Genomic DNA, 207,012 nt, shown 5'->3' with positions numbered 1-207,012 from the left:
GGCATACACTGTCTAGGAACTAGGTGGAGATAAGGGAGAGCACAAAAACAGTAGGCCCTGGGAGGTCCAAAGATAGAGGCTGGGGCTCGAGAGGAGCCAGGGCAGAGAGAGGTGGGCAGCCATGTCAGACAGACTAACAGCTATGTGGTTATACTGAATAAGCAGTTCCCTACGTCATTATCATATGAAATCTCTTTATAGATGTAATTACATTTTCACAACTGCTTTATTACCCTTCTTGCTTTCTCTTTCTCAAATATTCTTGGAAAGGCACCATTTGCCCACTCTTTTTTCAAACTTTTCTCAGGAAAGACCCCCCCCCCTCCCCCCTTCCCTCCTTATGAGGTTCAGGCTCGCGAGCTGCGCTCACCACTGGGCACTCATCACAATCTTTTACGCCCTACACTTTCAAATGTCCCCAGCGGCCACTGCTCCTGTGGAGTCCATGGCATGGCAAACTGTTTTTGTTTACGGGCTCCTGTCACCTCACCAGGGGCCAAGCTCGGGGGGGGGGGGGGGGGGTTTATTTTGGGTAATGTTACCCAGGTGCCTCGAATATGCAAACGCAGGTATTTAAGTTTCACTCGGCCCACAACAGATGCAGTGCAAGGTTCTCTCAACCTAATATAAACGTATTTTGACTTGTGCATGTTTTGGTTGATTGTTTACTTGTGTAATATTGTGTGACCTCCTTTGATGTGTGTGTAAAATGTACCTTTTGTCCCAAATTTTTGTCCTGAATTCTGACCTTCTGTCCTGAATTTTTGTCCTGAATTTTGACCCTTTGTCCTGAATTTTTACACTCACTGTCCTGAATTTGCACCCATGCCAGTTGGTCAGCCAAGGTCTACTGGCGCCCGGGTGGGCGCCGTCCGCTGCCAATCACAATGCTGTCAAGCATTGGTATTGGCTTAGTGGAGCGGGCGGGAGGAAGGCTGCCTAGGTGCAGGCAGAAGGAGCAGGAGCCGAGGGCAGGCGGCGGCGTGTGACCCGGGGGAAGCAGTGGGAGGAAGCAAGGTAAGTTTTACATTTTATTTTAATTATTAGTATTACTGTCCCGCTTCCCCCCACCTGCGTGAACCCCCCCTTGCCCCTATCGTCTTGCCGGCTGCGAGTCAGTACCCCTGTTCAATCATGGCTTCTCAGTTAAATACATCTATTTCATGCATCATGTCAGTTTAAGGGTGTCAATTTAGAAACCCCCTCATTCCGCGGCCGGCAAGACGGACTAGGGGCGAGGCAGTTTGTTAGAGACAAACAAACACGAACTCACTTGTCGGGCCAAGTGCGCATTTCATAGGCTGCAAGTCTGATCGATTTGTGATTGCAGGCACCCTGGCAGGTGTGCTTGAAGCGTAAACAACAGACCCCAAGTCCTCGGCCAACTCCCGATTTCATCATCTAGCCCGGCCCCTCCTGAGCGGCCCGGGATTGCAGTCAGCACGGATGGACGCGGCCCCCGTGACAGAGTCCACCACGCGCACCTTCTAGCTCCAATAAGAAGAGCCCTGCGTGGCCCCTGTCATTATTGTGAAGACGCACTTTGTCTAAACGAGTGGAGGTGCAAACGTCAACTTTCCCTGACCAGCTTGCCCAAAAGGCCTTCTCTTCTCACCTCTGGCACGTGTCTACCAACGGGGGGGGGGGCTTTCTTCATTTAACTCTTGAGGCACCGTACCCCCATAATCTGTGCAGCATGCTGCAGCTCTATGGGCGCCGTTATAGGTGAGAGTGGTGTTACCTTCTGGAGATGTTGTTGATTAAACTGAGCCACGCGTAATGACTACATTGCAAGGTAGAGAGACTGACCTGGTCATATAAGAGTGAGCAAAATGCGGACACTGACCTCGGTTGTGTGTGTCATGACTTTTACATCCTCATAAATGCGGTGGTATAATTTAGTTGCAGGTTCGGGAAGTAATCTTAGTTATGCCTATTAGATAAACTATCAGAGCCAGCTCTTCTTAATTAAACAGGATCAAAAACTCTGAATACACAGGTGGATATCAATAAGCGGTACCGTACGTGTTGATGAACAGAAGGTTCCTGCGGAGATCGAGAACAGGTTAAGCATTAGTTGTCCGTAAGTAACAGCATATACGCGGCATTGTCAAAATGACTTCAAAATTCAACATACCACAGATTATATTTTCGAGCCCACACATTCCCCGTTATGTAGCACGCTCGCGCGTGGTACGACAATTGTTTTCCACCCTCACCGCTTTCAAATGTTACCAGCCGCCACTGTGGGACACACACTTAGAGGTCGCGCGGGGGACGGAGGTAAAGGTATCTGTTTGAGCAAAACTTCTTTGTGTAATGAGCGCCCTGCATGTAAATCGTAGGCAGTCAGTCTAGGGTTTATACAACGACAGGTGACACGTAGAGGGTGGATAAGAATGACTGAATGCCTGTCTGTGGCAGAGGAAAGGCTGCGCGTTGACGTCACAGTTTACCCACTCAGGAGTACTTCGAGAAGTAGAGGTCGGAGACTGGAAGGGGAGGGTCTGACGTCACGGCACGAGACTGGAGGTAACTCCCAGGAGTATAGTCTGACGACATGAGGGGAGATGAGTCGGGGGAGAGGCGGCAAGAAGAAACTGCAGGAGGTGAGGCGCAAGAGTAAAAGGTAACGGGATGTAACGGCACGGGAGGCTCGGGAGCCAGAGGTCACAGTGTGAAAGGTGAGTTTCAGGAGTCCGGTGCTATAATAAGAGACCGGAGGAGCAGGGGCTTAGCTAGTGTGGGGGAGAGAGGTTTGGGGCCTTACACACCACAAAAAATTTATTTTTTGCTAAATAGTTGAGTACAGGTGCTTTCAGTCGGGCATAATGAGACGTCTTTCGGATTTCACCAGGACTTTTAACATACACACAGAAACGCACATACACTTTCTCCCTCTCTCAGTTTGGAAAGTCTTCAAAAATATGGGTTCTTTTACAAAATATTGTGGTTTCTCACACTTAGTACCCCTATCAATGTACACTTCTCTCCCTTTTCACTGCCCTCTAAGCCTCCCTCATGCGCCCTGCTTGTATAGTTTAAAATTATATTGTTGGAAAACCTGAAGCTCACACACTGCCCATCCTTACTGACCAGGCACCAGAAGCAGGGCGTGAGAACGGGGGCTCAGGAGCAAGACTTTTAATGAGAGAGTTCTAGTACTTCTCAGAAGGAAAGATATACTCTGGGACAGCCAATTACCTGCACTCCTGTATATTTATTTCTAAAAATAGGGATAATCAACCGATAAGTGACACAGGGAGGAAGGGCAGGAGTAAAACTTGCAGTGTAAAACAAGCACTTGCAATGCAATTTGTCACGCATTTGTAAAAGTTAGAGCTATTGAAGTTCAACTTCTAAATGACAATGTTTTTGACTTTTTGTTTTTGTTTGCATCGGAGTGATCATGCAGAAAGTAAGCGCACGCTGGACCAAAAAAAAAGGAACATTCTGAAAAAAGTGGTTGTATAGGCTTCTGACTGTTCTACTGTGCCAGACACAAGGGAGTCTCAGACTCCCAGAAGTAGCATGATCAATAAAAAAAAATCAACGAAGCAGGGAAAGGGTGCAGCACCACAGGTGACTGGGTGTCCCTTTGGACCTGTCTCAAGGCGCTTGCTTTGGGAACCCGTCCTGGCTTTTCCCTGTAAGATAACCCCTACTGGGCATCCCCAAGGTGAAAGCCAGGCATCCCGCCGCGGGAGGCCGTAGTGGAGATTAAGCAAGCTATTGCACAGAGTTGCAGAGTGTGAACCCGTGATTCGAGTAGGCACCGAAGCGAGAATTACCGAGTCCGTGGACATTTGGGCTCAAGACCCTGCCGCGTCCGTGGACATTTGGGCTCAAGACCCTGCCGCGTCAGGAATTGAACCCTGGTCCCGGGTCTGACCTCTGCTTCAGGGTCTGCCTTCTCTAACCAGTGAGACACACTTCTCCAAGATCAGAGTCTTATAAAAGGATGTATTGCAAGGATGCTAAAAAACTGCTGGTGCGCTCCCTTTCAAATAAAACCAAACAACTGGTACTCAGTACCTGACAGTACCTGCCTGTTTAAAGCACTGGGTAGATTCAAGAAGGCAACAAATTCTATGTACAGACTTTATCAATTCTTGTTATGTGCAGCAATTTAAATGAATAGGCACTCATAGGTAATGAATATCTGCATTTATTTGAATTTTAATGGGTAGTACCTGCACTTGTCTGCAGGGGTATACCACTTTTAATGGGGGAGTACTAGTCACTTCCCAGTAGCAAACAAGACCCTGGAATAGTGCACTTTTCTATTTCCATTTAAAGCACTGTTTATGTATCCTCAATAAGGTTGCCACCTAACCAGTATTTTAATGGCAAAATTCCCTAAAGCTGGTGTTTGTAGCATTAATTTGTAGAAACTTCAAAGCAGCAATGCTAAATAGAAATCACTTTTAAATGTGTTCTAGAGCAGCTTTAATGATCCTTGACTAATAGTAATTAAAGCAATCAAAGATAGAAAAAGTCATATTACAAATTAATACATATGATTCTGTTTAAAGGCCTACTTAGCATCACGTCAAGGCCTTTGCAGACTCGTTAAACAATACCAAATGGCCCTATTTTTCGCTTGGAAAGGTGGCAACCCCAATCTTCACTTAATAATACAATCTAGGTTACAACGCTGTTAGACACTTTAAAACGTTAATTCATTTCGACGTTTAAAAAGTTCATTCATTTCAACGTGGCAGCGTAGCCTTGGAACTGCTATGGGGTGCAGTAGGCATACAGTGACTCCTGCACCATTTCAGAGCAATTATATGACACGTGTTAAGGTAACCTCATTAGAATTTTGCCATGTTGCAGCACAACTTAAAGGCCAGGGTGTGTTGTAGCAGCAGGAACGAGAGGCTTGAATGCTCTATGTGACATAAGCACAAAACAAGCATTTCCAATGCAATAGGTCTTGCATTTGCGAGAATTTAAGCTATTGACATTGTAAATGACAATGCCTTTTATTTATCTGTTTTGATAATTAACACATTAAAAGGCAATGTCATTTAAAATGCCAATAGCTCAAACTCTTGTAGATGCAAGACCTATTTCATTTAAAAAAAGCTGCCGCCATTGTCCTGGGCTGCTTGAAAAGTAAATGTGTGCATGTCGCACTGAATGCTGCAGGAAAGCGTGTTGTGCCTGCAGTAGGAGAAACTCATTAAAGAAAATAGTGCTTACAAACTAAATAAGACGTATCGTAGAACAACAGAAGTAAAAGGGCCAGTCTACATGGGAGGTTACAAATGAAGACAAGGCGGTACTAAGGAGAGACTAACAATCCTGTTAACGAATGAGAAACTAGCATTTATGAAGGATAATGACACAAGCCAATGAAAAATATGGACGGGGAGTGGGCGGAGCTTCAAGTCCATAATCTAATACAGCATGCCTGGCCGAGCAGCACATGCGCTGCCCAGGCTCGGCCTGAAAAGAACGAGGGTCCAGTGTGAGGGAAAAAGCCCCTTCAGCTGGTTCAAGAATGTGCCATTACAATTGATAACAAATTGAACAATAGCATGTTCAGCTCATCTTTCCAGGTCAAAATACTTACTATTTGTTAACCGAGTAACAGTAACACCTCTGATTTATATCCTATCACGGCAAACTCCACTGAATTGAACGCTAAATACAGAAAGCTGTTATTACAAATTAATATAGAACCAACCATCCCTCGTCTGCAAACCACAAAGGTTAATGATGGGCCCCGTAGAATGCATAGAGGGGCCCGTGTCTCACAGATATTCATCAGCCTTGGGCTGCATGTTGCCCACTGAAGCGGTAGCCTCACCCCAATCCCTGAGCAGCATGGGGTGCAGGAGCCTCACCATACTCCCCTGTGACATGGGGGGCAGGGCCCTGCCTTACGCCCCTGGCACTATGGTGATATGTTTACCAAATCCAGAGATTGGAATTTCAACATTAGGATTTTAGTATGCATCTTTTTGTTTGCAGTTTTAAATAGATCAAACTCGACCAGAAGGTATTGGAATGCTTTACATGAGCACCAGTTAAATTACACTTGGACACGTTAATTTTTTGTTTGCCTTTAGGCACAAGGAGATTAGGAGATTCATCTAGAATCAAAGGATGTTGAGCCGAGGCCAAGATTCGAATTCGAGGGTGTATCTCTTTAAATTTATGACACATAACTTGGCATATTCCATGTTGCACTGTTGTCATAAAAGGATCGGTAGAGCAGTGGCGTCTCCTCTGCTATGGCAGGAAAGCGTCGCCCCATTGCTTTTTTTTTTATTGATATCACAAGAGGCAGAGTAAAGTAAATACTTTTACAATTCATAACATAATTATACAAAATATGACAAAAATATACATAAGCATAATAAACACAAACAGAAATATAAACGCAGATGTAGAAAGAATAAGCAATGGCAGATCTACTTCTGAATGAGCCTCAATTTAGTATCTGAGGCCAGGTACGATCTTGTAAAATGAATCTCCCCCGAATAGAATGTCCCATACTCCCTCTTTTTTCCTCAGAGGGTTAGGGCCCCTTAGTCTTGCTAGTGCTATCTCCATAGTGTGTATTTCATTTACCAGAGCCCACCACTCCATAACGTGCGGTGGATCTGGAGATATCCATGCCCTAGCTATAATTAGTCTTGCGCAGGCATATAAGATAGAGTTCAAATCTTTGTTTGGACTATTTGATTTCTGCAGATCTAATAAAATCAGATGAGCTGAAAGGGGTGGTGATATAATATGTTTTTATCTAGTACTCCTACGACGCCCTTACAGAACTCTGATAACGCCGGACATGAGAAAAGCATATGGACAATATCAGCAGCTTCTAATTTACATTTGGGGCAACTTGTACGTTCATTTGAACGATTATCTAGTACCCAACTTTAAATTTTTTAAGGAGTGTAATATAATTGGCAAATGGTTCTGTAAGACTGCAATCTCATACTAGAAGACTGTACTACCCGGTTGAGTTGGGTAAAGGAAGCAGATATCTGCTTGGGAGTTATACTTAATCCTAGCCGGTCGGACCATTTGGATGCTAACTTAACACAATCATCTCCTTTTGCCTGGTTCAAAAGACAATAGCTTTTGCTGATAAGTGATTTAGTCCTATCTGAATATAAGCATTGTAGAATATCCGAGTGTCGGACTTCTTTAATTTTCATTCTCCGAACTAGAAAGTCTTGAATTTGCATGTATTTAAAATACATCCTATCATTCAAATTATATATTAATTTAAGTGATAAAAACCCTAATAAACCATCAGGTCCATAAAGGTCTCCCAAAGTTTTAATGCCATCGCTAGACCAGGCTGTCCCATCCCCACCTGAGAATATTTCAGGAAGTCCCGAGTTCCCCATAACCTTAGTTCAGCATTAAAAAAGGACGTCTTATCAAGAATCATAATTTGCTTCCAAATTTGTATGATATTCTTAGCAGTCTTAAACTTGACTCGTTTGTAATAGTTTGGGTCATTTGTTCGGGCCAAAAATTGTTTACTATTATGCCCTAACATGAAATGATGGAAAAATAAGGAGTTTTCATTTCTCAGTAGGCTACGTATTCGATGAGAAAAAGAAGCAAATAAATATAATCTAAAGTCGGGGAACGTTAATCCCCCTTTTTCAATTGGGAGCTTTAAAAGATTTATTGCTCTCCGAGCTTTTTTGTAGCCCCATACATAGTTGCCACAGACTCCATCGAGTTTTAAAAAAAAAAGGTTATTGGGGCGTAACGGAATCGATCTAAATAAATAGAAATCTTTATTAAGTTTATACGCCCAACCAGACTTAACGGTATCTTATGCCATTTTTTTAAAGATTTAGGGCCAGATGTAGGTGGCCATTTACCGGCCGGTAATGGCCGATTTCAGCCGTTACCGACCGGTAAATGGGTTTTTGGGATGTAGGGGGCCAATTTTACCAATTCGGTAAATTTACCGAATCGGTAAATTTACCGAATCGGTAAAATACCGATTCGGTATTTTTACCGATTCGGTAACTTCTAGATGTAGGTCGGACTCTTCTGAGTTCCAAAGGCCTTTCAGATTCGGTATTTTACCACCCAATCCAATTGGGTGGTAAAATACCGAATCCTGGTGTGCTTGCACATGTGTGCATGCACACCTATGCCATGTGACAGACAGACATGCCCTTAGGGCATGTCTGTGTGCCACATGGCACACATGCCTGTATTTGGGGTGCTAGAGGGTGTCAAAGTGACACCCCCTGCACCCTTGCTGGAATCGGTATTTACAGATTCTGTAATTACCGATTCGGTAATGCCCGTTGATTCCTATGGGCTTCAATGCCCATAGGAATCAATGGGCATTACCGAATCTGTATTTACAGATTCGGTAAATACCGATTCGGTATTTACCGAATCTGTAATACCTACATCCCCCCCCTCTATTTTACCACTTCTTAAATACCGAATCGGTAAAATTCGGTATTTAAGAAGTGGTAAAATAAAATTACCTACATCTAGGCCTTAGCCACTTCCTTCAAAAGTGGATCATAGTTAAGGGCTATTATTTCTTCAATCTTTGCAGATATTTTAACACCCAGATACACTGCGTTGGAGCACAAACCTGGTACCAGCCCTGATGGATTATAGTTAGTAATAACCTGAGTTTTATTCATATTTAATTTGTATCCAGATACATTTCCGAATTGTTTTGCCTGTTCTATTACTGCAGGTATAGCCTTAAGTACATCAGTAGTAAAGATCCCGACATCGTCAGCGTATGCTGTAATTTTTAAGCTATTCCCCATATGCTGGAATGGACTAATATCATCCTGTGCTAATAATGCATTAAGGAATGGTTCCAGTGATAATGCGAACAGCAGGGGTGAAAGAGGGCACCCCTGCCGGGTTCCTCTTCCAATTGGAAAACTGAGAGAGCTCCTTCCTGCATAGCTAATCCTTGCCATTGGTTGATGATATAGCGACCGAATCCATCCAAGGTATCTTCCCCCAATGCCGAAGGCCTCCAGGACAGCACACAAAAAATCCCACCCCACTCGATCAAAGGCTTTTTCAGCATCTAACATGACCATTCCGAGTGAGGTGGGATTAATCGATGCTACATCAAAAGCCGTGATAGCCATGTTAGTATTGGCAGTAGTATCACGTCCTGTGACAAATCCATGTTGTTGAGTGTTGACCAATTCGGGCATGAGAGGTGCGAGTCAATTTGTCAGTATTTTAGCAAAAGCCTTGGCGTTTGCGTTTATCAAAGATATCGGTCTATACGACCCGCACTCATCTGCAGGCTTTTGTTTTTTTTAAAAGAATACTATTTTAGCTGTTCTCCAAGAAGAGGGAGCCCTCCCAGTTCGCCAATTGAATCTATGACCATTTTAAATAAGGGGAGTAATTCCTGTAAGTATGTTTTATATAGCTCCATAGGGAGCAGGTCTTCTCTAGCTGCCTTGCCCGAGGGGAGAGATAAAAATGCAGTCTTAATCTCATCAGATGTAATCTCTGAGTTTAGCAGTCCAACAGCTTCCTTGTCTTGTTGTACCTTCATATAAGAGCTGAGATATAGTAGTATATCATCCTTGGTAGTAAGGGTTTCTGGAGTGTACAATTTACAATAATAATGAACAAACTGTTCTAGTATCTGATCTGGTTTGTTATAAGTGACCATGTCGCTGCCTTTAATTGTTTTAATATTAGTCCTGGCTTTCTTATCGGCTACTTTATAGGCAAGGACCTTTCCAATTCTGTGTCTGCTCTCTTACTGTGTCAAATGATACTTATGAAGCTTAAAACTGCTTTTCTCCCTCAAAGTCTTCTTAGTATCTGATTGTAGTTTCACCAAGTCCATTCTTAACTTGTCAGTATTAAACTTCCCATCCATCAAGACAGTTGCCAAACTCCGCTCCAGAGCTAAAATATTAGAAGTCATAAGTTTCATTTCATTCCTAGCCTCTGCATTTTTTTAAAATACATATTGTTGGGCAAAGCCCCTTATACTTGCTTTGCAAGTATCCCAGACAGTTATTATTGTGGCTGAATTTAGATTGATGTCTATAAATTCCCTTATATGTTCTCTAAGCTGTGAGATAAATGTTTGGTCAGATTTCAGTGATCTAGGAAATGTAAATTGTCGCACCTCTTGTTTTGTATTATAAATATTAAATTCCAGGAGTATAGGTTTGTGATCAGATGTTATCCTAGGGCACAATTCTATATTACATCCTTCCATAATTCTATCCGTGGCCCATACTAGATCAATTCGGGAACAGAGTCTGTGAGGTGCTGAGTAATAAGTGAACCCAGGTACATTAGGGTGCATAGATCGCCATACATCCTTCAGGTTATGTAAGCGGCTTATTTCCAATATCGCAGCCCTAACCTTACGCATGCGTTGTGACGTACCTTGCCTTGTAGTGTAGGAGAGTAGGGTCTGCTATCCTATGGTCACCCCAAATTTTTGCTTTTTGCTTCACTGGTTTATGACTTAATGTGGCTGTGGGCCTGCTAATCAGACCCACAGCCTGCTGTTCTCTCTCTAAATTGTTACCCATGTACTTTAGGTGCATAACGACATTGGAACTGGTTCACCTTATTGGCCCCTGTAACAGTGTACCCAGGTACCCAGGGCATAGGTGCTTCCAAGGCCTACCAGGGGCTGCAGCATGTATTATGCCACCCCTGGCCTGGCCTCCATATTTTGACACAACTGGCTGATCACTCAGCTGGGGTAAGTCGGTGTAACCACCCCTTACTTAGGTGTAGTATGCCTATACCTAACCTAAAATGGACACATATGTTCCTATCAGTCACTCCTATGGAAGGCCTCATCAATCCTGGAGGCAGAGTGCTTGGAAATATGTGAGATGGTGCTCTGGCATGAGCTGAGCCTGTCTGCAGCTTTCGGAACCATGTCCTTTAGCTGTTTCATGATACTGCCATACCATATACTCTTAAGTGCATTATGAACCTCGCGGTTAAATGCTATCTTGGGTTTGGCTTTATCAAAACATGTCGAGTAAGGTGTCATATGAATTGGAATACTACCCCCTCGCCAGTTCTGGCGACGGGGGTAGCATTCCACCCTTCTAGAGGGACACGACATGTACCTAGCCTGAACCCCGGTTAAAGTTAAACAGAGCCTCAGCATCACAAAATGGATGCTGCCACCACAGACACAAGTCTGACCTCCTGCTGCTGGGAGTCCTTCCAGCGAGGGCAGCTTGGACAAAGGGTTTCCTGCCTGGGGAGGTGCTAGCACCACCCCAGACAGGATTTTGTGTATTGGGTAGGACAGGGCTGAATAGAATCAGACATGCCTGGGGCACACAAGGTGTCCCTGTGCATAGGCCAGTTCAAACCGGTGCTGGGGCTTTCCAGCCCCAGTCCTGGCGCGAAACTGGACAAAGGAAAGGGGGTGTAACCACCCCCCTTCCTGGTTCCACCCAGAGGAGGGACCTAGTAGATGATCCGGCCCCCCAGATTCGAAAAAGAGTGGGAGCTGTGTCCTGAGACTTCAGATCATCCTGAATCAACTTGAAAAACAGAAGAAGACTGGACTTCGACATTCTGCTGCACAGAAGACGGAAGAGAATCTCCCTTGTGGCCAAGGAGTGACCACCCTGTGAACACAGGCACCAACCAGCAACTCGACGTCTGCTTTGCCGCCGCCTCCCGCCGGAGACCGAGCCCAGAGCCCGACAAGACCCAGACTCCCAGACATCTCACAGCCTGATCCACAGTCCCTGCAAAGAAGGGACCCGTGGAGGCATCGAGAGACGTGGGACCGGACCTCTTGGAAGACCCCTGAGAAGCTGACTGCGCAGCACCCGAGGCACCCTCGACGCTGTGCTTTGGGGTTTGAGAAGCCCCAACCGCAGCACTTGCACCGAAGATCAGCCCCCCAGCATCTCCACGATCTGCGTGGGGCCCTTTTGCACTGTGCCACTCGACGCGCCATCCCGTCCACTTGCCACGTGGCTAGCGGCCATCTTGGCCACGAAACCTTCAACTTACACTGCTGGTCTGGTTGCTCCAGACTTGCCCTCGCTCCTGTCAAAGGGAGCACCTGCTCTGACCTTGTTGGTAAGAGTAACAAGCCTTTTTCGATTCCTGCGTGGCTTGCATTAGCCAAGGCCTGTTTGCTCCAATCAAACTTTGAACATTGTCCCCTCTGCTTTCAGGTCTTCACCTCTTCAGATCCACCCTTGGATCCACTGGAACTCTTCACATCGAGCCGCCTGCAGCATCTTCAGCTCCAAGCACCATCGACCTGCGTGACGAAACCCGACACTACTTCGACCCTGTGCACCCGCTTACTGTGGGTGAGGTAACTCAGCAACGCCGGTGTTCCCACACTGGTACACACCTCTAGTGTCTGTGTCTAAAGTTTCATCCTTCTAGGTCACTCGGAAGGTTCCTTAATAACTAACTTTGTAACTTTTACGCACCATTGACATTGCATTGGTAAAGCGTGCACTTTCCGCACTGCACCCGAGTCCCGCGGGCCTTTCCCGACTTCTTCACTGCTAGTCCCGAACAGCTCCAGCGATTCCCCAGGCCCTAGGCCTCTTCACTTTCCCCATAGTGGTTCTTATACCACTATTTTAGTATATGGTTTAGGTGGCCCCTAGGGCTCATCCATAATTGGGCAACTTTTGTGTATTTAAACTGTGTTTTGTTTTAACGCATTTGCTTCTGTGCTCATAAAGAGTATCAGGGTTATTTGTAGAAATAAATCTATATATATTTTCAATATATATCTGTGTGGTGTCCTTTCATTTGGTATTCAAGGGATTGTGTATGGTAAAACAGCTTGCTTCACATGCCTTTACAGAGTTTAGCCTAAGACTGCTTAGTCCATGCTACCCCTAGGATAGCTTGTCTATAAGGTTGACTTTACAACCTGCACCATAAGGGTTGTTTGGCATGGTACAAGGTGATCACTAGAACTAGTGAGCATCATATACCAGGCCAACTTCTCACATTGGTGAGCAGCGGATTGGGATTTGAGCTCGCTGTTGTTTTACCATTACAATCTTTGAAAATATCATTTGAAAGATCATACAGGTACCTGATAGGTACACTAAAACAAGACTAGATATACTTAAGTTCTACTGAACTTAGTTGTTGTAGAGGATAGGGAGTAGCTCACCCTGACTACAACTACTAGATAGGTTTTGTAGGAAAACACAAGTGTAGGTAGATTGCAACACATCCACCACACTAGAGCAATGTCTGGAGCTGAGGGATCCACTGGACCCATCTCTGTTGAGAGTGACCCTCCAAGGGCACCATCCAAATTTGCTATCTTTCCATTTAAGGAACTGAGGCAACTGTGTTCCATGAGAGGAATCAAAACAGGTCCTACTCCTACAGCAGGACACCTCAGAGAGCTGTTAGACCAGTCTGAAGCTCTAAAGAACTCCAAACCAGGCCCCTCAGGGACTGGTGAGGAAGGTTCTCCTTCTGAAGAAGAAAACACTGATGCCCCTGCCCCTGTTATCCACATAGATGAGGAAGCCCAGGTCACTGGAGATACTCAGCCAGAGGATGAGGAAGAAGAGGAGGAGGAGGAAGAAAGTGGGTCTGATGATGAGAGAAATAGCCAGGTGTTAGTCAGCAGGCTTAACCAGGCTAACCTAAGCTTATTTGGGACTGAAGGTGGGTCCAACCCATTCAGACCCCCAAATGGACTTAACCAGGAGCATAGGAGGAGGAGGAATCACTCAGGTGAGTCCAATAATTCCCATGTTTCTAGAGGTTCTCATGGCAACTCCAGAAGGGAGTTGACTAGCCCTCAGAGAAGGGAACATGAGGCCAAAATGAGAGAGGCTGAACTTAGGATCCAGAGGCAAGAGTTAGAGGTTGCCCTGGCCAAAGAGAAACTTGCTAGAGCAAGGCAGCCTAGAGAGAGTGGATTAGAATCCACTGGTGGCAGCACTATCCCTAAGGATAAAGACAGGTCCTATGACAATAGAAACCTGAGTAAGATTGTGCCCCCCTACAAAGTTGGGGATGATATCCACAAATGGATAACTGCACTTGAGAGAGCTTGCAAAGTACAGCAGGTCCCTCAGGAGCAGTGAGCAGCAATCTTGTGGCTCTCCTTTGAAGGTAGAGGCCGAGACAGACTCCTCACAGTTAGTGATGGGGATTCTAGAAACTACCTGGTCCTGAAGAGTGCTCTGATTGATGGGTTAGGCTTAACCACTGAACAGTACATGTTAATGTTCAGAGACACCCAGAAGACACAGACTCAGGACTGGTCTGAATTTGTTGAATGTGCCACTAAGGCTCTGGAGGGCTGGTTGCTGGGAAGTAAGGTTACAGACTATGAAGGATTGTACAATTTGCTTATGAGAGAACAGATTTTAAATAACTGTCAGAACCAGCAGTTGCATCGACATTTGGTTGACTCAGATCTAATCTCTCCCCAAGAATTGGGAAAGAGGGCAGACAAATGGGTTAGAACCAGAGTTAAGCAAAAGAACCAGAACCAGGGTGGTGACCAAAAGAAAACAGACCAGAAGGGTGGGGAGCAGAAAGCTAAAGACCAGGAGTCTTCAACAGGGCCCCAAACTAATACTGAGGGTGGGTCCCAAACTTCCAAGAAGAAGAAGAAAGAAGGTCAAAGAAAACCCTGGTGTAGCTTTTGCAAAACCACCACTCACTGGACAAGCGATTGTAAAAAGGGTGGAGCCCCCAACACTGCAGCCCCTAAGGCACCTGCACCCACTAGTACAGTTGGCACTGTTGGTCCACAGACTAAGGGGGTAGTGGGTATCACCTTGGGAACTGATGGAGATTCTGACCTAGTCAGAGTCCCCACACAGGCTGTTCTGATTTGTGATGGGGAGATTGATTTTTCCCCTACTGTCAGTCCCAATAATTTGGGCAAGTACAGACAGACACCTTTAATTAATGAAAAAGTGGCTCAAGCATACAGGAACACACGTGCCAGTGTCACTATGGTGACGCCTAGCTTTGTGGACCCTGGACAGTACATACCAGGTGATAATTACCTGGTGACCAATGCCAGCAATGTCACTACTACACATAGTGTGGCAATTGTTAACTTTTCCTGGGGAGGGGTAACTGGCCTAAAAAGAGTTGTGGTTAGTGCTGCTGATCTCCCAGTAGAATGTTTGTTGGGCAATGACCTGGAGAGCTCTCTATGGTCAGAAGTTGAGTACAGGACTCATGCAGAGATGTTAGGGTTATCATCACATGTCCTTGCTGTGACCAGGTCACAGGCCAAAAAGTACCTCTCTGAACCTCAGGTCTTGGATCCTGGAACAATGGACCAAGTACCTTCCAAGACAAGGAACAGGAGGGTAAAGGCTGTGCCTTCCCAAATGCCTACAAGTGAGGATCAGCCTTCACAGGAAGATGATTCTGAGACCCCTGAAGGAACTGTCCCTATAGAGCTTGAACTTGATCAGGTTGAGTTTCTGGGGACAGGGGGACCTTCTAGGGCAGACTTGGGGCAGGCTCAGTTATCCTGTCCTTCTCTTGAACCCCTCAGACAGCAGGCTGCTGCTGAGGCTGCTGGGAATGCTCAAGGTACCCATAAGGTTTATTGGGATGATGGGCTCCTTTATTCAGAGGGTAGAGACCCCAAGCCTGGTGCAACCAGGAGGTTGGTCATACCTCTGCAATTTAGGGGCTTCCTTCTTACCGTGGCACACGATATTCCCTTAGCAGGACACCTAGGCCAGAACAAAACATGGGACAGACTTGTCTGTCACTTTCACTGGCCTCACATGTCAGAAGATACAAAGGAGTTTTGTCGCTCCTCTGTAACCTGCCAAGCAAGTGGCAAAGCAGGTGGTACCACAAAGGCCCCCCTAATACCATTACCTGTGGTGGGGGTGCCCTTTGAAAGGGTAGGGATTGACATTGTTGGACCAATGGATCCCCCTACAGCATCTGGGCACAGATTCATACTGGTGGTGGTGGACCATGCCACCAGGTACCCAGAGGCAATTCCACTTAGGACCACAACAGCTCCTGTTGTGGCCAGGGCCTTACTTGGAGTTTTCTCCAGAGTGGGGTTTCCTAAGGAGGTAGTATCTGATAGAGGTGCAAACTTCATGTCAGGATACTTGACAGCTATGTGGAAGGAATGTGGTGTCAACTATAAGTTCACCACTCCCTATCATCCACAATGCAATGGGCTTGTTGAGAGATTCAACAAGACCCTAAAGGGCATGATCAAAGGATTACCTGAGAAGCTCAGGCGAAGATGGGATATCCTTCTGCCCTGCCTTCTGTTTGCTTACAGAGAGGTCCCACAAAAAGGTGTTGGCTTCAGCCCCTTTGAATTGTTGTTTGGGCACCCTGTAAGAGGACCCCTATGTCTGGTGAGGGAAGGATGGGAGTTACCTCTCAAAAAGCCCAAGCAAGACATAGTGGACTATGTACTTGGTCTCCGCTCCAGGATGGCTGAGTATATGGAGAAGGCATCCAAAAACCTTGAGGCTAGCCAGGAATTACAGAAAGCCTGGCATGACCAAAAGGCTGTCCTGACTGAGTATCAGCCTGGACAGAAGGTATGGGTGTTGGAGCCAGTGGCCCCAGCAGCACTCCAAGACAAATGGTCTGGACCCCATACAATCATTGAGAAAAAGGGAGAGGTTACCTACTTGATGGACCTAGGAACTCCCAGGAGCCCCCACAGGGTGCTCCATGTTAACAGGCTGAAAGCATATGTTGACAGGAGAGACATGGGCTTGCTCATGGCTACAGATGAGGGGCAGGAGGAAGAGAGTGACCCTCTCCCAGACCTGCTGACTCAGAATCCTGAGGATGGCTCAGTTGATGGTGTGGCCTTAGATGGCAGCCTCACTGAACATCAGCAACATGACTGTAGACAGGTTTTGCAGTCATATCGACATATGTTCTCCCTGACACCCAGTCAGACTAACTGGTGTACCCATGTGGTGGACACTGGTGATAGTCTTCCTGTAAAGAACAAAATTTACAGGCAGCCTGACCATGTCAGAGACTGTATCAAGGCTGAGGTGCAAAAGATGCTGGAGTTAGGTGTCATTGAGCCTTCAGAGAGCCCCTGGGCTAGCCCAGTGGTTCTGGTCCCCAAACCTCACACCAAAGATGGAAAGAGAGAGATGAGGTTCTGTGTGGATTACAGAGGACTCAATGCTGTCACCAGGACAGATGCACACCCAATTCCAAGGGCAGATGAGCTCATAGACAAATTGGCTTCTGCCAAGTATTTGAGCACATTTGACTTGACAGCTGGCTACTGGCAAATCAGGTTAGCTGAGGAGTCTAAGGCCAAGACAGCATTTTCTACCCCCAGTGGGCATTATCAGTTTGTGGTGATGCCCTTTGGTTTGAAAAATGCACCTGCCACCTTCCAAAGGTTGGTGAATCAAGTCCTTACTGGGTCGGATGACTTTTGTGCAGCATATCTGGACGATATTGCTGTCTTTAGCTCCACCTGGGAGGATCACCTGGTCCACCTGAAGGAAGTGCTAGAGGCTCTGCAAAAGGCAGGCCTCACTATCAAGGCAACCAAGTGCCAGATAGGGCAGAGTAAGGTTGTGTACTTGGGCCACCTTGTGGGTGGAGGCCAAGTTCAACCACTGGAGAGTAAGATTCAGACCATAAAGGACTGGACTCCTCCAACTACCCAGACTCAGGTCAGAGCTTTCTTGGGCCTGACTGGGAACTACAGGAAGTTTGTTAAGAACTATGGGTCCATTGTGACTCCTCTTAATGATCTGACATCCAAGAAGATGCCCAAAAAGGTTCAGTGGACAGAATACTTTTAAAAGGCATTTGATGACCTGAAGAAGGCCATGTGCTCTGCACCTATCCTGAAGAGTCCTGACTACTCAAGAGAGTTTATTGTCCAAACAGATGCTTCTGAGTTGGGAGTGGGAGCTGTGCTTTCACAACTTAATGTAGATGGTCAAGACCAGCCCATTGCTTTTATTAGCAGAAGGCTGACCCCCAGAGAGAAACGTTGGTCAGCCATTGAGAGGGAGGCCTTTGCTGTGGTGTGGGCCCTGAAGAAGTTGAGACCATACTTGTTTGGCACTCACTTCAAGATTCAGACCGACCATAAGCCCCTCTTATGGCTTAATCAGATGAAGGGTGAAAACCCCAAACTGCTCAGGTGGTCCATTTCCCTACAGGGGATGGACTTTACAGTGGAGCACCGCCCAGGGACTGACCATGGTAATGCAGATGGTCTCTCCAGGTACTTCCACTTAGAACATGAAGACACAACTGGTCAAGGTTAGTCTAATGTCCCTGCGTTTGGGGGGGGTTGTGTAGGAGAGTAGGGTCTGCTATCCTATGGTCACCCCAAATTTTTGCTTTTTGCTTCACTGGTTTATGACTTAATGTGGCTGTGGGCCTGCTAATCAGACCCACAGCCTGCTGTTCTCTCTCTAAATTGTTACCCATGTACTTTAGGTGCATAACGACATTGGAACTGGTTCACCTTATTGGCCCCTGTAACAGTGTACCCAGGTACCCAGGGCATAGGTGCTTCCAAGGCCTACCAGGGGCTGCAGCATGTATTATGCCACCCCCGGCCTTGCCTCCATATTTTGACACAACTGGCTGATCACTCAGCTGGGGTAAGTCGGTGTAACCACCCCTTACTTAGGTGTAGTATGCCTATACCTAACCTAAAATGGACACATATGTTCCTATCAGTCACTCCTATGGAAGGCCTCATCAATCCTGGAGGCAGAGTGCTTGGAAATATGTCAGATGGTGCTCTGGCATGAGCTGAGCCTGTCTGCAGCTTTCGGAACCATGTCCTTTAGCTGTTTCATGATACTGCCATACCATATACTCTTAAGTGCATTATGAACCTCGCGGTTAAATGCTATCTTGGGTTTGGCTTTATCAAAACATGTCGAGTAAGGTGTCATACGAATTGGAATACTACCCCCTCGCCAGTTCTGTCGACGGGGGTAGCATTCCACCCTTCTAGAGGGACACGACATGTACCTAGCCTGAACCCCGGTTAAAGATAAACAGAGCCTCAGCATCACAAAATGGATGCTGCCACCACAGACACAAGTCTGACCTCCTGCTGCTGGGAGTCCTTCCAGCGAGGGCATCTTGGACAAAGGGTTTCCTGCCTGGGGAGGTGCTAGCACCACCCCAGACAGGATTTTGTGTATTGGGTAGGACAGGGCTGAATAGAATCAGACATGCCTGGGGTACACAAGGTGTCCCTGTGCATAGGCCAGTTCAAACCGGTGCTGGGGCTTTCCAGCCCCAGTCCTGGCGCGAAACTGGACAAAGGAAAGGGGGTGTAACCACCCCCCTTCCTGGTTCCACCCAGAGGAGGGACCTAGTAGGCGATCCGGCCCCCCAGATTCGAATAAGAGTGGGAGCTGTGTCCTGAGACTTCAGATCATCCTGAATCAACTTGAAAAACAGAAGAAGACTGGACTTCGACATTCTGCTGCACAGAAGACGGAAGAGAATCTCCCTTGTGGCCAAGGAGTGACCACCCTGTGAACACAGGCACCAACCACCAACTCGACGTCTGCTATGCCGCCGCCTCCCGCCGGAAACCGAGCCCAGAGCCCGACAAGACCCAGACTCCCAGACATCTCACAGCCCGATCCACAGTCCCTGCAAAGAAGGGATCCGTGGAGGCATCGAGAGACGTGGGACCGGACCTCTTGGAAGACCCCCGAGAAGCTGACTGCGCAGCACCCAAGGCACCCTCGACGCTGTGCTTTGGGGATTGAGAAGCCCCAACCTCGAGCAGCCCTTGCACCGAAGATCAGCCCCCCAGCATCTCCAGGATCTGCGTTGGGCCCTTTTGCACTGTGCCACTCGATGCGCCATCCCGTCCACTTGCCACGTGGCTAGCGGCCATCTTGGTGACGAAACCTTCAACTTACACTGCAGCTCTAGTTGCTCCAGACTTGCCCTCGCTCCTATAAAAGGGAGCACCTGCTTTGACCTTGCTGGTCCGAGTAAGAAGCCTTTTTTGATTCCTGCGTGGCTTGCATTAGCCAAGGCCTGTTCTCTCCAATCAAGTTGCCGATACCGCCAACAGCGAGAAGCCTGCGTGGGACAGCTTGTGATTGACTCCTGGACGTCCTCGACCCCTCGTGTCCACGTGGCTGCAGAGAGAAGCTACACCTCAACGCCTGTTTGCACCCGACATCGCCTGGTTCCAGTCTGGTTCCACGGTAGTCACTGGCTAGTGACTTTGAACATTGTCCCCTCTGCTTTCAGGTCTTCACCTCTTCAGATCCACCCTTGGATCCACCGGAACTCTTCACATCGAGCCACCTGCAGCATCTTCAGCTCCAAGCACCATCGACCTGCGTGACGAAACCCGACACTACTTTGACCCTGTGCACCCGCTTCCTGTGGGTGAGGTAACTCAGCAACGCCGGTGTTCCCACACTGGTACACACCTCTAGTGTCTGTGTCTAAAGTTTCATCCTTCTAGGTCACTCGGAAGGTTCCTTAATAACTAACTTTGTAACTTTTACGCACCATTGACATTGCATTGGTAAAGCGTGCACTTTCCGCACTGCACCCGAGTCCCGCGGGCCTTTCCCGACTTCTTCACTGCTAGTCCCGAACAGCTCCAGCGATTCCCCAGGCCCTAGGCCTCTTCACTTTCCCCATAGTGGTTCTTATACCACTATTTTAGTATATGGTTTAGGTGGCCCCTAGGGCTCATCCATAATTGTGCAACTTTTGTGTATTTAAACTGTGTTTTGTTTTAACGCATTTGCTTCTGTGCTCATAAAGAGTATCAGGGTTATTTGTAGAAATAAATCTATATATATTTTCAATATATATCTGTGTGGTGTCCTTTCATTTGGTATTCAAGGGATTGTGTATGGTAAAACAGCTTGCTTCACATGCCTTTACAGAGTTTAGCCTAAGACTGCTTAGTCCATGCTACCCCTAGGATAGCTTGTCTATAAGGTTGACTTTACAACCTGCACCATAAGGGTTGTTTGGCATGGTACAAGGTGATCACTAGAACTAGTGAGCATCATATACCAGGCCAACTTCTCACATGTAGAATCAGCCGCATCGCTCATAACACAATTAAAATCCCCCATGATCAATAATTCCCGCTCCCAGTCTAATAGCCCCATTGCTTTTAAGCAGTGAAAATAAAAGAAACATAAAATGATAATAACTTTGAGTGATTATCATTTCATGGTTCCGTGCTGCTTTACAGGCAGGCGGGGGGTCTACTTTGCTCTCGGAGTAGGACAGTGGAAGAGTGGTTTGCCTACTCCTAAGTACACATGACTGGCCGGGCCTCTAGAGCTGGGCAAACAGTCATGCACACTTTCCCTTTTCTCCGCGCAGGCTGCATTACAGCCTGAGGGAAGAACATGCCCAAGCCCCCATTCCCTGTCTGAGCGTCAACCCACGATGTTCAGACAAAATCACAACACTGCATTGCAGCATTGTGATTGGTCAGGGGAGCTGGGGTGCTTACCAATCACAAAGCTGAATTGCAGCGTTGCGATTGGTCAGGGCAGCCTAGCTGTGCTTCCTGTTCCTGGATTCCAATGGATGAGAGCTGGAGCAGAGACGTGGGACCCTGCAGCAAGGTAAGTGTGCATTTCCCCAAAAACTTTTTACATCGCTTTTAAACAAGCCTCATTCTTACCTGCTCTACCGCCTTCGTCAAGCGCGGCTGTGTGCCGATTGTTTGGAGGGTGTGGCAAAGCAGAGTGCAATTACCCACACCTGGTTTTCAAAGAGGAGGGGGTGGAGCGGAGGAGGAGTTTCACAGAGCAACACCCTACTTAACTCTAATGTGCCAGCGGACGCGCAGCAGATAACGAGAGGCTGCAGCTGAGAACCGGTCACATCCCACAGAGAGCTGGAAGAATTTTTCACCGCTGTGAACTGCTTTCAAAATCCTGTTTTAAACCATTTTGTTTTCTTTTAAACTAAACCTCACATAGCATTTTTTAATCGCTTTTCAACAAGCCTCATTCTTACCTGCTCTCCCGCCTTGGTCCAGTGCGGCTGTGTGCCGATTGTTTGAAGGGTGTGGTAAAGCAAAGTGCAATTACCCACACCTAGTTTTCAAAGAGGCGGGGGTGGAGCGGAGGAGGAGTTTCACTGAGCAACACCCTACTTAACTCTGATGTGCCAGCGGACGCGCGCAGAGGTTGCACTGCTGGCGCGCCGAAGGCGCGCCTAACGCAAGCACGTCAGCGCCCGTCCACGCCCGACCTGACTCAGGGGCCAGGATCCCTGGCTGTGGGTTACTCCATCACGATGTTAAATACATAGCGAATGAGCTAAAGAGCCTGATGCCACCCATTATGGAGGCATATAAACCCAATTTACATGGAGACAAGGAGGAACTCTCCTGTGGCAATTGCAACACGGTCTTCACCTCAACAATAATAAATGCTCAACAGAGAGGAGGACTGTCCTTCCTCCTGCTTAACTGTAGATCCCTAACTAAACATTAACATGAAATTCACAATGTACTGGAGGAAAAAAAAACTGACGCCATGTTTTTGACTGAAACCTGGCTCAATGGCAGCTCTACCCCTGATATCCTAGATGCCTTACCGGAAGGCTACGGGATAGCAAACAGGACTGGGTTGGACAAAGGGGGTGGGGGGAAATTGCTACACTCTATAAATCAACGATAAAATGCGACATTAAAAAATCAGACCTTGGCAAATGTGAGGGGATCTTTTTCACGCTTTTAATAGTAGGTAACAATACCATAGCTGGTTTCCTGATTTACCGTCCTCCAGGGCCAGAAACACAATTCATAACCAGCTTAGGTAAAAAAATCATACACACAGCCATATGTCACAACAAAGTCCTCATTCTAGGGGACCTTAATATACACTTTGATGAAACTACTAGACCAGAAGCACAAACTGTGTGTAAAGACCTCATGATGTTCAACCTTGCACAAAAAGTTAACGCACCTACACATCAAGCAAGACAAATTTTAGATCCTATTTTCACTACCATACCTGACATGGAAGTGGGAGCATCTTGGCCAATCCCATTGTCCGATCACCACATAATCCCGTTTCAGATCCCACACACAAACCCAAGAGTCAGCTTACACAAAAAGTCAGTAACCAGTAGGAAGAGGGACAAGTTTAATCCTTACTCGTTCACTCAGGCGCAACGAAAAAATTAGCCGGAGCTGGACAAGGATATTAACCTAGCCAACAGACATGTGGGATCATGGATAACCGAAGCACTGAATGAAATAGCGCCCGAGACGACCAAAAAAACAAGAAGGGGGAGCATCTTAGCTCCATGGTTCAATGATACCTTAATGAAGGCCAAACAAAAATGCAAACAGTTGAAACGCTGGTGGCGTAAGAAATACTGCACAAACATTAAAGGAGAATATAAACAACAACAAAAAAAATACTACGCTCTGATAAAGAAAACTTGCGAGTTCTACACTGGGAAAATTGAAATGGCCGAAAACTCCTCAAAAGAGATGTTTGCCATATTAAAACCCCTGCAGTCAGCAGGTAGACTAACAGAGCTCCCCTCCACATTGGAGGAATCCTGCAATAGAATTTCCGACTTCTTTGTAGAGAAAGTGACAAAGATCTATGAAACGTTCCCTAGAGAAGCATGCCAGGCCACTAGCTCCAAAAGCACTACACCCACAGTAGTCCAAGTTGCAACCCTAGAGGAATTTATAATGCCAGAGCCAGCCAGAGCCAGATATAATAAGTAAACTAGCAAACTGAATCAAATCAGGTTCACCTATGGATCCAACCCGTCCCAAAATCTTACTACAAGGAGCAAAATGCATTGTACCTTTCATATCAGAACTTATCTCCCGCTCCTTCCAATTGGGAGAAGTTCCCTATGAATGGAAGCAAGCTATGGTCCACCCATTAAGGAAAAACTACATATAGATTATGAGGTACTAGATATTCTATGCCCCATCTCGTCCTTCCTTTCTTTGCTAAAATCGGAGAAAAATAGTTAGCACTCAGCACACAAAACACAGCGATAGTAATGACCCACTACACTGCTCACAATCAGGTTTCCGTGCCACACATTCCACTAAAACCGCCTTGCTCCTTGCCACAGAAACTCTAGGACAATGGGCGGACGAAGGACATACAGATGCACTGATCCTGTTGGACCTCAGTCTCCCATGGTCTTCCATGGCCTCCTCCTACAGAGATTAGAATCTTCAGGAATAAGGGGTATGGCTCTGAGCTGGATGAAATCCTTCCTGGCAGAAAGGGGTTTCCAGGTTACACAAGACACATTCACTTCCAAGAGATCTCCCCTATTACAAGGAGTTCCCCAGGGGTCAATACTGAGCCCCACATTGTTCAAACTTGCTAATATAGTGGAAGGCCACAAAGTGTCCAATGTATCTTACGCTGATGATACTCAGCTTATCGTCACACTATCTTAAAACCCAGAACATACTTCACATCAATTTTCCCAATGTATGGAGGAAGTAACAGCACAGATGGCAGACCACTGCTTAAAACTTTATGGCAGTAAGACAGAAGTGATGGTAATGGGAAGAGCGCCTTCTATCTGGACATCAGCTTGGTGGCCGTAAGCACTTGGCCAGCTCCCAACCCCTAAAACCGAATTCAAGAACCTTGGAGTATGGCTTGACCCCAACCTGACATATGAAAATCAAATCCGAAAAATAACATGCAAATGTTTCAGAATGCTGAAAACCCTACAGAAACTCATTGACCTACTACCGGTTCAAGCCAGAAAAACTATAAAACATGCAGTGGCCACCTCTCAGATTGACTACGGTAATGTTCTATAACTAGGTGTAGCAAAACAAAAGGCTGATGACGTTGCAATTAGTAAAAAACGCCGCTGCCCAGCTAGTGCTGAATCTGCCTAGAAGATCCTCCAACACAAAGGCCCTGGCCAAATTGCATTGGTTGCCTGTGGGCAAGAGGATCCTGTTCAAGGCAATGTGTTTCTGCCATCGTATCCTAGCAAATAAAGGCCCAAGTTTTCTACAAGACATGATTACACCCTACACCGCCATTGAAGCCTAAGATCTGAAGCAAAGTCATTGGTAATAGTACCCAGATTTAGGAAGGCCAGGCTAGGAGGTTGGTCTTTCAAATACCTGGTAGCAAAACATTGGAATTCATTACCAATGGATTTGAGAAAAGAGCCATGTGAAGCTGCCTTTAGGAAAAAGCTGAAAACATGTTTTTTTCCCACCTATAAACTTGAATAGACCGTGAAACGTCACAGCTAGGGCTCTCTTTCCTATCTCGTGTCATTTATGAGTTTCTGCTCAGCGCGGGGACACACCGTTGGTGTAACCAGGCACTCTACAAATGCTGCTGCTGATGATGATTGCTCCCCGCATACCAGCCAGCACCCACCCTGCTACCCGCGAGATGTGCTGGCTGCCACTGCAGTAGAGGAATTCAGTCCATGCATATATTTTGAGAATGCATCAAGTTCTGGCATATCTTCTAATGAATAGGTATTCACAAACGTTTTCCCAGGGGCCAGAAATTTAGTATGGGATGTGACCGAGGGCTGCATTGATGTCAGCAAGGTGGCGGTCAGGGCTTTGGGAGGGGAGGGGTTTGTTGTGAGGTGGGTGTAAGGGTTGCTAGGCATATACATCTATTTGCACATTGTGAAACCAAAAACTTGGGATTAATCCTGGCTTCTCCATTTAACCAAATTGTGTGATCCTTGGCAATTATTTTATTTCACTTTCCCTCCTTTTTTTCATTATCACATAGGTGGACCTTAAAATACATGACTCCATGATTTGTGCTGCACAAAGCCTTCTCCAGTGTTTGATTTAATAAACTATTTGATGTTCATGTATAATAGAAACGCCAAAAGGTGCACATGACAACTGACTTGCTTCTTCGTACACTATTGGCATAGTTATCAGGGGGTAGGGAAGAATGACTGTTACTTCCTTTCTGTAATTTCAACTAACCTTTAAAAAAAAAAGCTTACTGGTATAACATATTCTTTATGTTAGTGCTGAGTCAAATAAACATTACCCCAGTGCTAATCTTGACAAAGGGAGCGCATGTAAAGGGCAGGAGAGCAGCTTGTGGCCCCGGGCCGTACTTTGAGTATCACTCTGCTAACGGGTGCCTGAGGTGTAAGGATTAGGTACGAGAAGCAGTTTAATGGCCAGGTATACCAATTTTAGTACTGGGTAGCCAGCTTCGAGTCTCAGCGTCTGTTGGTGATCGTGTGATTCTGGGCAAATCACTTAATCTGCCAGTGCCTTAAAGTAAAAAAAAGAATCTGAACTTGTTCTTGTGTATTGTAATTTGGTGCTCATGTAAAAGGGCTCCGGGTTCACTCTATATGAAAAAATGCAGGGAAAAAATGGGCCTTGAAGTAGGAGGATTGCAGGCTGCTGTGATCGGTTATGGCACTGCCCCAACCCATAAAATCATGAGGACAAAGGTGTCCGCTTTTGGGAAAAGGTTTGGCTGCCATGCAGGGCTGAACTGGAAGTGAAGGCACTGCTGCCTTGTACTTCCCATCTGTGCAGTGAGAGAATGGGAGAACTCATTCAGGAGATGTGGAGAAAGGAGGAGGAAAGTCCAGAAGTCAATACAGAAAATTGCCTATATGCCAAACCGGAGAAGGGAGAAGGCGGGGCCATCACACGCTGTTACATTAAAAGGGTAACAGTTTCCTTCAGGCTAACCTAACCCCGGAAGCTTTTTGAAATGCGTACACACCTTGATGCTAAAAGCGAGAAGGGTTGTGCATACCCCAAGGATTCTGTGGTGCTTATAATTAATTGTATTGTTTCTCAGCATGTTTTCAAAGAAGTCAGTGTTAGTATAAACCAGACGCCATAAGGGAGGAGGAGGAGGAAGGAGGGGGCATCACACACTGTGACAGGAGGAAGCGTGAAGGAACTTCATCGTAGTATGATGGTGATCCAGCACAGATACCAAAAACTGATCATGGGTCAATAATCACTAACATCATAACACAATGGCCCATACACATTCAACCAGAATCCCTGATGATTGGGGTCAATTTATACGTTCTCACAATTCTTTCCTTTTTATAGATTCAAATGAGACGTCTTTTAACCCCGTCGACGCTCATGACGAGCTCAGCTCGTCATGAGGTACGCATCTCGTACGCTCATGACGAGCTGAGCTCGTCATGAACCGCGGGTTTTTTAAAAAGTCAGCGCACAGCAGGAAAACCCGCAGCGCGCATGGTGTTAATAACTAATCTTTAATATCAACTTTCCTTCTACTTGGTCGATGGACCAATTAGTTGAATAGTTGATGGCAATGATAAATACTAACATACCAACCATTTAGTCAATAAAATGATCACAGACTCTCGATAAAATTAATAATGAATTTGTATCTCAAATATAAAGGGTTTAATGCTCAATTGCATTTGGTCACAGATTACAAACACTGAATCTCAAGAAAGAAGAAATTATATGTGAAATACAAATTCATCCAAATTAAGCAACGACGGAGTGGATAGAGTAAGAGACAAAGTTTCAGTAAATATCTATGCCAAACATAATATACCTAACGGAAGGCATAGTTTCATCTAAATAATACATATCAATATATAATTGACGGAGTGGATAGGTGAAGAGATAAAAGTTTCAGAGACAAATACATTAATATATAGATTCGGAAAACAATTAAGGCTAAATGCAAACCTATTGGTGCAGGAAAACAACTCCCTTGGCCTAGGAAATTGTGGGGGTTCCCAAAACACAATCGGGGAACAAAGGATATAAGGACAGGAACAGGACAGGTCAGGAACAGCTAGGCCTCTCTGCAAACCGACGGACAGCGACACATCTCCCCTCTTCTCTCCTGACAGCCTAATCTCCAACCACACCCCCAAAGGCACCCCAATTATACTCTAAAATTGACATGTCCATCCCAAAATTGTTGCAAACTATCATCAAACTCGCAACGGGATTGGTGGGTTTGGGAGGTGGTGTTGTTACACCACCACGATTTAACCTTTAATACAACAACTTCATTGGGTAAATTAGTTCCCAGGGTCTGAGTCTTAGTTCGTTGTCACGTTCCCTACATAAGATACAAATTTTAACTTTTTCCTTTATAATTTAACATCATCCGCAGTGTGCATCTCCGGTCCCACGCCAGGGTACAAGATGTGGCAGTCGTCTGACACTCTGGCCTTCACCCTTTTCATGTCATCTACGATGCACAGCGTGTCTTGTCTTGCCTCATGACAACGGATTCACTCCTTGAAGCTCTCCCTCCCACATTAGCTAATTTTACAAAGATGGCTGCTTCTTTCAGCACATTAAAGTAAATGAAAATGAACATTTATTAATTATATGATAATTAAACCTTCGCTGTTTACCACCCACCTTGCACTATTCCCCATTAATGTTACCTAACATAAGCTTAGTGCAAGAAGCAGCATTAATAATTACTTCAAAGCAGGATGCAACATGATAAACACTGATACACATGTGGCCTATTCATGCAACTTCTTCGTTTTCTTTCAAAGCATAAAAGTTATTACAATACTATTTATTTACGTGTTAGTTCAGGCATGCCCAAAGCAGTTCCCTTGTGTTCATGTTGAGGGTACATTCGTTTTTCTACAACTTCTTATTGTTAGTGCATATTATGGGGGTATCAATTGGTGCTCGTTTAATTTTTGAGAAATCCTGCTCCATCAATGGACAACAAAAATGTTCCGTTAGCGAAATCGACGGGGAGGGAACTAAGTATACAAAGGAGGGACATTTAGAAAAGTGCTCCAATAAGACAAGCACAACAAAGAACTTATGGCAATACATAGGCATGCTTAAGCCCATAGACTGATTACTAGTTGTCTTGCAGATAGCGCAAGCACTGCCTAAGCTCGACCTAAAAAGGAAGGAGAGTTTCAAGACTGAGAGTCCTCAATATGACTTTAGGAAGTAGCCACACATGTAAAAGAACATGAGAAAATACTAGAAAAAGGAAGGTTCATCAGCAAAAGTGGAGACTGTAGGGTAGGGAGCTTGGAAGCAAGAGGTCACAATATGAGACTATGGAAGAGCGCGATGTCGCAGTATCAGAATGGAGGGTAGGGGGCTCTGAAGAGGACAACGTCTGGAACTTGAGCAGAGATGGAGGAACATAAGGGCACAGTATTAGAATGGAGGGCAGGGGCTTAGGTGTATAAGACCACACTATGAAAAAAGCATTGGCTTGGAGGCGTATGATGGCAGAGCATCAGACTGGAAGAAATAGGGGTTAGGAGTAAGAGGCCACAGTATGGGACCTGAACAAGGATAAAGGATTTTAAGGGCACAGGTTCAGACCGCAGTGCAAAGGACTGATTTAAGAGGCCATAATATGGCACTTGCCTGAGAATAGAGCAGTATGATGTCACGATATCACACTGGAGAGCAGAGGGCTTAGAGATCCTGGGAATGGAGGAATGTGACTGCACAGTATGACAAAGGAGGGTGGGGCACCCGGGAGTGTCTGGTGGTACAGGAGTGTGACTGCACAGTACGAGACTGGAGGGTTTGGGGCCCGGGAGTGCCTGGTGATGGAGGCATGTGACTGCACATTAAGACACTGGAGGGTGGGGGCCTGAGAGTGCCTCAGGATTGAAGAGTATGAGTGCACAATGTGAGACTAGAGGGTGGAGGCCTGTGACTGACTGCGGATTGAGAAGTGTGACTGCACAGTGTGGCACGGGAGTGTGGGGGGCTGTGAGTACCCGGGGACTGAGGAGTGTGACTGCACAGATTGGCACTGGAGTGTGGGAACTGTGAGTGCCGGGGGACTGAGGAGTGTGACTGCACAGATTGGCACTGGAGTGTGGGGGCTGTGAGTGTCTGGGGAAGGAGGAGTGTGACTGCATAGATTGGCATGGAGTGTGGGGGGCTGTGAGTGTCTGGGGAAGGAGGAGTGTGACGGCACAGATTGGCACTGGAGTGTGGGAGCTGTGAGTATCTGGGGAAGGAGAAGTGTGACTGCACAGTACGAGACTGGAGGGTGAGGGACCCTGGAGCAGTGCTTAATTTATGCCGGTGCTTTCTGGTGTTCAGCACCGGCACTTATTTTACAAGGCCGGGTCTATTAAATTTCATCGCACTGGTTGTGATTGCCAATGCTTGTTGGACGCCAAGGTGTGTGTTTTCATGGTCCTTTTCTATCTCTGCATCCCACAGTATTGTCTCCGCCTCGGAACGGAAGGGGAATCTGAGTGGTAACTTGGAGTTCGAATGAGAGGGAAAAGGAAGTACAGCTGCTCAGACACTGTGCATATTCAAGCCGAGCTGGTGGGGGGAGGGGGGGTGGGTGAAGAAAGCATTGCTCTGTTCTGTCAGCCAGGGCTGGACTGGCTGTGGCGGGCACTGGGCATTTCCCCGGTGGGCCGCCAGGGTGGGGGCCGTTTTTGTTACAGGGCTGTTTTTGCAGCATAGCTGCAATATCGGCCCTTGTAACAAAAACAGCCGAAACCGGCCCTGGCAAAGAGCTCGGCTGCGACCCCAACCCCCAGGGGGCGCCGGGCCGAGCACTTTGCCAGGGCTGGTTTTGGTTCCCAGTCCAGCCCTGCTGTCAGCATTTTCTGGATGCAGGGGCTTAACATAAGGCTCCACAGCCACGCAGTGCGCGGTGGGGGGGAAGGGGACAGGTCACCTAGAGGGGCATTCTCAGCCTGGATTATGTATTACAAAGTTAATATAAAAAACATTTCGCAACTGCTGGTGCCAGGCTGGACCATGCCCTGGCAATGCCATTTTGGGAATAGAAATGTTTCTATTTCAACATTTTCGAGAGGCAGGAGGTCCGGACTTTGGCTTCCAGGAGTGGCTGTGGCCTCCCTAGGTTCAGTGGATGAACTGATGGGCCCCCGGGCCCTACCCCCTTGAAGCTACAACTTAGTTTCACGCACAGCCATCACTCCAAACTGAACAGCTGAGCTGTGCTGGAAAAGCATGTGGTCTGACCTTCAGACACCCTTTCCATCTGCACAGCACTCAGAGGTGCGGCAAGAGCCTGCGCCCCGCATTCCTGCTTTGAAATCAGGTAAATCAAAGTAGCGACAACTCTGTCCTGCTGCCCTCATTTTTATTTCATGTTTCATGACTCTGCAGACTGTTAAAACATGAACTGATGATCTTTACTTTTCTCTGGCAAAGGCCTGGACAGTATTCTTAGGAAAAACATAACATGAAAAGGTCTCTACTAATTTTAACATGGAATTTCTGTCTTTGAATACTTTAATTATCAGTCTGGTCAGTAGGGCAACTGCAGAACACGTTTCTGCATCTGGAGAAGTAGATCTTCAGGACACTATTGTTTCAACTTTTGGAGTGTGCAATACGTTTTCTTTATCACTATACTGACATTGAAATCAACAATGAAAGCTTGACATAGCACCTCAAAGATTAAGCTGTAGGCATTGTGAGCTGAAATGTACGCATGGATCACAGCAGCAAGCACATGAACCTTCTAAGCTATGAAGCTTGGATGATGGAGCGTGACATTATCTTTCACACCGCTCAGCAGCAGGCATGTTAACATTCCAGGGATTTTTTATGATGTAAACCTGAGATATTGCTGCTGTTTGAAAACTGAGCCTGTTATACTTTGTGTGTAACACTCTCTTCTGTCTAAAGAAATCTCTTGTGAGATCAGTGGAATCTTTGAGACAGCTCTGCTATCTAAAGCTAAAGTTGGAACATTCTGTAACTCTTTAGGTGCAGCTCTTCGGAGAGGCCTGCGCCTGCAACTTGTGTTGCCTTGGGAATATCTCTGCTGTCTAAAGACAAATTGTGAGTCAGTTGCATGTTGTGAGGCCTTTTCACTGTTAAATTAGGTGGGGTGCTAGTGAACTCTAAATATGACAGGGGCCCCAATAGGATACCTTGCAGCCCCCCCCTAAGGATTTGTTGCGCCACTGTTTGGATGGTATGGGAAGGGGAAGAGGCACAAATTGAGGATGTGTGGTTTTTTTTGCCACCTCCTTGCCCTTTGAGCTCTCAGCAAACACTGCACTTCGTTTCTAAGGTAAGAAACCACCAATCTTTGATATGCAACGCTTGAATGTAGTGCTTTATGTGAGAAAGGTGGGTGCATGACTCGGCCTCTCCTCTGTGAGCTTCAAAAATTGTACCTGCATTTATGGAAAGGTAGAAATAACCCCCTTTGAATTAGAGTGCATGAATGGGGGGAGGGGGGTCTTCATTAGAACACGTGAATTGCTACATTTTGAAGTGTAAAATACAGACCACTTGTTGCTGTTTTAAGAGCCTGCAAAAACCCAGACGTGATACTAAATAGAACTTTAGGTTAGAGGATGTAGCCTTGCGGCTAGAGCGGTCGACCTCGCAGCTGGGGAACCGGGTATGAGTCTCAGCAACGACGCTCAACATCCTGTGATTCAGGGCAAATTACTTAATCTCCCCGTGCCTAACAAAAATGGATGTGTCCCTGTGTAACGAAACTGGTGCTCATGTAATATCTTCGGGTCTAGTGCGTGCTATATAAAACTAAAAAAAAAAAGATTTTTTTAAACTTTACACTAAATTGTATTTATTCATTTGTAACCTGACTCTTACCTTTTATTACTTCATTATTAGTCAAGGATCCTCAACTCTTAAAGAATGTACAGATAAGATCTAAAAATACTGGCTTTAGGCGATTTTGCTTATTTATGTGCCGGCCAGAACATTAAAATATCATTGGTGCTATTAGAAACCGATCCGGTGGCAACGCTAGAAAGTGCAGCTAATATGGCAATTACATTTGGGGTGGAGGTTTGAGGGGAGGGGGGTATATACTCACATCTCAACAACAGCAGGGCAGACTCCATTGAATTTTGTGCTTTACTAGTTCAAAAGTGCATGTGGAAGCCTCTCTAAATGGAGCTGAGTGTCTGACTTAATTTAGAAATAGGTGGCAGTGGGATGTTGTGACTTATAGCTTGATTGTGTAAGACAACTATTAGTTTGAAGAATGAGAGCCTGATTCTCTATCAAAGCTTAATCATGATGGTATAACTAACACTTTATTATCTTTTATCAAGAATACCTATTGAGATGCCACAAAAACATTTTGATATCATAAAATAGTAACACAGTTAAAAAATCGCTATTGTGTGTCTTGGACAGCATAGCTATACATTGATGAGACAGGCCTAAGAATGATACAGCCCTGTCACCCCATACCTTTACAACATTAATTACTGTATATTTAATAAATCAGAGGTGTACTTTTTTCTTGTTCTCCCTCTGTATCTGCTTTTCTTCCTCCCCTACACATCTCACTCCTTCCCTTGTCTACATTATCCCTTCATTTTCTGCACTATATCCATATTCCTCCTAATTGCCGCCTCCCCAAACTAACTGCTTTTCATTTTGTACCTTCCCATCTTTTCTTTCCACTATCCTTTGATGTGCTCCCAGCAGTCTGGTCTTCTTCCCTTCCCTTTCTCCTATTTCCACTTTTAATTCTCATCATGTTCCACTCTAAATCTCTGCTTCCCCCACTTCTCTTCACATTCCTTGTCTATCATATTTATCTTTGCATTCAGACCTCTCCTTCCACCTCACTCTACCTTTTATGTTTTTCCTTCTTGCACATATCTTTATATCCACTCCAGGAATCAATGTATGAGCTCTGGATCATAAATTTAAATCTTGGTGTGGCCACTCAGTCTTTCATCTTTCTGAGGTCGATAAAATATGCGCCATTGAGTTGGATAACACAATTTGTAATTTGGTGACAAGATCCTCTCTGGTAAATATGTGCTGTATAAACATACAGTGTGTGTTTAAGATGCATAAATGCATTTTAATCTTTTGTTTTTCAATTTCTTTGCAATATAACACTGTCATTATTCCCTCTGTCCCTCTTTGATTCAGTATCTCCATGCCTCCTTTCTTCCTTCCATTTGTTTCCTTCCATCTACATTCATTCTCCATTCTTCTTTGGTGCATTATTTCCTTCTTCCTTCATTAATTGTTTACTTTATTTTTTTCCTGCTCCTTCCTTCACCCCTTCTTTAATTTCTTACTTTCTTATTTTTAACCCTTGCTTTTGCTTTTCTTCGTCCATTCGTCTTTCTATTCATTCATTACACATCGTTCACTTCCTTTCTCCCTCTACCCCATCATTTATTCCTTTCACATTCTTTTCTTATTTCCCCCTTTCTTCATCAATTACTTATTTCCTCACTCCAATACTCCCCTTCCTGACTGCATTTGTTGTTGACTTCTTTAATGTATTCCTTCCTTCATCCCTTCCTTACTTTTAAACAGCACAGTACAAGCACATTTTCTTTAGTTTTCAAAGCTGCCTCAAGTCCTCAAATGACCTTTCCAAAAGCTGCATATTGAGATGTACACACATTCTCTAATATGAGTTAACATTTGAATTGCTGTCATTGGCTTTCCATGTTATATTATGAAATGTTATATTGATTTGTATATCGCACTAATCACCCGAGAGAGTATCCAGGTGCTTGGATAGGTGTGTAAGTGTGAGGTCCCGAGGTGCTTATTTGAAGAGCCATGTCTTCAGCTTCTTGCAGAACTCAAGAGGTGAGGAGGTGGCTCTGATGTGTTGAGGTTTGTGGATGTGGGTGGAGCCATTAAAGGAGATGGGTAGAGCCTGGGAAGTGGGTGTGGCCTCCTAAAAAACGTGAGCACCTGCACTTAAAACTTTACAAATTAAGCACTGGCTATTGGACTTGTAAATGTAAATTTTTTTATTTATGTGTTTGTTTTGAAAATAGCTAGATTAATAGCTTTGTCATTTACAATGCCAATAGTTATAACTTTCGCAAATGTGACACCTATAGCATTTGTAATGCAACATGTTTTGTATTTACGTGACTTAGATGTTTTGATGTTACAAATAACAATGGCTTTTAATTTTTTTAAATAATTAATACTGAAATAAAAGTGATTGTAATTTATAATGGCAATAACTTAAACTTTTGTAAATAACTTTTGTGAAGATTATGGTCAGTGTATTTTATTGTGACGAAAATCGAAGAACAGAAGTGAAATATTAACATCTTTTTGTGACATTTGTAATAAAGCTTGAAACATTGAGAGAACATATTTGAACCAGTTGTTGTTGAATGGTTGCACAGATTGATGCTGTGATGGCGCGGAGTGATGCTGTGGTGGTGCTGAGTGATGCTGCGGTGGCGCTGAGTGATGCTATGGTGGTGCTGAGTGATGCTGTGGTGGTGCTGAGTGGTGCTGTGGTGGTGCTGAGTGATGCTGTGGTGGTGCTGAGTGGTGCTGTGGTGGTGCCGAATGGTGCTGTGGTGGTGTGGTGGTGCTGCATGATGCTGTGGTGGTGCGGAGTGGTGCTGTGGTGGTGCTGAGTGGTGCTGTGGTGGTGCTGTGGTGGTGCTGAGTGGTGCTGTGGTGGTGCTGAGTGATAATGTGGTGGTGCTGAGTGATAATGTGGTGGTGCTGAGTGATAATGTGGTGGTGCTGTGGTGGTGCTGAGTGGTGCTGTTGTGGTGCTGAGTGATGCTGTGGTGGTGCTGAGTGATGCTGTGGTAGTGCTGAGTGATGCTGTGGTGGTGCTGAGTGATGCTGTGGTCGCGCTGAGTGATGCTGTGGTGGTGCTGAGTGATGCTGTGGTGGCGCTGAGTGATACTGTGGTGGTGCTGAGTGATGCTGTGGTGGTGCTGAGTGGTGCTGTGGTGGTGCTGAGTGGTGCTGTGATGGTGCTGAGTGGTGCTGTGGTGGTGCTGAGTGATGCTGTGGTGGTGCTGAGTGATGCTGTGGTAGTGCTGAGTTATGCTGTGGTGGTGCTGAGTGACGCTGTGGTGGCGCTGAGTGATGCTGTGGTGGTGCTGAGTGGTGCTGTGGTGGTGCCAAGTGATGCTGTGGTTGTGCTGAGTGATGCTGTGGTGGTGCTGAGTGATGCTGTGGTGGTGCTGAGTGGTGCTGTTGTGGTGCTGAGTGGTGATGCTGTGGTAGTGCAGAGTGATGCTGTGGTGAAGCTGAGTGATGCTGTGGTGGCGCTGAGTGATGCTGTGGTGGTGCTGAGTGGTGCTGGGGTGCTGCTGAGTGGTGCTGTGGTGGTATTGAGTGATGCTGTTGGGGTGCTGAGTGATGCTGTGGTGGTGCTGAGTGATGCTGTGGTGGTGCTGAGTGATACTGTGGTGGTGCTGAGTGGTGCTGTTGTGGTGCTGAGTGGTGCTGTGGTGATGCTGAGTGGTGCTGTGGTGGTGCTGAGTGATAATGTGGTGGTGCTGAGTGATGCTGTGGTAGTGTTGAGTGATGATGTGGTGATGCAGAGGGCAGAAAGGCACAACAAGTTTGAGCTATTGACATTGCAAATGCCAATGTCTTTTATTTCGTTTTCCTTTTTAAAACATAAATAAAAGGCATTTTCATTTACAATGCCAATAGCTTAAACTTGCGTAAATGCAAGAACTATTGCATTGCAGGAAGTAGGGGGCAAGGCAAGAGAAAAAAGGATAGAGAAAGTTGAGAAGGATAGAGAAAGATGGTGAAGGGGTGAATAAAGAAAGAGGAGCAGCATGGGCGCAACAGAAGGAAGGGCGACTTGGATGCTACCAAGTACTAAAGGACGTCTGTCTAATGTTGGCCTAAAGTCCTTGGTGATGAAGTAGCCCCTCCTTCCTGGTCCCCCTAGGCAGACTGTGTACAGCCTTTTGTGGTGCAGGGATTCTAAGAATAGCAGCCTGTGCTACTGGGATAGATTTGAAAAGTCCATCACCGGGCAGCTGAGAAGGGGGAGATTACAGCATTGTGGGGAGACCGAACACCGCAGGCATCTCGGATTCACACATGCAGCATACCTTACAGCGGGCGGGGGCGAGCCGAGGGGGAGACAGGTGCTGGAGGGAAACTAAGCAACAGCGACAACGAAAGGGAAATGGGGGAGACAAACACAGAGAAAAAGCAAAGAAAGAGAGGGGAAAATAGGTTTAAGGAGAGGGAGAGAACAAAGAAATGGAGGAGGCAAAGTGCGGGAGGCAAACAAAGAAAGGTGGCAAAAAAAAGAAACAATGGGCGATAGTTGCTTGGCGCCACTATTAATCTTACCTTGAGGTCCTAGAAATCCGTTCCCCGGCCAACCATTTAAAAAAAGGAAAATTAAAAAATACAATTGGAACCAGTGAGGGGTGCGGCAGCAACGGATAGCACGAGTGAAAGGGAGGAGCGTTTAGTTGTAGTAGTGCGTGAAAAGTGGCCATGAGAAACACGAAACTTGCACCTCCATGAACTGGGAAAACTGAAATTAACTAAAACCGGGAGCGGTGGAACGGGAGGTGCAATGAACGAGCGGTGGAGAGAAGGGGGGCGTGATGTGAGGAGGAATGAGCAGGCTCCCGTTTCCTCCGCCAACTTCGCCACAGTTTGTGAAAGGGGCAGTAAACATGATATGTCTGTGCCTCGTGTGAAGTCGCACCGCCGCACTTTGGAATTGAAATAAAGATGTAAAAAATGCCACTGGCGAGCAGCAACACAAGTCCCTCGATCGCTGAAAGTGAAAGCTATACATATGAAACCTGGGAAAGCGAGGGTTGCCCGCGCATGCGCGGTACTTGTATTTTCCGCGTGTACTGCGGCTCGTGCCCAGTGAGCTCATGCCTATTGGCTGCGCTTGTGGACAAAAGCCACCGGAGTTTCAAGAGTGCAGCGGGCCTCGTGCGGCCCAGGGAGGGAGCCGCCAAAGCGCAACCAACATTTTATGCGGGGCTCCTGTGAGCAAAACGGAGCCCCGCCTGTTGCTGCAGAGTCCCCACAGGAGCCGGTAAGTGAGGCATGCTGACTGTACGTGCAAAGCGTGCCGCGCATGGAGCATACGTGCGCATGAAAAAAAAAACGGTTAAGACTCAAAGCGCCGCTGCAGTAAAGCGCATTTTACTTTTGGAAAAATGTTATGATCTCTTGTTTATATTCCGTGACTGCGCCCCAGATATCAGACGTGCGGCCTGAGCCCGGCCGGCGGGCGCGGAAGATGCATGAGCATCGATGTGACCGACACACGGAGGATAAAACTCAAGCTTTCTCCGTGGAGCCAACGAGGGGGGGGAGGAGGGAGTGAGTGAAAGCGACACGTACTCAGAAACCGAAAGCACTCAAGCTGTCTCCAGCAAGCTGCCAGCAGCCAGATACGAAAGCGCGCTCACACGGACAAATCTGAGACAGCAGAAGCGCGTGGCCGAACGCTGTCTCAGATTCCCAGAAAACTGAAAACAATAATTGTCGAGCTAGATGCATGCTACGCATGCGCAACTCTAGCTCGACCTAAAAAAGTTCGAACAACCAACACGGATGGGTAGTTAGACCTCGGGAGACTGATAAGATAGACACAGAAGGGAGAACAGGCTACAACCAATAGAAACTGAGGAAAGAAAACTAACAAGCACACAGAAGAACTGAAGGCAAGATGTAAGTCTCTTTTAAGATATATTTAAAACAATAGATTTCACAAGAACAGCACAAGCGCTGTGTAGGCAAAACCTAAAAAAAAGAAAGTGACCTTGTGTATTGTAACTGTTGTGGGTTGGAGTGGGTGCTTTTGACGAGGCACCATTGAGAGTTCTGGCACTAAGGATGAAAGCAGTGTGAGTTTCTTACAGGCCTCTCACTGGGTCATAAAGGTATTCAGACTATGCGCTCTTTCAATACTTGGCATCTCTGCAGAGTGCACAGAGTAATGGTCACATGTGAATCTATGGGAAAATGTGTAAAGTAGGTACACTGCTGTTGAAATATTGAGACCAGTATAGGAAAAGAAAATGAATGCTTACAGGCGAGTGGGTAGGTTTGTGTGGAGAATAAAAGGGTTAAGTGAAGGAGAAGAAATGAAGTACCATCAGAAGGATAGAATGAAAAGACAGGCATGAAGAGGATGGAGGAGTGTGTGAAATATGCAAATGGATGAGTTCAGAAACATTTGGAGAGAATGCCCGTGTAAGGGGCTATCAAATTGAGAGACTGCAGAGCAAAGTGCTATGAAGGGGAGAGAAGCAGTGAATGAGATACTCTGAAGACCGCTAACTCTTCCACAGGATTTAATAATGGTTACTTCACAGCCTCATATTTTCAGAATTTATTCATAATAAATTCATTGTAATAATAACACCAGCAATAAAACATTAAATCAAACGTAATACAGTGTTGCACGTGTTATGGTAAAATGTTTCTCATATGTTAGGATAAAAACTTTCTCATACACTGAAACATGTTAAAATTACTTAAACGAGTATAATAATAATTGTGATACAATAAAACCCATAAATGTCAGTATTAAAACATGTTTTACATGTGCGACAAATAGAAATCTTTTTTGTTGTAAAATCTTTCTCATATGTTAGGATAAAAGCTTTATCCTCTACTGAAACTGTATTTATTTATTTATTTATGTTAGAGTTTTATAGAGCGCGAACCAGACCGTTGAGGGTATCAGAGCGCTTTACAGGAATGACAGGTGGTAAAACAATCTTAGGAAGGGTGTATACAATTGGGATAGGAACAGGTTGATGGATTATACAAGGAAAGAAATAATAGGCAGTAACAGATCCCGGATACAGTTGGGATAAAAACAGGTAGATATATGAGAGAACAGCTGTCTCAATTCCCAGGCGGGATGCCCAGAAGTGTCGGGTAGGTATCATCCAGAAGAACAGTGGGTAATGCCCTAATAGAAGGAGAAACAAAATCGCTGAGGTGATTGCAATGCAAGCGTTAGGCGAGGAATAAAATTACATAAAAGAGTATAGTAATAATTATGCTAAAATAAAACTCATAAATGTCTGTATTACAACATATGTTGTATATGCGACAAATATAAATCTTTTTTGTTGTCAGGGTGCCAAATTGAGACTGCAAGAAGTGTTGAGGGAGCACTTGAGGGAAGGGGAGTAAGTACAAACGTTCGGGAGCAGAGACTGCTGAGTCTAAAAGTCAGCCAGTCACCCATGGTATAATTCATCTTGCCGGAAAGCTAAAAGCTCACTGGTGGCCTCAATCAATTTAAATGATCGCCCCCAAATTAAATACGGAGAAGGGCTTACAAAGAGGCTGTCCAAGGAGCTAAACACAGGTGGTAGCTGGAAAACTGGGATCTATTAAAAATTTCTCTTGGAGAAAGTGATATGAGATCCTTCTGGGGAATCGTAAATTTAGGTACAACGGCACCCAGAAGAGCACCAGAACCAACCCTGGGAGAAGAGGTCTGGCGGGAACACTTCGAATCCTTGTACAAAGATACAGAGAATACAGAGTCCCCCCCATGTGACCAATACTTGGATGATATGCATGCTCCAACCATAACCCTGCAGGAAGTAAAGGCTGCAATAGAGAAAATAGCCCCAGGCAAAGCCCCTGGATTAGATAAAATCCCGGGGGATCTCTTCAGGAGTGAGCCAGAAATTTGGGCCCCTTATCTGTGGGTTATCTTTAATGCAATCTTGTCGGGCATGAAGATTCCTATAAGCTGGACAGGCGCAGAAATAATCCCCATTTTTAAAAAGGGCTCCCCCTTATTACCAAGTAATTACAGACCAATTAGTCTGATAGACATCTCACAAAAGATTTTTGCACGAGTTCTATTATTGAGACTTCAATCCTGGATAGACGACGAGAGTATTCTCTCTACGCTCCAGGCAGGGTTTAGGGAAAAACTGTCAACCCTGGATCAAGTCTTAAGACTCCAGCTACTCCACTGGAAGACGGTATGTCTCGAAAGGGTAGTTTGTACCTGATATTTGTTGATCTGAGGTCAGATTTTGACTTGGTGCCCAGGGCAAAACTATGGTCCATCTTACTTGAGCTGGGGGCCCCGGCGTATCTTATACACCTCATTCAACGTTTGCATGAAAACAACTTTGCACAAATAAGATTTGGTAGGGATGGTAATTTATCGGCCCCTATACCGATTAAACGAGGTGTGCGCCAAGGTTGCGTACTTGCTCCGACATTGTTTAGCCTTTACATAAATGATCTGATTAATGTGCTGTCACAAGAAAAAGATCTAGATGCCCCCAAATTAGACAAGAAGAATCTCGGCTATGATGTTTGCTGACGATACGCTCCTGGTATCCAAATCCCCTATGGGGATTCAAAGGGTGCTGGACAGATTCCAGTTGTTCTGTGAGGACAGAGAGCTTGAGATCAACCTCCAGAAAACGAAATTTATGGTTTACTAAATAATGTACCCCTAGAAAGAGTTACATCGTTTATGTATTTAGGCATCACAATCACTGAGACCATGGATTGGGGGGCACATATAGGGAAATCAACATTAAAACTAGCACAGTCAACAGGGGGAATTTTGAAGGTTTTCAATAATTCAAACAGGAGTGCCGTTAGCCCGGCACTGGAAATCTACAAGGTCCAGGCTTGCGGGGGTGCATTGTATGGAGCAGAACTCTGGGGTCACTGCACGCCCAAGTCCTTACTGCAGGTTGAGAACCAACTCCTCCTCTAGTCCCTCTCCGTTTAGATCTGGGTTTGATGGAACTAGAGGCAGTCCTATGTTTTAGACCCCTTTTATACTGGCGTTGTCTATGGTCGACCCCAGAACTTTCTACATATAGAGAAGAACTTTCCAAAGTTTTAGAAATTAGGGGTGCCGTTAGGCTTCCCTGGTTTTCCCAAGTTAGGATTTTAGCATCCTTGCCTCTTTGGAGCTCAATGCCGTATGTTATTGTTCTCAGCAGTTTGGTGTGCACTACCTGGAGAAGAGGGGAGCATGATGGTGCATTAGTGTTGATTTTAGACTTTTTAGTGACACTGCTAGTACCAGGCCTTTCCTTTTTATGGTGTCCCTTTGATGCACAAATATATCTGCTTTGTCAATGATCACCCCTAAGTATTTGTGGTCTGTAGCTGACTTTATTTGCATCTTGCCCCAGAACCATACCAGGTGTTTTGGTCTGTTGGTGCCAATTGTCGTAGTACGTGTTTTGTCGAGATTGATGGTCAGTCCATTTTTATTGGAATATTCCTGCATTGGGTTAAGAAGGCGCTGTAATCCTACCTTTGTATAACTGACTAGGACAACACTGTTGGCAGACATGAAGCTTAACAGCACCAAGCCCCCTAGCATCAGGGCATGGGAGTTGCAGATGTTGAGTGCCAACATCAGGTCAGCTAAGAACAGATTGAACAAAGTGGGAGCCAGGACACACCCCTGATTTAAACCTTTGCTTGTTCAAATTCACCTTGAGAGGTGCGTTCCTTCTCCCAGCTTCACCTGCACCCATGTGTCTGTGTGAAGGGCGATTAGCAAGTCCAGGAGGGTCCTGGGAATGCCCCAGCACATCAGTTTGCTCTAGAGTATGGTCCTCTCCACTTGGTTGAACGTTGCCTTGTAATTGATGAAGCATAGATGAAGTTGCTGTTTTGAGGCTTTGGCCTTGTCTCTAAGAAGTGATATGGCTATGATGTTAGTCGTCATGCCTGAGGGTTTTGAAAAACAAGTTTAGTTTAGTAGTATTATTCCTTTATCTCCTTTATCTCGGTTTGGTTGCCCAAACCGAGAGTTCCTCCAGTAACGTTTCTGCAAAGTATTTTGCCTCATTGTCGATGAAGGCAATTAGGCGAAAATTCTTTGGCATGGTCCTGTCCCCATTTTTGTGTATTGGAGATATTAGTGTCCCTCCCCAGGAAGTTGAAATTGTGCTGCTGAGTCTGATTTCGAGGAAGAGTGGCTCTTGTGCTTCTGCCCAGAAGTCCGTGTTGTGCATAAAAATCAGAGGGGAATGCTGTTAGGCCCCGGGTCCCCTTTTTTCTGCCTTTTCCGAGTGACACCTGATTGAATTTATTTTAAGTGACCTTGGGGAGTGGGTCTGTTCATCTACTGACAGAGGAGCTGATACCAATTGGCTGATAGCCTCCGGAGAGATGTTTTACATAGTGTTTGCTGGTGTTAGACTGGCTTCTGAGACTGTTGTGTCTGGAAGGCGGTGCTGATTAAAGTGGGCCCCCAGATACGTTGCCCAGGCGTCTTTGGCTATGTAAGAGGTGACTTCCCCATGCGAAGGGTATATGGGCTTGTTGGTTGTTCACCAGAATCATGTACTGCCATTATGATTGATGTCCACAAATAACTTTGCACCAACCTCAAACTCCTGCTATCTGTTGATGGTCCACTTCAGCTTTTTCAGTGTTGCTTTTTGCTGTCTTAGTGCACCTTGCATAGTGAGCGAGGTCCTCAGGATTGAGTCAAAGGGACCTTAGGATGATGTTTATAGATCTTTTAAGCTGCCTGAGTTGAATCCTTTGGGCCTTTGAAATGCACCCTGTCACGTTGGGTGCTTGGGAGTGGTTTGTTTTGAGTAGTACAGCAAAAGTTCCCCCAAGCTTGGTCGCAAAGACCCCACATCTTCATATTTTATTCTTTGATTTGCCCCAAAAATTCATAAAGTAATGCCATTGCGGACTGAGATAAATGCTCTACGGTTGCCTGACCGAACTCTATTCTCTTGTAGTTCAGCATGAAGACGGTGTTGGGAGGTTCCTGTGCCCTGTTGAACATTCACATTGTTGTTAATTGGGTTGTCTCTTGCAGGTGAGGATTGTTGTTGCCTCTGTCACCTAGGTGGAAAGAAACAACCCGTCGCAACAGTGGGAGATAAACGAAGGTCTGGTCTATTGTTGTGCAGGTGGATGAGGGATAGTAGAAGGCTGCCAGTGGATGGTCTCCCTGAAACCTGCCATTAAGAGCTTTTAGATTCAGGTACTCCAGGTTAGTCAGCAAGTCTGTTCCAATCTTGGTTGGGCAACCCTGGTTGCTTCTTCCTTGCAGAATGTTGTTACTCATGTAATGGATGCTGCTAACAAGCAATGGATCTGGTGTGTTTTAGGCATTTATATGTTGTTGTATAATATGTCTGGATGAAATATTAGGAAACTCAAAGGCCGGTTAGGTGGCTAAGGGCCATATGTACGAATGTTACTGTTTGCAATTTACAAATAGTGATTTAATAGAAATCTCAATTTGGAATTCGCATAAGGAGATGTACAAAGGAGAGTATTCCACTGTGAGCTATTCTGTCAAATTCACAATCACAATTAGGACATTTTCTATTTGGAAATCGCACTGATGCGATTTCTAAATCTAAAATCACAATTAGGAAAACTTGTGTTTTGGATGCAGAAAGACAATGAAAAATATAGGAAGTTTGGAGAATCGGGGTGTGCCCACAACTCAAAAGCCTAGCAAGGTGCTGGAAGGAAGGGGTGTTCCTGTCTGACCACTGGCTGTGACATTTACATTTTTTTACAACACCATGTCTAAGGATGATTAGGATCTTAGCATCAGGAAGTGGACATTTTCTGATATGGAGCTGGAGATGTTGGCTGAGGAATGTGTGACACACATGGACCAGCTGTTTGGTAAGTCATCTTTTTCTGTACCTGAGGCCCAGAAAACCAAAGTTTTGGAACAGTGAACTCTCCTGGTCTCACCGGGAGGACCATACCCAAAATGAAGAAAAACTGGTTTGACCTAATATCCTGTACAAAAGAGAAGGGGGGCAGCAGAAAAGCATGGGTGGTGGTCCCTCCAAACATGCTCCTTTCACTCCAAAGGAATCAATTTTTGAGGGGACAATTGAACCTGAAAGTGTGGTGGGAGTGTCAGAAATTGACACCTCCAATTCCACAGGCAGCAGCCAAGGTACATTTTCCATAACATATTGTTTGTTAATCTTCAAGTACAACATCTTAGCTAAAAAAAACTCCATTTAGATGTTAGCTGTTATTTGGCTATACATTATGGGATTTGTAGTACAAGTAAGTTATATGGTGTGCTGTGTGTTGATGTATAAACTACACATATTTATATATAATCTTCATGGCAAAAACACATAAATCACACTATCAACAATTTGATATAAACTTAGTAACCATTTATTTACAACTAGCAGCCCGTCCCGACGTTGTCCGGGTATGAATTGCTGCCGGGCAGTAGTATATTGTTTTGTAGGATTTCGTTTAGATAGCATTTCTTATCTGTGACAGGCCTGTGAAACGCTCCGATTCACAGTGCACTGCTGATGCACTTAAGAGTGCGTGTTCAGTAGTGTGTGAACTCGAGTTTCCCTACTTTATTTTTCCTTGCAATATTATATAGCGTGAACTCGACAACATGGCATGAGCACAATTTACATTACAGAAGAACACATTCATTTGTGGTAGGCACGGGGAGACAAAGTGATTTGCCTGGAATCACAGGATGTTGAGCTGATGCCGAGATTCGAACGTAGCTCCCCAGCTCTAAAGTTCGCAATTCTAGAACTTGTGGTGGGAGGTGTGTCTAAAAGTGTATGTCGGTGCTGGCCATCAATGAGAGAGACCTGTGCATTTTTCAAATGGGTGTTGAAAAAATATGAGTATGTTGCTGGAGATGTGGGCCGCCGTGCCACCCATGTACATACCGGGGGAGGTTAAACACCAATTATTCCGCAACTTTCTTTCTGCATACCATACTTTCATTACGAAAGTACCATGACTCCGCAATGCCATTATAAAGCATGGCATTACATTTTATATGCTTTTACCACGCATACATTTACAACGAAATTCGTTGTAAATGCATAAATGGTAAATACATGGTTTTTTTTTAATGTTTGGATAAGGTAAGTATGGGTATAGGGGTATATGTTTTGGGGTACTGAGGTATATGTTTTGGGTTTTTTGGGTATTTTAAGGGTTCAGGGCTAGGTTTGGGTTTTGGGGTCCAGGGGTATTTTAAGGGTTCAGGGCTAGGTTTGGGTTTTGGGGTACAGGGGTATTTTTAGGGTTCAGGGCTAGGTTTGGGTTTTGGGGTGCAGGGGCATTTTAGGGTTCAGGGCTAGGTTTGGGTTTTGGGGTACAGGGTTATTTTTAGGGTTCAGGGCTAGGTTTGGGTTTTGGAGTACAGGGGTATTTTTAGGGTTCAGGGGTAGGTTTGGGTTTTGGGGTACAGGGGTATTTTAAGGGTTCAGGGCTAGGTTTGGCTTTTGGGGTACAGGGGTATTTTTAGGGTTTAGGGATAGGTTTGGGTTCTGGGGTACAGGGTATATTTTTAGGGTTAAGATGGGTTAGTGTTTAAGGGTGTTGGGGTATTTTAAGGAGTAAGAATGGGTTATGATTATGGAGTGCAGGGGTATTTAAAGGGAGCAGGGTGGGATTAGCACATGATATGAGACATGGCATGAAGGACGGAACGTACCACACGCCCCTAGCGTTTGTCACGCCCCCAGCACACGCCCACAGCACAACGCAGACACGCCCACAAGGGACTACTTTGCTGGCACGGCTCTTTTACCTTTTAAATGTATATGGTGGGCGTCTGCATAGCCTATGTCCTTCTGCTGCAACTGCCCTTTCCAATTCTGTATTGGGTGTTGTGATTGGTGCTGTGGTTCCTGAGATTACCCGCCTGAAAGGTTTGGGCTCTCTCTTTATTATATTAGTATGGTATTTTAAGGGTTCAGATATAGTTTTGGGTTATGGGGTACAGGGGTAGTTTTAGGGTTTAGGGATAGGTATGGGTTTTGGGGTACAGGGGTATTTTTAGGGTTCAGGGCTAGGCTTGGGTTTTGGGGTATTTTTAGGGTTCAGGGATAGGTTTGGGTTTTGAGTACAGGGGTATTTTAAGGGTTCAGGGCTAGGTTTGGGTTTTAGGGTACAGGGGTATTTTTAGGGTTCAGGGCTAGGTTTGTGTTTTGGGGTACAGGGGTATTTTAGGGTTCAGGGGTAGGTGTGGGTTTTGGGGTACAGGGTTATTTTTAGGGTTCAGGGCTAGGTTTGTGTTTTGGGGTACAGGGGTATTTCTAGGGTTCAGGGGTAGGTTTGTGTTTTGGGGTACAGGGGTATTTTAGGGTTCAGGGGTAGGTTTGTGTTTTGGGGTATAGTGGTATTTTAGGGTTCAGGGGTAGGTTTGGGTTTTGGGGTACAGGGGTATTTTTAGGGTTCAGGGCTAGGTTTGGGTTTTTGGGCACAGGGGTATTTTTAGGGTTCAGGGGTAGGTTTGGCTTTTGAGGTACAGGGGTATTTATAGGGTTCAGGGCTAGGTTTGGGTTTTGGGGTACAGGGGTATTTTTAGGGTTTAGGGATAGGTTTGGGTTTTGGGGTACAGGGTATATTTATAGGGTTAATATGGGTTAGTGTTTAAGGGTGTTGGGGTATTTTAAGGAGTAAGGGTGGGTTATGATTATGGAGTGCAGGGGTATTTAAAGGGAGCAGGGTGGGATTAGCACATGATATGAGACATGGCATGAAGGACGGAACGTACCACACGCCCCCAGCGTTTGTCACGCCCCCAGCACACGCCCACAGCACAACGCAGACACGCCCACAAGGGACTACTTTGCTGGCACGGTTCTTTTACCTTTTAAATGTACCCTATTTTAGGGTTCAGGGGTAGGTTTGTGTTTTGGGGTACAGTGGTATTTTAGGGTTCAGGGGTAGGTTTTTGTTTTGGGGTACAGTGGTATTTTTAGGGTTCAGGGCTAGGTTTGGGTTTTTGGGTACAGGGGTATTTTTAGGGTACAGGGGTAGGTTTGTGTTTTGGGGTACAGTGGTATTTTAGGGTTCAGGGGTAGGTTTGGGTTTTGGGGTACAGGGGTATTTTTAGGGTTTAGGGATAGGTTTGGGTTTTGGGGTACAGGGTATATTTATAGGGTTAAGATGGGTTAGTGTTTAAGGGTGTTGGGGTATTTTAAGGAGTAAGAATGGGTTATGATTATGGAGTGCAGGGGTATTTAAAGGGAGCAGGGTGGGATTAGCACATGATATGAGACATGGCATGAAGGACGGAACGTACCACACGCCCCTAGCGTTTGTCACGCCCCCAGCACACGCCCACAGCACAACGCAGACACGCCCACAAGGGACTACTTTGCTGGCACGGTTCTTTTACCTTTTAAATGTATATGGTGGGTGTCTGCATAGCCTATGTCCTTCTGCTGCAACTGCCCTTTCCAACGCTGTATTGGGTGTTGTGATTGGTGATGTGGTTCCTGAGATTACCCGCCTCAAAGGTTTGGGCTCTCTCTTTATTATATTAGTATGGATAACTATATGCATACATTTGCTCAGATCGCACCCAGGATTTGTCTCAAACCACTCAGGTTGATGAAGCAAATGACACACAAGTGCAAATTGAGGACAGCACAATTACCACTCCTGCGTGCATAACTCAAACTCTAACTACTAGGAAAACGAATGTGGTATCACTACCAGACTTTGAGGAAGGGATGAGAAGCAAACACAAGGCAGGAACACAACTTCTGTGCGCAGGACACACTGACAGTATAGAGTCCAACAATGAACAGTTCACAATGATGATGTCTCTGATGACATGTCAGACAGTTCTCAATTGTTTGATGGCCTTGAGAAATCAATCATCACAGAACAGCGCCTGCAAGCCAAACAGATAAAAACAGTGACCAGTCATCTGCAAAGCATCTTGCATTCAATAGTGCAATTTCAGAAAGGTCAAAATCGTTGGATAGCTGCCATGGGGAAGCAGCAATGTACGCAAAGTACAGGCACAAGCAGCCCAAGACACGCTATGACGCATTTACAAAAATAATAAATCGATTGGCAGTAGCCAACACGACTCATGCCAGTAGAACTGTGAACATCCATAATGACACGGGGCACTGCTGCCAAGATATGGAAAGCAGGCTGGTCCAATTAACTAAAGCTCTGGAGAACATTCAGACACATAACCTGTCTGTCCCCAACAGATTACAACCACCCGAAAGTGAAGACGCCTCTTGCCTCATTGGAATACCTGTAAATGATGAATTCTGTACAAGGTCTCTCTAAAAAAGAGAGAGGGGTCCCCTTCCACCAAAGGGACAGGACACCAAAAAAGACGTTAGTCTCGAATAAGCTCCCTTTGGGGTATTCTAATAGCATACAATTCACATACACCCATCAGACTCATCAACACAAACACACAGGGTCAGTCTATCCAGTTGCCACGAAATTAACTAAAAAATATATCCTGAAAATTATTGTTTAGTTTATTAGGTTGAATCAACAAGGATATTAATGTAATTACCCTTATTCATTAAAAATACAATTGATAAAAGTCATAAAAAAAATACACACTAAATAAAAATATGTACATAAAGATTAAAACAAATCTTACAAGAAGATTTTTTGTTAACTCATCACAATTGCATAATTAGTTGTATTGATACATCATTATATGCCACATATCATACAATGCACATTCAATATCCTGACAATTTATTTCTATATAGGTAGACCAAAAGCTACCTATATAGAAATAAATTGCAACAGTTTTCTGGTCTGTAGAGTAGTGCTCCACCAGTCTTATGTTGGCTTCTAAAATGTGATTTCAGTATTTCAAACGTCTGTTCAGTTATTGTTTGCACGGTTTTATGTGCCCTGTTGCACTGCCTTTCAATTCTGGTTCTTTGATTCAAGTATGGTGTCAGTATCCAAAGAGCGCAAGGCACTGTCTCCTTTAAATGGTATGAGAAAGAGAAACTGTCAGATTATTTTACAAACACTCTGTTGAACACTCTATGAATTAACATTGTAATTCACATACCAAGTAAAACACCATCACCAATTTCACCCTGAGACAGGTGGTTATTTATTCCACTGTGGCACAACATTAAGGTGTCATTTGTGCTTCATGGGAATCTGGCTACAAGGTCAGTTATGATGCATAAAGCAACACACCCTATTAGAACATTGAGTGCTTTTCCTGTTTCTATAAATGAATTCATTTGCGTGGGGGGATACATGGCAATATGTGTGCCATTAACACAACCAATAATGTTTGTCAACTGTGCTACCAGATAAAACATTAGTTTTGTGTGTTGTTCATCTTGGGGCGTGTTTGGAAAAAAGCATATTGGTTCACTTTGCCAACTATAATTTCCAACAACCTATGAAAAAACCTAGAAAATGCAGTTTGTAAAATTTCCCCGCCACTGCCTTAACTCCCTGGTAAATGCCAGAAGCTAAAAAGTGTGGACAACACAATACCTACACATCTGTTGGAATTGCATTGCGTTTGACTGTTGGGAGTTGTAGCTGAGGATGTAACTCAGCAATTAAATCCAAAATTACCTCACTACTCAGTCTCTACCTCTCAAAAATCTCCTCCTCAGTGTGAATAAGAGACTCACAACAAAAGTCTAGAGAACAGGAAGGTGCAGGAGAAAAACATTCAATTTAGAAAACAGGAGTCCCTGCATATCATTTGTATATTTGGTTCACAGCTGAAGTGAACAACTGCTGAGGCCTACTCTGTGGGGGCATTTTAAGATAAACAGATGCTGCCCTTTGATATGGCACCCACGGTGATGCACTATCCAGAAGAACTTGACACAGGCTCCTATTTCTCCTTTGTGTAGTCCCTGACATTAGTTGTCCATTCTAACATGGCGCGTATTTAGATATACATTAGTTGCATCATTTGATGCATCTTTCCTAAGCCTGCTCTGTATGATTGTGTGTGTGATAGAGATTATCATTTCCTTATACCTAGTTTATCCTGACAGATATCTATCAACTAAGCTGTCCACCCAGCATTTTAAATATGAGGAGCCCATTCCAATATGGCGCTTAGTTTTTCCTGGGTTGTCCTCTCACTTTCACCCTACAATCTCTGGCTATCTGATCCACTTCCAGGATACACAACGCTGCTTTAACACAAATGGAGGCTCTATTCTATGCGGATGACACGCAGCTGATCGTATCCCTTAATCAAACTGACAAAGCAGGGTCTAACTTTGCTGACTGTCTGGTCAAGGTTTCCACATGGATGGAAGGATCATTTTTAAAACTCAACGGAGCAAAAACGGAGTTGATGTTTCGGGGTAAACCTACTATCCTGGATGCCAATGTTTTCTGGCCCAACTTCTTAGGGGATATGCCATCCCCTAAAGAGCAGATAAAACGTCTTGGTGTCTGGCTAGAAAAGAGCCTTAACTTTAAAGAGCAAGTATGAAAGGTGGCAGGCACCTGCTATGAAATCTTGAAGATGCTCAGAAAAATAATTCCTCTCCTACCATTTAGAGCAAGGAGACTGGTGATTCAAGCCCTGATTCTTTCTAGGCTTGACTACGCTAATTTGCTGTACTTAGGTGCTCCGTGTTCAACTATTAAAAGACTACAACCCGTTCAAAACTGTGCGGCATGCCTCCTTATGCAGGTCCATAGCCGGGAATCTGCAGGGCCACCTGTGGCCTCTCTCCACTGGCTTCCAGTGGCTGAACGTATTCAGTTTAAGGCAATGTGTCTGGTCCACAGATCCCTCTCAGCTACGGGCCCACCGATTCTACGTTCCATCATTCCCCCTTATCTTCCAAACAGATCCCTGTGCTCGGAAAATAAGGGTCTTGCAGTTGTCCCCAGGATAAACAAAGCTCAGAGTGGGGGTTGCCTTTTCACATACATTGCGGCTAAACGCTGGAACCGGCTTCCCATTAACATTCGTCTGGAAACCAACTATATGTCCTTCCGGAAACTCCTAAAAACCTTTTTGTTTCAATGACTCCCATTCTTAGTTCAGTGAGTACTTTTGTCTCTAGCGCTGGTGATACCTTCTGGTAGCCATGCGCTCTATAAAAGCTTTTCAATTTCAATTCAATTCAATTCCACCCAGGGTCAGACTAGGCCCTGGACATTAAGTCTGACTGGCTAGGGGGGCTGTGGGGTAGGTATGGGCTGCTGGTGGGAAACGCTGCTGCCACTTTTGGTACAGGGGGCCGATATTGCAAACCCCTCTGTGCCAAAAATGCCCCCCACCAGTCCAAAACCAGCCCCCACCCTTCCGGCTCACCGGGAAAACGCCCTATGCCCTGCTACGGCCAGCCCAGCCCTGAGTCCGCCTCACGCTAGTACATGTATGCTGGAAATGGGGGTCCTTATCGCTTACCGCCGCCACCAAATGCTAGAGGCGTGAGTCCTCTACGCCTCGCCTCAACGTTAGCCTACGTAAGGACACCGTCTGAACTATCCCTGCTCACCCCCTTAGTAGCTTGGCACGAGAAGCCAGGCTTAGCTCCAAGGCACGATTGTCAAGTATGTGCAACCAGGCTCACAGCAACCCACTGATGTCACCACAAATAGACTCATCACAAGTTTTTTTATAAAATGAGTATAAACTTTATATAAGAAGATGTACGATATGACCACACGATATAAAATCAACATACAAGAATGGGTAGTATTCTTTCCGGTGGGTTGGTAGGTTCTAATCCCAACCACCACTTCTAACCAACAGTTACGCTCACTTCTAACCGTTTCCAAACGGTTAGGCCAGTCATATTGCTAGAATCACACACGTTGCAAGAGGAAATAAATACTGCAATGCGTAACGATATTCTCTTGCACTGTGCACCAGAGAAACAATGCCACACGTAGCGCCACAGTAATGTACTTTGCAATAGAAGGAATAATGCAATCACTACTAGCATACCCTGTACCAGGAAGAAAGAAAGCAATGCGTCACGCTAAAATCTTGTACTGTGCAAGGAAGAAATAATGCACTGCGTCACATTATTATCAGATACTGTGCAATGAAGAATTAATGCAATGGGCCATGTTACAATCAGGTAATCTGCAAGGAAATAATAAGGCAGTGCGTAGCACACCAACCATGTAGTTCGTCAGGCACAAAAGAGGTCAGGCGTCATATGACAGTTCGATAGTTCGTTGGCAGCAATAATGCAAAGTGTAATATGGCAGAGTTGGTGCTCCGTTAACAGTGCCCCCAATATGGATCAATGATGACACAAAAGTACTGATTACCACTCCGGCCCCAGTACTGCCCCTCCTTGGGTCAGCACGGGCCGAGATCCGAGCCAAAGAAACAGGCTCGGGCAGCTGACAGAAGCAAGGGGCCAAGAGAGTGTCCCTCCAGGGCCACACCCCACCCCAGATGGTGATCCACGTTACCGGGGGGGCACGACCCCACTCTCCTCTCCGACTTCAGCGACTTGGGCCTTGATCCAGAACTCCGTCACGGGGTGCGGCGAGCTCGGGCCGGCAACTCTGCTCCTTCACCGCTGCCGGTCCAGGCCGCTGCTGTTCTACTCTGAGGTCCCAATGACTTGGCCCTCCTTCCGGTGGTCTCAGTGAACACCAAGACCCGCCCTCAGCACTGTGGAGACCTTACTTCAAATTTGGTGCACACCCTACCTAGGCACTCCCCACCAGCGCCTCAAGTTGCACCTCAGCATGCACACTGTGCATCCGAGACTTGCCTCTTCTCTGGTGCTTACAATGACCCGGGGCTCTTCACAACGCCCTGCTTGCACCTCAACACGCACCCTGCGCGTCCGAGTCTCTACCCCTTCTCCTGGTGCACACAATGTCCAGGCGCTCTTCACCAATGCCCTGGCTGCACCACGACACGCACTCCGCATGTCTGAGTCTCACCTCTTCTCCAGGTGCACACCATGACCAGGTGCTCCTCACCAATGCCCTGGCTGCACCATGAAATACACTCTGCGTGTCCAAGACTCACTTCTTCTTTTGTTGCACACGATGTCCACGCAGTCTTCACCAATGCCCTGGCAGCACCACGACCCGCACTCTGTGCATCTGAGTCTCTCTTCTTCTCCCGGTGCACACGATGACCAGGTGCTCCTCACCAATGCCCTGGCCTGCACCACGACATGCATGCTACTCGTCTGAGGCTCACTACTTCTTTTGGTGCACACAATGACCAGCCGCTCCTCACCAATGCCCTGGCCTGCACCACAACAAGCACCCAGCGCATCTTAGTCTCACTTCATCTCCCCGTGCACACAACGACTAGGCGCTCCTCACCAACGCCTTGGCCTGCACCACAACACGCACGCTGCGCGTCTGAGACACAGCTTACTTCTTCGTGCCCACAATCACAAGGCACAACTTCTGAGGGTCTCAAGCTGCAAAAGCACGCCCACACCCCATTGCTTGGAACTTCTCCGGAAACTTTTATGATCCTCTATTTCCAAACAGGGTGCCCTTGGGGTTACAAGACACAGCACAAAGCACAGTCTTTTTCAAGCAGGGGGACCCAGCACCTCCTAGCACAGTCCCAATAGCCTCTCCCTTGGTTAGAACAGCAAACTGCAGACCAGCCCCAGATCAAGAAGCAAGAATTGGTCTTTCCACAGCAGACTCTTCAGTTGATCCTTCTTTAGCAGAGGTTCCTCTTGACACTGAATGGGTCCAAGCCTTTTCAGTCTCAATCCATTTCTGTTTCATTACAAAGTTATGGGATTCAGCTCTCATGTTTTTTTAATTTTTTTAAAAATTGAATTTAGTTTATTGATTTTCTTAGAACAATCAACTGTGAGACTCAGCAATGCAATAGTACACAACACTTAACACTCTTTGTTAACATGTGATCAGTGGCAACAGTTAATGACAGTACCGAAATCCAGTAAACACAATTAAGAGCATAACATTCCCACTAGCGTTCACCCGTTCTTGTATGACCTTCTATTAGTCCTGCACTCTAAAACCATATTGTGTAGGAGGACTAGACGTATTCGTACGTAATGTAAGTGATAGTGACATCAACTCAATGAGTGTACTAATAATGGGGTTAATCCGGTGTTACGTTGTTACCACCAGGTGAAGTGTGCTGGTAAGTATTGTATAATTCCCAGAAGTTTTTGGGACTGTTACATGGGGGAGTAGTTCTCTGAAAAGTTCTGTCTGCGTGCTGCAGAATGTCATGTCACTCTTCCACTGTGAGATCGTAGGGAGTGGACCTCGAGACCAGTTGATTGCTACCCTGCGTTTCGCCATCAGCATTCCCATATCTATCAATCAACAGACCACTTTGAGAATTGGTTTGGAATAGTCCAATAATACCAGTGTTTTGGTCAGGTTCCAGGGTTAGCTTAATTATTTGACCTAAGTCTCTGAAGACTGAGACCCAGAAGGCCGAGATGCCAGGGCAAGACCAGGAAGTCAGCTAATTGTCCAAGGCAATGTTATCCCATAATCTGTATCTGTGCAGCCTCTCCGGTGTGTAATATACCCGGTTTAGGTATTTAAAGTGTACCAGTCTGTGCCTACCGTTAAGTGAGATCCGCTTGGTACTGGTGTAGCAGTAGGTCGACATAGTGTCTGCTATTTTTATATTCAAATCTCGCTGCCATGCCAAACGAGCCTTAGTGTAATGATTCGTTCTGTATGCCATTAATAGGTTGTAAGTATTGGCTACTATACGCTTTTCGGATGTTGCATGTAAAATGTGTGTTAAAGCTAATAGCTCCAGTGGTTTGAGGCATTCATCCCCCAGTAGTTCTCTCAGCACGGTCCGAGTTCTGTGGAATTGGATTTGTGTCAAGATGGTAGGTGTCGGTTTATTGGAGCTAAAATCATTCAAGACTTTGGAGACCCCCCAATCGAACAGTTCCCCTACTGTTTGTACACCCAGCATAGTAAGTGCTTGTGTGACCCCTCCTTCCCTGTAAGGTGTTAGCCACGTGCATCATTCTAGTAAGGCCATTGGTGAAAACAGGAGCACACCCGCCTGTTCCTGCAATAGGTAGTGCCAGACATGTGTTGTGGCATTGATAGAATCTAAGACGCATGTCCTCTGGTCTGCAGCCTGAAACACCATTGCAGGTAGTAGGAGCAGGGATGCCACCTCCGATTCAATTCGAAGATGTGGAATGACTGGGGAGCCATGTATCCAATAGAATGTGTGTGCGCTTTGTGCGGCTCTGTAGTATAGATCAAAATCTGGTGCACCCAGACCGCCCATAGAATAAGGTAAAACCAGTATTTGCCACTTAACACGCGGTTGCTTACCAGCCCATGCTAGCCTCACCATCAGTGTTGTGAGGCAGTTGAAGAAGGCTCATGGTAGAACCATGGGAATATTGGTAAATAAAAATAGAATTGCGGTAGCACCACCATTTTCATGATGGATATTCTACTGAGCATGGACGTGGGAGCTTAATCCATCTCTCAACGTCATCCTCTTAACTGCTAAAGGTCCTAACATAATTTTCCCTGAACAACGTCTCGGAGTCTGTGTGTATTTTTATACCCAAATTTCGTACCGCATCTGTGGTCCTTAAGAGAGGACAGTCAAGGTCGAATTGAGGAGTGTTGGGTGTAAGTGGAAAGATGATGGACTTCGGCCAGTTGATATGTAAACCGGACAGTACTCCAGAGCACACCACTTCACGGAGTACTGCCGAGAGGTTGGATTCAGGGTGCCTGATATAGAGGAGTGTATCATCAGCGTATATGGATACTATCATTTTATAGCGTGGAAAGCTTATACTCCGATTCTGATGATACTAACGTAACGCACAGGGGGTTCTGCCACTATACTGTAAAGTAATGGTGATAATGGGCAGCCTTGTCGTGTGCCCCTGGAAATGCATATTGGGTCTTTTTGCTTGGAAATATCTTCACGAGGCATTAGAAGAGTTCTCGCTGATGCCTATATGGAACAATACGATATACAATGGATCATTCAAAAAAATAGTGAATCGAACAACTAATTACCTATCACTTTTACATGACAAAAATGTGCTGGCAAAAAGAAAACACTCGTGGACAGTAATAAATGGATATGAAAAAAAGAAAGTACAAGAATACCTGGAGATACCATGGTCCGAAAGAAGTAAACAATGGTTTATGAATGCAAGATTTGGAATTCTGCCAGGCCTTAGTCATGCTCTGCCATGGAAAAAAACTATCTCTGGTCTATTGTGCAGACTTTGCAAAGGTGGAGAAGAAAATATTGTCCACCTTCTATGTATCTGTCCTGGACTTCGTAGGGAAAGATGTGCATTACTCAAACCTCATTTCAATCTCCGGGGTATAAGAACATGCAGGCATGCACTGAAAACTTGTCTTCATCCAAACGATATAGCCATGAATGTTGCCTTTGTAAATTTTTTAAAGATAATAACTACTGAACTAGAAAAATAAACGAGGGAATAAAAATAAAAAATAAAATGTATTAATTTTTTAATTTTAACTATGTTTTTTAGATTCAATCATCTTGATTTTAAGGACAAAAAGTGCCTAATTTATTTTTACTGTACTGTATTATATAAACTGAAAATTATTGTATATTGGAAATATTGTAAGATTTTAAATAATCAAACAATAAAGAATTTCGTCATATTGGGTCTTTTACTATGTTGCAGATTTTTATTCTGGCAGAGGGCGTGCTATAAAGGGTGCCTAAAAGGGATGTATGACGTTTCAATGCATGCTTTTACAATGCATGCCATTACGACGCAGGTTTTACAACGCAAGTCGTTACAACGACTTGTGTTGGGGGGCGCTGGATAGTGAATAGTTTAATTTACTGTTCCAACTCCAGTCCCCGTGGATAGTAGGGAAGGTGTTGGATAGTAATTAAACTATTCCCTATCCTAGAGCCCCCCCCAGTGCAATGCGTTGTAATAACTTGCGATGTAAAAGTTGCGTCGTAATGGTAGTGCGTTGTAAAAGTTGCGTTGTAAAGTATGTTCCCCGCCTAAAAGCTGGAGGAAGACATGGCTCACTCCAATCCTTGTCAGTACTTGTATCATGAACGGCCATTCTACAGAATCAAATGCCTTCTCTATGTATAGGAAGACCGCCACAGCCGGTATCTCTGGTCTGATAAGTCAAATTCCTACCGAGAACAAACCCCGCTTGTTCCGGTGCAACTAAAATTGGGACTAGAGGGACCAGTCGGTTAGCGAGGATTTTTGCGAACAACTTTGTGTCCACGTTAAGCAGAGATAGAGGACGATACGAGGCACATTCCTCCAAGGGCTTACTGGGCTTGAGAAGAGCTACTATCGCAGCTTCTGACATAGAGGGTGGCATAGTCCCCTTAATACACATGTCATTGAATAGCTGAGCCAGCTATGGAAGCAGTAAATTCCCTGTAGAATGTAAATGGGAGGCCATCGGACCCGGGAGCACTCCCTGTGTGCATGCTAGATAAAGCTAGAAGAATTTCATCTCTCTCTATGGGTCTCATAAGGAATTCTTTGTGTGTGTTAGAGAGCCACAGTAGTTGTATGTACGCCAAATAATCAATTAAATCTTCGTCTGTGGCAGCGTTTCGGGAGGCATATCGTTCAGAATAATATTGACGGAATCTGTCCGCAACCTCTGTTACGTCAGGCAAGATCTTGCCCTCAGCCGATCTAACCTCCACAGTTTGCATTGCTTCCTTTCGTTTCTTGAGTAATTGTACTAAGACTGAGCATGGTCTCTCATTCTCACCATATGCCCTGGCTGTGGCATATTTACCCAGATGTTTGATCTCGTCGTCCGCTGGCATATTGTATTCTCCCAGCAACTCTGCGAGCTCCCCCCACCGAATTGTCTGTATCTGACAACAGGCGACATTCTAGAATCTTAATTTTACCCTCTAAGTCCGTTAGGCGGTTGTGTATGGTTTGGAGGGCCCCGAGTGTATTGATATAGTGATTCCCCTAATGTCGACTTTGAAAGCTTCCCAGATGATTTGATAGTCTTCAACAGAGCACACATTCTTATCAAAAAATGTCTCGATAGCCTCAGCTAGTTCGTCTTTGAATACAGCACCTAGTAGGGAGTAGGGAGTAGGGAGGGAATCGCCAAGTAAATGGAGGTATAAGCCTGCAAGGCGTGTCTAGCACTAAGAGTATCGGTGAGTGGTCAAAGAGTGTACGTGGTAATACCTGACAAGTGCGGACCTTATCGCAGAGTGATCTAGCTGCAAACCAATAGTCAATTTGAGTGTGTATGTCATGATATGCAGAGTAGTGTGTATAGCCACCCGTGTGCGGTTGACCCATGTGAGAACGCCTCGCGCGTTCATGGTGAAGCCTGCAGCATAGATGTTACCAAGCAGGCCTCTACAGCGTAACATAGGGAAATTGAGGGGGAGATGCGTTTCTTGTAGAAGTGCCACATCTATTGCATGCCTCTTCAGATGTGAAAGGACTTTGCAAACTTTTCTATGATCATACAGTCCCCGAACATTCCATGTGAGTGATCTGAGTGTGTCCACCACGGAATCCCACCCGTCTTTTGCTATATGTGTCTTGGGTTCATTCAGTGTCGCCATATCACAGTATTGCATGGTACAGTAGAACCATATAGCATGTAAGATTGTCTAATGTCATGCTCATAACATCGTCCGAGTCCCATCAGCCCTCCCCCCCACCCACATCAACGCCCCCCAACCAGGACCTGAAGAAAAAATACCCAGAATTCCCCACTGAACAACACGTGCATACTGCTGTTCAGAACCAAAAAACAGCTATCCCTCCCACCAAGATTCAACAATAACAATTCCCCCAGTGTGTCGTTCACTCATAGGCGGATGTTGCCAACAGTGTACTGTCGACCTAACGGGTGTCAATTGTCGGCCCCCTCCGCACATCAATTTGGCAGTATTACGCATTAGCTAAAAGAATAATTATCCTACAAACAGTTTATCAGTGTTGCCAATCAAGTAACCATGCCCGCCCTTCGGCCTTTCTCTGAAGTGTCAAGCAGTGAGAGATGAAGGGAACACTCCAGAATGTCTTATCTGTGTTGTGATCAAGCAAGAGATTAGTCCTGCTCCTCCAAGGATCCTCCTACTGCACCAAGCAAGGCGACCCTGTCCGGGCTGTGCCACTGCTCTCTGAACTAGTCCTTCATTGCTTTTTGCAGGGTTAGCGACCTGCCCTGGCGATTGACATGTAGGCGGGCTGGGTATAGCATTGCATAGTCGATCTTACTCTCCTTTAACTGTTTCTTGAGTGGGACAAACTGAGGGTGCGTCTCGTGGACCTTCATTGTAAAATCGGGAAATAAAGCGAGCACAGATCCCTCGTAGTGTAAAGTCTGTTTTTCCCTGGCGACTCTTAACGCTGCATCCCTGTCGCTGTAATTGATTAACTTTGCTATTATCGGCCATGGAGGGGCGCCAGATGCCGGGCACGGACCCAAGGAGTGATGCGCTCTCTCGACCACAAACATCGGCGAGAAGGTGTCACTGCCCAGCAGCGTGACCATTATTTTCTCGATAAACTGTTCCATATTGCCAGTAGGTGTTGATTCCGGCAGGCCTGTAATTCGTAGGTTACTTCCCCGAGAACTCACTTTTAAGTCTGTGGCTTTATCCTGCAAGACCTGGAGCGCCTTGTCTATACGTTTGTGGCCTGTGTCCATTTCCGTCTGTGCCTCCTCCACTTCTGTGATACGGCATTCGGCCATGTCAATGCGTTCCACTTGCTTGTCGAGTCTTTCAGACATCCTATCAATGCGATAGGAAAGGGAGTCAATCTTCATACCTAAAACTGTTAGTGAGTTTTGCAGGCCCTTTTCCATCAAGGCCAGCATGGACTTGATGTCGCCATCTTGCGGTTCCTGCCCCCTCTCTCCACCACTGTCTCTGTCGTCTGCAGACAACGCACGATCTCTGGGCTTGCGCGGGTCAAATATCAATCTTTGCTGCATTTTGTCTGTTCTGCCCATATCTGCTAGCCACAGTTGGACTCACCAGATCCAAGAAGGCCAACGCAAACACACCCAGTATTTTCGTGGATTGTGGCAGGTGTAGGCCTATGAAAGGGGTCAACAATCTAACACTGCTTGTTGTGCTCCACTCAGGGACAGAAGCTCAGCTCGGACATCCACTCCTAGAATCACAGGACAGCCAGCTTAGGTACCGCCTTAGCAGTGAGCACTTCAGCAATTTCACCCTGGGCCTCTGCACACGTTAGCTCTCCTCTAGGATGTCTTTATGTCCTCCCAGTAGCAGAGAACAGTAGGCACCGAGCAGTCAAAACAGGGAGTCTCCTCGTGCCGGTGAACTGCCGATAGAAAACGCGTGACAGCAGGGGCGCTCGGCAAAGGCGGCAATACAGAGGCAGCCAGCACCAGGAGCCAGGAATTTCCAGGACATAAGGCCAGGCCTGGAGCAAGTCAAGCCCCGATGGGTAGCATGCAGTGAAAGTCTTAGCCTGAGGCACTACATAGGCTGTGTCGTAGCTCGTTCTCCGCGTCCCTCACTGGTCAAACCTTGCTATTATGGAGGATGGGACGTGTAGCAGAGCTCTTGTGTCCCGGGGCGTACGTCGAATTGCGGTATCCTCTCTGCACTCACCTCGTCCTTGAGCCGCCCCTACCAGTGAGCCGCATCTGCTGATCTCACATCACACACAGTGTTCTCCCAGCCGTGTACACCGCCGAGGCACGCAACATGCTGAGTCAAGGGGTCATCAACCTCGCCTCACCCTCCGTTGCTGGTGTATGTTTGAGAGGGCAATCTGCGTTGCTCCCGTGCTCCGATTGGCACATACAAGTGCGTGCACCCCGCCAGGTCACACTTCCGGCCAGCTGGCGATATACCCGGGTCTGGGGATTCGTGGCCCAGATAGTGTGTTATTCTGTCGCAGTTGCTGTTCCGCGTACACTTCACTTCGGGGCAAACAGGAAGGATCTTCAGGTAGCGGATCTATTCAGCAATGTAGGGCGGTGTGTGGTGAATTCAGTGCTTCAAGCCAATGCCAGATATTTAGAAGATTGTGCAATGATAGTGCGGAGCCCTTCTTTTAGGCGGCCATCTTCGGTGCCAGCAAGCTCCGCCCCCTTCAACTCTCATAGTTATACCCCTTACTGTCTTTGAAGTTTGTTTGTGCTCAGGGGTTCCAGACCCCTCCCTAAATCAATCCTGGGTGTCTCCTTCCCAGTGTCACCTCTCTCCCTTTGATACTGGGGGTGGGGGAGTCTGGATCCCTAATCACTCAGCAAGAGATGGGTCAATTGGTTTATAGCACCAGCCAGGCCCTTTCACCTCCCGGGCTTCTCCTCCCCCTAATATACAGATGCAGGGCAGCCTGGTGTCATCTCAACCCTTCTTTGGGTCAAGACCTCTCCCAGCTCCTCTCACCTTTCAGATCCAGATAGACAATCCACATTTCAGCAGAGACACACAGAAATGCTTAGAGCACAAAACTCAGCCACTTTCTAAAAGAGTGGTTTCTGAACACACAGTGACAAAACCACCTTCACAGAAAGATGTGTTATGACATGGTGAGTTCATACATACTAAAATTCACCTCTCCCATATAAACTGACAGGATACTAGGCTAACAAACACAACAACCAGCCTCCCCCATTCTGTCCTATGAGCAGGATGGCCTTTCAGCAGTGAAAAACGAAATGGAGTGTTTTTCACTGTCAGGATATAACACACCTTAGTATATGTCCTGCCTTTTACCTACACTGCACCCTGCCCAGGGATTACCCAGGACCTACTTCAGGTTTGCCCAATGTGTATGTAAAAGGGAAAGTCAGGCCTGACAAGTGGTTGCACTTGTTAGGACAACATGCTAATTTAGCAAACTGCGCGCAGGCCCTACACTGCAGGTCTGAGTCCACTTCTCCTCGCGCCTTTGCATTACTAGCCCAGGCACACACAGTGCACATCACTAGGGATTATACTAGTAAGGCAAACATACCAATCATGGCCAACCAATCACCATTACATTTTACATATGGAACACTTGTACTTTGACACTGATCAGCAGTGGCAAACTACCCACAGCATCTAGATTGCAACTCTATGTTAGGAAAACGGTCTAGGGGGGAAAGCAAAAAGTTTAGGAAACTTTAGCCAAAAAGGCCAAGTCCTACAATGTAGATGAGAGGGGAGACCCCAACACAACATTTCACTCTCAACAGGTAAGAGCCTTTTGAATCTGATGCTTCTCACGAGCCATCGTAACCCCTTTTGCTTCACCGCTTGCTTTTCTATTAATTAACAGGCAGCGTGCAGTCTCCTTCTTCACAGTCGGCTGCCCGGGCAAACCTAGGTATCCTTACCCTTTATTTGCATGCATTTACTATGTAAGGAGCATAGTCAAGTCGCACTATTTGGATTACGGAAGTATGTCTTGTCATCAATTACGACTTAATGTTCAATATTTCCGCTTTTTATTTAATTCAGTATTTCATTAGTCATCCCAATGCTTAGTATTTCCGTTATGTGTTCAACGTAGCATTTCATTGAGCCTGGTTGGCTAGAAATATTGCAACATATTTGCCAAGCGACCCACATATGGGCACCTGTGGGACAACCAGTCCATTGACATTGACAATAACTAGGCTTCATGCACTCTATTCGAGCTCCAATGGACTAGATATCTCACCATGTACCACCAACATTTTTCATCTATACTGAGCAGTTTATTTAACCTGCCTGGGTAGAGCTACTACAGCATGCTGGCTTAGAGATTCACATTTGGCTAACTGTGAGCTATTCTAGTCTGCAGATTATGCATACATTAGATGTATATCATTTGTGCTTTACAGGAGCAATACATTTTTGGATACCACACCTAATATTTATTCATGTTCCCTTCTCTTTTGCCAGTACGACATTAAGCAAGTACTGGCGGCCAGTGCCCAAGTTCATATTATTTTCACTGACATTTCTTTGAAGTCCAATGCAATAGAGACAGGTAAATATTATACTCTCAGGCCAACCTTCATGCAATCAAACATGCGATTCTCTCCACCGCATAGTCGCTCATGTAGTAAATGTCCCTGTTTTTTATCACCTTCTGCACACAAGATATTGCCATATTTGACTCCCGCCCATTGGTGTACTTTCACGGACCAGATGTCAGATTAAGGCCCTTAACTCCAGTGACCTTCCATTCCATTAAAGCCTCATGGCTATGTTTTGACAAATGTAGGTATTCCACAACGTTCCCCAGTGGTACATTTACAGCAGGGCCTTAACAGTACTGATTTCCCCTGGAATATTTAGATCACCCTCATTATTTGGATTCTGGCATGTATGGCACTCCAGTGGCATGGTTCATTTTCATGTATGCTGCATGTTCTAATATATTTATACGTTTTTGTTATTCAGGGTTTCGCTTGAATTCTTCTGTCAGTCACGATTTTTTCTTTTTTCACAAATACTGGTGTGTCATCCTTTTCTCTTTTTTCTCTCCCATCTATGGGATCTTCATGATACTTTGACATTTCATTTTTGATATTGATAAGGGGTATTTAGGGCGCCACTTGTGGTCACTCTGGCTTCAACTCACCTACTGATTTTAATGAGAATGTCATTAATAGGATTATTGATATTATACCAGTTGCGGGCATACACAGCATTGTAGTTTTTTTGTTTCTTTCTTTGTAGGAGGAAACTCAGTAGTATGAGATCACCATCAGGGGCAGAGCATTTAATGGTGCAGCAGGTGCAGGGGCACCAGTGCCAAGGTCAATGTGAGATTTTCTGAAGAAACTCAGTAGATTAGATCACCATCAGGGGCATAGCTTTCAATTCCTGCATGTACTTTTGCTTGCTGCAGCCAATGTTTGTGGTAATATCAGGGGAATCAACAGTAAAAACAGTCCTACCAGATCATAAAACAGGCCTACAAACAGCCCACTCACTGACCTGTCAGACCAGCCCTTCTGTCACTGTCATATTGCCCTTTTGATCTAAAGTGGAAGGATTCTGATTAAGTTTTTGTAATATGGGATGAATGCGGGTTCAGCTTCATGAGGCTCGAAAAGGGGAGGTTTAGGAGTGGGAGGACACAAAATGGGACGAGTGTCGGTTCAGGAGTATGCGACTGGAGAGTGGGAGAATTGAGAGCTAGAAGTCACAATTAGGGGTTGGAGTAACTCGTGCAATTCAGTGTAGCATAATCACATGGGATTACACGCGAATTCCATGAGATTACACTTAATTATGCAAGAAGAGTAAAATCAGGGCAAGAATACATTTTGCTCTAAGAAATACTACTTAAGGCAACAGGACACAAATAGCAGGCATGAGCTAAATGTGCTCTTCAGGTTGGATTTTCTAATTAGCTCCCAGAATTTAACCCTATTTGATTTGGACAAAATGCACCTTCTTATCCAAAGTGGATGCAAGGATGCATTTTGCGTTAAGAAAGAGTGCTAGAAGCAGTAAAATACGAATAGCGGGTGCGAGCTGCTGCTCACACTTGCTAAATATGCTCTCACCATAGGATTCTCCCCCCAAAATACTCATAATTACTCAAGAAGGAGTAATTCCGGAATTTTCAGCGTCAAAGAGTAAAGTGAAATTAGCTAAATTACTCTGGTGTATTTAAAATCACTCCCAGGCCTAGTCACAATGTGGGATGAGTGTAGGCTCAGGAGCAACGGACTGGAGAAGGGGGGGACAAGGGAATAAGATGCTACAATATTGTATTGTATTGTAATTGCATTTATATAGCGCTTACTACCCCATACGAGGCGTCAAATCGCTTTTTCGGTGGTTAGCACACTACTCCAGGAACCATAGAGGCTTAGTGTTGAATTAGTATAGTGAAACATGCAAGTACATTTTAAGTGGTGGATAGGTTAGTCAGTTATTTGGATATGGAATGATAGCAGATGGATAGAGGAGGACAAAGGCTTGTATTTATTTATCGCTTGTTGACGCACCCTATTCAGGAAGCCTATAAAGGATTAGAGGTGAATTAATATGGTGAAATATGAGGTAATTTCAGTGGTGGATATTAGTCTGTTACTTGGAGTGAGAAGGATAGCTGCGGGATAAAAGGGGAGAAAGATTAGCATTCATATAGCACTTGTTACCCCTGATGGGTGTTGATGCGCTTTTCTGGCGAGTAGCACGCCACTCCAGAACCCATAAAGGATTAGTGTTGAAAATTAGTATAGTATAAATATGAAGTAATTTGAGTAGTGGATATGTTATTTAGTAATTTGGGCAGTATATTAGTATAGTTGAATATGGAATTTGAGAAGTGAACATGTTGGTCTGTTAATTTTGATTGAAAAGGATAGTGGAGGGATAAAAGAAAGAAGGATTGTTTTAAATTTAAAAATCATTGTTTTTTAGGTCCTAGCAGGAAGAGGCTTTTGGATGAGTAAAAAAGGAGTTTTGGAGGGGAGGAGTCAGAGGGGAGAGTTTAGAAAGGTTTGTTTTAGGGGATCGGTGTAGTAAAAAGAGGTGTCAGATGATGCAAGGAGGGGTAGAGCAGGAGAGCGTCTAGAAAGGGTTATTTTGGAGATCGTAGTAGGGGTATGGGGTTTGGGATGAATGAGAGAGTGGTTGTAGAGAATATATTGATAGATGTATAGGATGAGAGATAGGGTAGTGCATTGGAAAGAGTAGTAGAAAGAAGTTTGAAATGAGTCAGAAGGTTGGGTTAGAAGATCGAGCGAAGTATAGGCTGAGAAATAGGCTAGTGCATTGGAAATGCTAAATTAGAAGAAAGTGATAAATATATAGATCCATAAGTACATTGAAAGTATATAGATACATAAAGGAAGTAAGTATATTTAGATTAAATATATTGATAGAGGCACAGGATGAGAAATAGGGTTGTGCATTGGATATGGTTTTTCAGGAGAAAAGTAACAGACACACAGATCCAAGTACATGGAAGGTACATAGATGCACAATGGAAGTATGTCATATAGACCAAAGATGATTTTTATTTATTGATTTATTTTATTATTATTTTATTTTTATTTTCTCTTAACAACATAATTATTTTACATGTTTTATAAAGTAATACACAAAGATAGGTACATATCTATAGTGAAAACAAATGCTTATATACAGAGGGATAGGCTGTAAATCTCTGTTTCCGTATGGTGCTTAAGTGGGGAAGAGCCAAATCTTGAGTAGTTTTCTGAAGATAAGGTGGTTGTCAGTGGATCTTATGTTGGGGGGTAAAGAGTTCCATCGTTTGGCTGCTTGAACAGAGAAGGATGTGCCACCCATGTTTTTTTTCTTGTATGGTGGGATTTTGAGGCGAGATGCTCCTTTAGAGCGGAGGTTCCTTTGTTGAATGTGTTTGGTTATTTTATTCCTGATGATGGGGGGAGGGTCTTGGGAGTATGACCGCGCAATATTGTCACGTGTGGGTGCAGCTGCACAAGGCTGGAGAGGGAAGCCTTGGAAGTAGGATGTCTCAGTGTGGGTTCAGCTCCACAGGGCTAGAGAGGGAAAGCCTTAGGAGTAAGAGGTCACAATATGGGATGGTGATGAGTTCAGCATTATGAGATGAGAGTGGGAGGCTTTGGAGTGAGTGCTGGCAAATGGCCGTTCAGCAGTATGGCTTGTGAATAGAGGCAATAATATGGGATCTTTGCATATATCAGTACCTAGTCTTGTGGAAGCCAAATCAATTATATCTTCCAAGTTAGTGGCAATGGACATGTTTTAAGTCTATCAATTGTTAGGCTTGAGAAAGAGACAACTTCAGATCACAAGTCTGAGGTAATCGCAAAATACATAAATAGACAAGCAAAGGGCTTTGTGCCAGCCTTTGTTACTTTGACAGTGTTTTTTTCAGTCTATTCTTTATCTTTGGTTTCGATTTAGTCACACTGGTGTGTTTAAGCTACATCTTTAAGCTACAGTAATTCACAGCTAATATTACATTTTATTTGCACCAATAGAAATCATAATTTTCTGTGATGTGCTTAAAATCTGAAATGAGTTGTGAATATAGAAAGCACGTGTACTTTTCTATTTAGATGATATAGCACGGTTAATTACAGAAATATTACAAGGATATAGCCACCATGGTTATGTGGCATGTTTTGCTTGTTATTCTATTTATTGTTTTTGTGGCACATACTTACCATATAAACACGTAAAAAATGACAATCACAAGTAACTTGCCAAAGGCCAGACTTCGACGATTTGCCAATTTTTTTTCCAAGTGTAAAGTAAGAAGCCTTGGTAATCCTCATCTTGAACTGATTGTTATTTTTCATCATTTTGTGTTTGGATGTGATTGAATATATTCAAATGTTGCCATTTATTTTTTTGCTCTTTTTGTCACTATACTTGGTTTTTCCCTGATTTTGAATGTTAAATTATTGTGTTTTATTGGTAACGTGTTCTATTTCTCATAATTCTGAACCCCTATTCTATTTGTCCTAATTTGCTGTTTCTATCTCTAATTTCATTTTTACACTTTTATTAAATATAATTTGGATGTTGAAGTTTATGTTTTCTCGCTCTGTTCTTTTATTGGATGGTACAGATGCTAAACATCTTGCCTTGTTACTAAGATCAACCAAACCAATGTGAGTCAAAGATAAACTTACTGAACCTGATTTACGTCCATGGCCTGGAGTGTTGACTTCTTTGCTACCAGCATTTAAGACAGCATTGTCCTCTTATCCACTAGTCCATGACATCCTCAAAAACATAGACAAATCACCCGTTTCCCCACTCAGTTACATTAAAAGGCCCCAAATGTCAGTATGCTACAGTTGACTGGCCCTGTGGCAGCCTGAAGTTACTCCAAAATCGATCCCTCTGAAATTAGTGTAAATATTGACAATGCTTCCTACTTGTTGTATTGTTGACATTTCATGTACAATCTATCATCTCAAAAACATTCCCGGGATCGTGGCAAAGATGGTGGATGGGTGAGATGCGCTTGCCAGTCTCTCCCTCCTCGCCACCTCATTAGCGCGGCATAACACCCTTCTTGCTGGACCTGCCTGATCCCCTTGAATGGCTGAGTGCAGAAGCTACCGATAGACGAATTCAGCAATTCCCAGTTTTGGCACTGACTGAAAACTGAGGAACGCGGTCCGGAGGTCTGAATAGTTGATTCCGGAGGCCGGATGGCAGACGCCAGAGTAAGTCAGTGAAGGCTGGCCCACCCGTGAACATCCTGAGCCACATACCTGCAGAGGCTTGTGGCCTGAGCTGTCAACATATTCTCAGCCTGGGCTGTGCGGCTCCCTCGAATGGGAGTACGAGGTGCCGCTGCTACCAACACCTCCCGGTGCTTCAAGTGAGGAAGAGGCCTGTCCCGGGGCTAATAGCGCAGGCACTAATGGATTGTTTGTGTGCCTTGGCCTTGGGGGCGTCTATCACTCTCCGAGGGGGGTGGCGGATGTCGGAGGTCCCCCCATTTACTGTCACACAGGAGAGGTCCACGTTGGGTCCTCTGTGTCCCAGGTATTGGAGAGTTGTGTGCTTTAGGGGAGCCATATTTCTGCTTGCCTAGATTGCAATAGCTGCGACCGAGGTGAACGGAGGAGGAGGAGGTCATGCCGGGCCCTCGAGCGGTAGCCCAGCTTGTCTATCTCCCTGAACTTGGCATCCGTGAAGGCCCAACACCAGTTTGCAGCACCTTCACAGGTGGTGCTAGGTGGCTAGCCCTGCCACGACGGAGAGGTGTCTCTCCTGCGGTTGTCCTCCACCAAGTACAGAAAACCGTTGATCAGCTGGCCTCGGGTCTAATTGCAGGTAACTGGGGCGGCAGCTTCCTCCTGCGGTCCTCTCTTGCCAGGCAGGGAGAGGTGAGGATGGTGCTCCCTCTCCCTCTCTCCAGACTATGTAGATGACAAGTCTGTGAGCTGCGGTGGGGATACCTGCAGGAACTGTGTGGGTCCGCCTAGAGACCTCTGATTCCCCCTGTCTGCCCAGCGGACATCTATTTGCATGCCTGGCTATTGACTTTGGTGGGGCCATCTCTTACGCCCCAGGAGGCGAGTCCCTTGGTGAGCTCTGAACATTCCTGCTGGTTAGGAGTCATAATTAGCTTTCTTTTGCCTCTTAAACAGCAGTTGACTTGGCCTCTGCTGAGCAGCCTGTGCATCAAGGGAGACGAGACAGGGCTCTTTTCTTTTGTACAGGCCTCGCTTAGCCGTCAGTAGTTTGGTGGTCCTCCAGGTCTGAAATAGGAGTGCTTGGAATATTGCTGCACTATTACCGGAAGTTGTCCCTCAGCTTCTGCCTCACAGCAACTTGAAACATGTCCGTGAATAGATAAAAAAAGGTTTGCTTTCTTAGGGATATGTTCACGAAACCGGGAGTGAGGTAGACGCACACTAGGCAACTCGTGACTGCTATAGATCACTCTACGGATCCAGAGATTATGGAAGGCTCGGTAACCAAATCCTTCTTGGAGACCCTCTTGAATTCCCTTCGAGGGGACCTGCAGGCAATGAAAACTGATCTTTCTGCGGACCGCCGAGATGATCATCATGACCTGGAGGAGATAGGCAACAGGGTAGCCGCTATGGAGGAATTAGATTCCAGCCAAGATGTGGAGGTGGAATGGCTCCAGCAAGAGGTTCTCTGTCTGAAGGACCAACACGTCAATCTATAGTTGGGAAGACCTAGAAAATCTCTCCAGCCAGAACAATGATCATATCAGTGCTGACCCAGGCAGAGGTCTCATATCTTAGAGAATACAGAGGAGCCCTTTTCTGACACATTCTGGGTCTCTCAGCAGAAGTGGACTTAAAACTTGATCAAGTTTATAGCGGTGGTCCACCGAGGCCTGAGAAAGCCCCTCTGCTGACATCATGGTCTGCGTGCATGACTTTCAGGAGAGAGAAAACACGCTTTATAGAGCCCGTAACTCTCACCCGGATCAATTTAGGGGCATTCACCTGTATTATATCAAGACCTTTCGACGTTTACCCCCCAGAAGTGCCGAGATTTTCACCCTGTTACTGACCTTTTACATAAAACAGGTATAGCTTATTCCTGAGCCACCCCTTTTGGATCATCTTCCACCTCGATGGCAAAATGCTTCAACTACAATCTCTCTTTCTATGATGTGGCCCCTTCCTCAAAACTCTGCCACCGCAAGTTTGGGACTACTTTTGTGGCCAACACACAAACTCACCCACCGTTGCTTGGCTCATGTCCCTCGAATGATATCTCTCTTTGATGGACTTTTGCCAGTTCTATGGTGTTATTCTCTATTTGTTGATAATATTATGATTCTTTCTGGGGTTTTATTCTTTTTTTGCTCCTCCGCATACACTTATATATTTTCATCTACACTTCTTGGGGATCCCCACTCACCAGCACTCTTCAAAGCTGTTATATATTTTAGTGATCTGGGTCAATATATGGCTTTACCTGCTCCTGCGGCATTATCCAGGATCTTCAGATTCTCTGATTCATTGTATAGGGTCTAAATAGCCCTGTCAAGCGGGCTGCAGTACTGTCCTTCTTGGGCCAATTAGGTTGCGACATATGTCTACTTCAAGAGGCCCATTTACAGTCTAAAGACACCCTACATGCAGTCCCACTGGTTCCCTCGCCAGATTTTGTCTTCAGGTCCCTCCAAGAGGAATGGGGTAGCAATCCTTCTTCCTCTGAGGTTTGAAGGCAAGGTACTATCCACTATTACTGAAATTAAGGGCTGTTTACATGCATTTCAAATGCAATGGGGCACCTTGCATTTTACCTTGGTTAACATTTACACCCTGAAGGAATGCCAAGAACCCTTTATAATTAGCTCTTTAATGTTTGCCCTTAGAACCCCTGATGCTGCCATACTGTTTAGAGGAGACCTGAACTTGGTGATGGACGCCAACCTAGATCGTTCCAGCCAATGTTCTAGTAAAGCAGGAGCCTTTTCTGCCTAAGGTCTGCAGTGGTTGTAAGATGGGGGTTTGTGCGACATATAGTGCCACCTCCGCCCCTTATCCAGAGATTACACCTTTTATTCAGCGGCACATAAATATATGCTTGCATTGATCACTTCCTAGTATCCTCATCTCCAATAGCTCATGTCAAAGAAGCAGTCACTAAGCCCCTGTCGCTCTTGGACCATGGCCCGATCTCTTTGACTATCCGATTAGACGCCACTCAACCCCTCTCATCTCACTGGTGACTTTGAAATACGATACTGCAATCCCCATCTACTGTCAGGTCCTTGCGCTCATGATGGATTATCTTCAAATTAACGATTCTGGGGAGGTTTCTTTGTCATCGGTTTGGGAGGCTTTAAAGCTTGCGATGAGGGACAAACTTATTGCTATCTCCGTGGCTGAAAATCGTGACTGCTGGGAGAAACGTTGGCTCTTGAAACGCCCTGTTGTAGAACTCGAGGAAATATATAACTGCTCTGGCGCCCCTAGAGTCTGTCGCAACTGGAAAAGAAAAGACTTATTCTAAGACACCTGGATCTGGACAGGGTCAAATATTCCCTCTTGCACCTAAAACATAAATTTTACTTGGGCAGTGATGTTTGTGGGTGCATGTTAGCACATCAACTCCAAAGCCAAGTCCACTCTGGCTCTACAAAGATAATACACACTGACCCTGCTACAGATAATACACACAGACCGTGATACTCAGGTTTACACAGATGTGGAGATTGCCTCATCGTTCCAGGGTTTTTATAGGTCACTGTACTCCTCTTCTGACACCCCTTGGGAAGAACCCTCCCACTAGCTACATGGGGTAGCCTTAACTCCATTACCATCAACGTACGTGACCCTGCTACATCAACCTATACAGTTGGGTGAAGTAATCACGGCTCTTGCCAACCTTAAGACATCAAAATCACCAGGGCCCAATGGATCCACCGCCAAATTCGATAAAACCTTTTGTCAGGACCTTGCACCCCTTTTGACCACGTTCACTTGCCATACCTGCTCAAGACCCTTTGATAATTCGGATTTGGTGACAGGTTCATGAGATGAGTTTGCTGCATATATAGTGCACCCATGCCTCTGTTCAGGTTAATGGTGTGTCATCTTCCACATTACCTATGGCATGCGGAACTCAACAGTGATGTCCCCTTTCCCCTCTTCTTTTTGCTCTATATATGGAGCTCATGGTGCAGCGACTCAGGGACAACCCACAGACTACTGCCATTCCATTTGGCAAGGACAGATATCTTATTTGTTTTTACGCTGACAAGGGTATTTTGTCATTATCTAACCCGATAACCTTGCTGCCAGTGATACTAGATGAATTTTGTCTGTTTGAAGAAGTCTTGAGCTTCAAGGTCAATCTCCAAAAATCAAAGATCTTGAATCTTTTGGTCTGTCCCTCTCACAAACCCATTCTATGATGTCAGTTCCCCTTCACTTTGACGGAGGAAGCCATCACTTACTTGGATATCCAAATTGCTGCAACTCTTCCGAAGACCTTGGCCTTAAATTATAGCACTCTTCTCTCATGACTTTATCCTCCTGGAGGCGACTTCATCGCTCGTGGACTGGTAGCATTGCAGCTGTCAAATGTGATTATCCCCTTTGACCAACTTCGGTAAGACTATTCTCTGCTCCTGTCGGATTTGTTCCCTTATTTATAGCTGAGGCACTGGGTGACACCCTCGGGATATAAGACAAGGTCATCCCGATCCCTGACCACCTTTGAGAAATGACTGCCTCTTTTAAGTTCAGAATTTTTTTTATTGAAAGAATAAAACAAAAGTTTACAAAATAAGTCAAAGAAAATAACAAATAAGATCATACATCAAGATAAATAGTGGTAATAATACAAGATAGAAAAAGAAACACCAAATATTGAGAATGATTGTAAACAAAACTGGCAACTGGTATATTATAAAGAAATGAAGGACATAATAAATATACAGTATAGATAAAAGAAAATGTGAAAATAAGAGCAGTACATTTAATAAGTTATAGGAAGTTATAGAGGTTTAGGAACTTCTTGTTGCAACGGGGATAAAGACAGAGAACATTTAGCACTCAAATCAAAAAATAATGTAACTGGACTCCACAATTCTCTTCTTTTTGTAGCGGGAATCAAGGGATAAACAAAAGTCGTATCTAATCTATGATTGTAGCAAACAGCATACCACCAAGCCTGATAAGATATTTTAGTAAAATCTTTCCAATTTTTGGTAATTTGTTGAAATGCTACTGCCAATAATAAGTCAATTATTCTAACCCTGAACGTACAATGATCCCAAATAGGGGAAACACTCCCCAGGAAAAGGTGAGAGATAGAAAAGGAATGAGTGGAAGAAAAAATCTTTTTCATTTGAGACCAAACTTGCACCCAGAAACTATGAACAAGGGGACAATTGAAAAGCATATGAAATAGGTCTGCGCATGTTGAGGAGCAGGACCAACACTTGTCAGAGGTGTCTGGATATTGTTTGCTAAGAATGAGTGGTGGTAATAATAGACGGTTATAAATAAAAAATAGTGTCTGAGTTGTATTAGCAGATCTGGAAGATTTACAAATCTTCAACCACAATTTGTCCCATAACTCAAGAGGCCAAAAAAGCTCTAAATCCTCTTCCCAGGCTTCTTCTGTTTTGGTTTTCATGCGGGGTGAGGGTGAAGTTTGAAGAAATGTGTAAATTTTTGAAGCTTTGGGATGTTTAAGAAGTAAAGATCTTAGTGAAGGTATATCAGATAACATGTGACATGATGGAGGGAAGGAAACAAGAAAAGCATCATAAGCATGTTGCAGTGCAAGGGTCAATAACGAGTATTTAACATGGAAAGTGGGAGGTAAATTAAAAGAAGTGGCAGCAATTGAAAATGAAATGGTCTGATTGTGATGGAATAATTGGTGCACCCAAATAAGGCCACTTGATCTCCAGGATTTCCAAAAATTCGGTTTATTGTTAATTAAAATCGATGTGTTATGCCAAATAGGCTGGTCAAAAAAGGATGTAATGGGAAGGCTAGGAAGGATTTTGGAAGTGTATTTAAGAATGGGAGTGGATAAGGATTGAGGTTTACGAGAAAACATAAGATACTCCTTGAATGAAAAAGGAGATATGAAAGATTGTTCTAAAGTCAACCAGAGGGGAGAGGATGAGGTGGAATCTGAAATCCAATTTGACGATTGATTTAATAAAAAGGATTTATGATAAAAGGAAAAATTCGGAAAATTCACCCCACCTTCTCTTTTAGGACGCATTAATTTGGATAAAGACATTCGAGACTTTTTATGACCCCACAAAAAGGAAGACAAAATGGAATTAATGTTCTTAAAGTGTTTCAAGGATATAGCAAATGGTATATTGGAAATTGTAAAAAAGACAATAGGAGAGAGCATCATCTTGATTGTATCTAATCTCCCCCACCATGACAAATATAGAGGATGCCATTTGGTAGTAAGAGTAGTTCATTTTTGTATACAGTCTTCCATACACCTAGTAACTGTACCCGAAAGAGGAGATGTAAAATGAAGACCTAAATATTTAATAGAGTTGGGACTCCAAGTAAAACCCGAAGCAGAAAAGTCATCTTTGAAAGTAACTTTAGTAAGGGGTAAGATTTCGCATTTATCTTTATTTAATTTGTAGCCAGAGACTTATGCAAAAGAGTTAACTTCATCTAAAAATGCGGGAAGGGATGTATTAGGTTGGGAGAGGAATAATAACATATCGTCAGCATATGCTGCCATCTTAATATCAGATTTATGAAAATTGAAACCATGTATTTGATCATTTTGACGAATTCTCAATAAAAAAGGTTCTAGAGCAAGATTGAACAGAAAAGGTGAAAGTGGGCATCCCTGTCTAACCCCTCTATTGAGGGAAAAATAAGAAGATAGGCCGCCATTCGCCGAAATTGCCTCTCTAGGGTGAGAATATAAAAGCGAAATCAAGGCGGAAATTTTTGGACAAAAACCAATTCACTGCAGAGTATTAAAAAGATATGACCATTCAGCTCGATCAAAAGCTTTCTCAGCATCCAAAGCTATGGCTGCAAGGGGATGAGAGGAATGCGAGGTCTTAGAAAGAATATCAAAAAATAGTCTAGTATTATCCGCCAGCAGTCTGCCTTTAACGAAGCCAGATTGTTCTTTTCCTAAAAGATCGGGTAAATATGATTCTAAACGCAAGGCAAACGCTTTCGGAAAAATTTTGTAATCAATATTAACGAAAGAAATAGGACGATAATTTTTGCAATGCTGTGGATCTTTACCTGGTTTCGGGATAATGCCAATGAGAGCGTCAGAAAATGTACCAGAAGCAGAACCAGCTTGAACAAAAGTGGCGAGAAGAGTATGTAATTTGGGAATAAGTAATTTTGAGAAATAAGAAAAGAATTCAACAGTAAAACCATCTGGGCCCGGAGCTTTCCCATGTTTGAGAGAGTTAAGTGCTTGAAGGAGATCTTTTTGTGTAAGGTCCGATTCTAATGAGGAAAGATCTGGAAGAGTATCGGAAGGTGAAGAAATGTTTGATAAAAATTGGGAAATGGATTGCTCAGAGGAAATTGATTCAGAGGAATATAATGTTTCATAAAAATGTAGGAATTCTTGTAGGATTTCATTATTCTTATGTTTTAGTAATCCATCATGACCATAAATGGAGTCAATATTTACTTTATTTTGCTTTACCTTCAAATAATTGGCCAATAATTTCCCAGCCTTATTCTGACCACCATAGAATTTAGCACTAGACTTTAAAAGAAAATTGGAAGCGTTATATGTGTAATCTTTATTAAATTGAAGTTTAGTGGCAATGAGGTCATTTAAGCAATCTTTAGATTTGGAAGTATAATATGAGTGCTCTAATCGTTTAATTTTAGAAAGAAGGTCATTAGTGGCTTGTTAAGCTTTCTTCCGTTTGCGAGAAACATAGCTAATGATAAAGTCTCTAGCTGATGCTTTGAAAGCGTCCCACACTACAGGAAATTGGATTTCATCAGTGTGATTGAACAAAAAATATTCATGAAAAAAAGATGTAAAGGAAGAAACAAACTGTGAGTCAAGAAGGAGAGCATTATTAAAACGCCATTTTTTTTATGGAAGTAGGCTTTTGTAATACATCCAAATTGATAGAGACTGGCGCATGATCAGAAATTAAGATGTAGCCAATGTCAGAAGAAATAAGGGACTGGGTAAGTTGATGCGAAATAAAAAAATAGTCTAATCGGGATTGAGTTGATGAGGAGGTGAGAAGAAAGGGTATTCTCGCAAAGTGGGATTGCAGAGTCTCCATGCATCAATAAGCTTATATTGTGCAATGAGTTGTGTGAAAGATTTTTGTGATTTGTGAGGGATGTAAGCGCTAGATGAGTGTCTATCCAGAAATGGGTCAAAAACTTCATTACAATCACCCACAAGAATAAAGTTATCAACATAATGTTGGGTAATGTGCGGTGCTAAGGAGGTCCAAAATGAGGCATCACCGGTCATTGGAGCATAAATATTTAAAATGGAAATGGGGACATTATCTAGAGTAAAATTCACTAACACCCATCTACCTAAATTATCTGTACAATGCGTTATTAACTTGATGGGAAGAGATTTTCGAAATAAAATCAGAACTCCGTTACGCTTACCATCCCCTGGGGAAAAATAGACCTCACCTACCCAACCCCTCTTCAGTTTAACAGATTCATCAGCTGATAGGTGTGATTCTTGTATACAGGTTATATCTGTGTTTAGCTTGGCTAGGTGAGATAATACTCTCTGTCGTTTGATTGGTGAATGCAAACCTCTAACATTCCAAAATAATATTTTTAAATGCATACAATAAGGTTAGAAAAATATATCAAACACCAGTTAAGGTACAAATTTGAAGAATAAAAACAATTAAGGCATATAGGAATTTTAAAAAGAAGAAACATCAAAAACCAAAGAAAATAGTTCCATGAAAAACAAAGAGGAAAACAAAGTAGAAACCAGTTATAAGATGAAGGGAAAAACTGAGAAGAAAAAAAAGAAAAGTAAGGGAACAAAGTAAGAGAATATGAAGGGAAGTGAGAAGATTAGAGCAATAGAAAGAAATAGAAAATACAAAAAAGAACAATGTAGTAAGAAGAAAATTGAGAACAGGAGGAACATGAAAAGAAAAAGGAAAGAAATGTGAGAACAAAATAGCATAACGAGAATAGTGAACAACTTACATATTGTTGAGAACATACAAAGGGGAGGGAGGATGGAGGCCACATAGAACAATGACGGGTCCTAAGCTCCAAAGGGAAGGCAGGGAAGGAAGACGACCGCAACGGACTCCAAGGACATGAGGATGGGATATAACGTAGAGGAAGAAAATCTGTGTGAAAGGGGAAAAAAGGATAAAACTTAACAATAAGAATATAACAAGCATTGAAAATGCAATAGGTCTCGCAATAGAAGAGTTTGACATTTTTCGTTTTGCAAATGGATGAGTGGCGTTGCGTGGATGAGTGGCGTTGCGTGGATGAGTGGCGTTGCGTGGTTGACTGTTGCGTGGATGAGTGGCGTTGCGTGGATGAGTGGCGTTGCGTGGATGAGTGGCGTTGCGTGGATGAGTGGCGTGTGTGAGTGGCGTTGCGTGTGTGAGTGGCGTTGCGTGTGTGAGTGGCGTTGCGTGTGTGAGTGGCGTTGCGTGTGTGAGTGGCGTTGCGTGTGTGAGTGGCGTTGCGTGTGTGAGTGGCGTTGCGTGGATGAGTGGGGTTGGAATGCAATAGGTCTCGCATTAGAAAAGTTGTAGTTATTGGTCTTGTAAATGACATATTTTATTTATTTTTTCGTTGTTAAAATTGCTAAATTGATGGCTTTGTCATTTACAATCCCAATAGTTATAACTTTCGCGAATGTGACACCTATAGCATTTGGAATGCAACATGTTTTGTATTTACGTGACTTATATGGCAGCTCTCGTCGTTATGCTACATCTCTAGAGAGCAGGAGAGTGCAGCAGGGGAGAGAAGCACAGCAATGCAATATGTCTCGTATTAGGAAAGTTTGAGCTATTGGTATTGTAAAGGACACATTTTTTATGTATGTGCTTGTTTTTAAAATAGCGAAATAATAGCTTTGTTATTTACAATGCCAATCGTTTTATCTTTCGCAAATGTGACACCTATTGTAACACAATATGTGTTGTGAGGGTGAGTGAGGGTGAGGTGTTGAGGGTGAGGGGTTGAGGGTGAGGCGTTGAGGGTGAGTGAGGGTGAGGGTGAGTGAGGGTGAGGGGGTGAGGGGTTGAGGGTGAGTGAGGGTGAGGGGGTGAGGGGTTGAGGGTGAGTGAGGGTGAGGGTGAGGGGTTGAGGGTGAGTGAGGGTGAGGTGTTGAGGGTGAGTGAGGGTGAGGGTGAGGCGTTGAGGGTGAGTGAGGGTGAGGGTGAGGGGTTGAGGGTGAGTGAGGGTGAGGGTGAGGGGTTGAGGGTGAGTGAGGGTGAGTGTGGGTGAGGGTGAGTGAGGGTGAGGGTGAGTGAGGGTGAGTGAGGGTGAGGGTGAGTGAGGGGTTGAGGGTGAGTGAGGGTGAGGGTGAGTGAGTGTGAGGGGTTGAGGGTGAGTGAGGGTGAGGGTGAGTGAGGGTGAGGCTGAGGTGTTGAGGGTGAGTGAGGGTGAGTGAGAGTGAGGGTGAGTGAGGGGTTGAGGGTGAAGCGTTGAGGGTGTGAGGGTGAGGGTGAGGGGTTGAGGGTGAGTGAGGGTGAGGTGTTGAGGGTGAGTGAGGGTGAGTGAGGGTGAGGTGTTGAGGGTGAGTGAGGGTGAGGGTGAGGGGTTGAGGGTGAGTGAGGGTGAGTGAGAGTGAGGGTGAGTGAGGGGTTGAGGGTGAATGGTTGAGGGTGAGTGAGGGTGAGGGTGAGGGGTTGAGGGTGAGTGAGGGCCCTGGTGAGGGGTTGAGGGTGAGTGAGGGTGAGTGTGGGTGAGGGTGAGTGAGAGTGAGGGTGAGTGAGGGTGAGGGTGAGTGAGGGTGAGGGTGAGTGAGGGTGAGGGGTTGAGGGTGAGTGAGGTTGAGGGTGAGGGTGAGTGAGGGTGAGGCTGAGGTGTTGAGGGTGAGTGAGGGTGAGTGAGAGTGAGGGTGAGTGAGGGGTTGAGGGTGAAGGGTTGAGGGTGTGAGGGTGAGGGTGAGGGGTTGAGGGTGAGTGAGGGTGAGTGAGGGTGAGGGTGAGGGGTTGAGGGTGAGTGAGGGTGAGGCGTTGAGGGTGAGTGAGGGTGAGTGTGGGTGAGGGTGAGTGAGGGTGAGGGTGAGTGAGGGTGAGGGGTTGAGGGTGAGGGGTTGAGGGTGAGTGAGGGTGAGGGTGAGGTGTTGAGGGTGAGTGAGGGTGAGGGGTTGAGGGTGAGTGAGGGTGAGGGTGAGTGAGGGTGAGGGGTTGAGGGTGAGTGAGGGTGAGGGTAGGTGAGGGGTTGAGGGTGAGTGAGGGTGAGGGTGAGTGAGGGTGAGGCTGAGGGGTTGAGGGTGAGTGAGGGTGAGTGAGGGGTTGAGGGTGAAGGGTTGAGGGTGAGTGAGGGTGAGGGTGAGGGGTTGAGGGTGAGTGAGGGTGAGGGTGAAGGGTTGAGGGTGAGTGAGGGTGAGGCGTTGAGGGTGAGTGAGGGTGAGGGTGAGTGTGGGTGAGGGTGAGTGAGGGTGAGTGAGGGTGAGTGAGGGTGAGGGTAGGTGAGGGGTTGAGGGTGAGTGAGGGTGAGGGTGAGGGTGAGTGAGGGTGAGGCTGAGGGGTTGAGGGTGAGTGAGGGTGAGTGAGAGTGAGGGTGAGTGAGGGGTTGAGGGTGAAGGGTTGAGGGTGAGTGAGGGTGAGGGTGAGGGGTTGAGGGTGAGTGAGGGTGAGGGTGAAGGGTTGAGGGTGAGTGAGGGTGAGGCGTTGAGGGTGAGTGAGGGTGAGGGTGAGTGTGGGTGAGGGTGAGTGAGGGTGAGTGAGGGTGAGGGTGAGTGAGGGTGAGTGTGGGTGAGGGTGAGTGAGGGTGAGTGAGGGTGAGGGTGAGTGAGGGTGAGTGAGGGTGAGGGTGAGTGAGGGTGAGTGAGTGTGAGTGAGGGTGAGTGAGGGTGAGTGAGGGTGAGGGGTTGAGGGTGAGTGAGGGTGGGGGGTTGAGGGTGAGTGAGGGTGAGGGTTTGAGGTTGAGTGAGGGTGAGGGTGAGGGTGAGTGAGGGTGAGGGTGAGGGGTTGAGGGTGAGTGAGGGTGAGGGTTATTGAGGGTGAGGGGTTGAGGGTGAGTGAGGCTGAGGGTGAGTGAGGGTGAGGGTGAGTGAGGGTGGGCGAGGGTGAGGGTGTGAGGCTTATTGAGAATGTGTGTGGGTGTGTGAGGATGTGTGAGAGTGTGTGAGGGCGGGTTTGTGTGAGGGTGGGGGTGTGTGAGGGTGGGGGCATGTGAGGGTGTGTGGTTGAGGTCATGAGGGTGAGTGAGGGTGTGTGAGGGTGTGAGGGTGAGTGAGGATGTGTGAGGTTGAGGGTGTGAAGGTGTGTGAGTGAGGGTGGTGGTGGGTGAGGGTGTGTGAGTGTGAGAGTGTGTGAGGGTGTGTGTGTGAGGGTTAGTGAGGGTGAGTGTGTTGTAAGGGTGGGGGGGTGAGGGTGGGTGTGAGTGAGGGTGTGTGAGGGTGAGGGTGTGTGAGGGTGTTTGTGTGTTGTGTATTTGTGTGATTGTGGTGTGTGTGCTTGTGTGACTGTCCCATAATTATATTAAAGTATTTTAGTTATTGCGTTCTAGTTTTTATTTTGAATCCCGTACTATTTTGATTGACGTCCGTGTCAGCCAATGAGATTTCAAAATCCTCTCACGTTGCGTAACAATTTACTCGCGTCTAATTGGAAATCCCCATATTGTTGCAAGCGGGTCCCGTGTAAGGAGTGTTGGCTTCGTTGTCTGTTCCGTGCATCGTTCAACAGGTAAGTTGTTATTTGTTGTTTGTTTTGTGTGTGTATAGTGTTATGAATTATTCGATTTGTTGTTTCCTATTAGTTTTATTGGCATAGTAGTGTCTTTGTTTTGCAACGAAGGATGTTTATTTTGAATTGTCGGCTCTTTATGTATGTAATGCATTGTATCCTATTGTTCAGATCTAATTTATAAAATGGTTGCTTTTGGTCAGTAGTTGTGTTAATAATTAGAGCAGTTTTTTTTTTTGTGTGTAATTGTGTAGTATGTTGTATATCTGCGTGAATAATTTATATTATTTCATCTCTACGTTCTGTTATTTCAGTTATTATTAAATGTATGTTTGTATAGCTTTTTATTTTGATGTGTATGTAAATTTCGTGCTGTGGTTTGTGATACTTCCTCTTCTTTAATAATTAATGCAATGTCTCCGCTTTGTGTTACGATGTATTTTTAAAGCAATATTGTCTTGTTATATATGCTTTCTCCATGTGCTATCAGAATTTTGACTTAAGTCCACATTACTGTAGAGTAGGGGAATTTTTTTTTTTGTATATTGGATGTAATTTCGTGTGAAGAAATGCTCGTGTTATATGCGTACGGCTTTTTGTGTAACTCTTGACAATTGTGTTTAATCCGTCCCATTCCCCGGGTGAATAATGTTTATTTATTCCCCCAATAAAAAGTAGGCTGTTTCACATTTGTGTTTGTACATCCTCGTCCTCGCTTCCTGCCAGAAATGTCTTCGTTGTTTTGTTGGTGTTATCTTGTCCGAATAATTTTTGTTTTGTGACCTGAACCCTGATAAACATCATTGCATGCTGTAGCTCACATTTGTTTTGTGAAGCTAAGAGACCTATGTAATGTTTATTGATGCTGTTAGCGCTGAATCCAAGTTGCGTAATATGTTTCTTATATTTGATGTAATTCCGTGTGAATAACTGCTATTGTTATATGCGTACGGCTTTTTGTGTAACTCTTGACCATTGTGTTTAATCCGTCCCATTCCCCGGATGAATAGTGCTTGTTTATTGCCCCAATCAAAAGTTGGCTGTTTCACTTTTGTGTTTGTACATCCTCGTCCTCGCTTCCTGCCACATATTTCTCTTTGTTTTGTTTGTGTAATATTGTACGAATGTTTTTTGCTTTTTGGCCTGAAGCCTGATCAACATCCTTGCATGCTGTAGCTCACTTTTGGGAAGTATATTTTGTGTGTAACGTATCTGATGCACTACTCCGTAGACCCCCTTTTTTTTTTTTTCCGTCCTAAAAGTTGTTTATGTCTATGAAAATGGTATAACATTCATCAATTTGCAGAGTGGGTGAATGATGCAGAGTGGGTGAATGATGCAGAGTGGGTGAATGATGCTGAGTGGGTGAATGATGCAGAGTGGGTGATTGAAGCAGAGTGGGTGACTGAAGCAGAGTGGGTGACTGAAGCAGAGTGGGTGACTGAAGCAGAGTGGGTGACTGAAGCAGAGTGGGTGACTGAAGCAGAGTGGGTGACTGAAGCAGAGTGGGTGAAAGATGCAGAGTGGGTGAAAGATGCAGATTGGGTGAAAGATGCAGATTGGGTGCAAGATGCCGAGTGGGTGAAAGATGCTGAGTGGGTGAAAGATGCAGAGTGGGTGAAAGTTGCAGAGTGGGCTAAAGATGCAGAGTGGGCGAAAGATGCTTAGTGGGTGAAAGATGCTTAGTGGGCGAAAGATGCTTAGTGGGCGAAAGATGCAGAGTGGGCGAAAGATGCAGAGTGGGCGAAAGATGCAGAGTGGGCGAAAGATGCAGAGTGGGCGAAAGATGCTGAGTGGTTGACTGAAGCAGAGTGGTTGACTGAAGCAGAGTGGTTGACTGAAGCAGAGTGGTTGACTGAAGCAGAGTGGGTGACTGAAGCAGAGTGGTTGACTGAAGCAGAGTGGGTGACTGAAGCAGAGTGGGTGACTGAAGCTGAGTTTGTTCAATTAGCCATTAGAAATGTAAATTACTTTACTGTGTTAAGGTTTTATATTTTAATGGATGCATTTCTTTAACTTATTAAAATAAAAATTTGATAAGTAAACACACTTGAGCTTCATATTGTTTCGAAATTTACCCCCATGTATTTTCAAAATCTGAACTAATGATGTCGACACATGGTATTCATCCATCTCCAAGATGCCCTCTGAATTAAATAAATTTCAAGAACAAGAAAATAATTGACACGTCATCAACCCTAAATTAAACACTTGTATAGTTTCACTACCAACTATAAAGCTCTTAATATGTTTAGAACAGATAGGGACACACATTGCTATATTTTTTATTCTTTGGTTTGGGCCTGGCATAATGATGGGTTGTTTGACTTTGGAAAGATAACATGTCGGAGGACGTCTCCACACAAAGAGTATAGTGCAGGCACACAATATAGACCCCATCAGATTTGGAACCACATGGCTTACTGCTTAAATCAAGGTCAATCATTGATCTGCTGTTGGTTGTTCGGTTGTGAGTGAGCCTATTAAAGACCATATTTTGCAGGTGCTTGAAGGAAGAAGAGGTTGTTGTTGGAGGCGGTGAAAGGGTAAACACATGTTGTTTTAGTACGAGTATAATAGTTTGATGAAGCAGAGGGAGCTGAAAGCCACCAGCATCCAATACGAACCTGTCCATACAGCCTTCCACTTATCCTTCCATTCAGCTCTATCTTTCTGAATACCTACCGTACCACCTGCGTGTCTGTCTGTCTGTCTATCTATCTATCTATCTATCTATCTATCTATCTATCTATCTATCTATCTATCTATCTATCTATCTATCTATCTATCTATCTATCTATCTATCTATCTATCTATCTATCTATATATATGTATATATTTATTTATCTGTCTGTCCATCCTATGTGAAGTGGCTCATCGAATTATAGCTGGCATGTTTACTCTATTGCAACAGATTGAAACCTAACATCTTTAAATGCTGATTTAACACGTCAGCTGCACTTGCTGCTTAATCATCCTTGGCAGCGTTTCATTGCCTCTGAAATACCCATTCAGCAGACATCATTGCTTAATTGCTGTATAAAGACATTATCTGACATCAACGTACTGTTCCGGGACTGGATCTTCGAGTGATGAATTACTAAATTAATAGCTGTGTTCCTACTTCAAGTGAAGCTACAATGCTCAGCGATTATCCACACATGTAGTGTCAATGTTCATCAATATACATGGAGAAAATTATATTAGCAGGGAAAGTGACTTTTAGAAAATGCAATAGGTCTCGCAATAGAAGAGTTTGACATTTTTCGTTTTGCAAATGGATGAGTGGCGTTGCATGGATGAGTGGCGTTGCGTGGATGAGTGGCCTTGCGTGGATGAGTGGCGTTGCGTGGATGAGTGGCATTGCGTGGATGAGTGGCGTTGCGTGGATGAGTGGCATGTGTGAGTGGCGTTGCGTGTGTGAGTGGTGTTGCGTGTGTGAGTGGTGTTGCGTGTGTGAGTGGCGTTGCATGTGTGAGTGGCGTTGCGTGTGTGAGTGGCGTTGCGTGTGTGAGTGGCGTTGCGTGTGTGAGTGGCATTGCGTGTGTGAGTGGCGTTGCGTGTGTGAGTGGCGTTGCGTGGATGAGTGGGGTTGGAATGCAATAGGTCTCGCATTAGAAAAGTTGTAGTTATTGGTCTTGTAAATGACATATTTTATTTATTTTTTCGTTGTTAAAATTGCTAAATTGATGGCTTTGTCATTTACAATGCCAATAGTTATAACTTTCGCGAATGTGACACCTATAGCATTTGGAATGCAACATGTTTTGTATGTACGTGACTTATATGGCAGCTCTGGTCGTTATGCTACATCTCTAGAGAGCAGGAGAGTGCAGCAGGGGAGAGAAGCACAGCAATGCAATATGTCTCGCATTAGGAAAGTTTGAGCTATTGGTATTGTAAAGGACATATTTTTTATGTATGTGCTTGTTTTTAAAATTGCGAATTAATAGCTTTGTTATTTACAATGCCAATAGTTTTATCTTTCGCAAATGTGACACCTATTGTAACACAATATGTGTTGTGAGGGTGAGTGAGGGTGAGGGGTTGAGGGTGAGGCGTTGAGGGTGAGGGGTTGAGGGTGAGTGAGGGTGAGGGTGAGTGAGGGTGAGGTGTTGAGGGTGAGGGGTTGAGGGTGAGTGAGGGTGAGGGTGAGGTGTTGAGGGTGAGTGTGGGTGAGGTGTTGAGGGTGAGTGAGGGTGAGGTGTTGAGGGTGAGTGAGGGTGAGGGTGAGGGTGAGTGAGGGTGAGGAGTTGAGGGTGAGTGAGGGTGAGGGTGAGTGAGGGTGAGGCTGAGGGGTTGAGGGTGAGTGAGGGTGAGTGAGAGTGAGGGTGAGTGAGGGGTTGAGGGTGAAGGGTTGAGGGTGAGTGAGGGTGAGGGTGAGGGGTTGAATGTGAGTGAGGGTGAGGGTGAGGTGTTGAGGGTGAGTGAGGGTGAGGCGTTGAGGGTGAGTGAGGGTGAGGGTGAGTGTGGGTGAGGGTGAGTGAGGGTGAGGGTGAGGGTGAGTGAGGGTGAGTGAGGGTGAGGGTGAGTGAGGGTGAGTGAGTGTGAGTGAGGGTGAGAGGGTGAGTGAGGGTGAGGGGTTGAGGGTGAGTGAGGGTGAGGGGTTGAGGGTGAGTGAGGGTGAGTGTGGGTGAGGGTGAGTGAGGGTGAGGGTGAGTGAGGGTGAGTGAGGGTGAGGGTGAGTGAGGGTGAGTGAGGGTGAGGGTGAGTGAGGGTGAGTGAGTGTGAGTGAGTGTGAGTGAGGGTGAGTGAGGGTGAGGCGTTGAGGGTGAGTGAGGTTGAGGGGTTGAGGGTGAGTGAGGGTGAGGGGTTGAGGGTGAGGGTGAGTGAGGGTGAGGGTGAGGGGTTGAGGGTGAGTGAGGGTGAGGGTGATTGAGGGTGAGGGGTTGAGGGTGAGTGAGGGTGAGTGAAGCTGAGGGTGTGTGACGGTGTGTGAGGGTGTGTGAGCGTCAGTGAGTGTGTTTGCTGCATGTCTGATGCTTGTGGATGTCTGTTGCTTGTGGATGTCTGTTGCTTGTGTATGTCTGCAGCTTGTGATGCTTGTGGATGTATGACGCTTGTGGATGCCTGATGCTTGTGGATGTCTGATGCTTGTGATGCTTGTGGATGTCTGATGCTTGTAGATGTCTGATGCTTGTGATGCTTGTGGATGTCTGATGCTTGTGGATGTCTGTTGCTTGTGTATGTCTGATGCTTGTGGATGTCTGCTGGTTGTGATGCTTGTGGATGTCTGATGCTTGTGGATGTCTGCTGCTTGTGGATGTCTGTTGCTTGTGTATGTCTGCAGCTTGTGATGCTTGTGGATGTATGACGCTTGTGGAAGCCTGATGCTTGAGGATGTCTGATGCTTGTGATGCTTGTGGATGTCTGATGCTTGTAGATGTCTGATGCTTGTGATGCTTGTGGATGTCTGATGCTTGTGGATGTCTGTTGCTTGTGTATGTCTGATGCTTGTGGATGTCTGCTGCTTGTGATGCTTGTGGATGTCTGATGCTTGTGGATGTTTGTTGCTTGTGGATGTCTGTTGCTTGTGGATGTCTGTTGCTTGTGGATGTCTGTTGCTTGTGGATGTCTGTTGCTTGTGGATGTCTGCTGCTTGTGATGCTTTTGGATGTCTGACGCTTGTGGATGGGTGAGTGGGTGAAAGGTACAGAGTGGATGAAAGGTACAGAGTGGGTGAAAGGTACAGAGTGGGTGAAAGGTACAGAGTGGGTGAAAGGTACAGAGTGGGCGAAAGGTACAGAGTGGGCGAAAGGTACAGAGTGGGCGAAAGGTACAGAGTGGGTGAAAGGTACAGAGTGGGTGAAAGGTACAGAGTGTGTGAAAGGTACAGAGTGTGTGAAAGGTACAGAGTGTGTGAAAGGTACAGAGTGTGTGAAAGGTACAGAGTGTGTGAAAGGTACGGTGTGTGTGAAAGGTACGGAGTGGGTGAAAGGTACAGAGTGGGTTAAAAGTGCAGAGTGGGTGAAAGGTACAGAGTGGGTGAAAGGTACGGAGTGGGTGAAAGGTACAGAGTGGGTGAAAGGTACAGAGTGGGCGAAAGGTACAGAGTGGATGAAAGGTACAGAGTGTGTGAAAGGTACAGAGTGTGTGAAAGGTACAGAGTGTGTGAAAGGTGCAGAGTGGGCGAAAGGTACAGAGTGGGTGAAAGGTACAGAGTGGGTGAAAGGTACAGAGTGGGTGAAAGGTACGGAGTGGGTGAAAGGTACAGAGTGGGTGAAAGGTACGGAGTGGGTGAAAGGTACAGAGTGGGTGAAAGGTACAGAGTGGGCGAAAGGTACAGAGTGGGTGAAAGGTACAGAGTGTGTGAAAGGTACAGAGTGTGTGAAAGGTACAGAGTGTGTGAAAGGTGCAGAGTGGGCGAAAGGTACAGAGTGGGTGAAAGGTACAGAGTGGGTGAAAGGTACAGAGTGGGTGAAAGGTACGGAGTGGGTGAAAGGTACAGAGTGGGTGAAAGGTACAGAGTGGGTGAAAGGTACAGAGTGGGTGAAAGGTACGGAGTGGGTGAAAGGTACAGAGTGGGTGAAAGGTACAGAGTGGGTGAAAGGTACAGAGTGGGTGAAAGGTACAGAGTGGGCGAAAGGTACAGAGTGTGTGAAAGGTGCAGAGTGGGCGAAAGGTACAGAGTGGGTGAAAGGTACAGAGTGGGTGAAAGGTACAGAGTGGGTGAAAGGTACGGAGTGGGTGAAAGGTACAGAGTGGGTGAAAAGTGAAGAGTGGGTGAAAGGTACAGAGTGGGTGAAAGGTACAGAGTGGGTGAAAGGTACAGAGTGGGTGAAAGGTACAGAGAAGGTGAAAGGTACAGAGAGGGTGAAAGGTACAGAGTGGGTGAAAGGTACAGAGTGGGTGAATGGTACAGAGTGGGTGAAAGGTACAGAGTGGGTGAAAGGTACAGAGTGGGTGAAAGGTACAGAGTGGGTGAAAGGTACAGAGTGGGTGAAAGATGCAGAGTGGGTGAAAGATGCAGAGTGGGTGAAAGATGCAGAGTGGGTGAAAGATGCAGAGTGGGTGAAAGATGCAGAGTGGGTGAAAGATTTAGAGTGGGTGAAAGATTTAGAGTGGGTGACTGAAGCAGAGTGGGTGACTGAAGCAGAGTGGGTGACTGAAGCAGAGTGGGTGACTGAAGCAGAGTGGGTGAATGAAGCAGAGTGGGTGACTGAAGCAGAGTGGGTGACTGAAGCAGAGTGGGTGACTGAAGCAGAGTGGGTGACTGAAGCAGAGTGGGTGACTGAAGCAGAGCGGGTGACTGAAGCAGAGTGGGTGACTGAAGCAGAGTGGGTGAATATATATATGTCTGATGCTTGTGGATGTCTGATGCTTGCATGTCTGCTGGGGTGACAGCGTCAGTACAAGTCAAGCTCTAAGTTGGTGTGTGTCAGAACTGGTTGCCTCGGGGAAAAATACAAGTTCTCCCTGTAAATAAAGAAAGAGGAGGTGAGAAAGGAGGGTCCGGCTTGGAGCTGGGAAAGAGGCTGAAAGGGAGGGGAGAATGCATGGAGCGCATTCCAATGAAGTCTGTTGCGAGGCGTGGGGGGCAGCCTTTGATGTGCGAGAGAGCTGCCGTGAAAGAAGTAAACAGCAGGCATGTAATTAGGGGGGAGGAGAAGTCGCGCTGGGGTGAATACCTGAGGCCAAGCTGCCCGCGGGAGGGAGGCTGATGGCTGTGATGTGGACGCGCGTCGTGAAGTAGCCTCTTGTTGCCTGTGGGAGGGAAGACGAAGGGAAGGCAGAGAAGGGGAGGGGGGATGAATGCGACACGGCGGGCAGGGGAGGGGGCGGAGCGGGGAGAGCGGCATGAGGGTGTGAAAGCAGCAGGGGCCTGGAGTGCGGCTAAGGGAACTGAAGAAATGCGACACGGCAGGCAGGGGAGGGGGCGGAGCGGGGGTGTGGGAGGAGTGCGGCTGAGGGAAAATACATGCAAGCAGGCGGCTGGGGGCATGTGCACGCGCTTTTAAGCTCAATGCACATGCGCATTAAGCTTGAATTTCACGGGCACTGCAAGGAATCGCCACGATTCCTTGCAAGTTGGTTAAAGACTGTTTAGCCCCAATAGTCTCGCAAGCTCGATGCGCATGCGCATCGACAGGCGAGACCTAAAAATGGTGTAAGTAAACAACTAGATAAAATGTCTAAACATAACAACCATATAGAACAATAGAGAACATAACAGAAATGCAATAATACAGATCAGCATGTAAAGATAATCATTTAATGCTTGATGAAGCAGCAGTATCTATTGTAACATCACCATGAGAGTAAAGGAAACTCTTTAGCTTTAGTGGATCATCGTAAGTAGTAGTTTTGTTGTTGAAAGTCACTTTGAAAAGGCAGGGATGAAAGAGCCCATATCTCGTTCCCATAGAACGCAACTGTGGTCTAAGTGAAAGAAATTATTTACGGCGATCAGCAGTGGATTTTGCATAATCCTGCGAGAAGAAAAGAGTATTTCCAGACCAAGTGATTCGAGGCATAGCTCTGGCTGCTGACAGAACTTTAAGTAGGTCTGTATATTCGAGGAAGTAAATGATGACACCTCTCTGCCTTTTGACAGTAGGGTTAGATAGCCCAGCAGGAGGAGGACCTAAGCGATGAGCTCTTTGTATGTTGAGGTTGGTGGAATCCGGTAACTGAAGAATTTTCGGCAAGAAGGATTTGAAAAAAGCAAGGGCGTCGGAACCTTCTGAATTTTCCGCAAGGCCGTAAATGCGGAGATTGTTTCTCTTATTTCTGTTTTCCAAGTTTTCAATTTGTTTGTAAAGTGCTGAAACTTGTGCACAGAGCGGATCAACTTTGGAAACAGAGGAAGTAAGAACATCAACGTTTTGTTCCAGAAGAGTAACACGTTCATCGACATATGACCACTTGTCAGATAACAACTGAAGAGTAGTTTTAGTTTCCTCAATGAAGGGGCGCAGGGCCCTAATCTCCTCTAAAATAATGTCCATTGTCACTGATGAAGGTTGTTTGGGAGGAGAAGGCGGATCCTTTTTCCGTCTTTTAATTGAACCCTTTGTAGCTCCACCCGTTTGTGGAGCTGAAGGTGAAGAGGAGCTTTTAGAAGAGGTGTCGAGGGAGTCATCCATCTCGAGACACTGATACCTAGAACTTGTATGATGGAGAAATTTACGTGGAGTTGGAGGAGGCTTACGAAGCTCCTTAGATAGTCTACCCATAAAGTAAATGAATAAGTACAAGAATATAGAGAAAAAATGAACAGTTACAAACACAGACAACTAAGAAATATTAGAACAGGTATGCAACCAAATGAGGCTGTCTAATATAAATGAAAACATAAGTATGAGTGGAGCATGACAGCAAAAATGGTACCTAAGAACCAAGGCAAAGGTGCCACCAAAATAGAGCTAGTGAATTCAAAAATACCTTCTGCAAGAAAGAAGTGGTAGCTCACAAATGCCAAAAAGAAACAAATACCCTCAGAACGGAGGATAACATCACAGGCATACGATTACAATAGAACTTAATGCTGTAGGATAGAGTTGGTATTAAGTGAACCACAAATAGAAGTCAGTTAAATGCATGGCAGCCGATATAAAAGAGAAAAGCACTACATGAAAAGAACATATAATAAGGCAAGTTATTCTGTTAAGCTTATTAAAACATTAGGGTAGAAATATTTATGTAGATAACTTTGAGAACAAGTATGCACTATAGGGTAGCGTCAATATGTCCGCCATGACAGGAAAGTTACTTGAGGAACAATAAGCCTAGCAGTCTTGAGAAGTAAATGTAAAACAAAGAGCGCTTATTTCAGGTAAAATGCACAACCTCAGTGAAACTGGTTATTAGGCTGCATCAGCGTTGAAGAGAAAATGGCTGCAGCATCTTGAAACGATAGTATCCAGAGCGCATGAGGAAAGCGCTAAATTCAGTAAAGCCATATTAGTGGAGCAAATGAGTGAAGCATGACAGTGCGCAGGCTGGAGGATAAGGCGGCAGTAGTTAAATGTATAAAGTCTCACTACAATGTAAAACCGCTAGGAGCAGAACTCCGGCGGCGGATCTACAAAATGGCGGCCGCGACTCCTAAACCTAGCGCAACACTCACTTGTGAAGCAAAAATAAGCTCTATTGAGAAGGAGCAAATAAACCAACAAGCGCTTATTCCATGAGAAGGAGCAACTGCAGTGAAGCTGGTTAGTAAGCTGCTTCAGCGCTGAGAAGATAATGGCTGCAGCGTCGTGAGGAGAAAGCATCCAAAGTGCATGAGGAAAGCGCTAAGTTCAGCAAAGTTGTATTTCTGGGGCAATTGAGTGAGGCATGACAATGCGCAGGCAGGAGAATAAGGCGGCAATAATAAAATTCGGAAAGTCTTGCTTCAGTGTAGAACCGCTAGGAGCAGAGCTCCATCGGCGGTTCTATAAAATGGCGGCCGCAACTCCGAAAATCAGCGCATCACTCAGTTGCAATAAAAAGTCCTTGAAAGGGTGCAGCAGGATGACCAAGGGTGCCCCTCTAGATCACCATAGCATCCGACGTCCAAATTTGTAGCATTCGGGGCAAATAACGTTGGCAGGAGTCATGCCGGGCTCTCCATTCTCCGCGCCTCCCGGGAGAGCTAAGGAGAAGCCGCCATCGTCGTCGGGCGCTAGCCACGCCCCGAGAAATGACTGCCTCTTAAAGTTGACGATAAACATCTCATTACTAACCTCTATGCTTTACTCTCTAGTGAGGGTCCCATAACCAAATCCCAGGGTCAAGTGCAATGGGTATAGGAATTAGGATGAGCGCTCACTCCCAAAGAATGGGAAGATATTTATTATAAGGCACATCACACGGCACACAAAATGGCCAACAGGGAGTCGACCTAAAAGGTGGTCTCCTATTGGTATCTCACACCAACACATATACATGGCTGGAGTATAAAGTGTTCTAAGGAATGCTGGCGGGCTGTGGACATACATGTTCTCTCCTCCATCTCCTATGGCACTGCCCTAAGCTCTACAGATTTTGGGATCAGGTCTTAAATGATATAGAAATGTCATTCAACACTTCTATTCCCAGATATCCTGCTTATACTATTTTAGGGCAGCGGATTTATGTCATGTAGTTCCCACAATTCCGTAGGATGTGTAGCTTTGTTAGACAACATAAACTTTGTGTGAAGTTCTTAGACTGATTCTGAGCACCCCTGTAGCATATGTTGGCCTAGGGACCAGCTGGCTCACAGTGCCACCATAAGCCCCCCTAACCCTACCAGTGAGTGAATGGTTTCTGGCAACCACTGAAAATGACAACCCTGACCTCTCGTGGATCGTGGTAAAAGATAATAATTTTTTGCTCAGTCACTCATGATTACTTGTGCACAGAACAATATACAGAGAATACGCATTAGAAAGTTTCCAATGTATTTATTGAACCAACATTATTCTAATATAGAATACATGTCCTGTGATAATCAGTAAACAGAAGCAGATGAAAGTAATTACAAGCACCAAAAGAGTACATAGTAGATACAGTTCTACCATGGTGCTAAACAGTGCATATATGCAGGCATATGATACAAGATAGCAATCAGGCGTACTCCTACTACGCAAATCCTACTCTGTGTGTACCTAGTGTATGTGTAGGTGTGAAGCCAGGAATCCCCCAAGGGACGATCCAACCCCATTACCTGGTGGGAGAGAATGTAGGACCTCGTCTTGGTCAAGAACTGGACACTTCGCATGAGATGTCAGACCGCTGCGTGGTGAAGTCTAGGCATTCAGGGACCCTCGGTGTCAGCTGAAGTGCCTCCTCTACTAATCTTTCAGAATGCTCATTATTTATCTTAGAAAGCATCCTTGTGATGTATGTATAGATTAGCAATGTTATGTATATGTAGATAGCCCTGTAGCCCTGTTGATGAAGATAGGACAACATTTATACATTGTGCATAAAAGGGCCTTGTACATGGTGTTCGAGACATCGGGATAATGTTATGCAAAGCTAGATGTGTAAGCAGAAGTAGTTTCAGAGAAACGAATCCAACATTGTACACACATGAATGTGTGCAAAAGGTCACAGTAGAAATGTTATTGTGCAAAACTAGGACAAGGTAAGAAAAATGTGCATCTTTAACACTTGGGCCAAACCCTGGCACATAATACTAAGCTCTTTAGATTTTGGTATCAGGTCTCAAATTATATAGATATGGCATTCAACACCTCCATCGCCAGATTTCCTGCTTATAATATTTTGGGGCTGCTGAAGCCCCTGACCTTTTCTTTGAGATGAAACTCCGGCAGACAGATGGTTCTGACACTAGGTGCAGCACGCCAGTTCCTTTGGGGAACTGATACAATTCCAGATCATGTCTCATGGTTACACAAGCTATGGTTCATCCTTTGATGGAATGTTTGTCCCTCACTACAGAGGATAGACCTATCTCCTATCCAGATGTGTGGGGTCCATTTATCTGGATCTTTTCTTCATAATTTAGAGAATTGACCTGCCCGAATTTCCTTCGCCTGCTACACTTGATTCCCCACGTACCTCAGATAGCGACCTAAGATTTATCCGGATCTTTTCTTCAGAATTTGGAGAATTGACGTGCCCGAATTATCTTCACCTGCTACACTTGATCACCCACGTACCTCAGGAAGCGACCTAAGATTTCCTCTCTGGTCCTGTCTTGGCCTCTTTATCCCCAGCCTACGGGCTCCAGACATATACTTTCTGGTTTTTATGGATGAGTGCTGGGGAGTTGGGGAGAGGGGGAGGGAGGGGGGCATTTGGTTGATTGTTTTGTCTGTAATATTTTAAACTGCCGGTTTATCACTGCTGGCCTCAAGGTTGTAGGCAAAAAGCTATGTATTTGTTGTATTTACAGTAATTCTCTTTCCTCTCGTGCTGGCTCGTGGGACCGCCTGAGCTCACACTGACAATTCTCTTGTGCCTCCGAGCCCAGAATTCCATCACAAAGCTGTTACTGGTTATCGAGGACTCGGCTCAGCTGGTCGGGTTTTATTTCCTTCGCACTTATCTACTTATCAAGGATTCCTGTAACTTATTTACGTCATTTTTGGCGACGATCTGCCCACTGCATCCGGAAGACATCCGATAACAATTTAAGAGACATCCCCAACACGCAAGCGAAATCCATTTTAAAAGAAGAAGCGAGATTCCATTGAACGCGAAGCAACCACGAACAACCCGACAGCTTACTAGTGTGACCTTCAAGATTAAACGTTGTTACCACACAACTTAATCATTTCTTTCACGAATGCAAGATATGTGACTTTTGAATTACCTTTACGCAGCACAGCGTCTTTCCGCCTTCTTACGTGGCTTTCCTTGTGGTTCACGGCTTTCGGAGATTGACACCGTGTGAACTTAAACTCACGCTGTTTCATTTGTTAAAAGGGCAACACCGCTTACATACGTGGCCCCATCCTTGCAGCTTTGTTTCATTTGTTAAAAGGGGAACACAGCTTACATACGCGGCCCCAGCCTCGCAGCTTCCCGAATTTAGGCAAGAAACTAACGCTGAGCATTAAAAGGGCAACAACAAAGACTGCTACTGGCCCCATCCTACCAGTTCTTAAAGTGGCAACATCGGTGGGCCCCAATTTTGATCTTTGACATGTAAAAACTTAAAGCACCAAGCCGTTTCTTCACAATCAGCTGCATTACTTTGAGAGCATATTAACATTATTTTGGGAGCATCAGCACATCGCTTATATATTAAGGATTTTCATACATATAAGAAGTACATCCCTACAAATGTGACACACACACATAATTTTATTGTATGTCCAGACGGTACATTTGTATGCTTACTACAACTGTGACACACACACAATTTGTTGTTATCAGTACTACTGTGACACACACACAATACCTATTTCATCACTACAACTGTGGCACACACACATTTTCAACGTGTGTCATATTATTTATATTATTGTAACGTATTTTAAAGTACTATTGTTCTGTCTCATTTCACCATAAATGTCACAAATTCTATCCTAGCACCACCTCCTTTCCTAAACTCTCCAGGTGAACCTTCCATGGACTGGGATGATTGGTGTGAAGCTCTTGAGAATTATATTTTAGCTCTAGATGGCTCTAAGTTTTCTGCAGTTCGCAAAAAAGCTTTATTGTTAGGGGCTTTAGGCAAAAAGGGACAAAGGATCTTTAAGTATTTTCGGATGTCACCTCTTGAAATAGATGAAGTTTACAAAGATGCTTTGTTTAGATTATGTACTAGATTTGCAAAACAAGAAAATGTGGTTATGCGTCGACAGAACACGCAGCCACAAAAACCTAATGAGTCCATAGATGTCCAGATTAAGAGAGTTATCCATGAAATGTCAGTTTGGCAACATGCAAGATGTACAATATTATAGTAAGAAAACCCAATAAAAACTTTGGGCTGCTAGCAATCCTTCTTTAAAAGAGGCTATTACTATAGCCAAAGTAGTTGAAGAGCGTGACAACTGCATGAGTTAAAAATGATACAACAGATACAACAGTATAAGAATTCTGAAGCTGCTACATTACAAGCTGATTATAGTGAAGTAGTAAACCCCATACAAGCAAAACAGTCCCATAGCATGGCATCAAGAGGTGGGAAAAACACAATGACTAAACCTTCCACTTCAGTCAGGCACAAACAAAACACACGCTCTTGCCATAGGTGTGGTAGCCCTTTTCATTTAGCAGACTCTAAAATCTGTTTTGCTTTGGGAAAAGAATGCCTGAAATGTGGGAGAAAAGGACATTTTGCACGAATGTGTAAGGCGACAGCCAGCAGAAATGGTGCCATGATAGAGAATGAGGAAATGGATGATGAGGCACAAATTATGATGATCAGGTCTGATTGCAGCTCCAACATCAATAATGACATTGTTTTTACACGCCTAAAGGCGGATTTTGATATTAATGGACAAACAGTGTCAATTATGGTTGATACTGGTTCATTATATACCATAATCCCAAAGAAGCTGTATGATGACTCTTGCAAAAGTGCCAACTTAATACCTTCAGATATTATTTTAAAAGGATACCCAAGGTACAAATATAGGAGTGTTGGGTTACTTTAAAGCTCGTATTACTTTCAAACATAGAGTTACTAATGGTAAAATGTATGTATCTCCCCATGGCCCGGCCATCTTGAGGTGGCTCCATCAATATGACTTGAATATCAGAGTTGATCCTAGAGCTGATCCACCTGTAATGTGCATTTACAGTGACAATTGTGATTTACAAAGTATGTTGTCAAGTCATGGAAAAGTGTTTAATGATGTGTTAGGAGAAGCTATTGGCTTTCAGCATATGACTCAAAAAAGACGCCACACCAATTAAGCAAGTTGCAAGGAAAATACCATTATCCGCTAGAGCTGAGGTCAAGAATATCATCAAATAAATGCTTGACGATGGTGTCATTGAAACTGTGGAGGCTACACAATGGTTGTCTCCGGTAGTTATAACTAAGAAACAAGAGAGTTCCTTGCGTTTCTGTGTGGACATGAGAAGTCTGAACAAAGCGGTTATAATGGACAATCTTCCTCTCCCCAACATCAACGAAATTGTACTCATTTCGGCTGGTGGTAAAATTAGACTTACGCAGCGCCTACCACCAGATCGAACTTCACCCCAGCTCCAAAGAGTATACTTCTTTCATAACCCCTGAAGGTACCTACCAGTTTAAAAGACTTCCGTTTGGTTTATGCTCTGCTACAAGTACTTTCCAAAGAGTTATCACTGAAATTTTGAGGGGCATTGATCGGGTCGTGTTCTTCCAAGACGACATTTTAATCTATGGTATTGACATTGGTGACCACAACTCTATCTTAGATGAATTTCTCTCATGTTTAACCACAGCTAGTTTGACCTTACGCAAGGACAAGTGCGTCTTTGCTGTCCAAGAAGTGGATTACCTGAGATATCATATCAGCGGTGATGGCATTCAACCCAAACATGACCTAGTCAGTGCCATATCAAATGTGACAGAACCGAATAACCAAGACAAATTGAGATCTTTCATGGGTATAGTGGAATACTATGCAGAATGTGTCAAGAATTTTGCAGGAAAAGCTGATCTACTGAGAGAACTGCTGAGAAGGGGGAAGGTATTCTCATGGGGGGATGAACAAAAAAGAGCTTTTAACCTAATCAAAGAGAACATTGTTAATGCCAACATCCTCTTTAGTTTTGAGACGCACTTGCCTACTGTTTTAACTGTAGACGCAAGTGCTGTAGGTATCGGAGCTGTTTTGACACAAAAGCACTCTGGACAAGAGAAGACTGTCGCATTTGGGTCTCGCTCCTTAACTGAGACGGAGAGGAATTACTCAGTTATCGAGTGTGAGCCATTGTGCCTGCATGGGCTACAAAACATTTTAGAGTTTTCCTGTGGGGTGTGCCATTTGTTCTCAGAACAGACCACAAGCCTTTATTAAAAGTGTTAGCCCCTGGTGGTATCAAAAATTGCTCTGGAAGACTTGCCAGGTTGGCAGTTAGTGTACAAGATTTTGTGTGTAGTATTGAATACGTGCCTGGTTGGTGCAACAGTGTTGCAGATTGCCTATCCAGATTACCAGATACAAAGGCAACCTCAGATGAGTTAATTACTGAAAGTGTGGTTGCCTTCTCAGAAGATCTCACATACGACCTTTGTAAGTCCATCTCCAAAGAGGAATGGTTGGAAGGCATGAAAAATGAGGCAACAATGAAAAATCTTGTTAAAATGACCAAAGAAGTTGTATCTAGACCAAGCACTGTTTCACCTGACCTTAGACCATATGTGCAATTACAAGATGAGATTTCCACACAAGGGAAATTAATTGTATTGAGGGATGAGAAATACATACCACCAGAATCACTAAGATGTCGTGTTATTAATTTAGCTCATTAGGGTCATTTGGGCCAAACCCTTATGGCTAGACGCTTAAAAGAAAGATTTTGGTGGCCAGGCATTGATTGTCAAATTAAACAGTGGGTAGAAAAGTGTGCTGTTTGCAAAGAGTCTGAAAAGAGATTTTAAGTAGGTGCGGGTGCTCATGACTCTTCTACTCACAAACACCTGGTATCTCAAGAGGGTGTGTGGCAGAAATTTTGTGTGGACTTCATTGGCCCTTTCCATGAATTACAAGATAGTGAGCAGTTCGCTTTGGTACTGGTTGATTGTACTTCAAGGTGGGTGGAAGTTGCCTTTATGAAAAATATCAACGCACAATCCACCATCAAAGTACTGAATAACATTTTCAGCAGAGAGGGTATCCCTTCTTAACTTTTATCAGATAATGGTACACAACTTACGTATAAGGGAATTGAATCTCACTTTAATCATGTGGGTTTAAAACATTTACGTACTTCTTTATATAACCCACAAAGTAATGGACTATATGAGAGGGTAAATAAGCTAGTTAAAGGTACCATGCAATTAGCTTTAGCTTCCAGCCGTTCCATTAAAAAAGAAATTAAAGAAATGCTTTGGGCATATCGCATCACAGTACATCAAGGTATGTCATAATCCCCTTTCAAATTAAATGAGAGGCAGGCCAGCTGGTACGAAACTAGTTCCTACATGGTTGTCTAAACAACAATTTGGAATTTCTCCTTCTTCCCATACACCTTCCAGTTTTATGGGTAGGAGAAGAATTTCTCAAGGTGACTTAGTCAAAGTCAAACCTGGAGCTACACACAGAGCTTTCAATCAGTTTAGAGGCCCATTTCAGGTTAAATCTGTCGGTGAAAATTATGTGAAACTGCAAAATGGTCAAACATGGAACCTTCGAAGGGTGGCATCATATAAAAAATAACAAAGAGGTCCTTCAAATTCTTCCCTTTCACAATTGCAAATGTTGTCATCTCATGACATGGCTCATGGGAATCGTGAAAGACCTGTTTGTGATCGAAGATCACCTGCATATTTAAAAGATTTTGTTTAATTGTTTATATAAGAAAGGAGTAGGTAGGAGGATAGTTTTAGGTACATTGTATCTTGTTCCTTGTTCAAATGATTTAATGCTTTATTTTTAAGTACATTGTATAGTGTTCCTTATTCAAATGATTTAATGCTTATTCCATATTATTTAATGCTCAGTTTGTGATTGAATACTTTATTCTTTACAGTCTATTAATTTAGCTCTTTAATTCGGTTGTGTTTTGACTTGTTATCGCATGTTCTCCATTACCATATTGAAGGAAAGGAGATGTGTTGTATTTACAGTAATTCTCTTTCCACTCGTGCTGGCTCGTGGGACCACCTGAGCTCGCACTGGCAATTCTCTTGTGCCTCCTAGCCCAGGATTCTATCACAAAGACGTTACTGGTTATCGAGGACTCAGCTCAGCTGGTCGGGTTTTATTTCCTTCGCACTTATCTGAGTAAACCTACATTCTACTTATCAAGGATTACTGTAACTTATTTATGACAGTATTATTTTACCTATACCCATTTCCCTGCCAGCCACCGGTTGTAGGCGGTTAGCTGTGTAATTAACTGTACGGGCTTCAATAAATCGAATTGTTCCAAAAACATTCCCATTGTTTATAGATCAATCCAAACATTTTTCTTTTTTGTAGATCATGACTTAGTGCTATGTAAAGGATATCTATTTGAAATGTCCCAACTTTTATTTCAATTAAATAAACAAAGCACGTAATGTGCACCTCTACTACCGTCAATCCACCACATCAACCAACAACTACATTGAAGGCACTGCCTTGAAAATACCATTAGTGATATTGTATCTATATCAATTGATACAAGCATAATGTTAAGTGTTTATTATATTTGCATTTATATAGCACTTACTAAGCCTTACAAAGGAATTTAGCTCTTTACACCATACAGCACGGTGCTCCAGAACCTAATGTTAGTGGTTAGTTCAGTTTTATTAGTAATTGTTTACTACTGGGATTAGTCTTGTGTGCCCAAGCAACTCATTCCAGGCATAGACTCCAGTTTCTTTTATTGATCAAATGAACAAAAGTTATTTGTGCTCATTAGTGGGGGGTATGTTACACATGCACATGATTGGTAGTATTAATTAGGTTCCTGATGTATGATTTTCAGAGGAGGAGAGGTTATTATCTTCTCAATGACTTGTGGGCAGGTGGTAGAAATACAGTAGTAGAGATTGAGGCAAACATGCATGCGACAGAGAAGGTTGTGTGCAGGGAGACTAGACATGCAGATGGTGGAAGGCAATAGACAGATATTTTACGTAAGTGCAGTACTTCATGCCATATTGTTATGTTATGTTATGTTACTATGTTTTTGTATAGCGCAAATCACCACTGGTCTCTAAGCGCTTTCAACAGAAAAAGTACACAACATGCTGCAACCGGAGGGCCAACCGCCATCAAACAGACAATTAGGGTATTGGAGTTATCTTTTTAAACAGGTGGGTCTTTAACTCCTTTCTGAAAGACAGTAACGCTGACTCCCCTTGCAAGGTTGCAGGTTGTAAGGTTATAAAAGTTTTTTTTGAGTTACAATTTAGGGACAATTAGGGATGCCAGTCTGTGAAAAGAAACACATTTTGTGCACCTGAAGAAAGTGCTATGTTAGGTATTTTAATAGACACTAGAATCAGGCAGAGAGTCTGCCCACTTCTAGGCTACTAATCGACCCCCGCTCCAGCCAGGTGAGCTGATGAACTCAACGGGTTGGACGTGAAAAGTAATGACTGGACATATATGTAAGAGTATATCACAACCTTTAGGCCACACTCAAAGGATGCAGTAACCACAATATCATAGCAATGTAGGGAAATGTGTGTGACAAATGCAAACATTGAAAATGCTGGAGCGCATGTCGGGTGATGTTCATCCTCAAGTTTGGCTCCCAGAATTAATTATAACAGCAAAGTGAGATAAAAATGGATGTGTCTGGTTTGGCATGGTACAAGTTCATGATGGAGTTCGAGTACAGCTTCCTCTGACAATCGAAATCTGTAGCCTGCACTTCTGCATTTAGAGATAGAGATCCAGGCACTGAGGTGTGGCAGATGATGACTGGGCTTCCTTTAGAAATACAGTGAAGGCTTTGTTAGCAAGAAGTTGCTGATTAGACTTATTGAAGCACTGCCCATTGGTCGATAGTAGGGGTGAGCACTGGAAATGCAGATTTTTTGTGTGCAAGATGAAGGAGCCCTGTGGGTGAGGCCTTTTGTCTTCCTTGACCACACTTTAAATTGGGTTGATGCAGAAGCCTTAGAGCTCTTTGTACTTCCATTGAAGGTGCTCCAGGCCAGAGACTCCCAGGCCTTGTAGGGTATCACTATACAAAAACGCTGCGTCTTTAGAGCAGCCTGGAAAATAATTTGAAAAGGTGGACTACCCCCAGCCGGTTCTGATGCACAACACAGTGAATGCACTAGATTCAAGTATAAATTCCCTTTTATACAACTAAAGACAGATACTAGTGAAACAGTAACTAGAAAATAGTTTCCCACCTCTTTAGTGCTCTGCTGTATTTTTATTTTCTTAGACCAAGGGGGAAATTCTGAATGATCACATTTATTGGGAGAATCGTTTTTCTAAAGAAATGATTTTTCAGAGAAAGCTACCTTCCATAATTTTTTCATAAAAATAAAGCAGATCTTCTAAAAATCTGCACTAGTACTGGTTTTAGTTGCGAATCCTTCCACAGGTGTATCGTGCAGAGGAATAGTTAAATCTAATACGTAAATTACTTTTACAGGAAGATACCTTGTGTTTAGTTTCACAAAAATATGTTTCCTTACCTCAGTGTGCAGAATAATTGTGTGGAAATCCAGGTATTTTTGGCATTTAAGCTCTTTAATTTTTTTTAAATTTTTTTTGGGAGCTGGGGCTTACATAAAAACACAGCTTTCATTTTTTGCAAGTATATATGATAACCAAATGATGATCATTTATTACATTTGAGTGTTTTTTGGTATGTTTTCTTTTAAAAGGAAGATATGAGGTTGGCTAGTGTGACACATAACTAATGCCCAGGAAATGCTTCGGGTATTGTATGTCAGTTGAGTTTCTTTCTCCCTCCCCCAGTTGACAGTGTGCACTGTCCACCTAAGCCCTGTCCTCTCCACTGATTTGTGAGGCACAATGCACGGTGGTAAGAAAGCTCAGCAGGTTGAGCACCTGCTCCAACAATACCCATTTGTAATGTCTATGATTTAAATGTACCAACATCCGCCACATTGCTCCCCGTTCCACCGCAGCTGGTGCTGTTTGTGTGGAGGGAGACAGCACGGCACAGAGGGAGCGAGCATCCTCACTTCCTGGGGCACACCATACGCCGCCACCTTGGCTGAGGCTGACGGTCTAGTTGTTTGCCAGGACCGAGCCCAGCCTCCTACTTAGAGGGCTTTTGGGGACGACGCGAGCAGAAACACAACTGCTTGGTAAGAGCCTGACGAGAACTAGTCTCTGCCCAGGAGTCAGACAGATTGCTTGGTCTGAACTAAGAGAGGGGCTAACATTGTGTGGAGCGCGTTGCATGAATAACTGAAGATTCGTTGTAGCGAGCACACATATATTTTAATATTACTACCTGTCGTTTTTAATTGTGCATAATACTTTGAGTATCTGAATCATACCTACCGGTCATCCGCCGCATTGCTCCCCGGTCCACCGCAGCTGGCGCTGTTTGTGTGGAGGGAGACAGCACGGCACAGAGGGAGCGAGCATCCTCACTTCCTGGGGCACACCATACGCCGCCATCTTGGCTGAGGCTGACGGTCTAGTTGTTTGCTATGACCGCGCCCAGCCTCCTACTTAGAGGGCTTTTGGGGACGACGCGAGCAGAAACACAACTGCTTGGTAAGAGCCTGACGAGAACTAATCTCTGCCCAGGAGTCAGACAGATTGCTTGGTCTGAACTAAGAGAGGGGCTAACATCGTGTGGAGCGCGTTGCATGAATGACTGAAGATTCGTTGTAGCGAGCACACATATATTTTAATATTACTACCTGTCATTTTTAATTGTGCATAATACTTTGAGTATATGAATCATACCTACCGTTCATCCGCCGCATTGCTCGTTGGTCCACTGCAGCTGGTGCTGTTTGTGTGGAGGGAGACAGCACGGCACAGAGGGAGCGAGCATCCTCACTTCCTGGGGCACACCATACGCCGCCATCTTGGCTGAGACTGACGGTCTAGTTGTTTGCTAGGACCGAGCCCAGCCTCCTACTTAGAGGGTTTTGGGGACGACGCGAGCAGAAACACAACTGCTTGGTAAGAGCCTGACGAGAACTAGTCTCTGCCCAGGAGTCAGACAGATTGCTTGGTCTGAACTAAGAGAGGGGCTAACATCGTGTGGAGCGCGTTGCATGAATGACTGAAGATTCGTTGTAGCGAGCACACATATATTTTAATATTACTACCTGTCATTTTTAATTGTGCATAATACTTTGAGTATCTGAATCATACCTACCGTTCATCCGCCGCATAGCTCCCCGGTCCACCTCAGCTGGTGCTGTTTGTGTGGAGGGAGACAGCACAGCACAGAGGGAACGAGCATCCTCACTTCCTGGGGCACACCATACGCCGCCATCTTGGCTGAGGCTGACGGTCTAGTTGTTTGCTAGGACCGAGCCCAGCCTCCTACTTAAAGCACATATGGCGACGACGTGCAGCGGACGTGCGCAGCAGGCGCACCAATGGCGTGCCGAAGGTGCGCCAAAGGTAAGCCCGTCTGGGCCCGTCCGTGCTCCGGCCTGGCACAGGGCCAGGAACGCTGCTCGCCCGCTTAACATTGTGAAATATAGTAAGGATGTTTTACTATCACTCCACACCAGCTCCCATGCCTGTCCGCATTTAATGGACCTGTCCTTATGGAAGGGCCCTGTTAGCTGCTGGGACTGTAAAAAAACTTTCCAATTCTCGCAAATTTCCTCACTCATAGATGGTAGGAGAGACTTAAGGGGGGGTTGATTAACGTAAGGTCCATCTCCAAGCAGGCATTACACATCTATGATTTGATAAGTGAAAGTGACTTAGATTGTCTCCTCATTACAGAAACCTGGCTTAAACCATGGAGCAACCCTGATATAGTACATGCCTTACCGCCAGGCTATCGCATTCAAAGGTTGGATAGAGAGGAACAATGGGGTGGAGGTTTAGCCATTATTCATCGGGAATCTTTAAATTGCTCAATGACTGAGATTCAAGATCTCAAAGGAGCTGAGTGTATGGGATTCAATATTAAGATCAATGACTCTTTTACATTCTCAGGGGCTCTGATCTACCGCCCCCAGGCCCATATAAGGATTTTTTGGAAGTATTGGGGATGCACTTAGTAACTCAGCACTAAGATTTTCCAATGTTACGCTACTTGGGGATATAAATCTCCATCTGGACTCCACCGCAGACCCAGCAGCTACCTCATTTAAAGATACAATGGACGTACTAGGCCTAGCAACACTCACTCTAAATACTACCCATAGGGCAGGACACATCCTAGATTGTATTTGCTCCAATCTCGACACACTTAAAGTTGGCTGCCCTATGGTCCTGACCTGGTCAGACCACGCACTGGTCCCTTTTAACCTCACATTTGGAGGTGGTGTGAATGGCAATCAGTTAGGAAAGAACACTCAGGTCAGAAATGAGGGTTGGAAAGTAGTTGTCGGCCACCTGGACCTGATCTCGATGGCAAGTGACTGCAGGCCTCCAATGACAGGAAACCCGGAAACTGACAATAACAGCTTCAGGGAATGGATGTCTGCGCTCAAATATAAAGCTGGTCCTGCTAAGGTTAGGAATAGGCCTAGCCATATGAGAGCATCCGCCCCATGGTTCAATCAGTCACTTAAAGAAAAACAAGGTGAAGTGCGAAGAGCTGAACGTAGGTGGCGGAAAGAGTATCGAGAGGAGGAATGCTGTAATTACAAAGCTGCTAGAAGTGTATATCATGCACTGATAAAAAAGGCAAAAATTAACTTTTACACAACAGCTATTAAAGCGGCAAACAACAAACAAAAATCTATCTTCAAGATAGTGAAGGGCTTTACCAACCCCAAAACATTAGTACAGGAAATTCCACCCTCGGAAAATCTCTGTAACACAATTGCGGACTATTTTGAGCAAAAAGTGCAGGGCCTCAACAAGGACTTTGTGATTCCTGACAAAGAATTGGGTGAAGTCAGTAGCAGGGTCAGTATGCCCTCGAATCTGATGGCGACTTTCCGGCCAATTAACTTAGAGGAAACTCGCCAGGCTATATTGGCGACCAAATCAGGATCACCATTTGACCCTTGCCCCGATGCTTCTACATGCGCTTGTGGACACTGTCACATCAGAGATAAACACATCATTGGCCACAGCAATTATTCCCTTAGATTGGAAATTGGCGGCGGTCAAACCCCTGCAGAAAAAACAACTACCTGACCCTACTACATTATCCAATCTCCGACCAATTTCACTGCTCCCTGTGCTATGTAAAGTAACAGAGTCCTTCGTGAATAAACAAGTCACTAAGTTCCTGGAAGACAACTCTGCTTGGCACTCTAACCAATCTGGTTTTAGAGCTCAACACTCTACGGAGTCACCTCTACTGTTCACCACCGATACCATCCGAATGGCGCTAGACCAGGGTAAGAAGGCTGTCCTGATATTATTAGATCTGTCGGCAGCCTTCGACACGGTCTCACATGACATCTTGATTGACCGGCTAGCAACATCTGGCATAACTGGAAAGGTACTGGAATGGATGAAGAACTTTCTAAGTGACAGGCGGCAAGTGGTCACCTTGGGCGAATTCTGCTCAAAGGAAAAAATACTCACGACTGGAGTACCACAGGGATCCAGTTTAAGCCAGACACTTTTTAATGTGTACACCACCCCTCTGATCAGGTTGATATCGTCCTTTAGAATAGATGTGGTTGCCTATGCGGACGACACGCAACTTATCCTAGTCCTGGATAAAGACTCAAAGGACTGGGAAGAAAATCTTAAATGTTGCTTGACGGCGACATTTGATTGGATGGGGAAGAACCATTTAAAATGTAATACGGGCAAAACCGAAATTATGCTAATGGGTCCGCAAAATGACTTTGTCCCAAAGCCATGGTGGCCGGAGAACGCAGAGGTACCGCCGCATACAACCAATACGGCACGTAACCTAGGTATCAAGTTTGATGCCGCTCTGTCGTTCAAACAACAGGCACTAGCGGTAGCAGGTACCTGCTTTAATGTCATCAAGAGACTAAGAATTTTTTTTGATCTACTTGCTTTGTCAGCGAGGAAAATGGTAGCAGTCGCTCTCGTAACCTCGGGACTTGACTATTGTAACAGCCTATACGCGGGAACCAATAAGGTGGTCTTGTACAGGTTGCAGATGGTGCAACATGCAGCGGCCAGTTTGGTGCTGAAATGGCCAAAGAAATCGTCCGCATCTGCCGCATTAAATATCTTGCACTGGCTACCAGTAATTAAACGGGTCCAGATTAGCTCACCTTTGTAGCACAGGCAGGCAGGCTGTGTAGATCTTATCCTGGACAATTGTATATATTCGGCTACGCAAAATACCACCTGGTGACTAAATGTTAGCTCTGGGACCCGAGCCCAAGTGAGCATACCATATGATCCTCCGCCAATTAATTAGTCTCCCCCACCTCAGTTCCTTCTTCTACCAAATCTTGGAGTGCTTAGAAACTGGGAAAACATTGACATTAAGTCCTGGGTATAAAAATAAAGCCCAAATTATTTTATTTGTTATTTTTAAGTCTCGCCTAGCGTTGCAGCGCGCATGCGCTGCACACTTTGCGAGGCATGCAGTATACAGTATCGCGGGTGAAGCTCCTCCCACTTTCCGCCCATGTTTTTGATTGGCGTGATTGTGGTGTGATTGGTGGGTGAAGTCTCACTCCTTTTTTGTCTCGCATGCGCACGATGCATTACATAGTACGCATGCGCGCCACATGAACACTTTGTGGCTATGTTTAAGAAGGGTTCTGGTTTGTGTACAATTTCCCCATGTACCTGAGTGACCTATGAACACACTTTAGCGCATTTCAGCCTTGCCGGGAGAGGTGGAGAACTGCTTGCATCTCCCTGTCATGCTGATCAAAAATGGAATCACGCCACCTAGTAAACCATCGCTGTTCCACGGAGACCGTGGGATTCCCGGGGACTGCTAACATAAACACAGGCGAGCCATTATACTTTTTCTGTCCTATGGAGCCTCTCCAAAAGTCCAGAGTATCTGCTTCCGATCACAAGTTGTACAGCAATAGACTGGTGTTAATATAATTGGCTCATCCCACAGATGGCCCGGGAACTTCCTGGTAACAACGGCACTACTGTGCAATATAAATTCCACAGCATAGTGCACATTTCAACGTTCGCACATACAATCCGGTCTTTTAGAAGAATTGAATGTTCTTTTCATGTTTATATATTCCAGTACAGTGCTGCCTCATTTGTGCTGGGAAATACCTCTCCTGGCGGACTGCAGAAATTTGCGCTTTATTTTGCACTGTGTGTGCAAAATTTAGACTGCAGTAGCGCTGCAAGTCAAACGATTACGTAGCTCCCAAACTCAGCAGAGCGGCGCGGTTAATCATCCATAGTGCAAAAGCGCTACCTATGACGGCCCTGCTGAATGCTGCTGTCCTGCCCCCAAGAGAGTCTGGACCCATGTGGAAACCAGGAACAGTAACAAATACGACCTGTCCAAAAGTTAGAGTACTCGCAACCGATCACATAGGGGAAAATTCAGAGCCAGTGGAGAATAAAGGCCCTAGGTCACTCATAATTAGAGGACGTCCATCTGGCCCTGCTTTATAGTCTGAGGAGCAAAGGATTTACAGGCTGTGCAATGTGGTACCCTGGACCTGCACCTGTGAGATGATATTTGTTTTGCACGGTACGGCACATAACGGGGAGTGCCACTTCCTGTTTGTATGAGGCTGCCAGAGGAGAAAGTAGTGACTGTGCAGCTAGAGAAGGGTGAATGCACAGCAAGGGAGGGGGGGCTGGGAAGCAAGAAGATAGGTTGTGAAGAAATGGATAAGTGTGATTGTGCCATAAGAGATGGGTGACTGTGCAGCAATGCGGATGACTGAGCAGCTAGAGAGCGGTGACTGCAGCAAGAGAAGGCAGACTGAAGCAGGAGAGAGGTGATTGTAAGATAAAATATGGGGGAAACAGAAAGACATGGGGCGAATGTACAGCCAGAGAGGGTGATTGAACTATGTGTGGAGTGACTGTGCAGCTAGAGAGGTCTCATCGGGACATGCTCTCAGTAAGGTTGGGGCTATTTGGTGTACGATCAGTGCTTTAAATGGGCCAGTACTGAGTACTGGCACCATTTTATTTTGAGAGAGAGAGAGTACCAAGAGTACTGGCACTTCTCTGAAACAAACATGTACTCTGGTACAGGGTACCTGCACTTCTATTTTTCGATTTCAAGCACTGGGTGCAATGCTCTCATTGGATAGGTAAAGAAGGGCTTGGGTGTTTCACTGGAGGATGGGTATGGTCCTTATATCTCACACTAGGCTGGGTAACAGGATCTGAAGTCTGTTAACTGGAAGTAAATGGAGCTTCCTCTCACAAAAAATCTGGCTCTCGCTTGAGAAAGTGGTTTTACGCTACTAACGGAATTAATTTCTGTCACTGACGGTGAAGGAAGGAGAGGCACTATTAACGAAGAAGCTGGTGGTCCTGATATTGAAGGAGTCGGACTGTGTTATTCAAGGGGTGTGTTTTGTTTGTGAAGGAGATTGGTTATGTTGACACCGCTACAGGGTGATGTTTCTGTCAGTGAAGGAGAGAGTACTTCTCATTGAATTAAGTGTGGCTCGACGGATATGTTATTGGAGATGGGTGTTTACTTCGGTAACTGGATAAGGTGTTTGATCTGTGTTGGCTGGCAAAATGTGATTCCTGCTGGTATCCTGAGAGGTGGTGTTTGGCAAAAGAAACAGTAAGATAGTTCTTGTGGTTAAGAATTTGGCCAAAGAGAGCTTTGATTTTTCTTGTCAAAGTTTTGCCTCATTATAAAATAGCGCAGAGGGTCAATGGTGCGGCTGTAAAGCTTGTAATGGCAGCCACAGATCTCTTCATGCATTAGTCACATGTCCTCTTTGGTATTGAGTGGTTTAGTTCCGGTGGATTGGTGGTGGTTTCCAGACAGTGTCCAATTGCAGTTCCGATCTGCTATGGTAATATTTAGCTGGATTGCAAGTTATTTATCATGTGCAATCCGTATACTTGCCATTCAGTCTGCAACTGGTAGTGCAATGGTTATGGTCCTGTGACATTTTCTCACTACTGAGAGGGTATAATTAGCATCCAGCCTGCAATTATTACACTCAGCAGTGATTGAATCAAATTGTGTTGACTCCAGTGCTACCTGAGCACTATTCTCATGTACCCTGTGTGGTGTGCAGCCACCACTTGTGCAATCTAATGGTGGTGTTTCTCTGACTTTCGGAATGCTTGACTGAAGTGTTCTCTTCTGTTCTGTTAATGAGTTTTGAAGTCAGTGGACCCATTTATTGTGGCTTTTATCTTTGGAAGAAACAGGTTTTTACTTCCTTCCTGAACGGTGGACTTGTAGATTTTGTATCCTTGCTGGCAAGGAGGTTGAGTGTTTTCCACCTGTACTGAGAATGTAGCTCCAGCAGTGGTCTTTTTTTAATTAGCACATGCGATGAGTTGCGGTGCTACTTTCGACAGTAGTGTCCTTTTCTGTATCATTGGAATTTCACTTGTAGCTACTGTGTGCCTTCTCCTTGAAGGTCTCTATGGAACTGTAAAGTGCCTTAAAGACAGAACATCTGACTATTGACGCGTGTAGGGTCTCCCAGTTTTAGAATAATCTACATGTCATCTGCATAAATGTAGCAAGCGAGGTTGATTGATCTGATCAGGTAAGGTAGAGGTTGAACAAGACTAGTGAAACGAGTGACGCTTGTGGGATGCCGCAGAGCAGGATGTGAGCAGCTGAGGTAAATGTTGATTTAGATACAAAGCTTTATCTGTCGTTGAGGTGGGAGGTGATCATATATTTATAGGTCCAGCTTCTCAAGTCACAGTAGTAGTGTCTGATGATAGACAGTATCAAAGGCTGTTGATTAGTGTAAAGGTATCAGGCCCAGAAGCAAGGGGGTTGAAGGCAACTGCCCAGAGGCCAGAGACCATTTGCATATTTACATACCGCTGTAAACTGGTTAACTTGACGTCGTTTTTTTCTTGTTCCAGTACCCGCTGGGCCCCCACTCTGCCTATTCCTTACATTTGAAATTTACATTTACTGCTGTAGTGTGAGAATGAATTTTATGAAAAGGAATATAAAGTAGGGTTGCCAAAACAAAAATGCAAGCCATGTGTTGTTTAAATACACTGAAAGACCTCGTCTTGACACTAAATAGGGTTAGAAATAAAAATGTATGTATTCATTTGTAATGTGACTTTTCTGTCTTTGTTCCCTTTAATTATCAGTCATGGATCATTCAGGCAGCCCTAGGACATCATTTGTGTTTTTCTGTTTATATTTGCTGTTCGAAGTATGCACAGATAAATACTGAAAATACAGCTTTAGGTGATGCTTATTTTTGTCCTGTAGGGGCATCTAAATTAACCCTGGGGGTAGTATGCGTAGTCGGGCTATGCAAAGCTATGCAAAGTGGGCGAGAAACTACGCCCACCTACGCACTTCGCGTAGCCCCACTACGCGCTGCCTGCCCCCCTCCCCTACATACCTAATTGTTGTAAATTCAGAAATAAAAGTAAATAAAAGGCACTTACCTTGTCCGCTGCATCCCGGGGCTCCCTCTGCTCGTTCGCGCCGCCGTCGCCGCCATCTTGGATACCAATGTGCAAGCGCGGCCGCCCGCGCATGCGCATTGGTATTCAAGATGGCGGCGGACAAGGTAAGTGCCTTTTATTTACTTGTATTTCTGAATTTACAACAATTAGGTATGTAGGGGAGGGCGGGAGGGAGGCGGGTGGCGGGCAACTTCGCTACGCCCACAGAGTGGGCGTAGTGTTGCCTGCTACGCCTACTTTGCAAAGGGCGAAGTAGGCAACACTACGCCCACTCCGTGGGCATAGCGAAGTCCTTTGCCCAGGGTTAATCTAAATAATAAGCTTGCAACCCTAATCATAAGACTGGAAGTTTGTTGCACGGTCAACACAATATTTCCTACACCCTCTATCCCTATTAATGCCAGAATAACATTAGCTTAACTTATACCTGAAACCCTACGCTGTCAATAACATGCTGAGTTACTTCAAGTGTCGGGGAATGCTCCCTGCATTCAGACAACTCACTCCTCATTCTCGCCCTTCACTTTTACGTTCACCCTGCACTCAAAGCAATCACAATGCACTCACACTGACCACCCTGCACTCACACCATTCAGCAGCTCACCCTGCACTCAGTCATCGCTCTGCACACGCAGTGCACTTGTGACTTGCGCTGTTCACCCTGTACCGCATCCTGCACTCATGTCACACTTCACTCACCTGTCCCCCTCATAGCTCAATCTCCAATCTCACTCAAATAAGCCTATCACTAACAATGCATTATTTTGTCTAACTCTGCACTTACATATGGTCACCTCACTCACCCTGCAGTCGCTCATCTTACCCTACTCTCACACGTTTGCATCACTCACTGTGCACTCTTTAATCTATGCCTTCTCGGGCCCATTAACTTTACACAGTAGGCACAGTATTTTCAGAATGGACGTCTCTGTGCAGTAATCACCAAGGTGGGATTTGAACAAAATAAATACCATAAAGGGACCTGCAGAGAGATGAAAAACAAAATAGTGTGCATATCTCTCACCTCGAAAGCCATTGCTAAGCGCTGCAGCCTATTGCACAATAAGCTGCATGCACCCCAGTCAGCGGTCCTCATGCACAACATGGAATGCGAACACTTCCAACATAGCATCAAAATAAATACAACGCCCTCCCAACCACACACCCTACACATATTGTAGCTTTCTACTCATGTACACAAACGCTTCAGTGCTCCACATAGGGGTAGTAGGCCCTCTATAAATTTAACAATACAAAACATTCAATATCGATCCATCCCCTGTCTTCTTGGCTCTGTCCTTTAACTACTGCCTCCTTGCCTAGATTTCTTGGTGGTAGGGCACAGTGGTAGGTGGTGGGCCGAGCCGGCGGGGTGGGAGGGTCCCCTCCAGGTGCTTTGCAGGGGGGCCCCCTCAAGTTACGTTACGCCACTGTGCACGAGCAGAGGTACTGTTGTTCTTTCATTTGTAAACAACTTCCTTTTTATTACATTTGTATTTTGCATGAAAGAAAACAGTGTGCCCGTGCCTTTGCCAGCTGTCCCTCTAGTGCAGCTCTGTCAGTTAAGAGGCTGATACTGGTGAGTAAAATTTGTTCGACTTCTTTTGTCGACAGAGATGCTAAATCAGGTGTGAGCCAGTCTTGCCTGACATGACATGACCGCGGACCGGGCTCTCACACGTGCTCCAACCACATACAGGATACCAGGGCATCTGCTGCTAACTTGTTGAGTTAATAATTACAAAGCATTTTACCTATCAAATTCGGGGGCATTGTGACTGACATTTACTAAATGCATGCCGTTTTGTTCTGCCTCATGCTACTCACCGATTGCCAGTCACAGATGCACCAGAAACAACACATACATGTCTGCTGTAATAAGCTTTTAATTTAGCTTCTATGATTCATTTGTTTTTCATTTTCTTGAACTTGTTTTTTTTTTATTGTATAGTAAAGTTTGATGATGAGTTCATGTGCAATGACGCTGTCGGCCTGCTCAGGCAGCATCTCTTCATCAACGTATTGAAATGTTAGAAAACACGTGAGATCAGGAACACTCAAAACGCAAGCTCTGTGACTGGCTGTTAGTGGCAGCAGGGAAGGAAAAAAACATCTTCTGAACCTACTTGCCTATACAACAGTTAGGAGTTCTATCATTGGAAACACTTCTTTTTACATTACACAGCCTGTAGACAAGTCCCAATTGGTGTGTCTGCTGATGAGAGACTTCCGGGTCTGAGCAGAATTGACAGGCCATATTTATATCTGTACCTTGGGCAATGCTCTCAGGGTCTTCCGGCACACCTCTAATTTTCGGGATCAAAATCACAGATCGATGCATTGAGCCCTTTGGTGAGCTAGATCTGCTCAGAGCTTTTTTTCGCCCCAGAAACTGTGCATCCTCACGTGTCAGCGGCCATGACCCCAGATAGTCTAGTCTGGCACTCCAAAGAATCCCACTTGTGCTATGCCTGTCTCAAGTTTCGAAATTTAGGTGGCAATGCAACTCATTGTGCAAATCAGTTCATTGCATTTTATTTTGATAATACACTTTTTCGTTCTCTTACAAATCCTCCAAGTCGAGCATGACAGAGTGTGACTGAAAAAAACAGTAAATATCTGCAATAGGCATATGTTTCACTGGGGAAACGGCCTCTACAACGAAGCCGTTTCCACGAAATCCTTTACCACGCATGCATTACAACGCATGCGTGGTTACAACGAGAGGTTTTACCACACATACCTTTACTGCAAAATACGTAGTAAAGGCATGTGTGGTAAATGAAAAGAAAAAAAAAGGGGGGTTTGGGGGGTCTCCCCCATAAAAAAAATAAAGCGTTGGGATAAAAAGGGGGGCTGGGGGGGTCTCCCCCCCAAAAAAATCAAATTTAACCTGAAGAGCCGAAGCCGAAGCTGAAGCAATCAACGTCGTTAGAGAGGAAACGGAAAGTAACTTCCGCTTCCTCTTAACGATGTACGACCGACGTAAACAAAGAAGATGGAGAGAAGGCGAGTTAAAAGGTAAGGGGCATTTTAGTAAAATAAATATATATATATTAAGGGTTAAGGGCAGGGGTAAATATAAGGAGTGAGGTTTGGGGGTATGTAAGGGGAGAGTTATAACCTTTATCAAGAGTATGCCCTCACCATGCATACATTTACAACGAAAAACGTTGTAAATTTTTGTGTGGTAAAGGAATATTCGAGGTAAAGGTTATGCGTGGAAAACGAATTCCGTTGTAACGCATGCGTGGTAAAGGCATGCGTTGCAACGGAATTCGTTGTAACGTCATACATTCGTTTAACTGTCACCTCCTAGTTTGTTCTCACAATTGCATTTTTCACCATTTCTAAATCTGTCACTCAATTTTCTAAGAAAATGATGCCCAGATTGCACTGGTGAAGGAACGCTGCACGTCTGCTTGTAGGAGTTGGAATATCTCACCCCCACATAACCGAGGCAGCGTGAGTACGTGAAAACATCAGTCGGCTTAGGTTCACAATCTTCAAAAGAGAACAGACAATGGCAATTCTTGTTCAGAAGCATTTATTTCGAATGAGTTTTAGTCTCTAAACGTGGACTAAATGGACACAGCAAATGACACAAAGACACCGGAGTGCAGACGCTCCCTAGATTGTTGTAAGCTTTGATTCTCACATTCATCTTCACCGGTAAATTCAGTGCTGCAGCCTTTCATGAGGCAATCTTTTTGTGATGTTTTTCTATTGACTGCACTGTCAATTTCGTAGTTATTCCTATTGCCTTACCAACCTTTTCTCCCTGTGGATGCCTGAGATTTTTCCATCCCTTTTGTTCAGTGTTCGAAGTGGGCGGGATCGGTAAGGCATGGCATGCCCCTACTTCTGTAATTTAATAGAATCCGTTCCCAGGACGGCAGAAATATCCAAGGCCTATAGATAAGTCTCGGCCATTCGTGGCTGTTTGGGAAGGGCGGGGTGGACAGAGAAGGAAAATGACTGCTTTTCCATCTTGCCCTGCCAAGGCAAGAGCACCGTTCACTCCCCCCCTCCTCTGCCACTATCCTCCCTCCCTCTCTCTCTCTCTCTTTAATACTCTTCCTCTTTTTCCCTCTTTTTCTGTCTCTGTCTCGCTCCTCCTCACCTGCTGAAAGCCGCGATGTATTGCCCTCTCTTCCCTATCCTTTCCATTATCCATTCTCCTGTGAAATGGATCTGAAAATGAATGTGCATTTTTCTATTCCAAAGTGCGCTCTCGGGACGGAGAGATAAAAAGGTTCAAAATACGAAAAATACCTAAATAAAGCAAGACAAAGTGGTTACAAAGATACCAAATTGGTTTTATTTACACACAAACTCATTAGGTCCACTTTACAGAGTTTGCCAGGGAACCACTATTTTCGTGTTCTCATCTTTCTTTGAACAGTATTGTTTTACCTGGGAGGGGAAGTCATTGATTTCTGAATAATGAGTGTAAAAGCGTTAAGGTAACCCTGTTGTTCCTGCTTTCACATGCTTTACTTAATTTTGCATTCCCAATGAGTATTTGGTTTTTCCAGGAGGTTATTTTTTTTACAGGCAGCATATTACTCGTCTAGTGCATAATTTGAATTGAGACCCATCCAGGTGTTTATAAGGGACACAATTGGGTTGTAGCTGAAGTCAGTGAGTGTTTCTCTCCGAGGGAAAGTATGGTGTTCAGTAGGGGCGAGGATGTAGCACTGTAGCCAGAAATGCCAAATTTAGAACTGAGAAATCAGGTGCAGCCTTTATGACCAGACCACTCTCCTGAGGGAGCACATTCCCGTACCAGACCTTAGAAGGCCCGCTAGACCTTAGAAGCCCTAGCATCAGCAGGTTGGCCCTTGCAGTGTGGCAAGTGTGGGTTAAGTAGGGGCGAGGATGTAGCACGGTAGCCAGAAATGCCAAATTTGGAACTGAGAAATCAGGTGCAGCCTTTATGACCAGACCACTCTCCTGAGGGAGCACATTCCCATACTAAACCTTAGAAGGCCCCGCTAGACCTTAGAAGCCCTAGCACCAGCAGGTTGGCCCTTGCAGTGTGGCAAGTGTGGGTTAACCTTGAAGGCTTGTCCACCATAATACATACTAAAGTTCACCTCGAATCTGACGGGCAGGCCTACGAAGCAGCACACCCTAGAACAACACTGAATCTGTCACTGAGGTAACAAGACACCTCAGCCCGCCTCGCCCATTGGTACTTTCATGGGCCTTGTTTCAGTTGTAGTAGTTGCAACTCACCAGGAAGCAGCAATGCAGGATATGCAGGCACACCAAACTAAGGGGCTGATTATGATGGAGGATTTTCCGCATCCTCCGGGCCGGCGGAAGCCACCGCCGGCCCGGAGGATGCGGAAAATCCTCTGCGGACCCACCAAAGACCCACCGCCACATTAGGATGGCTGGTGGGTCCTGGTTTCCGTCCGCAGCTTTTCCGCCGCGGTTGGCTTACAACCGCGGCGGAAAAGCACTAATATGGTGACGGTGTCTCTTAGACACCGTCAGCCAAATTAGGATGCCCGAAAAGAAATGCTTGTCCAAGGTGGGTTTTTCGCCGTGGAAAAGCATACGGAGCTTCACTGCGGGGGCCCGTTGCGGGCCCCCTGGGTGAAGGGGGGGTGGGGGGTGCACATGGGGGGTACCTATGGTACCCCCCTGCATTTGTATGCAGTAATCGGCAGGCACTGCGCGGTGCCTGCCGCTTGCTGCATACAAATGCAATGTATGCATTTTTAACATTGCGGCGGGTGCAGCTTGAAGCTGCACCCGCCGCAATGTTAAAGATTGAGGATGTGACCGCCACCCTGGCGGTCACATCCTAATCTGCACGGAGGGACCGCCGCAGCCCCTGCGGACGGTCCCTCCTACTCTATGGTGGCGGACGGACTCAGGTCCGTCCACCATCATAATCGGCCCCTAAGTTTGCAAACTTCACTGTCTGTCTGCTTCATGCACAAGCACTTTTAACATGTGCTGCCTACTTTGGGGCCACTGGAATAATGCTTCAGTAGAAGACAACATTATGGTGCAGTGTTGACTAAATTATATAGCAAAAAAAGGCTGCAGGGTAATGCTGTACATTTTCCGATACTTTATTATTTCGTCATTTTTAGGTTGAGCCTGGCAGTGCTTGGGCTGTCAGTGAGAAATATTGTATTCAGTCTATGGGCTGTAAGCATGCCCATGTATTATTGCCATTGGTTCTTTGTTGTGCTCAGGGCCAGACTGGCTGTGGCGGGCACTGGGCAATTCCCCAGTTGCCGGTTTTGTGCTCGTGGGGGCTGATTCAGTAATCTTCCAGGGCTGGTTGCTGTTACCAGTCTGGTCCTGGTTGTGCAATTCAGAAATTCTGGCGTTCCATTGGCTCATTGCTTTCAATTGTCCCTCCGATGGGTGCTTGATTCAGCCAAGGTGTTTTCACTAAGTGATGGTTTTGGTTAACCATCACACACTTCCTCTTCACACAGCACGCAATGGCCCCTCCTCGTTGTTTTTTTTCTCGTTATATCGGAAACTTGACTGAAGGTATTGGAGCTCTTTACATGAGTATACATTCATTTTTGGTAGGCACAGGAGATCAAGTCATTTTGCCATAATCACGGGATGTTTAGCCTGCGCCGAGACTCGATCGTGGTTCCCCAGCTCCAAAGTCAGCAGCTCTGACCCTTATGACACATCCTCTCACATTGAGGCTGGAGTGGGAAAGAGAAGCAATGTATTTAAAATGTTTTTATTAACATATTTAACTGTTACCTTTTTTATAAGTAATGAGGCCTCTTAAATAAAGAAACCTGCTGAAAGTCTCCTTTAACACATTTTCATTTGATTCTTAGCTGATGAGCACCCTGCGTTCCTTGTGCTTATCCCTATCCAACCAGACAAACATTCTCAAGCATCCTGAAGCTTCAAGGAACATGACAGGTAAACCCTTTGGCCAATGGGTACCCTATCCCTAACCAATCACAACACTAGCCCTAAACCCTAGGGCCAATAGGAGACTAGCCCCAGCTCTAGTCCCAGGCTTAGTCCCAGCAGCCAATAAAGCATGAAACCCTAAGCCCTACACCAAATAACACGCCTAGCCCCAGCCCTAGTTGCTGAAATAGGGAACAGGTGTTTCATCTACCATGCCTTAATGAATCAAAACTAAGAAATGAAGGGAGCGATTGCTTTAAAAATCTATGCAGTCTTATGGTGTTGTCATTTATATATCAAACTCATTAGATGTTGCCTGGAATACATTAAGAAAATGTGACATTGATTGACATTTGTGATCATGACGGAGCGCTTAAACATTGGTACATTTATAGCCTTTCCCTCCATAATAACCAGCCAAAGCGCTTCGTTAAATTGCCTTCATGGTGCAGCTCCCCTTGGAGCTGGCTGCTTGTTGGTTGTCAACTTTACTAAATCCAAAGTTTTTTTTTATTTGGGAGGGTAGGGGCGGGGGAGCTGTGCCTGCGAAGCATTACGGAGACCACTGTAATCAGAGCTATCAAGATAGGTTTTTGACATGTTCTCAGTGGCTGCAGAACGTTTTCTAGGCCCAGCCACCGGATTTCTTCATGAGAGGGAAGGCTTTCTGCAAGCCTGGATATCGGTACTGGGGCACACAGGCACAGCAGCCTGAACACAATCTCTAGAAGTGTTCAAATTGGGTTGCTGGATTTCTCCACAGGGAGGTAAGAGCATCAGCTAGTTGCCTTCCACTGAAGTCTCCTCAAATCACTTAGTTGATACCGCCCTGCTTCTCTCATGATCATCAACAATATGCATTCAGAATGCTGCTTGTTTGATTAATTCAGCTTCAGTTTTCGTTCTTTTCTGACATTCAAAAGTTCCCCTTTAAAGCCTGCTCTTATTAAGGAAGCCAATAGCTTCTCCATACTTTATTTACTCTCCCCATGGGTGTACAACTTTACCTTATATTAGCCGCCAAACTACTGCATAGTGTAGAATTTTTAGAGGGGGCTACATCTGGTTATTTGACGGAGCGCTGTGATACATATATACCCTGCACTAATGTGCGATAATATGCTGCATCACTAAATACTTATAAGGTCCCAAAGGTGAGACCGATTGCATTGCAAATGCTTGTTTACTTCAGTATAGACATACCCTTTATACCAAAAGAATGATGTGAGTAAGGAATACATTTCTCAAAAAAAGTAAGATGGTATACTTGTAGAAATTGTAGATAGAGCAAATAAAGCAACAGTGATCAGCATACATTTAATAGAATCAAGATGCTCCCACAAGGAAATAAATAATGTGTTCCATCTTGTTATTAATGAGCTTAGTTTGGTAATAGTTTCTTGTAAGTTCACTTTGGCTGTAAAGTTCACAGAATTAGTGAACCAGAGCCTCAAATATCTAATTTTATGTGGGTCCAACGAAGACCAGAAGATATAAAATCATATTTTAAACAAACTTTATCACATTTTTTAATATTGAGTTTGTATCCTGAGATTAGGGAACATTGTTCACTTTGTCTAGAGAAGCTGGAAGTGACAAAGTTGGATTAGAAATGAATACATGTATGTCATCTGCATACACAGATAATTTGATTTGATTTTCACCATAGATTAAGCCTTGTATATAATATTTTTTTCTTATTTAGGATAAAAAAAGGTTCAAGGCCCAATATAAATAATATAGGAGATAAAGGGCAACCTTGTCTAATTCCTCTTTTTAACTTTAACCATTAACAAATCCTGCGGTGAGGAATACAAAAATTATATTAAACTGATAAATTTGGGACCAAAGTCAAACTAATTCAAGACCTAAAAAACAAAAGGGCAATTCATATGATCAAAGGCTTTTTCAGCATTAAGTGCACTTGCTGCTAAAGAAGACCTTTAATATTGGATTTGCTTAAAGTATTAAAAAATTACTATGTATTATCAGATATAAATCTACCTTTAGCTCAATTTGCGTTCTTTTTTCCAGCATCCTGTGGAGTCTAAAGGTACCCAGGAAGTGGATTCCCATGGAGGGCACTGAGAAATTAGCAAAAATATGGCTAATTTGTTGTTTTCAAGAGAAATGTGCTGCAGAAGAAACTGTCCGTTTTTTTCCACTGCAAATGGCATTAATGAAGGGTTTGTCGCGCTAAAATCACTACCTTCCCAGCTTACAGAAACAGGCAGATTTGAATTAAAAAATATATTGTTTAGCACAGGTTTGGCATTTTACTGGGAGATAGCCCATTTTTCCTATTTTTGTGATTTCAAACTCTTTACAGTTTGTGGTGGAAATGAGTGTGAAACCCATGGTGCATCCCGGAAAACTAAACATTTCTGAAACCTCAATAAAATTCTAAATTCAGCATGGGGGTCAGTGTGCAGCTCCTTCAAGGTTTTCCTATAAAAAGTAACAGATGACATAAAAAAAGGTTGACATTTAATTGAAAAGAACAGCCATTTGTGTCTAAGTTTTAATCTGTAAGAAGACTTACTATGGCAGATTTTCATAAGCAGTATACTGTTATTTCCATTGGTCCCTTCTGGCTGTAGGGATATATGAGTCTTATGTTCTCCAAGAATGCGAGGTAGCCAGAGCCAACAACCAAGCTATGCTTTACGATGGTTTTTTGTTGTGTACCTACTATACAGCAAATAATATGGTAAATTATAAAGAATGGAAATAGGGAATGAAGAAAAACTCTGTATTTTGAAATGTACACCAGATACCAAGTTTAGGAGCAGTGCTTGTTTTTGCATCTCTGAATGTAAGGATACCCATACTGGGGTGTGTTTCAGGTTGTTGAAAAACAGTGCTTCTTTTGTGTGGGTAGGCCATGTGCCTGCAAAACAAAAGGTGCCAAAGGCAACATAGACCTTTTTCCACTGAAAAAGGTTTTTTGGTAATGTGGCTAACCATAGATTATGGCCCCAGCACAGCTAGCACTTAGGGAAACCTTCCAAAACGGTAAATATTTTAACACTATACACCTGGGGAAGTCTAGGGTGGGTTAACTTGGGTAGCTCTCACAAGGATTTTTTTTTATTTAGAATCACCTCTCCCTGCATTACTATGAGGAAAAGTCCTGGAATCTGCAGGCAGTCACATATTTCCTACCAGCCAGCATTTCCCCAAGTCTCCCAAGTAAAACTGTGCCGCATTTTGTGGCCAAGTGCCCACGACACAATAGGGTGCCAAATGCAACGTAGGCACATCGCATTTTTCCACTGAAAAACAATGCCGTTTTTTGCATTGTAGGTAGCTATGTATGTTGGGCCCCAGCTCAGCTGACACCTTGGGAAACCTAACAAAGTAGCACATTTTTTAAAACTAGACATCTGGGGAAATCCAGGGTGTGGTGACTTGCGTGGCCCTCACAAGGTTTTTTTTTACCCAGAATCTCCTGCAAATCTCAAATGTTGCCAAAAAAGCACATTTTCCTTGCATTGCTGGGAGGAAAAGCCTTGGAATCTGTAGGCAACCAACATTTTCCTACCACCTAGTGTTCCCCCAAGTCTCCCGAGAAAACAGTGCCTCACTTGTGTAGATAGGCCAAAAGTCTGCAACACGAAAGGGCACCAAACGCAACATATACAGGTCACATTTTTCCGCTGAGAAAACAATGTGTTTTTTGCAATGTGGCTAGCTGTGGATATTGGACTCAAGCTCAGCTGGCACCTTGCACATGTTTGAAAACTAGACAACCGGGAGAATCCAATGTGGGGTGGCTTATTCACTGATTCTCACAACAACAAAAACAGCTCCTCTGTAATCAGGTGTCGAAACACACCTAGGACTCATTCGGGACCCTAGGTGGGAACCCATTGATGAAGCATGCCACCGACTAGGTTGGTGGGTGAGGGTTCCTTAATACCTAATGGTTCTTTTGCAATTTTTTTTTTAATGCAGTTGATTTTGAAAGGGCCCCTCTATATTGTTGAAACTGATTACCTTGGGGAAAAGGAAGTGTTCTGTTTAATCCTCGTTCTTTACTTGTTGATACCGATCTTTCAATCTAGCCACATTCTCCACCACTCCAACTCTAGGAACACTTGCCTGCTTCACTACAACGAGGCTGACTGTCACGGCCTGCTGAAACTGAACAAAAGTTATCTGGAGAACAATCCTTGAATACAACAAAAGCTTTGAAGGTTGCCAAATGAAATAAATGGACAGTCAACTTTTTATTCCAAATGCATGATTTACGAGCTTCAACCTCAGATCTACACTATTTACACCATCCATGTGCTTATTCTGTTCCAAAATGCACACAGGGTTGTGTACTTTAGCAACCTGACCCTAAATAGTCACAGGTGAAGAACTTTTATCAAGGATGGTAGGGAGCATGCAGGCATCCTTCCTGTCTAAAAATTTCACAGCTAGAAGTTCATCACTATGCAATACACTGCACTTTCCCCTCTGAAGTTTTTTTTACAAACAAGCTCTTTAGGGTAACCTTTATGGTTAGAACAGATTGTGCCACATGCAGCAGTGTCAACTTTGAACAATTCCTTGAACAATTGCACATCAGTGTAAAAGGTATCTATGTATAAATAGTGCCCTTTATTAAAAAGTCCTCTACAAGTTCCCACACAATTTTTTCACTGAATCCAAAAATGGACGGACATCCACAGGAGTCAATAGTGGAATCTCTACCAGTGGACACTCTGAAATTATAGACATACCCAGTACTACTCTCAACATGGCATATACATCTTAATTCCATAATGTGCCCTCTTACTAGGAATGTACTTCCTAAAATCTAAACAGACCTTGAACAGGACCAAAGACTCACCCACAGCTATTTCTTTCCCAGGAACATCGATCTCTGAAAAGTGATCTACAAAATGATCAAGGACAAGTAGAATCTTGAAGAGACTCACAATCAGGGTTATTCTGTGGCAATACTGAAGCATTATCAACAAAATGCAACATCCGAAGCAGAAGCAAATACCAATTATGACTCATGGTTGCTGGAAATATAGCACTTGCCATCAAGGGACTAGTAGATAAATATGAAGCAAGCAGTGGCTTCCTTATTAATCCCATCAAAAAGTTATACTCCAGAACTTCTTCAGCTCAACCAGATTTGTGTGAGGTCACCGGTAGCTCTAGAGTGGAGCTTAAGTCTGGCACTGTTGTCCCTTCAATACTGTTCAGCATACAAATTAGGCTGTTCAACAATATCATCCAAAAATACATCATCTGTAAAAAGTAAAAAAATTTTTATAGGCAGATGCTTTCAATATTGACTCTACACCCTTCAGCACCACTTAAGGCAGGCAACACTGGCAGATCATGTTTGGGCAAACCCAGAGTTCAGCTCTTCCGGAGGGAAGCTTTTCAGCCCCAGGCTGCAATCCAGATGTCTCTTGCTGCACTGTCCGCATATCAGTGTCCTTCTCTAAAAGAGGCACTTTCTCTACACCGAGAGACCTCTCAGTCAGAAAATTCACTGCCATGATCTTGAAATTCCTCCTCTGCATCTGATGCAGAATCAGTCCCATGGCCAGAGGAAGATTAAAAAAGCAAGCTAACAACCTGCTGAGCGGTAATCCTGTGACTAGCCATAATCCTTACTAATAAACATAACACAACCCATAAGTCAACAATAACCAACACCATGTAAAATAAGTAATATACAAACTGACTTCATCAAACAGAAAATAAAACTACTGGCATATAGTAATCTGAAAGGATTGGGCAGCTTATGAAGGCAGAGGAGCTACATCTAGGAGATATTATGGGGGAAAGGAGACCGATCAAAACCTTCAAAAAATTGCATCCATTAAGGCTGACCGAAATAAATGGATAGCACAGAAAAATGCAGACGAATATCAGGTGCACAGGGGTGAAATGTATGAAACAGGGGAGCAGGCCGGGAAGCTTCTGGCATTGAAAATAAAGCAAGGATGTAGTAGGAATGTTATTTGGAAAATCCATGAAGGAGATCAGGAGTTTGTAGAGCCAGCTGGTATCCGTAGGGTGTTTAAAAACGTCTATCAACATCTGTATAGCGAGGAGGATAGGGCAGCATCAGTAGGATTGGTAAGTCTGGAGCAGGGTGATTTTGGCCATAAGCTATCACACCAGGATACATTTACACTCGAGGCCGACATGACTATAAGTGAAGTGGAAGAAGCTTTGCAAGATCTGGCGGCTGGGAAGGCTACAGGGCCTGATAATATTCCTTTTGAGGTATACAAGTGCCTGCAGGATGTGTTGGCCCTGCTTATGTTGGATCTATTTAATGGTGTAATGTGCTCTGGAATTGTTCCTGTTTCCTGAATTTGAATTTGAATTTAAAATTATTTATAAAGCGCACGTTCACCAGCGGCTTCATGGCGCTACAACTAACATGTATCTGGGCAAGGGGAGCAGGAGCAAACTGAGAGGGAAGAATGCTAATGAGTTAATTAAAAAATTTAGTAAACAGGTGAGCTTTGAGCTGTTTCCGAAATTGCGGATAGAGAGTTAAGGCTCTGAGCTCAAGAGGTAGGGAGTTCCAGAGGAGGGGAGCGAGGGTCGCGAATTTCGATCCACCCCATTTCTTCCTCCGGAATCGCGGGACTGTGAGAAGGGATTGAGTGGATGAACGTAGTTCCCTGGAGGGAACGTAGGGGGTGATCTCGGATGAAATAAAGGCAGGTGCCGTGCCCAGTCGAGCTTGGAAGGTGATGGAAGCGAGCTTAAACTGGACACGCGCACAGACAGGGAGCCAATGTAGGGACTTGAGGAGGGGAGTGATGTGGTGGAACTTGGGTAGTTTGAACACCAGGCGTGCCGCCTGGTTTTGGATCTGCGGCAGACGCCTTAGGCTGTATGCAGGTATACCTGCATAAAGGGCGTTGCCGTAGTCCAGGCGGGAGATGACCATTGCCAAGGTGATCAATTTTAGAGCATCAAAAGAAAAAAAGCGGGACACCTTGCGTATAGTGCGCAGTGAAAGGAAGGAAGAAGAAACCACAGAACTGACCTGGGAGTGAAGGGTGAGTTGAGAATTGAGCTTAATGCCTAGAGTTTTAACTGAGGTAGAGGGGACGGGTGGAGGGCCTAGGGAAGGGGGCCAGAACAGGGGGGACCAGGGGCTGGATGAACCACCCGTCAACACCAGCTCAGTCTTGTCTGGGTTGAGCTTAAGATGATTGTGGTTCATCCAGTCCCGGATGTGAATCATGATAGATTGAAAGTTAAGGACAGAAGCAGGGGAAGAAGACAGATTGAAAACAAGTTGGAGGTCGTCCGCATAATTAAATACGGTGACCTCCATTTGCTGCAGTGAAAAAATAAGAGGGGCAATGTAAAGATTAAACAAAAGAGGGGAAAGGGAGGAGCCTTGGGGGACCCCGCACTGAACTTTCCGAAAGTCCGCAGTAAAATCACCCGGGCGAACTGCCTGTGTGCGGTCCCTCAGGAAGGAGGATAGCCATACCAGCGCGGTGCCCTCGATCCCCGCCGCCCTGACACGGGAGAGCAAGATGGTGTGGTCCACCGTGTCAAAAGCGGCCGAGAGATCGAGGAGAACCAAGGCCTGAGTCTGGTTGGTGTCCATTCCCTCCCTGAGGTTATCGAGGACCGAAAGGACTACGGACTCCGTAGAGTGTGCGGGGCGGAACCCGGCCTGGCGGGGGGCAAGAGCCCCGTGCTTCTCCACAAAAGAGCTCAGAGCGCAGGTGCCATGGCGCTCAAGCACTTTCGCCAGGAAAGGCAGGAGGGAGATGGGACGAAAATTGGCGGGGGCAGAAGGGTCTGCGCCGGGCTTTTTTAGGATGGGAACGATGAGTGCAGTTTTGAGTGAGTTAGGTACCACTCCCTGGGAAAGAGAACTATTGAGGAGGTGAAGGGGGGATCCGGAGAGGCAATAAAAATGTGACGGAGTATGTGGGCAGGGCAAGGGTCTAACGGGGAACCGGATTTGATAAGGGGTATTATGGAAATCAGGGATTCCTTGGTCAGAGAAGGAAAGGTGGTGAGTAGTCCCTTGGGAGGGGCACACTGGGGATCCACAAAAGTAGGAGAGGGGGAGGGATGTTGGCTTTAATAGTGGCTATTTTCTGAATAAAGAAATTGTTTAGGGAGTGACAAAGTTCCAGGGAAGGGGTGGGTTTCAGAGTGATTCTGTCAGAGAAAGCCAGGTTGTGCACGATCGAGAAGATTTCCCTCGATTGGTTGTCAGCTGTGAGGATTTTAGAGGAAAAATAGGTTGTCTTAGCCGCCAATATGTCCTTTTTATATTGGGTCAAGGTGTTAATGAACTCCAATCGTAGTGAGGGACAGTAACTTCTCCTCCAGGCTCGTTCCGCTCGACGTACCGTTAATTTGGTGGTCTTAAGAGCTTCATTAAACCATAGGTTAGCGTCCTTCTCCCGCTTTGAGGTGACCCGTTTCAAAGGGGCAACGGAGTCGCAGCCTGAGGAGAGCCACTGTTCAATGGCCGTAACCTGGGTAGTGGTGGATAGGCCTTGTAAGGAGGGGTGGGAGGTAGTGAGCAGGGTGGATAGGTTTTCAGGGTCTACTCGCCCCCAAGCACGGACCCAGATGTTCTTGGGAAGAGGGGGCTTGGCTAGAGGGTGTATGGGGAGGGCAAATGAATTTAAATGATGATCGGACCATGCACAGGGTGAGATGGATAGGGAATCTACGGGGCAGTTCAAGGACCAAATCTGGTCTAAGATATGACCCTTTACTTGGGTAGGAGAGTGGATATGAGATATGAAATTAAGAGATTGAAGGGTATCTGAGAATTCTTTTGAGGATGGACATTCCGCAGGGTCAGAAGGCCAAAAGTTAAAATCACCCAGGAGCAAAATAGAAGAGTTGTTAACTGTGATAGTGGCCAAAGTTTCCAGAAAATCAGGGAGAAACAATAAAGGGGATTGAGGGGGACGATAGGTAAGTAAACAAGTGAGGGGGGGCCTAGTAGAAGTGGTACGGATAGCCAGGTACTCCGTAGTAGCGATATTTGGTAAAGAGAGGGTTTGGAAGGGAAGGTCCGTTCGGGCTATGACCGCAACGCCACCCCCAGCTTTGCCATTTTGGCGATCCGAGCGTAGAGCATAGTAGGGGGCTGGGAGAGTGGCCAACAAGACGGGGAGGGAATCTTCGCAAAACCACGTTTCAGTTAAAAAAAGAAGATCGGGTGCATGAAGGTCCAGCAGCACCGATAGTTCATGCGAGTGGGCAACTGCAGACCGGGTGTTTAAGTAGTATGCCGAGAGGGTCTTAGGAGTTCCAGGGTTAATATTACCTCCAGAGGGATGAGGGAGGATAAGTAGAGGGGGAGGAGGGGGAGGAATAGTGGGAAAAGGAGCAGGGAGCAGGCCGAGAGATGAAATGTGAGAGCAGGTAGTAGCTGGTAAAAGCCAAGGGCCCTGGAGGCCGCGGAGTTGGGCGGGGGAATAGGTAATAAATTGGGCAGAGTGACGTGCCCCTAGCCCCGGACAGCCGCGGACGGGCGCAGACGGGCTTGCCTTAGGCGCGCCTTCGTCGCACAGTCGTCGCGCCCGCTGCGCCCGTCAGCTGCGCTTCCGGCCCATACACATCTTTTTATGGGGGCGTTGGAGGGGGAGGGGAGAAGGAAGGGGGCGTGGCCGGCGAAGTGGGCGGAGCTAGCTCGCTCGCTGTTGATGGCGGCAGCGAGGGAGGCTTCCCCGGGACAGCGTCAAGATCGGCTGTCTGGGGGTCAAGAATGAGACTGGGATCCTAGCAGTAGTGCAGGTAAAAACACAGAAATACACAAGCTTTAAAAATCAATTTGCAGCGCTCCCGGCTTTCCGCCTCAGGAGAATGTTCCTGGAAAAGTACCAATATTGTTGTCTTTCATAAGAAGGGTAAGAACAAGGAAGAACCAGGCTCTTCTCGCCCAATATCCCTCATAAATGCGGACACCAAAATCTATGCGAAGGTCTTGGCCAAGAGGCTGGGAGGGATCATTGATGGTCTAGTCTGCCCATGGCAGCACGGGTTTGTACCGGGTCGTGACACCGCGGACCACATCAGGCAGGCGATCACGTTATTTGATGCCCAGGCTGCAGTGGGGGGTCGGATTGCCATGATCCTTCTGAACGCGGAAAATGCCTTCGATCGTGTCACCTGGAGCTATTTGTGGGGGATATTGGACCAGAGGGGCTTTGGCCCTAATGTTTTGAGGGCTATAAAAGCCATGTATGTTGAGCCAGTAGTAGAAGTCCAACTAATGGGTGATAGCTCTGAGGAAATCTACAAATCTCGAGGGACCCCAGAGGGGTGCCCCTGCTCGCCAATTTTATTCGCTCTGTACATCGACCCGTCGGTTAGAAAGATCTTAGGCTGTGAGAATATTAATCCTGTGGTCTACAGTGAGTTTGAAACCAAATTATTGGTGTATGCAGATGATCTGGCCATAACAACTCCAGACCCAGAGCAGGCTATGGCGGCCCTTAAAGGGATTATTTCGGAATTTGGTCAATATTCAGGATACCATCTCAATGAATCAAAAACCCAGATAATTTGTTCAAATAATATTCCAAAGAGGGATGGTAGATATCTGGAATCAGCAGTATATTTGGGGTCAGGATCAATTCCAAGGTAGATTCAATTGTTAAGGAAAATTTCTTGCCAGTACTTAAGGCAATTACGGCAGAGTCGATGTATACACTTGTCTACAATAGGCAGAGTTAATGTTATTAAGATTACCATGTTCCCCAAGATACTGTACCTTTTTTGTACTATCCCATTGGTTGTCGGGAAGGAAGTGCTAAAGTCTATAGAGGCAGCCTTTGCAAATGTTATCTGGCAATATGGTAAAATTAGACGGTCTATGAAGCATCTCTCACTCCCATTGGACAAGGGGGGGTTAGCGGCTCCTAATATTAGATTGTATATGTTGAGCTGTCTTTTCAGTTAGATGGCAATCTTATTAGATGGCATGTCAAGCATGTCTGACTTTTCATCAGGGTTAAAACAACCCCCTTCGATTTTTGAGCTGCTGCTAGGCAAAGAAACTACCGGTGTCTTGTTGCGTAAAACGGACAAACCTTATTATAATAAAAAACAATACAAGATATTGGAAAGCGCTTGGAGGGTCTGGAAATGTATCCAGAAGCATCTGGGAACCACGAAAAATAACTATTATACCTCACTTTGGAACTCTAGCTTGATTCCATATTTTAGTATGGATAGACTTTGCAGATTGTGGGAGGGACAAGGAATCAGAAGATTGGGAGATTTGTTTGGTGGAAATACAATGCTGTGTTTTAATGAGATTCAGAGAAAATATTGAATCTCCGCTTCACACGGTTTTAAATTCCTGCAGATACACCAAACGCTATTAAGGATTAGACCACCCATCGCTCCAGGGGGTAAAAACAATGTGGTGGAATATGAATTGGGTGGGGGTGTTAAAATTAACCCGATCTATAAAGTCCTAATTTCAACTCTCCAAGATGATGTGGATAAAATGGAAACAGCCTGTATGGTGAAATTAAGGGATCCAGATGTTGATCTAGACAAGGCTCTCGAATTAGCTGGGAAATGGTTCCGCTCTACGAATTTGAGAGCCCAGCATTATAAGACGTTATTCAACCTATATTTTACCCTGGCTAAGCTATTTGGGTGGAGTAAGAGGGAAGACGACAAATGTCCTCAATGCTCTGAAGGGCCATCTGATCTTGCCCATCTGTTTTATTACTGTCAAAAGCTATCAGAGATTCTTAATAATATCCAGAAATTCTGGGAGGGGCTTCTAGGTATTAAGATAATCCTATCCCCTACCCTAATGATCCTAGGGAATGAGAGCAAATTAAGTCTGAATAAGCAGGAAGAAGCGTTTGTTTTTATGTCTGTGGTGATCCTCCGAATTATTCTGGCAGCAGGTTGGAAGGATATCGTGGCTCCCTCCTTCCAGATGTGGCTCTCTCACCTGCTAGGGATTCATAATATTGAGACAGCCCTATATAGGGGAAGAGGTAGGAGAATGAGAGAACTAGGGCAAAACCTATGGGCCCGTTAAAAACCTGGAGAGAATCTTGCCCATAATATGAATTGGGATTTTAGGAGGTCTTACTTGATTTTATGGTTTTTACCTCTGATGTAGATGAACTGTCGTATTGCTCATGTATTTGTATCTCTTGATATATGAATTTATTTATATCTGTCTTGTTTTTAACTATGTGATACGTGTATAGTGGTTTTATGGTTATTGTATATTGTTTTCAATGGTCTGTACCAGGTAATCAATAAAAATAAAATGAATTTAAAAAAAAAGGAAAAGTCAATCTATACAAAGCACACAAAGACCTATGTGCTCAAAAACTATATCACTTACTTGACAGAGACAGCTAGACTGAGAATCACCTGCACCTACTGTGCACAGTCACAGCAAGCACCAGCGTTATCCCAATAGAAAGGAAGAAGAAAATGAAATTATGCACAAGACAACACAACACACATCTTGCACAAATCTAAGAATAATTTGACACACAATAAAGCAGAAGCTATATATGCTGTTATTATTAAACCATTTACAAAAAACACATTCATGCATGGCAATTTTAGAGTAAAACAGCACAAAGCGTTTTTCTTAAGAAACACATGCGACTACACAAACTGCAGATCTACCAGTGCCGAAAACACAAGCTGGAGTCGCAGCAAAGGATATCAAAAAATGTGCCCTGGAATAAAAAGGAAAAATTAAAATTGTGATCACAAATGTAAATTATGACGAGAAATAAAACATTATAAAACACTACAAAGTCTGCCCATCACCATCCAATTGTAGCCACACACATCGCCAGCCAGAAGCCAGTCGACATACACCACCAGCAAAATCCCCAGTTCAAACACACCATCAGCCAAACTACAGTCCACACACACCGCCAGCCAAGTGCCAGTCAAGCGCCAGTCCACACACACTACCAGGCAAGCACCAGTCTATACAAACCACTAGGCAAGTGCCAGTCTACACACACCATCATCCAAGTGCTAGTCCAAACACACTGCCAACCAAATGCCAGTACATACACTGCCAGCCAAATGGCAGTGTATGCTGACCGTCAGCCAAACTCCAATTCACACACACCCACACACACACCAGCAACTTTCCTTAGTGCCTAGTTGTTCTCTGCCTCCCTTGGAGGTAGATGGGCCTAGACATATCACCACTGTGTCCCTAAGGGGAGCAGAAATGGCCTAAATATGTGGCCAAAATAAAGGGGCGCAATCTTTGCCTAAGGGGCCACCTCCCAGATTGCACTAACTTTTATCCCTGTTGTCTAGTGAGGACAACAGGGATAATAATTCAAAAATTGCCAGTCTGCCCCCAAGCGGGACAGAAATGGCCGAAATATTTTGTGCCCCAATTGAAGGGGAGTGACCTAAGGGACTGCTCCCTGAATTGCAATAACTATTATCCCTGGTGTCTAGTGGCTCCCCCTCCCCCTGTCCCCAGAGGACAGATCTGCCTAAATGCAGCCAACTGCCCTCTAGGGAGTAGGGCAGAATACAAATAAAAAAAGGCCCCCAGGGTGAGCGACAATTGCTAATGGGTCACTTCCCCAACAACAAAAGCAGCCCTGTTGGTCTACTGGGCTTCCATGCCTCCACATCCAGAAGGCAGATCGGGATAAAAACGGCTGGTCTGCCCTCTGGGGGTGGAATACCCCTAAACAATTCTCCACAAGAGGAGACACCCTTGCCCAATTGAAGTCAAATAATCAAATCCTGATAATCTAATAGGTTTTAATACCCCTGGGAGCAGATTGGTTGAAAAAATGGCCAAACTACCCTCCAGGGGGGACCGAAACATGGATAAATATTTTGCCACAATGTTTCAAATAGGATTCCTGCTCTATGATCGCGGCCCTCACAGTGATCATGGAGCAGGAATCCACTCCAAACAGGCACAGGAAGAAATGAAAATCTCTTTAGTTTCCTCCTGTGTCTCTTTTCAAAAAACAAAACCCCACAAAGGACTCACCTGTGAGAGGTCCTCTCTCCCGACGGGCTGGAAGCAAATGGCTTTCAGCATATCGCCGGCTGCTTTTGAAGATGTTTTCACCCCGTGCATTCACTATTGTCATCAGATCGTCATTGGGGAGTTAGGTGTGGCAGTGGATGTGCTTCCGCTGCCATCCCTGGTGGGGGCTTCTAGAAGGGTGGCTGATAAGAGGAGCACCAACGCCTCCCCTGTGGGTGGGTTCAAGGACACCTTGGAGCCATCCTCGGCATACAAGGGATTAACAAAACCAGATAGTTCTCATTTCAACAGATCTGGCAGGAGTGAATTTAAATGCAGAGCAATAATTATGCAGTAATCTTATAATCAATATTAACAAGGGATATTGGTCTATAATTCTTAAAGAATCTAGGATGTTTTGCCTCCTTTAGGGATCAAACAAACCAATGCATCCTGAAAGGTACCCTGAGCTGTCCCTGTTATAGAAAAGTAGTTAAACAAATCATATAGAGAAAAATGAATAAAATTCATCTGGACCTGGTTCTTCGTCTTTTTTCATTCAATTAAGTATTTTAGTAATCTCTTCACAAAAGATATCCATTTCCAATTAATTACATTCATAATCTTCGCAGTGTTTAGTTGTATGGAGGCAAGATATTCCACCATTCGCTAATGTTAAGGAATAAGTTCGGTGTGTATAAAGTACAAAAAAATTGGGCAAATTAATTTAGAATATCGTCATCCTTAAATATAGGCAGGGCCACTAGAATTATGCGGCAGTGGAGCGCCAAAGTATGTGGCAGGGTTGAGTAGATTATGCGTCAAGAAAGGCAAATTATGCATTATGATGCATATATTAGGATAGTATTACTTCATTATCTTGACATTTTTACACTGTGTGGATCTTAGTTACTCCTCTTTAGTGCAAGTGTAACACCCAAATGTGGAAATAAGCTGCAGAAAGATCCTTGCACTGCACGGCAACATGTGTTGTGGTGTTTTTAGTAACTTTTTAACCGTGTTGTTAAAATCTGCAGATTATGCAGCAGATGATGGATTATGTCGCAAATGCGGCAAATCTATAATTATGCAAAAATCACTGTGGCCACACAATTGCAGAATTCCGGTGGCCCTGAATATAGGTTCTTTATCATTCTTTAAAATATATTCCACATTAGTTCTTCTTTTTTTAATTTTGAGATAGTTTACCAAATGTTTTCCAGGTTTATTCCGTCTATCATAATATTTCGCACTGGACCAAAGAAAATAAAAAGCATTTTCTGTTGAATTTTTATTAAATGGGAGTTTGGCTTTTATAATTTCATCTAAGCATGAATGGAAATGTTCTCATTTTATTTGTATTATGCATAATATTACACAATTCGCTATTTTATATTCTTATATGTGATACATAGGTGATTATAAAATCCATATTTGCCACCTTGAGGGAGTCCAAAACCACTTATATAGAAGCATCACATGTAGAGTTAAGTATGAACAACTGTGCCCCTGCACTAACACAAAAGCGTACAATACCAAAATTTGTATATGATTGTAACATACAATAGTGACATATAGCGCATCAATCTAAACAGTTGGTGGAGATACGTAATTCAATAAAAGTTCATCTATTGAGACGGGTAAGTCAATCAATAGTCTGTATTGGGTGTGTCCATTTTCTGTTTATTGTTCCGTTTCAAAAAAGGCTTTTTTGAAACGGAACAATAAACAGAAACTCTTTGTCTTTTAATTTGAGAGACTAATCCCTTAGCATTCCATGAAAGTATTCTAAGAACTATAATAAAACAATACGTTTAAACCTAGAAGGCTACACTTCAAAGAATCGATAAAGAGCAAATATAATCATAAAAACATATCCATCATGAATTCATGACATTGATTAAGAAAGCAAAGTAGAATTAGATTAGAGGAAAAAGGAGATTTGGGTAAAATAGAAAGTGAGATAGAAAAGAAAAGAGAATGAAAGATAAAGTCTACAAAAAAACCAAAAGGCTGAGGCTAGGGTGATGAGGCCACATGCTGAAGACGATACACCAGAACTCCAAGCCAGGTCAGGGTGTGACAGAACATAAGGACACAGTGGTTGAGACTGAAATAACCTGCAAGAATAAAGATGACAATAAACATTTACATCAACATGTGTGTGAACAGAATTGCTATAACTATCAGTAAATAGCTTTCAGTCTGTGAAAACCTTTAGAAGTTGCCATGTCTTCTCCTTTACAGTCATCTAAAAATGTCCTCAGTTTGGTAGGATCTTCATATTTTCTTATCTTGCTTTTATATGTAACTTTGAAAAGACATGGATGAAAAAGAACAAATCCACCATTAAGAGCTCTGTTCTTATTTCTAAGAATTGCTTTAGTTTGCCAGTATTGCTTTAGCAATATCTTCAGAGAAATATAAGTTAAGACCAGACCATGAAACTTGTTTCTTTGGCTTTGCTGCCATAATGACCTTGAAACAGTAGGTCTGATAGCTTGAGAAGCAATATTCAGTTTCCGCCTCAATTGATGTGCTCTTTGCAGGGAAACAGTCTTTACTCTTTACTCTGTGGCTCGAATCATGCTATGCCTTTACAACGTGTTCGAATCACAAACGCATCTTTACAACTGGTTATTTTACCCTCCAAGTTGTTACAACTACTTGCCTTAAGGGAAGCATTGTTGGATTGATGTTGGACTTTAAGTTCAACACTTTTCCTACTGTTGCAAAGACGGGAATTGGAATGTTAGAATTATACTGTTCCAACTCCAACGTTTTTCCTAAGGCAAATCATTGTTACAACTTGCAGGGTAATGGAATGTGTTATAACGACACATTGGGGGTTTGGGCTACATTGAAAGGTATGAGAAAAAATGGCTGCTGGTCTCAACATACATCCCCCTTTGCATATTTAAAGAAACTGATAATGGTAAGTCTAACACTTTTGATGGAATGGTTTGAAAAAACTGAATAAGATCCATCCATTCTGATCCTACTGGCAAGCCATACATTCTAATATTATTCCTCCTGTTGCAATTTTCCAAATCCTATACTTATTTTTGAAGAAAAAATATTTGTGATTTCATTTTGTTGACCTTTGCATTAGAGTCCTCCAGGTTACTCACCCATTGCTCAACATTGGTTACTCTTTTTTCCAAGTGAGTCCATTTGTCTTCCAGTGTTTGTAATCTCTTATTAGTTTCATGGTCAAAAAGCTCCGATGTCTTGTAGGAGTTATTCCATTGATATGGAAGAAGGTGTTTTGTCTGGTGACAGAAGATCATATTTAGGCCGCTTATGTGTAGAGAGCCGCTTGGGTTTAGTGACACTTTAGGTATGAGGGAGCTGGAAGTATTTGTTACTAGAGACAATTTTTGTAACAAGGAGGGGCATTTGCATTTTGCTTGATATTATGAGGTTCTTCCTTTCTTCAGGAAAAGATCCTACTGAGTTCAAAGTATTTTCAGAAGATTGAGAACAAATACTGTGAGTTCATTTTCATTTTCTCATTTTGCCCATGCAGGAAACTGGCAGAAAAACTGTTGGTGAAAATTTCGGAATTTAATTTGAGGAATCACTGGCTGCTAATGACAAAAGATATCTCAGCTGGAACTAAAGTAATCTGACAGTAATGCCTAGAAATGTGTTGGTATTAACCGCTCTCAGTAAACCTGCGCCATTCACATGAAAAAAGGTGTTTGTCAGTAAGCAAAAATGAAAGAGTACAATCCCTTATACAAAGGATGACAGAAGAGAAAGCGGAAAATAAAAAGAGCATTTGGCATTCCTCATTCTCTAAACTTGTTGTAATAACAGGCAATTAAGAGGGAAACTTTGATGCTTAAAAAATATATCTTTGATTTTAGGACATTTTATTTACATACAAATAAATAAATGCCATGTTGCAATCCATAAAGCAAAAAGAAATTGCCACATTGCCAGCCAAAAAGTAAAGGACTGTAACAATATGTGCAGTAGTGCCCCATCCCCTGCCAAAGAGAGGGGCGGGCAGGGCCAGAGAAGGGAGGTGGGGGGCAGGGGACAAAAATAAATAAAACCCTTACCTTATTGCTGCTGCCCTCTCCCACTGCATCACACTCTTTCTGATTCTGGGCACAGGCTCCTACAATACACTGTGGCTAATCCTGATGCTGCATGAAAGTAGCGTCAGGATTAGCCTGAGCTCTGGCAACTTGCACTCCCTGGCAGACTGGAGGTCTGTGCCTGCTCCCTCCAGCCCCAGCAATGTAGCTGTGGCTGGAGAGAGCTTCACTGCGAATGAGGGGTTTGGCTGGCCTGAGACGGCCGGCCAAGCAACTCATGCACAGTGAAGGGAGTGCCTACCAGTCCCCCACCAGCAGTATCATCTCCTGGAACCACCCCCAAGACTTGGCAGAGAGGGTCCAGGGGATTAAAACAAAACGATAATAAAATGGGTTTAAAACCTGTTTATTATTGTTTTATTTGCTGGTGGCGGCGGGGGAGGCGCTCCTCCACTCTAATGGAGCTGCCGCCGCTGAATATGTGAATTGTAATCCCTTCCAAAAGGCAATATGACACTCAAGGAATTCCTTTCTTTCCTAGTTGTTTTATTTCAATATAAACTCTTTGTAATTTGTATTTCATTTGAAGCTAGAAATGTGGCTTTCACTGTTGGAGATTTATGGTCTGCCGCTGACTCTTGCTCACATAATTCGCAGAATAATAGTACATAGTAAATACTAGTTTGCAGTTAAATACCAACATTTATGTGTGTGCTGATTTTGGGGTTTACAGGAGAGCACTTCCCTATCACCGGCAGACTATAAATTCTCTAACAGGGTTGTCTGCTTCCCTCACACTCCTCCATCAGAGCATAACTCAGTGGAAGGGGTGAGAGACTGGAGACTGAAAATCTCATATTTTCAGTTTGGGGATATGGAAACCTACCAGGTCTGACCCCAATAATTTCAGGCCATGTGATATTGGGGTGATTTTAAAATCTGTGTGGGTTTTCCTTATTTTGCACTGGGCTGCAGTTCCCATTGTCAGTCTTGTAGGCAATAATAATAATATTAATAATAATAATAATAATAATAAAATCATTTATAAAGCGCCTAGTGTGTCAACACGCTAGGAGCTGCTACGTAAAAGGCTGAGAAAGGGCATAGCCATAAAGCAGAGGCAGATAAGGATAAACTGAACTCACAACTGGAAAAGCCATGTTTTCAAGCCTTTCTGGAAAGCATTTTCCATTGGTTCAGCGTGAAGAAGAGGAGGTAATGTATTCCAACTTTTTGCTACTAGGTAGCCAAATGAGCACCCACCCATTCATGCCCTTTGGATTTTAGGGACCTTGAGCAGGTGAGCCCCAGGTGAGCCCCAGTAGATCTCAGATGATGTGTTGGATTATAGGTTGTAAGAAGATTGTGCAGGTAGCCAGGGCCTTGTAGGCTTTGCTGACAAAAGCACAAGGTTTTAAAAATAATTATTTTGTTAACAGGGAGCCACTGCAGGGATTCGAGGGCTTTCGGTAAGGAAGCTCTCTTTGGTAGACTGAGAACTAGGCAGGCTGCCGCATTCTGAATGTGTTGCAGCCTATGAAGACTTTTTTTTGTTGCGCCAAGGTAGAGGACATTTCTATAGCCTAGCTGGGATGTAACGAGAGTATGAATCAAGGTTTTCCTGGCTGAAATGGGAAGGATATCCAAGGTTTTCTTTTAACATTTTGAGGATTCAATAAAGGCACCTACCAAAAAGATAGGTATCTCCATTGCTCCAGGCTGATCCAGACATGGATGGGGGGGTTTAATTGCATCTCTAAAGGTACAGCCAGGCCTTGTTATTGTAAGTTTAATTGTCATACTTCTCACTCCATTCCCATCACTGTACACCATAGGTGCACGGCACGGACACAATAAGAGTACAATTCTGGTCATAATAGAACACATTCCACATTTGCCACATAAAAGACTCACAAGCTTCCATCTGAATAAACCCACAAAACAGTGTGCTTCCAATCGCCAATCATGCTTCAACTGATCATGAGGAGTCAGAAGTCCTATACATGTAAATAAGATACAGTACAATGCAAAGCTGTATTAACTCCTCTCTCACTCGTTCTCTGCTTCATGTCCTGTACTTAATTTAACAAATAGGGCTAGTTTTCACATCTTTCTATTTGGATAAGTTATATGCAGAGCTACTGGAATTATGCGGCAAGTGAGAACCAGATTATGCAGCATGATTTACTAAATTACGTGGCAAGAAAAGGCTAATTATTTGGCATTATGCTGCACAATTTATGATAGTATTACCTCATGATTTTGCCATTTATTACACATATTAACTCTATCTTGGCAATGATGGGCCAGTCTGACACCTAAATACAACAATACGCAACGGAAAGATGACCAATTAACCTTTGTGAAGGGCCTCCCACTACACAGCACTTTGTTTTGCTGCATTTATCATAACGTTTGGTCTGTTTGAGCTAGAAATTAATTTTGTTTTTGAAATCTGCAAATTATACAGCAGGTATAATGAATTATGTGGCAAATGCAGCAAATTCATAATTACACAGAAACTGCCAAAGCCGCAAAATCTCATTATCCCAGTGGCCATGATTATGTGTGCCTAATTGACACATGACAGTAAAATATATTCACTCGTTCTGATCACAGATTTCGTAACAGTCACTGTTGATTTTTATTTGATGGTCTAGTTGTAATCAATTATTCAATCAGCGGTTGGTAAATTGCAACTACTCACCCATGAGGGTCTCAAGGAGGTGGGGGGAGGTGGGTGGCTCAGTTGAGTGCTGGGGTCACCCAAAGAGCCAGGTCATAAGCTCCTTCCTGAACAGAGGCAATGTGGTGACTTGCCGGAGGTGGTGGGGGAGGTAATTCTAGGCCTTGGCTGCAAGGTAGATGCATGGGATGGTGGCCAGAGAGAGGTCTGCTGACTGGAGGTGTCTTTTGGGTGCGTGGAAGGAGAGTAGGTTATTCAGGTATGTTGGTCCAGTGTTGTGAAGGGCCTTATGTTCCTAGGTGAGGTGTTTGAAGGTTATTCTTCTTTCAAATGGGAGCCAGTGGAGATTGCGGAGGTGTTGGGTGATGTGACTGCGGCGGGGGATGACGAGGGTCAGTCTGGCTGCGGCATTCTGAACGGTCTGGAGTTTGTGAAGGAGTTTCTTGTTGATTCCGGTGTAGAGAGCATTGTCGTAGTCCAGTCTACTACTGATGAGGGTATGCATGACAGTTTTTATGGATTTGAGTGGGATCCATCTGAATGTCTTTCAAAGCATGTGGAGGGTGTTGAAGCAGGCCAAAGATACAGCGTACATCTGGCGGTTCATCATTAGCGATGAGTCTGGTATGATTCCGAGGTTTCGTACTTGGTCAGTCGGGGTGGTGGATTTCTGAGGGTGGCGGAGCCACCAGGAGTTGTCCCATGTGGAGGGGGCAGATACCAGGATGAGGACGTTTGTTTTCTCTGATTTGAGTGTCAGGCAGCTGTTCTTCTTCCAGGTGGAAACGTCTTACGTCCCTTCTTGAAAGTTGTGTTTGGTGATGTTTTTTTTTTACAGAGTTTTATATAGCGCAAACTTGACCCGGTTTTGGGTATAAGAGCACTTTACATAGCACCAGTTGCGTTACATGAGGACACATTCATTTTTGTTAGGCACGGGGACATTACGTGATTTTCCCAGAATCACAGGATGTTCAGCGTCATTGCCAAGACTCTAACCCGGTTCCCCAGATTTGAGGTCGACCGTCATAGCCGTTAAGCCAACTCCTCTCCCCCAATATTGGGTTGGTTGTTGATGGAGAGTATGAGCTGAGTGTCGTCTGCATAGGAGACGATGCTGACCCTGTGGTTTCAGACTACGGTTGCAAGGAAGGCCACGTAGATGTTGAAGAGGGTGGGGTTGAGGGAGGAGCCCTGGGGCACTGCACAGTTGGTCTTTGTCAGTCCTGAGAGTAGGGCGGGAATCTGACTCACTGAGTTCTGCCGGTGAGAAAAGAGGGTATCCAGTCAAAAGCCTTGCCATGGATGCCTTTGTACAACGGGGGAGTTAGGTCCTGGGACGCAGGGTCAGCTGGACCATACAATAATTTTTATAACTCACAAATTGCCAGCCCCACACTTATTTTTTAGGTTAAAAATACAAGCAACAAATCAGTCTTATTGCTGATTTTGTTAGGTATATTTTATTTTTACCTTTTACTTTTATATTAATTTAGCCTTTCAGCGATTTCATGTATGAGAAAAACACAAAACATATATCACTACACATTTACTGCAAATTACACAAATATAACACTTATACTTTTACCACAAATTTCACGAATATACAATATATTTACAACAAGTACATATTACACATCTTTGTTTGATAGCTTATGGGCCAGCAAATATTTAGTCTTTGCGGAGTGCCTTTTTCTAGACAATATTAGCTATATATTATATCATTGAAGGACAAAGAATCAACAAGAAGGTGAACAAAATGAACTCAAAACAATGAATTGGTTGAATTCGTAATTAATACTGAAATTGATCGCCTCCTTTATGACGACACGTTTCGAACCCGTTATCTGAGTGTGCGGGTTCTCATCAGAGCTCTGTCACTTCTATCTGTAACCAAGCGAGTAGCCGGTTCCCCAGGTTCACTCTGTTTTCTTAGATTTCTGTCTTGTTCAGATTCTCTTTTTTCAGTTCGGGTCTTGTCAATTATAGATGTCACATGTATGTCCCCGGGTAACCTTTGGTTTAATGCTGGGCGTGTATGCGCAGTGTTAATCGCTTCTTTCACGGAGCAGGCATTTTTCAAACTAGTTCAGGTCTTTGTGATGACCTCATCTGTGGCGCAGCGTGCGTTGCGCTCGCTCTGTTCTACAAGGGATGTCAGCAATGTTCGTGCAGTCTCGATATATTCCTCACGTACCGGCGTGATCACTCGTCTGGGTTAGGTGGTTGACAATTCAAGCACCTAACCAGACGAGTGATCACGCCGGTACGTGAGGAATATATCGAGCCTGCACGAACATTGCTGACATCCCTTGTAGAACAGAGCGAGCGCAACGCGCACTGCGCCACAGAGGAGGTCATCACAAAGACCTGAACTAGTTTGAAAAATGCCTGCTCCGTGAAAGAAGCGATTAACACGACGCATACACGCCCAGCATTAAACCAAAGGTTACCCGGGGACATACATGTGACATCTATAATTGACAAGACCCGAACTGAAAAAAGAGAATCTGAACAAGACAGAAATCTAAGAAAACAGAGTGAACCTGGGGAACCGGCTACTCGCTTGGTTATAGATAGAAGTGACAGAGCCCTGATGAGAACCCGCACACTCAGATAACGGGTTCGAAACGCGTCGGCATAAAGGAGGCGATCAATTTCAGTATTAATTACGAATTCAACCAATTCATTGTTTTGAGTTCATTTTGTTCACCTTCTTGTTGATTCTTTGTCCTTCAATGATATAATATATAGCTAATGTTGTCTAGAAAAAGGCACTCCGCAAAGACTAAATATTTGCTGGCCCATAAGCTATCAAACAAAGATGTGTAATATGTACTTGTTGTTTTGATATAAATGTATTGTATATTCGTGAAATTTGTGGTAAAAGTATAAGTGTTATATTTGTGTAATTTGTAGTAAATGTGTAGTGATATATGTTTTGTGTTTTTCTCATACATGAAATCGCTGAAAGGCTAAATTAATATAAAAGTAAAAGGTAAAAATAAAATATACCTAACAAAATCAGCAATAAGACTGATTTGTTGCTTGTATTTTTAACCTAAAAAATAAGTGTGGGGCTGGCAATTTGTGTGTTATAAAAATTGCCATGGATGCCGGCATCATGGAGTCTGGTGGCTAGGGTGCAGTAGGATATTGTGTCGAAGGCACCTGAGAGGTCCAAGAGGATGAGGGCTGCCATTTTTCCATGGTCGAGGAGGGAACGGATGTAGTTGCTGCAGAATCTGGATTGGGATATGTGCAGGACATTCTTGGCTTTAAAGAAGTTTGCTAGGTGAGTGTTGATGGCCATTTTGATGACTTTGGCTGTGAATGGAATCAGGGAGATGGGTCTTACGTTTTTAAGATCTGTAGGGCCTGAAGAGGGTTTCTTCAGGAGGTGGTTGACTTTGGCGTGTTTCCAGCCATCGGGGAAGGTGGCCATTGGGAAAGGAGCAGTTGATCGTCTGAAGTAGTTTGGGTGCGATGGCCGGGGCGAGTCTGTGGAAGATGTGGGGTAGGCAGGGGCGGGAGAGTGCTCCGGAGTGGATGCTTTTCATGGTCTTTAAGGTGTTTTCTGTCATGAGTGAGGTCCAGCTGAGCAGGGTCTGACTGATGGTGTTGCTTGGGGGGGGGGAGAGCAGGAGTGGTGGGGAGGTCTTGGTCTTTGGAGTTGTCAAATTGTTAGGTGGAAGAAGGTGCTCAGTCTGTTGCAGAGGTCTTGGGAGAGAGGAAAGTCTGTTGTTTCGCTGCAAGGGAATTCCTTGATAAATTCAGAAGAATTCTTTGGTATTGTGAGCGTTGGTGAGGATTCTGTCTTGGAGGGATTTCTTCCTTGCGGATTTGATGAGATGGTGGTGTGCAGTGGTGGATGCTCTGTAGGCGGCGCATGTTTCCGGGGTTTTGTTGTTTCCCAATGTAATGAATGCACAAATACAGGGCTTTCAACAAGGGTTTAACTCAGGACCCTGCAACCCCTGTGGGGAAGGGGCCTAAACAATTCAAGCACCTCTTGCCCCCTTTTAGAGCCCCATTTAGCTCTAGGCCAATAAATATCGGTTAAATATAGGAGACTCATGGGTCATTCTGCAGGGGGGCACAACATTTTACATTATGCCACTGGTTTTCAACCAACCACAACTGAACTGTAATGACACATTTTTGTTTTGGGCTCCTGTCCAAATGTTTGAGTCACTTTTGTTCAAACATCTGGTACCGGGGCACAAGAGCTCTACTTTATTTAAACTCGTTGGGCAGACTTACTAGGAACTTGTGTTGTCCTTGTGTGATGCAAGTTGTTACAGGCAATGCAAGCCCATAAATGGGATTTACAGAGCCATGCAAGGGGCTATTTGCACCATCTTGCATGACTTTGTAAGGAAATATGAACAAATGCAGGAACTTTCACTGCATTGTGTCACCATTCGCTGAGGTAGGATTATGCCAAAAAGGTGTGCCTCTTACAGAGAGGCATAACAAGGAGAAATAGCTTTATTTCCTCTTGTTACTTGTTACTTTAACTTTCTAGGTGTGCCTCTTACAGAGAGGCATAGCAAGGAGAAATAGCTTTATTTCCTTTTGTTACTTTCTCTTTCTAGGTGTGATTCCTCTTCTGATTGTTTTTGTTCCTGCACAAAAACAATCCTGCCTGGAAATCAGCAAGGCCGTTTCTAGGTGTTTGGCCGCCCTAGGCGAGAATTGAAAAATGCCGCCCCCTTCTTTTTTCTACGCGCCACACCTCACTCAGACACGCTGCCCATCACCTCACCCCTCACAGTGCTGCTACCAAGTAACCCAGCTCTCACTCAGTGTTTTTCGCCAGTCCGGCTGTGACCGTGAGGACGAGCTCGGAGTCTCGGACCCTGAGATAATGATTCACTGACTTACAGGCCGCCGCATCATTTTCTTTTAACATTAGCAGGCCTCTGAGGCCTGAGTGAACAACATAGATTGCATCCGATATATATATTTATATTTATTTTCGCAGCCAGCGGCCTTCGCTGACTGCGCGGACTCACCGGTGCACTGCTCAAGTCACGTACGTCCCCACAACCACCACGGCTGTGCTGTTTGCACTTTGCAGGCTCGTGGTGCTGTGCTGGAGTCCGACTGTCGGGGAGACAGTAAGGAGAGGGCCGGGAGTGGGGACCGGACGAGACAACAAGACTGTGTGGCAGCTGCAGTATTAGTAATAAATTATTGACCAAATTCAGGTTAATTCACGGCCATCACACTGTTCACACAGGGGCCAGCCAGGGGGCACGGGTACCAATGCAGCGCGCCAGCCGACTGTGCTGACACACACAGTCAGTCCCCCGCGCGCGCCGCGAGAGATCGACGGTGGCACTGGTGCGCCGTGCAAGTCACGCGTCACTGGGCTGCCATCCCTGGCTGAAGCACTGCTCACGGATTGGCCAAAAATGTTGCCTAGGGCCGTCATTGGTAGCGCTATCCAGCACTACAAGATTGGCGGCCCAGGGGACCCACACTTAGCACCAGTGTGTCCCTTCCGACCCCCACACACCGCTAATCTAGGTTGCGCGCCGCCCCCGCCACTAATCTAGGGTGTGCGCTCGTCGCTCGGCTCTAAAGTTTAACCTGCGCAACATGATGTCACAAGCAGCAGGTGCGCTTGCACAGTGCACTCCACTGCATGATTTTTTTTGCCACAACATAATGCCGCCCTCACCATTTTGCCAGCCTAGCCGGCCGCCTAGTCCTACCTACTGGCAGAAACGGCCCTGGAAATCAGGCACCAATGCAGCATGGCGCTAGGGTGCCTGAGTTGGCACTAGGCAGCATACAGTGCAATAGTGCTAAGAGAGAGCGGAAGTGCACCGTATCCTAGTAAATTATCAAAGAAAATCAGCCCTTGCAGTTCTTTTCGGAAGGGCCCTCTCCAGAATGAAGGTGCTCCCTTGTTAAAATTTGTATGCAGGTTGTGGCAACGCATTTTTTGCTAAATATGTTTGTAAACATACGCTAGGAAATTTACCTGGAGTGCAGTTAAGCTTTATTAGTGCAAAGCTCCCATCTAGTGGTCTGAGGAGAGACTACTACAGAAAATTGCCAACCAAGCAAAACTGTGGGCATAATCAATGGGGTTTGTTTTGCTTCGTTCAATTTCGCGGTGCTTTGTACCTCGCACGTCACTGACACGAGGAGACACTGAATAGTGTGGACTAAGATATTCTCAAACTCATGAAGTATTTTTATTTCTCATTTTTTAAATGTATGGAAATTAGTGGAGTGGGATAGGGCATGCAAAGTAATTATCTGTAGCCGCTTTACATGGAGTAAATATTCCCCAACTAAATGTAATCTTTTATTTGATATCCTAAGATTGAAACGGTGAGTTGTACACATGCGATTTCAATATTTGATTGGTAGACTTACCTATAAATGTGTTACAAGTACAGAACCCGACCGAACGATATTACTAGGGGAGCATCTTGAGCCGTGAACGTTTCCAAAAGACGTTTCCTGCAGACACATATGTCTCCCAGGCTATCAAATTAAGGAAAAAAGTGGTTACCTGACTGAATATCAGCAGCATTCACTGCAGTCAGCACGTAAGCTGTCATAGAGCACCAGCAGCATTTATCTACATAGCACACTTTAAACTCTGCTGAGGGCACGTTGACCCCGCTGGATGATGTCAATTAGATTGGAGCTCATGACAGTGGCGTCACTAGGGGGGCGCAGGGGAGGGGGGCGGGAACGCACTGGGTGACACCTTCACATGGGGTGACACCGTGATGTGAACAAAATGCTAAATTTTACTGTCTGTCTCTGTGTTGAACACTTCAGTTGAAGAACAGTAGAGGGCGCTGTGGTATTACTATAAGGCCGCTCACGATTAATCATTCTTTCCAGTTGTGGAATGGAAAACAAATTATGACGTAAATTATGACGTTTTCACTCAGTTGAAGTTAATTCAAAACTCATCATGAAATGTAAAAATGAAAATATGCTGCTGGAAGTCAACATGGTCTGAAGAAGGCAGATCCTTTTACACGAGGTCAATGGGCCCAGCCCGTGCCGCTCAACCATGCTCCTAAAAGACAAGCGACTGCTTTAACCCTTTTATTCCGTAAATTCCGAAGTCCTATGATGACTATTGATCAGAGATGTGACTGAGCATAAATATTTTTGCGGTAAAGCACACACTGTGCGATGCACTTATGTGAGGGCAGATACCGTATACATTTCCAGTAAGTTGCAGACTAAACATTATAGATCATTGTAGTTCATGGGATGTGTTTATTTTACTTTTTTTTTTCATTTCTACAGATTTCTTAGACCACCCCTCGTATTTTTACTTCTCTGCAGCTTTTCACATATTTTACTGGTGTGTTGGGTGAGTGCATGTGACTGGCCACAAACACTTAAGTGTCTAATAGCTGTCTGAACACAAACACTCATACAATGTTCTTCACCCACCCTTAAGATTGGTGGAGTGAGGTCGGGACGTCCATCATGGGGTAAGTCGTGAGGGGGTGACACAATGTTACCGCACTGGGTGACATCAGCCCTAGTGACCCCACTGGCTCATGGCCTGCGGAAGTATCGGCATAAATCGGTTTGGGCCAGATGTAGGTAGGCGTTTACCGGTCGGTAACGGCCGAAAATCGGTAAAATCGGCCGTTACCGACCGGATTCCATGAAATGAGATGTAGGAGGTCAAAAATTTCCGATTCGGAAAACACGAGTCGGAAACATACCGACTCTGTAAATATTAGGCGGTAAAATTACCGTGGCGGAATCTACCGAATTCATAAATACCGAGTTCGTATTTTCCGACTCGGAAAATAAGAAACGGTAAAAAATGGCCATGGAGATGTAGGTAAGCCCAAAAATGCCGATTCTGCAGAAAAACGGTATTTATGAGTCGGTATTTACCATGGATTGAATGCAGGTGGTAACCAGGGGAGGGCTATAAAAATAGTCCCAAAATGCACCTCAGGACCCATGATGGCGGCTTTTTACATCATAGCAAGACGGCAGAGACTACAGGCAGCAGGAGAGAGAGAATGGCAAAGGGAGGAACAAGTGTACAGGCAGAGGATAACACTGTTCCAACTGACAGAGCCTGAAATACTGCAGAGGTACAGGCTACACCCAGACACCATCAAGGACTTGATCAGGGACCTACACCCACTCCTGGACCACCCAACACCCAGGGCCCATGCCATCCCACCCCATGTCCAGGTGCTATGTAGCTTACACCTGCTGGCCTCAGGGAGCTACCAGAGTGTGATAGCTGCAGTGGGTGGTGTGTCCCAGGGCTGCCTGTCCCGCTTCTTCAGGAGGTTTCTTGACGCCATGATGCAGAGGATGGGGCATTACATTTCATTCCCTGAAACACCAGCAGAATTAGCAAAAACCAAGACAGACTTCTATCAACTGGCACACTTCCCTCACGTGATAGGCTGCATCGATGGCACCCACGTCCCACTCTGTCCACCTGCAGCCACAGAGCACATTTACAGGAATCGCAAATCGACGCACTCCATCAACGTCCAGGTCATATGTAATGCAGGGAACCTCATCACTGACATCGTAGCCAAGTTCCCCGGAAGTACCCATGATTTTTATATATTCCATAATAGTGGAATATACACACGCCTACTTTCCGGAGAATTTGGAAATGGATACCTGCTAGGTAAATCACAATGACACACCATGACACTCACATCAGATCTACGTCTCATGTACTTGCAATTAATGTCTATCTTTCTCCCCCCTAGGCGACAGTGCATATGCCCTGCGGGCCTTTGTGCTCACTCCCTACCTCAACCCATCCACCAGGAGTGAAAGGCGATACAATGTGGCTCACAGATCTACACGAAACGTTGTTGAGCGCACATTTGGACTCCTTAAGAGCAGGTTTCGCTGCCTCCACAAGAGTGGAGGTGCACGGCAGTACACCCCAATCATCTGCTGCAAAATAATAGCGACCTGTGCAATGTTACATAATCTCGCCACCAAGGAAGGCACAGAGGTGGAGATCACATATCATGAGGACATCGATGACGACCCAGAGGTGGCAGAGCCCCATGCTACGGTGGCAGCAGCAGCTACAGATGGGAGACTGAGACGGGAAGAGGTTACACAACAATATTTCTGAGTGAGTAAAGAGACACAGGCATGAATGTAACTTTGTGTAAGTAGTTTAATTTTCACTACGCCACAGCATTGATAGCTCACATTGGGCTCACAATATCAAACACTCCATGAGTGTGTTGTCACGGTTAACACCACCGTGACTACAGCCTCGGGTGGAGGGCAAAGTCATTGTTTGTGGCCACGGACCACAGGGCGGGGCTGCTGTGGCTGTGAATCAATGTTCTCACTGTGGCCTGTCACACTTCCCCGACGCCTGCCACTCCTCCGTAAGTCTTGCACAGGAGTGCTTGCACCACTCCTGCTGGTGGACCCCTCGCTTTCCAAAGCACAAGTGTCGCCTCCAGTGCCAGTCTGATGCGCGAGCACGAGCTCCATAGCAGAGGTCATCCTGGCCATACCTTCAGTTAAATTGTTGCAGCACTGCACTATGGCATCCTGCATCGTCACTGACCGTCTGCACAGCACAGTGGTAGCAGTGGCAAACCTGTTCAGGGCCTTTGTTTGCTGACGCACATCCACACGGGCCTTGCGTCTCTCTAAATGGTCCCTGTCCAACTTGTCACACAGGACAGTCATACACTGTGTAATATCAGATATTCCTGACGCCATAGATTGCATGCTTTCTGCCATTTCCCCTATGCCCTTGCCTACTGCTTCCAGTTTGTTATTTGTAGTGCGTGCCTGTCTCTGAACCCCCATCATCGCTTTTGCCTGCAGGCGCTGCACTTTCACCATGGTGGCCTCCAGTCCGCAGAAGACACCCTGAACTACACGCACATCCTCTGCCTCCCGTGGCCGTCGCCCTCGGACACTGGCCCGCGTTACTCTGGGAGTGGGCTGCTGCTCGGTGTTGCCTCTGTCCTGTGTGTCACCCTCCACCTCCTCCTCCGACGATGTTTCCAGTATTCTGCGAGGGGGCACATCATGGCACCTTACCCTTCCCAGCACTGGGGATGGTGTTGTGGGGGTGGGTGATTGTTCAGCCGCTCCTGTGTCCTGACTACCAAATAGGAGAGGGGATTGTGGATTTTGTGCAGTTGCCTCCTCAGGTATCAGGGCTGCCTGCTCTTGGTCCTTCCCTCCGTGTGATGAGCTTGGTCCGGCTCCTTCCCTCCTCTTCTCTCTAACCTCTGCTGTGCTGCGCATTGACTCTCCTGTGGACAGACATGGACATTGTGTCCGTGGAGTTGTTCACCTGTGTCTCATGATGAAACACACTTCTGTTGCACTTTTGCCTGTCTCTCATTTGCCTATGCTAGTTGTCTGTTGCTCCCCTTGCTGCAATGCACGCTGACTGCTCTGAGGTATCTACACATGACTACATTTCCCAGGATGCATTGCAGGACATTAGTTAAACCTGTTGTGGAGTCTGATTTGTCCTGTGAGGGGAATAGGTAAATGGGTAAATGACAATGTACTTGCATCTTACCTGGTTTCTTTGCGCCTCTTGCTGAGCTGTCTGCGTCTCCGATGCCGTGAATGCATTCCTTCTCAAGGGTGGATGCCACCATCTCCTCGATGTCGCTGAGTCTAGGGGCTCTGTTTCTTCCTCCCCCTGTTGCACCACTTTCCTTGCGGTGGGCAGCAAGTTTTTTCTTAGTGATGATGCGGATGTCATACCACCGTTTTTTCAGGTCTTCAAGGTCACGGTGGGTGACACCAATGGCATTTACCTTGCCTTGTATTTCCAACCAGGTGCTGCGTTTGATAGATTCTGCAACATGCAGAGTATGCTTCCCGAAAATTTTGCCGTAATGTCTTACAATCTCGGAAATTAGCACCTGCAGTTCTTCCTGGCTGAACTTCTGCTTCCTTTTGCGCTCTGCAGCATCTCTCTGTGCCTCCTGACTCTCCATCTTGCAGTGTTGTTTGACTCAGGAAAGGCTGCTCCACACTCTGTCCTCCTGCTCTCCTGACTGTTGGTTTCTGCACCTGCATGGGCGTGGCCTGTCCCAGGTACTGGGGTGTGGTGCTTGGATCTGATTGGTTAGTTCCCCTGTGGCTTTGGATTTGGGTGTGGTTGGAGTACCTGATTGGTTCACAGGCTCACATGTTTGTCAGTTTCAAATTCTGAGACGGATATTACCGACACGGTAAATACCGGGTCGTTTTTTTCCGACTCGGTATTTTCCGAGTCGGGACTTGCCATTCATTCCTATGGGCCATGGAACCGGTGGATAAGTTTGGGTTTTTCCGTATCGGATTTTACCGTGTAGGTATATTCCGACTCGGTAAATACCGATTACGATTACCGACTGATTCCGAGTCGGTAATTGTTACCGATTTTTTATCTACATCTCATTTTCCGATTCTGAAATACCGAGTCGGTATGACTCGGTATTTAAGAGGTCGGAAAATGAAATTTACCTACATCTGGCCCTTTATGCGGAGGGACTACACGGAATTCTGGGTCTGGTGGCTCAGTGGACTAATGGGTCTTCTGCAGGAGCTTGTGCTCAACCTGCGGGTCACAGCTTCAAATCCTGGCAGTTCCACTCAGCCTTTCATCCATCTGGGGTCCATAAAATGAGTACCATTTGGTAACAATTAACATCTGTTATTCAGCACCAAGATGCCTACGGGTGAACAAGCGCTTTACAAAATACACGTTAATGCCAGAAATTCACTTGCTCTGATCCCAAGACCGGAAATGCCACCCCAGTGCATATCTATGAGGTGTCATCTGTTCATGCCTTCTGCAAGAAGCTGACACCCCATTGCCCCAAGCAATACCGTGTCATAGGGTAAGACACTAGACACAGCCCCAGCCCGCAAAGCGCTGGTAACCACCATCTGATGCTCTCCTACTACTCTTTTTTACGCAGTTCTCCCTTTAAGACATACCCATAATCCTTCCAGTCTCCTTGACGCTGTATCCCTCTCTGCCCTTTCCTATATTCAGAGCCACTGGAATTATGCGGTAGAGGAGGATCAAATTATGCGCCACGGTTGACTAAATTATGCGGCAAGAAAAGGTAAAATATGTCACGTGGCATAATGCAGCACATTTTGCGATAGTATTACTTTATTATTTTGACATTATTACACCTGGTAACAGTGTCTGAGAAAAGCGTTCATCTTAATTAGTACAAATTTAACATCCAAATACAACAATTAGCAACTGAAAGATGACCACTCAACCTTTGCAAAAAGCTTTCTGGTGCGCAAGTACCTGAATAGCCATAGAGCTAGAAACCAACATTTTTTTTTGTTAAAATCTCCACATTATGCAGTAGAGGTTGGATTATGTGGCAAATTTGGCAAATCCATGATTATGTGAAAATCACAGAGGCTGCAGAATCGCATAATTCCAGTGGCCCTACCTATATTCCCAATAATCTGTACTAATTGCTGTAAATGTTCACTGTGTGCAGCCTTTGTTGCCAAGTTCACGTTTTCAGCGTACCACTTCCAGACCAGCAATGGAGTGGTCCAAGGTGCCTCGGGGATGGGGATTTTTCTTCAAACTGCAGAAGCAGCCTTTCACCTGCCACTTTTAACCTTCCAAAAACCACAGCATTCTCTGACGCAGCTACAGCCGTCCTGAGGAAGTTACAAACCCTACAAACATGGGCTGGAACCCCACTTTATGTGGGGTGTAGGGGTGGGGGGGGGTTTGATCCGGCTCATTTTGCCTTTCAGTGTGTGATATTGTCTCATGCCTCAAGAGGCCATGTGAATGGAGCTGATATTGCATGAGACATGCTGGCATTACGTGAGTTGGCAGGCCTGTATATGTAAACATCTATGTGCACACACATGCATGCACTCAAACAAACTCATACACAGATCACTGCCGCAGGCTATTTAGGTTGCATATAGGTTCCTCCTCGTTAGAACCTGTGACCTGTAGTTTACACATAGATCTGTGCAGCAGACACTTAACCCACTGAGATATCTTAGCTTAAGTTTTGTTGTAAGCAATTGATTAGAAAGGAGAAGAGAAAATACAATGATATTTGGTTAGTTAAAATGTTTTTAAAAAAGTTGACTCAGCCACATCACATATAATTTTTCCCATCAGATCAACACATAACAATGTTTTGTATCCTGTCAAGTTTTGGAGGAAACATTTTCTCCTTACCATCCCTGTGGTGAATGAAACTGAGCCAGTGGATTCCATTCCATAGATTAGTTTTCTCTAGAAATTGGAGGATTTTTAGTTTTCTCTAAAATGTAAATAAGGCCATAGGATATCTGCCAGAATTGACCTCCATGCTGTCTCAGGTCGGTTTGCCTGCAGGAACCCCCTTTGCTAGTCACAGGGGGTTCTTCTGCAGTGCCCCCAGTCTGAAGATCTGGCTCGCGTGCAGCTGGGCCACTCCTTCCATATCAGCATGGTGGCCTCTTAGTGTGGCTGAATGAAGAAAGCTAGCGACACTGCTGTAGGCAGCAGCCCGGGGAGTGGCGGCCTGTGGTTCAGTGATGGCCTGTAGTTGAATGACACCCTGTGGTTGAGTGATTGCCTGTGGTTGCGCCATTGTGGTACAAGAAATTCACTACCTTCTGCATAAAGAACGGTTCAGTTATATAGCCATAATGTTATTGCTGTTAATGCCATTGGTCAAGCCCATATGCATCATCGGCACTGCCCATGACAGCCTACCTACATTACAAAAGTATCCTCTCCTGAGCTCTGGAATACAGCACAACCCCACCGCTCCCACTGCAACACAACTACCTAAGCAATATGCAGGGCATGGCGGTCTATGGGGACACCAACAAGATGCTAGGGCATCAGGCACTTTGTGTGAGATACTGTGGAGGTTGTTTGTGCTGCCTCTACTGCAGCAGATGCTTCCACTGTGTTATCTACACTTTTCTTGGTGAGCCAGCTCCGGGCCAAGGTCACGATTCATAAGGAAAACTGAGATGAAATTCTAACTTTATGACTTTCGGTATTCAAAAAGGGCATTTACGAGTAGTAAATTTAGACCTTTGTTGGGGGTATTTGGGCCGCAGAAGTAATGCCAAAATATCTGGGCTGTCAATAAACATTTCCTCAATTGTATAACAAGAGCTTTGCCTGACCCAAATGGTAAGCCCTCCTGAGGGTCTACCTTTTTGACCACCAGTAGCTGGCTTTGAATAATTTAAATAACCATGATGGTAGACTGGATTGAGTGACTATGTTTCCTGAAAAACAAGTATATCTTGGGCCTCTATAAAAGCAGTCCAATCCAGTGTTGTAGTCTTAGAGGACAGACCTGCTATATTCCAGGAGGCAAGCGCCAGCTGCGATGCTTCCTGTATGTGGGAAGCACTACATAGGTCTACCTCGGTACCTTGTCCCGTATCCTGGGCCTGAGGTACAGGAACTGGATGATCAGAGATGCGCATTAGAACTTCCTTTACTGGAACTTTGGATATTAAAGGCCCATCATCAATGTCTAGCCCACCAATACTACTGCATTTGATAGATGATCCTATGCTGTTTCTATCTACCCCCCCAGGGAATGCACCACTGCCACTGATTGTAATAAAGGGGTAGAGTTCCTTAGGCATCAATCTATATTCTGTAAGGAAGAATTCTCATTACATTTTTGGGCTGAATTACTAGTTTGTGTTTTGATTTGTGTATGGCTCTGGAGGGTTAAGTTTCATCCTAATATTAGTTGGAATCAAATGAGATGTCCTTAGTTCGAAGGCCACTAAATTCTTCACAAAGTCAGTGGTTGCAAGTGTAAGACACGCAAAATCAGGTTTTGGGCCCATGGATATATGCCTTTTGTCAGAAAATATATCTTCCCTGATTATGGATCTACCCTTGCGCACATGTCTTAACCACTGAGTAGATTTATTGATCAAGGATTGCTCATCTTCCTTACTTAGACTAGGGTGAAGTTTAGGACCATTAATCAAGAAAATGTGGCATTTTGAGGAGCGAATCAGAGGTTTCTCATTGTTAATAGCTCTGTCAGATGGTAATATTCCAGAGCATTGACCAGATCGTGAAAATGCGCAGAGTTCTTTGCCAAATTCCATGGGTTGTGAGCAAGGGCCCCTTTGTCTAACTTGTATATTCGAGGTAGATGGCTGGAAAATAGTTGGACCAGTGTGTGAACGTGTGTCGCTAAGTACTCGATGTTCTATGGAGTTTCTATCAGTAGTTAAACTATATGCACAATCGTTTGTTAGGTCTATAGTTTTAGATGGCTGTGCCACTGTCTGACCTACAATAGCTAGTTGTTTAGGGCTAATGTGTGTTTCAGTGCAGAAAAAAGCAAATCAATCATACCCGTAAGTGAGCTAACTGTTTCTGTAAGTTGTCTGGTCTGAGTCTTTAGATCTGCTATCTGTCCGCTAAACTGGTCAGTACATTAGTTCTTACACGGACAAGTAAAGGTTTCAGTTTTAGCAGTGACTCCTCCCATTCCTTCTATCCCCAGATAATCACAAGATCCCACTTCATTCAGGTCCAAGGTAGGAATCTGTTTGTACACTCTATTGTAGAATCAGAGTGATTTAAATTAGCTGGTTTAGTATTTATTGATTAGGAATTATTGGTTGCTTTACTCATAATGCCTTCTTCAGATGACATTGGAGGACCCTTCAATAACGATCGTTTGAACATCTCTGGGATAGATCGGGGTCCATTTGGAAGAATGGATGAAGTGTGGGGGGAGTGGGATGATGCACATCTATAGCACTACGGTCTAGATCCAGAGGAGCAAATAAAAGCTCCTCGAAATCGCTAACTACATTTTCAATGCGATTCTTGACGCAGGTATTATTTTTACGCGTCAATTGTTTGGTTGACCTTTTTACTTTCTTGCCTTTTTCCAATGAACCCCCTTCCAAACAGTCCACTGCTTTCCTTTTCCCCATATCACTTAGTACAGAAAAAAGTTAGGCAATGACAGCACTAGGCTTATAACCAACAAGATTAAAATCAATAGACAAAAATTACAAACGAAATACAAATAACTAGCGAGGAAATAGCAAGCAGGCTTTTGCAGACTTAAAAGACATGAAAGTTTTCAAGCAACTAACCAGAGGAAGATACGTAGGTAGGGTTGACGATTTACAGTCAGGATAGTCAGGCCAAAGTGTGGAACAAAATAGTGCCTTCTGACGCAAAGAGACTACCGGGGACCAAACGTCAGGGGGGTAGCCCTGTCCTGTCACCTCCTGTCGCGGACTGGCACAGACGGGACCGCCCTTGGCCTGGGCTTTTCCCGGGCATGCCCACGCGCATCCCGCGCTGCGGGAGCCCGCTACTGATTTTAAGCGCCTGCAGGCGCAGAATAATGACGCTGTTCGCCAGGCGCCGTGAAGAGCAGGGCAGGCTCGATGTTACGGTCCTCCCTGGACCGACAGCAGTAGGAAATACGTCAGCAAGAAATATTGATATAATCTTTACTAATTGCTTAGTTGAATGTGTGGTTTTGCACCTATTTGTCTATGCATATAACACAATCCACAGCTATCTCAGCAGTGAAAATATATTCACCTAAAATTGACCAGAAGTATTAGCCTTGCCAATACTTGTTTATACTTTCCTGTGCACAATGCACAAGTATAAAAACATTTTGGCACAAGTTTACTGCAGCGTAGCAGCAGCATTCGCACAGCTGCTAAACTGTCACTCTACAAAAACACTGTAGCAAAATATTGACCTACCAGAATAGCTTGTAGATAATTATAAATAGGTAAGGGCAGGTTTACATTACTTAACTTGACATACATGCACCCTGATGATATTTATATCCGCAATGTGTGTTGATGTGAGATTAAAAATGATATATCTGCACTATACTTACCTGCACTATATTCTGGTTGTCAGTACTTGTGATGTGAACCATCTTGTAGCATGTTCTTTATTTAGAATATAGTCTGGCATACACCAAATGCTTTCCTTTTCACAAAATCATTCCCTTTGCTAATGCATGCATAGGAAGTATAATGGGTAGAACCAGCATCAACAGCCTTTCATTTGATGCAAATCCAATCAACTAAAAAAGCATGACATGGCCTTTCTTGAAATCTTGGGGGCATATTAGCAAGAACGGCTATAAAATTATCGCCGCTTTAGCGGCAGGGAACTGCCGCTAAAGCGGCGATAATGGGCTTGATAATATGTCCTTGTGAATTCCCATAGCAGCCCAGGTTCTGGTGTGAACCTGGGCTGCTATGGGAATTCACAGGGGTATATTATCAAGCCCATTATCGCCGCTTTAGCGGCAGTTTCCTGCCGCTAAAGCAGCGATAATTCTATCGCCGTTCTTGATAATATGTCCCTTAGTTCTAAATGAAATGAAACCCAATGCAAACAGTAGGCATTGGGCAAATGGATTATTGTGTGTTATTTCCATGCAGAACATATGTAATCTAAGTGAAATTACACATTTTACATTGCTTTAATGGTTGTCATCACATAGGAACTCATATTCAAGGGTATACCTCGAATACAAGTTTCATGAAAACCTCCTCTGCACTTTGCATTGAAGCACAATACATAGTATTTATGAGCGCTGCTGATGACTTTCTGGGTGTGGGATCAGTGGCGGCTGCTTGTATTTGAAAGTGATGGGACGAGCAGGCGAATACTTTGACCCACCATCATGGAATTGTTAGAAACCAGGCCACGATTAAGAACTCTGGAGTTGAGGCTGAAATAATTGTGAGTTTCTTACATTGCCTAACAGTAGGCAAAAAAAAACAATTTTAAATTAAAAAAGCAAAGTACTTACCTTCTACTCTCCGGTGTCGCAGTCAGTGGCACCAAGGCAGCTCTTTTTATTTGTGCTTCGTATCACGCATAAACAAAGAATTCCGCAGCCAACGCGTTTCACCAGTACAAGGCTTCTTCAGGGCATCAAAGAGTATCTCAGCAAAGGTCGCCATTTCTAGTGCACAGCATCACAAACAAATCATTAAGATATCCGTTATTACCTTATGGTAAAACATGTGTAATTCATTCAGCCAATTTCATCTCAATATTTCAGGTAGGACTCCAGCTAAACCCTATTTCGCACATGTTCTTTAGGTACGAACGTGTACATTCTAGCAGATGATCATTTGGTCGTGCTTATATCGGTCCATACTGTAACCCTGTTTAAATATGTGTTTTTGGTTGACTCTCGAATATGTGTAAACAATTCTAATGTTCGACTAAATGGTGGCTGGTCGTAAGAGGTGGGCAACTGTCTTGCTCCTTAAACACATTGATTGCATCAGGTGGCTGCCAGAATCTGTTCAATTTTGGGAAATGGGTATGAGAAAGTTGGAACTGAGGTTCCCTGCTTTCAGAGTCAGCAAAACATTCACTCGGCTGCATTACATTGCTATTTTCAACTAAACATTACAATTACAATGTATACACTACATGATGAGGTTACTAATTACATATCTCTCTCTCTCCCAGTCTTTCCACAGAAAACTATTGTCTTGGAATAATCACAGGGACGATGGCTTCCCTAGAATAACACCGACTGCAGGGGATGTAATGCAGTGTTTCCAAAGAGTAGCCTCAGATCATCCTTTCTGTGGAAAATCTCACCATGCTCTACTGCATGAGACGTCTTTGGTCCATCACAATGAACAGCTGGAAGACAAAATCTCTGCTACGCCCCTGTCTCACTGGGTTTGTGCTTCTGATCTGTTTGCTCACCCCATTTCTATTATTCAGCTATTATGAGCATATGTCAAGTAGAGCATTGCCGGCTAAAAACCAAGCATCATATAGTGGTGAAGAATTTAAGTCAGGAAAGATTGAGACCAACCTTCTGAGCACATTCTTGAAGCCTGAAGTCCACAAATTGCCAACGCTTAAGGATATTGTGATGATGAAAATCCCAAATACCCATCTTAGCAAAGACCTTGGGCACCAAAGTGAACCTTACTTCAAGTACATTGTGAATGAAGCTGACAAATGTCAAGAAAGCCATCCTTTTCTGGTACTGCTAGTGCCATGTGCACCTGGCTACATTGAAGAGAGAAAGGCAATTCGGAAAACATGGGGAAATGAGGAATTGGTGCCTGGCATCAAAATTATCCGCATCTTTTTGTTGGGCATTACAGCTTACCCAGAAAGTAAGCTCCAGCAAGCGATCATGGAAGAGAGCAGGCACTATCGTGATATAATCCAGCAAGAATATCTAGACACCTACATGAACTTGACTACTAAGACCATAATGGGCATGAGATGGGTGGCAACATACTGTCCGCATGCCGCCTATGTCATGAAAGTTGACTGTGATGTCTTTGTCAATACTGAATATTTAGTCCACCACCTTTTAAAGCCAGACATGCCTCCTAGGCAGGACTACTTCACAGGGTATATAATGAGGGGTTATGTCCCCAATCGAAATACAGAGAGTAAATGGTACATGCCTCCAGAGCTGTATCCAGGCGACCTCTATCCAGTGTTTTGTTCTGGAACTGGTTATGTCTTCTCTGGAGATCTGGCAAAGAAGATTGTTAACATCTCACTTAACATCAGACAACTGCCATTGGAGGACGTGTATGTGGGAACCTGCCTATCTGCCTTAGGGATTGCTCCAGTTGCACCACCCAAGGAGTTTGACTTTAATCACTGGCGGGTCTCATTTTCCAGCTGTCAGTACAGCCAACTAGTTACCTCTCATGCCTTCCAGCCTGATGAACTAATTAAATACTGGAATCTTCTCCAGAAGCACAAACACCATGCATGTTGAGCATGACAGAAAAAAAATGGCTGTAGTCAATGCATCCTTTAAAACATTGAAAACATCAAGACACCATTATTGTGTTTTTATGTGAATCAGAGACTTTTATTGAAATGCTTTACACTGACACCTGGAAATCCACATCTACTCAAACTTTCAGCTGAACTGACATCTCAAAATGCTAAAGGATTACCACATATAGATTGCAAGTCCTGTTCAAAAGCTCTATTCCCTATGATGGTTAAACCTTTTAAATAATACTTGAGTTTTAAAAACTTGCAGTTGTTAACTAAAAAGAGCAAAGTGATTTAGCGAGGTTTATTGAAAATTTCAATTGCATTATGAATTAACATACGTCAAAACAATATAGGCAATTTTTTTAATTTGAAACTATTAGCAAAAATGTAAGCCTGTTTTATCAGGAGTTTGCAAGTTAAACACATATTAGGCCCAATTCACAAACAGCATTTTGTGGTTCCTAAAGTGGTATATAGTAGTACTATTTATTTACTACAAAATGCAGTTCACAAATCTACAATTAGAAATCTCCACCACCAACTCCCTGTTCTTTTCTATTTGGAGATATCCACACATGTAAGTTAATTAGTACGGTCCTAATTACGAGTCTGGCGGTCCTAGGACTGCCAGATTCGTGGTTGCGCGACTATAGCGGTCCAGCCCCCCCGCACCGGCGGTCTGATTGCCCTAATATGAGATAGGTGGTCATACCATAATTGGACTGCTGGCTCCGCCAGGGAACCAGCATTCTCTAGAGGTGGTACAGTGGTAGGACCATTGCAAGACAGAGGTGGAGCTGCTGCAGCACCGCCGTGCATATTACAAGTTTCAGGACAGCCAGCATTTTCATGGAGCTCTTTCCTCCATGAAAAGGCTGGCGGTGCTAAAACAAAGGATGCCCTACAAGGCCCCCTGTGCCCCCTTAGCCTGGGAATGCATTCGGGGGACACAACATGTGCCCCCTGTGTGCATGCACCCCAGTTCATGCTTGTGCAGGAACTTGTGTGGCTTTCTTATTGTTGTGCCTTTTTCAAAGGCACTGGTGCCTATGAAAGAGGCACAGCTATGGGAACAACTAAATTACTTGTAATCTGGCGGGCGGCAGAGATTCTTCACGGTGTGGGGGCAGGGCATTGGCGGGCTACCCACCCTGGCACCACCAAAAGTCATAATCGGGCCCTTAGTAGTCAATGTGGGAAAGATGAGGGGAATTGGAGCAAAAATGTGGAAAATTGATCACAAATGGGAGGAATGTAGAAAAAAGTAAGGAGGGATTTATGGACTGACAGTTGCTACAAACACCCACCCACACAAGAGTGAACACATTGCTATTGATAAACTACACTTCTAAAGTTACTACTACCTAAATTGTCAAATGTATTATTAAATGTACTTCAGCTAAAGCCTTCGAGTATGTCAAACACCATACATACCCACTCAATGGTACTGCAACACACTCCCATGGAAAATAATGGAGTCTGGGAACTAGATAACATCCCACCGGAAATAATGTCACATAAAATGAATTTGACTATATATGTATATATTTACTTTAAATATATATATATATATATATATATATATATATATATATATATATATATATATATATATATATATATATATATATATATATGCACGAGTGCAGCTCTCTCACCAAACCAGCGCGCAGCAGCCGCTACAGCAATGAAGGAAAAGAAAGCCACGCCACTCCAACGTCCGTTATGGGCTAAAAACGATTTATTAAGCGCTCAAGGCCACCAGATCTTACGCGTTTCGGGCGTCCGCCCTTGTTCACAGATCATTAGTCAGTAAGTTCACAATGGCTTAAGTACAAAAAGTTTTTCCCGGGCATTTTTTTCTTTGCAACCACGTGATAAATTGACATAAAAGACACACTACCTAGCTTAGGCTGAGGCAGTCTTTCCTCTAGTTCAGTGCCATGATAAGTATATACATAAATAGAATAACAGCATGAATGCGTTATTAAAGTCACAATCAAAATACAATTCATTTTAAAATTTATAAAACAAATATATTATGATCTATAAAAATATATATATACATTTCTATAAAAAACTTTTTTTGATTTGAAATGCTGTGCAAATATCGCAATTTTGAAGACATAGCAATTGGTCACTAATGCATAAATGGCATATTATATACAAACAGAAAATAATGTTAAATCATTAAAATCTAATATCAGTATGTGACCTCAAAGCAGTTTCAAATCTATCAGACAATAGGTTTGTTTGAGATAATATCAGCCTGAATGCTTAATGTATTGATTGTGATGAATTACGTATACCATGGTCACAAGATAAAATCGCGCAATACGAAAGAGTTTGATGACTGCCTCCAATCATGCCCCCTTAGTCTGTGTCAAAAATAGAAGTGGTGAAAGGATTTTTGATATATGTGTGCCCCCCAAAAAAAAGGGAATAAAGTGAAGGGAAAACTGATTATATGTGTAAAAAACATATATTTTTTTCTTTTACTTCAACATGTGGGCCATGGTGAATAAAATTAATTCAGTGAATGTGATGCTAAACAGAAACCAAGAAAGAAACAGGAGAGCTAGGCACCGGTCGACTAGCTAAAAAGTAAATTCAAATTGACCAACAAAAGGACATTACAGAAACACATGAAGATCTTCCGTAGTGTTAAGACCATTTGGGAAACGACTATCCAGTTCAAGAATGAACTGCGATTCCAATCTCCTGAGCATGAGATCCCTATCTCCCCCCCTGATGGGTTTAGGTACGGAGGCTATGACAAAGTATGTTAAACAGTCAAGATTGTTCTGGTGGATGGCTTTAAAATGACGGGCCACAGGGTATGAGCTGTCGTTGTTCACGATGGCTCGAAGGTGTTGTAGAATTCTGACATGCACCTGCTTGCCTGTACTGCCTACATATCTAAGGCCACAGGTGCATGTCAGAACATATACTGCAAAATCTGTTTTGCAGTTATGTTTCCCCTTAATTTCCACAGGATCAGGTCTAAAGGGTGTGGAGTATTTGGTGGTGTTAATCCCAAATTTACATGCTCTACAGCTGGAACATCGGGTAAAGCCAGGCCTGGCCATCCAATTATCTTGTTTGATAAGTTCAGGAGAATCCCGACTGAGTTGGGTTCTCATGCTTAGTCCTTTCCTATAGGTGATAATAGGTCTATCCGCTATCCTGGGGGCCAGCACCAAATCAGTTTTTAAAGCTGGCCATCTTTGGTTCATAATAGAACGTATTTTGCGCTCCTGTCTATTGAAAGTCAGAATCAATCTGGGTGGATTGTTACTTGATTCTGTACTTGCTACAGTACTCGATTCTGGGCTAGGTAGAAGAGATTCCCTAGGTCTGCAATTAGCTTTTGCTATGGATTGCTTGAGAATAGATTCTTTATATCCCCTTTCTCTGAATCTGTCAAGAGCTTCAGTAGCACAGAGTTGATAATCCTCATCACTACTGCAGATTTGTTTGAGCCGTAATAGTTCTCCAAAAGGGATATTGTCGATGACATGACGGGGGTGGGAGCTACTGGCATGGAGTATACTATTGCCGGCAGTGCTCTTGCGATGCAGTTTGGTGCACAGCTTGGAATTTCTCACAAAGACTTTAACATCAAGGAACTCTGCCTCTAATTTATCAATGTGTGATGTAAAGTGCAAATTCTCATTGTTGTTGTTGATTAGTTGTATAAAATTTTCTGCATCGATTTGATCTCCCCTCCAAATAATAAAAACATCATCGATAAAACGCATCCAATGCACTACATTGTTAGTCATAATGTCACTGAAAGTGACATTGAGTACCCGCTCCTCCCACCAGCCAACGTGTAAACACGCGTAGCTGGGGGAGAAGCAGGCGCCCATAGCCACTCCTCTCTGTTGTAAATATATTTCCTTACCAAACATAAAGAAATTATGATGCAAGCACCAGTTTGTCAATTCTATCAACATCTTGTTGTGATTGTAACAATTGATAGACCTAGTTCCCAAAAAATGTTCAAGTGCTCTAAGTCCGTCCTGATGGTTGATACTGGTATAGAGCGATTCTATATCGAGGGTGATTAGTAATAGATCCTCACTCCAAGGAACATCTTTAATTCTACTTAGGAAGTGACCAGTGTCTTTAATGTATGATGGTAGTGCTTGCACCAGATTTTGGAGGAAATAGTCAATGTATTCTCCAATGTGCTCAGCCACACTGGAGATTGCAGAAATAATTGGCCTCCCGGGGACAGGGCTCACCATTTTGTGCACTTTAGGCAATAAATATAGTTTTGGCAATACAGGGTTTTCAACATTAAGAAAGTTAAATTCCTCTTTGGAGAGCATGTTTTCCCTCTTCCATTTAAACAACAATTTCTTGAGGCCTTCCTTTGATTCAAAATACAATTTCATATTGGATTTGTTGTAGCAAGTTCCATTATTAAGTTGCCGCAAAGCTTCGGCAAGATAGTCTTTCTGTGGCCAAATGACCACGTTGCCCCCTTTGTCTGCCATGGTCACTATGATGCTCTGATCTTTGTTTAGCTTATTCATCAATGTAGTATAAGCTTGCTCTGAGTTATTTCTGTATCTTTTCTTGTGTTTGACTTTGTGATACAATTCTTTTAAATCCTCAATGACCATGTCATGAAATGTGTCAATCGAATCACGAGGCATAACTGGAATGAAGGTAGATTTAGGTTTGAATGGACTTAAATTCATTCCTACCTGAGATATTTGTGCTGCTTGGAGTTCATCTTGAGTTGCCATTATCCCAGCAGCCGGTACATCGTTCACCACCAGTTGATGCAATGTTAGAAAGGCTCTTGTGTCTCCAGCTGGAACATCCAGAGAATTTCCTGCAGTTCCAGATTGTTTGGAATGGTTATTCTTGTTACCATCCTTAATGTTGAAAAATTTCATAAGCTTTAATTTTCGAATGTAAAGAAAAATATCCACACGTGTTTTCGTGTAGCTGAAGTCTGATACAGGACAATAATTAAGTCCCAAACTCAAAAGTTGATTTTCTGCCTCAGTTAATACGACGGCGGATAAATTAATGATCGTGTTCTTTACCGTTTCTTTTTTCGCCAATATTGCTTTTTTTGTTTTTTTGGAGATTTTTTGTTTTTTGCGGCGTTCTCTTCGGCGTTTGTTACGTCTTGTTTTGTTGCCTTGTTCTGGGGTTGCTGTTTCCGATTCCTGGGTCTCAATGTTTGCAGTCGATCCGAGCATAAAAAATCGACCTCCTCACCGAGATTTAAGATAGCCATTTCAGTCGAATCTAATTGTTCGCTCCTGTTCTCCCATGATGAGCCACTGGTAAGAGATTCGTTATCGCTGTTTTCCGTTGTGTTGCCCATATCAGGTGAAATGGAAGCCGCTGCTGGGGCTTCAGCGGAAGATGCAGATTTTTTAGATGTCTGTTGTGCCAATTTCGTTCTCTTGGCGTTTTCAAATTTCTTCGCGAATGTGAATATTCGACCCTGGGCGTAGTCCTCCTTGTCGCGGGCGAACTTATAAATTTTACGCATTTTAATTTTCTCTTCTTGCTGTTTAAGGCGCTCATCGATCTCTTTGCGTAATTTTTCAATTAGATCATTGGGTTCAAACGTGGCAAGGAATTCATTGATAGATTCTATTTCTTTCAATATGGCATCTCTATCGATTACAGCATATTTGACAAGTAATTGTATTAGCTTACTGGAAGAGTCAAGGTTAATTTGGCCCCATTCCTTTAGCATCTCCGGATTGGGATTTTCGTAACTTGGAGCCAGGAGGATACGAAGGCCACGGGGCACCCGCCCCTCCTCCAGATATTTGGAGAGCGATTTGTGTTCCCACCACTTGGTGAGTTCTTGCCGCAAACATTTCTCCAAGCGCTTCATGGCAGCCCTGATTTTCTCTTCATCTGTATTTTCAATAGTAGTCAGTGATGATTTGTTGGTTCCCTTTTGTTTGCTCGTTATGGTAGGGAGATTTGAATATAGCATGGCTGCCGCCGCTTCTCTGCCGGCTTCTCTGTTCTTCAAAGCTTCAGCTGACATGATTACGGTACCTTGAAATCGCGCAAAGTATAATTGCTGCAGTTCAGTGTCGAACGTGGTTGATTACCGATCACTGACCGCCCAAGCCCAGGGACTCCTCCCCTCCGTCCGTTCGCTCACAATCACTCACCGCCGGGGTCAATTACGCGTTGAACGACAACCATACAGGTCCGTTACCGCAGACGCCGGCGAAGTGAACTCCAGAGCCAGATCGGGGGTTGCAGCTTGAAAATTTCCTTAGAAGAAAACAGCACGTTTGGTTGTACAGCTGCAGCCAATCTTGCGGGGAGTGAAGCGGCTTCGGAAGCAACCTCCTTCCGATGTAGAATGCACGAGTGCAGCTCTCTCACCAAACCAGCGCGCAGCAGCCGCTACAGCAATGAAGGAAAAGAAAGCCACGCCACTCCAACGTCCGTTATGGGCTAAAAACGATTTATTAAGCGCTCAAGGCCACCAGATCTTACGCGTTTCGGGCGTCCGCCCTTGTTCACAGATCATTAGTCAGTAAGTTCACAATGGCTTAAGTACAAAAAGTTTTTCCCGGGCATTTTTTTCTTTGCAACCACGTGATAAATTGACATAAAAGACACACTACCTAGCTTAGGCTGAGGCAGTCTTTCCTCTAGTTCAGTGCCATGATAAGTATATACATAAATAGAATAACAGCATGAATGCGTTATTAAAGTCACAATCAAAATACAATTCATTTTAAAATTTATAAAACAAATATATTATGATCTATAAAAATATATATATACATTTCTATAAAAAACTTTTTTTGATTTGAAATGCTGTGCAAATATCGCAATTTTGAAGACATAGCAATTGGTCACTAATGCATAAATGGCATATTATATACAAACAGAAAATAATGTTAAATCATTAAAATCTAATATCAGTATGTGACCTCAAAGCAGTTTCAAATCTATCAGACAATAGGTTTGTTTGAGATAATATCCAAACAATTTTGACCCAATTCGACGTAGGCGCTCCAATTAGCGTGGTGCGTTTCTTTTCGGCAGGATCCAGACGATATATATTATCAGGAACCCAGTCCGAGGACTGGAAAATAAGAACGCACTCACTCATGAAAGTTTCAGAAAGTTACAGTGGTTTTATTTTTCAGACCTTGCCAAGTCCCAACGCGTTTCACCTTCTCAGAAGGCTTGGTCACGGTATGAGGACCCCTGACAAGCTGACTTCTTTTATGTTTAGCACACAGTTACTTTCTGTGATATATTAAGGTGCATTATGGTTAGTGAAGTTCAATTCCATTTCATGTGATATTCAGTGTCAAGTGTTATTTAAAAACATTGCAATGCACGCATTTCTATTATCACAGCGATCATCATTACAGTTATTGGCCTCTAGTGTGCCTTATTAATATGTTTTTCACTGTTTCAATGCCGTTAGGTTAAACAGGATTTAATGTCCATGATTTTAGTACTTCCTTTTCATGATCACTGCACTCCCTGGTGAGTTAATGTCTCTTTTATTTTAATTTGGTTGCTCTGCTCTCTGGTGAGCCAGTGATCCTAGTATTAAATCATGACTTTTCAAGATTATTTACAAATGAACATAAAGTTTTTCGTTTTGATTCAATCCTCTTGGGTCTAGGGTTCTGAAAGTAAGGTTGTGTTTGCACTCTTTCTATCGGAGGGTTTTCAACCTATCTCCCCCTCTTTCTTAGGTTGGTATTTGTTCCAGTGCACAGAATCTCAGAGTTTCCCAATTGTCATCGTGGAATTTCTCCATGTGTTTAGCCACTGCATTCATTCGATCTTTGTGGATTGTAGCTTGGACATGTTCTAGAATGCGTTTCTTCACTTTGAAGATGGTACTTCCTATATATTTTTTCTGGCATGGGCATTCTATCAGATATATCACATATGAACTCTTGCACGTGAGATGTTGGTGTATCTTCCATGTCATGCCCTTTTTTATCTTAATTTCCTTTGTTGGGGTGGCAATCTTGCACACCTTGCATTGTTTACACGGCCAGAATCCTTCTCGCTGTAGTCAGGTTTTGTTTGGAGTGTCTTTAAAGTGGCTGTGGACAATTTGATCACCGATATTTTTGGCTCGCCTGTACGTTATGTCTCGATGGTCTCCTATTATTTTGGCCATGGTTTGGTCCAATTTTAGGATCCCCCAATGTTTTCTGATGATGTTGGTTAGTTTCAGCGCTGTATGTCGTTATGAGCCTGATTTTGTTGTCATTTCTTTCTTTTTTCTTATGTTGTAAGAACGTTACCCGATCTTGGTTCATGACTCTATTTAGACACTTTACAATGACTTTTTTGGGCTACTTACCAGCGAGGAATCAACTGCTAGCTTTTTTGCTGTTTTTGAAAAATTCCTCTTCATTTGAATAGTTCCTTTTGAGTCTTAAAAACTCCCCATATAGGATGCTCCACTTTAGATTTACATCATGGAAGCTCTCACCATGTAGTGTTACCTTCGTAGTGGTGCTTTTTCTGTGTAATATAGTCTGTGGGGAGTTATTTTCAATGTAACTTTCACTATCTAAGAATGTAACCCTTTCGGAACTGATGTCAAATGTAAATTTTTGTTTTGCTGAGGAGTTGTTCAATTTCTCAAAATAAGTTTCAAATTCCTCTTTGGTACCATTGCAGATAATCAGCAGGTCATCTATGAACCTGAGCCATAGTATGATCTTTTCTCTCCACTCATAATTTTCAGTGTTCCATGCTAGATTCGGTTCAAACCACCCCATTGTGAGGTTTGCGTAATTCGGTGAAAACGAGAACCCCATTGCACATCCTCTTATCTGTTTATAGACCTGCTTGTTAAATAGAAATATGTTATTATTCAAACACAATGAAATCATCTCATTCAGCGTTACGTTGTGTTCTTTGTATCGAATGTTCCGTTTCCCTAAGTAGTATTTGCAGGTATTTATACCTATGGAATGTTCTATATTGGTATATAATGATACCATGTCCATGGTTATAAGTTTATATGCTGGTGCCCATGCTACTTTATCCAATGTCTTTAGCTGATCTGTGGTATCTTGCAGATAGGAAGAAAGTTCTTTCACTAGCGGTGCCAGAAAGTGGTCAATATATAATTGGATATTGGTTCTAGTATGGAATTATTGGCGGAGACTATTGGCCTGCCCGGCCGATGGTCTCGGTTTTTATGCACATTAGGGAGACAGTAGAACGTTGGTATGGTATGGTGTTTTTTATCAAGATATCTCTGTTGCTCATCATTGATTAAGCTTTTATGTTGCCATTCATTCAGATGCTTCTTAATTGTATCTTGTAAATCTTTTGTTTGATCTTTGTTGAGTGGTAGATAACATTCCGCATCAGAGAGTTGGCGTTTTGTTTCTTCGATATACTCCTTTTTGTTGAGGATGACGATATTTCCGCCTTTATCGGCTGGTTTTATTTCAATCGTTTTGTCATCCTGTAAGTTTTTTAATGTCTCCCTTTGTTTTATAGTCAGATGTTTTTTTGCTATGTTCGGTGTCATTTTGTATAGTTCTTCCACTACTGCTTCATGGAACAAGTCTATCTTGTTCCCAGGTGGTAGGTTGGGATAGAACTTTGATTTCATTTTAAGTCAACTTTCACTTGCTCCCTCATTGGGCATTGTGTTTTCCAATTCCAAGATGGCTGCTTCTTCTAGGGAATGAGATATTGCGCCCATTGTCATTAATGTTTCTAGTCCCTCTACATCTTCAGCACATAGTGTATTCATTTTGTCACTGATATCGGTCAGACCATCAGTTCAATTTCAACTTTCTTGTATATTTATACAAGTCGATTCTTGTTTCCGCAATGTTTAGGTGGAAGGTGGGGCAGAAGTTTAGGCCTTTCTTGAGTGTCTCCTTTTCTGTTGGGGTCAGAGTTCTTGACGATAAGTTGATTATGTTTAATTCTTGTGATTCTAGATCTTCTATCTCTATTTCCGTGGCTGTCTTAGTCTGTCTCTCGACCATGTATCTGTTTTTACCTCTTCCCTGACCTCTCTTGCCTCTTCTGGTTTTCCTCTTGCTCCCCTGCCACGACCCCTGCCTCTGCCCCTTTTCGGTTGTTTGTTTATTTTTTGTTGCTCCAAGGCCATCCGCATTTCCGTTAAAAAGTTGGCCTTTTTTCTCAACTCAGAGGTTTGTTGTGAGTTGTCTTCTGTTTCACTTATATCAGTGCTTGATAATAAGTCAAAACTGGATGTTTCCTGAGTGGCTATTTCACTCTGTTGTTTTTTTTTCCTCATCTGGTATTGTTTTCCAAAGGTGAAGATTCTTTCCTCCTCAAAATCAGCTTTATGCCTTTGAAATTTAAATTGTTTTCGTTGTTTTACTCTTTCTTCATGTTTGTCTAGATTCTTAAGGATATCTGATTTTAATTTTTGTTGTTCTTCCATTAGAGTTAGTTTGTCTATTTCTTCTTCCTCACTTTGTAGTTCCTTCGTATTTATTAGAGTGCTTTATCAATGTGTTTGATGAGGATTATCATCAGGCCTGTCGAGGAGTCTAATAAATGCTCACCCTATTCCTGCAGGAGTTCACCACTGGTGTCCTGATGGCTGGGCATTAGTGTGAGACGGAGGCCTCTGGGGATCCTTTTCACTTCTACATATTTTTGCAGGGTTAGTAGTTCCCACCATTTGTTTATCTCTTTCTTTGATAGTCGTTCCCAATATCTTAATTTGTCTTTATTGTTATTGGATGTTCTTATTTCTCCCCTTTCCGGGCGAGGTTTGATTGTGGTAGTGAATAAATCCGCCATAACGCAATGCGTTTTGCTTCTCTTCCTTCTATGGCAAGTGCTATTAGTCTGTTTATTATTCGTTAATAGTACACAGGTTCCTGATAATTAATATATATATATATATCACTCCAAAGGTGCCTCTGATCTAAGGGACACCACTCCACACAGGAACGATTTCACAATCTTTTAATTAAGGGCATCTGCATTGCAAGGCTGGTAATTCAATCCCCGACGCGTTTCGAAGCAACATGCTTCTTCTTCATGGGGCAGAAAAGGGGGTGGTGATGAACAGAGTGTCTGAATTAAGCAGACCACTCTTACCCAGTCCAAAGATCAGGGCTTGATCCATCACCGTTATTTAGCTCACTGCCCCATCCCAGCTCAGAACCTGGCTATATGCAAATTAGTCTGTCCCTGGCCCAGTGCATCATGGGAACAGGGCAGACCAAACTACCAAGCCAATTCTTCACCAGAAAGGAGACAAGCTTCCGGGGACCGGTTTCTGCCATTCCAGGCGTCGTCGGCCCGGCTTGCTTGAATCCTGATGGAGCAGTGAGCAAGGGACTCATGTCTGAGTATACCCTTTCACGCTTATGGTGGACAAAATGATTCAGAAAAGGGGGTGGTGATGAACAGAGTGTCTGAATTAAGCAGACCACTCTTACCCAGTCCAAAGATCAGGGCTTGATCCATCACCGTTATTTAGCTCACTGCCCCATCCCAGCTCAGAACCTGGCTATATGCAAATTAGTCTGTCCCTGGCCCAGTGCATCATGGGAACAGGGCAGACCAAACTACCAAGCCAATTCTTCACCAGAAAGGAGACAAGCTTCCGGGGACCGGTTTCTGCCATTCCAGGCGTCGTCGGCCCGGCTTGCTTGAATCCTGATGGAGCAGTGAGCAAGGGACTCATGTCTGAGTATACCCTTCCACGCTTATGGTGGACAAAATGATTCAGAAAAGGGGGTGGTGATGAACAGAGTGTCTGAATTAAGCAGACCACTCTTACCCAGTCCAAAGATCAGGGCTTGATCCATCACCGTTATTTAGCTCACTGCCCCATCCCAGCTCAGAACCTGGCTATATGCAAATTAGTCTGTCTCTGGCCCAGTGCATCATGGGAACAGGGCAGACCAAACTACCAAGCCAATTCTTCACCAGAAAGGAGACAAGCTTCCGGGGACCGGTTTCTGCCATTCCAGGCGTCGTCGGCCCGGCTTGCTTGAATCCTGATGGAGCAGTGAGCAAGGGACTCATGTCTGAGTATACCCTTCCACGCTTATGGTGGACAAAATGATTCAGAAAAGGGGGTGGTGATGAACAGAGTGTCTGAATTAAGCAGACCACTCTTACCCAGTCCAAAGATCAGGGCTTGATCCATCACCGTTATTTAGCTCACTGCCCCATCCCAGCTCAGAACCTGGCTATATGCAAATTAGTCTGTCTCTGGCCCAGTGCATCATGGGAACAGGGCAGACCAAACTACCAAGCCAATTCTTCACCAGAAAGGAGACAAGCTTCCGGGGACCGGTTGCTGCCATTCCTGGCGTCGTCGGCCCGGCTTGCTTGAATCCTGATGGAGCAGTGAGCAAGGGACTCATGTCTGAGTATACCCTTCCACCTTTATGGTGGACAAAATGATTCAGAAAAGGGGGTGGTGATGAACAGAGTGTCTGAATTAAGCAGACCACTCTTACCCAGTCCAAAGATCAGGGCTTGATCCATCACCGTTATTTAGCTCACTGCCCCATCCCAGCTCAGAACCTGGCTATATGCAAATTAGTCTGTCCCTGGCCCAGTGCATCATGGGAACAGGGCAGACCAAACTACCAAGCCAATTCTTCACCAGAAAGGAGACAAGCTTCCGGGGACCGGTTTCTGCCATTCCAGGCGTCGTCGGCCCGGCTTGCTTGAATCCTGATGGAGCAGTGAGCAAGGGACTCATGTCTGAGTATACCCTTCCACGCTTATGGTGGACAAAATGATTCAGAAAAGGGGGTGGTGATGAACAGAGTGTCTGAATTAAACAGACCACTCTTACCCAGTCCAAAGATCAGGGCTTGATCCATCACCATTATTTAGCTCACTGCCCCATCCCAGCTCAGAACCTGGCTATATGCAAATTAGTCTGTCCCTGGCCCAGTGCATCATGGGAACAGGGCAGACCAAACTACCAAGCCAATTCTTCACCAGAAAGGAGACAAGCTTCCGGGGACCGGTTTCTGCCATTCCAGGCGTCGTCGGCCCGGCTTGCTTGAATCCTGATGGAGCAGTGAGCAAGGGACTCATGTCTGAGTATACCCTTCCACGCTTATGGTGGACAAAATGATTCAGAAAAGGGGGTGGTGATGAACAGAGTGTCTGAATTAAGCAGACCACTCTTACCCAGTCCAAAGATCAGGGCTTGATCCATCACCGTTATTTAGCTCACTGCCCCATCCCAGCTCAGAACCTGGCTATATGCAAATTAGTCTGTCCCTGGCCCAGTGCATCATGGGAACAGGGCAGACCAAACTACCAAGCCAATTCTTCACCAGAAAGGAGACAAGCTTCCGGGGACCGGTTTCTGCCATTCCAGGCGTCGTCGGCCCGGATTGCTTGAATCCTGATGGAGCAGTGAGCAAGGGACTCATGTCTGAGTATACCCTTCCACGCTTATGTTGGACAAAATGATTCAGAAAAGGGGGTGGTGATGAACAGAGTGTCTGAATTAAGCAGACCACTCTTACCCAGTCCAAAGATCAGGGCTTGATCCATCACCGTTATTTAGCTCACTGCCCCATCCCAGCTCAGAACCTGGCTATATGCAAATTAGTCTGTCCCTGGCCCAGTGCATCATGGGAACAGGGCAGACCAAACTACCAAGCCAATTCTTCACCAGAAAGGAGACAAGCTTCCGGGGACCGGTTTCTGCCATTCCAGGCGTCGTCGGCCCGGCTTGCTTGAATCCTGATGGAGCAGTGAGCAAGGGACTCATCTCTGAGTATACCCTTCCACGCTTATGGTGGACAAAATGATTCAGAAAAGGGGGTGGTGATGAACAGAGTGTCTGAATTAAGCAGACCACTCTTACCCAGTCCAAAGATCAGGGCTTGATCCATCACCGTTATTTAGCTCACTGCCCCATCCCAGCTCAGAACCTGGCTATATGCAAATTAGTCTGTCCCTGGCCCAGTGCATCATGGGAACAGGGCAGACCAAACTACCAAGCCAATTCTTCACCAGAAAGGAGACAAGCTTCCGGGGACAGGTTTCTGCCATTCCAGGCGTCGTCGGCCCGGCTTGCTTGAATCCTGATGGAGCAGTGAGCAAGGGACTCATGTCTGAGTATACCCTTCCACGCTTATGGTGGACAAAATTATTCAGAAAAGGGGGTGGTGATGAACAGAGTGTCTGAATTAAGCAGACCACTCTTACCCAGTCCAAAGATCAGGGCTTGATCCATCACCATTATTTAGCTCACTGCCCCATCCCAGCTCAGAACCTGGCTATATGCAAATTAGTCTGTCCCTGGCCCAGTGCATCATGGGAAAAGGGCAGACCAAACTACCAAGCCAATTCTTCACCAGAAAGGAGACAAGCTTCCGGGGACCGGTTTCTGCCATTCCAGGCATCGTCGGCCCGGCTTGCTTGAATCCTGATGGAGCAGTGAGCAAGGGACTCATGTCTGAGTATACCCTTCCACGCTTATGGTGGACAAAATGATTCAGAAAAGGGGGTGGTGATGAACAGAGTGTCTGAATTAAGCAGACCACTCTTACAAAGTCCAAAGATCAGGGCTTGATCCATCACCGGTATTTAGCTCACTGCCCCATCCCAGCTCAGAACCTGGCTATATGCAAATTAGTCTGTCCCTGGCCCAGTGCATCATGGGAACAGGGCAGACCAAACTACCAAGCCAATTCTTCACCAGAAAGGAGACAAGCTTCCGGGGACCGGTTTCTGCCATTCCAGGCGTCGTCGGCCCGGCTTGCTTGAATCCTGATGGAGCAGTGAGCAAGGGACTCATGTCTGAGTATACCCTTCCACGCTTATGGTGGACAAAATGATTCAGAAAAGGGGGTGGTGATGAACAGAGTGTCTGAATTAAGCAGATCACTCTTACCCAGTCCAAAGATCAGGGCTTGATCCATCACCGTTATTTAGCTCACTGCCCCATCCCAGCTCAGAACCTGGCTATATGCAAATTAGTCTGTCCCTGGCCCAGTGCATCATGGGAACAGGGCAGACCAAACTACCAAGCCAATTCTTCACCAGAAAGGAGACAAGCTTCCGGGGACCGGTTTCTGCCATTCCAGGCGTCGTCGGCCCGGCTTGCTTGAATCCTGATGGAGCAGTGAGCAAGGGACTCATGTCTGAGTATACCCTTCCACGCTTATGGTGGACAAAATGATTCAGAAAAGGGGGTGGTGATGAACAGAGTGTCTGAATTAAGCAGACCACTCTTACCCAGTCCAAAGATCAGGGCTTGATCCATCACCGTTATTTAGCTCACTGCCCCATCCTAGCTCAGAACCTGGCTATATGCAAATTAGTCTGTCCCTGGCCCAGTGCATCATGGGAACAGGGCAGACCAAACTACCAAGCCAATTCTTCACCAGAAAGGAGACAAGCTTCCGGGGACCGGTTTCTGCCATTCCAGGCGTCGTCGGCCCGGCTTGCTTGAATCCTGATGGAGCAGTGAGCAAGGGACTCATGTCTGAGTATACCCTTCCACGCTTATGGTGGACAAAATGATTCAGAAAAGGGGGTGGTGATGAACAGAGTGTCTGAATTAAGCAGACCACTCTTACCCAGTCCAAAGATCAGGGCTTGATCCATCACCGTTATTTAGCTCACTGCCCCATCCCAGCTCAGAACCTGGCTATATGCAAATTAGTCTGTCCCTGGCCCAGTGCATCATGGGAACAGGGCAGACCAAACTACCAAGCCAATTCTTCACCAGAAAGGAGACAAGCTTCCGGGGACCGGTTTCTGCCATTCCAGGCGTCGTCGGCCCGGCTTGCTTGAATCCTGATGGAGCAGTGAGCAAGGGACTCATGTCTGAGTATACCCTTCCACGCTTATGGTGGACAAAATGATTCAGAAAAGGGGGTGGTGATGAACAGAGTGTCTGAATTAGGCAGACCACTCTTACCCAGTCCAAAGATCAGGGCTTGATCCATCACCGTTATTTAGCTCACTGCCCCATCCCAGCTCAGAACCTGGCTATATGCAAATTAGTCTGTCCCTGGCCCAGTGCATCATGGGAACAGGGCAGACCAAACTACCAAGCCAATTCTTCACCAGAAAGGAGACAAGCTTCCGGGGACCGGTTTCTGCCATTCCAGGCGTCGTCGGCCCGGCTTGCTTGAATCCTGATGGAGCAGTGAGCAAGGGACTCATGTCTGAGTATACCCTTCCACGCTTATGGTCGACAAAATGATTCAGAAAAGGGGGTGGTGATGAACAGAGTGTCTGAATTAAGCAGACCACTCTTACCCAGTCCAAAGATCAGGGCTTGATCCATCACCGTTATTTAGCTCACTGCCCCATCCAGCTCAGAACCTGGCTATATGCAAATTAGTCTGTCCCTGACCCAGTGCATCATGGGAACAGGGCAGACCAAACTACCAAGCCAATTCTTCACCAGAAAGGAGACAAGCTTCCGGGGACCGGTTTCTGCCATTCCAGGCGTCGTCGGCCCGGCTTGCTTGAATCCTGATGGAGCAGTGAGCAAGGGACTCATGTCTGGGTATACCCTTCCACGCTTATGGTGGACAAAATGATTCAGAAAAGGGGGTGGTGATGGACAGAGTGTCTGAATTAAGCAGACCACTCTTACCCAGTCCAAAGATCAGGGCTTGACCCATCACCGTTATTTAGCTCACTGCCCCATCCCAGCTCAGAACCTGGCTATATGCAAATTAGTCTGTCCCTGGCCCAGTGCATCATGGGAACAGGGCAGACCAAACTACCAAGCCAATTCTTCACCAGAAAGGAGACAAGCTTCTGGGGACCGGTTTCTGCCATTCCAGGCGTCGTCGGCCCGGCTTGCTTGAATCCTGATGGAGCAGTGAGCAAGGGACTCATGTCTGAGTATACCCTTCCACGCTTATGGTGGACAAAATGATTCAGAAAAGAGGGTGGTGATGAACAGAGTGTCTGAATTAAGCAGACCACTCTTACCCAGTCCAAAGATCAGGGCTTGATCCATCACCGTTATTTAGCTCACTGCCCCATCCCAGCTCAGAACCTGGCTATATGCAAATTAGTCTGTTCCTGGCCCAGTGCATCATGGGAACAGGGCAGACCAAACTACCAAGCCAATTCTTCACCAGAAAGGAGACAAGCTTCCGGGGACCGGTTTCTGCCATTCCAGGCGTCGTCGGCCCGTCTTGCTTGAATCCTGATGGAGCAGTGAGCAAGGGACTCATGTCTGAGGATACCCTTCCACGCTTATGGTGGACAAAATGATTCAGAAAAGGGGGTGGTTATGAACAGAGTGTCTGAATTAAGCAGACCACTCTTACCCAGTCCAAAGATCAGGGCTTGATCCATCACCGTTATTTAGCTCACTGCCCCATCCCAGCTCAGAACCTGGCTATATGCAAATTAGTCTGTCCCTGGCCCAGTGCATCATGGGAACAGGGCAGACCAAACTACCAAGCCAATTCTTCACCAGAAAGGAGACAAGCTTAATTCAGAGACTCTGTCCATCACCACCCCTTGTTGTAAATAATTTTGTCCACCCTAAGAGTGGAAGGGTATACTCAGATGTGAGTCCCTTGCTCATTGCACCATCAGGATTCAAGCAAGCCGGGCCGAAGACGGCTGTAATGCCAGAAACCGGTCCCCGGAAGCTTGTTTCCTTCCCAGTGTAAGAATTGGCTTTTGTAGTCTGGTCTGCCCTGTTCCCATGATGCACTGGGCCAGGGACAGACTAATTTGCATACAGCCAGGTTCTGAAACTGGGATGGTGCAATGAGCTAAAAAACGGTGTTGGATCTAGCCCTGATCTCTTGACTGGGTGAGAGTACTCTGCTTAATTCAGAGACTCTGTCCATCACCACCCCTTGTTGTAAATAATCTTCTTCATGGGGCGGCAGCAAATCACGAATACCAATTACAGCGTAAATTCACCTTTACGCATGCTCTCTCCAGTGAGGCATTCTGGTCGCTGTAGTTGCTATCACTCCCCTCCAGTGGGGTCCGTCAGAAATGCCCAAATGTAAGTTCTGCCTTTAAAATATATTCTTTACATCCCTCTGGTGGGTCCCAGACCCTCGATGTAGTTGCCCATATTTACAAAGTCCTGTGTGCCGCATACTGGCTAGGAAGTTTCCCAACCGCATACTCATTTCCACAATGGCGTTGGCGGTGCATCCCCCGCGGCTGAGGCCGCCGCATATTATATCACTCCAAAGGTGCCTCCGATCTAAGGGACGCCACTCCACACAGGAACGATTTCACAATCTTTTAATTAAGGGCATCTGCATTGCAAGGCTGGTAATTCAATCCCCGATGCGTTTCGAAGCAACATGCTACTTCTTCATGGGGCGGCAGCCAGATATGTGTGCAAAGGTACTAGTATTAACTTTACACTTGTAAATTCAATCTTAGACTTCTTTTACACCCTGAAATGTGGAGGTTGAGACCTGTAGATCTACACTAGGTGTAAATCTACACTCAGAAATAGTCAATAGCACAAAAGTGTAGATTTACACCTGTTATGTTATGCAGATTTGTAGAGTTCGCTTGTTGAGGTATGCTGAGCCTGTGCTACATAGTGCCTTGAAACCAGCACCAAGTTAGGCAAGCCGGGATACTCAAAATGTGCTGGAAATTAAGGGCTGCAAGTGAGGACACACTGATGGGCCATTGCTGGTGCGAAATTAATAACCGAACAAACGGAAAAAACGTATGGAAAACATCTTTGGAAGACGCACTGACACAACTTACCATGCGAGAGGCATGGAATACAAACCTCCCCTTAATGGCCTTTAAAAAAATAGCCAACAATATAGCAAAACAAAAATCCAGGATTGTCGACAAAGCTGCCCTCGCAAAGAAAAAACATGGCTGGACGGTGCTATCACGTAAGAGAGAAGTGCCCCTCGACCATACCTAGTCAATTATATAACACCGTCCTCACAACAAATGCTCCTACGCATACGCCTGGGCACCTACATCACAAAGGATCAGACCGCAGCATGGAAGCAAACAAGGCCAACATCGCTATGCAGACTATGTGGCCGTTCTGGAGAAACACTGATTCATATTCTGTGCATTTGTCCATCATTTGCTAGTCTGCGACGTTACTACCTATGACAAATATTCAGTTTTTATCAAATCAGAACATGCAGGCCTGCCGTCATGTTAGCACTGAACAGTTTCCAGTTGCAAACAGCCTGTAGGGCCTCCAAATTCTTACAGAAGGCGAGCCTCCTAATCCAGAAAACTGAAAAAATGGTGCGGACTTAGTCCGAAGGACTGACATGTTAGGAGAGGCTCAGGCCGCAGACGACGTAACACTGTTTTTTAAAAAGAACTTGTTTTTTAAAGAGTGAAAATGCATTTTAACCAAGGCTAGTTCGTATACTATTTTGTACTCAATTTTTTAAAGGTTTTAATTAACCATATGCAATAAAATATTACTTACTTAGTGCATTGAAAGTGTGGTTGAATAGTTTTAATTGTGCTAGTTTGTGAATGGGGAGACAGTGGAGCTCCTCCAGGTGTGGCGTGGAGTAAGTATTGTATAGGAGGTTGAGAGTAATTATGCCCACTGAGTTCTGAAGGGTCTGCAGCCTTCTGGCGAGTTGTTGAAGCTGGCGTAGAGGGTGTTTTCATAGTTCATCTTGCTTGTGACTAGGGTGTGTGTGACAGTTTTCTGGGAGTTGATTGGGAGCCATTTGAAAATCTTCCTCAGCATCTTTAGGGTATGGATGCAAGACGTGGAAGCAGTGTTGAAATTGACGTGATCAACTCAAGAATCAATCCCCTCCAAAGTCTGTCTATGCGCAGAAGCAGTTACAGTAACTGAAACGTGACAACTCACTTTGTCGCTCTATTTTTTGAATCTACATAGTGATTGCTTGTGTTTGTAACTTGCCATGGCTCAGCACATTGTCTTTACCGCCTCCGCCTGACTGCACTGTTCATCAGGGCGCAGAGAAGAGTTATGTGTGTGTCACCAACTCGGTCCTTAATGAAGCAAATGTGCTAGCCACCTCACGCAGTTCTTCATGCTCCGGAGTTATCTTGCAGATTTCAAGTTGCAGCAAAAATAAGGAAATAACATTTTCTGAAACTATAACCTGTAAGTAACATTAGTATTGTTTTTTATTTAGTTAGCAATGAGTTGCCTACTAATTACTGAAAAGCATTGTGTTTTCGAATCATGTCTCTTCTTTTCCCTTCACTCTTGCTGCTGTGGCACTGCTTTCTTTGGACAAAGCCCCTGTTAATATTTGTGAACTCTCTTATCATAGTGTCAAGCTGCATAAAAAGTCAGCTAAAATAACGTTTCATTTTTACATATGGATGCCAGTGTTCACAATTTCCATAAAGTGTCTCATGACTAATGTTTAGATTCATTCACTGGTGATACATTTCTTCAAGGATTACATTTTTAACAGGTTAGTGTTTGTTTTGTGTGTGGGCTTTCAAGGACTTTTTTTTATCATAGTATGAGTAATCAGCAAAATAAAAAGAGTAACAAATATTGAAAGAATCAAGTACTTAGTTTAATTTGGGAAATGACTACCATTTTATCCCTGTCAAGCAACCTTATGTTTGTCAGTCTTCCAAACTTTGCTTGCTGTTGTCAGACCCAATTTTCACGCCTACCACTTTGAAATTTCACCAGCCATCCCTGGATCTGGAGAGTGGGTCTCTTCTCTGTGAGGGAGAGAATGAGTTGTGTGTTGTCAGCAGAGGACAGGGCATTGATGTCAAGAGGGCGGATCATCCTGGCTAGAGTTATCATATATGCACTGAAAAGAGTCGGGCTCAGGGAAAATCCTTGTGGAAATCCATAGATGAGTTCTTGGGCATCCCAGGTGTACGGTTCCTGGCTGACTGACTGGGTGGGTCCTTCCAGTCAGGAAGGAGCAGATCCATTAGAGCCAATGTCCCTGCATTTCAGGGTCATGCAGGCATTGGATGAGGATGATATCCGAGACTGTGTCTAATGTTGTGGAGAAGTCCAAGAGGATGAGGGCCATACTGTCTCCTCTGGCCAGAGTCATGCAAATGTCATTCATGACAGTGGTGAGGGGAGTTCCTGTGCTGTGGTTGGGTCTGAAACCAGACTGAGTGATGTCAAGGAGTTGATGGCCATTGAGGTATTTTATGAGGTGTCACTTAATGATTTTCTCTAAGACCATGACTGGGAATAGTAGCAAGGAGCTTAGTCTGTAGTTAGTGAGTGTTAAAGGGTTCGCAGAAAGGTTTCTTTGGCAAAGGAATGACGGTTGCATGCTTCCCAGCATCTGAGATGGTCCCAGAAAAGGTGTAGGCATTCAGAATGGGTGTGAGCATGGCACAGATCGGTTGTAGTCCTCTGGAATAGGTGTAGGGGCAGGGGTCCAATGGCTCCACCGAGTAGATGGACTTCGTGGGGGCGACGGTTTATTCTGGGGTGGCAATAGGCCATTTTCCAATTCAATCCTGTACCTCCAAATCATGATTTAATTATATCCCTCACATAAACTATACAGATACAGCCAACACCTGTTTTGAGGAATCACCCCGTTATTAAGGCTGCAAAGCATAAGAAAATTCTTAACCTCCAAACAAAACTGTTAACATGCATTAAGTTGGAAACATCAAAAGGTAAAGACTATGGTGTTCCTTTATATCACAACCTTTAATCACAATCCTGTATTGTTGGAAGTAGAATACAGGAACCTATTGGTAGCTTGTATAGTTTCATTGTGTCCTCTATATACATTATGGGGACTGGACATTTCAAATCCCATAGGTTACAGTTATATTCAGTTACTTAATTTATATCTTTCAAACTAAGGTTTTTTAATGGCTTGAAACCTTAAGCCCCTCATTTTTGTATTCAATCTGATTAAATACACAGTTCATCTCAAATGCTTAATGGGATCATCCCTTGAATGAATTAATTCCTTTCTCTCTAAAATTACCACATAATCTATTTCTTTTGACACTATAAAATGACCATAGTCCTAGATGCCTTATTCAGTAAGATAAATACAAACAGAAGGGAGATTTCTTTCAAATGAATTATAGGATAATATAGGTTAGGAAATATTTTCCATACATCAATCCATTTACACTTTTCTTTATATTTGCAAGATATAATTACTATCACTAACCCCAAAATATCCAATAGTCATGTTCTAAACTCTCAAATATGTTTTCAAGTTCAACGTACAAAAACTCCCCCAGTGTATGGTGTCCAGTAAAGACAAGAAAACATAGAAGGAAGCTCCCCAGACTAATTCTACAAGGGCTCACTAGATTTTAAATGGCCTTTTCCAATCTGTCAATCACATTTACTCAGGTCTCCTATCAGGAGTAAAGACACTGGCTTCTCACTGCAAAGTTGCCAAAATTCCAAATAAACCCTGTGCCAACTTGGCCATGCCTTTTATACTTCACCAATCACCGGCCAAAACCCATGTGGTCTTACCCAGAAGTAATATCTATGGTAGTACACGGGAAAAAAGACTACCTCAATCCTCTATCTTTTTGATAACTAATGTAGTGTTATGTGTTCAAATGATATTTAATATTCTTCGTTCAAATGCATTTGTTTCAAATAATATTTAGCATCCTTCCACAATACACAAGGTTGGATGGTGCTGAAAAAATATTGAATGAAGATCTTTGTTCAGTAATCACTAAGACTCTTATTGACCCCTGTCCTCTAACACGACTATTACTGTTCCTTTAATACCACCCCGCTTGACAATCTAGCAACATGCATCTGCAACAACAAAAGTAAAAAAATTAGGTTCTCCCCAAATTTCAAATACTACGGTATAAAAATATCTTTTGAATGAAAGAAAAATTACATGGATTTATTTAGAAAAAAGAATACACTGATGTTTAGTAATCTTGTGTCACATGACTCTAGGTGTACTCAAGCTTCTGGTACTTCTTGTTTCTCAGTATACACTCAACAACGGTACCAATATACTATATGTCAGGTTCCCTTCAAATGAATTAGATTCACCCCTCTAAGTCACTCAGTTTAGAAACTTCGTGACATAGAGGAATTTCAATCACATTCTCTATGTCATCTATTGTGGGATCAAATTGCAGTCAGTAGGATTTGTTTTAACTTTATTTTTCATTTTTTGACAACAACTGAGTGGGTGAGCACACCTATAAACAGCATTACATATGCATAAGATTCATCACACAGAATATATCAGTGATACATGGATTACAAATCTCTGTAAATGTCAACATACAGTTCAATTGGCTACCAAGGAGGCACGCTCTCAGCAATATTATACTTTGACGCAGCCCTGTCACTAGCATTTGAACCACTTTGCATTGCTGCATTTACCTTCAGATTGAGAAGCTCCCTACATAAGTCTCTCCAGTCACTAATGTCCTCTTCCAGCTTCTGATCTGTTCTACTAGTGGGAATTTCATCAGGGCTAAAAACAGTTTCTCTTGAGTCCAATCTTTCAAAGGAAGAATAACACATTTGCCATAAGCGTCGAGCAATGATATAATCGGGAATATAGATCACAAATACCTTCGATCTATATATTTATATTTTGGAGAGATCCAAGCGTATTCCTCCAATTGAAATAATTAGTAGTATCTTAACGAAAAGCGAAGTGTTGTCCCTACCGGGGGGAGGGGAAAAGTCCGTAACGCCAGCAAGTCTTTAAGATACCAATAAATTCAACGATGAATGGCGTCCAATCAGTGAGCCATAGCGAGATAATTCATAACGTGCGGGACCTTTGATAGGGTCTGTCACACTGCTTATTGCTCCGTGTACTGGAAACGGTGGTCACAAAAACCCTATTCATATTTAAGTGTAAAACGTGTGCGTCTCCGTGCGCCAACTGTATGCCCAGGTAATGGAAGTGACTGGTCTCCCACTGCAAACCAAGACTCAGCAGGTCTTCAGTATTTCGTGCACCCATCCTGCCAATGGGAAGATTAAGGATTTATGCCTATTAATGCTTAAACCTGAATAGTTAGCAAACTCATCTAAGTGCTGGAGGAGTTTGGGGATCGCTATTCGGGGAGACACAACATAAAACAGTGTATCGTCCGCATATGGCAATACTAGATGAGTACCATTCCCTAACCGTATTCTCCATTGCATAAGATATCACCTGCTCCACACCATCATGGGCGGCGAGAGGGGGCGCCCCTGTCGAGTGCCACGTTCCTGTGTCCATTTTTTTATCTACTTTGGTCCAACCAAACCCGTACACTCGGATCTGTGTAGAGGACTTGGACCCATCTACAGAATCGCAGTCCAAACCCTGCCGCTCCCAGCACCTCCGGCAGGTAACCCCAATCCACCATATGGAAAGCTTTTTTGAGATCAATGGAGACCAAAGCCATTTCCTCAGCATCGGCTTGTGTCTCTTCCATAATGTATGTTAAGCACCGAATATTCATGCCCGTGCTGCGACCTGGTATAAACCCACATTGATCGTCATGGTAGTTCATGTGTGGGCCCAGGCACTTCGCTAATAGCTTGCATAATATTTTGACAACAATGTTTATCATTGTGATTGGGCGATACGCTGAAGGGTCCTGATCGTCTCCCCCGGTTTTAGGAGCATACATATTTCTTCCTTGCGCATGGAAGTGGGCAACGCTCCTGTCTCAAATGCCTCTCTAAATGTCTGCAGCAGGGCCTGCACCAGCTTGTCTGAGTATTCCTGATAATACTCAATTGGAATTCCACCCCCCCTCCCAGGTTTTGGCTTTAGGTATTTCAGTTATCACCTCCAGTACCTCCTCTGCAGTCAGTGGCGCCTCTAGCTCCTTTCGAGTCTCCAGAGGGAATCTCCTCAGTTGGAGCCCCTCCAGGTCTGGGACATAGTGTTCCGCCCAAACTGCTGGGTCAGCTGTATACACTTCCTGTAAATGCTGGTCATCAAGTAGTATTCATCCTCCCATGGAATCTCTGCAATCTGATTTAATAGGGTTTTGGTGTTGCAAACTTAGGACGGAAGTGAGGTGACCATAGGAGCTAAAAGGACATCAATGAATTCTGACACCCATTCAGTATGGGGCCCAATCCAAGAAATAATAGGACCTCCAAGGGGAATCCTGCATTCTTTTTTAAAAACAAATATTTGTATTTGCTTTTTTAAAATGCATGAACATAACAAGCATGTCACATGAATCCAATCTCCATACCCTGCCCTCCACCCACCCTCCTCCCCCCACCCACCAAGCCCATGGACCCATCAATATTATCACATAGTAATCACATGATGCCCCTCCTGTCTTCAGAGCACTCAGATTAATCAGGCAGCATCTCGTAGGCACCTAGGAGTCCGGGTGACCCCTCCGTCCACTATCACAGTCCCCCATCTAACCCATAGTACCGTCTCCATTTCCCCCATACTCTGGATAAACTTCTTGGGGCATCCCCTGGCCTTGTACATGACCCTTTCCGCTGCCATATACATGTCCATGCCCCGTCTCCAATCCTCTAGGTGGGGAGGAATGGGTGCACTCTCTTAGCCACGACCAAGGCCAGTGATAAAAAAATCAGAAGCAGGCGAGGCAGATTCACCTCATTCGCTATTCCCAGAAGAACCAGTTTAGGCTCCACTGGGAGGGTCGTCTGAGTGAACCCAGAGGCTGGGCGTTTGGCACGGCGCAACATGAGTCCACTGATGGGCCGCATATTGGCAGTGACTCATCCTGAGCTGGATGCACATCTGAAGGAGCATCGGTAACAAGGCAGGATCGAGTATTTGGGGAGGGTGACTGTGGCTGGGAGCAGATGCATGTGTACAGGGCCTGTGGCAGCGGGGAACCATATGATGTTCGTGTGGTGGTGCTGTGCTGTGTCATGTGAGTGGCTGCTGGGATGTGTGCCAGTGTCAGGCATTGTGTCAAAATGGCCTTATAAAGGTGACCCTCCCTGCCAGATGTGTTAAGATCCACATGGTAAATCAGCATTGGTATAGTGTGGGGAATCTATTAGGGGGTGAACAGCAGGGTCCACCATCTGAGTGTGACTTCATGTATGCCTACCTTGCATGCACCATGATCGTTGAGGCCCACACATCTGACAACAAGGTGCCCAAGAGTACCACATGGTGCTTGGGATGGCCTACTTGGCATTGTGTCCTGTCATGTCCTAATGGGTGTGTGTGTTGTCCCCTCCTGTTCCCTGAAGGTATGTCTGTAGTAATGAGTGTTGTCCACACATCAGGCCCCTAGATGTGGGCAGGGCAAGTTGTGTGTCTGGTACACTTAACCCACAGGCAGGGTGTTGTGCTGTGTGGCCTCAACATGGCTCAGTCATGGCAGACATGCAGTGTTACAGGCACTGTTGTGGTCTATGTAGTGTGGTGCTGCTATGTGATTGCAGTGTGTGGTGGTCACCATGTCGATTTGGGCATCTCCTGTACTGCATTGATTGGCTTGCTTTGTTCTGATACTGACACTAACACAACACTGTCTTTGTTTCTCATGCAGAATCACCTGTGGATACGTAGGAACGGGACCCGGAAATCAGTGGTGGCAAAAGTAGCACCACAGCTGCACCGGAGGACAGTGACACAGAGCTCACCAGCATATCTGAGGGGGACCGTAGTATGCAGGAGGAATCTGTGCCTGAGACGCAGAGTACTACATCATCTGATGCCAGCTGTGATGCATCCATGTTGTTAGGCACAGGGGATGGTGAGTCAACATCATCATCTACCACACAGCGACCAGTGGCCAGCCTCCCGTCCACTTCCTCTGGTGCTGCCCTTGTCCATGTCCATAAGAGGGGACGAGTTACATTCACACCTAGCACCGCTGAGCCTGCACCGGTCCCCCCTGCTGCCCTCAGTGCAGAGTCAGTTGAGCCCCTGCACCAGCTTTGTGTGGGCCAGACTGCCCTACTCAATGCCTTCAGTGACCATGACAAAATAATAGGCGAGGTGGTTGCATACATGGAGGGTATACACTCTGACGTGGGTGGGCTACACAGTGCAGTCCAGGCTTTGTCATCCGCAGTGACGTCTGCCCTTCAACAGGCACATGCTCCCATTCCTGCTCAGGTGCCTTTGTCCACCCCTGTTAGACCTGGCACCTTTGGCGTTAGTCTCCCTTCCATTTTTGTTGCTGTGATTCATGTGTTTTGCTGGTGTTAGCTGCTCAGAGCACCGTGCCACTGCCAATCAGTGCCACAGTGCAAGTGCTCCCTATGTAAAAGTGTATATATGATTGGATTCCATGATTGGCTTATTTGGGTTACTGTCAGACCCCAGTAAAGTGCACCAGGAGTGCCAGGGCTTGTAACTCCAAATGCTGCTAGTGGGCCTGCAGCACTGGTTGTGCCACCCACAGAAGCAGCCTTATAAAACGTGTCTAGGTCTGCCATTGCAGAACCTGCGTGCAGTCTGGTACTGTCATGCTGGCTGGGCAAGTGCACCCACTTGCCGGCCCTAAACCTTCCCTTTACTTCATGTGAGTCACCCCTATGGTAGGCCCCAGGGCAGGGTGCATTGTAAGCATAAGGTAGGACATGCCCAGATGTGTGTGGCATGTCCTAATAGTGAATTACAGCCATTTTTGTTTTTCACTATTGTAAGGCTACCTGTTCTCATAGGCCAGAATGGGCTGCTGGAATTATTACACTCTATAATCCCAGCAGGCTCAGGGAACACGGTAGAAAGTCAAGTTTAGTATGCCTGAACTCAGAATAATAAAATACATCTTTTAGTAAAGTTTATTTTGATATCCTGTCCTGTGTTTGCAAATGCCACTTTTAGAAAGCTGCAAAAACAACAATTGATGGACAGAATGCAGAACAATGTCATACATTCACCCCAGTACAGAGATCTGGGTCTAAATCCATCATTTTTTTGCACTCCACACCACTCCAGTTCAGACATGGCCATATGCAAATCAGCCTTGACCCTGTGCCTCATGGGAACAGTCCAGCCGAACTGCCAAGCCATGTTTTCCCTGGACCGGAATCAAGCATCCTAGGACCGGTTTCTGGCTATCAGCCGTCTTCAGCCAGGATAGCTTGACTCCAGTGGTGTGGAGAGCACAGGACTCACGTCTGAGCATACCCGTCCCACTCGGGGTGAAAAATGCAAAAACAACAATTGATGGACACAATGCAGAACAATGTCATACATTCACCCCAGTACAGAGATCTGGGCCTAAATCCATCGTTTTTTTGCACTCCAAACCACCCCAGTTCAGACATGGCCATATGCAAATCAGCCTTGACCCTGGCCCTCATGGGAACAGTCCTGCCCGAACTGCCAAGCCATGTCTTCCCTGGACCGGAATCAAGCATCCTAGGAACGGTTTCTGGCTATCAGCCGTCTTCAGCCAGGATAGCTTGACTCCACTGGTGTGGAGAGCACAGGACTCACATCTGAGCATACCCGTCCCACTCGGGGTGACAAATGCAAAAACAACAATTGATGGACAGAATGCAGAACAATGTCATACATTCACCCCAGTACAGAGATCTGGGCCTAAATCCATCGTTTTTTTGCACTCCACACCACCCCCATATGCAAATCAGCCTTGACCCTGTGCCTCATGGGAACAGTCCAGCCCGAACTGCCAAGCCATGTCTTCCCTGGAACCGGATTTAGGCCCGGATCTCTGTACTGGGGTGAATGTATGACATTGTTCTGCATTCTGTCCATCACCTGTTGTTTTTGCATTTGTCACACCGAGTGGGACGGGTATGCTCAGACGTGAGTCCGTTCTCTCCATGACACTGGAATCAAGCTTTCCTGGCTGATGAGGGCTGAAGGCTCGAAACCGGTCCTTGGATGCTTGTTTCCAGTCCAGGGAGGACCTGGCTTGGCAGTTCGGGCTGGACTGTTCCCATGGGCCACAAGGTCAAGACTGATTTGCATATGGCTGGGATCAAACTGAAATGGCATGGTGAGCAAAAAAACAGTGGATTTAAGCCCAGATCTCTGTACTGGGGTGAATGTATGTCATTGTTCTCCATTCTGTCCATCACCTGTTGTTTTTACTTTTAGAAAGCTGGCATTTGCTTGCCTAACCATTTCAGTCCGCCTCTGCTAGGATGTGTATCTGCTGTCTGGTTTCTGTGTGTGACAGGGCTGGGAAATTCCAGGAGACAGTCTGGGCAGCCAGGTGGTGAATAGAGAGATTACACCAGGATGGGTGGGAGGAGTGCCCCTTGACTCTGAATAGGGCTGTGCTCTGCCACCACAATGCTGGCTCCACCTCCTGCGGAGCGTCTGATGTCTAAGCCCTGCACCCTGAAAGAAGAAGCCAGAGTCTCCAAAACAAAGTGCTACAAAACTGGGTTGAACTAGGCACAGGCCCCCTGGCCTGGAAGAACAAAAGAATTGCTGTATAAATGTAGGATTCAAAAGGGGGTGGTGATGGACAGAGTATCTGAATGAAGCAGAACACTCCTACCCAGTCAAAAGATCAGAGCTTGATCCATCACCGTTTTTTAGCTCACTGCACCATCCCAGTTCATAACCTGGCTATATGCAAATTAGTCTGACCCTGGCCCAGTGCATCATGGGAACAGGGCAGACCAAACTACCAAGCCAATTCTTCACTGGAAAGGAAACAAGCTTCCAGGGACCGGTTTCTGGCATTACAGCCGTCTTCGGCCCGGCTTGCTTGAATCCTGATGGTGCAATGAGCAAGGGACTCATGTCTGAGCATACCCTTCCACACTCATGGTGGCCAAAATAGTTACAAAAACGGGGTGTTGATGGACAGAGTATCTGAGTTAATCAGAACACTCCTACCCAGTCAACAGATCAGGGCTTGATCCATCACACTTTTTTAGCTCACTGCACCATCCCAGTTCAGAACCTGGCTATATGCAAATTAGTCTGTCCCTGGCCCAGTGCATCATGGGAACAGGGCAGACCAAACTACCAAGCCAATTCTTCACTGGAAAGGAAACAAGCTTCCGGGGACCGGTTTCTGGCATTACAGCCGTCTTCGGCCCGGCTTGCTTGAATCCTGATGGTGCAATGAGCAAGGGACTCATGTCTGAGCATACCCTTCCACACTCATGGTGGCCAAAATAGTTACAAAAAGGGGGTGGTGATGGACAGAGTATCTGAGTTAATCAGAACACTCCTACCCAGTCAACAGATCAGGGCTTGATCCATCACCGTTTTTTTAGCTCACTGCACCATCCCAGTTCAGAACCTGGCTATATGCAAATTAGTCTGTCCCTGGCCCAGTGCATCATGGGAACAGGGCATACCAAACTACCAAGCCAATTCTTCACTGGAAAGGAAGCAAGCTTCCGGGGACCGGTTTCTGGCATTACAGCCGTCTTCGGCCCGGCTTGCTTGAATCCTGATGGTGCAATGATCAAGGGACTCATGTCTGAGCATACCCTTCCACACTCATGGTGGCCAAAATAGTTACAAAAAGGGGTGGTGATGGACAGAGTATCTGAGTTAATCAGAACACTCCTACCCAGTCAACAGATCAGGGCTTGATCCATCACCGTTTTTTTAGCTCACTGCACCATCCCAGTTCAGAACCTGGCTATATGCAAATTAGTCTGTCCCTGGCCCAGTGCATCATGGGAACAGGGCAGACCAAACTACCAAGCCAATTCTTCACTGGAAAGGAAACAAGCTTCCGGGGACCGGTTTCTGGCATTTCAGATACTCTGTCCATCACCACCCCTTTTTGAATCGTTTTGGCCACCACAAGTGTGGAAGGGTATGCTCAGACATGAGTCCCTTGCTCATTGCACCATCAGGATTCAAGCAAGCCGGGCCGAAGACGGCTGTAATGCCAGAAACCGGTCCCCGGAAGCTTGTTTCCTTTCCAGTGAAGAATTGGCTTGGTAGTTTGGTCTGCCCTGTTCCTATGATGCACTGGGCCAGGGACAGACTAATTTGCATATAGCCAGGTTCTGAACTGGGATGGTGCAGTGAGCTAAAAAACGGTGATGGATCAAGCCCTGATCTGTTGACTGGGTAGGAGTGTTCTGATTAACTCAGATACTCTGTCCATCACCACCCCCTTTTTGTAACTATTTTGGCCACCATGAGTGTGAAAGGTTATGCTCAGACATGAGTCCCTTGCTCATTGCACCATCAGGATTCAAGCAAGCCGGGCCGAAGACGGCTGTAATGCCAGAAACCGGTCCCCGGAAGCTTTTTTCCTTTCCAGTGAAGAATTGGCTTGGTAGTTTGGTCTGCCCTGTTCCCATGATGCACTGGGCCAGGGACAGACTAATTTGCATGTAGCCAGGTTCTGAAATGGGATGGTGCAGTGAGCTAAAAAACGGTGATGGATCAAGCCCTGATCTGTTGACTGGGTAGGATTGTTCTGATTAACTCAGATACTCTGTCCATCACCACCCCCTTTTTGTAACTATTTTGGCCACCATGAGTGTGGAAGGGTATGCTCAGACATGAGTCCCTTGCTCATTGCACCATCAGGATTCAAGCAAGCCGGGCCGAAGACGGCTGTAATGCCAGAAACCGGTCCCCGGAAGCTTGTTTCCTTTCCAGTGAAGAATTGGCTTGGTAGTTTGGTCTGCCCTGTTCCCATGATGCACTGGGCCAGGGACAGACTAATTTGCATATAGCCAGTTTCTGAACTGGGATGGTGCAATGAGCTAAAAAACGGTGATGGATCAAGCCCTGATCTGTTGACTGGGTAGGAGTGTTCTGATAAACTCAGATACTCTGTCCATCACCACCCCCTTTGTGTAACTATTTTGGCCCCCATGAGTGTGGAAGGGTATGCTCAGACATGAGTCCCTTGCTCATTGCACCATCAGGATTCAAGCAAGCCGGGCCGAAGACGGCTGTATTGCCAGAAACCGGTCCCCTGAAGCTTGTTTCCTTTCCAGTGAAGAACTGGCTTGGTAGTTTGGTCTGCCCTGTTCCCATGATGCACTGGGCCAGGGACAGACTAATTTGCATATAGCCAGGTTCCGAACTGGGATGGTGCAGTGAGCTAAAAAACGGTGATGGATCAAGCCCTGATCTGTTGACTGGGTAGGAGTGTTCTGATTAACTCAGATACTCTGTCCATCACCACCCCCTTTTTGTAACTATTTTGGCCACCATGAGTGTGGAAGGGTATGCTCAGACATGAGTCCCTTGCTCATTGCACCATCAGGATTCAAGCAAGCCGGGCCGAAGACGGCTGTAATGCCAGAAACCGGTCCCCGGAAGCTTGTTTCCTTTCCAGTGAAGAATTGGCTTGGTAGTTTGGTCTGCCCTGTTCCCATGATGCACTGGGCCAGGGACAGACTAATTTGCATATAGCCAGGTTCTGAACTGGGATGGTGCAGTGAGCTAAAAAAGTGTGATGGATCAAGCCCTGATCTGTTGACTGGGTAGGAGTGTTCTGATTAACTCAGATACTCTGTCCATCAACACCCCGTTTTTGTAACTATTTTGGCCACCATGAGTGTGGAAGGGTATGCTCAGACATGAGTCCCTTGCTCATTGCACCATCAGGATTCAAGCAAGCCGGGCCGTAGACGGCTGTAATGCCAGAAACCGGTCCCCGGAAGCTTGTTTCCTTTCCAGTGAAGAATTGGCTTGGTAGTTTGGTCTGCCCTGTTCCCATGATGCACTGGGCCAGGGACAGACTAATTTGCATATAGCCAGGTTCTGAACTGGGATGGTGCAGTGAGCTAAAAAACGGTGATGGATCAAGCCCTGATCTGTTGACTGGGTAGGAGTGTTCTGATTAACTCAGATACTCTGTCCATCACCACCCCCTTTTTGTAACTGTATAAATGTAGGAGCCCTGCTCCTAAGAAATCAGATCCTGTTGACGCCAAGAAGAACCTCTGCCCGAAGAGAAGGACCTGGAAAAGATGCATGGAGGATTACTGTCTCTGACTTGGGAGACTGGCCTGTGGTGGGTGCCTTGCTGCAAGAAGGAGAGGAAAAGACTGAAGTGACTTCGTATTCAACTTGTGCTTTTGAAACAATCTTCAAGGGCTTGTGTGTGAGCTTGCCCCCTGAACTGAGCCCCAGGACCATTGGGCTCTACTCCTGCCTTCAACATGAGCTGCTGGACGGCCTGTGTCCGTGCCCCGCTGAAGCCGTCGCTGAGTGCGCCTCGCCAACCCTAAAGCCCGTGCTGTGTCCGCCCCGCTCCGTGTGACTCCGCTTATCCCTAAGTAGAGTTCACACCGTATTGCCTCTGGGCCATCCCGCACCCGGCTGCACTTCCCCCCTGTCCGAGCCGCACCGCCACCGCCTTCAGCCGCCACGGACTCAATCCAGCACTTCATCCAGTGAGGTACGGTTCGTACGTCCTAAGCGTACCCAACCGCACCGTGTTATCATCCTCTGGGGCCGCGCCGCACTGACAAAGCCGCCCGGTACGTCGCGTACAGGCCACTGAGTGCCGCACCGCTGCCTCAGGGAAACAGCCTCGCCACGAAGGTACGGCTCGAATGCCACCCTACGCCACGGACTCTGCACCGACGACCCAGACCGTCCGCAGCGCCCCCCTGGGGTCCCGCTCCTATGCTGCGCATCACAACGCCTGCCATGAGCCGGACCTGCATCAGTGAAGCCGCCGACCAACGTCCCGAGTACGTCTGCATTTGTCCCCGCATTGCCCGTGTCGAACTCAACAATCCTAAGAGGTACTGTGTGTGCATCGCACCAAAGGGGGCACGTCTCGGACCAGAGTGTCCGCTTCGTTGTTAGACTTGTTTTGCTAATTTTTTACCACCGGAGAGTCGCACCCAGAGGTACGAACCACATAGTCCTGAAAATAAGCATATTTACAAGAACTCTTTCTTCCATAACAGTATTGTGGTCATTGAAACGTTATTGTGGTCTAGTATTAAGTCTGCTTAACTAAATATATAAAGAAACCTATTTTTGATATAAAAACTAGACTGGTGTCCATTTGTAGTGTAATATTGAGTTACTGTATATGGTCATAAATGCTTAACCAATAACGTTCTGAGGTTTAGCCTTGTCTGCTTGCGCCACACTACCTAGAGGGTGAGCAGGGGTTATCTTTAAGAGTAAGTCCCTTGCCCTGACTAGAGGAGAGGGTCCCTGCTTGTCACAAGTAATTAACTGTGCCAACCAGAGACCCCCAAATCTAACAACCCCCCAGGCAGTGGCCACATCAGATGCAAGTGACCACGGTTCGCATGCGTCACAAACATGATACAGCACAAGGAGCACACAGCAAACACAAACCAAACTGTCCCACCCACAGACACCATCCCCTATGAAGAGCAGAGCCACACCAGAATGCAAAGACAAGAGCCCGTCAGGGAAGAGCAAGGCCGAGAAAGCAAATAGGCTGGCATCAGGCTCCCATACCTCAGAGGCATCACCAGCAAAGGACTCTACTGTCCCTAAGACTTCATGCAGAGGTAGGCATGCAGTGTCTATGCCCACTGAGGAGGTGTCGATTGCCAAGGGTGCACCTAGGAAGGGCACAGGGCCACATCCCCCACCACATCAACTCCAATTCCAAGCCCAGTGAAGCAGGTGGAGGAGGGCACTGTAGGTGGGACACCTGGCAAGGAGGCAAAGGAGGGCACTGTAGGTGGGACACCTGGCAAGGGTGCAAAGGAGGGTACTGTAGATGGGACACCTGGTAAACAGGCAAGGGAGGGCACTGTAGGTGGGACACCTGGCAAACAGGCAAATGAGGGCACTGTAGGCGGGACACCTGGCAAACAGGCAAAGGAGGGCACTGTAGGTAGGACACCTTGCAAACAGGGCAAGGGGGTCCAGAGGCATAGCCAGACAAAACGTTCCGCTGGATCCAGCACATCACCAGAGGGAGTGCCAGTATCTGCACCCGATGCGGGACAGTTGGTGTGTGTGCCTGTTGTGTCATCACCAGTGCCCATTAACCCCAAGACAGGGAAGTCATTTTGTATTCCCAAAAAGTGGAAGGGCACCCCTCAAACCTCTCCCACCCACACTGTGTCACAGGTCTGCATGACTCCACCTCCTTTTGCCACTATGCCACCTGGTCCAAACAGCCCTCCAGCTTGCAATACCACTGATACTCCTACATCACCTGGGTCTCTGTCTCCCCAGTCAAGTTGTCCTGCTGTCCCTGGCACACAACCAGCTCCAAGTCCGCCTGACAGCCAGATGTGAATTGCAGTCCCCCTCATACACCTATCTCTCATACAGGTGTGCTAGTCCTGGCCATTGTTTGCCACCTGGGTGTGTTGCTGCCCATGGAAGGCTACAGTCAAACACACACACTGTGCAGCTTCTCATGTCATGACTCTGCACTTCTCCCTGGCCACTGGCCTTGTAACTCACTGCAGCTCTGCCCTTGCCTGTGCTGCTTCTCATGTACTCACTCTGCACTTTGCCATGCCACTGGCCTTGTCATTTACTGCTGTACTGCCCTTGCCTGTGCAGCTTCTCATGTCCTGACTCTGCACTTCTCACTGGTCACTGGCCTTGTCACTCACTGCTGTACTGCCCTTGCCTGTGCAGCTTCTCATGTCCTGACTGCATTTTTCCCTGGCCACTGGCCTTGTCACTCACTGCAGCTCTGCCCTTGAATTTGCAGCTTCTCATGTCCTGACTCTGCACTTCTCCCTGCCCACTGGCCTTGTCACTCACTGCTGTACTGCCCTTGCCTGTGCAGCTTCTCATGTCCTGACTCTGCACTTCTCCCTGGCCACTGGCCTTGTCAGTCACTGCAGCTCTGCCCTTGCCAGTGCAGCTTCTCATGCACTCACTCTGCACTTTACCATGCCCACTTGCCTTACTGCTCTGCCCTTGCTTGTTCAGCCTCTCATGTACTTGATGTGCCACCTGACATGGACACTGGCCCTGCTGCTCTGCTGTGTTATACTATCACCTGTGCCATGGGCACTGGCCCTCCTGCTCCGCTATGTTGGACTCTCACCTGTGCAGCATCTCATGTACTTGCTGTGCCTCCTGACATGGACACTGGCCCTGCTGCTCTGCTGTGTTATACTCTCACCTGTGCCATGGACACTGGCCCTGTTGCTCCGCTGTGTTGTGCTCTCCCCTGTGCCATGGACACTGGCCCTGCTGCTCTGCTGTGTTGTACGGATGTATATCGTTACAACGCATGCTTTTACCACGCATGCCTTTACAACACAGGTTTTACAACGCAAGTCGTTACAACGACTTACGTTGGGGGCGCTGGATAGTGAATAGTTTAATTTACTATTCCAACTCCAGTCCCTGTGGATAGTAGGGAAGGTTTTGGATAGTAAATTAAACTATTACCTATCCTACAGCGCCCTCCAGCGCAAGTCGTTGTAATGACTTGCATTGTAAATCCTGCGTTGTGAAGGTACTGCGTGGTAAAAGTTGCGTCGTAAAGGATGTTTCCCGCGTTGTACTTGTTGTGAATGTATCTAGGACCCTAATTAAATATGTGGTTATAACAAAACATATCCTTATAAAGTCATAAGAATCATGTCCATATTTTGTCATAGCCAATGCAGTCCAAATACGGCAAGGCTACTCCCATAGACTCCTAGAAAGTACAACGCGTTCTTTAAACAAACCAAGCCTCCAGCAGCCCGGAAATTCCCCCTGCTTTTGTTTTGATTTGAACAAGAACTCCTGGAGTCCAGAAAGAACTGTAAGTTTTTAGTGACGTCTTATGTCCAACCTTACGTCAAACCCGGCACCTTCCAGGTATAAATATACCAACGTTGCCTTAAGCAAACACACGGTAGTTTGGAGCAGAGCGGCTATCTACTTGCCCGACACCCAGCTGATGCGAGTGCCGAAGGAAGCCGACCCTCCCATTTGACGCACTGAGAGAGACGCTGTCTTTTCTCCTGCCGAGAAATCCAGCTCCAGTGTTTCCAGTCACCCTTGCAGGTTGCTGGGAGATCGAGTCCTGAGAGAGAGATACAAGACCTCCTTCATTCTCAAACCAAGGTACGGAGCTGATTAGAACCTTAGAGACTTCTTGATTCAGAATCTTGGCAAAAACCTAACTTAACTTAAACTGCAACTTACTTACTCCTTCTCACGTATTAGGCTTAGGTCAGGTACACCGGGGTAGGCGTATCTTTGAAGCACCAGTTGAGTATGTTTAGTCAATGATTTTAATGTATGTATATATTTTATCCGTTTTAAGTATCATTTGGCTAAGAAACCATATCAACAATGCTTTTACAGTATTATTTCATAATACTACTTTTACTGTACGCATTTTACTTTACAACAAGTATTGCAATTGTGGCAATTCACTTCTCTTGCATGAGAAACAGGACTGCTCAATAAATAACAACTTTTATTGAAAACGCCCGTCTCTCTATTTCTCTGCACTCCTGGTGAAACTAAGTATGCACGATTGACTGAGTGAAATAGCTATCTATTGTTTTCACACAACTCTGGAGATAGACTCCTTATTCTGGGGGGAGCAAAGTTGTCATGTTTATGCGGTTGTCAGAAACGAATCCCTTCTTGTCTAATCAGGAAAGTTAACTCCCTGTTTGTTAGAATAGGGATCTCTGGTTGGCACAGGTATGCACTTGTAACAAACAGGGACCCTCTCTTCTAGTCAGGGCAAGGGAACTACTCCTTCGAATAATCCCTGCTCACCCTCTAGGTAGTGTGGCGCGAGCAGACAAGGCTAATCCTCAGGGCGATAGTTAGTTAAGCATTTATGATCACGCACAGTAAAACCCACTGACCCACCACAAATGGACACCAGTCGTAAGGTTGTATCAAAAATACGTAGACTTTATATAAAAGGTATATTCATATGCAGGATTAACACAAGACCATATAACGTTTAGCGATTTGAGGCCACCAGATTTAAATAGGCAATTAGTCTTTAAATGTTCGTTGTTCAGCAAGGTACGATGACAGGGAAAACAGAACGTTGCGGACCCTGGATCCGATATGAACTCGAGACGGAGTTCAAGTGTACCTTGCTTGTGGAAGTCCGAGGCATTTCAGGCGCGGCTACTGGTGAGGGTGGACCCGGTACGAGGCCGACGGTTCTCCAGAGGATCTCTCCGACTCGGGCCCCCCTCGAGGTGCGACGTGGGTGAGCAGGACTGTGGAGGGTTGTGGCGATCCGGGGTCGATGCAGCTCACGGGGCGTGGCGCCGTTCAGGCCTGCGGGGCGTACTACTTCTTAGCACGCCAGGTCGTACTCGTGGATCTGTGAGGGGCGTCGTGTTCTCGGGCAGACGGGTGCAGCACCAGGCTTCCGGTACCACTGTACGGGGAGGCCTTTCTTGAGGTGCGGCATGAGCCTTGGTATGCAGGAGGGCAAAGCGTGACAGTTGGGTACGTTACGACGTACGGACCGTCCGAGGCTATGGAATGCGCTCCATGCAGATTCCGGCTGGAGAAGATGAGAGGCGCACAACGCACTCCGTTAGCAGGCGAGGAGACAGGAGAGCGGGCGGCCCGGCACTGAAGCGAAGAGCGACTCAGGGATGAGCGGCGCTCTCTGCGGCGGGGCGACCAGGCTCCGAGCTGTCACGACCTTGGGAGGGGCGAAGGCACCCGAGTCACAACTCCGGCGAGGGAATAAGAACTAAGGCCCAACAGCAGACGGGCACAAGCAGAATAGAACCCAATGGTCCTGGGGTTCCATTCAGGGTGCAAGCTCGCAAACAAGCCCTTGGAGATCGTCTTAGGCACAAGTCTACAAAGTCCTATCTGGTCTTTTCCTCTCCGTTCTCAGCAAGGCACCACTGCAGGCCAGTCCTTCAGGGCAGCGACCGGTTTCCTTCCTTCAGCTTTTCTTGGTCCTTCTAGTCAGGCAGAGGTTCGTTGTGGTCAAAACTGGATCTGATTTGTAAGGAGCGGAGCTCCTATATTTATACTGCGTTTCTTTGTCTTTGCAGGCCAGGGGGCCTGAGCCTAGTTCAACCCGGTTTGGAGTACTCTCTTTACAGGAAGCTGCCGTCTTCTTTCAGGGTGCAGGGCAGGGACATCAGACGATCCGCAGGAGGTGGAGCCAGCACTGTGATGGTGGAGCACAACCCTATTCAGAGTCAAGGACTACTCCGTCCACCCATCCTGGAATAAGCACCCTATTCACCACCTGGTAACCCCGCCTGTCCCCGGGAATCTCCCAGCCCTGTCACTCACACAAACCCAGACAGCAGATACACATCCTGGCAGAGGCGGGCTGAAACAGTTAGGCCAGCAAATGCTAACTTTCTAAAAGTAGCATTTGCAAACACAGGATATTAATATAAACCTTGCTAAAGGAAGTATTCTATTATTCTGAGTTCAGGCATACTAAACTCGATGTGCTACCGTGTTCCCTGAGCCTGCCGGGACTATAGCATGTAATAATTTCGGCAGCTCACCTTGGCCTAAGAGAACAGGTAGCCCTTCAATAGTGAAGAACGAAAAGGGCGGTAATTCACTACTAGGACATGCCACACACTAGGCTTGTCCTTCCTTAAGCTTACAATGCACCCTGCCCTTAGGCCTACCATAGGGGTGACTGATATGAAGGTTATGGAAGGTTTAGGGACTGGCAAGTGTGGGCACTTGCGCAGTCAGCGTGACAGTATGAGACTGTACGCAGGGTCTGCAATGGCGGACCGAGACACATCTTACGAGGCCGCTTCTGTGGGTGGCGCAACCAGCGCTGCAGGCTCACTAGCAGTGTTTGTATCTACAAGCCCCGGCACTCCTCGTGCACGTTACTGGGGACTGACAGTAAACCAAATAAGCCAATCGTGGAAATCAATTACATATACACTTTACATTGGGATCACTTGCACTGCGGCACGGATTGGCCGTGGCGCAGTGCCCTGAGCATCGAATACCAGCAAAACATCTGAGGCATATCAGCAAGAAGTGGAAGGGAGACTCACGCCAAGGTGCCAGGTCTAACACGTGTCCCCTCCAGCTGAAACGTGAGGAGATCTACCCTACCCCAGGGAGTTCCTCATCACTAAGGCGGAAAAACCTTGACAGACTATGCCAGGGGGTGTTCCACCGTGAAGTCCATACTCTGTAGAGAAATGGACCACCTCAACAGTTTCGGGTTCTCACCCCTCATTTGCATCAACCATCTGAGGGGCCTGTGGTCTGTCTGAACTCGGAAGTGAGACCCAAACAAGTAGGGTCTTAGCTTCTTCAGGGCCCAGACCACAGCAAAAGCTTCTCTCTCTATCGCACTCTGTAGGAGAGTAGAGTCTGCTATCCTATGGTCACCCCAAATTTTTGCTTTTTTCTTCACTGGTTTATGACTTAATGTGGCTGTGGGCCTGCTAATCAGACCCACAGCCTGCTGTTCTCTCTCTAAATTGTTACCCATGCACTTTAGGTGCATAACGAAATTGGAACTGGTTCACCTTATTGGCCCCTGTAACAGTGTACCCAGGTACCCAGGGCATAGGTGCTTCCAAGGCCTACCAGGGGCTGCAGCACGTATTGTGCCACCCCTGGCCTGGCCTCCATATTTGACACAACTGGCTGATCACTCAGCTGGGGTAAGTCGGTGTAACCACCCCTTACTTAGGTGTAGTATGCCTATACCTAACCTAAAATGGACACATATGTTCCTATCAGCCACTCCTATGGAAGGCCTCATCAATCCTGGAGGCAGAGTGCTTGGGAATATGTGAGATAGTGCTCTGGCATGAGCTGAGCCTGTCTGCAGCTTTCGGAACCATGTCCTTTAGCTGTTTCATGATACTGCCATACCATATACTCTTAAGTGCATTATGAACCTCGCGGTTAAATGCTATCTCTGGTTTGGCTTTATCAAAACATGTCGAGTAAGGTGTCATACGAATTGGAATACTACCCCCTCGCCAGTTCTGGCGATGGGGGTAGCATTCCACCCTTCTAGAGGGACACGACATGTACCTAACCTGAACCCCGGTTAAAGTTAAACAGAGCCTCAGCATCCCAAAATGGATGCTGCCACCACAGACACAAGTCTGACCTCCTGCTGCTGGGAGTCCTTCCAGCGAGGGCAGCTTAGACAAAGGGTTTCCTGCCTTGGGAGGTGCTAGCACCACCCCAGACAGGATTTTGTGTATTGGGTAGGACAGGGCTGAATAGAATCAGACATGCCTGGGGCACACAAGGTGTCCCTGTGCATAGGCCAGTTCAAACCGGTGCTGGGGCTTTACAGCCCCAGTCCTGGCGCGAAACTGGACAAAGGAGAGGGGGTGTAACCACTCCCCTTCTTGGTCCCACCCAGAGGAGGGACCTAGTAGGTGATCCGGCCCCCCAGATTCGAATAAGAGTGGGAGCTGTGTCCTGAGACTTCAGATCATCCTGAATCAACTTGAAACTAAGAAGACGACTGGACTTCGACATTCTGCTGCACAGAAGACTGAAGAGCATCTCCCTTGTGGCCTAGGAGTGGCCACCCTGTGAACACAGGCACCACCCAGTAACTTGACGTCTGCTTTGCCGCCGCCTCCCGTCGGAGCCCAAGCCCAGAGCCTGACAAGACTCAGACTCCCAGACTTCTCACAGCCCGATCCACAGTCCCTGCAAAGAAGGGACCCGTGGAGGCACCGAGAGACGTGGGACCGGACCTCTTGAAAGACCCCCGAGAAGCTGACTGCGCAGCACCCGAGGCACCCTCGATGCTGTGCTTTGGGGTTTAAGAAGCCCCAACCTCGAGCAGCCGTTGCACCGAAGATCAGCCCCCCAGCATCTCCACGATCTGCATGGGGCCCTTTTGCACTGTGCCACTTGACGCGCCATCCCGGCCACTTGCCACGTGGCTAGCGGCCATCTTGGCGACGAAAACGACAAACTACACCGCTGGTCTGGTTGCTCCAGCCTGGCACCTGCTCCCCTAAAAAGGAGCACCCACTCTGACCTTGCTGGTCCGAGTGAGAAGCTTAAATCACTTCCTGCGTGGCTTGCTTTAGCCAAGGCCTGTTTGCTCCAATCAAGTTGCCGACACCGCCATCAGCGAGAGCCTACGTGGGACAGCTCGTGACCGACTCCTGGACATCCTTGACCTCTTCGTGTCCACGTGGCTGCAGAGACAACCTTCACAACATCACCTGTTTGCACCCGACATCGCCTGGTTCCTTCCTGGTTCCACGGTAGTCACTGGCTAGTGACTTTGAACATTGTCCCCTCTGCTTTCAGGTCTTCACCTCTTCATATCCACCCTTGGATCCACCGGAACTCTTCACATCGAGCCGCCTGCAGCATCTTCAGCTCCAAGCACCATCGACCTGCGTGACGAAACCCGACACTACTTCGACCCTGTGCACCCGCTTCCTGTGGGTGAGGTAACTCAGCAACGCCGGTGTTCCCACACTGGTATACACCTCTAGTGTCTGTGTCTAAAGTTTCATCCTTCTAGGTCACTCGGAAGGTTCCTTAATAACTAACTTTGTAACTTTTACACACCTTTGACATTGCATTGTAATACGTGCACTTTCCGCACTGCACCCGAGTCCCGCGGGCCTTTCCCGACTTCTTCACTGCTAGTCCCGAACAGCTCCAGCGATTCTCCAGGCCCTAGGCCTCTTCACTTTCCCCATAGTGGTTCTTATACCACTATTTTAGTATATGGTTTAGGTGGCCCATAGGGCTCATCCATAATTGTGCAACTTTTGTATATTTAAACTGTGTTTTGTTTTAACGCATCTGCTTCTGTGCTCATAAAGAGTATAGGGGATATTTGTAGAAATAAATCTATATATATTTTCAATATATATCTGTGTGGTGTCCTTTCATTTGGTATTCAAGGGATTGTGTATGGTAAAACAGCTTGCTTCACATGCCTTTACAGAGTTTAGCCTAAGACTGCTTAGTCCATGCTACCCCTAGGATAGCTTGTCTATAAGGTTGACTTTACAACCTGCACCAAGGGGGTTGTTTGGCATGGTACAAGGTGATCACTAGAACTAGTAAGCATCATATACCAGGCCAACGTCTCACATTGGTGAGCAGCGGATTGGGATTTGAGCTTGCTGTTGTTTTACCATTACAATCTTTGAGAGTATCATTTGAAAGATCATACAGGTACCTGATAGGTACACTAAAACAAGACTAGTATACTTAAGTTCTACTGAACTTAGTGGTTGTAGAGGATAGGGAGTAGCACACCCTGAATACAACTACTAGATAGGTTTTGTAGGAAAACACAAGTGTAGGTAGATTGCAACACATCCACCACACTAGAGCAATGTCTGGAGCAGAGGGATCCACTGGACCCATCTCTGTTGAGAGTGACCCTCCAAGGGCAGCATCCAAATTTGCTATCTTTCCTTTTAAGGAACTGAGGCAACTGTGTTCCATGAGAGGAATCAAACAGGTCCTACTCCTACAGCAGGACACCTCAGAGAGCTTTTAGACCAGTCTGAAGCTCTAATGAACTCCAAACCAGGCCCCTCAGGGACTGGTGATGGAGGTTCTCCTTCTGAAGAAGAAAACACTGATGCCCCTGCCCCTGTTATCCACATAGATGAGGAAGACCAGGTCACTGGAGATACTCAGCCAGAGGATGAGGAAGAAGAGGAGGAGGAGGAAGAAAGTGGGTCTGATGATGAGAGAAATAGCCAGGTGTTAGTCAGCAGGCTTAACCAGGCTAACTTAAGCTTATTTATGACTGAAGGTGGGTCCAACCCATACAGACCCCCAAATGGACTTAACCAGGAGCATAGGAGGAGGAGGAATCACTCAGGTGAATCCAATACTTCCAATGTTTCTAGAGGTTCTCATGGCAACTCCAGAAGGGAGTTGACTAGCCCTCAGAGAAGGGAACATGAGGCCAAAATGAGAGAGGCTGAACTTAGGATCCAGAAGCAATAATTAGAAGTTGCCCTGGTCAAAGAGAAACTTGCTAGAGCAAGGCAGCCTAGAGAGAGTGGATTAGGATCCACTGGTGGCAGCACTATCCCTAAGGATAAAGACAGGTCCTATGACAATAGAAACCTGAGTAAGATTGTGCCCCCCTACAAAGTTGGGGATGATATCCACAAATGGATGACTGCACTTGAGAGAGCTTGCAAAGTACAGCAGTTCCCTCAGGATCAGTGGGCAGCAATCTTGTGGCTCTCCTTTGAAGGTAGAGGCCGAGACAGACTCCTCACAGTTAGTGATGGGGATTCTAGAAACTACCTGGTCCTGAAGAGTGCTCTGATTGATGGGTTAGGCTTAACCACTGAACAGTACAGGTTAATGTTCAGAGATACCCAGAAGACACAGACTCAGGACTGGTCTGAATTTGTTGAATGTGCCACTAAGGCTCTGGAGGGCTGGTTGCTGGGAAGTAAGGTTACAGACTATGAAGGATTGTACAATTTGCTTATGAGAGAACAGATTTTAAATAACTGTCAGAACCAGCAGTTGCATCAACATTTGGTTGATTCAGATCTAACCTCTCCCCAAGAATTGGGAAAGAGGGCAGACAAATGGGTTAGAACCAGAGTTAAGCAAAACAACCAGAACCAGAACCAGGGTGGTGACCAAAGGAAAACAGACCAGAAGGGTGGGGAGCAGAAATCTAAAGACCAGAAGTCTTCAACAGGGCTCCAAACTAATACTGAGGGTGGGTCCCAAACTTCTAAGAAGAAGAAGATAGAAGGTCAAAGAAAACCCTGGTGTAGCTTTTGCAAAAACACCACTCACTGGACAAGTGATTGTAAAAAGGGTAGAGCCCCCAACACTGCAGCCCCTAAGGCACCTGCACCCACTAGTACAGTTAGCAGTGTTGGTCCACAGACTAAGGGGTAGTGGGTATCACCTTGGGAACTTATGGAGATTCTGGCCTAGTCAGAACTCCTACACAGGCTGTTCTGATTTGTGATGGGGAGATTGATTTTTCCCCTTCTGTCAGTCCCAATAATTTGGGCAAGTACAGACAGACACCTTTGATTAATGAAAAAGTGGCTCAAGCATACAGGGACACATGTGCCAGTGTCACTATGGTGACGCCTAGCTTTGTGGACCCTGGACAGTACATACCAGGTGATAATTACCTGGTCACCAATGCCAGCAATGTCACTACTACACATAGTGTGGCAATTGTTAACTTTTCCTGGGGAGGGGTAACTGGCCTGAAAAGAGTTGTGGTTAGTGCTGATCTCCCAGTAGAATGTTTGTTGGGCAATGACCTGGAGAGCTCTCTATGGTCAGAAGTTGAGTACAGGACTCATGCAGAGATGTTAGGGATATCATCACATGTCCTTGCTGTGACCAGGTCACAGGCCAAAAAGTGCCTCTCTGAACCTCAGGTCTTGGATCCTGGAACAATGGACCAAGTACCTCCCAAGACAAGGAACAGGAGGGTAAAGGCTGTGCCTTCCCAAATGCCTACAAGTGAGGATCAGCCTTCACAGGAAGATGATTCTGAGACCCCTGAAGGAACTGTCCCTATAGAGCTTGAACCTGATCAGGTTGAGTTTCTGGGGACAGGGGGGGCCTTCTAGGGCAGACTTGGGGCAGGCTCAGTTATCCTGTCCTTCCCTTGAACCCCTCAGACAGCAGGCTGCTGCTGAGGCTGCTGGGAATGCTCAAGGTACCCATAAGGTTTATTGGGATGATGGGCTCCTTTTTTCAGAGGGTAGAGACCCCAAGCCTGGTACAACCAGGAGGTTGGTCATACCTCTGCAATTTAGGGGCTTCCTTCTTACCTTGGCACACGATATTCCCTTAGCAGGACACCTAGGCCAGAACAAAACATGGGACAGACTTGTCTGTCACTTTCACTGGCCTCACATGTCAGAAGATACAAAGGAGTTTTGTCACTCCTGTGTAACCTGCCAAGCAAGTGGCAAAGCAGGTGGTACCACAAAGGCCCCCCTAATACCACTACCTGTGGTGGGGGTGCCCTTTGAAAGGGTAGGGATTGACATTGTTGGACCAATGGATCCCCCTACAGCATCTGGGCACAGATTCATACTTGTGGTGGTGGACCATGCCACCAGGTACCCAGAAGCAATTCCACTTAGGACCACAACAGCTCCTGTTGTGGCCAGGGCCTTACTTGGAGTTTTCTCCAGAGTGGGGTTTCCTAAGGAGGTAGTATCTGATAAAGGTGCAAACTTCATGTCAGGATACTTGACAGCTATGTGGAAGGAATGTGGTGTCAACTACAAGTTCACCACTCCCTATCATCCACAATGCAATGGGCTTGTTGAAAGATTTAACAATACCCTAAAGGGCATGATCAAAGGATTACCTGAAAAGCTCAGGCGAAGATGGGATATCCTTCTGCCCTGCCTTCTGTTTGCTTACAGAGAGGTCCCACAAAAGGGTGTTGGCTTCAGCCCCTTTGAATTGTTGTTTGGGCACCCTGTAAGAGGACCCCTATGTCTGGTGAGGGAAGGTTGGGAGTTACCTCTCAAAAAGCCCAAGCAAGACATAGTGGACTATGTACTTGGTCTCCGCTCCAGGATGGCTGAGTATATGGAGAAGGCATCCAAAAACCTTGAGGCTAGCCATGAATTACAGAAAGCCTGGCATGACCAAAAGGCTGTCCTGACTGAGTACCAGCCTGGACAGAAGGTATGGGTGTTGGAGCCAGTGGCCCCAGCAGCACTCCAAGACAAATGGTCTGGACCCCATACAATCCTTGAGAAAAAGGGAGAGGTCACCTACTTGGTGGACCTTGGAACTCCCAGGAGCCCCCACAGGGTGCTCCATGTTAACAGGCTGAAAGCATATGTTGACAGGAGAGACATGGGCTTGCTCATGGCTACAGATGAGGGGCAGGAGGAAGAGAGTGACCCTCTCCCAGACCTGCTGACTCAGAATCCTGAGGATGGCTCAGTTGATGGTGTGGCCTTAGATGGCAGCCTCACTGAACATCAGCAACATGACTGTAGACAGGTTTTGCAGTCATACAGACATATGTTTTCCCTGACACCCAGTCAGACTAACTGGTGTACCCATGTGGTGGACACTGGTGATAGTCTTCCTGTAAAGAACAAAATTTACAGGCAGCCTGACCATGTCAGAGACTGTATCAAGGCTGAGGTGCAAAAGATGCTGGAATTAGGTGTCATTGAGCCTTCAGAGAGCCCCTGGGCTAGCCCAGTGGTTCTGGCCCTCAAACCTCACACCAAAGATGGAAAGAGAGAGATGAGGTTCTGTGTGGATTACAGAGGACTCAATGCTGTCACCAGGACAGATGCACACCCAATTCCAAGGGCAGATGAGCTCATAGACAAATTGGCTTCTGCCAAGTATTTGAGCACATTTGACTTGACAGCTGGCTACTGGCAAATCAGGTTAGCTGAGGAGTCTAAAGCCAAAACAGCATTTTCTACCCCCAGTGGACATTATCAGTTTGTGGTGATGCCCTTTGGTTTGAAAAATGCACCTGCCACCTTCCAAAGGTGGGTGAATCAAGTCCTTACTGGGTTGGATGACTTTTGTGCAGCATATCTGGACGATATTGCTGTCTTTAGCTCCACCTGGGAGGATCACCTGGTCCACCTGAAGGAAGTGCTAGAGGCTCTGCAAAAGGCAGGCCTCGCTATCAAGGCCACCAAGTGCCAGATAGGGCAGAGTAGGTTTTGTGTACTTGGGCCACCTTGTGGGTGGAGGCCAAGTTCAACCACTGGAGAGTAAGATTCAGACCATAAAGGACTGGACTCCTCCCACTACCCAGACTCAGGTCAGAGCTTTCTTGGGCCTGACTGGGTACTACAGGAAGTTTGTTAAGAACTATGGGTCCATTGTGACTCCTCTTAATGATCTGACATCCAAGAAGATGCCCAAAAAGGTTCAGTGGACAGTAAGCTGTCAAAAGGCATTTGATGACCTGAAGAAGGCCATGTGCTCTGCACCTATCCTGAAGAGTCATGACTACTCAAGAGAGTTTATTGTCCAAACAGATGCTTCTGAGTTGGGAGTGGGAGCTGTGCTTTCACAACTTAATGTAGATGGTCAAGACCAGCCCATTGCTTTTATTAGCAGAAGGCTGACCCCCAGAGAGAAACGTTGGTCAGCCATTGAGAGGGAGGCCTTTGCTGTGGTGTGGGCCCTGAAGAAGTTGAGACCATACTTGTTTGGCACTCACTTCAAGATTCAGACCGACCATAAGCCCCTCTTATGGCTTAATCAGATGAAGGGTGAAAACCCCAAACTGCTCAGGTGGTCCATTTCCCTACAGGGGATGGACTTTACAGTGGAGCACCGCCCAGGGACTGACTATGGTAATGCAGATGGTCTCTCCAGGTACTTCCACTTAGAACATGAAGACACAACTGGTCAAGGTTAGTCTAATGTCCCTGCGTTTGGGGGGGGGGTTGTGTAGGAGAGTTGGGTCTGCTATCCTATGGTCACCCCAAATTTTTGCTTTTTGCTTCACTGGTTTATGACTTAATGTGGCTGTGGGCCTGCTAATCAGACCCACAGCCTGCTGTTCTCTCTCTAAATTGTTACCCATGCACTTTAGGTGCATAACGAAATTGGAACTGGTTCACCTTATTGGCCCCTGTAACAGTGTACCCAGGTACCCAGGGCATAGGTGCTTCCAAGGCCTACCAGGGGCTGCAGCACGTATTGTGCCACCCCTGGCCTGGCCTCCATATTTGACACAACTGGCTGATCACTCAGCTGGGGTAAGTCGGTGTAACCACCCCTTACTTAGGTGTAGTATGCCTATACCTAACCTAAAATGGACACATATGTTCCTATCAGCCACTCCTATGGAAGGCCTCATCAATCCTGGAGGCAGAGTGCTTGGGAATATGTGAGATAGTGCTCTGGCATGAGCTGAGCCTGTCT

General features: G+C 45.2%; 1 protein-coding gene across 2 annotated transcripts; it reads left to right on the top strand.

Annotated features, from left to right (window-relative positions):
- The first annotated feature begins 904 nt into the window (after nt 1-904).
- LOC144792034 (beta-1,3-galactosyltransferase 2-like) lies at nt 905-159,799 on the top strand. 2 transcript variants are annotated; one of them, XM_078666890.1, is made up of 2 exons: nt 905-1,017; nt 157,097-159,799. In XM_078666890.1, exon 2 carries the CDS (start codon nt 157,233-157,235, stop codon nt 158,385-158,387), a length of 1,155 nt encoding a protein of 384 aa, XP_078523016.1. In that variant the 5' UTR covers nt 905-1,017; nt 157,097-157,232; the 3' UTR covers nt 158,388-159,799. The 2 variants fall into 2 exon arrangements, with proteins under 2 accessions (XP_078523016.1, XP_078523017.1); XM_078666891.1 differs by lacking the exon at nt 905-1,017 and adding an exon at nt 1,449-1,725.
- The last annotated feature ends 47,213 nt before the right edge of the window (nt 159,800-207,012 follow it).

Source organism: Lissotriton helveticus, chromosome 11, assembly GCF_964261635.1.
Source record: "Lissotriton helveticus chromosome 11, aLisHel1.1, whole genome shotgun sequence".
Classification (NCBI taxonomy): Eukaryota; Metazoa; Chordata; class Amphibia; order Caudata; family Salamandridae; genus Lissotriton; species Lissotriton helveticus.
Note: the sequence above shows the minus strand (reverse complement) of the source record. Positions and strands in the feature narration are given on the sequence as shown.

Coding starts and splice junctions, on each gene's coding strand:
- LOC144792034 (XM_078666890.1), top strand. CDS start 157,233: ATGCTCTACTGCATGAGACGTCTTTGGTCCATCACAATGAACAGCTGG.